The 288,358-nt window shown below is 35.4% G+C and overlaps 1 protein-coding gene and 1 long non-coding RNA gene across 13 annotated transcripts; one reads left to right on the forward strand and one right to left on the reverse strand.

The window, feature by feature from the left end:
- The first annotated feature begins 17,048 nt into the window (after positions 1 to 17,048).
- Positions 17,049 to 17,752, forward strand: LOC141387105 (uncharacterized). Its single transcript, XR_012408480.1, has 2 exons — positions 17,049 to 17,354; positions 17,430 to 17,752. It is a non-coding gene; the product is annotated as an uncharacterized lncRNA (long non-coding RNA).
- A 42,270-nt stretch (positions 17,753 to 60,022) lies between these two features.
- Positions 60,023 to 237,170, reverse strand: RyR (Ryanodine receptor). 12 transcript variants are annotated; one of them, XM_073992188.1, is made up of 32 exons: positions 237,063 to 237,170; positions 196,336 to 196,668; positions 140,045 to 140,248; positions 132,329 to 132,406; positions 131,958 to 132,146; positions 131,669 to 131,868; positions 121,216 to 121,390; positions 120,800 to 121,149; positions 120,618 to 120,742; positions 119,834 to 120,539; positions 119,473 to 119,769; positions 118,989 to 119,408; positions 116,934 to 117,537; positions 115,950 to 116,049; positions 94,139 to 94,343; positions 93,315 to 94,062; positions 92,100 to 93,256; positions 91,628 to 91,780; positions 91,453 to 91,568; positions 89,115 to 91,387; positions 88,567 to 89,046; positions 88,175 to 88,312; positions 87,697 to 87,971; positions 85,532 to 87,632; positions 85,146 to 85,258; positions 83,897 to 84,242; positions 83,785 to 83,805; positions 64,429 to 64,729; positions 63,957 to 64,067; positions 63,473 to 63,892; positions 63,206 to 63,407; positions 60,023 to 63,141 (listed from the first exon to the last, which is right to left on the reverse strand). In XM_073992188.1, exons 2-32 carry the CDS (start codon positions 196,387 to 196,389, stop codon positions 60,459 to 60,461), a joined length of 15,345 nt encoding a protein of 5,114 aa, XP_073848289.1. In that variant the 5' UTR covers positions 196,390 to 196,668; positions 237,063 to 237,170; the 3' UTR covers positions 60,023 to 60,458. The 12 variants fall into 12 exon arrangements, with proteins under 12 accessions (XP_073848289.1, XP_073848283.1, XP_073848286.1 ...); XM_073992182.1 differs by lacking the exons at positions 85,146 to 85,258; positions 115,950 to 116,049 and adding exons at positions 84,516 to 84,625; positions 116,466 to 116,565; XM_073992185.1 differs by lacking the exon at positions 83,785 to 83,805.
- Positions 237,171 to 288,358: the final 51,188 nt, after the last annotated feature.

The raw sequence follows: 288,358 nt of genomic DNA on the forward strand, positions 1-288,358 counted from the left end.
ATTGCAACATCGAAGGAAATGAAAAAGCGGATGAACTGGCGCGTTGCGGATCGGACATTGAAGTCGACAACTCGATCAAGCCACCTCTATACCTCTATGCCACTTCATGAGACAACTGGAACAAAAATATCGAGATAATGTGAGCCAGATCTGGCACCACGAACCTGGTTGCAAGGTTTCCAAGGCAATCTGGCCCACTCTCTCCAAACGAAGAACTACATCCCTACTCTCCATGAACAAACCCGACTTGAAACTAGCGTTTGGAATCATCACGGGTCATTGTAGAATAAGATACATGTCCTGCAAATGGGAAAGAAACAATGATGTTGACTACTGCAGGTTGTGCGGAGATGAAGAGGAAACAGAAACAATCGAACACTTATTATGTCGCTGTCCAATGCTGACGACGCGTAGACTGCGTACCATGGGTGAACACACGATCCAGTCCCAGACAACCTTCTGCCACACCGAGCCAACAAGTCTTCTTCATCTCGCCAAAGGTCTAAAATGGCTCCAGCGAGAACAATTAACCTAAATCTCAAATACCTCTCTCAAAACCCTATACACGTCTTTCTACTTCTGTACACGTTTATCTATCTTCTCCATAGCACCTATTATTCTATATTACATAACCTTATCATCCTCTCAGTATTTCAATAGGATGAACACAATGGACCACAAGGTCTCCGAGTGAAGTGGCTGTCAATATGACAGATGCGCATCCTTTAAACTAACCTAAATAAACTCCAAATTGTCTGAAATGGATTTCGTCCAAACATAATTGTGGTCCTTTATTTCAATAGGGCACAATTAAAAATTTCCTCCAAGAGAGGAAATTTGTACCTAAGGCACTTCTTATGTTCCTGTTTACAACTACGTTATGTTTTTCGTAAGCAAATACAAGTTTCCTAACATAATGGTCCAAAAGCTCAAAATCCCATGCTTTGGGTATATACTCCGCAAAAGTTCGACACTTTTATGCTTTAATTTAAATCAAATTTACAAGCAAAACGTAAGCACTTATTCGTAAACTCCACTATCGTTAAGATAAATACATCAAAAGTTTCCATATTTTTTGTCGTCAAGTTCATAGGTCCAAAAATGCCACAAAATTTTACATACATACGTAATTTTTAAAGGAAAGGATTTTGGTTATGTAGCCAATATTCGATCTATCCAAGGCGATATGTTGATCTGTGCATAAATGAAAGCCTCAAGTCAGGCTTTTCTGTCGGCAAATTAACAAATTCACATTATATAGAATTGAATAATCATTAGAAGTGGAAGGAAGAAAGTAGGAGGAGTTTGCAGTATGTTGTCCGAGAATGCATGTACATATGTCTTTAATTTAAATAATAAAAATAAATAAAAATATGATGTTGCACATAATACATTACTGAAATGTTGCTGCCTTTCAATTCTTTTGTTATATGAACAACTAACATATATTGCACACTAGGGCATCAGTTGGGTGTTTGAATAAAGTAAACAAAAGCGTTCACGAGTTAGAATTGTGTAGCAAAGGATAATTTGTTGAAAAGGAAACTTAAAGAAGAAAGTAGTTTTCTGCCTAAAATATATGTATGTGGTCCTTTTTATTAAATTTTCAAATTACACATATTAGATTTATCCTATGATAAAACAATTATTAATATGTGTCAAAATTATATTGAAATTCTGCAATCCCACTATTACAGACCTAATAGGCAAAATGTCCAAATAAATAAAAATCGCCTTGAGCCAGGCTGGGATTTGAACCCACGTCCTTGAACACATGACAAAAAGTGTTGTCACGGCGTGTTAACGTTCGGAGCCAAACTCATAACTTCCAAGGGCTACGCTAAGCTTTTATCATGGAAGCCATAAAAAACAAATATCCATCTTTGTAAAAACAAATTGCATTTGATGCATTTGCATTTGACAGCCGATATGTCTGATGAGCCTCTACCAAAGGCGAAACATGTCATATGTGGGTTCGAATTAAGCTCGACTCCAGTGTGTACATGTTCGTATTTGTTTCGTTTTTCTGTGTTGAGAGCAGCATATCCCGGAATGCCTGCTCCGAATTCTATTGGTCCGAGCCGGGACGGAGGAAAACCCAGGACCAATATATCTGTGCTCAGTTTGTCACATTCGCATCTTCACCCACAACCAACCTTCGGTGAGATGCAATAGATGTCAGGAGTGGGTGCATCTAAGGGGTTGCTCTGGACTCGTCCACGTGAGGGACTACGACAAAGACTATGTTGCTGCATGCTGTGTGAACACAGTTCCCAGTGAGTCGTCGTCGGATTACGAGACTCCCTCGTCGTCTGATTACGAAACTCCCCCGCAGTCCCCTCGACAACAACCTCACACGCAGCCTTTAACACCAGCCGTTGTTGTCCCAATCCCCGAAAATGCAGTCTTTTTGCAATTGAATTGCAATGGACTCCGAGGTAAGATCGAGGAGATAGTAGATTTTATGAGTCGGAAGAACATCAAGGTCGCGGCGGTGCAGGAAACCAAGCTGAACAACAACCACAGCTTAGAGCATTGTGATGGTTACAATGTTCTGAGGAAAGATCGCACCAGAAGTGGAGGTGGGGGAATGGCTTTCCTATTGCACCAGTCTGTCCAATACAGACCTATCTCGCATGGTAGAACAAATACAAGGTAAAGTTAATACTACAACAAATACAACTCAACAACAACCACATTGAAATTTGTTTTTGTTTGTAAACCTTAGTGTCAATGTACATGTAAACAAAACAAGGAAATGTCTATAAATTATTGGAATTTAAAAAACTAATAATTTTTCACATTTGATTAAAAATTTTGAAAAACATGAATGGAAACTCGTTAGATTTTCAATTTGAATTTTTCCATATCATTCCACTAAATGCATAACTTCTCGCAGAAAGTAGAATTCTTGCAAAAATGTTTGGGGTCGCTGGCAATTCATTGAAAAAAGAGAAGCTGCTTCAATCGTTTGCTTTTGAAAACAAAAAAGCACATGTTTATTAGGTTTTTATTATTTTCAAGTTTAACAAAATACCACACATATTAACAAATATTGTACCGCCTCTATAAGCGGTGTTTTAGTGTGCGGCATGTCGTTCGGATCTGTAGGAGGTTACAATCAATGATATGAAGCCGTCTTTATGGAAATAGTTTTTTTTTTTTTTTTTGAATAAATTTGTTCTTCAAAAATATATATCCCTAACAGACATCGAACATAGAAATAAATACATAAAATGTCGTATGGAATTTGAAACTAACACTACAACCCAGTTCAGTCAGCTGGGTATTGCTGCTACCTTTTCTTGTTCTACCATGCCTATCTCGCTTGAGCCTGTCTCTAATGACCCATACATGGAATGTATGGGGGTAGCAGTCAGGTGTGGAGCTGCCGAGATAGAGTTGCTGAATGTATACATCCCGCCGAGAAATAGCTGTATCCCTGATTATAGGCCTGACATTAGCCCGCTCTTGCAAGGTCATAATCGTCTGGTCCTGGGGGATTTTAATGCACATCATGAGATGTGGCATTCGGCCCTCGGAAACGACCAGAGAGGTACAGCGCTGGCTGAGCAGATTGATAGCTCTACGTTTTGCACGTTCAATGAGGACGCCCCTACCAGAATTAGAGGAGAGTGTCACAGTTCGCCTGACATAACCATCGTGTCACCTGGTCTGACAAATGACGTTACCTGGCAACCCGTCATTTCCCTTGGATCAAACCATCTCCCCATAATTGTCTCCATTAGCAGACCACCCGATTTCATCACCTCTGAACGCCGCACGTTCGTCAATCATAAAAAAGCTGATTGGCCGAGTTTCAGAGAGTTCACCAATCACCGCTTCAGAGAATTGCGCAATCCTTCAGATGTTCGGGTAGCGGAAAGGACGTTCCGGGACATCATCACTGCTGCAGCCGCTCGCCATATCCCTGCTGGTCAAATACCCGAAGTAAGACCAAATTTCCCAGCAGATGCGACGGGATTAGCAAACGAGCGTGATGAGCTTCGTCGTATCAACCCCAATGACCCCAGAGTCAGGGAGCTGACACTGGAAGTTAACAGGCTGGTCGGCGAGCATAAGCGGAACAAATGGTTAAATCATCTGAAGAGCTGCAACATTGGAGCCGGTGAATTGTGGGGAACGGTTAAGTCACTCTCGAACCCTGGAAGAAGGGAAGATAGGACCTCAGTCACGTTTGGCGACGTTACGTTGACTGACCCGAAGAGGTGCGCAAGTAATTTCAATCGACAGTTTGTCGAGCATCCCGAGAGTGACAGGGCGAAGAGAAGAGTATTACGTCGCATCAGATCTCTTCCTGCCGAGGATGAACCACCACAATTTACAATGGATGATGTTGCCAATGCCATCAGGAACGCTAAATCATCCAAAGCGTTGGGCCCTGATGGAATCTCCATGATAATGTTGAAGCAGCTGGATGAGCCGGGAGTCGAGTATCTCACCAAAGTCTTCAACTTGTCGCTATCCACCCTCGTTGTTCCCGAAGTCTGGAAAATGGGCAGGGTGGTCCCACTACGGAAGCCAGGCAAGGATACCAGCAAAAGTGAATCGTACAGACCGATTTCGCTTTTGTCGCCCGTAGCAAAGACACTTGAGGCCTTGATCCTCCCAAGTATCAGAAATAGCTATCAAGTTGCCGATCATCAACATGGATTCCGTAAGCAGCACAGCACAACAGCGCTGCACGCCATTACCACATATATCTGTAAAGGAGTCAACCAGAGACGGCCGTGCGATAGAACAGTGATGGTGGCGCTTGACTTATCAAAAGCCTTTGATACAGTCAGGCACTCCACGCTGTTTGAGGACATTGAGCAGACAACCCTCCGGCCAAGCTTGAAACGTTGGATAATCAACTATATGTGTGGACGCCAGTCGTACGTGGAATTCAGGAATAAGAAGTCCAAACCCCGTAGAGTGAAACAGGGAGTTCTCCAAGGTGGGGTGATATCTCCGGAACTGTTTAACCTCTACCTCTCCTGTATTCCACCCCCTCCAGACGGCATTGAGATCGTGACGTATGCATATGATTGCACGATCTTGGCGTCGGGTACTTATCCTGATGACATCTGTGAGAGACTGAACAACTATTTAACTGATCTTACCACATTTTTCCATTCGAGGAATATGCAGATTTCCCCCACAAAATCTACAGCCACTCTGTTCACCACATGGACAGCGCAGTTTGGGCGTGAGTTGAATGTCGTGGTCGACGGTAGCAGAATTCCGACCACAAACTGCCCTAAAATTTTAGGGTTCACATTCGACACTACATTCACGTCGTGCGCACACGCCACAGCTATCTGCGACAAGTTGAAAAGTAGGAACAAGGTCCTCAAGTCCCTGGCCGGCAGCACTTGGGGTGCAGATAAAGAAACCTTGTTGACCACATATAACGCGATAGGTCGGTCTGTGGTAAGCTATGCGGCTCCAGTCAGGTCCCCGAGATTGTGTGATTCGAACTGGAAAAAGATTCAAACTTGCCAGAATGCAGCCCTGAGAACAGCGACAGGGTGCCTCCTCAAATCTTCAGTGGACCATCTACATGAGGAGGCAAAAATTCTTCCTGTAAAGCAACACAATGAGATGCTTTCGTTGCAGTACCTGCTTGGATGTTATCGTGTGAGCCATCCCAATCACCATCTTGTGGGTAGGCCCAGCCCATTCAGGGAGATCAGGAAGGATATCCATGCTCTAGAGGGAGAGGTCCAACGATACAGGAGAGAACCCCTAGATCAACAAGCATATCAAGCAGGATTGAATAGCATTCACACGGACGCAGTTGCCAAGGCCTTAAGCAATTATAGTGTGAATAAAGTACTTGGAGTACATCCTCCATCTATCGCAGCTGAGGAGCGTCAGCTGCCACGACAAACTAGAGTAGTTTTGGCCCAACTACGCTCGGGATATTGCAGTCGCCTAAATTCTTATTGGGCGGAAATCGATCGCACCGTGCAAGACATCTGCCCAGTATGCGGCATGGGCCCGCACGACACACAACACCTTTTTAACTGCGCCGCCAAACCTACCCATCTAACTCCAGTGGATTTATGGCTACATCCCATCGAAGCAGCCACATTTCTTGAACTGGAGATAGACCCAGAGCCAGATTGAACAGAGGAACGAACAAATAAACATAACAAAAACACTATTACAACAACAACAACAGTATCGTGTCGGCTCCAATCGTGGAATATTCAAACATAGAAGAAAACAATGCATACATATATAACGTCAATAACATTCTGTGAAAAAGGGGAAGTCGAACGGGCTCCTTCCTATTCTAACAAAATCCCGTAATCAACTTTACGATAAAATAACGCAACGTCGCCTGGACGGTAAATCAGAAATAAAATCGCACCGTCGACAGGATGGAAAATCTGATCTAATAATGTCATTATCGTTCTCAGAATCGCCTCGACTCGGAATGTTACCTAATGATAATGAAGAATGTGTGGAACAATTTTACGATGAAAACACAAACCGTCGACCGGACGAAATGCCTGATGTAAAATGTTCGGTTTTGGTTTTAGAATCGTCCCGATTCAGAACAAGACTCCACAGTACGAACGTGAAAAGGACAAAACAAATAAAAGAATACGAATCCCTTGCTAGTACTGAAATGAATTGTACAAGTACAAAATACATAGCCTTTAAAATATCCAGCGTTCGAAAACATACATAACGTTTTGTACCGTACCTGGCATGAAAAGTTACACTACGATAAGGTACCGTACATGTACATAAACTTTAAAAAAATTTTTAGCGTTTGTGTACATGTACCCAACGATAATCGTAGCGTATATGTTTGGTACGCAACCACCACTGTAAAGTAACAACCACGTACCCAACCGAAATGGTACATTATAAATGTTGGATATACATTAAAAACCACGTAGCGTACATCATTATGTACCCTAAAAAACAAATAGAGGTTGCGTACACCTGGGTGATGTTTATAAAGAGGTTGCGTACACCTGAGTGATGTTTATAAAGAAATATTAAATATGAATGGCATGAGGAAAAATACAACCATAAAAAAAGAGTGAATATCAGTGTTCGGAAACAAACAGTACCTTATCATAAGGTACCGTACATGTACACAAACACTAAAAAGAACTATAAAGTTTATGTACACGTACATGGCAGAATAAGAAGGTAATCTCATTTGAAAAAACCGTCCTTGAGGTGTCAAATACAACCATGCATGAAACGATATGAAATTTGTTTTTGTTATTGTATGTCAATGACAGCAATAACAAAAAACTGTTTGTTTACGTTTTCTTGAAATATTTGTGTACGCAGAATAAAATATTTTCTTTATATTCAGAAAAGATCAAGAAAAACGGTAAGCAGAAAAGAAGCAGGCAACGCAGTCTATACGGAAATTCAGTGAAAAATCGCGAAAATAACTGTGAAAAAGCGCAGAGAAATTTGGATTTTCTGTTTCTCGGAAGTTAATTGTGAAATGCAACGTCAAATATACTTTAATGTTTTTTTATTGTTATTCGTGTTATTGCAGAGTTTAGTCCACGCAAGACCACTGGAAAAGAATGACAAGTCATGAAAGATGTCATCAAATATATCACCAATCGATGCGCAGTAATAATTGTGGTACCACCAAGCCAGTAAGTCATTGAGTTGCAGCTAAAATGAATGGGTTTATATTTATATACTGAATTTGTGCTTTTGTTACAGGTGTTGTTCCTATTCCCCGTGTCTCACCGGTACTCACCGCTCTGGTCAGGGTGCTTTCAATAACATGTGCCGTGATCGCATATTCGCCCCTTCGTTGCAAGCGTAAGGTAAATCTAAGCCAACGTCGCGTTTGTCTCTGTCATCGCTGGTTTTGGAGCTCCAGTACTTGCCCAATCTAAGGGTCACATCATTGATGGCGTTTGAATCTGATGAAAAAATTTTTGTTTAAAAAACATAAAAACGCTGGATCGTACTTTAAATCAATGATTTGGTTTGGAATAGTTCATATCTTCATTCGAAAACAAAAAGCAATTGCAAATTCGATGCAAAAAGCATTTAAGCTATGAGTGTTATAAAGATTAGTGTGTTGAAAATGACCCCTGCTGACCATGATGTCCGTTTCCTCATCTGGACCGAATCTGCATTCGCCTTCTTAAATCTAAAGAAAATCGCGAGTTGCTGCGTGACCCATGTAAGAAGCTCTTCTGTCGTCTCAATCCATTGTCTAATGTTTGTCAACCCATTACATTAAATTCTGATATTTTTGTAGCAGTATAGGTTTGTTGGTGGGTTTGCAGCTGCTGGCAGAAAAGAAACTCTTTTCTCGGTGCCGTGGGATTTGTTCATTCCTAATGCTGAGGTTCTTCGACGACGTGCTCCTGACAAGCGTACCATTGCCAAGCTGTCGCCAAGAAAAACAACGTTGAAGTTGGTAAGCACCAACGCTGCTGCCAACAGTGCTATAATGCTACAAAAGGCCTTTGAATCCAGAAAGAAGAATAACATTGCTGCCCCAAGAAGATGTAAACTATTCAAATTCTTTCAACTTTGTGAAAATATTGTATTCTTTTATAGATACAAAATGCATGTTTTTTTATAATTTACAAGAATATAAAGCATACATATATTTCATAGGAAAACATCTGCATATGTCGTGTCTTTATGTGTATGTTTTGTCATCGTAATCATGACTATCTAATTTGGGGAGTCATTTCGATAGTTCTCCTGCCAAACAGCCATTTTAGTTTGTCACCGTAGCATTTTGTCAGGAAGCAAGGACTTGACCATGTTTGAGAGGAATATTCCGAATTGTAAAGGTTGGACCAATGTCTGTCACTTTTTCAATTATTGTGACCACCAGCCATTTATATTGGGCACTGTAGGATTTTTAAAGCTTTTGGACAAATATGTCTGGAAGCATGGACTTTCACGAAACACATCATATCACTTTAAACAGGACCACAAGGAACATAAAAATTATTCTCGAACAGCCCTTAAGCGAACATTTTGTATGGAGGTACTCGAAGGACTGGATAGATATAGTCCATCCTTAATCTATGTCTGGAAAAAATATTGCGAGGATTAATTTTTGGCAATATCAGGTGATCCGTTCGTGAGTTATCGTACGCACCATTTTAGCGAAAATCTTTGAACTTTTATGTGGGAGTTAGCGGAAAAAGTGGACTCCCCATTCTCGAAATTGATTAAAATTTTGAAAACTATAATGAGGACCGTTATTTGGACCGCATCAGTAGATCCGTTAGAGGGTTATCCTGCAGGCGGGCGGACAGACAAGGCAAAATCGACTCCAAATGGTCTGCAACTTTTAAATTTAAAAATTTGAAATTAAATTGGTTTCAGATTTGAAATGTAAATAAACCTGACGTATGTATGTTTTACATATACATACAAAGTTTGTCAAAATCAGTTTGGCAATGAAGGGACGGCAAAGCGAATACAACTCTATGAGCTCGGAGCGTGAGGTTACCTTGTATCATTGTATCATGGTACACGTACAAAAAACATTAAAAATCCATTTTAGTGTTTATGTACGTGTACCCAACGAGATTCGAAAAGTTCTTCAAACACACATGTTTGGTACGCAACCTCCATCGTAATGTAAGAACCACGTACCCAACCGAAAAGGTTGCTTACATCAGCGCGTACATTAAAAAACCACGTAGAGTACATCATAATGTACCTTTAGAAAGTGTTGGTAGGGTCATGGTACAATAATACAGGTAGCATTATCACGCCAGCTGATGGTAACATAATGTGTCAATTGCTTTGAATTTATGTCAAATTTTGACATCTTATGTTGCCAACAATTGCCGATGCGGCTACCTGTGTATTTGTACCATGGGTAGGGTACACTTACATTTTGTTAACGTCAATATCCTGGGTTATGGAGGTCCTTGTTGACTTCTGGCAACACAGGCTTTTTTCGTACTCTATCTATTAATTTTCCTTCGCACATAACTCTCACCTGTTTTTATATGTATGCGTGTCGTCTGTGCTTTCTCGGACTTTCATACTTTCCTTTTGTTCAATCATAAATTACTTGCTATTCAACCATTCATTCGGTAAGCATCGATTTTCAACTGATCCTTTTTTCTACCTTCTTTTAATAAAAAGAGCAATATTCTGTTCAAAATCACAAACTGATTCCGCCTGTGTTTTCTTTTTCTTTTTATTCTTTTCACGCAATCCATCTGGGAGAAATATTGTATTTCAAACAATATTTCTTTGATTCGGGTGCTAAGGTTATCCTCTTCTACAGGAAAACATCCAACGCGCTATTACTTGGTGTTTTCACATTTGTTTGGTTAATAAGGTATTAAAAATATTAAATTTAATTCTTGTAATAATTATTGTTGACCTTTGGACTTTTATTATCTTTTTCTTACTTTTTTGGCTCGAGGTCAGAGAGAAATAAAAACTAAATTTTTGTTTTTATTTTTAAGATTTTTTATTATTTTGCCAATATTTCATCATCAGGGCGTTTTGACTTTAAAAGAAAAACAAAGATACAAATATAGCATTTCCAAATTGAATGAAACTTTTTACAAACTGAATGAAACCTTTTCCAAATTGAATGAAACCTTTTCCAAACTAAATGAAACCTTTTCCAAATTAAATGAAACATTTTCCAAATCAAATGAAACCTTTTCCAAATCAAATGAAACCTTTTCCAAAACAAAAGAAACCTTTTTCAAATTGAATGAAACCTTTATTTTTATTGAAAGAAAAATGCCAGAATATTTTGAAAAAAAGAAAGAAATAAAAAAACAAGTAAGAAAAGGCTATAGTCGGACGGGGCCGACCATGTGATACCCTACACCACAACCTCTAGGAGTTTGTTATGTGCAATCGCCTTGCACGCCGAATGTCCGGATTTGATTCCAGGCCTGGCCACGTCAAATTTTCAACGGTGGCAAAATACCCCTTAGTAATGTTGGCGATATTTCCTGAGTATTTCAGCCATGAAAAACGTCTCTACAAGTGGCAAATTAGGACACGCCTTTCGGACTCGGCGATAAAAACTAGGTCAGATATCAATAGCTTAATGTCCCCTTGTCCCTGCTTGGATGTTTGTGAAACAATAAATTATACATTTCTACAAAATATTCGAAAATTGGAAAATTCACATTAATTATCCCCTCCTGCTACATCTTCAAATTGTCTTTGAATATCAGGTTCCTTTTTGGAATACAACTAAAACAAATAAATATATATACAATGCAATTCGCTATATCTCTGATATTTGATATTTGGGAAAATTGTGAGTTTACCTCAAATATGCTTGATAATGCAGTTTTGTGCTTTTCAGGGTATTTCTAAAATAGTTCATTGTGGGTATATATTGTGATATCAAAAATATATTTTATACCGGTAGAAATAACTAATGATAAAAGAAATTCAAATAATTCAAACAAATTTATAAATCCCAAAAATATTCACACACTAAAGAAGATAGTATATAGCATGGTAGAATAAGGAAGGTAGAACAGTAGTGGAATTCTGTAACTCATTTTTCTAGTTACCGACAAATATCGGTAAAATTGGAATGCTTATAATTTCGGTAATTAACGAAATTTTTCAGTAAGTTAACAACCAAAATAAAGCTGTTGATAAATCCTACCGAAAGCAACAGTGCTGTCAACTTTTATTGATACTTTTCATTCATAGTTTTGCGTTTTAACGTTACCGATTTTTGTCGGTAACTCAAAAAATTAGTTACAGAATTCCACTACAGGTTCGAAAAAACCATAGAAAATCAACCCTACACCTATGCCCGCTTTCTTTCAAAATTGTCAATGGTGACAAACTTCAAGTTTTGTTTTTGTTTATTTTTTGTTTTCAAATTTTATAAAATGTTTAAAAAAATAAATGGAACTTTATAAAGAAAGACAAATACATATGTACATACATATGTATTTTTATGTGAATCTGCTAAAAATGTTGCTGCTACAGATGTTGGTGTTGTAGCATCGCAAATATGTACATGTTTCAGTTATCTGGTGCTGATTCCTCTGTATTCAGACTCAAATATTCTGCAACATGGACTAGTTGCGCCCATAAAGAATCAGGAGACAGTGGTGAGTGAGCTAAACAAATGCAGCGTGTCATGTGGTCCCAATTCACATGCCGGGCACGTGTTGGATATCGTGGCATCAATTCGGGCCCGATACAAATTGAGTCGACGGCATCGTCCGCTAAAGCCACTCGCTTTATCTTGATAGTTGGCGTTCTACTGCAGCAATGGATAGGTGGTGGTGGCCTCCGAATACGGAATACACACTGTAGCATTGTGCAGCCTGCGCAACTGCATCAGAATGACTGCTATTCAAGTCTGCCTGATAGGTTCGTTGATAAAGAGGTCGTTGTATATACCTATTTTTCCAGTTCATGAAGATCTCTCCTGACGTGCCTGGGCGAGGGAAGCCTGTCCACTATGTCGTGGCAATGATGCTCACGGCGATAACACCCAATAAGGTACTGCATCGTCAACATTTTGTTGTGCTGATGCAAGGGTAAAATCTTCGTCTCCATCTTCAATAGTGTCATGAGGCATGTTTGAATATTCTTGTACTGCGGAGCACTAACATTTGCATACCACGATGGCGCCGCATAGCTTACCACAAATCGACCTATTGTTTTGTAAGAGGTTACAAGGTTTCTCTATTCTGCTTGCCAGCGATCTGAGGACCTTGTTCCTGCTTTTGATCTGTGGCATGCACGGACAACTCTAACATGTGTTTCTTGGGGTGTTAGTGGTCGGAGTCATTAACCAATATGTTCTACGGAGAAAATTTCAGCCGTCTATGTCTATTTTCAGATCACATTTAACCTATCGTACAATCATCCACATACATTACAGCCCCAATAGTGTCTGCGGGCTGTCACACGAAACTTCTCTTTTTTTAACTGTAACGGCTTTTGTTTTAATTTTGTTTTTATTATGATACAAATTCTGTATGTATGAAATTGAAATTTGTCATAATTGGAACATTAAAAACAAAACATATCAAAAAGGGGTTTGACACAAGTCGATCACCAAAGAAAAAAAATTGTAATCAGCTGTGAGCTCTGCTATACCTTTCTTATTATACCATGGTATATAGTATTTCCAAATTAAATGAAACCTTTTCCAAATTGAATGAAACTTTTTCCAAATTGAATGAAACCTTTTCCAAATTGAATGAAAACTTTTCCAAATTAAATGAAACTTTTTCCAAATTAAATGAAACCTTTTCCAAATCAAATGAAACCTTTTCCAAATCAAATGGAACCTTTTCCAAATCAAATGAAACCTTTTCCAAATTGAATGAAACCTTTATTTTTATTGAAAGAAAAAAGCCAGAATATTTTGAAAAGAGAAAGAAATAAAAAATTATATGGGGTTTCAACAATTTTTTACTTAAAGTCTAATCATACGTAATGACATAAAAGTGCAACTCGCTGCATGTTTTGTTTCCTTGAACATAAACATTTCATAATTTTTGGGCATCAATTAAGGTTATAGCGAAATAATCCTAAAGAGAGAATTTAGGTTTAAAAAATTCCTAATAACACTGTGACACAAAATGGAGGTGAAAATCTGGGGCAGAGATAATTCCCTTTGGGGATGAAAGCCCTTGGTGAGTATATTAAGAATCCTGAAGGACAGATCCGCCGTGAGTCGAAATTCCGAGTTATAGCGTGATTAAGTTTCTGCTGAAGCCCATATAAGGCATCTGAAATTAACGTTATATCTTTGTTAACAGTTGTTTTAGCTTATTTGTGAAATGACTTGTCTTCAGTCAGATCGAATGAGGATTATTTTCGTAGAGCATTTCGACCTTCTAACTCGCTTCCTTCAATGTCCTTTTCGTCACTTATTTTATAAAAGTACCATGGTTTAATAAGAAAGGTTAGCCAAAGCTTTATGTCAATTTAAATTTTTTCATTCGAGTATGCCTAAAACTTCAAAACAATATAAACAAACTGTGTATGTATGTGTGGTGTTTGAATAATATGCCAAACAATTTTAATAACAATCGAATGCAATGATTTTTAAAATTGTTTTTAAGGCCCCCATTCATTTATCAGTCTGTGCCGTCAGTCCGATGAACCCTTTCTGTATGTGTGACTGACAAGTGTTTAGCACCAACCATCAGTCAAGTCTAAAAATCTTGAATTTCTCCTCCACAAATGAATGATTTCTACTTTTTTTTGTGTTCCTACACGAACATTATTTTTTGGTTTTTCAAAATTGTTTTTTGACAATTTGAAAATAAACACAATTCACCCAGACTGATGGGGGTTCATTTTGAAATCAAAACTATTTTGATTTTCATCAGTCTTGAAAAAGTCACACAAACATTCTCAAACTTTAAAAAATTTACACATACTACCATAAAAGCGGGGTACACACGATCAGTCTTGACTGTCGATTTTTCGGAATTATCGATTACTGTCAAACAGTCCAGCAACCACAAAATATTTTGTGGTTGCCTGATGACTGACAAGAATTAGCGGCCACACTGGCAAGCAACCGATTATTTGATCAAAACTGACAGTCAAAACTGATCGTGTGTACCCCACTTAATGCTGGCAGTTAGACTGACTAATGAGTGGTGGCCTTTAGACCATTTGTCCCTGCCAACATTTTTTCAATTTTTGGAAGATTGTTCGCTTAGATTAATCTTCTGTGATTCCCCACGGCGATCATTGGGTGATTGTTTACATTTTTTTCTTACATTTTTTAAATGATCGCCGTTGGGAATCACAGAAGACTCTTCTGGAAGAGCAACAGATGATTATTACTAACATTTTTGATTTTGTTGCATATAATTCTCATATACACTTTCTACAGAACTTTGATATAAATGGCACGTATAATATTATGAGTATTGACAAACCACACATGTCCAGGTTTTGCCAAGTTTAACCTAAAGACAACATAGTGACTGAGGAAACAGTACTGAGTACAGTGCCTATAACAAATAACCACAACATAAAGGAATAATTAAAAACCATAACAAAGCAGAAAAGAAAACAAAAGCAGAAAACTAAACAACAAATAAAAGAAACAAAAAACAATTGTTCTATTCTTTTTTTAATTTTTCTTTACATGTTGATCTTCTGAAGATCTTCCAGATGATTAATCTGCGATTCTTCCTCGCGATTCGCTTCCCGGACACAGTTACTTTATGTCGGCGATTCGCAGGTTATCATTAGGCGCGCTCTTCCGCGATTGAATTGATCTTCCCCGCGAATCGCAGATTATCTTTAAGCGATTAAATCGATCGTGTGTACCCCACTTAATGCTGGCAGTCAGACTGACTAATGAGTGGTGGCCTTTAGACCATTTGTCCCTGCCAACATTTTTTCAATTTTTGGAAGATTGTTCGCTTAGATTAATCTTCTGTGATTCCCCACGGCGATCATTGGGTGATTGTTTACATTTTTTTTCTTACATTTTTTAAATGATCGCCGTTGGGAATCACAGAAGACTCTTCTGGAAGAGCAACAGATGATTGTTACTAACATTTTTGATTTTGTTGCATATAATTCTCATATACACTTTCTACAGAACTTTGATATAAATGGCACGTATAATATTATGAGTATTGACAAACCACACATGTCCAGGTTTTGCCAAGTTTAACCTAAAGACAACATAGTGACTGAGGAAACAGTACTGAGTACAGTGCCTATAACAAATAACCACAACATAAAGGAATAATTAAAAACCATAACAAAGCAGAAAAGAAAACAAAAGCAGAAAACTAAACAACAAATAAAAGAAACAAAAAACAATTGTTCTATTCTTTTTTTAATTTTTCTTTACATGTTGATCTTCTGAAGATCTTCCAGATGATTAATCTGCGATTCTTCCTCGCGATTCGCTTCCCGGACACAGTTACTTTATGTCGGCGATTCGCAGGTTATCATTAGGCGCGCTCTTCCGCGATTGAATTGATCTTCCCCGCGAATCGCAGATTATCTTTAAGCGATTAAAAATTTGAAAAAAAGTTTGCAGGGGTATGGAAGAAATTGGTAAGATTTGCATTGAAACAATCAGTTTATCATATTCACAACTCGATTATGTGGAGAAAACTTAACTCTTCATTCATTTTTCGCGTTTTTTATAAAATGCTCAAAAAATGCATTGTAAACAAACCCACTTGTTGCTTTTATTTTGAAGTTTTAGGAATTCAAGAAAAACAAGGGTTCTATAGATTTTTTTCATTTAAATCTACCTCTTAACTTATACCATGAAAAGTACCACATGAAGACGTTTTTAGCTTCGAAATGTTCTTCAAAAATGTCGCTCAGAAAATGTTAGGTACGACCCTGATTGACAACTAATCGATTTTGTAATCATGGTCTGTTGTTTGAACTGTTCGATACCATGCTCAATCACGTCAACGGTATCACGATCTATTGTCCGATCGCGTAGTACGACTCTGGCACACCATTTTATTTTTGAAGTTTTTTTTAGGATAATTTTTATGCAATAACTTAATAAGTAAACGAATACACATAACGATAGAATTAAACCGGTATAATTTTAAATTTTTAATGCCATATTCAGCAATGCTGAACCCAATAGTAAAAGCATTTTCAAAAATAAAATTGTGTACCAGAGTGGTACTAAGCGATCAGACAATAGATCGTAATATCGTTGACGTGATTGAGCATAGCAACCAACATCTCAACAAACAATTATGTAATGAGAATGTCCATTGAAAATTCCACAAGCAGCAAATCGTGAACTACTTCATTAGGTAATACAATTAGTCCCTGTTATTATATATTAGCAATTTTTTAAACCTTAATTCTCTCTTTAGCATTATTACGCTATAATCTTAATTGATGCCCAAAAATTAAAAAATGCCCAGTGGGAAAATGGAGAATATATTACATTGAGAATAAATAATTTATAGCATTATATGATTTACATTATAGAATTTGTCAAAAATAATCGAGAAAAGAATGCAATTTGAGCAAAAATTAATTATAACACTGCTGTTATAGGATGAATTATATTATTCATCCCAATTGAAGCGAAATGGTAATTTCATTTGACGAAATTTACAGATTGATTACCGTCTATATTCCAGAATCTGTATATGATGGAATGTGTAGTTTCATACTTTGTTTTTTTTTTTTCTTGATTTTGTGTCCCGTTATTTTCGGACGACTTCATGTCGCGTCATTGTTAACTTTGTAAATTTGTTTAGTTTTGTTTCATTCGTGTGACGGTAAAGATGTACGTTTTTTAAATATACTCAAAGCGACATTGGAGGCGTTTAGTATCAAATAAAAAGAAACGTTGTGCAAGTACATACATCAAATGAAACCAAGTAAGTAAAATTGTTCAACATTTGCAAATTAAATACTTTTATAACATAAATATTAATATAAATTATTTATTATAGAAGTGTCAAAGTGCGAAGGATATGACGAGAAAGAATACATAAAGGAGATTAGAAAGACATTCCATCTGACTAAATTAAGACAGTTTAATAGTTGGTTTACATTTAAGAAATCCGCTCGATTTCAATTGTCAATTCCATTGATCAAACGTCAAGTGAAAGCCAATGGATTTCGTATGAGTTTTCATTTGACGTATACGCAAAGGAATTAACCGTTGAAATCCACTCGATTTTGTTTTTGTATTCTAGGAATAGGTGCATATATTTATAAAACTATGTTTATTACTAATTAAAAATTAACAAAATAATAAAAAATTGAATTAAAATATATATTTTTCAAATAAAAATACATATTTTTAATCTATTGTGGGGGAATAAATTAAATAAATAATGAATTATATAATGTATTCTTGAAATAGTGTCCAAACATGTATTATATTGAATGCATTATATTATGAATCACTTAGGCAAACAAAAGGAATGCATTATTTTCCTAGGACATGCACCGTGTTAACAATAACGTATTCTGGAATCAATAAATCATAGTGTTTATGCATTACCTCCTCGTTTACCATTGCTTCCATTTTCCCACTGGGAGTTTAAGTTCAAGGAAGCAAAACATGCAGCGAGTTGCACTTTTATGTCATTACTTATGATTAGAATTTAAGTAAAAAATTGTTGAAACCCCATATAATTATTTATTTCTTTCTCTTTTCAAAATATTCTGCCTTTTATCTTTCAATAAAAATAAATGTTTCATTCAATTTGGAAAAGGTTTCATTTGATTTGGAAAAGGTTTCATTTGATTTGGAAAAGGTTTCATTTGATTTGGAAAAGGTTTCATTTAATTTGGAAAAAGTTTCATTCAATTTGGAAAAGTTTCATTCAATTTGGAAAAGGTTTCATTTAAAGCCTTTACCTAATTAACTGCGTGTTGCGTGTGCGTTCAAAAATACAAAAACAAAATACATGTATTTCAAATTGAAAACAAAAACAAATACATGTATTTTGTTTTTGTTTCTTTGAACGCACACGCAACACGCAGTTAATTAGGTAAATGCTTAATTTGGAAATACTATGTATATACTATCTTCTTTAGTGTGTGAATATTTTTGGGATTTATAAATTTGTTTGAATTATTTGAATTTCTTTTATCATTAGTTATTTCTACCGGTATAAAATATATTTTTGATATCTCAATATATACCCACAATGAACTATTTTAGAAATACCCTGAAAAGCACAAAACTGCATTATCAAGCATATTTGAGGTAAACTCACAATTTTCCCAAATATCAAATATCAGAGATATAGCGAATTGCATTGTATATATATTTATTTGTTTTAGTTGTATTCCAAAAATGAACCTGATATTCAAAGACAATTTGAAGATGTAGCAGGAGGGGCTAATTAATGTGAATTTTCCAATTTTCGAATATTTTGTAGAAATGTATAATTTATTGTTCCACAAACATCCAAGCAGGGACAAGGGGACATTAAGCTATTGATATCTGACCTAGTTTTTATCGCCGAGTCCGAAAGGCGTGTCCTAATTTGCCACTTGTAGAGACGTTTTTCATGGCTGAAATACTCAGGAAATATCGCCAACATTACTAAGGGGTATTTTGCCAACGTTGAAAATTTGACGTGGCCAGGCCTGGAATCAAATCCGGACATTCGGCGTGCAAGGCGGTTGCACATAACAAATTCCTAGAGGTTGTGGTGTAGGGTATCACATGGTCGGCCCCGTCCGACTATAGCCTTTTCTTACTTGTTTTTTTATTTCCTTCTTTTTATACCCTCCACCATATGGAGGGTATAATTAAATTTGTCATTCCGTTTGTAACACATCGAAATATTCGTCGGAGACCCTATAAAGTATATATATTATTGATCAGCATAAAATTCTATGTCGATTTGACCATGTCCGTCTGTCCGTCCGTCTGTCTGTCTGTTGAAATCAAGATACAGCTCGCAATTTAAAAGATAGAGAGTCAAAATTTGGTACAGAAGTTTTTATTACTTGCAGGATGGTTGGTATTGAAAATGGGATATATCGGTCCACGTTTTGATATAGCCCCCATAGAACGGTACCTCCCGATTTTCGGTATTTTTAAGGTTTTAGCTTCATTATCCTACCAAAATGGCTGAAATTTGGTACGTAGTCTTCTTTAGAGGTATAAAACTTTCCCCCAGAATTTTGTCGGTATCGGTCCACACCTTCATATAGCCCCCATAGAACGGTACCTCCCGATTTTCGGTATTTTTAAGGTTTTAGCTTCATTATCCTACCAAAATGGCTGAAATTTGGTACGTAGTCTTCTTTAGGGGTATAAAACTTTCCCCCAGAATTTTGTCGGTATCGGTCCACACCTTCATATAGCCCCCATAGAACGGTACCTCCCGATTTTCGGTATTTTTAAGGTTTTAGCTTAATTATCCTACCAAAATGGCTGAAATTTGGTACGCAGTCTTCTTTAGGTGTACAAAACTATTCCCCAGAATTTCTACGGTATCGGTCCACACCTTCATATAGCCCCCATAGAACGGTACCTCCCGATTTTCGGTATTTTGAAGGTTTTAGCTACATTATCACACCGAAATGGCTGAAATTTGGTACTTAGTCTACGTTGATGGTATAAAACTTTCCCCCGGAACTTTGTCGGTATCGGTCCATGCCTTCATATAGCCCCCATAGAACGGTACCTCCCGATTTTCGGTATTTTGAACGTTGTGACCTGAATATTCCACCGAAATGTCTGAAACTTGGTATTTAGACTTCGTTGGGGGTACTCAAACTTCCCCTTTACATTTGTCGGTATCTTTCCACGCCTATACATAGCCCCCATGGAAAGGTATCTCCCGATTTTTCGTATTTTGAAGGTTGTGTCTTTAACAATCCACTTAAAATGGCTGAAATTTGGTATTTAGTCTTCAATGTGATATAAAACTGTTCACCAGAAATATGTCTGTACAGGTCCACGCTTTCATATTGCCCCATTTCTGACTACAATTCGTCGGTATAGGTCCACGTTTCGATATAGCCCCCATATAACGGTACATCCCGATTTTCGTAATACTGAAGAGTGTGACGTCAATATACAACCGAAATGGCTGAAATTCCTCTTCCAAAAGTTATAAAATATTCCAGAAGAGTATTATCAGTATAGGTCCACGTCTTCCTATATCCCCATAGAAGCGTACTTCTTGATTCTCTTACCGAAATATAGGAAATTTGGTATTTAGTGTTCTTTGAGCCTAAAAACTTTCCGTCAGAAATTTGTCGGTATAGATCGACGTTTTGAAATAGCCCTCATAGAATGGTGCCTCACATTGTTTTACCGAAATTGCTGAAATTTAGTGTTAAGTCTTCTTCATACACGAAAGGAAACTAATTATTCCATTTTACTTCAATACAACTTGTGGTGGAGGGTATAACAAGTTCGGCCCGGCCGAACTTAACGCCGTTCTTACTTGTTTCAAAATATTCTGGCTTTTTTCTTTCAATAAAAATAAAGGTTTCATTCAATTTGAAAAAGGTTTCATTTGTTTTGGAAAAGGTTTCATTTGATTTGGAAAAGGTTTCATTTGATTTGGAAAAGGTTTCATTTAATTTGAAAAAGGTTTCATTTAGTTTGGAAAAGGTTTCATTCAATTTGGAAAAGGTTTCATTCAGTTTGTAAAAAGTTTCATTCAATTTGGAAATGCTATATTTGTATCTTTGTTTTTCTTTTAAAGTCAAAACGCCCTGATGATGACCATGGATTATGGTTGAAATATTGGCAAAATAATAAAAAATCTTAAAAATAAAAACAAAAATTTAGTTTTTATTTCTCTCTGACCTCGAGCCAAAAAAGTAAGAAAAAGATAATAAAAGTCCAAAGGTCAACAATAATTATTACAAGAATTAAAGTTAATATTTTTAATACCTTATTAACCAAACAAATGTAAGTGTACCCTACCAACACTTTCTAAAGGTACATTATGATGTACTCTAATGTACTTTAATGTACGCGCTGATGTACGCAACCTTTTCGGTTGGGTACGTGGTTGTTACATTACGATGGAGGTTGCGGTACCAAACATGTGTGTTTGAAGAACTTTTCGAATCTCGTTGGGTACACGTACATAAACACTAAAATGGATTTTTAATGTTTGTGTACGTGTACATAAACTTTATAATTTTTTTTTAGTGTTTGTGTACATGTACGGTACCTTATGATAAGGTACTGTTTGTTTCCGAACACTGAATAAAATCCTTAAAAGTTAAAAAAGCATGTGGTCCTGATGAGATTCCATCGGAAATATTGAAGTTAATATAGGGAGATAACATTAATATCCTGATCAAGCTATTTAACTACATATATGAGACCGGGGAATACGCAAATGACTAGCTGAGATCAAAGTTTATAACTATACCAAAGAAAACCCAGCCGAAACACTGCAGTGATTATAGACTTATCAGCCTAACGAGCCATGCATTGAAGATTTTCCTAAAAATAATTCATGGGCGAATATATGAGAAGTGTGAAAAAGTTATGGGTGCTTCCCAATTTGGTTTTAAGGAAGGCATGGAAACCCGCGAAGCTCTTTCTTCCCTACAAATCCTAGTTCAAAAATGCAAAACTTTTCAAAAAGATGTATACATATATATGCTTTATTGATTAAAAAAGGCTTTCGATACAGTACAGCACGATAAGTTAATAGAGATTCTTACGTCTATTGGTATGGGGCAGAATGAAATTCGATGTATAAAAAGCTTGGATTGACATCAGACTGCACATGTTGACGTAAATGAAGAATGCACGGAAGACATAGTAATATCAAAAGGTGTCAATGTATACTCCGAAAGAATATTCCAAGAATCTATCAATTATGTAAAAAAAGGAATCCTGCTTAATGGTACTTTTCTCAACACAACCATACTAGCCGATAGCATTGCAGTGAAAGCTATGGTCTAAAGATAAATATTAAAAAGACTATGTACATGGTTATTTCCAAAGGGAGTATGGGTAATCAAACACAATTAAAAATTAAATATATGGACGTAGAAAGAGTGCATAGCTTTAAATACCTTGGTGTCACAATAAATGACAAGTGGAACATTTCATATGAAATAAGAAGCAGAATCGACATGGCGAGAGAAGCTTTTGTAAAATACAAGAACATTGTTTTAAGTCATGATATTACTATAAAGTCAAAACTAAGATATCTGAAAATATATGTATGGTCAGTTTTGCTATATGGAAATGTGGACCCTGAAGGCAGTTGACATGAAAAAACTTGAAGCTTTCGAGATGTGGACTTACAGACGAATTCAATAAACACAATGGACCAAGTTTGTAACGAACAATGAAGTACTACGAAGAATACATCAAGAAAAAGAGCTTATACGTACAATATAAACGAAAAACAGCACATCTTGGACACATCATGCGAAACAGCAAATACAAACTACTCCAAAACAATATCCGATGCAGAATAGAAGTAAGACAATCCAGGGGAAGAAAAGAGAAGTCTTGGATTAACAATATTCAGGAATGGACCGGCATAAATGATGCTGCAACTTTACACAGCAGGTGCAGAAATCGACAATCTTTTGCTGAAATAATAAACAACTTATAAATACATATATGCACTTAATATAATGTAATATAATTTATGTAATTGCATTGATCGCCATCAATTCGTGAAACGAATAGGCAAGTAAAGAAGATGAAGATCGAACTACAACGATTGCGTTGGCCCGCCCCGCCAGAAAGGAATTTGAATATAAGCCACTCGACGGTATACGCCACAAGGAAAGGCTAAAACTCCGATGGAAAGACCAAGTTGAAGAAGATATCACAAAACATGACATCCAAAATTGGAGAAGGAAAGCAAAAGATCGGTGCGTTTGGAAATTTATTCTTAAGGCCTGCGTACATAAGCTGCTCTGCCTGATTGCCTTGCTTTGCTGCTTCAATAAAAAATAAAAGAACAAAGAAGGCCGACCCAATTTCCAACTGATGGCAACCCAGTTCGAAATTTCGTCTTTATTCTATTATTTTTATTACGTCAGAAATGAAGCAGCAAAGCAAGGCAATCAGGCAGAGCAGCTTATGTACGCAGGCCTTTAGTTCGGCTTATGGAAAAAGACATTCTGTTTAGTAAAGAAGCCATCTAAAGGCCTGCGTACATAAGCTGCTTTGCCTGATTGCCTTGCTTTGCTGCTTCAATAAAAAAATAAAAGAACAAAGAAGGCCGACCCAATTTCCAACTGATGGCAACCCAGTTCGAAATTTCGTCTTTATTCTATTATTTTTATTACGTCAGAAATGAAGCAGGTAAGCAAGGAAATCAGGCAGAGCGGCTTATGTACGCAGGCCTTAAGTAAGTCCATATTTACATTAGGAAATTTTCCTTGCGGCAATTGCCACTTTGTTGGTGAGAGAGGGTGTTGAGAGGTAAAGGGTTACCACATGCCTCACCTCTCTCACCTTCAAACTGACAATTGTCGCAAGGAAAATGGCCTAATTTAAATTGGGACTTGGTAAGCCACTTAGACTTGGTAAGCCACTGAAATACTAAAACAATTGTTATCAATATATGAAAAAATATATGTCTTAACTTTGGCATTATACAGTGACCGTCACTGAAAATGATGCAACCTGAAATAAAAAATGTAAACGTTGATAACTTGGAAATGAGTTGAAATTTTTTAACAATTCAAAAAACAATTTTGTTGGCTGAAAAGTTGTCTTTAAGATGACATGGAAAAATATTCAGTTTACAGTACCGTTATACAAAAATTTTACCGGAAAACAAAAAAATGAGCATTGAAAATGATGCACCACAATAATCGATAAATAATTTCCAAATTTTTCGCTTTTTATGCAATTTTGGTAATCAGAATGGTGGAATAATTGGTTCCGTATAGTTTTCAGTAGTTTTGTCATTGATTCCGGTAGAAAAAATAAGTTTCTGATGTAGTTTTGGCATGATTGTAACACTGTACAACACAAAAACTAATTACAAGATAAATCGGCCAGATTATGAAAGAGGACCGAAAAAAAGAAGACACGTGTATCGGCGTTCTGAAAGTTTACGTCGGGAAGTAACCTATATAGGCGTGGCAAGTTCCGCCCATTTCTACAGGTTTTGAAATATTCGACATCCGATTCCTTGGAATCCTTGCATTTTAGGTATAAAGTGTCTTTGGCAATATTACTGACAACAATGCGGGGTCTTTTTGGCCCCTTTTTTAAAAAAAAACGTTTAAAAACTCATTTTAAATGAGATCGTATCATATCAAAATATTCTATAAAATTATTTGTCATACAATTTTACTATAGGTCCCCGAATACACCAAAACTCTAAATCGTGCCTAAACGCCAGGAATCTGCCAAAAGTAAAATCACATTTTAGGGTTAATGTTGTACTTTATCTGTGTTTATTAAGTTTTGTCTCACAAAACTTCATTCTAGATAGAAGACGTGAAAGACAAAAATAATCTCCATCAAATTTCAATATAAGTCGCGAATAAATGAAATATGTATGTATTTGCAATATATATCAAGAAAATATATACATCAAATTTGCCAACAAAACACCCAAATATTTTTGAATAAATTTGTTTTGTTCTTTTTTTCGAGCTGATGCATGAAAGTAACATGAAATTTAGTTCTAGGCGAAAGATGTTAAAAGAAGAAATATTCTACACAAAATTTCATTGTAAGTCCTAGAACAAACTATGTAAAATACTTTGCTAATAAAATTACGTTACAACATTAGATATTATAGGTAGAAATTATTTGTTAAACTTTTAGACTCTTAATTAAAATTTATTCCATACTGAGTCAAATCTCCTAAAATACTTCATTTTTTTGGGGTTGTGTCAAAAGAAGAAATGTTCCAAATCAAATTTCATTATGAGTCTCCAAACAAAAGAAATTTGTAGCTATAATATTTATCATCTCCAGAAGTTTTCGCTTTTTATATATGATTAAGGAACATATTCTACCGTTTTTATTCACATTTTCGTTATCTGCCGTCACAAAATATCTGCGGTCACAAAGATATATATTGCAAATACATATTTCATTTATTCGGCGACTTACATATATTGAAATTTGATGGAGATTGTTTTTGTCTTTGATGTCTTCTATCTAGAATGTAGTTTTGTGGGACAAAACTTAATAAACTCAGATAAAGTACAACATTAACGCTAAAACGTGATTTTACTTTTGGCAGATTCCTGGCGTTTAGGTACGATTTAGAGTTTTGGTGTATTCGGGGACCTATAGTAAAATGATATATAGTAATATGACAAATAATTTTGTAGAATATTTTGATCTGATACGATCACATTTAAAACGAGTTTTTAAACGTTTTTAAAAAAAGGGGCCAAAAAGACCCCTTTAGTGACTCGCATGAGGGTTAATTTATTTCATAAAAAGATACCCCGCATTGTTGTCAGTAATATTGCCAAAGACACTTTATACCTAAAATGCAAGGAATCGGATGTCGAATATTTCAAAACCTGTAGAAATGGGCGGAACTTGCCACGCCTATTTAGGTTGCTTCCCGACGTAAACTTTCAAAACGCCTATACACGTGTCTTCTTTTTTCGGTCTTCTTTCATAATCTGTGTGGGGTTTCTTGTAATTTAAAAAAAATCGATTTTGTTGTATAGTGTAATTAATGCCCCTTTGTAGGTAATTTGGCTAGAATTTCTAGTTTTTGAAGTTTTTTTTTTTCAAAAATGACCATGAAAAATCATTAACAGCTATGTATAGAGCAAGGCTGTTCAAAGTGCGCACTTGGCCTGTCGGTGTATGTCAATTTGCTCACACACACAATTTCAAAAGAGAGCTTTTGTTTTTGTTTTGAATATTTTCAAAATAACCAATCAGTCTTCATGGGAAATCTAAGAAAATCGTACATTTAGCGACGTTCAGGAGGATATATTAGCCACAAGGACAACTTTAACGCGCTCTAGGATCTTAAAACCGTCAGTCCCACTGTATTTTTGGGGATTTTATAACGTACTAGACTGAAAAACTCAAAGAAATCTGCTAGGGCCAGCATTAACGAGCTATCAGCGAATTAAATATCGGGAATTAACCCACAAATATGTTTTTACTTTGTCTAAAGGATGCCATAGACGACCAGAAACATCCGCTAATGTAAAAATTTTATTGCTTTTTCTATAATTTGTACGGAAATACCCATATTTTCTTGGGGTGTATGTACACTTTTTTCCATAAAATGTTTCAATGTTTGTAGAATTTACCGTTATTTATATTATGCAATAGACTTTTGATGTACTTAATTTTATTTATTGCGGATATTAAATAGAACTATGTACTTGGATTTGCATAAAAATGTTTCCTTACTCTTAAAACTCGAGGTTTCTAGGGTGTATGTACCCAGCAAACCAAATGTCGGATGTCCGACATATCGAAACAATTTCGGAAGCAAAACCGTTCAGATTTCGTATCGATTTCTATACGATTTTTCGTAGGGGAATTTGTTCAGTAGTGGGATTCTCTAACTCATTTTTTGAGTTACCGACAAAAATCGGTAGCATTAAAACGCAAAATTATGAATGAAAAGTTTAAATAAAAGTTGACAACACTGTTGATATCGGTAGAACTTTACGACTACCTTTAATTGGTCGTTAACTTACCGAATAATATAGTTAATTACCGAAATTATAAGGATTTAAATTTTACCGACATTTGTCGGTAACTCAAAAAATGAGTTAGAGAATCGCACTACAGATTTCGTTCCGATTTCGGAGAAAATGTCGGAAGTAAATTTCCCTTCGAACTTGCTAATGTTTTTCTTCCGATTTCGTTACGAATTCGGGTCGATATGTCGGAAACAATTTTCCCTTCGCACAACAACCACCTTTTGTATATATCTTAAAAGTAACATTTTAGTTTGTTGTCGAAAAACAAAATGGTTGGTTATAAAATTCGCATATACATTTTTTAAATATTTTAAATATAAATGCAACATATAATAATTCAAGCTAGTGCTGATAGACTCAACATATTCGTACACAATGTTTACATTGTTCTACTATAACTACTAACAACAGTGAAAATCATTAGATATCCTTGAAATTATAATCTTCCAATAAAAAAAATTTATCAATAAAAAAGAGGCATCAGAGAAAAATTTTTTCCTTCGATAATCATACGAAATTATTCCAAAATTGTTCAGAAACCTTTACGAAAGTTCGGAAGGTACCTCAGATTTTCATACGACATTATTCCGAAATCGTTCAGAAATCTGTACGAAAATTCGGAGGAAGAAATTCGAATTCCGAATTTTCCAAGGATTTTCTTCCGATTTCGTTGCGAATTCTGACCGAAATCGATCCGATTTCGCTCCGAAATTTCGTTCCGAAATTATGTCAACCACTTCATACAACATTCGTTAAGATATCGTTACGATTTCGGATCAGATATCGGACGTAACGTCCGAAATTTGTTCCGATTTCGTTACAATATCGGTACGATTGGTTTGCTGGGTAGACTTAGCTCTTTGACTGTATGTACATATGTATGTACAGCGACTGTCACTGAAAATGATGCAACCTGAAATTGACATCAGACTGCACATGTTGACGTAAATGAAGAATGCACGGAAGACATAGTAATATCAAAAGGTGTCAATGTATACTCCGAAAGAATATTCCAAGAATCTATCAATTATGTAAAAAAAGGAATCCTGCTTAATGGTACTTTTCTCAACACAACCATACTAGCCGATAGCATTGCAGTGAAAGCTATGGTCTAAAGATAAATATTAAAAAGACTATGTACATGGTTATTTCCAAAGGGAGTATGGGTAATCAAACACAATTAAAAATTAAATATATGGACGTAGAAAGAGTGCATAGCTTTAAATACCTTGGTGTCACAATAAATGACAAGTGGAACATTTCATATGAAATAAGAAGCAGAATCGACATGGCGAGAGAAGCTTTTGTAAAATACAAGAACATTGTTTTAAGTCATGATATTACTATAAAGTCAAAACTAAGATATCTGAAAAAATATGTATGGTCAGTTTTGCTATATGGAAATGTGGACCCTGAAGGCAGTTGACATGAAAAAACTTGAAGCTTTCGAGATGTGGACTTACAGACGAATTCAATAAACACAATGGACCAAGTTTGTAACGAACAATGAAGTACTACGAAGAATACATCAAGAAAAAGAGCTTATACGTACAATATAAACGAAAAACAGCACATCTTGGACACATCATGCGAAACAGCAAATACAAACTACTCCAAAACAATATCCGATGCAGAATAGAAGTAAGACAATCCAGGGGAAGAAAAGAGAAGTCTTGGATTAACAATATTCAGGAATGGACCGGCATAAATGATGCTGCAACTTTACACAGCAGGTGCAGAAATCGACAATCTTTTGCTGAAATAATAAACAACTTATAAATACATATATGCACTTAATATAATGTAATATAATTTATGTAATTGCATTGATTCGTGAAACGAATAGGCAAGTAAAGAAGATGAAGATCGAACTACAACGATTGCGTTGGCCCGCCCCGCCAGAAAGGAATTTGAATATAAGCCACTCGACGGTATACGCCACAAGGAAAGGCTAAAACTCCGATGGAAAGACCAAGTTGAAGAAGATATCACAAAACATGACATCCAAAATTGGAGAAGGAAAGCAAAAGATCGGTGCGTTTGGAAATTTATTCTTAAGGCCTGCGTACATAAGCTGCTCTGCCTGATTGCCTTGCTTTGCTGCTTCAATAAAAAATAAAAGAACAAAGAAGGCCGACCCAATTTCCAACTGATGGCAACCCAGTTCGAAATTTCGTCTTTATTCTATTATTTTTATTACGTCAGAAATGAAGCAGCAAAGCAAGGCAATCAGGCAGAGCAGCTTATGTACGCAGGCCTTTAGTTCGGCTTATGGAAAAAGACATTCTGTTTAGTAAAGAAGCCATCTAAAGGCCTGCGTACATAAGCTGCTTTGCCTGATTGCCTTGCTTTGCTGCTTCAATAAAAAAATAAAAGAACAAAGAAGGCCGACCCAATTTCCAACTGATGGCAACCCAGTTCGAAATTTCGTCTTTATTCTATTATTTTTATTACGTCAGAAATGAAGCAGGTAAGCAAGGAAATCAGGCAGAGCGGCTTATGTACGCAGGCCTTAAGTAAGTCCATATTTACATTAGGAAATTTTCCTTGCGGCAATTGCCACTTTGTTGGTGAGAGAGGGTGTTGAGAGGTAAAGGGTTACCACATGCCTCACCTCTCTCACCTTCAAACTGACAATTGTCGCAAGGAAAATGGCCTAATTTAAATTGGGACTTGGTAAGCCACTTAGACTTGGTAAGCCACTGAAATACTAAAACAATTGTTATCAATATATGAAAAAATATATGTCTTAACTTTGGCATTATACAGTGACCGTCACTGAAAATGATGCAACCTGAAATAAAAAATGTAAACGTTGATAACTTGGAAATGAGTTGAAATTTTTTAACAATTCAAAAAACAATTTTGTTGGCTGAAAAGTTGTCTTTAAGATGACATGGAAAAATATTCAGTTTACAGTACCGTTATACAAAAATTTTACCGGAAAACAAAAAAATGAGCATTGAAAATGATGCACCACAATAATCGATAAATAATTTCCAAATTTTTCGCTTTTTATGCAATTTTGGTAATCAGAATGGTGGAATAATTGGTTCCGTATAGTTTTCAGTAGTTTTGTCATTGATTCCGGTAGAAAAAATAAGTTTCTGATGTAGTTTTGGCATGATTGTAACACTGTACAACACAAAAACTAATTACAAGATAAATCGGCCAGATTATGAAAGAGGACCGAAAAAAAGAAGACACGTGTATCGGCGTTCTGAAAGTTTACGTCGGGAAGTAACCTATATAGGCGTGGCAAGTTCCGCCCATTTCTACAGGTTTTGAAATATTCGACATCCGATTCCTTGGAATCCTTGCATTTTAGGTATAAAGTGTCTTTGGCAATATTACTGACAACAATGCGGGGTCTTTTTTTTTAAAAAAAAACGTTTAAAAACTCATTTTAAATGAGATCGTATCATATCAAAATATTCTATAAAATTATTTGTCATACAATTTTACTATAGGTCCCCGAATACACCAGAACTCTAAATCGTGCCTAAACGCCAGGAATCTGCCAAAAGTAAAATCACATTTTAGGGTTAATGTTGTACTTTATCTGTGTTTATTAAGTTTTGTCTCACAAAACTTCATTCTAGATAGAAGACGTGAAAGACAAAAATAATCTCCATCAAATTTCAATATAAGTCGCGAATAAATGAAATATGTATGTATTTGCAATATATATCAAGAAAATATATACATCAAATTTGCCAACAAAACACCCAAATATTTTTGAATAAATTTGTTTTGTTCTTTTTTTCGAGCTGATGCATGAAAGTAACATGAAATTTAGTTCTAGGCGAAAGATGTTAAAAGAAGAAATATTCTACACAAAATTTCATTGTAAGTCCTAGAACAAACTATGTAAAATACTTTGCTAATAAAATTACGTTACAACATTAGATATTATAGGTAGAAATTATTTGTTAAACTTTTAGACTCTTAATTAAAATTTATTCCATACTGAGTCAAATCTCCTAAAATACTTCATTTTTTTGGGGTTGTGTCAAAAGAAGAAATGTTCCAAATCAAATTTCATTATGAGTCTCCAAACAAAAGAAATTTGTAGCTATAATATTTATCATCTCCAGAAGTTTTCGCTTTTTATATATGATTAAGGAACATATTCTACCGTTTTTATTCACATTTTCGTTATCTGCCGTCACAAAATATCTGCGGTCACAAAGATATATATTGCAAATACATATTTCATTTATTCGGCGACTTACATATATTGAAATTTGATGGAGATTGTTTTTGTCTTTGATGTCTTCTATCTAGAATGTAGTTTTGTGGGACAAAACTTAATAAACTCAGATAAAGTACAACATTAACGCTAAAACGTGATTTTACTTTTGGCAGATTCCTGGCGTTTAGGTACGATTTAGAGTTTTGGTGTATTCGGGGACCTATAGTAAAATGATATATAGTAATATGACAAATAATTTTGTAGAATATTTTGATCTGATACGATCACATTTAAAACGAGTTTTTAAACGTTTTTAAAAAAAGGGGCCAAAAAGACCCCTTTAGTGACTCGCATGAGGGTTAATTTATTTCATAAAAAGATACCCCGCATTGTTGTCAGTAATATTGCCAAAGACACTTTATACCTAAAATGCAAGGAATCGGATGTCGAATATTTCAAAACCTGTAGAAATGGGCGGAACTTGCCACGCCTATTTAGGTTGCTTCCCGACGTAAACTTTCAAAACGCCTATACACGTGTCTTCTTTTTTCGGTCTTCTTTCATAATCTGTGTGGGGTTTCTTGTAATTTAAAAAAAATCGATTTTGTTGTATAGTGTAATTAATGCCCCTTTGTAGGTAATTTGGCTAGAATTTCTAGTTTTTGAAGTTTTTTTTTTTCAAAAATGACCATGAAAAATCATTAACAGCTATGTATAGAGCAAGGCTGTTCAAAGTGCGCACTTGGCCTGTCGGTGTATGTCAATTTGCTCACACACACAATTTCAAAAGAGAGCTTTTGTTTTTGTTTTGAATATTTTCAAAATAACCAATCAGTCTTCATGGGAAATCTAAGAAAATCGTACATTTAGCGACGTTCAGGAGGATATATTAGCCACAAGGACAACTTTAACGCGCTCTAGGATCTTAAAACCGTCAGTCCCACTGTATTTTTGGGGATTTTATAACGTACTAGACTGAAAAACTCAAAGAAATCTGCTAGGGCCAGCATTAACGAGCTATCAGCGAATTAAATATCGGGAATTAACCCACAAATATGTTTTTACTTTGTCTAAAGGATGCCATAGACGACCAGAAACATCCGCTAATGTAAAAATTTTATTGCTTTTTCTATAATTTGTACGGAAATACCCATATTTTCTTGGGGTGTATGTACACTTTTTTCCATAAAATGTTTCAATGTTTGTAGAATTTACCGTTATTTATATTATGCAATAGACTTTTGATGTACTTAATTTTATTTATTGCGGATATTAAATAGAACTATGTACTTGGATTTGCATAAAAATGTTTCCTTACTCTTAAAACTCGAGGTTTCTAGGGTGTATGTACCCAGCAAACCAAATGTCGGATGTCCGACATATCGAAACAATTTCGGAAGCAAAACCGTTCAGATTTCGTATCGATTTCTATACGATTTTTCGTAGGGGAATTTGTTCAGTAGTGGGATTCTCTAACTCATTTTTTGAGTTACCGACAAAAATCGGTAGCATTAAAACGCAAAATTATGAATGAAAAGTTTAAATAAAAGTTGACAACACTGTTGATATCGGTAGAACTTTACGACTACCTTTAATTGGTCGTTAACTTACCGAATAATATAGTTAATTACCGAAATTATAAGGATTTAAATTTTACCGACATTTGTCGGTAACTCAAAAAATGAGTTAGAGAATCGCACTACAGATTTCGTTCCGATTTCGGAGAAAATGTCGGAAGTAAATTTCCCTTCGAACTTGCTAATGTTTTTCTTCCGATTTCGTTACGAATTCGGGTCGATATGTCGGAAACAATTTTCCCTTCGCACAACAACCACCTTTTGTATATATCTTAAAAGTAACATTTTAGTTTGTTGTCGAAAAACAAAATGGTTGGTTATAAAATTCGCATATACATTTTTTAAATATTTTAAATATAAATGCAACATATAATAATTCAAGCTAGTGCTGATAGACTCAACATATTCGTACACAATGTTTACATTGTTCTACTATAACTACTAACAACAGTGAAAATCATTAGATATCCTTGAAATTATAATCTTCCAATAAAAAAAATTTATCAATAAAAAAGAGGCATCAGAGAAAAATTTTTTCCTTCGATAATCATACGAAATTATTCCAAAATTGTTCAGAAACCTTTACGAAAGTTCGGAAGGTACCTCAGATTTTCATACGACATTATTCCGAAATCGTTCAGAAATCTGTACGAAAATTCGGAGGAAGAAATTCGAATTCCGAATTTTCCAAGGATTTTCTTCCGATTTCGTTGCGAATTCTGACCGAAATCGATCCGATTTCGCTCCGAAATTTCGTTCCGAAATTATGTCAACCACTTCATACAACATTCGTTAAGATATCGTTACGATTTCGGATCAGATATCGGACGTAACGTCCGAAATTTGTTCCGATTTCGTTACAATATCGGTACGATTGGTTTGCTGGGTAGACTTAGCTCTTTGACTGTATGTACATATGTATGTACAGCGACTGTCACTGAAAATGATGCAACCTGAAATAAAAAATGTTAACGTTGATAACTTGGAAACGAGTTGAGATTTTTTAAAATTCAAAAAACAATTTAGAAGGCTGAAAAGCTGTCTTTATGATGGCAAATGAAACTAATCCGTTTACAGTGCCGTTATACTAAAATTTTACCAGAAACACAAAAATGGGCATTTTGAAATTGAGCATTGAAAATGATGCACCACAATAATCGATTAATAATTTCTAAATTTTTCGCTTTTTATGCCATTTTAGTAATCATAATGGTGAAATAATTGTTTCCCTATCGTTTTCAGTAGTTTTGTCACTGATTCTGACAGAAAGAATGATGTTCCTGACATAATCGTGACATGATCGTAATAAGTGTCCCTTTAAAGCAATTTGGATAGAAATTTCTAACTTTTGAAGATATTTTCCAACAAAATCATTAATGGTCACGTCTGGAGTACGTACAAAAAATTTAATGATATATGGAAAGTCCTGTATCGGCTTGCCCTATATTATACTAGTCTATAACGGCATTGTTCTTATAGAGGAAAAAATCAGGGTATAGAACAAACGTTTTGGCACTTTTCTTTGAAAATAATTTTTAGAAACATTGCTAACAATGTTTTGACCATGCTTGCTTTTATAAAAACAAAAATTTCAACACCCTTTGTTGCCATTCAAGCCTAAACAATACTACTTCCTTTGACGAGTTTCATAGAATCACTCATATTATTATTTTGGTGCGGGTTATTTCAAGTTATGTCATATTTTAGCTGGCATTATGCGGTGTAACATTCTTAGTTCAGATGAAAATCAGTATATCTGGCGTAAAATCGATATATTATTGTGGAAGAAGGCGGCAACACACACCTGCGTATAAATAAATGAACTGTCGCTATCAAAACTCTTCGTAAGGAGTATAATTGTTTGGACTTGAATGGCAACAAAGGGTGTTGAAATTTTTGTTTTTATAAAAGCAAACATGGTCAAAACATTGCTAACAATATTTCTGAAAACTATTTTCAAAGAAAAATGCAAAAAAATTTTGTTCTATGCCCTGATTTTTCTTCTATCAGGGCAACGGCGTTAAAGACTAGTATAATATAGGGCAAGCCTGGCTAATACGGGAATTTCAATATATCATTAGATTGTTTGTACGTACTCTTAATGATCCTTCATAGTCATTTTTTGGAAAATAACTTAAAAAACTAGAAATTTCTAGCCAAATTGCCTACAAAGGGGCATTAATTACAATCATGCCAAAATTATTTTTTTTTTATCAGAATCAATTACAAAACTACTTAGTATAACGGTACTGTAAACGGAATATTTTTGTATGTCATCTTAAAGACAACTTTTCAGGCTACAAAATTGTTTTTGAATTGTTAAAAAATCCCGATTCGTTTCCAAGTTATCAACGTTTACATTTTTTATTTCAGGTTGCATCATTTTCAGTGACAGTCACTGTATGTCCTAAACAATAATAGCACCACCAAAAATAATTGGTTTTCATAATGACAAACAAGTTGTCTTTAAGATGGCATACAAATATATTTCGTTTACAGTACCGTTATACTAAAATTTTACCGGAAAACAAAAAAATGTGAATTTTTTAATTGAGCATTGAAAATGATGCACCACAATAATCGATTAATAATTTCCAAATTTTTCGCTTTTTATGCCGTTTTAGTAATCATAATGGTGGAGTAGTTGGTTCTCTATAAGTTTTCCGTAGTTTTGTCATTGATTCTGATAAAAAAATTATTTTCCTGACGTAATTTTGGCATGATTGTAATTAATGTCCCTTTGTATGCAATTTGGCTAGAAATTTCTAGTTTTTGAAGTTATTTTCCAAAAAATGACTATGAAGGATCATTAAGGGTTATGTCCAGAGTACGTTCAAACAATCTAATGATATATTGAAAGTCCTGTATTAGCCAGGCTTTCCCTATAATACACTAGTCTTTAACGGCGTTGCCCTGAAAGAAGTAAAAATCAGGGCACAGAACAAAAGTTTTTGCACTTTTCTTTGAAAATAATTTTCAGAAATATTGTTAACAATGTTTTGACCATGTTTGCTTTTATAAAAACAAAAATTTCAACACCCTTTGTTGCCATTCAAGCCCAAACAATTATAGTCCTTACGAAGAGTTTTGGTAGCGACAGTTCATTTATTTATACGCAGGTATGTTGCCTTCTTCCACAATAATATATCGATATTACGCCAGATTCACTGATTTCCATCTGAACTAAGAATGTTACGCGGCATAGTGCCCGCAAAAATACGACATAACTTGAAATAACCCGCACCAAAATAATAATATGAGTGATTCTATGAAACTCGTCGAAGGGAGTAGTGTTGTTTAGGCTTGAATGGCAACAAAGGGTGTTGAAATTTTTGTTTTTATAAAAGCAAATCAATAAATTGTTTGTACGGAATCTGGAGATAACCGTTAATGTTTTTTCATAGTAATTTTTTGGAAAATAACTTCAAGATCTAGAAATTTCTAGCCAAACTGCCTACAAAGGGACACTAAGTACGATCATGCCAAAATTACGCCAGGAACACCATTCTTTCTGTCGGAGTCAATGACAAAACTACTGAAAACGATTGGGAATCAATTATTCCACGATTCTGATTACTAAAATGGCATTAAAGGCCAACAATTTGGAAATTATTAATCGATTAATCATTTTCAATGCTAAATTTAAAAATGTCCATTTTTGCTTTCCGGTAAAATTTTAGTATAACGGTACAGTAAACGAAATATTTTTCTATGCCATCTTAAAGACGTACAAAATTATAGCTCTTTTCCAGAACTAACAAGTTTTTACAATTTTTATCACTTTTAAACATTTTGCGTTCCCGTACACAAAATGTATATGAAAATCGTTTACTTTTACCACTTTATAAAGTACGGGAACAGGCCATATATTTTGAATTGTTAAAAAATCTCAACTCGTTTCGAAGTTATCAACGATTACATTTTTTATTTCATGTTGCATCATTTTCAGTCAGTCACTGTATGTTAGAGAGGCCCTTTTTTCTTCGTGTATTCAAGGACATTTTTCAATTTTTAATTAAGGACAGTTTTTAAAGAATTTGACTGATTTTCCATATGGGAGTAATTGTGGATCATGGATAAACATAACGTAAGATGATGTTTATCCTCAGGATTAGATACGGGAAGAATTCTAATTATTTCAAAGTACATATTCAGTATAATTCACAAATAAATGTCAAGTCAAAACTATTTACTTAAGGGGTGTTTACATTAGCCATCAATGTCATATGATCCGAAATAAAAACAGTCCATATCTGCCCACACAGACAATGTGCAAACGTAATTTCACTGCATTTTTGGTGGTGTGGACGCAAAAAGTAAATGGCGGAAGGAAAATCACAATATTTCACACATTAGCGACTGTATAACTTGTAAACACCCTTTACTTACTTAACTGGCCATCTACAGAACATTTCTTTGATAAGCCGAACAGAAAAAAGATCTCTAAAATGTGTTGTTTCATTTTGCCAAAACTATTTAGTATATTATTTATTTGATAAAAATTTATGTCACTAAATTGGCCTAAAGCTTCAAATGTGTCTTGGTGTAGATTGCCATCAGATGTTATGGGAGTCAAAGCTTCAGAATCTGGCAATGAATGCCACTTAACAAAAGGCACATTAAAATCATCAAGGACTACAATTCGATGAGTTTCATGCATTGTTTTAATGATTGAGTTTATTGCAGATACATATGTATATAGCTTTGTTCCAGAACTGAAAAGTTTTTAAAATTTTTACGACTTTTACACATTTTACCCGAAAAACCGTTCCCGCACACAAAAAAATTGTAAAATGTTCACTTCTCTTTAAACAAAAATGGCGCTGAATGGCTCTCTCTTTAAAAACTTTTTACTCGACAAATTTGAGCGTGTAAAAAATAGTAACATGGTTGCCGGCGTTTGATTCCCGAACTATCTCAAAAAATATTTGTGTGAGAAAAAAATTTTTACAGTTCTCTCTTTTACGAGTTTTACTATTAAAGGGAACGAAGCTTATGTTGTGGGCGACGTAGGGGATGGAAGATACCTAGCACATTAAAATCATCAAGGACTACAATTCGATGAGTTTCATGCATTGTTTTAATGATTGAGTTTATTGCAGATACATATGTATATAGCTTTGTTCCAGAACTGAAAAGTTTTTAAAATTTTTACGACTTTTACACATTTTACCCGAAAAACCGTTCCCGTACACAAAAAAATTGTAAAATGTTCACTTCTCTTTAAACAAAAATGGCGCTGAATGGCTCTCTCTTTAAAAACTTTTTACTCGACAAATTTGAGCGTGTAAAAAATAGTAACATGGTTGCCGGCGTTTGATTCCCGAACTATCTCAAAAAATATTTGTGTGAGAAAAAAATTTTTACAGTTCTCTCTTTTACGAGTTTTACTATTAAAGGGAACGAAGCTTATGTTGTGGGCGACGTAGGGGATGGAAGATACCTAGGAACGGTCCTGACCTGATTGGTCCCTCTTTCATCTCAAGTGGACAGTGACACCCGTTAAAGGTAGTGAGCTAACATGCGCCGCGCGTTCGCCCAAAGGGACGTTAAAAACTTGGGTATGGGCGTCGGGATAGTTACCCTCCCCTAGAAAAAACAGCCTACTTTAAAAAAACGAAAGAAAAGAAAACAAACCCCTTTGCGAATCTGCACCTGAAATGTTCGCACTCTTTATAAAGAAGGTGCAGTTTACGCATTGCCAGATGTACTTGAAAAGTACAAGTCCGACATTACTTCCATACTGGAAATACGATGGAACGGGAAAGGCGTCACAACAACACCTAAAGGTGATGCACTGTATTATAGCTGCCATGACACAAAGCATGAGGTTGGTTGCGGATTTGTAGTTGGTCGTAGGTTAAAACATCTGGTCTCCAGCTTCATCCCAGTGAATGAAAGACTCGCTGCAATTCGCTTAAAAGCAAAATTCTTCAACATCAGCTTTATTTGCGCTCATGCTCCCACTGAAGACAAGCACGAACAGACCAAAGATACATATATTTTACGAGCGCTTAGAAGAAACTTATGACCGTTGCCCTGCCCATGACGTTAAAATTATTCTAGGCGATTTTAATGCCAAAATTGGAAAGGAGAATATCTTTGGCGCAACAGTCGGGAAATTCAGTCTCCACAGTGAAACATCTGACAATGGTATGAGCCTGATAGACTTTGCAGCTGCAAGAAACATGGTAGTTAGCAGTACCAGATTTAATCATCTCGATATTCATAAGGTCACCTGACTGTCGTCAGATTAAAGAGCAATAAATCAAATTGATCACGTTGTGATAGATGGAAGACATGCATCAAGCGTGTTGCATGTACGATCGTTCCGAGGTGCAAACATAGACTCGGACCACTACCTTGTTGCAGCAAAGGTACGTACCAGATTAAACGAAGCAAACAAAGTGCGAACAGACACAACACGGAAGTTGGACATCGGTAAGCTGCAATCACAACAGATAGCCACAGCATATTCCACTCAACTGGCCCAACTGCTTAATCAAAGCACTTCTCGTCCCGATAACATATCAGGACAATGGCAAAACATTGCCCACTCCATGCACAGCCGCAAAATCAGTACTTGGATACCAGAGACCTCCACCAAGGAATCCATGGTATGAGCAGGAGTGTCGTGCTGCTACCGAAGAGAAAAATGCGGCATAAAGGGCTACTTTACAATCAGTAGCAACGCGTAGCGCACGAGAGAGGTATCGGGAGAAAAGGAGAGAGGAGAAACGTCTAATCGGCAGGAAAAAGAGAGTGATGGAAAGCGGGAGTGTGAACAAATCGAGATGTACAGGAGACAGATTGAAGTCCGAAAATTCTACCAAAGAGTGAAACATCAAACTGATGGCTTTGGAACTGGCACATCCTCCTGTAGAGACCAGCAAGGTAATCTGGTAACTGATACAGATAGAGTGCTAAGGATATGGAAAGATCATTTTTCCAAACTGTTGGTATCCAATAGTAGCGAAGTCGACGAAGATATCACAGATCCAATCCCAGAAGATGATATTGAATATATACCACCCGGCCAAGATGAGGTAAAGACAGCCATAAACCGGCTGAAGAATAATAAGGCAGCAGACCATCAGCTACCAGCCGAGCTGTTTAAAACCGGAGGCGACACGCTGATAAGGTGTATGCATCAGCTAGTTAGCTCCATCTGGCAGGAAGAACGCGTACCCGACGATTGGAACCTTAGAATCCTGTGTCCCGTCCATAAGAAAGGCGATAAGACTTTATCCTCCTACTATAGGGGCATAAGTCTTCTCCCTGTCGCCTACAAGATAGTGTCAGGGATATTGTGCGAACGACTAAAGCCCATGGTCAACGAAATAATTGGACCACACCAATGCGGCTTTAGACCTAGCAAGTCCATCATTGACCAGATATTTACCCTGCGGCAAATCCTGGAGAGAATACCAAGTTGATGGTGTCGACGCGCAAAGCGTCCATTTAGATCGGACCAACTGTTGAAGTGGGTTCCTATAACGACAAACGACATCAGTTGTGAAATTAGAAGAATAATTGTATTGGCCAACAGATGCTACTTTGGCTTAAGTAAACACTTCAAAAACAAAGCCACAACTCGCCAAACAAAAATAACGCTTTACAAAACACTGATACTACCCGTGCTGATGTATGGTTCCGAAGCCTGGGTACTTGCGTAAGCAGATAAGGCAGTGCTTAGCGTGTTTGAGAGAAAAATTCTGGGTTGTCGGTGAATATCGACGTCGTATGAACCACGAGCTCTATCTGCTATACAACGACATCAACGACAACCCGCTAAAAAGGCGTATAAATTCGGGCCACATTTCGGAATTGGCAGGCCAAAGAATAGATGGCGCAAACAAGTGGATGAAGAGATGACAAGGCGCGGTATTCCAGAAAGCGAAGCACTAAACAGAGAGAATTGGAGATCTTTTCTTAGTTCGGTCTATGGAACAAATGTTCTGTAATGAGCCAGCTAAGTAAGTATGTAGATTAGGGGTATAAAAAAAATACCACGTTAGTACCATGTGCGGAATATTGTCCTGATAACGAAAACGCGTGTTTTAGATTCGGTGAAAAAAGTTTCCGCACCGACTGCGATTACTTAAGCCCATTTGATATTTTTTTCTATTTAAAAATTAAAATTAGCTTTGTTTGAATAAATATTTATAGAAAACAAATACAATTCTCACAGGCAAATTCATTAAAAACAGAGTGTAACTTTCGCGCGATAGGCACAATAAATATAAACATACAATTCGGGAGTTTATAAAGAAAAACAAAAAAATTCAATATTGCCAAAAGTGCATTGAATGCTCTGAAATATCGCGATTTGATTACTAATTGGTCCAAAATGGTTCGACATTGATTTTAAATTAGAATAAAACAATAGGTTTGGTAGAGCTATAGGTGGCAAAATAATCGGAATTGGCAAACGTTTGCATGATATTGGCGTATCATACGAAATATTTGATTCAAATGAGGAGTTCTGTATCAAATTGCACACAAAAGAAATGATTTATTCTGTAATACCCCAGTACTTAAGACCAGCCACTTGGAACATCGATTTTAGAAACCTGAATCAATATCTTCAAAACAAAGAATTTATATACCCCATAGTTAATGGCGATTTAAATGTCAGAATTGGAGAGATCGATCAGAATATTGTGCAAATATACAAGGAAAAAGATTTCGTTCAGGATATGAAAAAAGGTCATCAAAAGATAAAACCATAAACTCAAGAGGTACACAGTTCATACAACTCTGCGAGGACTATAATATGCTTGTTTTAAATGGAATAACCAAAGGAGATGGTGAAGGAAATTTAACACACATTACAGCATTGGGTGAATCAGTTAATGATATTTGCGCTGCCTCAAAAGATATTTTAGAAAGTGTTGAAGAGTTTAGAGTGGATGATAAGATCCCAGTAAACAATTTTTACCGAGGGCTCTGATATTAGATTCTTTTAAGAGGTTTTCCAAAGTTTGTTCAGAAAATTTACGGAATTCTCAAAATTTCCATCAGAAATTGAAGTGATCTTCAGCAAGATTTCGTTTAAGAATTTCTGCACACTTTCGGGCGCTTGTTTTCGAAAATGTTGCGAGCAATCTGCACATACTCTAATGGGAAATTTTGATTCGTTTCTCTCTCTCGGGAACACAATTGCCGTTGACCTGAAAGAAGTAAAAATCAGGGCAAAGAACAAAAGTTTTTGCACTTTTCTTTGAAAATAATTTTCAGAAATATTGTTAACAATGTTTTGACCATGTTTGCTTTTATAAAAACAAAAATTTCAACACCCTTTGTTGCCATTCAAGCCCAAACAATTATAGTCCTTACGAAGAGTTTTGGTAGCGACAGTTCATTTATTTATACGCAGGTATGTTGCCTTCTTCCACAATAATATATCGATATTACGCCAGATTCACTGATTTCCATCTGAACTAAGAATGTTACGCGGCATAGTGCCCGCAAAAATACAACATAACTTGAAATAACCCGCACCAAAATAATAATATGAGTGATTCTATGAAACTCGTCGAAGGGAGTAGTATTGTTTAGGCTTGAATGGCAACAAAGGGTGTTGAAATTTTTGTTTTTATAAAAGCAAATCAATAAATTGTTTGTACGAAATCTGGAGATAACCGTTAATGTTTTTTCATAGTAATTTTTTGGAAAATAACTTCAAGATCTAGAAATTTCTAGCCAAACTGCCTACAAAGGGACACTAAGTACGATCATGCCAAAATTACGCCAGGAACACCATTCTTTCTGTCGGAGTCCATGACAAAACTACTGAAAACGATTGGGAATCAATTATTCCACGATTCTGATTACTAAAATGGCATTAAAGGCCAACAATTTGGAAATTATTAATCGATTAATCATTTTCAATGCTAAATTTAAAAATGTCCATTTTTGCTTTCCGGTAAAATTTTAGTATAACGGTACAGTAAACGAAATATTTTTCTATGCCATCTTAAAGACGTACAAAATTATAGCTCTTTTCCAGAACTAACAAGTTTTTACAATTTTTATCACTTTTAAACATTTTGCGTTCCCGTACACAAAATGTATATGAAAATCGTTTACTTTTACCACTTTATAAAGTACGGGAACAGACCATATATTTTGAATTGTTAAAAAATCTCAACTCGTTTCGAAGCTATCAACGATTACATTTTTTATTTCATGTTGCATCATTTTCAGTCAGTCACTGTATGTTAGAGAGGCCCTTTTTTCTTCGTGTATTCAAGGACATTTTTCAATATTTAATTAAGGACAGTTTTTAAAGAATTTGACTGATTTTCCATATGGGAGTAATTGTGGATCATGGATAAACATAACGTAAGATGATGTTTATCCTCAGGATTAGATACGGGAAGAATTCTAATTATTTCAAAGTACATATTCAGTATAATTCACAAATAAATGTCAAGTCAAAACTATTTACTTAAGGGGTGTTTACATTAGCCATCAATGTCATATGATCCGAAATAAAAACAGTCCATATCTGCCCACACAGACAATGTGCAAACGTAATTTCACTGCATTTTTGGTGGTGTGGACGCAAAAAGTAAATGGCGGAAGGAAAATCACAATATTTCACACATTAGCGACTGTATAACTTGTAAACACCATTTACTTACTTAACTGGCCATCTACAGAACATTTCTTTGATAAGCCGAACAGAAAAAAGATCTCCAAAATGTGTTGTTTCATTTTGCCAAAACTATTTAGTATCATGGTTTAATAAGAAAGGTTAGCCAAAGCTTTATGTCAATTTAATTTTTTTCATTCGAGTATGCCTAAAACTTCAAAACAATATAAACAAACTGTGTACGTGTGTGTGGTGTTTGATTAATATGCCAAACAATTTTAAAAACAATCGAATTCAATGCTTTTTAAAATTGTTTTTAGACCATTTGTATGGAAGAAATTGTTGAGATTTGCATTGAAACTATCAGTTTATCATATTCACAACTCGATTATGTGGATAAAACTTAACTCTTCATTCATTTTTCGCGTTTTTTATAAAATACTCAAAAAATGCATTGCAAACAAACCCACTTGTTGCTTTTATTTTGAAGTTTTAGGGATTCAAGAAAAACTAGGGTTCTATAGATTTTTTCATTTAAATCTACCTCTTTACTTATACCATGTTTAGTATATTATTTATTTGATAAAAATTTATGTCACTAAATTGGCCTAAAGCTTCAAATGTGTCTTGGTGTAGATTGCCATCAGATGTTATGGGAGTCAAAGCTTCAGAATCTGGCAATGAATGCCACTTAACAAAAGGCACATTAAAATCATCAAGGACTACAATTCGATGAGTTTCATGCATTGTTTTAATGATTGAGTTTATTGCAGATACATATGTATATAGCTTTGTTCCAGAACTGAAAAGTTTTTAAAATTTTTACGACTTTTACACATTTTACCCGAAAAACCGTTCCCGTACACAAAAAAATTGTAAAATGTTCACTTCTCTTTAAACAAAAATGGCGCTGAATGGCTCTCTCTTTAAAAACTTTTTACTCGACAAATTTGAGCGTGTAAAAAATAGTAACATGGTTGCCGGCGTTTGATTCCCGAACTATCTCAAAAAATATTTGTGTGAGAAAAAATTTTTTACAGTTCTCTCTTTTACGAGTTTTACTATTAAAGGGAACGAAGCTTATGTTGTGGGCGACGTAGGGGATGGAAGATACCAAGGAACGGTCCTGACCGGCTTTAACATGGCAGAGCCCAGGATTTATATTGGTCCCTCTTTCATCTCAAGTGGACAGTGACACCCGTTAAAGGTAGTGAGCTAACATGCGCCGCGCGTTCGCCCAAAGGGACGTTAAAAACTTGGGTATGGGCGTCGGGATAGTTACCCTCCCCTAGAAAAACAGCCTACTTTAAAAAAACGAAAGAAAAGAAAACAAACCCCTTTGCGAATCTGCACCTGAAATGTTCGCACTCTTTATAGAGAAGGTGCAGTTTACGCATTGCCAGATGTACTTGAAAAGTACAAGTCCGACATTACTTCCATACTGGAAATACGATGGAACGGAATGTATTATAGCTGCCATGACACAAAGCATGAGGTTGGTTGCGGATTTGTAGTTGGTCGTAGGTTAAAACATCTGGTCTCCAGCTTCATCCCAGTGAATGAAAGACTCGCTGCAATTCGATTAAAAGCAAAATTCTTCAACATCAGCTTTATTTGCGCTCATGCTCCCACTGAAGACAAGCACGAACAGACCAAAGATACATATATTTTACGAGCGCTTAGAAGAAACTTATGACCGTTGCCCTGCCCATGACATTAAAATTATTCTAGGCGATTTTAATGCCAAAATTGGAAAGGAGAATATCTTTGGCGCAACAGTCGGGAAATTCAGTCTCCACAGTGAAACATCTGACAATGGTATGAGCCTGATAGACTTTGCAGCTGCAAGAAACATGGTAGTTAGCAGTACCAGATTTAATCATCTCGATATTCATAAGGTCACCTGGCTGTCGTCAGATTAAAGAGCAATAAATCAAATTGATCACGTTGTGATAGATGGAAGACATGCATCAAGCGTGTTGCATGTACGATCGTTCCGAGGTGCAAACATAGACTCGGACCACTACCTTGTTGCAGCAAAGGTACGTACCAGATTAAACGAAGCAAACAAAGTGCGAACAGACACAACACGGAAGTTGGACATCGGTAAGCTGCAATCACAACAGATAGCCACAGCATATTCCACTCAACTGGCCCAACTGCTTAATCAAAGCACTTCTCGTCCCGATAACATATCAGGACAATGGCAAAACATTGCCCACTCCATGCACAGCCGCAAAATCAGTACTTGGATACCAGAGACCTCCACCAAAGAAACCAAGGTATGAGCAGGAGTGTCGTGCTGCTACCGAAGAGAAAAATGCGGCATAAAGGGCTACTTTACAATCAGTAGCAACGCGTAGCGCACGAGAGGGATCGGAAGAAAAGGAGAGAGGAGAAACGTCTAATCGGCAGGAAAAAGAGAGAGATGGAAAGCGGGAGTGTGAACAAATCGAGATGTACAGGAGACAGATTGAAGTCCGAAAATTCTACCAAAGAGTGAAACATCAAACTGATGGCTTTGGAACTGGCACATCCTCCTGTAGAGACCAGCAAGGTAATCTGGTAACTGATACAGATAGAGTGCTAAGGATATGGAAAGAGCATTTTTCCAAACTGTTGGTATCCAATAGTAGCGAAGTCGACGAAGATATCACAGATCCAATCCCAGAAGATGATATTGAATATATACCACCCGGCCAAGATGAGGTAAAGACAGCCATAAACCGGCTGAAGAATAATAAGGCAGCAGACCATCAGCTACCAGCCGAGCTGTTTAAAACCGGAGGCGACACGCTGATAAGGTGTATGCATCAGCTAGTTAGCTCCATCTGGCAGGAAGAACGCGTACCCGACGATTGGAACCTTAGAATCCTGTGTCCCGTCCATAAGAAAGGCGATAAGACTTTATCCTCCTACTATAGGGGCATAAGTCTTCTCCCTGTCGCCTACAAGATAGTGTCAGGGATATTGTGCGAACGACTAAAGCCCATGGTCAACGAAATAATTGGACCACACCAATGCGGCTTTAGACCTAGCAAGTCCATCATTGACCAGATATTTACCCTGCGGCAAATCCTGGAGAGAATACCAAGTTGATGGTGTCGACGCGCAAAGCGTCCATTTAGATCGGACCAACTGTTGAAGTGGGTTCCTATAACGACAAATGACATCAGTTGTGAAGTTAGAAGAATAATTGTATTGGCCAACAGATGCTACTTTGGCTTAAGTAAACACTTCAAAACCAAAGCCACAACTCGCCAAACAAAAATAACGCTTTACAAAACACTGATACTACCCGTGCTGATGTATGGTTCCGAAGCCTGGGTACTTGCGTAAGCAGATAAGGCAGTGCTTAGCGTGTTTGAGAAAAAAATTCTGGGTTGTCGGTGAATATCGACGTCGTATGAACCACGAGCTCTATCTGCTATACAACGACATCAACGACAACCCGCTAAAAAGGCGTATAAATTCGGGCCACATTTCGGAATTGGCAGGCCAAAGAATAGATGGCGCAAACAAGTGGATGAAGAGATGACAAGGCGCGGTATTCCAGAAAGCGAAGCACTAAACAGAGAGAATTGGAGATCTTTTCTTAGTTCGGTCTATGGAACAAATGTTCTGTAATGAGCCAGCTAAGTATGTAGATTAGGGGTATAAAAAAAAATACCACGTTAGTACCATGTGCGGAATATTGTCCTGATAACGAAAACGCGTGTTTTAGATTCGGTGAAAAAAGTTTCCGCACCGACTGCGATTACTTAAGCCCATTTGATATTTTTTTCTATTTAAAAATTAAAATTAGCTTTGTTTGAATAAATATTTATAGAAAACAAATACAATTCTCACAGGCAAATCCATTAAAAACAGAGTGTGTGGGATTTTATAAAGAAAAACAAAAAAATTCACTATTGTCAAAAGTGCATTGAATGCTCTGAAATATCGCGATTTGATTACTAATTGGTCCAAAATGGTTCGACATTGATTTTAAATTAGAATAAAACAATAGGTTTGGTAGAGCTATAGGTGGCAAAATAATCGGAATTGGCAGTTCATACAACTCTGCGAGGACTATAATATGCTTGTTGTAAATGGAATAACCAAAGGAGATGGTGAAGGAAATTTAACACACATTACAGCATTGGGTGAATCAGTTAATGATATTTGCGCTGCCTCAAAAGATATTTTAGAAAGTGTTGAAGAGTTTAGAGTGGATGATAAGATCCCAGTAAACAATTTTTACCGAGGGCTCTGATATTAGATTCTTTTAAGAGGTTTTCCAAAGTTTGTTCAGAAAATTTACGGAATTCTCAAAATTTCCATCAGAAATTGAAGTGATCTTCAGCAAGATTTCGTTTAAGAATTTCTGCACACTTTCGGGCGCTTGTTTTCGAAAATGTTGCGAGCAATCTGCACATACTCTAATGGGAAATTTTGATTCGTTTCTCTCTCTCGGGAACAAAATTGCCGAACATTCGTCGAGAGTTGATTTAAAGGCAACGATATTGCTTGTTTTTTTTAGTTATTTTGCAGCTGTTAAGTGAATAACGGAACAAGTTTTTTTGTGATGAAATTGGCACATGTTTTACAATAAATGAAAGTGTAAGATTGTATACACATTTTCTAAAACGTTGTTTATAATATTGTTATTTCTATTTTAGATAAATCAAATGGAAAATTTGTTCGCAAGGACTGTGCTTTATGATTTTATAAATGTGCAATTCAGTGGGCAGCAGCGACGAATACTATTTCATCAACATTGTAATAATAAAAAGTTCAACAAATATTTTAAATAAAGTTCCAAACTAATCAATAAGAAATTCGAATCGTATCCTAATAAACATTGAGAATTTGGGAGAAAATATTCAGAATATCTAATAAAACATCAGAATTGTTTCCGATTTACGGATAAAATGTCTAGAATTTTTTAGAATTTGTTCCGAAATTTTTCAGAATCTCGAAACAAATCTCCGAAAAGAATTCTTTTTTCTTCAGATTTTCGAATATTTCTTCAGAGTGTTATCAGAAAATCTTTCGAATTCTAAACGAATTCGTGTAGAAACTGGAATGATCTTTCCGAATTTCCCTCGACAAAACGTTCCGAATTCTGCGAACCGCTTCACACAAATTCGGACCTGTTTGGCATGCGATTACGGCATCAGAAATGGTCAGACCACTTTCCATTTCTGCTAACACTAACTACTCAATCAAAATTACAAAGTGGTGAAAAGATGTCTCTACTGCCAAAATTAATATGGAAAGATTGGGATAAAAATATATATCAGCGCATGATAAATGCAAATTTAAGTAATATCGGAGAGGACACTCAAATATGTCTTAATGATATCTGCGACATTGTAAAGAAATCGGCACAAAAAGTATCTGCGACCAAGAAATATGCTTTCGAACCGAAACATACACAGTCTTACATAAGTATACGTACGCCCCATAAATCTCGGGTTTTAGAAAAAGTAATGATATTTATGAAATTCCAAGTACAAAGGTTTATTTCGTCTCACTAATAAACAATATTTAATACAACAAAAGTATATTCCATAATATAAATAACGGTAAATTTTACAAAAACCAAAAAATGATACTTACAAAAGTATACATACGCCCCAAGGAAATATGAGTATTTTCGTAAAATTTATGGAATTAGCAGCAAAATTTATACATTTTATTGTTTTGGCGAATGTGTCTGGGTGTCCGAGATATATGTATTTTAGAGAAAAAAAATAATTTTTGGGTGTTAAATGCCGTTATTTAATGCCAAACTTCTTGTATAGCTCGTTAAAGCGGACCCTTGCCGATTTCTTTCCGTTTTAGGTATTTGAGTATACAAAAGCCACAATATTAGTGTCAGATTATAGATTTTGAGATCCTAGAAAGCTTTTTAGTTGACCTTGTGCACAACACACCTTCCTGGGTGTCGATAAATTCACATTTTTCCTGGGATATCTCAGGAAGTTAATAGATTCCTCGGAATTCTTGGCTCAAATTACATACAGAAGACCTTGAATTGTGTTTTAATATGGCGTTATATAATCCTTGGACACCAATTGAATCAGAAATGTACAATTATCCGATACTTTCCGACCCTATATTGACGGTAATGGTTATAATACGAAAACTACGTTGTTCACAGTGTAAATTTCATGCTTTTTGGTAGTGATTATATTTTGATGCTTTGGGAGCAGGTTTTTAACAGAATATTTCACATTTCTGATTCAATTGGTGTCCAAGGATTATATAACGCCATATTAAAACACAATTCAAGGTCTTCTGTATGTAATTTGAGCCAAGAATTCCGAGGAATCTATTAACTTCCTGAGATATCCCAGGAAAAATGTGAATTTATCGACACCCAGGAAGGTGTGTTATGACCAAGGTCAACTAAAAAGCTTTCTAGGATCTCAAAATCTATAATCTGACACTAATATTGTGGCTTTTGTATACTCAAATACCTAAAACGGAAAGAAATCAGCAAGGGTCCGCTTTAACGAGCTATACAAGAAGTTTGGCATTAAATAACGGCACTTAACACCCAAAAATTATTTTTGTCTCTCTAAAATATATCTCGGACACCCAGACACATTCGCTAAAACAATAAAATGTATAAATTTTGCTGCTAATTCCATAAATTGTACGATAATACTCATATTTCCTTGGGGCGTATGTATACTTTTGTAAGTATCATTTTTTGGTTTTTGTAAAATTTACCGTTATTTATATTATGGAATATACTTTTGTTGTATTAAATATTGTTTATTAGTGAGACGAAATAAACATGTGTACTTGGAATTTCATAAATATCATTACTTTTTCTAAAACCCAAGATTTATGGGGCGTACGTATACTTATGTAAGACTGTGTAAATGGTATAACAATAACTGTAATAAGGCAAGATGTGAAAGCTTTAGACTACTTAAAGTGTACAGGAGAACGAATTATCTGGAAGACAGAAGACGATACATTGCGGCACAGAAGGAATACAAAACAATATGTAACGCTACCAAAACTTTGTATTACAAGGAAATTACCAATAACTTAAGTAGAATAAACAACTCAAAAGAATGGTGGAAGTTTGCAAGAATTATTCGAATATCATTCAAATATCACCCCAGACGACTTTAAAAAGTACTATAATGATTTATTAAATAAGTCTGAGATAGCAACACTTATTTATTATGCACCGTTGCTCAAGGAAGATACCGATTTGGACCAATCTTTTAGTATGAGAAACATGCTGAAAAATGTAAAATACAATAAAGCACCGGGGTAAGACAGGATACCGTATGAATTCTAAATGGCACAGAAGAATTTTATTCAAAACTTCTTAAATACAATACCATGTACGCGAATGCAATATTGATCCAATATTTACCAAGACTATAATAATCCCGATTCACAAGAAAGGAGATGTCAATGAACCATCTAACTACAGAGGTATTTCTTTCATGAATTGTGCGGCAAAGATCTTTAGGGTCTAATAAATGAGCGATTATACGACTGGGTTGAAAAACATGAAATTATAACAGAATATCAAGCTGGGATTCGTAAGAACTATTCAACCATAGACAATATATATAACTTAACCTCGATTGTTACTCTGAAATTAGCGGAAAAGAAAAAAGTCTATGATTTCTTTATAGATTTTAAAGCAGCGTTTGACAATATATCGAGACAAGCCCTAATGTATAAACTTTCTCAGATAGGCGTATCACGTAAATTGGTAGTCTGGAACGGGAAGGATCTGTCAGGGTACTTTGAGACAACCAAGGATGTAAAACAGGATTGTCTATTGTCGCCATTGTTGAATATATACCACCCGGCCAAGATGTGGTAAAGACAGCAATAAACCGGCTGAAGAATAATAAGGCAGCAGACCATCAGCTACCAGCCGAGCTGTTTAAAACCGGAGGCGACACGCTGATAAGGTGTATGCATCAGCTAGTTAGCTCCATCTGGCAGGAAGAACGCGTACCCGACGATTGGAACCTTAGAATCCTGTGTCCCGTCCATAAGAAACGCGATAAGACTTTATCCTCCAACTATAGGGGCATAAGTCTTCTCCCTGTCGCCTACAAGATAGTGTCAGGGATATGTGCGAACGACTAAAGCCCATGGTCAACGAAATAATTGGACCACACCATTGCGGCTTTAGACCTAGCAAGTCCATCATTGACCAGATATTTACCCTGCGGCAAATCCTGGAGATGACCCAATAGATGCAGATCGACACCTACCACCTTTTTGTCGATTATAAAGCAGCGTTCGATAGCCCGCTACGTACAAAGGTATTTAAGCCATGTCTGAATTTGGTATACCCGCAAAGCTCATTCGGCTTTGTAAAATTACTCTAACTGACACAAGATCTTCAGTTAAAATAGGAAAGAACCTCTCCGAAGAGTTTTGTACCAAAAGAGGTTTCAGGCAAGGAGACAACCTTTCGTGTGATCTTTTCAACATCCCGCAAAGCTCATTCGGCTTTGTAAAATGACTCTAACTGACACAAGATCTTCAGTTAAAATAGGAAAGAACCTCTCCGAAGAGTTTTGTACCAAAAGAGGTTTCAGGCAGGGAGACAACCTTTCGTATGATCTTTTCAACATCCTGCTAGAAAGGCACAATCTACACCAATAGCCACATGTTACTTGCTTATGCTGATGATATAGACATCATGGGACGATCAGTATTAGAAGTAACCGATACCTTTATGAAGGTCGAAGGAGAATCTGCTAAAGTGGGTCTGGCGGTAAACGGCGAGAATACCAAGTTGATGGTGTCGACGCGCAAAGCGTCCATTTAGATCGGACCAACTGTTGAAGTGGGTTCCTATAACGACAAACGACATCAGTTGTGAAATTAGAAGAATAATTGTATTGGCCAACAAATGCTACTTTGGCTTAAGTAAACACTTCAAAAACAAAGCCACAACTCGCCAAACAAAAATAACGCTTTACAAAACACTGATACTACCCGTGCTGATGTATGGTTCCGAAGCCTGGGTACTTGCGTAAGCAGATAAGGCAGTGCTTGGCGTGTTTGAGAGAAAAATTCTGGGTTGTCGGTGAATATCGACGTCGTATGAACCACGAGCTCCATCTGCTATACAACGACAACCCGCTAAAAAGGCGTATAAATTCGGGCCACATGGCGGAATTGGCAGGCCAAAGAATATATGCCGCAAACAAGTGGATGAAGAGATGACAAGGCGCGGTATTCCAGAAAGCGAAGCACTAAACAGAGAGAATTGGAGATCTTTTCTTAGTTCGGTCTATGGAACAAATGTTCTGTAATGAGCCAGCTAAGTAAGTATGTAGATTAGGGGTATAAAAAAAATACCACGTTAGTACCATGTGCGGAATATTGTCCTGATAACGAAAACGCGTGTTTTAGATTCGGTGAAAAAAGTTTCCGCACCGACTGCGATTACTTAAGCCCATTTGATATTTTTTTCTATTTAAAAATTAAAATTAGCTTTGTTTGAATAAATATTTATAGAAAACAAATACAATTCTCACAGGCAAATTCATTAAAAACAGAGTGTAACTTTCGCGCGATAGGCACAATAAATATAAACATACAATTCGGGAGTTTATAAAGAAAAACAAAAAAATTCACTATTGTCAAAAGTGCATTGAATGCTCTGAAATATCGCGATTTGATTACTAATTGGTCCAAAATGGTTCGACATTGATTTTAAATTAGAATAAAACAATAGGTTTGGTAGAGCTATAGGTGGCAAAATAATCGGAATTGGCAAACGTTTGCATGATATTGGCGTATCATACGAAATATTTGATTCAAATGAGGAGTTCTGTATCAAATTGCACACAAAAGAAATGATTTATTCTGTAATACCCCAGTACTTAAGACCAGCCACTTGGAACATCGATTTTAGAAACCTGAATCAATATCTTCAAAACAAAGAATTTATATACCCCATGGTTAATGGCGATTTAAATGTCAGAATTGGAGAGATCGATCAGAATATTGTGCAAATATACAAGGAAAAAGATTTCGTTCAGGATATGAAAAAAGGTCATCAAAAGATAAAACCATAAACTCAAGAGGTACACAGTTCATACAACTCTGCGAGGACTATAATAAGCTTGTTTTAAATGGAATAACCAAAGGAGATGGTGAAGGAAATTTAACACACATTACAGCATTGGGTGAATCAGTTAATGATAATTGCGCTGCCTCAAAAGATATTTTAGAAAGTGTTGAAGAGTTTAGAGTGGATGATAAGATATGGTCAGACCACTTTCCAATTCTGCTAACACTAACTACTCAATCAAAATTACAAAGTGGTGAAAAGATGTCTCTACTGCCAAAATTAATATGGAAAGATTGGAATAAAAATATATATCAGCGCATGATAAATGCAAATTTAAGTAATATCGGAGAAGACACTCAAATATGTCTTAATGATATCTGCGACATTGTAAAGAAATCGGCACAAAAAGTATCTGCGACCAGGAAATATGCTTGCGAACCGAAACATAAATGGTATAACAATAACTGTAATAAGACAAGATGTGAAAGCTTAAGACTACTTAAAGTGTACAGGAGAACGAATTATCTGGAAGACAGAAGACGATACATTGCGGCACAGAAGGAATACAAAACAATATGTAACGCTAGCAAAACTTTGTATTACAAGGAAATTACCAATAACTTAAGTAGAATAAACAACTCAAAAGAATGGTGGAAGTTTGCAAGAATTATTCGAATCCAGGAGAATATTGTTGGGTCAAATATCACCCCAGACGTCTTTAAAAAGTACTATAATGATTTATTAAATAACTCGGAGATAGCAACACTTATTTATTATGCACCGTTGCTCAAGGAAGATACCGATTTGGACCAATCTTTTAGTATGAGAAACATGCTGAAAACTGTAAAATACAATAAAGCACCGGGGTAAGACAGGATACCGTATGAATTCTACCTAAATGGCACAGAAGAATTTTATTCAAAACTTCTTAAATACAATACCATGTACGCGAATGATCCAATATTTACCAAGACTATAATAATCCCGATTCACAAGAAAGGAGATGTCAATGAACCATCTAACTACAGAGGTATTTCTTTCATGAATTGTGCGGCAAAGATCTTTATGGGTCTAATAAATGAGCGATTATACGACTGGGTTGAAAAACATGAAATTCTAACAGAATATCAAGCTGGGTTTCGTAAGAACTATTCAACCATAGACAATATATATAACTTAACCTCGATTGTTACTCTGAAATTAGCGGAAAAGAAAAAAGTATATGATTTCTTTATAGATTTTAAAGCAGCGTTTGACAATATATCGAGACAAGCCCTAATGTATAAACTTTCTCAGATAGGCGTATCAACTAAATTGGTAGGCTGGAACGGGAGGATCTGTCAGAGTACTTTGAGACAACCAAGGGTGTAAAACAGGATTGTCTATTGTCGCCATTGTTGTTTGCTCTCTATATAAATGATTTCTCTTATATGCTGACGATATCGTGCTTCTGTCGGATAATGTACGAGTTTTGCAGGACATGATCTGTAAAGTGGAATCCTACTGTCAAATGTGGAACTTACAATTAAATGTATGCAAGTCTGAAATCATGGTCTTTAGAAATGGAGGAATGTTAAGTAGAGAAATAAAATTGGCCAATGAATTCAAATATCTGGGAGTAACATTCACTCCAAAAATGAAGTTTCATAAACATATACAAAACCGGAACAATGAAGCCAAAAATGCTATAAATTCAACATGGAACCAATTTGTAGGAAATACAGACATATGTATGAATTCAAAATGGAAACTGTTCTTGGCTGTATGTTGGTCCATACAGAAATATGCTGCTCAAGTATGGGGTTTTAGCTACTTTGAGGAAGTTTACAGAGACATTTTCTAAAACGAATTTTGAGAGTACCAAGTTTCACACCAAACTACGTACTTATGCTTGAAACAGAAGTGGAAGCTACACAAATATATACTTTGGGATATACATACAACCATACCAGACTCCCTAAAAAACTATCAGAGCTTATAGTGAGGAAAAACATATTTTAGGCAAAAGAGCTAATCACATTGGCTCAAACCTTTCACCTACAATGGCCAGAAGCAACATTATCTATAGATAAATGTTAAAAATTATGCCAAGACTTATTACAATGTATAAAACTACAGTTAACTGAAGAAAGAATGAGGAGAAAACAAGAAAGCCAATCTCATATCTATCTGAATGAAAGATATTCATATCGGAAAGTTGTACGGATTTTCAAAGCGCGCAGTGGAATGATTCCCTTGGGGTATAATATTTTTGGCCCGAATCAAACGGATAGAATATGTAAAGTATGCAACTTGCAGAGTATTGAAACGTTGCAACCAAGGCCTACAGAAGGTCGGCCATTCAGAGTACTGTTAACAACATTTGACAACAAACATAATAGATTGTTCATTATTGTGATTTGATTTCCTTTGTATTTTATGTCACAATAATGTATTTGACAGCAAACTAAATAGTCAGGGCTAACTAGTTTGGGCTGAGTGTCCGACTGTAACATTTCGTTGGAATATGCCCAATTTTCCGAGAGTACAGACTAATGGTGTTTCAGAAGCCAACCCTAAATGAAGAAGATGTAATTAAAATATTAGATGGTCGAGAAGACGCAGACTGGGATAAATTAACGGTATACGTAGAAGTAAGCTATAAATACCGTCAAATGTTAATGAATGAATTCAATTAAATAATCTATGTATATTAAAATTTATTATGCGACAGACGTTTTTAACAATGTCGCCATATTTTGATCACTTCTTACATTAAGAATGCACATATTATTACGAAATTCATTGAACTGTAAAATCGTTTATATTCTAAAATAAAGAAGTACTACTACTACAACAGAATGTTTGCGGTTAATAAGTTAACAAATAAAATTAAATAATGCATTACTGAACTTGAATGCATTTGGTGCGAAAACTTTTTTCGCGATAGAGAAAACATGGCACATGCTCTACACGGCTATGCGGTGGTAGTTTTGCGGTGGTATTGCAAAAAAGTTATACAGTATTTTTTGCTTACCTGCACAATCAAAAATTGCACGACTTCTTGTGCAGCAATCCCCAAAATGCAGAAAACTTAAATTCGCTTACCTGCCCAACAAGGCCGATATCTTCAATATTACTTAAGTGCATATGATGTGCAGCTATAAGCAATGTTGAAATAATAAAGTTAGAGACATTTCAAGTTCGGGAGAGAAAACGTTACAATTTTTTACAATTCATTATCTTTTCTTGTGTTGTATTTGTCTTGCACACTTCTTATCAGTACAAAATCAGAGTGGTTGAATTGCATCCTTGTTTTGAGTTCGCAAAAAAATTTTAAATTTTTTCTTGTGCTGATATACGAGGGCAGTTCGGAAACTTCTTAGCCTAGCACAAAAAGCGCGGTATAAACACAAAAAGTTAAGTGTTTTGGAAACTTCCATCTCTGTTATGAACACATGTTAAATTTTGTTTCGATCTGGCAACTCCTTCATATAGAAACAGGTGTTCAAAAAAGACGCATCCGCAATTTTTTACAATGGAAAAGTTAGAAATGCGTGCTGTCATTAAATATTTACATAAAAAAGGTTTATCGGGACAAGAAATTCATAATGATATGGTGAATGTGTTAGGTGAAAGTGCTCCTTCATATGCAACAGTAAAAAATTGGGTTGTTGAATTTAAACGTGGTCGTACAAGCATTGAAGATGAACCACGTAGTGGACGTCCAAAAACAGCAACAACAACAGAAATTGTAGCCAAAGTGCATGATATGGTATTAAATGATCGACGAATAAAACTGCGTGAAATTGCTAATATCATGGGCATTTCAAATGATCGAGTCCATTTAATTTAGGATGAAGAACTACAGATGAAAAAGCTTTCTGCAAGATGGGTGCCGCATTTGTTAACAGTCGATCAAAAACGAATAAGAATGAACATTTCTCAAGCTTGTTTGGAACGTTTTAAGCGAAATAAAATGGATTTTAAACGTCGTTTCATAACTGTTGATGAGACATGGATCCACCACTATACTCCAGAGACAAAAGAACAATCCAAACAATGGACTGAAGCTGGAGGAAGTGCCCCGAAGAAGGCAAAAACAAATCAATCGGCTGGTAAGGTTATGGCAACGGTTTTTTGGGACTTGGGTATTTTATTGATTGACAAAAGGGTAAAACAATAAATTCAGAGTGCTATTGCATCCTTTTGGATCAATTAAATGTACAAATTCGAGAAAAACGTCCTGGCTTACAACACAAACAAATAATTTTTCATCAAGACAACGCACCAGCGCACAAGAGTGTTTTAACAATGGCTAAAATCAACGAATTAAAGTACGAGTTGCTTGACCACCCACATTATTCTCTTGATTTAGCTCCCAGTGACTTATACTTGTTCCCAAATCTAAAAAAATTCCTTGCTGGCAAGCGTTTTACCTCAAATGAAGATGCAATTACAGTTGTAAACCACTATTTTGAAGACCTTGAGGAAAACTATTTTAATCAAGGGATAGGATTGCTAGAAAAGCGTTGGACTAAGTGTACTGAAGTTTCAGGAGATTATATTGAAAAATAAAAATATTTTTGTTTTTATTTGAAAATTTTTGCCTATTAGGCGAAGGTCATTTTTTATTAATTTTTTAATTAATTTCTCGTTAGAGACGAGTTTACTGACCAAGATGCTTTTTGAAAAAGGAAAGCCGACGATACGAACCCACACAATCACCACTGTGTGACATGCATGTTTCGCCTTTGGTTTAGGAAGGCTCCTCAGACACATCGACTGTGGGGCGACTTCGCTATCCTCTAACTTATTTCCTCTTTCAAATGCAAGTTTTTTTTTTACAAAGTTGAATTTTTTGTTCAAATCTTTGTATGGCTTTCATGACAAACGCTTAGCGTAGCCTTTGAAAGTTATGAGTTTGGTTCTGAACACTAACACGCCGTGACAACACTTTTTTCCATGTGTTTTTCAAGGACGTGGGTTTGAAAAACTAACTATTCTCATTCATTGATAGGCTAAGAAGTTTCCGAACCGCCCTCGTATGTAAATTTTACAACCAAATTGAAGTAAAATCACCAAAATGTTGATGCAGCTATTGAATGTGCACTAAAACATAATATATTGAACGGTATCTAGAGAATAGTTGCCTATAAACAGAGTTTTGGTCAGGTAACGCCAAAATGCAGCTATGAATAATGCAGGTAACCAGAAATTACTGTAACCCTAATGTATATGTTGTTTATATACATACATCAAGTTGTGAGGAGAGAGGAATGCAGGAGCAAGCCACAAATAATTAAAATTTTTCAATTCAATAAATATGTATGCTTAAAGTTTCAATATCAGAAACTACTTAATTCAATTCAATTAGCGGAAAACAATGTGTCAATTGCAATTAAAACACCAACTATTTTTTTCTGTAAGATCTTTTTTATATATGTTCACGCCGGATTTCCCCAACTGGCAACCCTATTTCCATTTTTCTATGATCCGAAATACTTGCCTTCGGCGTCCCTAATTCTGCCCAGAATTGTGTTTTGTATGCTCTCATTCTCTCTCTGAACTGTCATACTTTGCTTTTCCTTATAATTGTCTTTTAAATAAAACACTTGTAAACTAAGCATCAACCAGTACTGTTGTCCTTGGTAAGAAGTCGCACCTTTTCAACGAATTCAATAAAGAACCATTATTGTTCTATTCCAAAGTTCTAACACATTGCATTTTCTTTCCTTTTTTCCGTTTATATATTCCTGGTGGATGAATGAATCTTGAGGAAAATATTTCCACTATTGAAATATTTTCGAGGCTCACAGCAAGAAACCAACCGCCCTTCATTTCTGTGAGAACACCCACAATTGGCGTTTGCAATATAGTTGATATTTATGACATAAGTATGTATTTTACCAAATAAAAATTTCTCATTTTGTTTAGTTTTCTCGTCATTTCTATCGATTAATAGGTTTGTCCTTGTACTTTCTCAGTAAATATTACTCAGTAACTTCTTTTTAGAGAGTAAAGCATTTTATACTCTTTCAAAGGAAAAAATTAAAAAAGTAAAAAGACAACATTCAGTAAAAGTTTTCAATTTGATTAACATTTACGTTTATGATATTTGAATATTTTAAACTTTTGACAACTGCCTAAAGCTACAAAATGTTACTGAACAAGATTCCTTCAGTAAAAATTTTAAGTTCTCAGTAAAAAAACTTCAAAACAAGTTTCTCAATTCATTCTCTTTTAGTGAACATTTGTGTAAAAAAACAACATTCAGTAATAATTTGTAATAATTATTACAAATTATCGAGTACGCAGACACACTTATTAATACGAAGTTGGAGGAGGCAATTGATGAGGATAAGTGACTTTATCCGAAACTGTAGTCTTTTCAGCTTCCGTCTGCAGTAATCAATTTCATTACCCATTGTTCAACATATTTTTTGATCATCACATATTAGAAGCAACAAAATATGGACTTAAGATGAAATAAACACATCACATTTGTTAAAATAGATAAAATTTATTTTAATAAATCGTACAATTTCAATCAACAATATGAGTTGTATACAAAGAATAAAATCAATTCAAATTTTGTTTCTGTTTTTGTATTCGGAGGAGGTGTTAGAGTTTCGCTTATGGTAGCGGTTTCACACTTTGTGTTGGTCGAAAAATAGAAATTCACAGTAACGGTAAGAAAGTCTCTTGCCAATAATTTGATTACTTGTCTATATAAGAATTGACTATTAGTTGAGTAAAATATAACTTATAAATATTTATGTATATATTATATTTTTCATTATTATTAATAATAATAGTAAAAATTTATTGTTTTTTTTGTGAATTTGCAGTTAGAAATAAAACAGTATAAAATTGTCTAAAATGGTTGGTTGGTAGTCACAATATTGCGTCATCGAATATTCACTTCGATGCGAAAATTTAACCGCCGCCACCACCGCCGGAGAGTTCATCTTCATATTGCTTACGGAAACAGTCACCAACTGGGAAGAAGTCCCAGCTACGTTGCTGATACATGTTCCACACATACGTTTCTTGACCAGTGTATTCGGTGTCGGGCTTGTTAATCAAATGCATAAGGAAGAACATGTAGTTTGCCAGATTATGTTCTTTCTGGACGTGCGTATCGAAACCATGCGGTACTATATCAAAGAAGTCTTTGCCCATGCCACAAATAAAGCAATTCGACTCCATATTCTCCTTCACCGATTCCAGTTGATCACGAAGCTCACCAAAGGCGTCGATGATCAAACCTTGAATAATGGCTAAGAGAATAACGATGACGAAGAAGAAGAAAGTTATGTCGAATATAATGCGATAAACTTCGTACTCGTCGCCGACAGGATCGCCAATTTCGTCACCTATGCCACCACCTGCTCTCACACCTTTGTAAAGATGGAAGACGAAACATGTCAACATGTCGTGACATTTCTTGTCCACTTCTTCGTCCTCTTCCTGAATGTAGAACTTGCGGAAGAAGTTGAACGCTATAACCGTGTAAATGTACACAATAATGGTTAACAACATCACCGTCAGCACCAGCTGTTTGCCGTTATGGGTTACGGATTGCAAAATGGTGCGCAGAGTTTTGAAACCAACTGCAACATCCAACAAATGAGCGGCAAAGAAGAAGTTGTTAAAGTTACCCATTACGGAGAAGGAGAAGTACCACAGCGAATACAGGAAGGCGTTGTCGGTGAAAGTAACACCGGCTTTCCACACCTGATAGCGCCAGTCGATATTTGTAATGTACTTTATTAATCCGCCCTCTTCACTTTCTTGTGCCATGAAGGAGCTCTTTTCCATTCCCAATAGATTTGAAATGTTGTCAAAATCAAATGTTTCGCTGTACTTTTGACGCACTTTCTTCTTGACAAACTTATCCCAATAGTTCACTGGGAACGACTTTGCCGAAATTACCAATTTGTCCCAATGCGATTTAATGTCATCATCCTCCGGCTGCTCGGCAATAAAGAGACCGTCGAATTCCAAACGTCTAGCAATCTCCTTTTCACGCTTGAATATAGCTAAGGGCACCTTGAGATGATAGTAGGCGATTAACATAGCCAGTGACACAAGACTATGCATAAGTGCGGCTATTCGTATTACATGTTCCATGTAGAAGAAGTCTTCGTCGACGTGCACCATTTCAGGTATTTCGTCTTCCTCACCTTCACCATCGCCCGATCCGTCACCAGATCCCAAACCAGAGCCAGCCATACCCGCACCAGAACCAGAACCCAAAATGAGAACGTCATCGCCCGAAGATTCCTCGTCGTCCGTTAGGGATGTAACCTTGTAGAAGAGCAGCATGAAATTGATGCTGAAAGCCAAGACCAGGGCTACATATTTCAAATTGTAGAAGTTACGAGCCAAGAAACTGACAGCACGATGGGTGTATTGAGAGAAATCAATTTGATTGACAGCTGGGGTTTCTTGGGGAGTTGCAGATGATTTTTTGGCTTCGGCTTCAATGGAGGCCATAGCAGCTTCTTGGGCTTTTTGGGCTTCTTGACGTTCTTGGGCAGCCTTCTTAGCCGCTTCGCCACCGAGAAGATCAACAATCGACACAGGTTCAGGATGGTGGGTTTCACCTTCAACAGCTGCTTCGCCAGTCGGTCCGCCATCTTCTGGACTGGATTCTCCGGTTTCTTCCATTGACGACGTTGGACTACCTCCGGATGATTCATGCACCGTTACCTTGTATTGACCGTTTTCTTCCTTATTGATATCCAGACCAAATGCCTGAACTGTGCCTGGTGGTTCTTCGATGGGTAATGGAGGTAGCGCCCTGCCCATTGTTTCTTCTTCCACTGGAGCGTCTTCTACTTCCTCCGGAGCTGGACCGCGCATCAGGTTCATAAGAATGCCGAAGATATAACGAACTACCGCAAAGTGAGCGTATCCCGTGTAGTAGAACATGTAGAAAATAATCTTGAAGAAGCCGATAATCAATTCAGGAACCGTTTTCGTTTGCATCACACCGATCTGGTGTTTTATGTTAGACGGACTTAACATGTGGACGCCGAATTTCAAGCCATCCTTAACAGCGTTTATTGTACGTCTTATGGGATCACGAGCTGCACGTTCCTCTTCCTCCTCGCTCATGTATGAACTGTAAGAAGTATCACGTTTGATGTTGCTGCCACCGTCATCTGTTGCCATCAGACCCGAAGCGTGTGTCATTTCAAAAATAGCATCCTCGCAGAAATTAACGAACGCTTCCAGTTTTTCTTTGTCACCGCCTTCAGTAACAATTGAGTAGAAGAAGGCCCGCTTGGATTCTCTAATCTGGGGTTTCTCCCATTGTTCTATGTTCGAATCCTTAATCTCGAAGTAGACTCGTTCAATTCTCTTAGAGCTGCCCAGAATTTCAATGCGACCCAAGAATGGTTCGAAATAGTTCAATACAGATCCGGCAGTTTCCAAGAAGCGAGCCAAACGCGGTTCATTGGGCATGTGTTCGCTAAGGTTTGTCAACAGTACAGCCAAATTGAAGCCAATTTCTTTGGACGGTTCATGGAAACGGTCCACAAAGCCTGCATAATCAATTTTTCCCTCGTGATTGCGTTCACAGCAAGCCAGTAAGAAGTCAATTTCCTCACTGCGTGAAATAAAAAAGCAAAATAAGTCAGATCATTTCACTTGAGATTCGTGTGAGAACTTACGGTGTATAGTTCTTCGATTGTTCCATTTTATCGCGGAAGTCTTTTGGTGTAACCCAGCCCTCGTTCTTGATATCGATTTCCATGAAACTGGGGGATTCAATGAGATCCTTCAATTTCAAGAACATATCGAAATATTTCAAGATCAATTCAACATTGCCGGCCGATTCCACCAGAGTGTCCACCATCTGTTTGCCAATTGTACCTAGAAGAGCAATGGATGGCGTTTATTTCACCGTGTTCGAAAATATTGAGTGTCAGTTTCATTACCGTTCACAACATTGCCTTCCAACATTGAGAGCATCATTGTAATCATGTCCTTTTGCAGATTCAAAAGTTCCTTCAATAGATCAACTTGGCTGGAGTGTTTTGATAGTTTCTCCTGCATGTGGGAGAATAAGAAGAGGAAACCACCTACAGCATCCCACAACCTGGAGTGAGCCAAAGCTTGTTGATTGAGCGTACAGGGACCCTGAATGACTTCAGTAAGTGTGTTGAAAACTTGACTTGCTACGCCAATGGCTTTGAAAAAGTTGGCCTTTCCCGCTGGATCAATGATTTCTTTGCTAGAATAATGCCAATAGAAGTCCATGATTGATTCTTGAAGACGCAGTAGGTAATCGACCGTACAAATGACCACGTTCACAGTTGTTGTGTTGCCCGCCTGAGTACGCAAATAGTTTTGCCATTCTGAAAATAAATTTCATCGTTAGCATAGTAAACTTGCTTTACTATCCTAAAGAAGTGGACTTACCCAAGTTATGGCCTTCACAAGTCAGTTGGATGAAACGGAAGAGGGCACACGTAAATTCAGCATCATGCATATTTTTCTCGCCAGCAGCACCTTCCGAGCCGACACCAAGACCTGCACCCGCACTTGGAATGTATTCTTTGTTTGCAAAGTTCACAATATTGTGTGGGGACAACAGGATATTGCATGCGGAGTGGTTGTGGTGGTGGTGATGGGTGTTGGGGTACAGTGCAATTTAACAACAAAGTTGGGAGGTGTGTATGGAAATTTTGAAAAATAAAAACGTGCAAGGGTAATGGTGAAGTTTTCAAATTAAAACGAATTGAATCTCAAAAAGAAAATAAAGTGTTTACACAAAAGAAGGAAACTAAAAATTACACAATGTAAAGGAATGTGGAAAGTATGGATGGCATCGTAAGAACAGGGATGGGGAAAGAGGAGTGTACACACAATATAAATTCTACTAAAACATTACCTTCAGCTTTGGTATTTCTTTCGAATGCATCCAAATCCAAAACACTGCATGAATTCATCAAACCGGCAATGGACGTGAAGAAACCAACATCCTTCTTCTCCTTGAGATGATTTAACATACCCATTTGAATGTCAATGTTACCACCTCGCAATATCGATATACCCAGATTGAGTGTTGTCATAACCATATCCGAAGGTATACCTTTGGAGGCGGAGATATGCAGCAAAACCATTTCAGCTACACCACGATTTGACAAGCGGGCTTGATGGAAGAGAAGTTTCTGTTTTTCCATTTCTTGTTCCTGAAAAGTGATCAAATCAAATTATATTAATGAATACCCAACATACCAAATAAAAATAAAAAGTAATAGAACTTGAGAATAATATTATAAAAATAGACAATTCACAATCAATTTGTAACAATGCTTGTAAAAGCATTACGTGCACAAACTTTTCTTAAGTCTGCCTCAAAATTATTTTTATACACATTTTTGTTGATTGACATTTTTTGATAAATTAGTTTTCGTAGAATTATTTTGTATTTTACATCGATCTCTTAGTTTTTATGTGTTTAAATGTACATCCGCGTTGTGTGAACTAAATAATTATATCCGTGTTGTGTTAAAATATAGTTGCCGATGTCTACAAAACAGTCTATAAAACAGTCTTAAAAGACAAAAAAGTCATTGAACTTTGGAATCATAAAAAATATGAATCTGAAGAAGTTTTCAGTATTGGTGATGTAAATAGTGGTTGTGATGAAACTAGAAGTGAATGCAAACATAGTGAAAGTGACGCAACTAAAAATAATTATATAATTATATATATATATAATAATTATATATACATATGTTCCCAAACCCATTTTCTAAGGGACACGGAAGATTTCTTTCATATTAATGAGTGCATGCCGCTTCATATTGGCTTAATGACATACATGTTATCGCCGATTCCGAACGGGTGTTTTACGTTAATATTTGTATGAAAGTTTTTCATGGTTGATCCGGAAATGTCGTCTACATTACGCTGAGGGATATTTTGCCACCGTTGGAAAGTATGATGTTTTTGCCCGACCTGAGAATCGAAAACGTGCATACAGAGTGCAAGGCGCACTACTATTGCACAAGAAACGCTATATAAAGTAAGTTCAATATACAAAATTAACTGAAAAAATTATCACTAAATTTCTACTTTTCATAGATGCCGCAACTCCAACGACACATTCAAGACGGTTCCCGAAAAATCGTATAAAGATGCGAAACAATTATACAACCAGAAAACGTAACTGTAAATGTAATTATTTGAATTATACCATAGAGTGAAAACTTAAATCACTAATCAACTTAATTTAAATTAAAAAATAACAATGATAAAATGCACTACACATCTTGTTAATTTATAACTAAATCTCAAAATATGAACTGAATTTATAAAATTTTAATAAAAATTAAAAAAAAAATATATGTAAGCTTGTTTTACTATTACAAGTGTAAGCTTAAGATAATATTAATTGCATAAGCTTGTTGTACAATTACAAGGGTAAGGTTATAAACAAGGGTTCCGTTTCGATTTTTCTACAATTATGACATAAGCTTTTAACAACAAATTTCTCAAGTCTTTTATAAGCTTAAGGCTTATGTTAAGCTTATTATAATATAATTCTCAAGCTTTTTTGGTTCGTTGGATATCGTCATGACACATACACACATACATATGTATGTATGTGAGTACCCAGCAAACCAATCGTACCGATATCGTAACGAAATCGGAACAAATTTCGGACGTTACGTCCGATATCTGATCCGAAATCGTAACGATATCTTAACGAAAGTTGTATGGAGTGGTTGACATAATTTCGGAACGAAATGTCGGAGCGAAATCGGATCAATTTCGGTCAGAATTCGCAACGAAATCGGAAGAAAATCCTTGGGAAATTCGGAAATCGAATTTTGTCCACCGAATTTTCGTACAGATTTCTGAACGATTTCGGAATAATGTCGTATGAAAATCTGAGGTTCCTCCCGAACTTTCGTAAAGATTTCTGAACGATTTTGGAATAATTTCGTATGATTATCTAAGGAAAAAATTTTTTTCTGATGCCAATTTTTTATTGATAAATTTTCTTTCTTATGTTTTTTATTGGAATATTATAATTTCAAAAATATCTAATGATTTTCACTGTTGTTATCATTTTGTAGTTATAGCACTAGCTTGAATTATTATATGTTGCATTTATATTTAAAATATTTAAAAAATGTATATGCGAATTTTATAACCAACCATTTTGTTTTTCGACAACAAACTAAAATGTTGCTTGTTAAATATATACAAAAGGTGGTTGTTGTGCGAAGGGAAATTTGTTTCCGACATATCGATCCGAATTCGCAACGAAATCGGAAGAAAAACATTAGCAATTTCGAAGGGAAATTTACCTCCGACATTTTCTCCGAAATCGGAACGAAATCTGAACGAATCCCCGTACGAAAAATCGTATAGAAATCGATACGAAATTTGAACGATTTTGCTTCCGAAATTGTTCCGATATGTCGGACATCCGACATTTGGTTTGCTGGGTTGTTATAACCCTGCAAGCAAAAGCTATAGCGGAAGTGACATGGGCGTGTCGCCCAGGGCGATGAAAACAGTCGCGGCGATAGTCGCGGAAGTCACCCTGAAGTGACCTCCGTTGTGAAAAAATGAACCACGCCGGCGTGTCGCCTTAAAAGTCACCCCAGCGACACTTCTGGAAGATCATTTCCGCAATAGTTCTGGGAATTAAAAAAAATATTTTTTTTTATTTTAATTTTTTTATTTCTTTATTTTTTTTTTTTAATTTTTATTTTAATAAAATTTTTTTTATTTATTTTTTTTTTTTTGAAGTACGCTCTTTTAGAAAAATTATTCTTTGAAATTTCCGCCTACATTAATTTTGTCATTTTAAAAATGTGATGTTTTGTTGCCTGACTTGGGAAGCGAACTCGGACCTTCAGAGTGCAAAGCGAGTATGCTTACCACTGCACCACCGTCTGATATAATCACCAGGTAGAAAAATGTCCCATATTAGTTCTAATGTGTTGAATCATTAAATATATGTAAACAATCGCCTTGGAAGTCACTCAGGAGTCACTCCTTAGTGTCGGCATACGCGATAAAAGGTAATCACAATAAGGCTATAGAAATTGTTTGTGTAATACACCAATGATCTTCCTTGGCGAATCTCCGGAGTGACTTCCTAGGCGAGGGAGTGAGAAACTCACTTCCAAATGCTGGCAGGGAATAAACAAGTAAAAAAGTTTCAGTCGGCTTTGCTGACAGAGATATACCCTCAGCCTGTGTGCATTGAAACGTCCATCTATTGACAATGTTTAATCTAATTGGTGGCCCTTTCTGGAATTTACCGACAACAAATATATTTGGTTTGAAGCTCAAAGTGTTGCCGAGGATGTACTTGAAGGAATGGACCGACATAGTCCATTTTGGAAGTGGGTCTTATTTTGGGAGTCATTCATTTTGATAGATATTGTGCCTACTAGTTGGTATGAAAGCATGGACTTGCCCACGGAAACCAGCTTTTGGGCTGTTTTCTCACGAGGTATGGACTTTTCCCTGAAAAAACTTGTGCCGTCGTAATGGCAGCGAATAAAAGTTGTTACAACAAAGATCAAAGGGATTCGATAGCAGGCCTTAAACTGCATTTTTCCGAAATTTTGTGTGAGAGGTACCCGAAGGAGTTGACATATAAGCCGATTTTGGAACCTTATCTATGTCTCGTAGAAATATAACGATGTGCAAAGTATGGACCAAATCGGTTATTACCCTCGAGAGTTATCATGTGCACCATTTTAGTGAAAAGTGTTGAACTTTTGTAGAGGAGGTACCTGAACGAGTGGACCGATATGGCTCATTTTCGAACTTATATTAAGTTCGGACAAACATTTTACGAGGGCTAATTTTTGGACCCAACCCTCAGATCGGTTCGAGAGTTATCGTGCGTTCCAACCACTAAACTTGGTGCCATAAGGGTTTTTTACAACTTCGGGCTATTTTCTCCGAAAGTAAGGATTTGCCCTTGATTAAACTTTTACTAACGTAATGGAGACAGCAAATACAAGTTGTTACAACAAAAATCGGTTCATCCATTCGAGAGTTATCTGGGCACCAGCCAGACAGACGGACTGACATTGCTAAATCGACTCCAAATTGTCTGAAACGTATTTCGTCCAAACATACTTGGGGTCTAAAACCATTATTTCGTTAGCATAAATGCTGAGGGTATAAATAGAGATTTAAATAGTATTGGGTACTTTACACAATATGTTTTTTTTTACATATGAGTTGACACTTTTTATATACAAAATGTATATGCAATGTGAACGAACACATGTGTAACATAACATAACGTGTAAAGTACCCATAAGATCCAAGACATCTTGCCATGTTACGATCGTTTAGGAGAGATTTTGACATGTCGCTCATTTACTCAAAGAGTGACACATCTCAAAAAAAAAAACAGTTCCGAGAAAAACGCGATTTAAGTTGGCAATTGATATTTGACTTCCCAACTTAAATGGATTATTACGCAAAAACTAAAATTGCTATTTGGACCTTATTTGGTAAACAACTAGCCAGAAATTACTGTTAAATTTCTGTGCAAGATCAAGTATGATTCGAGGTGTTTTAGTGCTTCGTAAACTCAATAAACATTTTTGTTGAATTATGTCAAACTCGCATGGGCTGTAACTCGTTGCGTTTTACAGATATCAACATGAAAATTTGACACAAGATAAAATAGAAGTCGTAGAAAAAAACAGAAGTTGCTAACTCAGAAAACGCAGTTTTTGAGTTATGCTACTCTTTGAGTAAATGAGCGATGTGTTTAACGTATTTTCATAAAAGTTGCATACTATACGTATATATAAGCTGTGTCTTTCTTACTCGATATTTCGTTGAAATTGTTACAAAATGTTACAGGATTTTGCTGTTTTAGACAAATTTTGATAGTTGAATACTTGCTAGAGTTTACTAGATAAAATTTTTCCAGTACTAGGTTTATGACTTTTTGACCTTTTTTCTTAAAAATGATTTCCTGTAGTATGGAGGTATATTATTTTTTTCATTTGTAACGCCTTGATATAATCATTTGCGACCCTATAAAATAAATATTCTTGATCAGGGTAAAATTCTGAGTCGATCTATGTATGCCCGTTAGTCTGTGATAATCACACTAGTATCCAGAAAAATTGAGACGCAAAAAAATTGCACAGACCCGTCTTTTATTTGAAGGCAGTTCAAGTTCGAAGACGGGCTATATCGGTTCCCGCTTTTATAGACCCAAAGAACGGTACGGTTAAAGTTTTCTGCCCAAATTAGGTATAATTTGGCATTTAGGGTTCTCAATGGTCAAAAAACTTATCCACCAAAAATTATTGACTTAGGCCCGTTCTTACATCTTGTCCTTAAAGTCAATTTTTGTTATACCTTACTTTAAGAATAGTAGGGAATAATGTTCACATTACCAGAGATTTGTTATAACATCTGTCATTTAAAATAAATGTTACATTTTGTAAAAATATGGCAATATCAAGCATAAAAGTCAGTATACATCAATTTTACTCAAGTCTGATTGGTTGATTTGAATTTGCTCTCAAATTTTTCTTGTTTTTGGTGAAACGCTACAACCCAATTTCAAATTTTGAAGTTTCCTGACCGACGTAGCGATAATTTGGTTTTTGGGGTTTCAAAAAACTTTTCCACTCTATCATAAGTATTACGAGCCCTATCTTGATTTCAACAGACGGACATTGATAAATCGGTTTGAAATTTTCTGCTTAATGTTACATACATACATGTAGAACCGCGAGTTGCTCGATTTTACTCGAGAGTGATTACTCATTGTTGGGAGTCAAAATGTTCGAATTAGGGTAAAAGTAAAAAGTTATTGTAAAATTATAAGTGTCGTGATTTTACTGAAAAGAAGTGTCTCGAATGCGATTGCATTTGTAGATTGAGTGAGAAACTCACTTCCAAATGCTTGCAGGGGATTCACGACAATGATCTTCAACGTATTTGTTTTTTTTTTCGTTTGTAGCTGTGTGTTGAGAAAATACCCAGCAAACCAAATGTCGGATGCCCGACACATCTGAACAATTTCGGAAGCAAAATCGTTCAGATTTCGTTCCGATTTCTATACGATTCTTCGTTGGGAAATTGGTTCAGATTTCGATCCTATTTCGTAAGTAAATTTCCCTTCGAATATACCAATGTTTTTCTTCCGATTTCTGTACGAATTCGGAGTGAAATGTCGGAAACAAATTTCTCTTCGCACAACAACCACCTTTTGTATGTATCTAACAACTAGAGGTTGGTTTCATTTTAGTTTGTTGTCGAAAAACAAAATGGTTGGTTATAAAATTCGCATATACAATTTTTAAATATTTTAAATATAAATGCAACATATAATAATTCAAGCTAGTGCTGATAGACTCAACATATTCGTGCACAAAGTTTACATTGTTCTAGTGTAACTACAAAATGATAACAACAGTGAAGCTAATTAGAAACGTTTGAAATTTACAATCTTCCAATAAAAAACATAACAAAGAAACATACCAATAAAAGAGAGGCGTCAGAGAAAACTGTTTTCCTTCGATATTCATACGACATTATTCCAAAATGGTTCAGAAATCTTTACGAAGAGTCGGAAAGGTATCTCCGATTTTCATATTGTTCCGATTTCGTTACGTGTCGGTACGATTGTCTTGCTGGGTACCCACACATACAGTGGCGGACAGCTAATTACCCAGCAAACCAATCGTACCGATATCGTAACAAAATCGGAACAAATTTCGTTGTTGTATGAAGTGGTTGACATAATTTCGGTCAGAATTCGCAACGAAATCGGAAGAAAATCCTTGGGAATTTCGGAATTCGAATTTCTTCCTCCGAATTTTCGTACAGATTTCTGAACGATCAGATTTTCATACGAATAATGTCGTATGAAAATCTGAGGTACCTTCCGAACTTTCGTAAAGGTTTCTGAACAATTTTGGAATAATTTCGTATGATTATCGAAGGAAAAAATTTATCTCTGATGCCTCTTTTTTATTGATAATTTTTTTTATTGGAAGATTATAATTTCAAAGATATCTAATGATTTTCACTGTTGTTATCATTTTGTAGTTATAGTAGAACAATGTAAACTTTGTGTATGAATATGTTGAGTCTGTCAGCACTAGCTTGAATTATTATACGTTGCATTTATATTTAAAATATTTAAAAAATTTATATGCGAATTTTATAACCAACCATTTTTTTCGACAACAAACTAAAATGTTACTTGTTAGATATATACAAAAGGTGGTTGTTGTGCGAAGGGAAAATTGTTTCCGACATATCGATCCGAATTCGTAACGAAATCGAAAGAAAAACATTAGCAAATTCGAAGGTAAATTTACTTCCGACATTTTCTCCGAAATCGGAACGAAATCTGAACAAATTCCCCTAAGAAAAATCGTATAGAAATCGATACGAAATCTGAACGATTTTGCTTCCGAAATGGTTTCGATATGTCGGACATCCGACATATGGTTTGCTGGGTAGGGACAATAAATTCAGTTTAAGGGCGAAACCTATAGCTCTGCGTGTTGCGTGTGCGTTCAAAAATACAAAAACAAAATACATGTATTTCAAATTGAAAACAACAACAAATACATGTATTTTGTTTTTGTATTTTTGAACGCACACGCAACACGCAGAGCTATAGGTTTCGCCCTAATAGATAACTCGATTGCATTTAAAAATGTGAAAATTTTGATTAAATAAATTTTGCATATAAGGTATTATTTATTATTTACTATCGAGAGATGTCAAAACGTACGGAAATTCTCCATATGTGGGGGAAGTACAGCCCACTTTTCTAAAAATGGTCCATATTAGCCTGGCCAGCTAATTAGGGACATAAGTAGTAAAATCAACTTTAAGGTTAATTGATGCATATTTTTATACAAGAATAGCTCGTATTAGTTAGTTTATAGTGTATTCAACTTGTTTCATGCTTTACCCCCGCCGAAAGTCCTTTAGGGGCCGAAGTATTACTATTAGAGTTGTATAGTTCATGAATGAACTAGTTCAATTGAACGATTCATTGAAAAGAGCGTATGAACTAGATCAGTCGATATAGTTCATTATAGTTCAATAGCTTACTGAGTGCCGACCGTAGCATCCACGAAGAACGATCAATGAACGATTCACAGTCTAGTTCAGCATGTCATTCACATATGAATAAAGTCTTCTGTGCTAACTGATGCCTTCGTAATGTAATGAGTTTTGTTTATGTTTTGGATCAATGTGAAGTGTCAACCCCCATTGTAATAAAAGTAATTTCTATATAAAGAACATTTTTGACTTAACATATCCCATAGATCGAATCCATTACCTATTCAAAGTGCCTTGTTTTGGATAGAAAAAAGGAAAAAAATCAGTTTTGTCTTCGGACAGCTCACAGCACAGACAAAAATTTCAAAATATTTCACGCCTGCGTGCTTAAAAAATAGGTATTAAGTTTTCGCTTGGCAGCCCACCTGTTTAATTATCAATGATATATTCCTAAATATACAATTTCTTCGCAGAAGAAGACTTCATAGCTCCCAAGTGCTATAAAGCCTAAACGCAGTAATCGTGAAACCTCTGAAATATCGTTTTTTTGGAAAATCCGTAGACTAGGTCTACATACTTATGACCTCAAGGCAATTTCCAATTTAGTTGCCTCCAAATAGCGCTTTACGAGAATCCGGACGGAAATACGTGGGCCATTAACTCTTAGCCCCTCCCCTGTTGCACTATGTCGAAAGAAAATGAATGCGAACGAAAACCATCTAAACTTTGTTTTTCATGTTAATATTGACTTTGTTTTTTTTTGCCTGCCACTTAAATGATATTCTAATTACATTTTTTTCCGAACGACGTTTTTTTCTAAACTTAATGCAAACTTACCCCCTGTTTTTGTAACAAATTTTATTGTTCTCACACGAATTGTCAAATTTTGTAGATCGATTTACTCGCCTAAGCGCAAATGTAGAGCGCTGATTTTTATATGAGGAATTCTTTACTTTTAGGTTATGGGTTATGACTTTTTGACATTTTTCCTCAAAAATGATTTCCTGTGGCAGGGATGAATGAACTTTTGCCTATTAATCACTATGCTATCGTTTATTCCATTGAAATATAAAAAAAGTTCACGCACAAATCGATTTTAAAAAAATAATTTTTTGAAAAAATATATGAGATAAAAAAATTTTTTTTTTCAAAAAATTATTTTTTGTTGCACTAATGAATAAATATAAGCCTACTAATAACTATAATAACGTTTATTTCATTAAAATATTAAAAAAGTCGCGAAAAAAGTCACTTTGAAAAAAATTTAATTTTTTTTTGTTTTTTGTTAAAAAATTATATTTTTGAATAAAAGCGTTTACGACATTTTTACGATTCTCAGAATTGAAGAAAAATAGTGAGAAATAAATTTTATGTCATTTTAATTATCTCATGTGGCTCTAAAGTTTATTTTCAATTATATATCTGTTTTCAGTGACTTCAAAAAATTTTCCATAATTTTGATAAATTCAAATTTTAAAATCATTTTGTGCGTGAGGTTTTTTCACCGAATCACCTTGTAATTAAGATTTTATGTAATCTTATGACAAAACTCATCACGCTATGATACAGGGATATGAGGTTGTAAAAAAGTCATAACCCTAATCTCCGTACGTTTTGACATCACTCGATAGTGCCTATACCAATGCCTTATATACTAAATTTATTTCATCAAAATCTTCAAATTTTTAAATGTAATCGAGTAATCTATTAAACAGAATTTATTGGCCCTAATTAGCTGTCCACCACTGTACATACAAATAAAACAACGTTATGACAAAAACAAGTGAGCCAAGGCTATAGTCGGGTCGGAGCCGACTATGAGATACCCTACACCACTTCCCCTGTGCATAAGCTTTTGACTGGTAAAATTCAAAATATTTAAATTGAGATAGCTTAGCGCCTTTGCTCTGAATGTCTTCATTAATACAGGTAAATTTTATTGATACGCATTTAAGTGCATCGTCAAAATAACTCAAATAAAAAAATGGAAAAGTGGGATGTACGCCAACCATCAACCATCACAAAATCAATATGTTTATTTCTCTGTGGGACCCCATTAACACCCAAAATTTCGTGACGATCTAATCAAAATTACGACGTGTAGCGTGATTACAAAAAAAAAATTAAAAAATAGGATGTATTACCGACTATTGCGATATCTCCGTTATTTGGCCACATACGCCAACATGCTTTACATCATTGTAAAGATGGGATTTTCTACTTTCATAGTCGGATTTTGCTTTTGGAAGGTCCCCAACCAATGCTGTGCTATTCGTCATTATTATTAAAATTGCAAAAATGAAAAGTTGTGTTTTATTAGCGGCTATTGGGATATCTTCATTGTTTGATCACCTACGACAACTTACTTTACATCGCACCCCCTATAGAAGCTGAGTATTCGGTTAGGAAAAATATTGTCTTTTTCTCCAAAAAAGTTTTTTGCCCATTCCGACCCCTGAATATTATCCGACCATCACCACAATAAGTAGGCTTTTTTCCTTTGTAGGACTCCCATTAACCCCCAAAATTTCGTGACGATCCGATCAAAATTGCGACCTGTAGCGTGATTACAAAAAATGAACAATGGGATGTATTAACGACTATTGCGATATCTCCGTTATTTGGCCACCTACGCCAAACTACTTTGCATCATTGTAAAGATGCGATTTTCTACTTTCAAAGTCGGACTTTGCTTTTGGAAGGTCCCCAACCAATGCTGTGCTATTCGTCATTATTATTAAAATTGCAAAAATGAAAAGTTGTGTTCTATTAGCGGCTATTGCGATATCTATGTTACATCGTTGCAAAGGCGATATTTTCTTCTTTCATTAGCAGGTTTTGCTTTTGTTATACCCCTTATAGAAGCTGAGATATTTGCTTTGGAAAAAAACCTTGACTTTTTCTCCAAATAAGTTTTTTGCCCATTCCGAAACCTAAATATTATCCGACCATCACCAAAATCAATAGGCTTCTTCCCCTCCGGGACCCTCATCAACACCCAAAATTTGGTGACGATCCGATCAAAAATGCGACCTGTAGCGTGATTACAAGGTTTAGATGGACAGACGGACGGACGGACACACATAGCCCAATCGACTCAGCTCGTCGAGACAATCATTTTGGTATATATAAGTATGGGTCTACGAACATTATTTCGATGCGTTACAAACTTTTTGGGCAAAACCAACTTATAATACCCTCCCCACATAGTGGTGTAGGGTATAACAAAAGAGTACTCTGCAAGAGTAGAATTCCGCGAGTTTCACACTCTGCTCGAATTTGAGCGATCAGTTCGGAGCTTTGTATACATGAAATATCAGGGACGTACGCAGGATTTCATTTCGGGGGGGCCCAACTTGACCAAAAATTATGAAATTAAAAAATGTTGTGTAGCGTTACACAAAGCTATTTTAAGGGTTTTTAGTAAATTTATATGAAATATTGATACAAAGTATATAGTTTCAATAGAGAGAGTTTACAATATTTTAGATATAACTTTGAAATTTGGAACAGAGTATAATAAATAGTCTTTATATTTCAAAGATTTTCAGTATTTCTTCCTCTTTAAAGTACATATCCATATATCCCACATTAACTTCAGTCCCATAAAAAAAGTTTTGTCTTACTTTGCCTTATTAAGTTATCAATTTAACACATTTTTACCACGAGGACTTATTCTGATAAGAAGATCGCTCTATCTAAACACCTATTAATGTTATTTGTATACCATTAATTAATTGGAATAAATAACTCTAAATAAAAACACCAAAACTTTACTATTTTACCAGAAGTGATAGAGTCCATGCAAGCCAACTAAAAAATTCAGAAAATTACATTTATGGTCTGTTCCAGTACTGCACGAATCGACTCATTTTTAGTAGTAAAAATGTGTAGATTCTTGCAGGTTCCGGAACAGGCATTTAGAAAAAAGAGGAAACATTTTTATTAGGAGTCGAGCGAAATCAACTACGACTCATAGACTCCGAATTCTACTCGCAGTACTGTTTGAGACTACGAAATCAACAGTCTGTCTCGGCAAAATTTTAGCTAAGTCCTGACAAAAGAGGTTAAGTCGAAAAACTCCATCAGTAGTGCGATTGTCTAACACATTTTTTAAGTTACCGACAAAAATCGGTAAAATTTCAACGCAAAATTATATACGAAAATTTCAATAAAAATTGACAACAGTCTTACTATCGGTATAACTTTACGACTGCTTTTTATTCGTCGCTAACTTACCGAAAAAATCGGTAATTACCGAAATTATAAGTATTTTAATTTAATTGTCGGTAACTCAAAAATTGAGTTAGAGAATCGCTCTACTGGTATACCAATGGTTGTTGTTTCGCCTTATTTCTATCTTAATTGTACGATTAGATGTTTATGAACTCGATGACATTTAAAACTTTCCAAGGACTATGACTTCTGTCGGCACAGCGGAGGCAATATTCATAACTTTTGTTTTCTCGAAAACAAGTAAAAAAGTATCAGCCGGGTTAGCCGACAGCTTGTGTGAGTTGAGACTTATATCAATAGACAGATAGAATACGGGCTTCATAACCAAAATTGTTGTCCTATAAATTGTGTAGCCAGAGAGTTTCAGAATTTCGTGGCTTTTTTGGACGTATAAACTTTCCGACCCAAATATTGAAACATTTGGGTATAAAACTTCAAGATTGTGTTGCGATTAAATGTTTTTGCTGACTTCGATAAGAGCGCAAAAGTTTTGCACTTTTGTGCAGAAGATACCTGAAAGAGTGGTCCATTTTGGAAGTGGACCTAATTTTGGAAGTCATTCCTTTTGATAGTTATATTGTCAAGCCGTTATTTTAGTTGGTCATGGTAAGATTTAGAGCTTTTGAACCGTTATGTCAGGAAGCATGGACTTACCACGAAAAATAGAACATCGCATTGGTCAAAATGTCCAATGGATTCTCCAACATCCCATAAATTGCACTTACATATGTTGAAATTTTGTGAGGGAGGTATCCGAAGATGTTGTCGCATATAAACTCTCTTGGTACTTGATATACATATGTACGTCTGGAAGTAATTTTAGGATGTTCAAAGTTTCGGTGAAATCGGATATTGAAATTTTGTGTGCGAGGTACCTGAAGGAGTGAACCGATATAATCCATATTCGAGCCTAATTAATGTCTCGAAGAAATCGATTTGGACCTTCGAGAGTTATTCTGCGCACAATTTTAGCGAAATATTTTGTAGTCTTGTGGGAAAAAGGAATGGACCAATATGACTTAAAGTCCGATTGATCCGTTCTCAGAAGAACGAACTGGGCTAAATCGACGCCAAATTATTTGAAGCGGCTTTTGTCGAAAGATATGAGAAGTCAAATGTCATTATTTCGATGAGATACATTTTTATCGTTAGCCTATATGCCGAAATTACAGCAGATTTTAATACCATTTAACCAATATTTGAGCATTAATTTCGTTTACGGTTGTTTTCAGCTACAACTTTGTTAATGATATGAAAAACATTCTGGTGGGTATGCTACTTATAGCAGATATTAGCACTTTATGACGCACAACAATAAATTTTTCTCAATTAAATAAATAATAAAAAAATTATGGTAGTAAAACAATTTTCTAACTGGTTTTAGAGATATACTTCACGGAAACACTTGATATATCGTACACTTTGTCCAGTAAACATGTCATTTCATGCACTTCCAATCCGCACAATAATAAACTCGTCATTTTTTGAATACAGAATGAGTTTAAAGCCTCAAGACCTTTACGAGTACAGTAATTTCTGGTTACCTGCATCATTCGTAGCTGCACTTTGGCGTTTTCTGACCAAAAACAATTTTTAAGGCTACTATTCTCTAGATTCCTTTCAATATATTGTGTTTTAGTGCGCTTTCAATAGCTGCATTTTAGAAATATCTGCATCAACATTTTGGGGATTTTAATTCAATCTGGTTGTAAAATTTGTATATACATGCACAAACATATACATATAAATAATATGTTTTTTTGCGAACTCAAAACACGAACAAAATTCAACGACTCTGATCTTGTATTGATATGAAGTGTGCAAAACAAAGGCAACACAAAAAAGAGAAAGTAAAAAATTATAATGTTCTTTCTCCCGAACTTGAAATGGTTTTAACTTTAATATTATTCAAACATTGCTTTTGGCTGCACATCACATGCACGTAAGTAATATTGAAGATATCTGCTTTGTTGGGCAGGTAAGCGATTTTAAGCTTCCTGCATTTTGTAGTGTTGGGCAATCTCGTTCATTAAGCGGATCGATCTTTTTCATTCCGTTCACCAAAAAGATCCGGATCTTTCACTTCGTTCGTTGGCTCTTTTTCGTTCAACAATACATTTGACTGTGTTATTTTCTTTTGAAGTCGTTCGTTCTCCGCTGCATATGACTCCGTCGTTCTTTTCACCGAATCGTTCTTTTGAAAATGTTCGTTCACGAATGGCAGCTCTCTGAATCATTGTTTGTTTTGTGTGGAAATTTGTGCTGCTTGACTGCAAAACCAATGCATTCGTTTTTTTTTGCTTGCTTGTGTGCTTGTGTATATGCAAAGCTAATGGTGGTGGTTTTGTTTTGTAAGCAGCAATGACTCGGTCATCGGGGATCTAAATGAACGATATAAAAGAATGAGCTGGATACGGATCCGTTCGTTCTTTTCACGGAATCGTTCCTTTGAACCGGTTCGTTCATGAACGACACAACTCTAGCATTTTGGGCATTCCTGCACAAGAAGTCGTGCAATTTCTGAATGTGCAGGTAAGCAAAAAATACTGTATATTCATTATAGAATTCCTCAACCCTTTATTTTTTGATAATGAAATTACATGAGATAAAGAAGTAATATAAATTTTACTGGAAGTTTTTCTTTTTTCTCCGGGCCCCCAGTGCCCCCCCCCTGCGTACGTCCCTGAGAAATATAACTGATTTGGAGACATGTATTAATATCATGGGTGAACAAGAAGAGAACAGAACAAATTGTGAATCAAAGATGTAAATATACTAAGATGGGAAAAGTCAATTGTTAACATTTGTCAATAGATGGAGTTCAGCTCTGTTGTTACGATATCATAACGACATTCTGTTAAATACTTAACAATTTCAGACGTTTTTAACCGCTTAGTTCATATTCAATGAACTGGAAGCTGTTATGGAATACAATCCTAAGTCCAACTTTTTGCTTTCCTACAATTCGTATAAGCCGAAATGCGCTTTAATGGAGTTTTTAACATTAACATACCCCTGTTGTTGATAAAATGGTTTATACTTTGTTTCATAAACATATTTGCATTATGCACCTTTTCCAGTCTTTACACTTGTATGTCTTTGTGTGAATGTAGTCAAACTTTTGGCAACTTATAGCTGTGTGTTAGTGTGTTTTAATGCATGCACGCTACAAAACAAAAATACAGTCTGTCGCAAAAGTTAGTATACACCATTGAAACGAAAATGTATTAGGGATAAATATCACTATAACTTATTGAAAACAACAAACAATTAGTTTTATTTGATAGACAAGAAGGTTGTCTTCGGTAATAACAATTAAAAGTGCGCAATATTTGCATACATTACCAAATGTACGGTTCGAATCCCAAAAATACCAAAATTTATGTCGCAAAAGTTAGTATACAACGGAGAATCCTCGTGGAACTGTATAAAAAATTCTTGATATTTTTAAACAAAATGAAACTAAATCTGTACTTAAGATCATAAAGAGTATATTAATTGGTTTTAATGGCAGTTATAGTACTTATAGTGACAAGTCCAACGTACACTGGATCGTAAAATCCACAAAAAATGGTCATCTACAAATACAACAACTGTAGCGACAAAATTCCGGGTGTTATGTCCTGTTTATGGATTCTAAAGCCATGAAATGCTCAGAAAGGCTCTAAAGTTTCAATATGGGGTGATCTGGATCGAGTTTCGGCTTGTCCTGTTTGAAAAAACGGGAATTTCTTGAAGGAAACCCATACTTTTGAGGCCATTGTCCTTTTGAAACATGTAATAATCCTTAATCCTTACACATAAGGACTTTCCTTTTGAGTTAATTTTCTCACAAATATTGCCCCTTTTCATATTCCCACCAAAAGTAAATAGTAGGAGAACCTCAATGTCCGTTGTAAGCCCTACAGTTAAACTGTCCTACCGGCCTTTTAGCAGTATCGAGCATGCTTCTCGTGTCTCCAGTGTCTAATGTACTACTAATGTCTAATGAACTACTTCTAACTGATCCATTTAGTTGTATTTTGGTCCTAAGTGAAGCGAACACAGCTTTTCAGAACGTTTTTGCACAATCCATGCGTTATAACAGCAGAGAAAGCTCTGTATTAAAAAGTTAAATGAGCTATCATATCCTTCTGTGGTGGTGGAGTATCACTGTAGGGCTTACACCCGAACTTGAGGTTCTCCTACTGTTTATTTTTGGTGGGAATGTGAAAAGGGACATAAGTTGTGAGAAAATTAACTGAAAAGGAAAGTCCTTATGTGTAAGGATTAAGGATTATTACATGTTTCAAAAGGACAACGGCCTCAAAAGTATGGGTTTCCTTCAAGAAATTCCGTTTTTTTCAAACAGGACAAGCCGAAACTCGATCAAGATCACCCCATATTGAAACTTTAAAGCTTTTTTGAGCATTTCATGGCTTTAGAATCCATAAACAGGACATAACACCCGGAATTTCGTCGCTACAGTTGTTGTATTTGTAGATGACCAATTTTTTGGATTTTACGATCCAGTGTACGTTGGACTTGTCACTATAAGTACTATAGCTGCCATTAAAACCAATTGATACACTCTTTATGATCTTAAGTACAGATTTAGTTTCATTTTGTTCAAAAATATCCAGAATTTTTTACACATTTCCACGAGGATTCTCCGTTGTATACTAACTTTTGCGACATAAATTTTGGTCTTTTTGGGATTCGAAACGTACATTTGCTAATGTATGCAAATATTGCGCACTGTTAATTGTTATTACGGAAGACAACCTTCTTGTCTATCAAATAAAACTAATTGTTTGTTGTTTTCAATAAGTATAGTGATATTTATCCCTAATACATTTTCGTTTCAACAGTGTATACTAACTTTTGCGACAGACTGTATATCAAAACATTATCTCTTTTTCGTACGCTCTTTTTATGCATTCGGGTCGTATGTGTGTAAATTGCCGAAAAACTTCGGCACCGCCGTGCCAAAGAAGAACACATTAGATTTATAGTTATCCTTAGTCCGCACAGTGTTGCCGCTTAGAAAAAAATCAAAAAATGTGATGTTAACTTTTACATATGTTTATATTTTTTTCTTACAGTTAACACATCCGATACAACGAATCTGAAAGAATTTTGTCGATATGTGCATCCATAATGAAGTTATAGCTCTTTAAATACGAAAAATATTTCCCAGGTAATCTAAAGCGATAATCATATGAAAATTAGACGACATTTCAAATAATATTTTCTGAAAAATTTATTGATAATACTAAAAGTTTTGTATGGGGATTTGATGAGTGGGCTATAAATATAACGTTTTAGTACAAGAAGTTCATATTAACTGCAAATGGACAATGTACCGTTATCAAGAAATCAAAATTTAAATTTCATAAAAAAATTCAAAATTCTCTATATTTAGTACAGCAGATCTTTTGATTGCCACCTATTGCCACCTTGGTTCCTGTTTTCCGTTAATTGGACATCTCTTCCAAATCAAAATGTGTAAAAACGTTCTGCCCATCCCTGCAACCTTCTGAGATATATCGGTTCAGATTTTATATAGCCCCCATATATATCTTTCCCCGATTTTGCTATAACGCGATCAATTTTGATCGAATAGGCTACAAATTTACTATGTGTTATTTGCTTAGTCCCCTGAATAGCTACACCAATTTTCACAAAAATCGGTTCATATTTGGATATAGTCCCCATATATATCTTTCCCCGATTTTGCTATAACTCTGTCAATTTTAGTCGAAAAGCCTTCAAATTTTATATGTGATATGTTCTTAGACCCATGATTAGATTCACCGATTATCGTAAAAATCGGTCCAGATTGGGATATTGCCCCCATATATATCTTCCGCCGATTTTGCTCAATTTCGCTCCATTTTTGATGAATTGAATTTGAAGGCTAAAATTTAACATGGGAGGTTCCTCAGGCCTCTGTTTTACCGTTGACATAGGTTGATAAATCTTTTCGAAGGTACTTATGAGGGCCCAGGAATGAAAAATATCAAATTTGGTCCATATCGTTCAGGTTTGAATATGGTTTCATATATAATTTCGCCCGATGTCACTCAATTGCAGATAACTACGTCATATTTTCCTAATTTAATTAATATCTCACATACATTGCGTGTTTAGTGCAGCGATTATATATAATCGAGCGAAAATATATATGAGAGCTTTAATCAAATTTAAACCGATTTTTTTTAAAATCGGTCAAACTGAAAAAGGGCTTAAGAAAGCATCCCATGTTACATTTGAAGGCTATTTTCCAAAAATTGACCTATTTATAGCAAAATCGGTGAAGGATATGTGGAGCCTATTTCCAAATCTGTACCGGTTTTCCGAAATCAAATCAAAATCGGTAAAACTGAACAGTGGTCTGAGGAAACATCCCATGTTAAATTTGAAGGCTATTCATCAAAAATTGAGCGATTTATAGCAAAATCGGTTGAAGATATATATGGGAGCTATATCCAAAACTGAACTGATTTTTATGAAAATCGGTGAAACTACTCAGGGGCCTAAAAAAATATCACATATAAAATTTGAAGGTTATTCGATCAAAATTGACCGAGTTATAACAAAATCGGGGAAAGATATATATGGGGGCTATATCCAAATCGGAACCGATATGGACCAAAGTTGAAATTTTTAATTCCTATGTCCTTATAAGTACTTGTGCAAAAATTCATCAACCTAGGTCAACTCCTTCTATTTTTGTCCACTTTTGTATGGGAGCGGCAACACTGTGGTCCGTTCGATAATGTAATCGTGTATTCAAGGTACGAGTACAGAGCATTTTATTTCATATATTAATTTAATTTTTGAAAATTATAGTATCTATTCATCTTTTAATATCATATCTAGAAAAATCGAATTTCTAACCTATCGTGTTATTTCAAACCTCAGTTGTCAAATAAACAAAAAATATGTTTCTAAAGAAAAGATTTACGAAGAAGTTAGTTGTTACCATTAGTTTCCTCATTGTATTCTAAGATTAGCATGCGAGGAAATAGAATCAAGTAGATGAAATAGAATTAAGTTAAATATCAAATGCGATTCAATAGATAAAGGTAACTCACATGTATACTGGTGCCTTCGCCTTCTTCTTCGCCACCGCCTTCTTCGTCACCACCACCCTCTTCTTCTTCTTCGCCACAGGACTTGGCTGCTATTTGTGCATATGACATGTACAAGGGATCCTCCTGTAAAGCACCGCTTCTTTCAGTCATTGCACCGCGACAGAAAGTGGTGACCAGCTGTGTTAATGGATCAGGTTTAGCTTCAGTTTCATCTTCGTCCTTCTTCGACTTTTCGAAATCTTCGAAGGTCTGGGTGAGATCTTCTATCATGACTTCTTGGCCAACATTTTCCTCTTGTAGCCATTGTTCATAATAAGTCCGAGCGAAAATATTGCATGCCCGATGTCTGGGGGTTGGTGGAAATAAATAGATTCGTATAAGTTATTAGAAAACATGGGTATGTGTGTGTTTTTTGAAATTAAAAAGTAAACTGAAACCAAAACATTAATTCTCTTGATTTGTTATCTTCAATGTCTCAACAACATGCGTTCATTAGCTATAGGTTAGTTTTTTATTCAAACATACGCAACTAAGCACAAACAGACAAACAATGATCTTCAAATTGGAATCATTTCTGTTGTGCGCTATCATTGAAGCTGACAAACCACACATGCCCCACCTGCTTATGCGATAGAGATGAATGGAGCGCAAGCTGGACATGACCGCTTGTCGGCGGGCCAGCGTGATTTTTGAAGTCCGAGTTTTAGATTTTTGCTTAGAGCGTGACGCCTACAGGAATCGAGGACACAAAATACAAAAATAAGCCAAAGGCATTTCAGTTAGTCATAGAGCTGGTTAGAATATTTACAGTTCGGAAGAAGAAAATTAGAAAACAAAATAAAATAAAATAAAAAACGAAAAAGGTTAAGGACCAAAGAAAGGGTTATGACAATGAATGAAATGAAGAAGTGGTCAGTGAAGCAAGAGGGTGTGTTCAATGGATGCTGGGATGAGCGGAAGAGCCGGAAACGATTGCATTTGCGCACGCACTACCAGAAAGTGCGCGAATAGCAGTAAACCGGGTTCATAACATTTTAACCAAACACAAATAGCTTTTAACAAAACAACCATAGAAAACTTAACCAAAACCAAAACACACAAAAATGCATTCCTTTGCAGCTCTCATACAAAGAGAAACTTATTTTTGGATAGTGGGTTAAGACAGACAAAGATATAGAGAGAGAGTGGGAAAACGTTAGTTGAAATTTTTTTCTTGTTGCACTATTAAAAATGAGAATCGTTTAAAAACCTTGGAAGAGAATGTAAAGATGTCTGACGGAAACACGCGATAACGGCGCGCTTCCTTTGTATAGAAACGACACTCCTGTAGACATTTTTGCTTTGTTGTTGAGGATGATCGATCTGTAATTGTTCGTGTAATTCGATGGAAATAAATGCGAGAAAAATAAGGTAAAATTAATCGAAATGTAAAATAAACAGTTAGCTGTTAAAAAAAAGATATGAAAATAAAAATCGGCTCCAATGCCGCTTTCCGTCCTATCGAACGAAAAGTGGAATAAGGAGCTTGAGATAAAGTTAAAGGAAGATAGATACCACATAAGAGCGAGAGAGAGAAACTTAGAAAAATAGAAAAGTTCTTTCGTTAAGGGATTCTTCATAGACCTGACCACTTACCATATGCAACCCGTACAAGACTTTAGCCATGGCTACAATGCGATCCACGGTTTCCTGGGTCTTATCTCGACCCTTGTCGTTTTGGTTGGCTGCCTTCTCGATTGCAGTTTGTTCTTCGGTCGGTTCATCCTTTTTGCCTAGTTTGGAATACAAGTAGTGCTGCCATGACATTTCATCCGAAGGATCCAATTTATCAGGCAGGGTCAATTGGTTGCGAGCGAATTCTATGACATCGTACTCGGGCATCTTCTTCAAATAGCGATCCTTGCAGTGTTGCACCAATTCTTGTTCGCGACCTGCGAATAGATTAAGACCAACTGGAAGAAGACGTTTCAGGCAGGCGACCATTAAACTGGCTTGAATCTCCTTGTCCTTGTCACGTTTCTTATCGCGGTTCTTCTTTTTCTTCTTCACTTTACCGCCAGTAACGGGTGCACCTTCGGTTATGGCCGATCTCCTAGTTGCTGTGGGCATAATCAAAGCCATGTTGTCGATTTCATTGGCGGAAATAAAGTTTTGCTCCTCCTTCAGGAAGTATTGACTCTTTGACCAGATATTGAATATTTCCGCCACATGGTTATACAATTCTTCGGCTTCGGGTATGTTATCCTTTAGCCAATGATTACGTTGTAAATCGACGTATTTGATCAACAGTGGGTAGAATGAGTATATATCGCGTACCAGTAGATTCCAATCTTCCTGCAACTGAGTTTCTACCTGAGAGGTGTCGTCTGTGGCAGATTTGATAAAACCACGCATGCTTTCTTCTTTGTGGAACATGTTCTCGGTGCGTTTCTTGACACGCTCTGCCAAGGGCAAGAATGGATCTTTGAGTAGTTCCTCGGATGTGTTGATGATGATCTGTTGCGTATATGCGGCAATGCGGGTCATCCAGGGGGCATTGTCGTTGCCAATGTTCTTTTTGATCATCTTAAGGACGTTGCGAAGCAATGAATTCATGTGGTCGGCCGTAACCATTGTGACGTGGTTACCGCTTGTGGGACTGACATTATCGGGCCCTTGAGACCACCAGAATGGCAAATAGGAACACAGTAGAGGTAAAATGACATCAATGACATGCGGAGCATCGTGATAAGTCTTGTCAGATTCCACAAATTGATCGACCTCAGCCAAAACGGTTTCCAAATTCGGCATACAGCTTTCCATCTTTACCATAATATCTTGGGCCTCTAGTGAGTGATCGGCTATGCGATTGAGAAGAGAGAACTGATTGTGCTTATTCAAATGCGGCTCAAAGAATGCAACTGGGAAGCAGGAACTGAATGCTCCCAAACAGGAACCCAATGCCGGACGGTGTCTTTCAATTTCCGTTTTCAAATATTTACGATCTTGTGTCAGAGAGCCGTCTGTTCCTAAATGATACAGAGCTGCCAATATTTTATAAGACGCCACCTGGATTTCATCCAAAAGTAGGTCACTGCCATAGTCACATGCTGCCAAGTGATCGAACATGGCTGTTAGAACGGGCATAACCACCTGGTTTATATAACCCAATGACGTGGACGTTTTCAAGTGTGTTCCTCTCAGATGACTGTATTTTCCATCCTGTAGATTAAGGATTGTATTGCCCAAATCATCCGCCGTTTGGTTGAAGAAAGTTAGCATGGATGTTCTAATGAATTCGGGACAATTCTTTACCAGTGTGCGAGCATCAATGCCCTTCACCAGTACTTGTAGACAACGAACAGTTATGCGTACATCGGGTCCAAATGCAGTCAAACGATTGCGCAGCAATGATGCCAACTTACAAAATATGGCTGCCACCATTTCTTTCTCCTTTAGTGAGGCGGCGCCCACATTGTTGGTAGCAGTGGCCACTGCAATGAAGTAATTACGATGTGTAGAGAAGTATTTCTCCATCAGAGGCAGCACCACCTTCGAAAAGAATTTAATGTCCCGCGATGCAGTCTTGAATGAGGTTCGTCTGCTGAATGTGGTGGATGGTTTCAGCAATTTCATGTTTATGGTAGCACGATCTAAGTATTGGATTAATTTTTCCAATAAAGAGTACGAGAATCTCAACTCGGCAGATGCCTGTGTAGCACCGCCTTCACCCTCCAAAGCTCCACCTTTAGATGGCCTAAGCAAACAAGAAATCATGAAATTCTGTTCTATATAGTTAGTTAGCTTCCGCATATACTTACTTATGCAACTTGTAGCCTTGGTATTGCATGTATTTCAAGAACTCCTGAGACCTCTCGCGATCTTTGCGCTTTTCCTTGTCTGTCAACAAGTCATATGGCACAAGTTGTGGATGAATAACGCCGCCACATGAGGTGAGTTCTTCCTTCTTCTTTTTGGCCCATATATCATGAGAGTTTTCAGCCAGGCGTTCGGCCATATTCTGCATTTCTCTGCTGAGAGTTAAATTGGTCATATCCACCGGGTGTGGGTGGTAGTTAAATGCACTGCCCTCGTTCTGGAAGTCATTCTTATTGATTAGAATAGTTGCCGGAAATATTTGTTTGATTGTGTCCATGGGGAATGTTAGTATAATTTAAGGGGGAATGGTAAAACATGTAATTACAAGAAAGAAGGGGGAACATTTGAGAAACATATCATGGGGTGTTTGTTTTGCCAATTGTTAAAAACTAAGTCGGTACTGTGAAGCGAAATACATACAATTTGTGGTTTAGATTGACGTCTTGTTGAACCACGATTGTTCTGAGGCACCTCAATTTCCGAATGTTCAATAGTCCATCCGAGAGCCAAAAGGGCCTTGAGGCATTCTCTGACTGGATCCCTATACCTTTCACGTTCCTACAAGTAAAACAAATGCTAGTGAGTTCAAATACTTGTCGCAACACATCACAATGCTGCTGATAAGAGGTTTCGTATGAGCCCACATACATAGCCTTCAGTTTGTAATTCTATGTATGCTAACTCAAGACGAAACTAAGCAAATCTGTAGCCTTAATGCAGTCTTAAAGGCCGTTCAGTGGAATGTAGTCAATCCTTATTTCATAATTACATTCCACTAAACATCGACTTCTTGACTGGCTGTAAAAACATACATATTCTGTAAGCATGCTGCATGGCTTAAGCCTAGGATGTTTACGATCGGTATCCGATCGCACTTCACCATAGGTCCAACCACTTTCTAAACGGCGACTAGCCCAGGCATCGTGGTAGTGTTCGCTGAATTTCTCCACCAGTGAATTGTAGTCGTGTGTCAAGTTGACATTGGATGTCTCGATGGGATTGGGATCATATTGTGGCTGATCGGGAGCACCAGACTGACGACCATAAAAGTCTTCGTCTGAGTTCTTGGACAAACTGTAGTCCGGTGGTAAAGCACAACCAATTGCAATCAAACATGGCAAAGCCTTGCCAAACAATTCTGGGTCGTAGTCCATGTTGCTGAGTGAGTCAAAAATGTTAGAGAACAAGAGCATAGTAAGACGTTTTTCTTCGTCAGACGCTGCTCCGTAGGATCCTTGGCCTTGACTGGAGCCGTAGTATTTGGCGCAGCGATCGAAGTGCAAAGTAAGGAGCTGAAAAGGGAAAACGAAGATAAACAATTCAACTATCCTCCTCTTGGGGATTAACTAGGAAGACTTACCCTCAAAGCCACAGTCGTGTACTCTGATAGTTTTGAGACATCGACCGTCAACTTGCGCAAAAGTTTCAATAACATTGCAGGTTGCATTTGCGATGTCAGTGCCACCAAAAAGTCGGATACAGCTTCTCTCTGGCCCTTTGTTAGCATACGGTTCTTAGACAATCTATAGACCGTGTGCAGTGTTGCATCTAATAGACTGGCATAGTTTTCTGCCTCGTTGTAGAACTTAGAATGTTTGATGAGCAGGGGCAAAATGGAATTGCCGATATATCGATTCATCGAAAGGGCCATATCACTTTCGGAACCATCACTCTTGTCAAGAATAGTGGCAGTTCGGAGATCAGGCAGGAAGGCGTCTTCTAACAGGCGATAGAAGAGTTCCTGCGTTTCTATGCCGTATACGCGTTCTAAGAATAGAACGATACTTTGTTTGTTGTTCGGCAATAGGCCGGATGGCATGTCCGACTTAGGCTTTTCCTCTCCCGGTGCAGTCTGGGTGAGTGTGAACTTTAAGCTGAGGACGCCTTGAAGATCCTCCAGTGGCACAAGAGATCTCAAAATAGCTCTAGCTCGCAGTGATTCGTTTTTACCTTGCTCTATTACGGAAGCATCGGGGGCACACCTACCTAGAAGATCTACGAGCGTACAGTAGAAGTTCAAAATAGAGGCACCCGTATCAATATAATCTTCGTCGTCATCGCCCTCCGGCAGGGGATGTGAGAAATTTAGGCCGGCGATAGTGCCTTCAGCTTCATCTTGCATTTTGCATCGATCTGAGATGCGTTCTGACATTCGGTTGGCCTCAACTATGGCCCGGAATAGACCTTCTCCTTCTCCTCTTAGAGCCGGCCCTAGACATTCTGGACGTCGGATAAGAAGACGAATGACAAGGTTGGCATTCTCTTCAACGCTTTCACCATTTACCCATACGCAGTAGCGTAAGAAATCCAAATAGCGTTCACCTTCCACGGGATCCCAACCCAGGTCGGGATAGCCCTTTTCAACCAATTCAGAGTTGCTTTGCAGACCGCATCGCGATAGATAGACGGCAATTTTTTCCAAATAGTGTTCTCGTAAGGCCAGAGCTAATTCTGTGTTCTCCATCAAACTTGAGTATGCCACATCTAGAGGAGTGGATCCGCGCAAACTAGGTCTCGCTAACAGAATATTGGCGTTGTCCAACAAAAAGTCAAAGTGATCAAACATGGCTTTTTGATTCTGCCGTCCAGTTCGACAAAAATAGCAGAGGAAACGACAGCAAGCCACCACCATTTCATGCGAAGTGTCCTTCTCCTTGGCTGGGGCTCCCTCCATTCCCTCCTGTTGGGTCGGGGCATCACTCTGGGCTTGAGCTCGTCTCCCAAGAGTGTTCATCATAACAGCCATCACATTCTCGTGAATGCGAAGAATGCGTATTAAATCCGGATGTTGGAAGAATGTAGCATTGTTGACTAATTTCCACAATCGCTTCCGCATCAACTCTTCCTCTTCCTGGCTCATTTGGACGGGAAGCAACGCACGGATTTGGCTCAAACCAACCCACATTTCAGCAACATCTTCGCGGGCCTTGTTATTGATTACGTACGTTTTTTCAAGAGCTCTCACCAATTCGCCCACTGTGTCGTATTGTCGCACAAGCAGGCTAAACATTTCTCGCACCAATTTTGGCGTTTCAATCTGTGATTCCTCCGCCCAACTTACAATCGTCTTAATCAATACTTTGCGGAACACTTCTTCAGGAGTTTTCTTCTCAGGTTCCTCAACTTCTTTGGGACCCTCTTCAAGTTCCTTCACCGTATTAATAAAGTTGTATATCTTTGTGATTGGTCCCGTTTTTACTTCTTCGACCGCAGTGCTCTCTGCTTCGTCAGGCTCCTGTAAAGCATTCAAAGACACCTTTTTCATTAGACTGTCATGAAAGTCGTACAAACTTCCTCGCAACTCCAGACCGCAAGTGCAATTTTCATGGTCGTCTGGTTCTAAATTCTTGAAGCATAGGATTTGGTTCATTTGTTCTCTAGGAGGACAACGGAACTCTTTCGTCTTTTTGGCTGCTACAGCACTTGGAAGGTCAGATTGTTTGATTTCAATATAACGACGCAGCTGATCTGCTTGTAGATCGCCCACAAAGTCATGTGAGAATGCAATTATGCTTTCCACACGATGTCTCAACTGGATGTCATATAGATGATGCAGCAGATAGCACATCTGTAACTTGGCACCTTCGGCCATCTTCATGGTAAGCAAACCCTTACGGTGCTCGTCTTTTCCATCTGAAATGTTCGCGATAGTCTTGTTACTCGTCCAAAGTTCTTCATACCGGTTATCCTATACTTACCCTTTTCAAACGTTGGATCCCATGTCTCCGGATCGATCATGACCAGTAGTTTTTGAACATCTTCATCCGTCATAACACCGACGAGAAGTAGACGATCTGTAAGTTTCAAAAGTGGCCTAAAACAGATAGAACCAAAACGTTACTCTGGGAACTTCCGCAAACCTAACGAACTTACAAGAAAAGATTCTCATTGGTCCAACCGATCGGATCTCTGTTGTGCACTTGGTTTATCACGACCGCCTCCTTCAAAGCTTCCATAACAAACTCACGCACTACTTCTAGGGGGAATTTCGGGGAGTACAGGTAATCGATGTCTGGTATTGGTTCACTGGAAGCATTGGTTTGGATATTTATAGGTCTACGTCAAGAATGCACATACGATGGGAAAAGGGTGATCGCAACAGCGTAATTGAATGGTTGTTGAGTGATGGTGAAGGCATGCAAAGGCAGAGAGAGAACACACATAGAAACATAGTGAAGGTACAAAAATGATTCACAGGGCATGGTAAAAGAAGAATTTTGTAATGGAAGAAAGCCAGGACACTGAAACCGATTGATAAAAAAACTTGGGACGGATTACCTTCCCTCATTTAAATATAGAGAAGGTAATTCATAGAGACAAAGGCTTTTACTAGCTATGAACTTACGTAATTTCTGTCATTCGCATTTGCGGACGAACGGATTCAGTAACCAGAGACCTCAGCGAATGGCGCATTTCTTCGTCGTCATATAAGAATTTCAACTCAGGTCCTAACGGAATGATATACTCCATTTTGCAAGCTTCCATTGTGGTCGCATGTGATTCTAAATGCAATGCGATCAGCAGGTCGTAGAAACCCTGGCGTAGGGGTCCACTCATATATTCCGAACGTATGGCGTACAACAGTTGCTTTTGGTCGACATGCTGACACAGGGCATGAGCTGCTCTATAATTTGATTGATAGCAAAGAGCTGCGTACAGTGTCAGCGTATGAGCGTGGAAAGATAATAACTTGTCCATTTCAATCAGTTCAAGAATATCTATGCATCGATCTTCCTCGGGTATGTGAAGGGCCAGCATGGAGACCGGATCTTCGCACAACATAGACCAACCACGAATGTCGGAAAGTTTTAAAGCATGAACCTGAAGGGCTGTATTTGGAACACGAGCCCATTGGTGGGGTCGTAAGCATTGTACTTTTAAGCGAGGTGGTGATTGAGGATTGATATGCTTATCACTGGTGGGCAGTACAGCAGCTGAGAGTGGCAGCGTGGTGGCTGTGCGACCTAATTCAATTTGTAAAATTTCTTTACTGGTTGCCTCCACGAATATAGCAGGGAAGAGCTTTGTGTTTGGTTCCATTTGCCAGCGATGGGAAGTCTGTTTGCCTTCGCAAGTAAAACTGATCATGCCAGTGGCTGTGTCTACGAAGCAGCCAACGAACATGCCCTGAGAGGCTCCCTTGCCCGAGGCGTCCTGCGTTACTTCGTTGAATAACTCGTCAGCACGAACCACATAACAACTCTGGCGATTAATGCGTCCAATGGGCATTTCATAGTCATCCTCAATGATGACCGAGGCTCGACGAACCTTATCCTTATTGAATTCTTTGCTATGCAAGTGATATTGGGTTGTTACCCATCCTACGTAAACATGAGTAGGATCCTGACCGGGGAAAATGCGGACACCATAGAAGTATTCATTAATCAGTTTCAGACACTCGGCATCAAACATTTCGTCTCCTGAAGACTCGACGGCGGGTTGCCCTAAATTGCCGCCGCTCAATGCCTTTGGGCCCTGAGTAGGAGTTTGGGGCATTTCCGTCTGTGAAAGAGAATTCAGTTACAATGGGTCAGGGGCCATAATTCACATAACTACTTACGTTGTTCAAACGCAAAGACGGCGCCTTTGCTGTCAGCTGGGTCGCCGCAACGTTACGACCTTGGGTCATTGCAGAACGTCTGTCTGGACTAACTTCCGGTGCTCTGCCTGGAAGTTTTTCTTTACTTTGATCGCGTGACTTTTTCGAGAAGAACTTGAACGGACTACGACCACGCTTTTTCTTATCATCCATAGCACCGCCATCTTCGATGCCATTCATGTCGAACGCAGACGTGGATCGTTGTAGTTCCTCCGATACCCCCAAATCTGATTCAAAGGTAATGTTGCGCGTCACTGAAGCCCTGCGTGGTGGCCTTGCTGGACTTCTGGCCATGTTCTCGTCCGCCTCGGCAGTGTCATCATAGTTTCTATTCAAACCCTTAATGTCGTTCATTGAGAAGCCACTCTTCAGCATGTGGTCCATATGGGCTGAAGTCTGTTGCTGGGCAATTTCTTGGGCTTCCCGCATCAAGCGGTACTGTCGCATTTTAATCTCCTCCCATCGTCTTGCCTTTTCGGCTTCACTAATAAACTCACCCATACAAGTTACGGGAAGGGATAGGCGCAAGAATTCCCAATTGGCCTTTTCCATGGTCTCAAATGTATTGTGTGAGATTTTCAGATGCGGTGGAGTATCAGATCCTCCGGGAATTCGAGTAACATCAATACGACAATCTGGCATTTCTTCGGTGTTTTCGAAAATCGGCTGATCCTTCGTATACCAATGGGTAACTGGGCGACGCATATTCCTGTAAATATGATGCATAATCACATAAATGTAGATCCGGGAAGGTTCAATGGTTATATGAACAAATGAAAACTTACACACAGAATGGTTCATAGCCCTCTTGTAAGCCACACGTGGTAAAGAATTTCAGTGAATCTACATCTTGACCATAGATTAGGCGAGCCTTTTGTCCTACTCCCAAAGTACAGGCTGGCACAAATCCGACACCCTCTGCCGTAACATCGGCAAATGTGGTTTCACCACCCAAAGCATCCATCAGAAGTTCACCGTTCAGTGAGAAACCTATAATTAGCGTGACATATTAGATGTGACCAATCGCTGAATTAGGAAACGGCTATTATGTTTGCATCTCTAAATAATATAGCTATGTATGTATATACAGGTAACGAAGCAGTGTTTTACGCCATTATTTTCGGCCATGCTCAGGTTATGTGTATATTTTGACATCAAAAATTTTTCGTTAGTCAAAATGTTTTTTTGGGTTTCGTTTGGATGATCAGTATGTATATCACACGCTGCGGTGTATGTTTTAATTCTGATTAATTTTTGTTTCGATTCTTTGGTTTCATTAAGCATTAGCTGTGTTAGTTGGCAATAAAAAAGCAAAAACTTAGATAGGACATGCTCTAAAATAAGGGTTGTTTTTAATGTTAATATGCTGGTGAAAAGGGTTACTTTTTGATGTTCGTTAACCATCTGGAAAATATACGGTTTTTGACAGACGTGTTAATTTTGTATTTTCGATTTACAATTTTGGGTAGATTTAACCTATGTGGGTTGGTAGATCGGTAGGCAATCTTATTTGTATATTAGGGGTATTCTAATGCCATGTTCATACCAGCATTTGAATCACGTTGTTCGCTCTCATAATTACGTACACGAATAAACCCGTTCATACGACATGGTACACAATTTATAGCAACATGACTCATATTTTCCTACTTTTTATTTACTGATTTTAAAGAAAGTTGTAGCCAAAAGACAAGTAAAATTAATTGATATGAACTGAAAAAATTTTGTCCTTCTTTCATATGTCTATTTAATACTAAATTATATTATTTTCATTCATGTTTTCTATTTTTTCTCACAATTTTGGTGTTTTCAGAACATTTTTTAATTTTTCTATTTTCAAAATTAAAGAGAGAGACCTGCCAAAATAACTTTTTTTTTATTTCGATAAATTCTCTCATTTGTTAGAGACGGGACATATTTTATCGTCGTTTGGAGATAAATTTAAATCGAACAAATGAAAAGAATCGTTGTACGTTCTCAAATTTTTGTATGGGAAATTAAGTAATTATATCTTAATTTGGGTTCGAACAACGAATAGAGAGCGAATTAGCCTTAGTATGAACAAGGCATTAGTAAGGGGTTCATCTTTCGGGAAAACAGAAATTTTGAAATTTGCCATTATGTTGCAATTTTAGCCTTTTGAAGTTTCACGAACACAGATACTGAAAGGTCACTATTACTATGACACTTTTCAAGAAATATTGAGCAGTAGTGGAATTCTCTACCTGATTTTTTGGTTACCGACAGAAATCGTTAAAAGCTGAAATGTTTATTATTGCGGTAATTTACGAAATTTGTCAGTTGTGCACTGAACACATCAGAAAACAAGTAACAACGGCGTTAAGTTCGGCCGGGCCGAACTTGTTATACCCTCCATCACGAGTTGTATAGCACTAAAATAGAACAATTGCAGTCAAACTTCTCTATAACGTAGCACTTGGGGATCGAAGAATTACTAAGTTATAGAAAAAATTCGTTATAGAGAAACAAAGGCAAAATTGTTAATTTGACCTACATACATGAGTAATAAGGAAACAAACGTGAATATATATGTAAATACACATAAATTGATTTATTTTGTTTAACTTTATTAAGGCGAATGTTAGTTTATAATGATATTTGAATTAATTCTCTTTCGAGTTGAGCTGTTATGACCTAAGGGACACATTGAAAAATTAGGAATCCACCGAAGTCCCACACATGCAACCATTATGCTACGTTTCACGGGCGGTTAAGTGCGATCATCATGCATATTCGAAAATTGTATATTCGAATAATTTATTTATTTATTTGATTGCCAGTTATTTAATTGCAAACTTTTCCTATAGTCCGACTTGGCTGGCAACCCTATTTTTCAATGCTTTATTACAAATACTGTGGCAGCTTTTTGATCAGCAATATTTGTCATCGCAAGCTTTGACAAGCTTAGAATGCAAGGGCTCGGGAGACCCTGGTTCGAATTCCACCCTGGCTCATGCTGAAATATTTTTTTGCATTTTTAAATTGAATTTTTATTTAGGATTGAAATTAGAAGTGATTTTCATTTGTTTTTGATGTTGCCACTTTGATTTATCAAAGTCTTCACAATTTGCAATGGAAGAAAATATATGATGGGTAACATTATTTCTAGACTCCAGAAAAATGTATAATTCTCAGTTAAAGGATCGCAATCGATATTGACATTGTCTTTAAACGTAACATTTTCAATACGTATTGATACCCTATTCTTGTATTTCAATATCAGCATCTTCTATAGCTGTACTTAAAAAACCCAGCAAAACAATCGTTAGTTATTTCGCTTTAGATGTCTAATTTCCGAGCAACTAGACACCTATATTAACACAATTTTCATTCTGAAAGCGCTTTTAAATGAGTTTTGCTTCTCTTTTTTAAGGTGCACTTCAATAAAAAGAGCGTTATGAATGTGTTTTGTTTCCCATTTATTGTGTAGACATCAGTGAGAAAAAGTTTGACAAAACTTCATTATAGAAAGGTTATTTTGTGTGAGAATTCCCATTTGTGCAATAAAAACACTTGATTATAGAGAAGTATTCGTTACCGCGAAGTTCGTTATAGGGAGATTAAAATATGTGAAAAAGGACTGCAAAAAGCTGTGTTTTCAATTTTTCTTCGTTATAGAGAAAAACTGTAGTTTCATTTTGTTTATGAACAAGACAAAATTCGGGAGGTACCGTTCTATGCGGGCTATATCACAACGTCGATCTATAGCGACAAATTTCAGGCGGAAATCAGACTAAATACCAAATTTCAGATATTTCGGTAAGATAATGTGCCTAAAACCTTCAAAATCCAGTATATCAAGAGGCACGCTTTTATGGGGCATATAGAAAGACGTGGACATATACTGATAGTTCTCTTCTGGAATATTTTATAACCCAATGGAAGACTAAATAAAAAACGTCAGTCATTTCGGTGGGATATTGACGTCACAACCTTCAGAATTACGAAAATCGGAAGGGACCGTTCTATGGGGGCTATATCAAAACGTGTACCTAACTGACGAATTTCAAATGGAAAGCTTTTTACCTTCAACGTAGACTAAATACCAAATTTCAGCCATTTCGGTGGGTTGCCGGGGCGACAAACTTCAAAATACAGAAAATTGTGAGGCGCCGTTCTGTGGGGGCTACATGAAGGCGTGGACCCGTACCGACAACTTTCTGGGGGATTTCAGCCATTTCTGTGGAATATTGAGCCCATAACCTTCAAAATACCGAATATTGGGAGGTACGGCTCTACGGGGGATATATGAAGGCGTGTACCTATACCGACAAATTCAGGACATTTCAGACATTTCGGTGTGTTATGGTGGCCAGAACCTTAAAAATACCGGAATTCGGGAGGTGCCGTTCTATGGGGACTATATGAAGGCATGGATATGTACCGAGAAACTTCTGGGGGAAGTTTTATACCCACAACGAAGAATAAATACCAAATTTGAGCCACTTCGGTGGAATATTGAGGCTTCAACCTTTAAAATACCGAAAATCGAGAGGTACTGTTCTATAGGGGCCATATATTAAGGCGTGGAACTGTACCGGCAAACTTCTGGGGAAAATTTTTATACCCACAACGAAGAATAAATACCAAATTTGAGCCATTTCGGTGGAATATTGAGGCCCCAACCTTCAAAATAACGAAAATCGGGAGGTACCGTTCTATGGGGGCTATATTAAGGCGTGGACCTGTACCGCCAAATTTCTGGGGAAAAGTTTTATACCCCCAACGAAGACTAAGTACCAAATTTCGGTGTGATAATGAGGCTAAAAGCTTCAAAATACCGGGTGGTACCGTTCTATGGGAGCTATATCAAAGAGTGGACCGATATAGCCCATTTGCAATACCAAACATCCTAGAAGTAGTAAAAACTTCTATACCAAATTACAAAGCTCTATGTTCAAAATTGCGAGCTGTATCTTGATTTCAACAGACGGACGGACAGACGGACCAGGTTATATCGACTTAGAATTTTACCCTGATGAAGAATATATATACTTTATAGGGTCTCCGATGAATATTTCGATGTGTTACAAACGGAATAACAAATATAATTATACCCTCCATATTATGGTGGTGGGTATAAAAATAACAATATCGATTATGATAAAACCCAAACTAGGGATGAGTTTATATCCAGCGCTCATAGATGATCAGAAGGCGTTTGACATTAAATTCGTCAACTTCAAATGGTCAATATTAAAATCTAAAGTTGTACCAAAAAAGATAATATTACCCAGCAAATTTTTTGGAGTTAAACAAGCTATCTTTTACAAAAGCTGTCATACAACCTAGTGGAATATTTTAATAGAGTTAGAAAAAATTATAATTTTGGAAGGTAATTAGAAAATCTCTAAGAAGCCACATCAAGTCCACACATGTTGTTACAGCAACAACATCAAGTCTGAGGTTGATTAGAAGAGAAACTTGTACAACAATAAGCACATTTGTGGCCCGAAAACTGCGGTCCAAATCCCTCAGATATTCCACAAAAATCTGTTTGGGACGTTCTAGGACCCATTATGTCGATGGTCTCAAATACAATCCCCTAAATAGACTGTTATGTTGGGGGTACCTTTGAGTTCCCATAGTTCCTTTTCGGTATAAACATAAAATCAAAATGACGGAATTTGCTCTAAAAATATATTTGCTAAATTATAATGAAATCGGTTCAGATTTGGACATAGCTCCCATATACATATATATTTGCCAAATTTGAGGTATTGGATGCACCAAACACGCTACATCTATCAATTTTTTATGAAATTTGGAGTGTGTGACTGATTTTGGTCTCGAAATAAGTTTGCCTAATTATATTGAAATCGGTCGAGATTTGGGTATAGCTCCCATAGAAATGTTCGTCCGATTTAAGGTATTAGAAGCAACAAACACGCTATATCTGTAAAATTTTGTGGAGATTTGGATAATGTGACGGAATTTGCTCTAGAAATAAATTTCCCAATTATTTTGAAAACGGCTCAGATTTGGATATAACTCCCATATATATTTTCGCCCGATTTCATGTATTTGACGCACCAAACACAAAATTGGACTGACAGTTTGGTAAAATTTTAAATATAGAATACGAAATTTTGTCTATTTCGTCAAATTAAATTAAAATCGTGGTGGTGCAGGGTATCACATAATCGGTCCCGCCCGTCTTTGATCCTTTCCTTACTGGTATTCTTATCGAGTTATTCGTTCAATACATTTTTGACTACTTTGTGGTCGAGGTTCCAACATTCTGTTTAGATGACAATAGCTCATGTCTTATGACTAGACATCGGATTTTGCATATTTGCATATTTTTTAATATTAAAGATACGAAGATTCTGATTGGACCAAAATTCGTTTCAAAGAAATCTAAATTCATTTTGCATATGCACAAAATATGCAAAATATGCAAAAAATATGCAAAATATGCAAAAAATATGCAAAATATGCAAAAATATGCAAAATATGCAAAAAATATGCAGAATATGCAAAAAAATATGCAAAATATGCAAACAGATTTTGATCGGAAATCGTCATAAAAGTTGTAAAATTGTCATTTAAAGTTGGAAAAACCATCAAAAAATACATAACAGTGTTCAAAACTAAGATTGTTAACCGTTTAACGTCGATTTTTTCAGCAGATTATTATGTTATTGAGTCCATTTACGACAGTGTGGAGTAGGGTATAAAAATATGGTATATATACCATTTTTTTATTATTAAACTATGTAAAAACATAAAATTTGATAAAATATCAAACGTTTTATGTAAAATTCAATATTTTCTTTGTCTTCATTTGTAGCATTGGGCTGGTTTTAACTCAAAGGATCAAATCGATCTCGGATTTTTTTAGCCGGGGAGCCGCCTAAACCTTTAGTAGTGTTAGATTTTAAGATTGCCTAAGTTTGAGCACAATTGGAATATGTTAAAACGTGCTACTGGGGCATCGAAGTTATGAAAATCCAATTTTTTTGCTATTTGGCGACTTCGACGACCCATATATGCCCAGCAAAATTTGACGGAAGGGGTTCTTTGCGATGACGTGATTCCCCCGCCGGGGATAACAATCTTGAAGCGATGCGGGGGCTAGACGTCACAATCTTCTCATTTAACTTCTTGTAGTGTTGAACTGGGAGGCTGTGATTGACCAAAGGTTATCCACTCTCTGTCACGCTCCAACTCAGTGCACTGGAATTCAAAGTGTATCTCCGGATTGAGTGACACATATTTGGTAGTGATCTCCTACCAAAGTAATTGTGAGATCCCCTAACACCGGGGTGTTAAGCGACCTCGTGCCCATCGGTGTTCTCAAGGTTTGCAGTTAGGGTACCAACTGTATTCGAACGGAGCCTCGCGTGATACCTGGGCACCTCAGCGAGTAACCAGCGCCCTAGTCATGGTAATGGAGGGCTATGCCATGACCTGTCCTCAAATCCCCCAGTAAAACGTTCCCCTATGAATGAATCCGAACTAAACAAAAACAACCCAAACCAATCTCCCCTCGTTATCGACCCCAGCTATGACCACGGACAATGCCGCACTACCAAATGCGACTCTAGGACCTCAAGAATCCCTGGGTGGGGACGTGACCCCGACGACCTTGACGATGGACAGAGTAAGTCAAGACATTCTGAACCAAAGCAGGGAATTGCTTGATCTCATAGAGCAGAGAGAGACCTGCAGATTGAGCCAGGAGAGCCCCCCCCCTTGGAACTGGGAAGACGACTCCCTCATGTCGGATGAAGAGATGGACGTTACTGTGATTCCATCTCGGACATCCCAGGAAGCGCCTTCCTCGGTCCAAGGAGAGACCTCGAACCTTACCACAGCAGGTCCAACTCCTCTACGGGATGTTACATCGGTCGGTACCGATAAGCCTTTTCTTCCGAGGCAGGACGCCATGGAGGAAGAAGCCGTGATGGAGGAAGCGACCCCCTCTAACACGACCTCTACCAACAAGAGCGAGAAGGCCAAGGAGAAAAAGGATCGGCACGAATATAAAAGAGCCGCTAAGTACTGCAACAAATTTGTTGGTAAGGAAGCCACTGACATAAGTCAGGACGAATTTCGTTTAATCGGAGTGAGGCTTCGAGTTATGAGGAGACTTGAGCGTAGGTACCCTCATATGGAGAAGATCCACGTTCCGGTTAACCAAATTCAAACTCCTGGAACGGCTGTCCCCTCCAGCCTAACGGCTGCCAAGGGTGCAGTCGCTCCGGGTAACCTACCCAAACCGGGAGTATCAGGCTGTTCGGACTCCTTGCAGACACCGATGGTGTCAGCGGCGGAGACGGGCAGAAGGATGCCCTCGACCCTGGAAACAGCAAGACGGCTGCTGTCCTCAAAGGCACCAACCGTCTTGCCGTCGGAACAGAAAAAGGGTCAGTCAGGGACAACGCAGATGCTCAAGGCGACTCCGAATGTAGCTGCCTCGTCGGTGACTGCCCCCTCTTCTGTCGGGGTAAATAGAAGCAGCGACCTCTTGCGAACCTCGACGATGCAGAGGCCTGGTAAACAGGCAACTGAGGCGTCGAAGGATCCCAAGAAGCCCTGCTCCTTAAGTGATGGAGGAGTGAGGATCGCCGGTGGCGCAACTGGTAGAATGGCTGGTGTGACGGACGGCCCTTCAACCTCTAGGCAGGCCAGTGGTAGACCAAAGACCTCTCCGCAGCAGTCATGCGTAAAGCGGGTCAGGTCTTCGGAGGACCCACAGCCAACAGCCAAGAGGTTGCTGGACCGACATCAAACCAACCATCCTCCCACTCTTGCTAAGGTGACCGCCCAGCAGACGGCAACTGGGGTTGAACAGGAGAAGTCCTGCAAAGGAATCTCCAGTCCGGCTCCCCAGCAGTCATCTGCTGGCGGGACATCAAAACCAGCGAGGACCCGGAGGAAGCTGGCCTCAAAAGACGTTCAAATAGCAATCATTGATAGGTCTGATCCGGAAGGTTGGATCAGTGATGATCATTGGTTGCTGGTTGAACGTCTACTGAGGAAGGCCATAACCTCTGACGAGGCGGACGCAAGTATGACGGGCTTTGGCAAGGCAACTTATATCAGAGGTGTCAAGGTCATCGGCTGTCAGGATGAGAAATCGAAAGATTATCTCATACGAACGGTTGATGGCTCGGGCGCACTCTGGGAAGGTTGCAAGCTAGCCGCGGTGCCTACTAGCGAGATACCTCGCAGAGCGTCAGCCACAGCCTGGGTGCCACCTCCGGATCAGGAGGTTGCGGAGGTGCTGAAGATGATCCAGAGGCAGAACAGAGGTCTCTCTACTGCCAGCTGGAGGTTTATCAACTCCACTAAAGAAGGAGCTGGTGCGGTGATGAAGTTCACCATGGATAATGAAAGTGCGGACTACATCAGGGATTGTGAGGGAGAGCTGTACTTCGGCTCTGGTTGGCTTCGGTTCCGAGTCTCGAAGCCACAGTAGAGAAGCTCAGCAGCAAGAGCTCCGCGTTGTGCAGATCAATCTGCACCACTGCAGGGCTGCGGCTGCTGAACTTCTCCTCTCCCTCACAAAAACCGAAGTAGACATCGCTTTGGTCCAGGAGCCCTATCTTCATAAGAATAGGGTTTCTGGACTAAACGATGGGCGCTACTCTATATTCTCTGCATCAAATGGAGAGAAGGTAAGAAGCTGTATTGTAGCGAAGAAAAGTTTAAACCTTATTCAACTCTATAATTACAGTGATGGTGACACGACTGTAGTGAGGTTAGAAGTAGGCTCTGGAAGAGCCTTGGTGCTGGCCTCAGTCTACATGCCGTACGAGGAACCAAACCCACCCGGTATACTGTTGCGGAAGCTAGTGGAGGAGACGATGAGTAAGGCAAACTTGATAGTGGGCTGTGATGCAAATGCTCATCACTCAAGGGGTGAGTCCGTATTCGATTTTATTTCAACTAATAATCTTCGAGTATGTAATAGGGGAAATACCGCCACTTTCCATAATAGGGTAAGGGAGGAGGTGATAGATCTAACCCTTATAAATATGGAAGATACTTCTATAACTGACTGGAGATCAATGACGTGCAGATGGGAGGCTAGCAGCGGTGATTATTGCAGGCTGTGTGAAGATGCAGAGGAGACGGAGACGATTGATCATTTACTGTGCCAGTGCCCCAGACTGTCGGCCAGGAGATACAGACTCTTCGGCACATACATGATTGAATCGCTCTCCTACCTCTCTTCTTTCGACCCATTAGTCCTGCTTGCATACTGTAGAGGTCTTAAATGGCTATGGGGCAGACAAACTTAACTGCATGTTAGTCTATTTAATAACTAATATACCTCTTTTGTTTTTCTTTCTTTTACCATCCCTAATCCTTCTCCTATACCCCCCCCCCCCCCCCCGACCCGTCTCTTCCTCTCCTACCTCTTCCTCCCCCATCCAGCAACAACAAACTGGTATCCAGTCGAGCACACACTCACACGCCATCACATCACAACAATCAAATCCATAGATGCAGTATCCATCATCACCACACTTACACAACCAACATCACATATACACCAGCAAAAATCACCACACACATCATCACATCACCACACTTTAACGGTCATCATCACACACAGAAACACATGCAGAACCACCAAACAACAGACTACATCAACAATACCAACAATATCCGATCACAACATAACAGGATGATCACAATGGACCATAAGGTCTCCGAGTGGAGTGGCTGCCTTCTACAGCAGCTGCGCATCCTAAAACCTAACCTAACCTAACGTGATTTCATGTCATCTTTTGCATTGGTTCAAAGGAAGTCGTGAAAGATCCGATCTTTTCATCAGCATTTGTACCCATTCCATCGATCCAATAGAGATGATGTTTGTGTTTTTATTTACACACCTGTTTATTTTCATTTTGGTTGTTATGGTTCCAGTACTGCAAAAATCTACTAATGTTTACTATTTTTTCCGATAACATAAAGGAAAAATTGTTATCGTAGTAGAAATAAGTAGATTCTTGCAGTTTCTGGAACAGACCAAAGTTGTTAGAACTGTCGTCGTGATGCTGTCTTACATTTCCTGCATATCAAACAACTAAAACTTCTAAACAATTGGTATTATATGAAGTCCCAACCATCGAGCTAAAAATAGAATCGGACTGCACACATTGCTATTTTAAAATTTCCCTTGTCTGTTCTAAATCTGACATAGAATGAAATCAATCAAATCTCGCTTCTTGGAATTTGAAAAAAAGTCCGAAACGAAAAGGAACAAGAATCTGAAAATAAAGAAGAAACTACTTTTGGAAAGAAACAATTAAAAATAAATTAATTAAGCATAAATGGTATTTTCCATAAAAAGTCTCTCTTCCCCGTTCGTTACATTTTGTTCTTAGAGATCCCTAAAGCAAGCCGGGTTGTAGATCCCTACATATTTCCGTCACTAAACAAAAGAGTATAAATTACCAAAATGTTGTTATAAAATAACAAAATTATAAAATAAAAGTAATTTACGAAATAAAAATACTTAAAGGAGTACATTTGGAGTCCATGTTGAAATCTGAACTGGTGATGGGAAGATAATTGAAAAAACCTTTTGTAAGATGAAAGAATATCAGTTGCGGAGAACGGAGGAAGTAATCTTTTGCGTTGCAGCGATGGTGATTACATTGCAATTTTGGATGTAAACTTTTGAAAAACTAAACTGATAAATTAATTGTAGCTATTTCATGAATTCGTTTGAATTAATAAAGAGTTTTGTTTTTCATGAAAACCATATTTCAATACAGCATTTCCATTTTCCAAACAAGACATGAAAATTTCATGCCAAGGGGTTGGTGAAAATGACATGCCAAAGCATTGGTTAAAATGACATGTCAAAGCATGGGTGAAAATGACGTGTCAAAGCATTGGTGAAAATGACATGTCAAATCATTGGTGGAAATGACATGCCAAAGCATTGGTGGAAATGACATGTCAACGCATTGGTTAAAATGACATGCTTAGGATCCAGAAAAGAACGTCATCTTTTGGGGTCCACGCTCATATAAAATTCATCGATGAAGATGCTAAAAAGATGACATGCTAGATCACTTGCACGCATGATTGAATGTCATCTTTGGCATCGAACATTTTGCTGGGTGTGGAACGGTTAAAGCTATTTGCCCGTATTATGCGTGCAATTAAAGGCCATTCTGTTCTTAACATTTCTTGCTGAAAACAAAGTACGTAAGTGTTCTGAATTCGAGATAACAAAGCCAATGTCCCGAAAAAGGCCTTAGGGCAAAAATGGAGTCTATTAAAAAAAAATCTTCCTATATTATCAATTTTTGGGAATGAAAACGAATATATTTTACTTTATTTGAAAATGTTGCCTATTAGGGCGAAGATCTATTTTAATTTTAATTTATTTCACGTTGGAGTCGAGCTTAATGACCGGTGATGTTTGCATGTGAAAAAGGAAAGCCGAAGATTCGAACCCACACAACCACCATGTTTCGCCTTTTGTAGAGACTCATCAGACATATCGGCCGTGGAATGGCTTCCCTATCTATCAAACATTTCCTTTTTCAAATGCAATTTTGTTTTTACAAAGATGGACATTTGTACATTCATTGTATGGCCTCAATGACAAACGCTTACATTTTGTTCATACATATTTAAATTTACATAAGGGACTGACATATTGTGGGTTTGGAGCCATCTGGGTACAGATTACAACTTGGTGATGAACTCGACTCCTTGCTATGTCGCTCACAATTTTCAAGTTGATTACCATCCTTTACCCCTTCTGGTAATTGATGTTCTGTGGTCAAGTTGCAGTATCTTTTTCAAGAAATTTGGAGTTATAGTTTAATCTCTTAAACAACAATTATGTCTCACTTGTAATTATGGATTTTGGGCAGTTGATTTTTGTAAGTTTTGTTCAAATATTTCTGGAGAAATGTCTATCTTTGCTTTGTCTTTTGGATCTTTACGGTGTTTTGCAGATCAAACAATGCCAGGCCAATAAGTTCAGGACTAAGGTACCACATATGATTTATCATTTTATTATTTCTTCTATCTGATATTTGTTTGTGAATGCCTTTCGTATTAAGTAAATTTTCAATGCGGTTTGAATATACTGAGTATTGTTTTTACTATTTTTTGTATTAAACTCAATCTATTGTCTCTATTTCTTTTCAACCTATTGATAATGTTTACCCAATATAACCTATATTATATCTATATAAACATTATCTTGTTCATTATACGTTTGGTAAAATCAATAACCCAAACTCTCACTTATAACACTCAGTTGTTGTAGAAAAACATTCTAGGGACATTAAACCAGTCTCGAACGATTTAAACGCAAGGTGCTTCCCTCTCAACAATTTTTCTAACAAGTTTGTACAGTGGTACAGAAGTTCTCGACCTAATGTATCTGCTCGAGCTGTTGAGACCCCATTATTCTAGGCATCTGTACACTGCTAGTTCTTGTTTCTCCCATGAGCTACTGTCAGTTTCAGGAACGCCTAGGAGTTGTTCTTTACCTCCATGTGATACCAGAACAGCAACCGGGTTTTTCTTCTCTGTTTTGAGAATATCTGGTAATAGTTTTCCATGCCAGTGCACGCAAATAGCCTCGTTCCTTGAAGTTGTTGCGTGTATTTATAAAGGCGACAAAAATCTTAACAAAGCAAAGATTCCAATTTCTTCAGAAATATTCGATCCAAACTTCCAAAAGAGCTACTGCCAAATTTCCTAGAAAAAGGTGTGCCATAATTCTTGTTGTTCAAGAGATTAAACATTAACTCCGAATTTCCAGGAGGCGCAAAGGGTGGTAAACAAATTGAAAATTGCGAACTACATAGCAGAGCGTTCTTCAAGTAGTCAGCTGTACCCAGATAGCTCCAAAACCACATGATGTCTCACTCTTGAATAAATTTAAATTAGAACAAAATGTAATGTTTTCATTCCAAAAATTGATAAAAAGGAAGAAAATTTTAATAGACTCCATTTTCGCACAAGGCGTACATAGTCACGTTTTTCGGCACATTGGAGTGTAAAAATCAAGCCATTGTTACAGCTTTGTGCTTCTGCGAAGAGTGTTTTAAGAAACCACTAGCGTGGCATTCTCCCACCTTTCCCCTCTGGAGGGGGTATACGGTAAGAATTGTTTTATGTTATTAATAAAAAATGACACGAACAAAGGTCCCGATTATCTTATGATGCAACAATAGGCTTGGGGAAACAAAACAATCTCCAAAACAACATAAAATCCAACCAATTTAGCGGATTAAAAAAATCAATATTTTTGTCTGAAAAATGCTAAAATTTTTAATATAGATCTTATAGCGTTCTTCCTGGAAGGCACGTACCGCCAACGCAAGATTAATTCGGAAGAAGATTTCTTCATCTTGTCACTGATGCCAATTACGTTTATGTACGTTATCAGATAACAGTGTTATACGCTAATATATCTATTCAAGCCTTATTCTAAGGCAGCTTTAGTCAGCGACCCACCATTTATAGTCTGGCACTAGATGTCAGCTGATTTTAATACAGAATAATCTTAAACCCATGACCTACTTTGGAAAATTATTCCCGAGGTGGGCACTGGTGGCAATCATGACTAAAACTTTAGGTCAAATTTAAGTATGTATTGGCACTACAAAATACACTAAGAAAATATGCAGCTAACTAGAACTCCACAAAACGCTAAAACACTATTTTTAATGAAAATTAAGCTATTACCTCCTCCTTCCAAATCCACTATAATATTTTGCGATACGTATTAGTTTTGTGATAATTTTAATATACATATTTACTTGCACTTAAAATATTGGTTGCACTAACAACAAAAAATATTAGTCAAATGTTCCGACGTTTGAAGCTATTCTTAAGAAGATCGCGTTCAAATGAAGCAAAAAATAAAATATTTTTAAAAAGGTCCATGTAATAGCTGTCAGAGTTGCCAGATGTTATACCAAAATTTGCATTGGCTTTATTATCTCGAATTCAGTAATACTTAACTAGTTTGTTGTTCAGCAAGAAATGTTAAGAACAGAATGGCCTTTTATTTAATGCTTAATAGGGACTAAAAGTTTTAACCATTCCAGAGAAATGGCTCGCCGAAAATAGCCAAAAAATCGAGATTTTCATAACTTCGAGGCCCAGTGGCACGTGTTAACATATTCCAATTGTGCTCAAACTTTGACAGTCTTAAAATCTAACCAAACTAAAAACTTTATGCGGGTGTCGTCTTAAAAAATCCGACATCGATTTGTTTGCTTTGAACAATAACCAGCCCAATGCACTGTGTCCGATTTTCCAAAAAACCTGGCCAAAAATCAAAAAAAAATTTTATCAATTTACACTAAAAAGGGTCAGATATTGTTTATAGGATCCCAGTGCGTGTAGTTATGAAAAAATATATACATTTCTTGTTTAATAAGTGGGTATAAAAGCAGGTGGAATTGACCCTTTTTGGATTTTTTTTCAATATTTAAGTTGTTTATAAATCTATGACAATATGCAAAATAAACAACGGTTATTAAATATTTTCTTTTTGTAATTGCAATGAAAGGTATGTGAAACGTATTTAAGATGTTCAGTGTCGCCAATGAATTGTGCGTCCGTACTTGTTAATTTTTTTTCAAGATCAATGGAAGGAAGGGTTTTTTACCAATTTCCATCGAAATATCCTGCACATATTTGCACTTTTCGTTTTTATGTGATATTTTGTCTTGCAGGTATATACAGATTTTCTTTCATTCAGAATGTCAGAATGCAGTATAGGGTCACTTTTTGGCGTTTGGGCATAATTTAGAGTTTTGATATATTTTAAGACCTATAGTAAAATTTTATGGCGAACAAATTTCTAGAATATTTTGGTCTGATCCGACCACATTTTATGGGAGATTTTAAAGATTTGTGGAAAAAGGGACCAAAAGGACCCCTTTTATGACTCGCACGAGATCTTAACTCAAATATTTCCAAAACTGTAGAAATTGTGGAAGCTTGCACCCCTATTTTAGTTTCTTGGTTTTTTGGCAAAATTGATACCGATATTTCCTTGGTATGTAATGCAAATAGAGATTTCATTTCTTTGGTGACTTATAGTGAAATTTAGGTGAGAACATTTTTTTCTTGGACGCCATTCTTCTAAAATGGTGCTTTGTATGACAATTTTGCCAAAACTTTGATGAGGTACGACATTAACCCTAAAATGTTTTTCTAAATTACCAAAATGTTGTTATAAAATAACAAAATTATAAAATAAAAGTAATTTACGAAATAAAAATACTTAAAGGAGTACATTTGGAGTCCATGTTGAAATCTGAACTGGTGATGGGAAGATAATTGAAAAAACCTTTTGTAAGATGAAAGAATATCAGTTGCGGAGAACGGAGGAAGTAATCTTTTGCGTTGCAGCGATGGTGATTACATTGCAATTTTGGATGTAAACTTTTGAAAAACTAAACTGATAAATTAATTGTAGCTATTTCATGAATTCGTTTGAATTAATAAAGAGTTTTGTTTTTCATGAAAACCATATTTCAATACAGCATTTCCATTTTCCAAACAAGACATGAAAATTTCATGCCAAGGGGTTGGTGAAAATGACATGCCAAAGCATTGGTTAAAATGACATGTCAAAGCATGGGTGAAAATGACGTGTCAAAGCATTGGTGAAAATGACATGTCAAATCATTGGTGGAAATGACATGCCAAAGCATTGGTGGAAATGACATGTCAACGCATTGGTTAAAATGACATGCTTAGGATCCAGAAAAGAACGTCATCTTTTGGGGTCCACGCTCATATAAAATTCATCGATGAAGATGCTAAAAAGATGACATGCTAGATCACTTGCACGCATGATTGAATGTCATCTTTGGCATCGAACATTTTGCTGGGTGTGGAACGGTTAAAGCTATTTGCCCGTATTATGCGTGCAATTAAAGGCCATTCTGTTCTTAACATTTCTTGCTGAAAACAAAGTACGTAAGTGTTCTGAATTCGAGATAACAAAGCCAATGTCCCGAAAAAGGCCTTAGGGCAAAAATGGAGTCTATTAAAAAAAAATCTTCCTATATTATCAATTTTTGGGAATGAAAACGAATATATTTTACTTTATTTGAAAATGTTGCCTATTAGGGCGAAGATCTATTTTAATTTTAATTTATTTCACGTTGGAGTCGAGCTTAATGACCGGTGATGTTTGCATGTGAAAAAGGAAAGCCGAAGATTCGAACCCACACAACCACCATGTTTCGCCTTTTGTAGAGACTCATCAGACATATCGGCCGTGGAATGGCTTCCCTATCTATCAAACATTTCCTTTTTCAAATGCAATTTTGTTTTTACAAAGATGGACATTTGTACATTCATTGTATGGCCTCAATGACAAACGCTTACATTTTGTTCATACATATTTAAATTTACATAAGGGACTGACATATTGTGGGTTTGGAGCCATCTGGGTACAGATTACAACTTGGTGATGAACTCGACTCCTTGCTATGTCGCTCACAATTTTCAAGTTGATTACCATCCTTTACCCCTTCTGGTAATTGATGTTCTGTGGTCAAGTTGCAGTATCTTTTTCAAGATATTTGGAGTTAAAGTTTAATCTCTTAAACAACAATTATGTCTCACTTGTAATTATGGATTTTGGGCAGTTGATTTTTGTAAGTTTTGTTCAAATATTTCTGGAGAAATGTCTATCTTTGCTTTGTCTTTTGGATCTTTACGGTGTTTTGCAGATCAAACAATGCCAGGCCAATAAGTTCAGGACTAAGGTACCACATATGATTTATCATTTTATTATTTCTTCTATCTGATATTTGTTTGTGAATGCCTTTTGTATTAAGTAAATCTTCAATGCGGTTTGAATATACTGAGTATTGTTTTTACTATTTTTTGTATTAAACTCAATCTATTGTCTCTATTTCTTTTCAACCTATTGATAATGTTTACCCAATATAACCTATATTATATCTATATAAACATTATCTTGTTCATTATACGTTTGGTAAAATCAATAACCCAAACTCTCACTTATAACACTCAGTTGTTGTAGAAAAACATTCTAGGGACATTAAACCAGTCTCGAACGATTTAAACGCAAGGTGCTTCCCTCTCAACAATTTTTCTAACAAGTTTGTACAGTGGTACAGAAGTTCTCGACCTAATGTATCTGCTCGAGCTGTTGAGACCCCATTATTCTAGGCATCTGTACACTGCTAGTTCTTGTTTCTCCCATGAGCTACTGTCAGTTTCAGGAACGCCTAGGAGTTGTTCTTTACCTCCATGTGATACCAGAACAGCAACCGGATTTTTCTTCTCTGTTTTGAGAATATCTGGTAATAGTTTTCCATGCCAGTGCACGCAAATAGCCTCGTTCCTTGAAGTTGTTGCGTGTATTTATAAAGGCGACAAAAATCTTAACAAAGCAAAGATTCCAATTTCTTCAGAAATATTCGATCCAAACTTCCAAAAGAGCTACTGCCAAATTTCCTAGAAAAAGGTGTGCCATAATTCTTGTTGTTCAAGAGATTAAACATTAACTCCGAATTTCCAGGAGGCGCAAAGGGTGGTAAACAAATTGAAAATTGCGAACTACATAGCAGAGCGTTCTTCAAGTAGTCAGCTGTACCCAGATAGCTCCAAAACCACATGATGTCTCACTCTTGAATAAATTTAAATTAGAACAAAATGTAATGTTTTCATTCCAAAAATTGATAAAAAGGAAGAAAATTTTAATAGACTCCATTTTCGCACAAGGCGTACATAGTCACGTTTTTCGGCACATTGGAGTGTAAAAATCAAGCCATTGTTACAGCTTTGTGCTTCTGCGAAGAGTGTTTTAAGAAACCACGAGCGTGGCATTCTCCCACCTTTCCCCTCTGGAGGGGGTATACGGTAAGAATTGTTTTATGTTATTAATAAAAAATGACACGAACAAAGGTCCCGATTATCTTATGATGCAACAATAGGCTTGGGGAAACAAAACAATCTCCAAAACAACATAAAATCCAACCAATTTAGCGGATTAAAAAAATCAATATTTTTGTCTGAAAAATGCTAAAATTTTTAATATAGATCTTATAGCGTTCTTCCTGGAAGGCACGTACCGCCAACGCAAGATTAGTTCGGAAGAAGATTTCTTCATCTTGTCACTGATGCCAATTACGTTTATGTACGTTATCAGATAACAGTGTTATACGCTAATATATCTATTCAAGCCTTATTCTAAGGCAGCTTTAGTCAGCGACCCACCATTTATAGTCTGGCACTAGATGTCAGCTGATTTTAATACAGAATAATCTTAAACCCATGACCTACTTTGGAAAATTATTCCCGAGGTGGGCACTGGTGGCAATCATGACTAAAACTTTAGGTCAAATTTAAGTATGTATTGGCACTACAAAATACACTAAGAAAATATGCAGCTAACTAGAACTCCACAAAACGCTAAAACACTATTTTTAATGAAAATTAAGCTATTACCTCCTCCTTCCAAATCCACTATAATATTTTGCAATACGTATTAGTTTTGTGATAATTTTAATATTCATATTTACTTGCACTTAAAATATTGGTTGCACTAACAACAAAAAATATTAGTCAAATGTTCCGACGTTTGAAGCTATTCTTAAGAAGATCGCGTTCAAATGAAGCAAAAAATAAAATATTTTTAAAAAGGTCCATGTAATAGCTGTCAGAGTTGCCAGATGTTATACCAAAATTTGCATTGGCTTTATTATCTCGAATTCAGTAATACTTAACTAGTTTGTTGTTCAGCAAGAAATGTTAAGAACAGAATGGCCTTTTATTTAATGCTTAATAGGGACTAAAAGTTTTAACCATTCCAGAGAAATGGCTCGCCGAAAATAGCCAAAAAATCGAGATTTTCATAACTTCGAGGCCCAGTGGCACGTGTTAACATATTCCAATTGTGCTCAAACTTTGACAGTCTTAAAATCTAACCAAACTAAAAACTTTATGCGGGTGTCGTCTTAAAAAATCCGACATCGATTTGTTTGCTTTGAACAATAACCAGCCCAATGCACTGTGTCCGATTTTCCAAAAAACCTGGCCAAAAATCAAAAAAAAATTTTTATCAATTTACACTAAAAAGGGTCAGATATTGTTTATAGGATCCCAGTGCGTGTAGTTATGAAAAAATATATACATTTCTTGTTTAATAAGTGGGTATAAAAGCAGGTCGAATTGACCCTTTTTGGATTTTTTTTCAATATTTAAGTTGTTTATAAATCTATGACAATATGCAAAATAAACAACGGTTATTAAATATTTTCTTTTTGTAATTGCAATGAAAGGTATGTGAAACGTATTTAAGATGTTCAGTGTCGCCAATGAATTGTGCGTCCGTACTTGTTAATTTTTTTTCAAGATCAATGGAAGGAAGGGTTTTTTACCAATTTCCATCGAAATATCCTGCACATATTTGCACTTTTCGTTTTTATGTGATATTTTGTCTTGCAGGTATATACAGATTTTCTTTCATTCAGAATGTCAGAATGCAGTATAGGGTCACTTTTTGGCGTTTGGGCATAATTTAGAGTTTTGATATATTTTAAGACCTATAGTAAAATTTTATGGCGAACAAATTTCTAGAATATTTTGGTCTGATCCGACCACATTTTATGGGAGATTTTAAAGATTTGTGGAAAAAGGGACCAAAAGGACCCCTTTTATGACTCGCACGAGATCTTAACTCAAATATTTCCAAAACTGTAGAAATTGTGGAAGCTTGCACCCCTATTTTAGTTTCTTGGTTTTTTGGCAAAATTGATACCGATATTTCCTTGGTATGTAATGCAAATAGAGATTTCATTTCTTTGGTGACTTATAGTGAAATTTAGGTGAGAACATTTTTTTCTTGGACGCCATTCTTCTAAAATGGTGCTTTGTATGACAATTTTGCCAAAACTTTGATGAGGTACGACATTAACCCTAAAATGTTTTTCTAATTTGCATATTTCTGGAGTTAAGGTAAGATATAAAGTTTTGGTGTATTCTAGGACCTATATTAAACATTTATGGCGAAGAAATTTGTAGAATATTTTGATCCGATAAGATCACATTTTATAGGAGGAGGGACCAAAAAGAACCCTTAAATGACCGCCTGAGGGTTAAGTAATATCAAAAATGTAATCAGCGGCCCGAAAAACATAAGAACCAAAGGTTAGGTCAAAATCCATTCATTTTTAGAGTTTTGGCCAGGTTTTTCGGAAAATCGGACACTGTGCAATGCTAAAAATTATGACAAAGAAACTATTGAAGTTTACATAGAACGTTTGATATTTTATCAAATATTCTATTTTTACATAGTTTAATAATAATAAAAATGGTATTACGATACCATATTTTTATACCCTACACCACACTGTCGTAAATGACCTCAATAAAATAATAATCTGCTAAGAACATCGACGTTAAACGGTCAACAGTCTTAATTTAGAACACTGTTTGTTTTTTGATGGTTTTTCCAACTTTAAATGACAATTTTACGACTTTTATGACGATTTTCGGCCAAAATCTGTTTGCATATTTTTTGCATATTCTGCATATTTTGCATATTTTGCATATTTTTTGCATATTTTTTTTGCATATTTTGCATATTTTTGGCATATTTTTGGCATATTTTTTGCATATTTTTTTGCATATATTTTGCATGTTTTTGATATGACCCCAAATATCAAAAACTTGACCCTTAAAACGCCTAGATCCAAAATTTGAGTCCAATCGAATGAGATATAAAAAACATGCAAAAATCCGATGTCTACTTATGACCGCAGCCCTGCCTATCTATAATACAGTTCCAGTATATTTATTCAGAGATAAGTCAATTACATTTTGTTAGGATTTAAATACACCTTTATTGCTATTTTGAGACTAACTCGCTAAATCCCACAACTTGTTTAAAGTTTACGACGTTTTCTTTTTTTATACGTTTTATACAGTATATGACGTCTTTTAAGCTTAAAACTTTCTGACCGTCAAAATCCTAAAAAATTGTCATACGGCCCATGTCTGGCAGCAGTAGACAAACATGTTTTTTGTTTTAATTTAAAAGGCAAAGACGCTTATTTTCCTCTTTAGTTTTGTGTCTAACAACATCACTTAAAAGTTGCAGGTATTCCCAAACAAATGCCACAGTATCATATGTAGTATATTCTGCTGCAGCAAAATACAAAAGCATACTAAAACATAAAAAAATTGGAAAATGGTTGTGGATAGGCCATGCCTTAAAAATAAATACCCATAGCATGACTAGAATTGCAATAGTGGAACTCCCAAGAATCATGGAAGCGAAGTCAAGAAAACGCCGACCAAAAATTCCAGGGCATTATAATATAACAAAATGGATATGCCCGGTCCATGTTGGTTCAAAGGCACTACTATGTATGATATTTAGTTGTAGTTGATTCGAAGTTTCAACGTGAAATCTGCTATGTTTTTTTATGGGAAATAGGAAATTTAATTTAGTAGATATCGAAAGCTCAGGATAGGATTGTGTCATGACATTAAATGAAATACACATTTGCTACACTTTGTATTGATTTTTATAGGGATTTTGTTTTAAGTGTACTTTATTGGCTGATTTCTTACTGATTGTGTGATCGGCGAGATCTAAGAAGACACCAACTATATCACCGGGACCGCAAATTTTACCAAATGATTCACTTACGCCGCCAAAAACCTTCTCTTCCTGTATACATAGAATAACGTTTCATTTTAAAAGTGCTGAACAAATCTCAATGAAAAAAATATATAAAAAATTTTTAAAAACATATTATACTTATATAATGGATAAACAAGTAGTGAGTATTAAATAATTACAGGCTAAACGTTGATATACATATGCATGTACTCGTATGTATGTATGTTTTAAGGTATTATGTAAAAGAAAAAATTCTATTAAAACAGAGCGTATACACGACGACGGTCTTCTAAAACGACGCCCGAAAAATATAAGAAACGAACGCAAGTTAAATTACATAAATTAAGTAACAACGTGTGTAACGAGAATTAGTCAAACGCAGCAGAATTCAAAGTTGTATTTAAATTAAAAAAAAACGTTCGCAGCAAAAAATGCGCTAGTGATGATATGATTTGAGTCCTTACTGATGGTTTGTTCCTTGACATCGATAAAACAACCGATAACGTCTCCTGCTTCATAGCGAACACCGAAATGTTCCACGGATCCGGCATGGATTTTGGTGACCTATGTTTGTTGTTTTTTTAAAGGGCATAAATTCGTTGTTGTTGCGGAAGGAGAAAAATGTATTTAAAGAATTTAAGGTCAAATGAAGTCATTATGAGCCTGAGAACTCGTAAAATTTGCTTTTAAATTTTGAAGAGTTGGAGGAGGAGCAAAAGCTTGTAGCACTTTTACCAATATATGATTTGGCAAAAATGCATTGAAAGCATGAAACGGGATATAATTTCTACAGTTCTTGCTTTCCTTGCTGGATAAATTAGTCATTTGAATATTTTAAAGCTTTGCCTATAATAACTCCATTTGACAAAAAAGTATATTCTGAGGATTTAAAATGATTCCAATTCAATTGTTTTCGACCGCTTCGTACTTACATTATGACCATCAAAAGCCCAGCTTGTGTCTTCACTACCCAACATTGCACCTGGATTACAATCAGCTCGGGCCCAACCAACACGCATTGGTCCCGACGTGAGAACCTCAAACTCAAAGTACCATTTACCCGATGTAACGGCATAATTACGTTCTACCCGATATGTTCTGAATGCGGCAAACTTCAAACGCAAAGCTTCGGCTAAAAGAGCCTCATTACCTTCGCCGGTAGGTGGATCGAGAACATAACCGTACACTAAAAGTGTGCGTACAGTTTCGGATGCAGTATCACGATTGGCTTTCTTAATGGCTTCGTCTACTTTGGAGTAGGGAACCAAATGAGGACTACGCAAATTTTCCGAATCTTCATTAAGACCATATGTCCAGCCTTGTTGGATGCGTTCTCTGGCCCACAAATTGTGTGTATTCTCAGCCAATTGATCGACAAGCTCTTCCAGTTTGGGTGTCAAAGTGACTGCACTCAGGTCCAGAGGTGCAGGTTTATATCCATTGGCTTGCATAAATATTTCATTGGGCAATCGTATGGGCCTAATACGTGCCGGAGGTTTGTCCATTGTAATATAATAGCCCAATGCAATTATGGTCCTGTAAATAAATGTATGTATGTGTATTATGTTTGAACATAAGGGCAATCACTTATTTTGCAAATACATATTAAATAATTTAAAAAGGCGTTATGTTCGGGGACCTGCATTTTTATACCCTCGACAACAAATTATAATTTTCTATGGGCGCTATAGAACGTGGACCAATATAGACCGTTTTCAATAGCAAACTTCTTATGAACTGTAGAAACTACTGTACTAAGTTAGAAAGCTATATTATAAATATTGCGAGCTGTATGTTGATTTCAACAGACAGACGGACGGATGGTCGTCGTTACACCGACATGGAATCTTATCTGACCGCAATAACTGAAATTTTGTATTTCATCTTCGTTGGTGCTAGAAAACTTTACGCCAGAAATTTGTCGGTACAGGTCGACGTTCTGATATAGCCGTCATAGAATTCATAGATTCTCGGTATTTTAAAGGTTTTTTGTCACATTATCTAACCACTATGGCTAAAAACTGATATTTAGTCTTCCCTAGCGTATAGAACATTCCTGCAGAAAATCGTCGGTGCCCCCCGATGTTATGCATGTATTTCGTGTTTTTTTTTTTTTGTCACAGTTTCAGACAGAAATGCGGGTACGTTTCGGAATTTTGGAAAATTGTAAAAGAGACTCCAATTAACGATAGCGTCCGATACTGAATAAAACCAAATTCCTACGGAATAGAAAACCTCCAAGCCGAAAATATCAATATTGGCCCATGATTTGGTATATATGACGGTACCTCTCTATTTAACGTATTTTGAAGGTTTTACTGTAATTCGGTATTTCGGATTCGCATTGGGTGGAAAATATGTATGAATCAGGTAACAAATTCACTCCTCTTACGAATAAGCCTTGGCGTGGTACCTTCATAAATGAAAGGAAACTAATTATTCTATTTTACTTTAACACAATTCGTGTATGTTAATTTTGCTATTGGACAATTTCGGTCATATAGTAATTAGCTGTTTTATAAAAATTTCTCTCACGTCAATACTCTGGTCAAGTATTTAAAAATATATATTTAAAAATGAGTTCTTATTTGATACTTGCTGATAGTTGTTTGCAAATATTTTTGTTCTGATGTTTTTTTGGAAAGCCGAAAAGTGAGTGTTCTTCCCATTTATTTGAGAATACTAGACACTTAAAGAGTTAGGTTTTTCGCTAAGAAAGGCATAATTTCAAAAAGCTGAACAGCAAATTGATAATTCCCTTCGCCGGGATGAAATCATGATATTGGTAGCGATCAGTAAAATTTTGCAACACTGTCAGTTCGTTTTGAAAAAAATTACTCTCTGTAACAGAAAGTAATGATGAAGTTTAAGCCATTTGGGGTAATACTCAAGACTTAAAACAATCAAATGAGATTGAAACTTCAGCCAAAACAAAACAAACAAAAATATTTAAAAATAATAAAAACTTAATATAGAAAGATTCTTACTTTAATGTTTGTACTGCCAATTGGTTGTCATAGCGTTTCTCGGCAGGTGGCAACTTTTCAAATTGTGTCAAACACGGATGTATGCGATGATAATCGTCGCGGTGTTCTCCCCAAGACCAACCAGCTTCAATTTTGTTGAGAGCCCACATTTCATGAATGTTTTCGGCAAGCTTCTCTTTAATTTGATCTACTGAAGAGGGTAGAGATACGCCCGACGTGTCTACCGGATTGGGTACAAATGCTGTGTCATCCTCTATCATCCAGGGTCCTGCCAATACGTTTTTATTCAAATTTCCAAAATAAAAACAAGGATCTAAGCTCAGAATTTGGTGAGGCATCAGACATTGAACCAGAGGTGAAAATCCTGGTGGTGGAGCAAATTTCAACCGACCATGATCGCCTCCAAATAGAAAACGGCAACTAGAACACATTGAAATTTAAACAAAATTGTATAATGCATTTTTGGTTTGGTCCATGATCTTACCTTAATTTTGACGAACAACTCATAACTGGGAAGAACATGCCATCCAGATTAAAATCTCGGAAGCAACCTTTAACTTTTAGACCGTTAAAGGTGAAGGTGATAATGGGAACGGATAAATCTATGGTAACGCCTATCACATCACCTTTGCGAATGTACGGTTCCTCGGGTATTACATCGGTGACTAGAGATTTACGACCACCTGTCCACAAGTAAGCACCATCAAAACCAAATGAATACAAATCATCGCCTACACCATTGCCACCCCACTTTTTGCCGCCACCTGGATAAGGGACGTAGCTGCAATTAAATATAATAGTAATGACTCTCTGGCGATTAGTTTTTCTCGGTTCTTTGTACTTACCCGGAAGTGTTGGCCCAACCAATACGCAAGTGTGGCATCATGTGAGTGGTCTGTTCTATGTGATCCATGGTTACTTCAAAATACCACTTCTTGTACATGGCGGAGTTCTCTACTCGGCCGACAAAGATATTTGGCCGTATACTGGCAACGTGGTCAACGAGCTGCGTTTGCAGTAGTAGATTTTTTCCAGGCAACAGAAAATCGCAAATGTTATTTTGTGAGGAGCGCACAGCTACACCATTACCCACACATAATGAACAAAGAACATCCAAAACCTTTGGATCACGACCGTGTTTTTCCAAGAGCGATATAATGACTTTGATGTGTTCATCTCTCATCATATTCAAGGCTTCGGGTGAATCAATCAGCACACAGTGCAATACATCCAACATACCCGAACCTTCACTTGATGCCTGGGACCCCAAACGGGAGAATAACCAATTCAAGCGATTGCTGTTGGCAAATTGGGCACAATTTGTATGATTGCCTTGGATAATGGCAGCCAACAATTGGTAAAGGTATGTAGAGATGAGATCCCAACTCTGACCCATTTCATCTCCGGCCAGGAAGCTGGCCAAAAAGCCCTGTGAAGTGATGATGTTGATTTTATCAATAGCTTCGAGGATGAGATTTAAAACCCCCTCCTCTTGGAAGAGATCTTGACGATTGCGCAAGGCACGAAAGCGGTTCTGTTTCTCCTCATGTTCTGTCATTGGAATATAAAAGAGTTTAATTATTCGAAAAACATACAAATATGTCTAAGAATTAAAGACAATGGTCTTACCCATATCATCTGGTGGTTGAGAGAAATAGTTGATCAAATCTTCAAGGCACATTACCATTTCGTTGAGATTTACTTTTTGGAAAAAGATTGAATGACGGCGATTGGATTGTAAAGTTTCCAAAGCACTAGAATTCGAAAGAGACAAATGAAATAAAGGATTTCGAATTTGTTATTTAACTTACTTTATAAATTGTGTAAAGAGACTGCTGCATTTGCGAATAACACGAGCAGTTTTTGATTCTTCCTCCTGGGAGCGCGAGAAATCAAGGCAATCATCCATTTTGCCTTCTTCGTGCAGAATGGCTTGCTTCTCCTCGACCTTTCCGACACCCTTTTTCTTTGTTTCATAGCTCTTATAACTGAGCCACAGGCTTGTCTCACAGTGCTGTACAATTACGGTGGTATCGCCGTATTTGATAATCGGTGAGCCGATCACTTCTAAATCTTTATCTTCGAGTACTTTTTTCTCGTCGTCCTTTTCCTGTCTTAGACAGAAAGTCGTTGTAGCAATGGATGCTTCTTCCTTTTTCACCTGCAAAAAGTACAATAAAATAAATTAAGCGTTTGTATATTGCGCGGAAGCAATTTTTTCACATACCAAAATTAATTCGTTATTGTCGTTGACGCCCAAATAGCGTCCAGTTGTAATGTGTCGAATTCGCATGGGATGGAACCAGTTGATGAATCCACCAGTCCATTTGGTGCGTGCCAATTCCAAGCGCCACAATGAACGGGCTTGAGACATGACCGAACCACCCTCATACACAACAATGCTGAAATTGTAGTGAAACGGAATTATTATTCAACATAATCAAAATCATGTTATAGTATTTTTTCAAAAACTTTTTAATGTGGTTTGTGCGTGTCTTTTTTTATTTAATACTTTTATAGAATAAACGATATTTTAGTCTTTAATTGGCAAAAGTTCATTCATTCCCGCTACAGAAAATCATTTTTGAGAAAAAGGTCAAAAAGTCATAATCCTTATGTACATACCAGGGTTGCGGAGTCGAGCCATTTATGATTCGACTCCGACTACAGAGTTGATTTTTCATCACTCCGGAGTCGAATCCGAGGTTAATTTCCTATACTACTCAAAACAATATGCACAACTTTAAAATGTTTTCTATATGTTGAATTTTTCCTAAGGTATTCTTTAGCAAGAACGTTCATTCCGATATAATTCTCAACTACAAAACTTTAATATATCGCTGTATCCTTCACCGAAAAGTGGAAACAGCATGCAAGTTATGATGATTCGTTCGTACGAGTATATACCCTCAGTTTATTACTTTAAAATGAAGATAAGTGAAACTGCGATTAAGTTAGACAAGGAGGAAATTTGTAAACCCATGAGATAATATTTGGACTTTCAAGATATGTGGGATCTATAACCAATAATCCTAAATGTATTTCGTTTTTTGCCACAATCTATTCACTTTGAACATTCATCCTAAAGATTACCGTAGAAATTTGAATTTGTTTGCAAAAATTTAGGGGATTAATTGGACTAAAAAGTTCAAGATGCATTTTGTAATCAAAATAGAGATAACTCATCTTAAAAATATTTTATTGATAATGTAGAAAAAATGGTCTTTACAGTTGAAATGATCGAAAAGAAAATCTTTAATAAATCGGCATTGAATTATGGCTTTTAGATGATATTTCTACACATTTTTCACTTGTAATTCGAAAAATTCCAGTTGTAATTCGTAACATTTCATTTGTAATTTGATTATTCTATTTGTAATTCGTAATATTTTATATTTAATTCGAGAATTCCATTTGTAATTCGAATTATTCCATTTGTAATTCGAATTATTCCATTTGTAATTCGAATTATTCTATTTGTAATTCGAATTATTCTATTTGTAATTCGAATTATTCCATTTGAAATTTGAATTATTCCATTTGCAATTCGAATTATTCCATTTTTAATTCGAATTATTTTATTTGTAATTAGAATTATTCCATTTGTGATTCGAATTTAAAATAGAATAATTCGAATTACAAATGGAATAATTCGTATTACAAATTGAATTACAAATAAAATGTTACGAATTACAAATGGAATTCTCGAATTACAACTAAAATGATTCGAATTACATCTGAAAAAGGTGTATGTTGGTCTAGCCATTTCCGATCTGTGATCTTCTATATATTTTCAGCCGACTTGAGGTACTTTATGCTCCAAACACGTTATGTGTTTTCAATTTTGATGAAATTTGGAATTCGGTCTACACCATTTTCACATGTTATTCGAATAATTTCAGTTGTAATTCGAAACATTTCACTTGTAATTTGAGAATTCCCACTGAATTTCGAATTATTTCATTTGTAATTTGAGAATTATTTAATTTGTAATTCGAATTTTTCCATTTGTAATTTGAATTTTTTCATTTGACATTCCAAATGAAAAACTCCGATTTACAAATAGAAAAATTCAAATTACAAATAGAAAAATTCGAATTACAAATGAACTAATTCGAATCAAAAATGAAAAAATTCAAATTACAAATGAAATAATTCGAATTTCAAATGGAATTCTCAGATTATTTTTTTTATTTTATTTTTTTTTCGCCTCTTACACCCGCCCCTGCCGACCGAAGGGGCCACCTCCCCTTACGTAGGGAGCACGTACACACAATGGACCGGTCAATGGCGAGTTAGTTGGGGATAAAACTACCGGCTACAACTCATATCAGCCGATATAAAAATTTAATTACAAACTACGACAACAACACAATTAAATTAGGGAAATTAATATGTATTTACATTAAAGGCTCTTGAGGCTGAATACTACTGGTTCCGCTGAGGGAGATGTAGTTTGCCGTTAAATAGAGCTCAATTTTTTAGACACTCAACTTCAGAAGGAACAAGGGTGATAGACATAAATTAAAAATAGTTACTTCTCATTAGCTGTGTTCTACTGCTCCGCAGAGGGAGTTGTAGATATACATATGCTGAGCTGAAGGGTTCTTAACAGGCAGAAGTAGCTTACAGAACAATAGATTCTAAACTAAGTTACTAAAAATTTTAATACTACATTAAAGAGGATTGACAACCTGCTTGTTTATACATTATGAATGCAATGTTAATTTTTTTAATTTAAAGTATGTAATGGTTCAGTTAAAGGTATCGTATTATAGATGTTATTGTATATATCACACAATGAACGTAATAGGTTATTATCTTCACAATTAGTTTTCACAGTAGGCAAATTAATTGGCAACAAATTACGGGTTATACGTGCAGGAACATTAAATCTTATTTCTCCTATCAAGTACGGACAGTGAATTAAGCCGCGTACAAGTTTAATAAAAAATAGCGCTCTTAGTGTAAATCTTCTTTTTTCAAGAGTAGGAAGATCAATTAACATTAAACGGCTTTCATAAGTGGGGAGTAGCGCGGTCGTGTCCCAGTGCAGACCACGCAGGGCTAACAGTAGGAGTTGGGTTTGAACCGACTCAATCTTATCAGAGTACGATTTGTAATAAGGGCTCCATAGAATGCAACCATATTCCAGAACTGGGCGGACAAGGCTAACAAACAAACGTTTCGTAACGTATGGGTCATCAAATTCTTTAGACCAACGTTTTATAAAACCCAATAACGATTTAGCTTTATTAACACAAGAATCAATGTGCAAATTGAAGCGCAATTTATGATCTAGTAAAACACCTAGATCTAGGAAAGTGTCAACATTTTCTAATTGATGTGAACCAATATAATAATTGGAGAAAAACGGAAGTGATCTAGATAAGATTCAAAGTCATCCCATTTGCGTAACACCAATTAGTAAGAGAGTGCAGATCATATTGTAGATATAGATATATATATTAATGAATTCAGTTGAAAGAATAGCTTTACATCATCAGCATACATTAAAATTTTGTAGTAACGTATAGCTGAAGGAAGATCGTTAATATAAAGTACAAATAAAAGTGGACCCAGGTGGCTACCTTGCGGCACACCGGAAGAAACGAACAAGTCCTTGGAAAATGACTCGTTAAATAAAACTTTTTGGGTGCGTCCTCTTAAATAAGAGGAAATCCAATTCAATAAAGATTGTGGAAATCCCATGATATCAAGTTTATAAAGCAAATGTTTATGCACTACAGTATCAAAGGCTTTACTAAAATCGGTATAAATAACGTCTGTCTGTTGTTTATAAGAAAGCCCTTTATAGACATGAGTTACAAACTCCATGAGATTAGTAATTGTAGATCTGCCTTTCATAAATCCATGTTGAAAAGGTGAAATTATAGTTCAAAAAGTTTTGGGATAGCACTAAGTTTTGCTATACACCTATAATTTTCAACAAAGCATCTATTACAAGATTTGTGAAGTGGAATAATGATGCTCGATCTCCAGAAAGTTGGAAAGTAACCATTATTTAAAGAATAATGAAAGATTTTTGTAAGAGGTTGATAAATTTCATTGGCGAAAGATTTAAGAATATAAATAGGAACACCATCTGAACCGGGTATGTTTGAAGAACGAAGCGACTTTAAGCCTACAAGGACTTCTTCTTCAGACAATACAATATGAGGTAGATGATGCAGCTTGTCAATACTATAGTTATATTGTTCATTTAGAATTTTAGAAGAGTAGGAAGACTGAAACATATTAGAGATTTCGGATTCATCCGAAGATTCTCTGCTACCAAATTTCATACAGCTTGGGAAATTATTAGCCTTTCTTTTAGAATTAACAAATTTAAAGAAGCTTTTCGGGTTATTTTTGAAGTTCCTACTCATTTTATCAAGATAATGCCGATAAAAATAAGAATTGGCAGAATTATATTTATTTCGGGCTACAATATAGCTAGAGTAATTCACTGTGGAGTAAATTTTTTTAAATTTTTTGAAGCATCTACTTTTTATGTTGCGCAACCTCCTTAACGTCGATGTGAACCAAGGAGGGCCATGATCAGAAACTTTTGTTATATATGGAGTTGTTTTAGCAAAGGCAGAGTTAAGGTGATTATAGAAATTAGAAACGCTTAAATCTATCGTATCATTAATAACAAATCTTGTACTTAATAAAATTGATTTTAGCCGATTAATATCTGTTTTTCCAAAATTAAATTTAGGATTAATATTTTTCTTAGACCTAGGGGTCGGTCTAGAAATTTGTAGTTGAAGGTTAACTGAAAGTGTAGGATTGTAAACATCTTCTGGCATTACAATAGGTAGGCATCTATTCAATGCAACATTGAGTGTAGATGAAAAGACTAGATCTAAAGCCCGATCATTTATGTTTAAAACATTGTTAACTTGGTAAAGACATTGACTAAAAATTAAATACCAAAAATCGTCAATTCCAGTGCTAGTTGCAGGAATAAAATCTATTCTATTGTCCCCAGGGACCCATGAGATATGAGGAAGATTAAAATCACCCATACAAATTAATTCGGAGGTAGTAGACATTAAAGTAGAAACACTTTGAATTAAATTGGCATGTCTTAGATAAATGTCATTGTCCGAGTTTGGTGCAATATAAGAAACAGTTACAAAGATTATATTCCCAAGGTAATTCAGTTTTACACAAAGAAACTCATCAGAAGTTGTCACTGGTAATACAACTAATTCAGATGAAATAGAATTGTGAACTGCAATTAAAACACCACCACCAACCTTGTTTAATCTATCTTTCCTATAAACTTGAAAACTTTCGCAAAAGATTTCAGTATCACTTATTTCAGGCTTTTACCATGTTTCAGTAAACGCTACGACTTTATAATCACAATAAAAACTTTTTAAATATAAGCTACTGAGTTTAGTTTTCAAACCTCTAACATTTTGATATAAAAATGGCAATGACTCTAGTTTTTTTGGAAGAACAATCGGATTTATAGGAGTAGATCTTTCCTTGTAAGTCCCTCGGGCCAAATCTCGCTATCAACTATAGCGATAATTGAAAGATGAAATATCTCTTGGTTGAGGCGGATTAAATTTAAATACCTTTAAATCATTATCATTTGAAATATTGATTCTAGATTTGACATAATTACGAATATGATCAGTTGAAGTATCAGGATGTAGTCGAGATACAAAAACAGTTTTCCGCGGCGCAACTACAATTAGTTGATCTAAGGGTAACGATGGAGGTTCTGGAGCTGAAGGCTCATGGATAACAACAGAAGGTATAGGGGGATTACTTTGCGAAACCGAAGGTGAAGGACTCTCAGCTGGAGTAGGTAAATTTGTTATAGGTTTATTGATGACAGAAATAATAGTATTTGTTTTATTGGTAGGAATAAGAGCCAAGGATGAAGAAGACTCAGGCAGAGTGCTAACTACTGATGAGTTTTCAGAAGACTGGGCAAATGGAGTGATAGGAGGAGCTGAAGTAACAATCGGGGAATTTAAAGCAATCAGATTTTCAGAGGTGGAAATGGTATTACTGGCTGATGATTTTTTCCTTTTCGGAGAATCAACCGAGTAATCAAAACTATTTAAAATTTTTTCTATTTTTTTCCAAATTGTTAAAAAGGGGATTGAATTTCTTTTTTAATTTAGAGACTTCTAATTTAGTTTCGTTAAAAAGACGAACTAAATTTATTTCTTTATCTCTACAGTCAGGGCACGACCAACGTAATCCCATGGATCTATCAGTAATATAATCAAATTGTTTACCATTAAACCCAGCACATTTAAAATGGGCATGGTTATCAGATATCCAACAGGTAATCAATCTCTCAGAAAAATTTCTAATACTGCATTCCCTACATAAACAAGCCATGGTGATAATTAATAATATGCCTGAAAGTATGTTACGGTATATATAGGTTAAATAATTATAGTTTGAAAATAACTGAAAATTAATATTACGGCCTAAAAGTATGCTGTGAATTGTTTCAATAAAGAAAATCTATCAAAGAGAAGGAAAAATAAAACAAAAGAATGAAATGTCAGAACGACAGAAGAACTACAAAGATAGAGTAATGAAAATTCACAACTTTATTTCAAGCACTAGTGTTTTTTAAAAAAGCACTGATTTTAAAATGTTTCACTGAAATTCGATGATAATTAGTATAATTGTCACTATTAACAATTTATTAAACACCGAAAAACTATTGAAATTAATTATTTTTTAAAATCGATACGAGAGCTCGCCAAGAACACTTGTACACAAGCAGAGATGCATACTACAAATGAAATAATTCGAAATTCAATTGGAATTCTCAAATTACGAGTGAAATGTTTCGAATTTCAAATGAAATAATCAAATTACAACTGAAATTCTTCGAATTACATGTGAAAATGGTGTAGAAATAACTTTGTCGGATTATTTTGAAAACGGTTCAGATAGCATACATATATAGGTCCCATATACATTTTCGACCGATTGCATGTATTTAATACACAAAATGAAATGTAAAAAATATGATGGAATTTAGTCTAGAAAAAATTTCCCCAAATTTCGATCCGACTTCGATCCTAAATGGCTCGACTTAGGAGCCCTGGTTCAAAGATGGGCCATACGGGTTCACTCTTTTGGGTACCTTTCCCATAAGGTTCAAAATTTTTCGTTAAAATGGTGCGCAAGATACCTCTCAAAGGGAGTAACCGATTTGTTCCAAACAGTGCACATCTTAGTATTTCATCCAGACATACACATGTATTTAGATTACATTTGAATATGGACTATATAGGCCCACGCCTTCGGGGGCCTCCACCACAAAGTTTTTGCAAATGATATGTGTAAGGACTTGTCTCGAATCGTTTTAAAATTTATTGCAGTTATCCTCGCGGCACCTCTTACGCCGGCCTAAGTTTTTCGGGTGCAAGTCCTTTCTTACTGAGATATTGTCTCTAAAAATTCTGTCTTCACATATAAAGTGACTGATGAACTGATAACTAGACATCGGATTTTAGCATGTTTTTTCTTTCTTATTCGATTGGACTCAAATTTTGGATATAGGCGTTTTGAGGGTCAATTTTTCGATATTTGGGGTTATATCAAAAACATGCAAAAGATATGCAAAAAATATGCAAAATATGCTAAATATGCAAGTGTTTTTTTTTGACGAAAATCGTCAATTAAATCAAAAATCATCAAAAAGCGTTCTAAATTAAATTTTTGTCGTTTAACGTCGTTTTTTGCAGATTATTATGCTATTGAGACTCTCCAGATATTCCGCCGCAGCAATAAATCTGGACTAATAAGACTTAAATCAGTTTTCACAAGGTGAGAAAATGTCAACACAGCATTCCTATTACAACATAAGTTGCTTCCTGTACAAATTTCGGAAATGGAAAATTTTCAAAAACTCAATCAGATATATCAAAATCAACATGTCCAAATATGGTGATAGTTTCTACTCGGCCAAAATTGTCTAGCAGAAAAATAAAGGATAAAAGCGCAATTTCTTCTAGTTTTTGGAAAAAGGGTTCGTTTTTAGCACAAAATGGGAAAAAGTACTAGAGTACCATTTAAGATTCCAGGTTCTGGAATATAACTATAATTAAAAGTATACGTTTTGAATATCCACATATTAGATTTGTTTATATTTTATAGTGTTTAGTCCTTTATTCAGTATATACAGACATAAATTGGCAATTTTTGTTCTTTGTGGTCAAAAAGCTTCTTTGGAAAAATGCTCTAACTGCCGCTTTAATATTGATGACATGGTTTTAGTTTAATGCACTAAAAATACATAATTTTATAATATTGATCTATATTGTACCCATACAACCGCTTAATGAAGAATTGGGAAATGTTCACTCCTCGGCGAAAAGTAATGAATTATTGTTATACCCATCCACGATGAATAATAAGCAAAATTAAGAACACCCAATGATTGGTGCTAAATGACATTTAGGAAAAATTATCGAGTACAAGGATATAACACCTTTTATAATACATTAGTCTTGTTGTATAGGATATAAATAAATATATTAAGAAAAATATTCGCCGCAATATGTTGCCAAAGGCATTATACACCTAAAAGGCAAATATTTCAAGGAATCTTAATTTCCAAAAATGAAATTTCACATCTGTCCCGTGTTTTGCAAACATTCTGAAGTAAACTTTAAAAACGCCATATTTCTAGCTCTATTTTCACAGTCTGATTGGATTTTAATGAATAAAAATTCCGTGCGGAATTTGTTCCCTTTCCCAAATTTCACAATATTTTATTTTTATATTTATGCCCAAAAAGGGAATATTTTGTCGATTCGACTAGAATACGCCATAATGAAGCGAATCTAGTAGTTTTCAACTTTTAACAAATATTGATTTTTAAAGAATTTCACTTTTTAAAATTCTCACAGGCAAAGTCAACAAAAACAGCCTGTAACTTTCGCGACTTCGTTGCAAATGACCCCATATTCTTTTGTCCGGTAGGTACAAAAAACATAAACATAAAATTCACGAGTTTATAAAGAAAAAGCAAAAATTGCAATAGTATCAAAAGTTCCTAATATGCTCCGAAATGGCGCGATTTGAGAACAAATTGATCCAAAACGCTTTGATTTTAAATTAGATTACAAAAAAATAAAAATTTTAATTAAAAGCAAATATGTTGTAATAACAGCTAAAATTAAAAAATGCATTACTGAACTTCAATGCATTTGGTGCGGAAACTTTTTTCGCGATAGAGAAAAATTGACGCCGTATTTCATAATAGTTTTCCATGCTCTACACGGCTATGTGGTGGTATTTTTTTGGTTATAGCCCTACTGTATATGTTTTATATGTTTTTAGTAAAATACTAACTATTAATTTCTAGCTCATTTGTTTTTCTGTCAGACAATTTTGGCCGAGCAGAAACTATCAACATATTTGGATACGTTCATTTTGTCATTTCTGATTGAGTTTCTGAGCAAATTTGTATAGGAAAGCAACTTATGTTGTAATAAGAAGGCTGGGTTATAGGAAATTTTCTAAGTCTTTAGTCCAGATTTATTGCTGTGGCGGAATAATAATTAATAACATAATAATCTGCTAAGAAATCGACGTTTAACGGCAATAACTTAATTTAGAACACTTTCTGATGATTTTCCAAATTTAATTTGACGATTTTCGTCAAAAAAATTACTTGCATATTTTCCATATTTTTTGCATATTTTGTGCATATGCTAATATGCAAAAAATAAAAAAAATATGAGCCCATCATTGCATTCAGTTTTCTTCAAAACGAATTTTGGTCCGATCAGAATTTTCGTATCTTTATTAATAAACAATATGGAAATATGCAAAATCCGATGTCTAATGATAACTTACGAATTTAATGTCCAATTTGAACGAAACGTCACGTACTTTCCTAATAACACCTCAACAAATTCTCATAAGTGAAGTTTAAAGCCTGATGGAAGAGCTTTTGAAAATTTTACCGAAGATCCTCCTTGTGGTACTTTTTGCAGCGATATACAGCTTTTTGTTGACAAGTTCATGCTTCCTGATATAACATCCTACAGTAAAAAACTAAAATAACTGGAATTGGTCCAACCATCGTAACAAGTATGAACTATGTCGGTTCATTCCTTCAAGTTCAACACTTGTGCGCCTAGTTTAAGGCCACTACTCCGATCGTGTTGAAATCTTATTATTATAATACAACATTGTCATTTTTTTAGGGGAAATCAGTTCTTCCAGAGATATGGTTAGGGGGACTCCTTCATACACGTCTCGAACTAAAGTATTTAGAATTCTTGAGGTCTTTGTTACAATGCTATAATTTTATAATTCATACTTTATTATACCATCCACCGTAAGATGGCGCAGTTACTTTTTCATTCCGTTTGTAAAACATGGAAATCATCGCCAGAGACGTCTTCGTTGGAAGAGATTTGTTGGAACTGACAAATGGCTCAAATCTGATTTTAAAATAATTTATGGCGGAGGGTATAAAAAAATCGGCCCGGTCAAACTTAAAACCTTTTCCACTTATTTAAATTTAAACTGTAAGATTTTACCCACACCAATGCTGAACATACATATGTTTATACATACGTTTATAACTAGGCTTGTTTACACAGATTTTCAAAGTAATTTTTGAATTTCTCAATTTGACTCAAAAGTTATTATTTAGAACTACTTACTTTTGTCCCGGCTCGCGACCCCATGTGCTGGGTATGGTCAGACATTCATCACCGCCGTGAAAGAAACGCAAAACATCGCCACCGAACACATAACCCACATATTTCATGCGTGAAATGCCAGTGCCGTAGGGTTGCACCGACCAGTGTGTTACATGGAAACTGGCATTGACAATTGATTGTTCATTCTCCTTGGTCGTATGCTACACTCGCCGCACAAACGTCAAAGAAATGAGAATTTTAATAAAGCACATGGCTTGACTTACACGTAATCCCGACGAGCTTAGCTTACCAAATAACGTTCGGTTGCCACTGAGACTAAAATCAAGTCGTCACCAACGCGCACCTTCTCACCCTCGGAACGCTGTTTACTGGCTGGATGCACGGTCCACCAGCATGCCTCACCTTGGCTGTGCTCTTGCAGACCGACGTCGAAGGATAATTTGTCGTTGGACGATGATGTCGAAAGACAAGCCAGGTACTGTTGGTGCCATCGTTGTTGTTGTCATAGTTGTTGATGTAGCAGTGAACAACGATGCCACAAAGAAGCACCACCACGGACGACGGAAAGGACAAACGACCAAAAAGATAAGGTATCAATTCAATTGTCATGGATTACGCTAAAGTGTCTATCTATGTATGTGAATGTAGGTGTGATCTTACCATGTCACTGTTGTTGTGACGCAACAGTATAGCATTGCCATAGAGCAGTGTCCTATGACCGGATCCAGTACCTTTACCCTGTACCAAATAAATTTCCAAATGTAAAAAAGGAAAATAGAGAAGAGAAGGGGAAGAAAATCATCGTTATTAGGGTTGACACAAATCGTCGTTGGCGAGTCAGTTTGGTAGCTGCAGAAATTTCAGTTCAAGCATCAATTTTAGTTTCAAATGTGATTTTGATTTTTTTGCTTTCGTTTCAAACATTTCACAATGTGTGTGTGTGGGTTCGGGGTAACAACTACATACATACTACTAACAAAAATGGTTGAGTGGATTAATGTATGTGTGTATGTCAATTCTTGTGTACGTGAGTGCGTGTATATATGTTGTTAAGTGCGTGCGTATCGTATTGCCAAAAATTGTGTTAGTGTGAGTAAGCGACTCAGTGGCGTATTAAATGCTTAGTAAGGCCAAAATCTTATCTTGGTTAGTCATTATGTCAAAGATAAAACAATCAAAGTTAATTCGTATACATTCTCAAATTTTAAATGTCTTTTCTAACATTTGTTTAATTAAAATTAAAAATTGGCAAAATGCATATGTTTTTGTTTTAACTGGAGTAGAAGAGGAAGGAAATAATAGCTTCGTTCCAGTACTTTTTTAATGATAAAAGTGTCAAAAGAGCAAACTGTCGAAAATGAGTTCCATATACACATGTTTCCAAAATGTACGGGAACGGAAAAATGGCAGAAACTTCAAAAAACTGGAGCAAATGTCAAAGTCGGCGAATCAACCAATCAGAAGCCGGCAAACATGTTGCACATTTTTGCTCGCCCAAATTTGTCGTGTAAAAAGTTTTTAAAGAGGAAGCTATTCAGCGCCATTTTTGTTCAAAGAGAAGTGAACATTTTGCAACTTTTTTGGTGTACGGGAACGCATTTTGTGGAAAAATGTGCAAAATGTGTTAAATGTGTAAAAACTTTTTAGTTCTGGAACGAAGCTAATATTTGTTAGAATTCAAACTAAATTGTTTTGCTCTTAATGTATATTTGAAATATGTATAATTTGTTTATTTTGCTTCGTTTAAGAACTATACATGAGAATACCATTCAGATGGAAAATAAATATGAAGAGGATTGTACTGCTTGCCTAAAATAGTGGTAAACAATTCAAACAAACTAAATTGAACAGGGTGCTAAATATCTGACAAAACTGTTCATCATGATCAAGTGTACATTAACCTCTGTGTGCTGTCACATGAAGAGCTGCCGGTAACATAGGTATATAGGAACGATATAAACTTTTGTTGCCTTGGTAAATTATTAAACTGCTAAGGAAAAGGCTAACAAAGCCTACGTCTTTGAATCTGTACTCACTGACGGATGCGCATGGGAAGTTCGAGGCTGATAAAAGAGCACACAGAAAGGCTTCACAGTAAAATCCAAAGGTGACATTTGAAATTTGACATGAGGTTGGAACTGGGCTTGCTATTAGCCGGAGAATAAACACTACGACTCCAGTTCCACTACGGTCCTGAAACCACACCATTGCCTCGACAAGGACGAAAATACAAAGGCACATAGATTAGAAGAGTGTCTAGACAAACCACAAGATCGCTGTCCTGACCATGACATGGCAGCTCTTTTAAACGTGGTTCTAGACCCACCGTCGTAGTGGGTTAGCTGCCTTTTACACAGAAGGTCGAGAGTTCGAGTTTACGCCATCCCTTCGCGGGATAATAACATTGCTCCCAATATCTCAAAATGGTGTTTGGCAGAACCACATTCATGCATCCCATTGAAAATAAGGTTACATGAACGTCATCCCTGCAAATCACAGGAACCAAATTGATCATGTTGTGGTACATGGAAGTCACTCATCGATCGTATTAGACATGGATAACAGAAGCCTACACCAAGTAATCTATAGTTTGGTCATGATTGACTTGTTGCGATCGAAGTCATCTGTAGCTACATCTACTGACAGAGAAAGAATAGTATAAAATCAAACATGTTCTCAAAGCAAAATAGGGTGCTGTAAATATGTACAAAAATATGTGGGGATTTCTGAGTAAAATCGGACAATTCAAATTCTGTAAAAACTATATGCATAAAAATACTCATAACTTCTTTAATATTGCTCCAAATAGAAAAAAATCCTTTTTGTTATCAGCTGTCTAATAAAAAATAGAAAAAAATTGCAATGTGGACTTGGATGTAATTTTCGCGACTTTATATTTAAAACCAGTAAGGAAAGGATCAAAGTCGGGCGGGGCCGACTATATGATACCCTACACCACTGTGAATACGTTAAATATAAATCGGAGCTATATCCAGATCTTAACCGATTTCGATATAATTTGGCACATTTATTTCCAGACCGAATTCAGTCACACATTCCAAATATCATTGAAATCGGACTTAAATATATATGGGAGCTATATCCAAATCTGAACCGATTTCGATAAAACTTTCCACATTTTTTTCTAGACCGAATTCAGTCACACATTCCAAATTTCATCGAAATCGGAATTATATAGCATGTTAGGTACAGACAATACGTGAAATCGGCCGAAAATATATATGGGAGCTATATCCAAATCTGAACCGATTTCGATATAACTAGGCACATTTATTTCTAGACTGAGTTCAGTCACACATTCCAAATTTCATCGAAATCGGACATATATAGCGTGTGTGGTAAAGAAAATAAGTGAAATCGGCCGAAAATATATATGGGAGCTATATCCAAATCTGAACCGATTTCGATATAATTTGGCACATTTATTTGTAGACCGAATTCAGTCGTGCATTCTAAGTTTCATCGAAATCGGACATATGTATATAGCGTGTGTGATACAGAAAATACGTGAAATCGGCCGAAAATATGTATGGGAGCTATATCCAAATCTGAACCGATTTCGATATAATTTGGCACATTTATTTGTATTTGGCACATTTATCGGACGTATATAGCGTGTTTGGTACGTGAAATCGGGCGAAAATATATATGGGAGCTATATCCAAATCTGAACCGATTTTCACCAAAAGCAATAGCGTTCTTCCTATGGCTAAAAATTGTAGTCCCCAATTTTCAGACGGACAGACGGACATGCATAAATCGACTCAGAAAGTGATTATATGTATATCCCAAAAGGAACTATGGGTCTATTTCGTTTCCTTTTGTATGTTACGTACAAATGCACAAAGACATAATACCCCTTACCACAGTGTGGTGTAGGTTACAATTAATTTTTATCAATGATTGTACTTTTCGATTTTCTTAATGTTTTGTATTAAACTACGAATTATTACAACATTTTTTTAGTTGTATTTGGTAGTTAAAATGTTTGTAATTAATCGTAGTTTAATACGAAAAAAACCAAGAAAATCGTAGAATACAATCGTTGATAAAAATGTATTTTGAATATTAAATCGCGAAAATTGCAGCCAAGTCTGTGCAAATTTTTTTCTATTTTTATTAGATTTTTAAAAAAATAATAATATACCAATATTAAAAAAGTAAAAGATTCTACGCAGCAAAAAATAATAATACAACAAAAAATAAAAGTTCAACTCAGAGTTCCGCACATATTGTTACGTGCCACCAGCAGTGGTGCTACGGGGAGGTACCAACTAGCTCAGGGGGGGCCATCTTCAGGGCGGTCCCAACCCATTCCACCGTAGTCCTAGGGTACGAACAATTATAAAGAAACACTACACGAACATAAAAATAAAACGATCACAAACACACAATGTACTTTGTGTCAGATTTCATAATGGCGCAGCATATGGTTGCTCCAACGATATATTTTTACATATTTGCAATACCCTATTTTGCTCTCAAAACATATTTGCTTCAACAATATCCCTCCCATCACTGCGTGTAGTAGAGAAAAGAGGGAGAAACAAATTATTTCTCACGAACATTTTTTAAGAGAAAAGGGGAGACTTAAATCATATCAACGAATGAATTCCGAATCTAATTTTAGCTTAATCCTACTCCTTGTCTTGCATCACACACTTATGGATGAGTTTTTCTGAGGGGTTACCACAGTTGATAATAAAAGCGATGATGTCTCGACTGGGAATCGAACCCAGACGTTTAGTGTGTAAATCATTGAACGACGGTGGCATTAGCCGGATTTAGTTAACGTGTTGGCGTTATGGAAAGAATTTTGGAAAAATTCAGAAATAAAAGGTAAAAGCGTTAGCATGAGGAAAGGTAGGTATAATACCTAACATTAGATGTATAAATAAATAATCTCTCATCCGACAAATGTCACTCTTTATAACACACTGATGCTACCAGAGCTGTTATATGGTTCAAAACTCTGTGCCACAGTTAGTCATTATAATGTAATTAGTAAAATAATTGCATTTTCTTTGTAAATTAAAGGACCTATTACACTGCTCAACAAAATTGAAAAAGTTGAATGTTTCAGACGAAGTTGCAGTTGTTTCTAGATGAAATCGGCGAGTTATTTATTTTGAGTACTTTAAGCTATAATTACGTCATCGGAGGAAGTCATAGGATCTTCATATGGCAATGCGGATATGCTTAGGGTGTCTACTATATAGTCCAGTATTCAAATATATAATATAAAGTTCATACCGCCCATGATTCGACCATAACCTAAAAATCATCATGAAGACTGCCATTGAAAAGTAAATGGCTTATGTGGTAATGATATCACTGGTAAATTATTTTCCCGAATCATGGCGGCTATAAACTTTATATTATACATTTGAATACTGGATTACATAGTAGACACCCTAAGCATATCCGAAGTACCATATGAAGATCCTATGACTTCTCCCGATGACGTAATTACAGCTTAAAGTACTCAAAATATGCAATTTTTACAAGGTCCGTCGTATATTTTCTATATTTTTATGATATATACTCACCATAACTATTTCCAAAATGATTTGTATCGAGCGTACAACATCTCCTTAATATATTAATGTCGAAAAACCCACAAAAAATATTTGTTTGTATCCGAAAATAACGAAAGTCTGGGTTAAACTTGTAAAATCCGATTTTGAGCTATATCTCAAAAACAAGAGCTGATGGAGAAAAACCGGGACCGGATTTGAATATAACTCGCCGATTTCATCTAGAAACAACTGCAACTTCGGTTGAAACAAAAGTCCTGTTGACCAGTGTTATTTTTATTTAAAAAAATATATATAATGTAAAAAATATATGCATATAAGAAAAAGAAAAATTTGTTAGTTTTTAGCTAGCATTCTTGTAGATCGGCTTAAATGTATTACAGATTATAAAGTTAGTCATGACTTCGACATTTGCCACTGATTCCATTTTTGGTTAATGAAAGAAGACATACAAGTTATACAGAAAGTTGTAGAGAAAACGTCACAACGACATCGGTTAATAACAAACAAGTTTTTTTTCACATAATTTACAACATTTTCAAATCAGATTCTGTTTAAGAAGACCACACAAAAATATAGATACACCGAGAGAAGAAATATAGCATATAGATATGTATAACAGACAGTGACAATTAGAGATTTTAAAGGCAATGTCAATATGGAAGCAAAGTAATTGCGACGAATCAGTGCGTGATTTTTAGAACCTTTCTGTATACTTACGAATTGACGATCCTGGCGCGACACAAGGAATTTTTCAGTTTTTTGTTCGTTTGATGGAATTTAAAAAGATATTTTTATGTTTTGTTTGATTTGAGTAGACATTCGAAATAGAGAGATATATAAAATTGAAATGTGAAAAAAGGAAAACAGAAACAAAAGAACAAGAGTACACGGTACAACATTTAGATGTGGTGGGTGGCATGCCGAGGCAACATTTAGCGTTACAGCATTTGTGGGCAAATGATAAGCATAGGATATTCGATACAAGACATAAAAAAATTTAAGTGTTTTTGTTTGGTTTAGATTTATTTGCAGTTGTAATGTTGTCGCCCGATCAAAATAATTTGGAGAGTTTCAATTTGATTTTGTGCATTCATTTCCGCCAATTTCGATTCCAAATAAATTTAATATTGCAGATGATGGAGTATGGATGCAATATCAGTTGTGGGAAATTTTGGTTGATTGGTTGGAAATTTAAGCGCCAAAGAATATGCAAGGATATGCAATTTGTATGGAAATAAAGAAGAGAAAAGAAAAAAATATAAACATGTTAAAGTGGGTAAGTAAATGAGGAATAATGTAAACACAATGAACGAGACTTGCTTCAAACAGCAACGACATCATCATCATCAACGACAACAACGACAACAAGAACGAAGAAGAAGTGCTTAAAAAAGGAATTGTTAAAATGGATTAAATTTAATTGTGCGGCATAAAAGGATTGTTTTGGGTATTTTTACGCCTTTTGTTGTTTTTCTTCTTTCGGGACAAACACCATCGGTCCAAGTAAACGAACTGAAGTATAGTAGTGGTGGTGGTGGTGTAGTGTTGGCTCTTTTTGGAAAACATCTACTGGCTTAATAGTTTAATATGATTTAACAGAAACCACATTTCCGGCACGCAGTTTTAATATATGTATGTAAGCCTGTGTATGTATATACAGATGTATATGTGTGTTATTTTATATCACTTGTGTGTGTATGCGTGTGTGTTTTTGCTGAGTGGACATGGTGTATGCAGTAGAATATAAACGCATATTGAAGTACTATATCTTTTAAACCATGGATGCATCTATAGGCTTTAAAATATGTGTTTGTGTGTGTATGTGCATGTTTGGAAGTTTATGCGGCAGGCATGTTTATGGACGAGCCACCACTACGCGCCACTTGCACAAACCATTAAACAACACCCAAGAATGTTGGATTACTGTGGTCTGCTACTATAGTTGCAAATTTTTTTATTCTTCATCGACGAACCGATAAATGGGGAGGTATGCTCATCTAGAGACATAGTGTATTTTTTATATGTTTACTTTTGTTACTATTGGATGGATTTGAAATCGCAAAATAAATCAATTTGGAGGACTTTAAAATATGTTTTTTACATTAAAAGTTAATACTAAGAAGGTTCTCCCTGAAATTTAATGATTAAAATTTAATTACTTAACCAGAACCAGATCGAAAAAATCCAATGAATAACAAAATACGACCTTGTTTAGGAGGATTTATTTGACGTATTTGCAATGAAAATGACGTTTGAAACCCAGTGGGTTTGTTATCTATACTGCATAAAAATTAAATTAATATATGGTCTTTTCCAGTTTTAAAATATATGCTCTGCTCCAGAACCTGCAAGAACTACTACGATAACAATTTTATGATGTCGAAAAATGGTACAATTAGTAGATTCTTGCAGGTTCTGGAACAGAGTAATAGTAAATTTATTATGATTTTTTTTAAATCCTACTACAATGTGATTTATTAACACGTGAGTCCAGTTCCAGTGTGTACGGACTTGTTTTCAATATTTTGTTCGTATATGAAAATGTGGATACCTTCCCATATTTGGTCGTTGAAGAATTACGGATATTTGCATCGTTTAGGATATCTGGGACACATTTCATTGTGATGCACAATAATTGGGTGAATGTAGGAGTGTATATGCGTGCAGGGGTTTGCTATTGATGGCTGTTGCGTGGTTGGTTGGATGATTCTGGGGTCTCATAATGTTATTTTTTTCATTTATGGAAATAGCTATGGACGTATGATGCTATTGATTGGCAAATGCCCATACATTTCAAATGACCTCGAATACTTACAGTCTCTGATCCGGCAGCGGTTACCAATTCCTGCAGGGCACGCACGGATAATGCCTGTTCAATGACAAACACACACTGTGATAGATCGGGTGGCACATTCTTATCGGCAATATTTTCCAGAAAACAATGACGGTTACCAAAACCTTCGGCGGCAAGACATACGCGCTCACCCGTTGCCGTACACGAGAGGCACACCATGTCTTCCTGTAAAATGGAATGAATGGAAGAAAGAAAGAAAACAGAGAGAGAAGATTGTTAATAATAGAGTTCATCAAGTGCAAGGATGTACATTTTTATAATCAATCGGCTGTCATCATTGGCATCGAAGTTAAGTTAATCGACTGCAATGGATAGTAATTGAGATACTCTTAGGTATGGTTTGCAGCGGCAATTCATAACGTGTGCAATTGACGCGGTTGCAAAATATTGTGTATATTCGGCCAGCAATTACAAGCTACACGTTCGCACACATGTCCATTCACCGACCTACAAATACCTACCAACATAACCATATGTAAATAACGTGGTGGGTACTGAATGGGTATTGGTTTGATGAATCGATTGATTTAACTTATTCGCAGTGGGTCAGATAATTTTGTAGCACGCCAACATCCTGAAGGATATTGTCTAGCTGACAGACAATTGTGGTTTTTTGGTCACATGACATTCCATAGCATTCAATGTCTTTGGCCATCAATGGATGGATGGATGCATTCATGCTGACACTGACAGAGATTGGATGGATGGTTGGGATGAATATTGTTGTTTTTGAAATAGGTAGAATTTTACAATAAAGCATAATAAGTTTGAGCTTTACGATCTATTTTTGGAGATGATTAATGATCTTTGCATAATTGTCATTCGTGAAGTTATTGTGACTTTGGTCCCATTAAAATCGAAAAAAATTGGAAAAATCTATTTGAGCGAGCAATTGACACTTGGTTATAAAAAGTTGCTTGTTGAAAAACAAGAAGCAAGGAAACTGATGAGGATCTGTGGCGAGATCCAAAAATATAGTCTTCCCTGCCTTATCCCTTGGTAAACATCGCTAATTTTCCCACTATTTGGTTATGTAAAACAACTTGAAGAGTATTGTCAAAATTTAATAGTCTAAAGGCACACTTGGGTATGTATATTAGGGCGAACCAAAACACGACAACGTTTTTTTTTTTTTTTTTTGAAAGGCCTACCCCCTAAATTTTTCCATTTGATTTGGGCCGCCCTAATGTATATATCCCTGTTCAATTAGTAATGTGTATCCTACATTAATCACTTAACGTTTATAATGTTTACCATCGACTCGCGAAACGATACTGGTTGCGATCTTATTTCGGGAGCGTATGCGCAACATATGTTGATGTGTACCATGTATCTCATACGCGCCCTATTCTGCACAAAAAGATATGTTCGTACATCAGTACTGCCGAATATGACGATTTATCGTCATTTTGACAATTTTTAGGTCCAAAACTGAAAAATGAAATAAAACACGATAACTGTAAAATTTCACAAAAAACTATGTTCCAATCTTGATTTTTGATTTTTTCATGTTTTATAGCAATTTCCAAATGGATTGGTTTGGTAGATTTTCGAGATAAAATAGGAATTAGGGGATATTCTGAACGAAAATTCTCCGTGAGTTCTTTAACTTTCTCCCTTAAGTTGAAACGGCGGAAAGACAAAACTCACGAGGAATTATCGTTCGGAATAATCCCCATTGTCTATCTCGTTGTGAAAAATGTACGAATCCAGCTTTCTTAAAGTCAGTTTTGAATGACAATTTTTATCGACTTTACTAAAACCAAAATGTACGTGTACCAAAAAAAAACATGGCTGGTCACACTGTCAAGGAAGTGGCATTTGAGCTAATCTGTCATTCAAAACTGACAATGTGTACCAGCTTTACCTTGCTGCATTACTGCAAACTCGATAACCGTAGGAAAACTATCATCTTGTAAAAGCTGTTTTATATCGGTATTTAAGTGAGATTGGATTAGATTTATTTCTGTGGATTGTACATCTTATGTTGTCAGCCTCATTGACAAAACTATTAGCGAAAAAATCGCATTAAACGGTAACCAAACCAAGTTTTGGACCATGTTGACGATTTTCCAAATTTTGTTGACGATTTGACCATTTCTTTCGACGATTTCCGATCAAAAACTGTCGGCATACATATCGCCCATTTCCTCAAAGAGTGGCATAACTCAAAAAATAAGTTTTTTATTTTCTAGGGGTTTGACATAAATTATCAAAAAAGTTTTTTGAGTTTATGAAGCAGTAAAACACTTCAAATCATACTTGATCTTGAAATTAAGCACTGAAAAAACTCGTTTTTCTCGAAACTTGATTTTTTTAAATGTGTCACACTTTGAGTGAATGAGCGAAATGTACATTGTGCATAGGTAAACTTCCGATACGTATCAAAACGGCGATGTGTTGCAATGTGTTTTAACTAAAACATTTTGGCCCTGATGCTTGTTGTGCGTCTCAGTTTGCTACAAAAAAGAACGTCATTTTTAATATTTCTTAAGGAGTCAACTTGAAACATATAAAACACTTAAATTATTAACACAAATCACCAACAACAAATACAATTCAATCTCAATTGTCGTGGTAGAGACTAATTTTTCACATCATTTCAAATTCTCTGTGCTTAAAAATGACTCTCTTACGAATGAAGAAATATTTATTATGAAATATAAATGCATTTACGAGGCCCATAAAACATCATTCGTTGTGGTCACTTGACTTAAGATTGACAGCATTTCCCTCTTGAGTATACCGTCATCCATTTATTTCTATGAACCTTTAGGTTTTCTTGCCGTTGGAAAAACCACAATGATTGGTTTTAACAATTTACGTTACGGCCAGCGGATGTATTTAAATTAAAATCCTATGCCATACCAATTAATATCCGGACGCCCTCTAACAAGCACAACACTGCGCCAATTGTTGTTGTGTCGTTTGGTCAAATTTGATGGGCAATAAATCGTAACCAACGAATTGGATTTATGAGCTATAATTCATAATCATGGTGTTTGTGCCTCCTATTTGGGAGTACACTAAGGAGCATTGATTCATCGGTTATATTACTCGAGGCAATTAGGTTGACCGTTGTATTGGGAAGAAATTTGTCATTTTGATTCAGTGACTGAATGTATACAGGTGGAGTGGCAGTAACTTATTGTTGCTAATCTTTTTATTATTTTCAGGTGTAAAGTAACGAAGGTAGTATCGTCGGTGTCATGCTTAAGTGTTCCATATGTCATTTTCCCGTTTTGAGATAATCGCATTTTAATGTTTGCGTCACAACTGCGTGTAGCTGACTGAAGAAAATATTTTTATTTTTTACTTGAATTATTAGTAATAGTATATAGAATATCTTTGCAAAAATTTAGAGGAATATCTGTCAGAATATAAAAGTTTTAGAGGATTTTTTAAAAATGGGGCTTTTGTCGATTTGTTCCATATCCTCACATATGACACAAATGTAAAATATTGTAAATCACATGCAACAAAGTGACAAAAACATTTTCACATCTTTGCCTCAATAAACTCAAACCTTCTACATCGAAAAATAAAGTTCTGATTTTTTAAATGTGTTTCTACATTTGGAAGTTATTAAAATATTAATTAGATGCCTGAAGAAAACATTCGCTTTCGCGTCGAAAAGTGTATATCTCGGAAACTAGAGCAGATAGGGAAAACCCGAACTAAAATTCAGAAAGGGCATACGCGAAAACCCTGGAAACCACCTATATCTCAAAAAGCTAAAAATGGCGTATAGAACACTTAAGCATGATAGCGACGGTATGACTCCTGTAGATATTTTATGATTGTGATATATATGGTGGAACACGTTCAGATCAAGTTTTTTGGTATGTGGGACACATGCATATACCACATACAGACCAACATAAACTAATATCATTGCTGAATGTGACTACATAAACGGTTTCGTCGTTCGACATAACTTTTAATACCAATTTTATTGACTAATTGACATCCTCAGTTGTAAAAAGATATTGCTGTCCTTATTCGTGCCCGAACATTTTTCACACATTGAAGTGAAATGAAGTAAGATGAAACATTTATACTGAACGTTGATGACTGTAAAAGTGCATTTTTAGAAAAAAAAAACAATAACAACATGTAAGACATTTTTCAACGCAGGTCTAAAATTTATGGTGAAATTTTTCAAGACCCTCGCCCAAATTTTCGGACTTTGCGCCCTATTTAAACGACATTTATAAAAGAGGTGGAATTATATTATATATAGTGACTTTTGGGTATAAATACATAGTTTTACTAAGTAAATAAATAACTTCAATTCAACTATTTTACTTTTTTATTCTATATACATTCGTAAAAATTACTTAAAAACAAAATAATAAAAAATAACGATATTAAATTAATTTTTCAGCAGATATATTACGTTAATATAGGATATGGTTCCATTTAAAATAGTCTGTTATTTTAGTGTGGGCTTTTGAATTCCAACAAAAGTTTTAAATTTAACTCCGCTAGACACGCCTCTGACACTTCATCTAAAATAGATGCCGTAACATATTTATTTTCGTACTTTGAGCCTTTTCTATTCTTGCCAGGATAGTGGATATTTTCCGATTCTGGCAATGCGATTTAAATGATTTTATTACACCTTGTTCCATGGGTTGTAAAACAGATGTGACGCTGGGTGGCAAAAATTGTAGCTTAATCGACTTGAGACCGCCCGCATGTAAGTCGTAATTCAGTATGTTTAATATTTTGTAGTTGTTTGAGCATGAAAAAAATATACATACAACAAAATATTGAGAGCAGCGTGACCGTTGTGCTACTAAAGTATCAATTTTGACACCTTTTTCGGCGTTGATACTTCTGTGACACTTTTTTATATTGATTCCAAATGTGCCATTTTTCAAATTTTGTGCCGTTTTTCATACCTTGTGCCACTATTTGTAAATTAAATATATTGTAATCTACACTCCCTGCTTAAATCACAAAGAGCAGTAGAAAAATCGTCCAACTTCACAATTTTGAATTAGTGAGATGAAGTAACATGCGACACGTTCTTCTATCAGGTTATTATTAAGTGATATTTGCATCTCTAAAAACAAATTTTTCAGTTTGCACGAAATTGCTTGGTAATGGTAGTCAGACAGTTTAGTCCACATAACGGCTACACTCAAGACTCTTTCTTCTTATCAAGTAAAGTTATTTGCAATTTCATTCTATCTACATTAGGATGCCATAACTTTCCGTGGAAGAATTTTGTGGGAATTTCGGATATTGCATTTAGGTTGCAGAAAAGTAAGGAATAAAGTTTGAAGTACCAGGGAGTTGTTATTACATCTACCATTTAACATTAATATAATATTATGTGAAAATATGGCAATATCGAGCCAAAAAGCCAGTATAATTCAAGTTTACTCAAATCTGATTGGATTGATTTGAAATTGCTGTCAAATTTTCTTTGGTTTTGGTTTCTTTAGCATAGCTGGAAAAGATAGTTGTGTGGCTTCCTCATTAGAAGTAAAATACTTAAAATTTTGCAAGAAATTATTAAATATTTAAATGTGATTCAATATTATTTTTAGGTAATTAGAAGCTCAAAGAGAATGTGATACAATGTATTTTTTAATATATTATATATTACTTCTTATATACGAATTGTTTCTGTTAATCTTTTATGTTATTTTTAGTTCTTAGTATGTAATAAGAAAAAAGTGTTCTACTTTTTGTGCCACTTTTTCGAAAGACATGTTCCACGTTTTTTCAGAAATGATACTTTTTGCGATACTTTTTGAAATTTTCCAGCGGTCACGCTGATTGAGAGAAATTATTCTTCTTCGTATGGTTCGACGTTATAACCGATAGCAAAATTCAAATATGTGACGTTTTAAGCGATGTGACGTTATAAGCGATATTTATTTGAGTGAAATATAAAAGTCAGAAATTCGGGATTTTAGGATTTCGTCGTTATAAGCGATATGACGTTGTGAACGATTTCGACTGTATATGAAATGTTATGGCGATCGGTTAACGTTAAACTGTGCCACCAGAGGGATCTTTGTTTCCATAGTAATTTGCATGTGCATTTTCACGGAAATTCTGTTAAAACCGCAAAACATATTTCTGGTGGCCAAGGATAACGAAAATCTGGGTAAAAATCGTAAAATAGGATCCTGAGCTATATCTAGAAAAAAAGAACTGATAAACTAAACTGCTTGCGAATTTAAAAAAAACTCAATAATTTGAGGAAGAAATATAAAAAAATAGGACGAAACAAAAGCCGTGTTGAAAATTTTATTTTGAAAATTTACTATTTTGGATTACCTCCCCTTGGGTTGGGTTACAAAAAACATCCTACTATAAAAAAGCTAAGTACAAGTAAAAACGTATCATATGTGAATTGAAACTTTCATCCACGGACAGATCGAACGTTGTGACCCTTTCTGGACATTTGAAGATTTAAGTTCAAAAGTGTTGCGGACGAGAAACTTGAAAGAATGGACCGACCTAGTCCATTATGGAAGTGGATCTTATTTTGTCTTAGTCATTTCAGTGGGTCATCGTATAACTTTTGGATCCGTATGCCAGGAAACATGGACTTGTCCACAGAAAAGATAATATCGCTGTAAACAGGACCACAAACGAACAAAATCGGTATACATTTCCAAAGGATCTTCGAACAAACTCTAAACTGTACTTAGACATAAATGTTGAACTATTGTGGGGGAGGTACCCTAAGGAGAGGACAATTATGGGCCATTTTTAAAGTTAAACTAAATTTGGACATAATATTAAGAGATCCAAATTTGGACCAAATTGGTTGCCCCGTTCAAGAGTTATCGTACATACCATTTTAGTGAAATTTTTAAAATATTGGGGGGGAAGTACCGGAAGTTGTGAATCGGTATTGTCCATCTTCGAACTGAAACTAATTTTGGATAAAATATGGAGAAGGCCAAATTTTTAACCGAATCGGTTGATCACGTCGGGAGTTAGCGTGCTCTCCAGCCACAACATATGGTACCATAGGGGTTTTTTACATCTTTCGGGCTGTTTTCGCAGTGAATACAAGTTACTACAACCAAAATCGAAGCGATCCGAGAGTGGGTCTTAAACTGAACTTTTCAGAAATTTTGTATGGGAGGTACCCGAAGGTGTGGACCGGTTATATCCATATTGTAACCTCACAAAAATTTTCCGAACGTGTTCGAACTTTTGTGTGTCCGGAGGAAGTGGACCAATATAACCCATCTTCGAACTTAAACTAAGTTTGGACAGATTATTACGAAAGCCTTATTTTGGATTGAGTTGGTTGTTCCGCTCGAGAGTTATAGTGCGCTCCAGCTAGACGGACAGACAGACGGACGGGAATGCTAAACCAACTCCAAATTGTCTGAAACGGATTTCCTCCAAACATACTTGGAGTCTAAAACCATTTTTTGATAAGGCACATTATGCCCGTATGAAAGTGTATATACCCTTGTTAGCATGAATGCTGAGGGTATAAAAAGGTGAAATCAGTCAGCGAATAAAGAAATAGACGCAACGGGAAGTTGGACATCGATAGGCTGCAACTGAACCAATTGCTCTATGAAAGCACTCCTCGTTTCAATGACATAGCGATACAGTGGTACAGTATCCATATTTGGATAACAGATACCTCCACCAAGAACCCATGGTATGACCAGGAGTGTCGTGCTGCTACCGAAGAGAAGAATGCGGCATATAAGCAACGCGAAGCGCACGCGGATGGCATCGAAAGAAAAGGAGAGAAGAGAAACCCCTATAGGAAAATAGTGAAATGTTAAAACAAGAATGTGAAAAAAATTCGGAGGTATTGAAGCCAGAATAAAATGAATAAAAAATTAAACTGATGGTACAGGCACATCCTCCTATAGAGACTCAGGATATGGAAAGATAATTTTTCCAAACGATGAGTCCTGGAAAAGTCCCAAGATCTTTTTGTCGATTATAAAGCAGCATTTGGCAGCCATGTTTGGATTTGGCATTTTTTCAAAGCTCGCTCGACTTTTTAAGATAATGTATGAAAAATCCTATCATAGTATTTGCGGTGAACATTGAAAAATAGGGTTACCATCAAAGTCGGACTACAGGAAAAGATTGCATTTAAATAACTAACATAAATTCGTATATACATTTATCGAATTATTTACTCGTTGTTACCAAATGTTGCCTTCGTCTACCCACTATTGGTCTGTTCCTTTACTTTAAAAAATGGTAACAGTGGCAAATATGGTAAAAGTGGTGAACTGGTCTCATATAAATTGTATGCTTGTTAAAGTAAAGGAACGCTTTGCAGGTTAAAAATGGTAAGAAATGGTAACCTCAGGCAGGTGAAGGAACAGAGCTTATAATAACATCCTAATAGTCCTGATGATCGGACTTACCCACTCGTACAACGTTTGTTTGCATGTGTAGGGCTTCGGCAGACTTCTAATTTTTCAATGTATCTCTAAACAGCTGAACTCGAAAGAGAATTAATTAAAAACAGCATGGTGGAGAAGTAAATTTGGTCTGAAGGTGTATATAAAAACTTGAAAATACCTGAAATGTAGTGGTACCGATACATGGGGCTATGCCGAAACATTGCCCTATGTTGATCATTTTTGTGTGGACTGGAAACTTTAATAGTTGAATTACAGGTATTATAAACTTAATTCTATGGTATTCGGTATAAAAGATTAAATGTATACGTTATAGTGAGATATTTGTAAAATAAATACTCTGTAAGTCACAATAAACACACCGAAGTGAATTCTAACGACTTTCCCTGGACACCTGCAAATTAAGTATTAAATCACATGGATTAATAATGATGTTCAGAACAACATTGTGAATAAGTAACATTCTAGTTTTGGAATCCGGTTGTTCCTAATATGTACTTATACAAGATTAGAAATCCAGTTTCTGGAATGTGTTCATCCTAAACTTCAAACATCTGTACATGAACACATATACATACATACATTTGCATTAGTGTGTAATTCTTTTCTGTGTTCTGTGCAACATGTAACACGTACCAGCTACAGCATTGGGCGACATTAAGGTAACCATTTATAGGGCATTGCCGTTCATCATCAGAATATGCATTGCTCTCTTTATTGTTGTTGTTGTTCTAGTTTGTATCGTCGTAGTTGACGTTTTTTGCCATTGCGATGATAGTTGTGTGTTGAGTGGACCGGATTGTTTGTAAAGGCCTTTTGTGTTTGTGAAATTGAATTTGGCCAGTATTGTCTTTTGTGTTGAGGTTTTCAGAATTTTGATAAGGACCTCGGCCGGCCGGACATTAGCAGTCAGTCATTCAGCTAGTCAGTCACAAACTAACTTTGGTACTGACAGTTGCACGAATTGTGCATGAAAGTAGTGGAAGGTTGGATTTGTATACTCATCGTATATTATTTTCGTGCTTACACTTTTAAATAGCAAAGTCACCGTTGCGTTTGTGTGGGTTTGAGTGTGGTCTTCAGTGATCATTTCGAAAATAAACTGCGTATGTGTCATGGATCCCCAACTAATGGGTATGTGCCATTGTTTCTAGGTTCGAAATGTCAGTGAGTGAGTGTGTGTTTCAGAGTACGTGTTCAAGGATTAAGAGGTGGAAGCGGAGGTTTCACGTGTTTCAGGACCATAATTAAATGTCTTTTCAACAAAATCTTTGAGCTTAATAAACAATGATGATAACATATGTTTACATATGTAATTTTAACGTTTTGGAATACAATGGAATTTAATGTTGTTTGTGAATTGGAAACTAAATTTAAATTGTTGTATAAATTATGTTAACTTGGCTTGGACCTTTTTATATCAAATGTGGTTAACATATATAAATAGAACCTTATCAAAAAACAAAAACAAACAAAAAAACTTTCTCCTACGTTTTGAATGGAAACCATAATATACGATATTGTTCGGTATGTAAAATTCTCGCCTTTTTATGTAGGAATACCTCACATTCCTCATTTTACAGGTATATTTGCATAAGGAAAACTTGTTAAAACTGCGATATAAACTTTGGAAATTGAATTTTCTATCGAAATTAATAGCAATTATTTAGTTCCTATCTCATAGCGTTTTACAGATTGCTTTTGTAAAGTTTTTGATAGTAAAGTTTTGTAAAGTTTCTGATAGTCGTGAGCAATTATTAATGATATTATATGTGATTTATTGCTTAATAATCTCGCTCACTCTCTCAGGTTGAGTGTAAGTTCATTGTGAAAAACTTTTAAATGGATATAAAGATGAAGAAAAAAGAAAAAGTCAATTAAATTAACATCTTGCTTATGTTGCTCTCCAAAATTGATTATTCGACATCCACACAAAAGCACAAACGTTCGACACACTAAAACTTGTGAGTTTCAATGACTCTGATGGCACTGATTAAAGTTGGAGCAACAGGATGTGGTCGCAATCGGATACTTTCTTTTTATTTTGTGTTGTTTTTTTCTCCCTACACGATTTACAAGTTTTGCCCTTCTAATCTGACTTGCTTTCCTTATTGGATTTCTCTGTTCTCTTCTGTTAGCAGAAAAATAACAAATTGGACTAGGGTATGTGTGTGTGTAAGTTTTGATTGTCATCAAAGGCATAAAAGAAATCAAGGTCTTATAATCCTTGGGGCAGTGAATAAATGAGCCCATGCAAGCTGAACAAAGATACATGTGTAGGTACAAATGTTTGCATTTTTATTCAAAAATGTTTGAGTACATATGTATGTATGCTTTTATGTACATATATGGTAAAAACAAAAAATGTTTTACAATCGATGTATCCGAGTTTCACTCATTCTGAATTCGCGAACTGTTAACATATTTTATATAGTATGACTGAAATTCTTTAAAATGAAGTGTTTTAGGAGAAATCCCATAATGCCGACCATTAAAATTAATTTTCGTGAAAATGGGTTGCAATCAACAAGTTTTTTATGTTCCTTTCCGATTTCTGGCTTCACCTTACATTTTATATACTCCATGGGCAACACTGCATCCACCTAAAATTGATGCTGACATTTTGAAGTCGGAATTTCGGTTTTATTAATTTTTTAATAATCCGGACGCGCAGCAAGATATTTTTCCAAACTCATAATAGGATTATAGAACTCGTGATTTTACGTAGTTTAAAGTACACCTCATGAGTGTACTCCTTACAGTATCCTAGTAATTGGAGTCTAAAGGCCAACATTTAATGCGTGAATTTTCTTAAAAAAACCTATTTTTTGCGTGTAAAATTTACAAGTATCATTCAATTTCATTTGAACCCCGCCTGAATTTACTTTTTTTTACGCGACTGATCTACTGAGCTCTTCCGTGATTGAATCTATCCACTAAAACCGCGGATATAGATATGGAATGGTGTTAACGATTTATGCATAACTTTTCTCATAAAAACAAATAAGACATTTCAAAATATTTTTTCTTTATAAGAGAATAAAAACCGCTAAGAGAAAAAAAACCGCTTCCTAATCAAATGTAGGAACCTGGGATTAATACCAAACTTTATAGCCAATACAACAAAAACAACCTATGACATATTCAAAGCAAATGACAAAATACCGCCAAATTTATTAACTAAGCTAGAAACGCACAACTACAATTTTCACATCAAAATTCTCAAATTACTAATACAACAAAAACATACAGAACTCCACAAAAACAAAACGATTATGCTAGAAACTAATGAGAAACTTCAATATTTAATGGATGAAAGAGACTACAACATTTACATGGAGAGTGAAAAATTACTCCAAGAGAGTTATGATAAGAAAAATAAAACAAGACATATCAAAAAGTTTGAGAAACTAAAAGAAACTCAACAAAAACAACTCAACATGCAAAGCAACGACTGGTTCTATAACTCCACAAACAAAACAATACCGAATGATGTGCAGTGGTTACTGTCGATGGGACCGAAGTATGCGTTGCCAACAACAACAACAGCATTCCCCCTGTTGAATGTCATTGCTGAGAGTGAAGAATGCATACAAACACTTGACAACAAAGAGGATCAGGAAAATGCGAGAGTGAAAATAGTCTCTCTTATTGACGACCACTTACAACGGACTAAATTAAGTAAAAGAGATAAACTTGTAATTGACACAGTGGGTAGAACAAAACAATTCCTCAAGGAAAATAAAGATTTTTATATTGAATGCCGATAAAGGGGGAAAGACGGTTGCGATGAACAAAGATGATTATGAAGCAAAAATGAAAGAAATACTGCGAGATATTTGTACATATAGAAGACTTAACCGAGATCCAACATCGACTCTTCAAACCAAAAACAACAAACTGACGGAAAAATTATTTAATATGGATATAATTAATGCCATGGAGAAAAATAGGATGATCACTAACACAGCAGTTGCGCCACGAATATATGGCCTCCCTAAAATTCACAAAGAGGGAATACCACTAAGACCTATCTGCTCATCTATTAATTCACCGACGTATGGACTTTCCAAATATATAGTAGAAATTTTAAAACATCTGACCGAACATTCAAAATACAACATCAAAGACGCATTGGATCTAAAATCGAGAATTAAAAATACATTTATCAATGAGGACGAAGTTTTAATATCATTTGATGTTGTGTCGTTATTCCCTAGCGTGCCAATAAATTTAGCGTTAAGGACAATAAAGGAACAGTGGAATCTTATAAGTGAGCACACCAAAATACCGAAGGAAGTTTTTATGGAAATATTGACTCTTTGTATCAAAGACTCTAGATATTTTATATATAATGACAAGGTGTACGAGCAGAGAAAGGGACTTCCAATGGGATCATCAGCGTCACCGATTATTGCGGACATCGTAATGGAGGAATTATTAGACGCTGCAATAGAAAAGATGACGAATAAACCAAAACTAATAACGAAGTACGTAGACGACATTTTCTGCATTGTGAAGAGAACCGAAATTGACAACACTTTAAACATCCTAAATTCCTTTGACAAAAACATACAGTTCACCCATGAATTGGAAGTAAATAAAAAACTGCCGTACTTGGACTCAATCATAATTCGACAAGGAAACTCATTATCACTAGACTGGTACCAAAAACCAACCGCCACAGGACGTCTAATAAATTTCAACTCTAAACATCCACGAAGAGTAAAAATCAATACAGCCACGAACTTTATTAATAGAGTACTAAGCATAAGTGACGAACATTTTCATCAGACAAACGAACAAAAGATTTACGACATTCTAGCTAAAAATGAGTTCCCACATAAAACTATAGAAGAATTAATAAAACATACGAAAGAAAAACATAGAATTGTCAAGGAAACCAAAGAAGCAAAAGTATACAAAGCGATTACCTATGTACCTGGATTCTCAGAGAGGTTTAATAACTCCAATATATATAATAAGGACAATTACCAGTTAGCTCTAAGGACTACGAACAACGTCAACAACATATTTAGCAAAACAAAATCGAAGTTAAAAAAGGAGGATAAGTGTAATGTTGTTTACAGAATCAAGTGCAATGGAGACGGAACCAACATATGCCCTAAGGTATATGTTGGTACAACTAAAACAAAACTAAAAACCAGACTTTCCGGACATAAGTCGGATCAAAATACGGACAAACCCTTAGAACAAAAGACGGCCTTAGCAGCACATTGCACATTAACTGGACATACGCCAAATTTCAAAGATGTGGATATATTAACGCAAGAAAGCAATTACAAAAGACGATATACTTTAGAAATGTTGCACATAATAAATACCCCTACAAACATTAGAATGAACTATAAAACTGATACTGACCACTGTGCACACATATACAGGAACTTAGTCAACAAGCACTCAAGACAACAAGAAAGAAAAACTTAGTTTAGCTCAAACGGCGTAAGAAAGCAGAAGCTTTTCTCTTTAAATGTAATCTTTGTGTTATAATTGTTATTATCAAATTGTAAATGATTGTTCTTTTTGTAGTTTATCCCTGAAGATGGTTGACGAAGTCAACCGAAATATTGGAACAAAAATAAAAATTTAAAACTAAACACAAACAACGTCTTTTCACTGACCTTTAGCCGAAATATACATCAAATATAAAAAAAAAAAACCGCTATAACTTTAGCGCGCATCGGCCAATTTTGTGAACGAGAACAGATTTGAAAACAGAATTGTTTCCTTAAACTCTATACCAAAAATCGTAGATGTGCTCGCATTTTTTTTTTACTTTTTTTCAAGTGGAATTGTAAAGGAAATTTGGTTTTTACCATATATATGTTTTTTTACTAAATGTAGTGTAAATGTATTAACCCGTTTACTTCTTAATAGAAAGATAGGGAATTCACATAGATTTAAATCAAATGTAGACATAGACTAAAAAATTTGCTTGATATAATATGGGAACAGAATTTTTTGGAATAACTTGCATGAGGGAGTAACTAATCTTAATAAATTTGAGTCACTTACAATATGCAAACCTGAAAATGCAAACAACTTCTAGTATGCATTTTTTGAAAGTATGTACTTATTGAGACTACAAAACCCTAGCAGGGTCTTGTCCTGTCAGATCCAGTTCGGATTTTTTGGCCTCATCTAAACCGGGCTAAAACTGCAGTTTTTGCATTTATCGGACCGTTATCTCAGAAACGATTAGTAATTCGGCCTTGCTGTCTTTGGCAATATTGTATCCCTAAAGTAGTAGAACATATCTGTTGAATAGACCACATATGAAAAACTCCATCTAGGGCATCAAAATCGATAAAATATAGACAATTTTACATAATTGCTGAAATTCTGTTCAGTATCAGCTAAACTAGTGGGAGTTGAACCAAGTAACCTTTTGCAAAAATATTCCAAAGTTCTCAATAATTCTTCAGAACATTCTGAAATTCTAACATGCTTACGTCATGATGTTTCAGTGGTAGTTTGCATCATATCTTTTACAACACGTATTTCAAATACAGTTCACACAAATAGTTTATTCTCGCATTTCAGATTTCACCACATTATTGACATAATAATGGTCGTTGAAAATATACTGAAAACAACGTGATAGAGGCATAATCTGAAGAGTTTTTCGAGTTTATTATTTCTCCAAATATTTTATTCTTGCCTTTTCTCCAAGATCAGATGAAGATTCGCATAGGTTTCGGAGATATAGTCCAGAATCTCTTTAAAAAGTCAATATTTAATCATTTTTAGATGGCGTTATAAAATCCAAGCTGGATCTGACACAACAAATCCAAACTAGGGTTTTTGTCGTTTGGGTCTGTACTTTCAAAAAATTCTCAGCTCATATTGTTTGCACAAGATTACCTTAAAAATGTTGCACAGTGTTATCGAAATAAATGTATTTTCAATCATGCAAGTGATAACAGGTAGCAACAGTTGAATCGAGTTATATGGACGCGCTGCCGAACCATTTTAGCAGATACTCTTTTGACGTTTTCAAGGCTAATATTGACTTCTTTTACTGATCAACCATGATTTCAATGTTGCCAGCATAAGCGTCGGTGTCATGCTTAAGTGTTTCATACGCCATTTACCTGATTCGAGAAAAACTCAAGTTAATGTTTGAGTCTATACAGTCTAAAAGTGGTGCAAAAATTCAATACTTTAAAAGCACAATTCTAACTAACTAAACTCAAAGAATATAGCAGAAGTTGATTGTAGTCAGATATCTGTTATAGTCTACAAGTTATGGCCAATTTTTAAAATTGCAAAAAGTTGCTGATTTGTTCCATGGGTTCTTTTTTTCGTGTTTTTGGCAGTTTGCTTCACATGAAACACGTTATGTCACATTTCACCAAACCAACTTTTTGTCAATTGTGTTCCACCTCCCTTACGTGAAGTGCTACTGAGAACCGGAAATTAAGGGGGTTAAATAAAACAGTGGTATGAGAAAGAAAAACATTAGATACAATTTTTGAATGTTTCCTTTACATTTATTTAAGGGGTTACCAATTGTCAGTTTGAAGAATCGCGATTTTTTGTTTAGTTTATCTTATATGTTTTGTGTTAGGAGGAGGCATTAAAATTAAGCGAAAATAAAATTAATTTCATATAACAGTACAATACTTAAAAATACTTAGATTTAAAAACTATTATTCTTCAGTTTTTAAACCAAGTCCTTTACTTGCAACTTGAAAAAAATGGGCAATTTTTTGTTCCAAACGCCATCTATATTGGTGCGGAACAATTCGATTTTGTCTCTTTTTGTTCCATACGCCAAACGACATGGATATGGAACTAAAAAGTTCAAAGTTGTTTTGTTCCATACCCCAGGTTTTATGGATATGGAACAAAATTATAAATTTTTTGCTGTCGCAAGGCGGATATGGAACATATTGGCATCTGAATATCTCAGAATTTATAAGAGATAGAGAAAAACCGACTAGAAAATCTGAAAGAGCATGTTTCAAAACCGTGTAAGGTACCTTTATCTCAAAATGTCAAAAAATGGCGTATGGAACACTTAAGCATGACATCGACGATATGTCTAGCTGTGTATATTGTGTCATTTCTTTTAACATTTGAATCTTGTGATGCGTGAATGCTTAAGATCACACGAAAGGTTGTTCTTGTTTGATCTGTCTAGGATTTCCCACAAAGTCAGTTTCTGATCAATTGTAAATTTTCCTGGTCGAAAGTCGCATTGGTATGGTCCAATTACTTCATTTATCATAGGCAGTGGTCGTTCACACAATATCTCCTATTCTATCTTATATGCCATAGAGAGCAGACTTATGTCCCTATACTTAGAGCACACGGTCTTATCTCATTTCTTGTGGATGGGGCATAGAATGCTCAAATTTCAATCGTCGGGTATGTGTTCATACTGCTAGATGGTGCTAACTAACTGATACATATACCTTTTTAGCGTGTCGCCTCCAGTATTGAACAGTTTGGCTTCTGCTGCCTCTTCTTCTTCAGATTGTCTTGCTGTCTTTTGCTCAGCTAGGCCGCGCGGTATACACACACTCAGCACACCATCTGTTTCTTTTACCAGATTACCTTGCTCGTCTCCACAGGAGGATTTGCATGTACCAAAGCCATCAGTTTGTTGTTCACTCTTTGGTAGAATTTTTATCTTCATTGTGCCTCCCGCTTTCCATTTCTACTTTTCCTGCGGAAAAGGCGTTGTGGGATACGCTATGATACTGATTGTAGAGTAGCCCTATTTGACACCACGGGGAGGCCAGATCAAGAAAAGTCCTGGGCTTTGTCCTATTAAAGGAGGTCAGGCCCGTTCCTTGGCATCTTTCATATAAACATTAGGGTTATGACTCTTCGACATGTTTCATAAAAATGATTTCCTGTAGCAAGGAACTTTTGCCTATTTATCACTAAAATAACTTTTATTTCACTGAAATATAAAAAAGTTCACGAACAAATCGATTTTAAGAAGTATTTTTTTTTTTTTGAAAAAAATTATGAGAAGGCTTTTTTTTTTTGTTTATGTTTTAGTTTATGTAAAGGCCATGATGATCGTGTGCTTTAATTTTTTTATTCTTCTCTTTCTTTTTTATTCTCAAAAATTATATCCTGTTGCACGAATGAATAAACTTAAGCCTACTTATAACTAAAATAACGTTTACACAATTACGATATTTTAATGATTCTCAGAATTAAAGAAAACAAGTAAAAAAGGATCAGTCGGCTTTGCCGACAACATGTGTGAATTCAAACACTTTTTTTCAAAAAACCTATATATTTAAGGGGCGTATGAACAGACAAAAATATGGATTTGGATAGAAGCTCAAAAAACTTTTTCGAAATCGGTTACTCCCTTCAAGAGTTATCGTGCGCACAAATTTTCCGAACATTTCCGAAGTTTTGTGGGGGAGGTACCGGAAGAAGTGGACCGATATAACCCATCTCCGAACTTAAACTAAGTTTGGGCAAAATATTACAAATCCAAATTTTGGACCGAATCGGTTGATCGGTTCGAGAGTTATCGTGCGCTTCAGCCAGACAGACAGACGGACGGACATGGCTAAATCAACTCCAAATTGTCTGAAACACATTTCGCCCAAACATACTTGGGGTCTAAAACCATTATTTCGATGAGGCACATTTTGCCCGTATGAAAGTGTATATACACTCGATAGCATAAACGCTGAGGGTATAATTAGCGAGAAACAAATGTTATGTCAGTTTGGTTATCTCATTTTGCTCTAAAGTTTATTTTCTATTATATACCTGCTTACAGTGACTTCAATATATTGCCCATAATTCTTATTAAAATTTTAAAATTATTTGAAGCGTCAAGTTTTTTCACCGAATCTCCTTATAATTAAGATTTTATGTGATCTTATGTAGAAATTCATCACGCTATGATACAGGGATATAAGGCTGTAAAAAAGTCATAACCCTAATAAACACGCATATATTTTTTGATTTCCTTACTATGTATGTGTGCAAATACAGAGCCCAGTACTCTAAAATAAAAGGTCCACTTTATAAATTAAACTTGTGATATATGATTTAAAAAATGCTTTAATCGTACACTAGAGCTGGCTAAAAAATCGATAGCAATATCGACAATATCGATTATTATTTTTAAAATTCAATATCGATATATACTTTTGTCTATCGATATTATCGGATTAAAAATCCCTAACTTAATATCTATTGAAATGAATAGAAATTATGTCGCTTTTCGGTTTTGTGGATGTGAGAAAATATGTCCGTAGTCATTTACTTTTCCGGAAAAGTAAATTGTATTTTTGTGTTCTTTTTTATTAAATCATATAAATTCTCCTTTATATTTCTGTGAAGTACTTGTGAAAAATGTAGAGTTGGGTAATCTAGTCCCTTGTACTAGTTCCAAAACGTATGAGATCATGAAATATAACGTGTGATATTAAGTATATGCAGTTTGTTCAAAGAAAAAATGTGGCCCATTGGAACTGCGAAGTGAACGATATAGTTCAATATAGTTCATTTGGCACAACTCTAGAAAAATGTCAACAAAAGCTAGCCTTTTTCGGAATTTAATTTATAAATTAATGGTGATGACAAATTACGATAATATCGATAGCTATCGACTTTTTGAAAAGAGATATCGAAAACATCTAATGTTAGGAACATCGATAGTTTGCAAGCTCTAGTGTATACTGATATTCGTGAAACAATAAAATAGTTTTATATTATGCGAAGTATGTTATTTGGAAGGAAATGTTGATCATATACTATTCCAATGTCAGAAATGTTCACAAGAAAGGAGCATAAATCCGCTTATCCAAAGTTCAAGATCCACAGTGCAGTTCATTGGCAGATATGGCAAAGTTCCTAAATGGCCAAAAAACACCCAATGAGTGTTCACTCCTACCCAGGGTGACAACTTTAAACACAAAAAATAGTTTTATTTTTTTGTCGATTTGTCCTATGGTTTTCATTGGTACCCCTGCTTAGACTTTTCCCTGTCACATATTTCGTTCATAGCATATCACAACTATTCACAAATATTCATTCGCAAAGTGACTGGTTTGTTGTTTGACTTTAGTTTTAGTATGGGATAGCAACGGTCACTCATTCAATTTGCTTTTTTTAAATAAATGCTTATCTAAACGTATTAAATGGGATTATTCAATTTACTTTAGATTTATTTCCATACGAAAAGGTAAATTCGACACAAATCATCAGGGATTTGCAATGTCTGTGTCGCTTAGACTCCAACTTAGGCAGACAGGGACGTTTAGATTTTTTTTCGTAAATGTTTACTTGCATCAATAAATACATGGAAATATTTAAGACAATTAACTTCCATGCATAACAATGAAATAGTTTAGAGAGTAGAGAGAGAGGAAACCATATGTCAATAAGTATTATCAAATGTAATTTATTTATTAAATTAATGGCCTGTTTCTCTAAGACGATTCGAATTCACATTCGTTCGAATTACTATCAAACTCCTGTTGTTGAAGGAAATGTTTGTTTGATTGAAAATAAAAACAATTCAAATATTTTTCAAAAAACAGACGTTTGGTAGTAGTTCGAACGAATTTGTATTCGAATCATCTTAGTGAAACAGGCCATAAAACTAGAAATGGGTTTCTTTAGTAAAACATTTAATTAGTGAATTTTCGTACTCTACATCACAACGTGGGGAGAGTATATTGCGTTTGGATTTGTGGATAAAGTGTTAAATTCGTCACTTTTATTGTCTCACACTTTTATTGTGTTACATGACTCACCATTTCACTGATATAAGATTTTTTTTATCCCAAATAACAAGCGAATTGATTGAAATTCAAAGGTTTTCTCAAATTAGAATTGAAATGGTTCGAAATGTCATGTGATTATGCAGTGTAGACGTTTTACGACACAATAAAGTACTTGAAACTGGGATGAAAATTAGTAAATTCCATCTTACCCATTTCTGAAAACTTGAATCGAAATATACATTCTTTTGTAAAGAATGCAAGCAGAAAATTATTTTGATTATTTTATTTCGATTCATTTCAATGATGATGACGATGAAAACTCACTTTTGCCACGGTAGGAGATAACATAAACTGACTTCAGCTGCAGACTTTTTCTATACGGTTAACCCAATAAACCTCGACCAGGGGCAGACGAAGCTGGTCAAATGAATTTATAAATATTTAAGGGCGCTTCACAGTCCAGTAAAAAAAAAAAACAAAAAAACAATAACATCACAAATCAAGCAAATAAATGAAAGGGGATATTAAATAAATCCAAAAATATGGGACCAATATGTGGTGGACAACGCCTAGGGATGGTTAGGTTAGTCAGTTAGTTTGTTTAGGTGACAATATATTCATATTCGTACGTTTGCTGTGTCGTTCATGGCAGAATTCATAAAATCTTTTACATGTTAATAAATTGTTGTTCCATTTGTTGTGTATAGAGGTGGATCGATGTGTTATTATTGAAAGTTTAATATGATATGTTTAATATGATATTTGTTACATTTCCATTTCTGCGAGCCATCCTAATATATTGACAAAATGCACACAAGTTCACATACCCAAAGTAAAAGGGGAGAAATATAAATAAATATTCGAATATTACATTTCCAATGATGTTATTGGCACTTATGAGTCCATGGATGCCTTTATGTCGGTATGAATATTTACATTTGTGTGTGCAAAATGTCCAAAAATCAACTAAATGTGTTCACATTGTGTCGATGTATCGTTTTTATTTACAAAATTTTGTAGGTTTGTTATTTAAATATGTAAAATTCGTTGCTTTGGTTGTAGACTTCCAATCCCATTGAGACCTTTAGCGTCAACATCTGTGAAACATTTACACACGTCTGCTCCTATCCTGACCTATGTAAGTACATACTTGGATTGGATGCGAGTACGTGCAGGGTTTTTAACGTTAGAGTAGTTCGAAGACGTATTTTATATGCTATATGCCGAGGATGGGTACACAGAAAAAAAAGCCACCCTGAAAATTTTGATTAAAAGCTTTATCACCATATTTTTGTCGAATGGCGATAAAATATTGCGAATATATATGGAAAATGTTTATCAAACATGAAAATGTTACTAGAAAGCGATCAATAAACGATTTCATACAAATAATTTATTGCAATTTGTTTATGGTTATTAATAAATTTCTGTAGTTAAAATGGTTTTCAACGTTTGTCGCATGTTCTCACTCTTAAAAGCGAGAGAAACAACAATATTAGGGCATAAAGAGAGCGCTACAACAATGTGCTGTGTTTTTTTCATGAGATGTGAGTATCGTTGCTATGCATATTTCAAAGCATGGTCATGGAATTTTTGCGGCATGAAGGAATGGAGCGTTTGTGTGGCATTTGGCTTGTTTATTTTTTTTGTGCTCGGGTGAAGGCTTGTATGTAAGTTTGTTACTGTTTTTTGTTGCTGATGTGTATGAACCTAACAAACGAAGAGGGAAAGAAAACAAAAAAGGTACGAGTTCTCATGTTTTGTTCTGTTTGTGGTTAAGAAAGGCAGATAAAATTATTATATTTTTGGCAGTCTCTTTAAAGCAGTCGTTCTGTGTGGATAGGTAGTGCAGAAATAAATCAATGTTTGTGTGTTTTCTTAAAGTAAAGGTGCTTTTCAAGTAAATTAAATGCCCAATACATTTTATAATTGAATTCACGAATATGAAAAAGGATAAGAAGAATATTTTATTGGACAAAGCAGCAACCGCATGTGATATTGGTAATAACATCAAAACATTTTATATATTTGAAATATATATGGATATACTATTTCTCACATTACAGATACCCATTTTCCGCTGATGATTTTCAATGTGGCAGAAGAATGTGTTTTATTTCACAACGTTCAATGATGTTCCCTGTATTTTATATTTAAAAGTGATTTATTTGTTTTCTTATATTAAAATTAATGTGTGGCACTAAATAATTATGTACTTCTGTTATTAATTATTCCATTCGGTTTTTCTTTCTTTCATCTGTTATTTTGTATGTACCTATGCGTCTGGTGTTGCTTTTGTACTTGGCATTTCAATTAAATAAATAACCACGACCATTTATAAATGTGTGTATGTATCTTTTTTTGTGGCTTTTGGGTTTGTATTTAACAAAAAACAACAAAATAATTGTAAATATGAATATTTTTTATTGATTGGAAAAAATGCATTCATCAATTTTTTTAATCAAGAAAATATTTTGTTTTTATCAAGCAAAAGTGGAATATTTTGATAAATATTTTTGTCAATATGTGAAATGTTTTTTCAGTTCAAAATAAAAAAATCGATAATATTTTAATCAATATTACAATTTAATTTTATCAACATGTATTTTTACTTTGTGATCAACAAATTTTATCGAATTTTGTCAATATGACAATTTATTTTTTTGTAGGAAAATCGATAAATTTTTGGTTGAATCTTTGAATTTCTTTATCAAATGGCTACAATTTTTTTTCTGTGTATTCCACGTTTTGTACGAGCTGGAAAGGATGTAATGTCAAGAAGTTGGGTAATTAAGTAATAACAGGCTATTATCTACAATTCCCCTTTTTAAACCCTCCACCATAATATAACTTCGTCGTTCAGTTTGTAAAACATAGAAATGTTCGTCGGAGACGAATGATCAGCATAAAATTCATAAGCGATATAACGATGTCCGTCCGTCTGTTGAAATCATGATGCTCGCAATATTTCTGATAGACATATAGTCTTCTTTTGGGGTATAACATATTGTACAGAGAATTGTCGGTATAGGTTCACGTTTTAATAAAGCCCTGTCGACTTTTGGGAATTTTGAAAGTTTTACCCACATTATCCAACCAAAATGGCTGAAATCTGGTGTCAATATAATTTACACGGTGCTCTTGAATCAACTTCAAATAAAAGGTGCTTACAACTGGGAAGTTTTTGCGAATTTTAAAACTACAATGTTCATAGATAGAAAAAACCAAAAAAAAAAACAAAAAAATCGCCGGAGCGCTATTTAAATAAATCGCGATTCAATTTGACATTTGTATGTGTTTTTTAGGTTTTCACGATTTTGCTTGAAAAACCGCAAGCCCTATCGGAATAAGACTAAAGAAAATGTTGTAGCTATGGAAATTCTCTACAAGATTCACCAAAATGGTATTTTCGTAGGTTTTGAGATATTGAGATATTGTTCAATTTCCCAATTTAACATATACATTTCAAAAATGGTCCAACCTAGGGAAAAGATACGAAAGCCAATCTTGTAGAGAATTTTCTTTAGCCCTATTCCGATAGGACTCGCGGTTTTCAAGCAAAATCCTGAAGACCTTAGAAGAACATCTGAATGATTGATCTGAACTTCTATATCTCAACAACGGTAAAACCTATGAACATTTTATGCAGGCCAATAATGTACAGAATTTTCACTGCTACAACATATTTTAAACCCACTTTTATAGGACTTGCGGTTTCCAAGCAAAATCGAGGAAACCTAAAAAAAACCTACAAATGTGAACTTTGACCGCGATTTATTTAAAAACCCCTTTAGCGATTTTTTCTTGTTTTTGGATTTTTCTCACCTATGAACATTGCTGTTTCAAAATCCGCAAAAACTTCCCAGGTGTAAGCGGTTTTCACTTAAAATTAGTTAAGGCGCAACATGTATGACATTGTTTTATAAAATATTCTTAACTAAAATGGAATAATGAGTTTGCTTCCAGTCCACAATTTTAGGTGCAAAATTTGTTCGACCTCGGATATACCAAATGCCTAAATTATCTAATCTAATATAAAAAATGCAATCATATGGTATCTTATTATGGGGGCTATATCAAAGTTTGGCCATATTTTGACTATTTTTAGTGGAAAGGTTTTATAACTGCTGGGAACCTCAAATGTCAAATTACGGGCAGTCCCGTCAAGCAATGTAGCTAAGACCCTCAAAATATCGAAAATCAGGAGGTACCGTTATATATGGGGTTATATCAATACATGGACCTATGTTGACAATTTTTGGTAGATGAGTGTTGTGATGACTAAGAACCTTAAATGTCAAATTACAGCTAGTTTGGTTGAATAATTATTTAAAAGAGAATTAAAGTCACTGAAGATTGCATTAAAGACTGACACAAGATGAGAAATTTCTGACGTTAAGCTTCTGGATCAGAAAAGAATATGTCTGAACTGGTAATCAAATGACGTTCCGAGCGTGTTTTTTACATCGAACAGTTTTCGAAGAATCAGCATCATCCAGTGGCTTCCAGCAATTTTGAGGGACGACATCAAACAAGGGAGTTTACGTGGAACGGCGTAGTAATACAAAGCATTCCGTTATTTTGTAGTACGAAGGTGATTAAAATCAAAACATGTGTCGACTGGAAATAAAGAGGTCGAGTACAGAAAGCAAATGATGCCCTACAGGACTTTGCGGTGAGTGCAGGTGGCATATCCTAGAGAAACACATCCATTGGTGCACCGCATGAACATTGATGCATTTGGCAGAGAAATTTGCGAAAACCGTGTTACAACCTCGAAAACGAGAAAAAGAGTTAAACCTCCGAGGTTGGTTTGGGACTGGTGAAGGAAGCATTGTGGCTTGTAACTGAAGAGGGTTGAAGAGAAATTGTAATGTTTTTGTTTCTTGTGGGGGTCACCCTTTCACACAATATGCTGTGTTTTCACTCAATTGCATTTTGTTTTGTGGTAAATTACAAGATTTTGTAGATTTTTTACATGAGGATGTAGATCCGGCCAAATACTACCTACATATTGTCTTTTACCAGCAAAATTAATTTAAAATGTATAGTTATTGACATTTGAAAATTGAGTACCTCTTCAACTGACTCAATTCACTCTCGGTGAGAGAATTTGATTGAGAGGACTTCTTTGTCTAAACTTCCATTAGTCTATGATTAAAATGCTTATAATTTCGGTCTGTAAGTAAAGTTTTACAGATAGCAAGAGTGCTGTCAGTTTTTATTTGAACTTTATATTCAAAAAATTTTGCGTTTTTATTTTACCGATTTTAGTCGGCAACTTAAAAAATGTGTTAGAGAATAGCTCTACTGATCGATTGGTTCATAGCCTTCTGCGTTATAAAAATGGCTTTATAGTATACTAGACGATGTGATAATTGGTGAAGATACAAGTTGTATACCATTAAATGTTGGAAAGAAAGAGGAATCGATCGAAAGCAACATTGAAGGTTGAAAAGAAAATGTAAACTGGCTACTTCCCTACGATAAAGTGTTTCAATAAGGGACGAAATGAAGTTAATTTACTATAGAAAATTTAGCTATAGAAAATAATAGAAGTGAATTAAATAGAGTGCCAAGAGATATAGGTTCAAATACTCCTATGACAAGTTTGTCTTAAAAAAACCACTACGAAAGGAAACGAAGTTGTATTTTATCTAAAGGAACAGCAATCACCAATGTTCGAAAACAAACGTATCATAAGGTACCGTACATGTGACACATAAACGCTAAAATAGATTTTTAAAGTTTATGTACACGAACACAAACTTTAAAAATCTATTTTAGCGTTTATGTACATGTACCCAACGAGAATCGAAAAGTTCGTCAAACACATATATTTGGTACCCAACCACCATCGTAATGTAACAACCACGTACCCAACCGAAATGGTTGCGTACAGAAGCGCGTACATTAAAAAAGCACGTAGTGTACATTATAATGTACCTTTAGAAAGGAAGTGGTGGTAGGGTACACTTACATTTGTTTGGTTAATAAATTATTAGAAAATATTAGGCTTATTTCTTTTTTCTTGTGGAACAAATACAAATAAAATATCTATATATATAAAATTCTTCGAGACTGACATCATTCGAAATTAAACTCCACCGAAACGGCTGGACCGAATTCGATGAAATTTTGAATGTGGAGTTTTTAGGTCTGAGAATAGATTTTTAGCTATTTTTGATACTTGTCAGTGGAGTGACCAGGGTACCTCCCCCACAAAATTTTTTAAGAAAACGTGAAATCAAAGATAATTTTGAACGTATTGTTTAAAAATATATTGCAATACTATGGTCTTGATCCTGAATTGTCATCTCGGAAGTGGAATATCGCGGTCAGCCCAATCTTTCGATCAAGACCACGTTTTTTTAATACAGCAAAGTCTAGATAAACCCAATAGCATTTTGAAGTCATTTTTTATGAATCACAGGTGTTTTCATGTTTAGGAGTGCAAAATAATAACGTGTTCAATAAAACATCTCTCTGTTAACAAGAAGTAAAAACGACGTTAAGTTCTACCGGCACCAAATTTTTATGCACACAACCATAAATTATATTGAAATCAGGTTTAAGTCATTCCGGTTGAATAATGTGGCTAAAATATTCAAAATCCCCAAAAAAATCGGAAGGTATCGTTTTATGAATGAAAACATGGATTTATACCGACAATTCTCTGCTAAAATATTTGATATCTCCAAGGAAGATTAAATACCAAATATAGCCATTTCTGTTGAATAATGCCGCTAAACCCTTAAAAATATTGAAAATCGGAAGGTATCGTTCAATGAAGGCTACATAAAAAAACTTCTACCGAATATTCTATGCGGGAATGTTTTATAACCACCATGAAGACAACACACCAAATTACCATAGCCATTTCGGTGGTATAATGAGACTAAAACCTCCAAATTATCGAAACTCTGGAGGTACCGTCTTATATGCCTATAATTCTCTGCAGAAATGGTTTATACTCCCAAGGAAGACTAAGTACTAATTATAGCCATTTCGCATGAATAATGTGGTCATTAACTTGAAAATACCGAAGATCGAGAGGTACCGTTTAATGAAGACTATTTAGAAACCTGGACCTGTACCGAATATTCTATGTTTTATACCCACACTGAATACTAAATACCAAATTTCAGCCATTTCGGTGGGATAACGAGACTAAATCCTCCAAAATATCGACACTCGGGCGGAACCGTTCTAGGGTAGTTCTATCAAAACTTGGACCCATGCTGATAATCCTTCGCAAAAATGCTTTATGCCTCAACGGGAGACTAAATACCAAAATATTGTCATTTCGGTAGGATAATACGGCTAAAACCTTGAAAATTCCGCAAATCGGGCGGTCAGTAGATGCTATATCATAAAGTGGACTGATATAACCAATTTTCAATACCAAACATGCTACGAGAAAAAATAGGTTCTCCGACGAATATTCCGATGTGATACAAACAGAATCATAAAGTTAAATAACCCTTCATATTATGGTGGAGGCTATAATTAAAGTAATTTTCTATTTTACATCTGGCGATACCATTTCATGAGGGTTATACCAAAACGTCGATTTATCGTCAATTCGGTTCAAATATGTAGAGGTATCAATATTAGATAGATAAATTGTAGGTAGATTACTAAGCCTTACACGGAAATCCAAAACGACGGGCCAGCAACGCGGAACCGGGTCAGCTAGTAATTAAATATAAATGAATATTTAACTTCTATTATATTAGGACTATAATGACATTATTTAAATGTCATAAATACATATGCAAGAATTGAGTAATGCCAAAGCAAAACGCTCTTATCTAATTTTTAAAATCTTGACAATTTGTAAAAGGGTTGCTTTGGGCGAAGAGGTATATTTTTGACGATTTGAACTTTAAGGGTACGAAGAGTACTAATACACTAATATACACTAATATAATAAAAAATCTTGTCGTTTTATGATTTCAGAATAAAAATAAATTCTAAATCACTATAAGAATAACATTTTTGTGTTTTCCAAATTATGAATTGCCGTTGATGTATTCAAGGACTGATACCTAACGATGAATTCAACATCCGTTCTTTGTGACTGATCTATTTTTACAGTTTATTGTATAGATATAGTTTGAAAATCAGAAAATCATCGAAAAGTAGGTGGAAGCAAGGCACATTTATAGAAGGTAGAAGTGACAATCAGCTGCATTTTTACTTTTTTGTAAATTTGGTTTTCAAAATGTAATAGGGTCCACTCATGAAATTTGAAACTTCGAAATTTGCTACCATAAAATACTTCTTTCCATCCTAAACGTGTAATAAAATGACTACGACAGTTCTGAATGCTTTATATATACTACATTTTGGTTCAAATTTGTTCTATCATAAAGGATTTTCAAAATATATTTATGTTTTTCCTGAGCTCGTTTTTATCTAATATCATAAGAGGAAACCCCAACAACAAGCAGACCACATGCAACCAAATCTTTTTGGAACTCTCGGAAAACCATCATCAGCGAGATTGCTAATATTGTACAGGCAATACCGTCATCCCAAGTAAGCGTGGTACGTTTATTTGTAGCTATGAAGTACATTTTATCTGATAGCGCAACCGCATGTCAGCAATAAATCTTGAACATATATTAATGGTAAAAGTCAATAGAAATTTCAATTATGAAAGTTGAGCTTTCTCCTGTCAAATTCTAAATTCTTTAGTATTTTATATAATACTTCACTCAAGCAATCAAGTTTTATATAATCTGTTACATATATTTTCACATGTGAAACTTTTATATATTCGTTAAGTTTTTATAAAATAAATAAATGTTTTCATATTTACTGGTTAAATATAAATGTAGCTACTTTTGTATTTTATTTATACGTTATTCACTCTTATTTTTATGGTTGTATTTTTCCTCATACCATTCATATTTAATATTTCTTTATAAACACCACTCAGGTGTACACAACCTCTATTTGTTTTTTAGGGTACATAATGATGTACGCTCCGTGGTTTTTTAATGTACACGCAACCTTTATAACGTAAGTGTACCCAACCATTTCGGTTGGGTACGTGGTTGTTACTTTACAATGGTGGTTGCGTACCAAACATGTACGCTACGATTTTCGTTGGGTACATGTACCCAGCAAAAAATTTTGGAAGTTGTGCAATTGGAGTTATGATTTCACAACATCTTTCGATGTAGTCCAACAGAGTTATGAAAAATGCACTCCGTTCGATACATTTTATAAGCAGTTGCTGTAGAGATCCCTACAGAAAAAAAAAACAGTTGGTTGATCCCTACACATTTCTTCAAAGGACAAACAAGAGTGTACCCTGCAAAAAGTTTTCCTCCAAAGAGGCAGTTAAATGATATGTACAAGTGATCTGGAAGTGCATCAAATTATGCATTTTCACTCATGATTTTTACAAAAGCGTGACTACGGAAGATGCACTCCATTGCACTGCATTTTAACTGACCCCTTGGCACTGCATTTTAACTGACCCTCTAGCACTGCATTTTAACTGACCCTTTGGCATTGCATTTTAACTAACCCTTTGGGGTAGAATAGGAGGCAGTCCAAAGCACATGTTTTGATACAGGCATTCTGCGGAGATTGTGCAAGCCATTACAAAATATGCCAGAACAAATAAAATGCATTGTTTGTGTAAAACAAAAATATTAAGAACTTTATTACATTAACACAAATTATGAAAATTCTCCATTGAATTCAATCGCAAACATGCGTGTTTCCTCCGCTCTCCATTTAATCCAAAGTGAACTGTTTTTGCTTCATAATCTCGACATGTACTCCAACAGCACTCCATTCGGAAATTTTCTCCTCGTGAGTTACCGGAAAATGTTCACAAACTAAATATTATTTAGTTTGTATTAACAAATGTTTGGAAATGTTAACACGCTTATCTCTTTTGGAAAATGTATTCTGCTGCCTGTAGAGATGTACAAACTGATTTAAAAACTGTAATAAAATGTAGCGAACGACTCCGTTTGGACTGCATCCGTAAGCTGAACTAGTGATGGAAAGGCAACATAAAAAAACTTTAGGATGATGAAGCAAACTCAGATGCGCTTGGATTAATTTGAGAACGGAGAAAGTAAGCTCAAATGTGATTGAATTTAATGGAAACTTTTTTAATTTGTGTTTATGTAATAAAGTTCTTTTTGTTCTTGTTTTACACAAATAATAAATTCATTTTATTTATTTTGGGATATTTCGCAATGGCTTGCATTTTAATTGCAAAGCACTGCATCTTAAGTTGTGATTTAATCGAAAATGGAGTGCATCCTAGCTGTTTGCTGTGGAAGCGAAATGGGGTGCATCCTAGCTGCGCGCTCTCTTGTAAAATTCATAAGTGAATTCATAGGAAAAGATGAACTCCAACGGCAAATGTACCGTACACTTGTAGTGATTCAACTGCATCCGCGGATGCAAACTTTTTGCTGGGTACATAAACACTAAAACATTGTTTAAAGTTTGCATACATGTACGGTACCTTATCGTAGTGTAACTTTTCATTCTAGGTACGGTACAAAACGTTATTGTACGGTACCTTAATGTATGTTTTCGAACGCTGGCAATCACAAGTTGAAGACGGAGGTGATGAAAGAAAACGGTTGGTCATGAACGGAACATGCACTGTGCCTTTTCGTAATGAACTGAAATAAACCAAAGGCAATGGTAAATGGGCCCGAACTAATCTATTATTCAGTTGAAATTTTAATACCACTGAATTAAAATCAATTTAAGATAAGAATTTACAAATTTTTACTGACATACAAATTCCCTTATGATATCAAAAATAATAGTAAAAATTAGTAGATTTTTGCAGTTCTGGAACAGGCCAATACATTGCAGAAGAATACTTGTCAATGTGACAGTCTGACCACAAGTATGCTCTAAAATTCTTCTAATTACAAAAATCTCTATATTTGGAGTTAAATGTAGAAATGGAAATTCCAGCAGAACGGATTGGGAAAAATTCATAGCGCTGACGCCTTCAAAATTCAATAGGTTGCAAGGTTATGACCCTGAATTTAACCTTTAAACAAAACCTTCTTATTATTTGACCTTAAATTAACTCTGGTCAGAAAAGGGGCAACTTTCAATTGCACCAGTTCCACACTATTAAAAAACGAACATCTATCCACCACTCTTGCCTATAGCTGCGTATGTGCAAATGTATATATGTATGTACATTTTATATTTACTACGTTATAGCCACTTAATTCCCTGTGTTTTGTCGAGTGGAAAATTCGTTTTGCAATAAAATTTTATTTTGCATGTCCTTCTTTCAGAGGGGAAAACAAAAAGAAAACTCACAAACATAGTCACCTTACATAGTTGTGCCACATAAACCCGTACAATCCGGTTGATGAGGGAATGTGTGTTCGGCCTCATAACCATATTGACGTTTCCACATATTCATATAGTTTGCATTTATACATATGCATGTATGTAACTACATATGTGTGTGTGTATGAAGTTTCAATAGCTGGGTGAAAATTTTTGCAACCCCTTTTTTAGCAGTACATTATTCAAAAAGCATAACCGTCCTGAGGCAAATCCTGCAAACAAATAATAAATAAAAAATCCTTAAAATTTTATGACACAGCCGTCTCCGCTTTCGTCTGTATGGCCGGTGGCTTCGTTCGTTCGTACACATGTCCTATTTTCCACGTATGTATGTATGTTTGTATGTGGTAAATGAATCTGGGTGTTAGTGAATGTGTAGCTGACAAAATGCTTGGATTTGTATAAACTCTGAGGCATGTTAGCATAATTTCTCACAGTGTCCTTTTCATTCAGTTAAAATTTCGAAATCTGAATTCCCAGGAGCAGGGTCATAATATTATGGGTGGATTTTATTATTGAGTTTTTGTTGCTATTATTGTCAGTACTATGTTTATAGTTTTTATTGATTTCCATTTTCAAATACATTGCTTTCGCTAGTATAACTAACAGAGGTAGATTCGGTAAATGCTATCAATGGAATAAATCGGAAAACACATGTACGCACATACTTAATGCTATAGTTTTTGTATATAAACCTCTGTGAAATGAATTTGACTAAGTTGTCGATTAGACTTCGTTATTAGATTCGATCACAAATTTGTGGCAGTGACTGAGCTGTTATATGTAATATGTAAATGACATCAAAGATTTCCAAAATTGCAAATGTTAGTAATATAATAGCTTGATAATAATCGAATAAAAACTTTCAACTATTTTACATTTATTTTGTTTTTTGACATGTCCTCAATGTTAAAAGATCCCGTGAATGATCAAAGCCAAAGTTAAAATATCATGTTGTAGTTTACCCGATAAATTTACATATACATATATTCTCATCATCTCACTATACTATATAACATGTGTAAATCTAATTTGAAGAATTTCAATTATAATTTGATGGACATTTTTTTTTAAATTTTCTACTTAAATTCACACAAGATTTATGGTATTTTTGTAGGTTTTACCATTTTTGAGATGTAGATGTTCAAATTGGGACAATGCACTGACTATATCGCCCTCTTATAAACCAATGCACACCGGAGAAGTTTTTGCGGATTCTGAAACAGCAGTGTTCATAGATGAGAACAATCCAAAAACAAGAAAAATCGCTGAAGGGATATTAAAATAAATCGCCGTCGAAGTTCACATTTGTAGGTTTATTTAAGGTTTATGCGATTTTGCTTGGAAAAGGCAAGTCCTATCGAAATGGATCTAAAGAAATTGTTGTGGCTGAGAAAATTCTCTAGAGGAGTGACCTTTATGATTTGTTCGCAGATTGTACAATTTTTCAGATAAAGAAGCTCAGATTATATTTTTTATGGTTTTTGTTAGGGTTTCGCGATTTTGCTTGAAGACGGCAAGTCTTATCGATATGGGATCTGAGAAAATCTTATAGCTGTGAAATTTCTCTACAAGAATGGCTTATGTAATTTTTCCTACGTTGTACCATTTGTTAGATATCACAAAAATGGTAAAACCTACTAAAATATCAAAAAGGTCCATCTTGTAGAGAATTTTCGTAACTACAACATTTTCTTTTGTCTTTTTACGATAGGACTTGTGGTATTCCAAGCAAAATCGTGAAAAATCTGAAAACCCCTTAAAAATGCCAAATTGAATCGCGATTTATTTAAAAAGCGCTCCAGCGACTTTTTTTGTTTTTTGATTTTTCCCATCTGTGAACATTGTAGTTTCAGAATCCGCAAAAACTTCCCGGGTGTAAGCACCTTCCATTTAAAGTTGCTTCAAGAGCACCGTGTTCACTTTGGCAGTTTTGTTGAAATACATATGGTAATATTCAAAAATGTTTTACAATCGTTGAAGTTGAGGTTCACCATTTAATAAGTCGCGAACTGTCAATATATTTTATACAATATGAATATATTTATATTAATTGAAGTGTTTTAGCCGGGCTCGCATAAAATGAACCATTACAAATAATTTATGTGGAAGCTGTGTTGGTGGTAATATAAAAAAATGGGTAAAAATGTGTTGAAGTTTACAAGTTTTTTTGTGTTCTTTCCTGATTTCTGGTCAAACCACGGAAAATTCAGACCTGAGCTCAAAGAAAGAATTGAAGAATACCCCTTGGGCAACATGGTTCTAATGTATGACTTTTCGATATATACACTGCATCCCCCTAAAATCGATGCTGACATTTTGAAGTTTTGAAATCTGGGTTTTTTGAATTTTTCTTATAATTGGAGGGCGCAACCATATAATTACTTAAACTGTTTATTGGATTGTAGAACTCGCAATTCCACGTCGTTTGATGTATATCTCATGAGTGTGCTTCATACAGCTCCCTAGGAATAGGAGTCCAAAGTCGACATTTTGATGCGTAAATTTTCTTTAAAAACCTATTTTTTGGCTTCAAAAGTTACAACTGTGACTCAGGTACCCTTGAACCCCGCGTGATTTTAGTTTTTTTACGCGCCGGATCTAATGAACCCTTCCGCTTTCAAATCCATCCACTCAAACGGCGGTTATAGATACCTTGAAAGTAGGAAATTCTGCAAAATTATATTTTGATGATTCCGCGCATTGAACCGCGATTTTCTTTGGTTATTTCTACATAAATGGAATCCTTTATACGCGATTATATTATTTTCCAAAACCGTGTGGCATAAATTATCGAGATTCTGGAGTAATATTCGTATTTTGTATAAAATAGAATTTGGTAGCACATCCGCGGTTCTTGACGAATTTGTTTAAAATTTGTTATAATGACGTATTTTTTATAGGCGGTCACTGAAATCGGATGCGCCTTATAATCTTATGTACATCGCGCAATTTTTACCCACATTAAGGTTTTTTGAACAGTAAGATGCAGCTGACGGCACACTTAGGCCGCTGAATGAAAAGTGGAAAAATCGCTACATATTGATAGAGATGCACTCGCTGTATCTGAAAAGCGCATGCGCCTTAACTGATTTTAACGAATTCGCGAATTATACGTTTTTTAACTTTTATGTTTTCTCTTTGGTTGTAATTTCAATATTACTTTCTATTTCATAATCCTATTGTTTATCAAAGTCAGCAAATACACTTTCGGGTTTGTCATCGCATTTTCCCTGAAGGAGTTTCAGCGAAGTCCGTCAGTCCTTACATCGAAATTTAGCGAAATAGTAGAATAACTCCCAAAAAATTATTTCTATTTTTCGTATTAAACAAAAAAATATATTTTTGAAATAATAGTCCAACAATAAGTTTTCGTCTTTTGTTGTTGCTGTAATATGGCAGTTATAAATCCTATCGTTAAAATTTTGGTCTCATATTTTTCTACGCGTTGTCTAGAATCTGTGCGTATTTTTAATTTATTTTTTTCGAGTTTTACTTGGACTCTAATTTAGAATAAATTAAATTTACTCCAAGATTTTTTCAGTATTTCTTGATTTTCCGCGAAAATAGAAATACATTTAGTAAATATTTAGGCATCTACGGATAGATATTTAATGCTGTTAACGCTTTATATATACATATTCTTATTGCAGCAAAAATGGAATTTTTAAATATTTGTTCTTTATAAGTAGACAGCGGAATTTTATGCAACCCCTATTTTTGGTCCGATTTATGTCAAATTTTGGTACTGGGCATATTTTTGGCTTCTGATTACATTGCAATCGAAACATATGACATATGCAAAATTATGCAAAATGCATAAATTTTTGCATATGCAAAATTTATGCATTTTACATATTTTCTTATGCAACAAATATTTCAATAATAGGTACAAAAATGTTTGTGTGTACAACTTTTCTGTTTAAAATTCTCTTCAGACAAATCGATAAAATATATAAATGTATAACCACAGCCACAACCTTAAAAAAAGCGAAAATCGGGAGGTATCGCCTATGGGGGCTATATGAAGGCCTGAACCCAAACCGACAAATTTTAGGTGGAAAGTTTTTTACGCCCAAGGAAGACTTAATACCAAATTTCAGCCATTTCGGAGGGATATTGAGGCCACAACCTTTAAAATACCGAAAATCGGGAGGTACCGTTCTATGGGGGCTATATGAAGGCCTGAACCCAAACCGAAAAATTTTAGGTGGAAAGTTTTTTACCCCCAAGGAAGACTTAATACCAAATTTCAGCCATTTCGGAGGGATATTGAGGCCACAATCTTTAAATTACCGTAAATCGGGAGTTACCGTACTATGGGGGCTATATGAAGACGTGGACCTATACCGACAAATTTCAGGTGGAAATTTGTATACCCACATCGAAGACAAAATGCCAAATTTCAGTCATTTCTGTGGGATATTGAGGCCACAACCTTCAAAATACCGAAAATTGGGAGGTACCATTCTATGGGGGCTATATGAAAACGTGGACCTATACCGATAAATTTCGGGTGAAAAGTTTTATACCCCCAAGGAAGACTTAATACCAAATTTCAGCCATTTCGGAGGGATATTGAGGCCACAACCTTCAAAATACCGAAAATCGGGAGGTACCGTTCTATGGGGGCTATATGAAGACGTGGACCTATACCGACAAATTTCAGGTGGAAATTTTTATACCCACATCGAAGACAAAATGCCAAATTTCAGTCATTTCTGTTGGATATTGAGGCCACAATCTTCAAAATACCGAAAATCGGGAGGTACCATTCTATGGGAGCTATATGAAAACGTGGACCTATACCGATAAATTTCAGGTGAAAAGTTTTATACCCCCAACGAAGACTAAATACCAAATTTCAGCCATTTTGGAAGGATATTGAGGGCACAACCTTCAAAATACCAGAAATCCGGAGGTACCGTTCTAAGGGGTCTATATGAAGACGTGGACCTATACCGACAAATTTCAGGTGGAAAATTTTATGCCCACAGCAAAGACAAAATGCCAAATTTCAGTCATTTCTGTTGGATATTGAGGTCACAACCTTCAAAATACCGAAAATCGGGAGGTACCATTATATGGGGGCTACATGAAGACGTGCACCTATGTCGAGAAATTTCAGGTGGAAAGTTTTATACTCCCAAGGAAGACTTAATACCAAATTTCAGCCATTTCGGAGGGATATTGAGGCCACAAACTTAAAAATACCAGATATCCGGAGGTACCGTCCTATGGGGGCTACATGAAGACGTTAACCTATACCGAGAAATTTCAGGTGGGAAGTTTTATACCCCCAATGAAAATAAAATACCAAATTTAAGTCATTTCGGTGGGATATTGAGGCCACAACCTTCAAAATACCGAAAATCGGGAGGTCCCATTCTATGGGGGCTATATGAAGATGTGGACCTATGCCGACAAATTTCAAGTGGAGTGTTCTATACCCCCAAGGAACACTAAATACCAATTTTCAGTCATTTCGGTGGGTTATTGAGGCTACAACTTTCAAAATACCGAATATCGGTAGGTACCGTTCTATGGAGGCTATTTGAAGACGTGGACCTATGCGGACAGATTTCAGTTGTAAAGTTGCATACCCCTAACGAAGACTTACTACCAAATTTCAGCCATTTCGGTGGGATATTTAGACCACAAATCCTTGAATATATTTTTGCATATGGTTTTGCATATGCTCATTTTATGCAGATATGTACAAATATGTCAAAATATGCACGATATGCAGAATATGCAAAATATGCAAAAATTTATGGGCCTAATTTGTTTTATTTTGTAATGAAACGAGTTTCTGTCTAATCAGATTTTCTCTACGACCATCCTAACCATATATGCATTTGCATAGGATTCCGCTGTCTATTTATAAGTGAATAAAACCCCCCATAACTTTTGAGCGCAGCATCCAAATTTGTGAACGCGATCAGATTTCAAACTACGACTTTTTTTCTTAATCTATGTTCCAAAAATTGCGGATGTGCTCGCAAAAATTTTTTTTAACATTTCTTCCAATGGAATTGCAAAAGAAATTTGAAATTTACCATATGTATTACATTTTATTTGTAAGGCAATGCAGCTTTATCTCATTTTTGCTGTTTTTAAATTAAAAAAAAAACAAAAATTTTTTAAGGTGGGAGGTAGTTAAAATTAATTTATTTCCGGCAAAGGCAAAGAATACTATAGTTTCGGTCAACGCCACTTGATCTCATCAATTCTCTTAGTTCTTTGTGTATTGAAACAAAAAATCTCCTGCCCAATTTTACTGCGACCCGAGCTCAAGAATAAATGTGACTGGTAAATTCATGGTAAAATGAAAATCAAGCTAATATAATATGAATTCCAAATGAAAAAAATCGAATTTCAAACCACCATGATTCGAAATACAAATGGAAATTTTAAAATTATAGATGAAATAATTCAAACATCAATTAAAATCATCAAATTACATTTTAATTAATACAAAATTCACTGAATTGAAATTACGAATGTAACTAATACATTTATGTTAATTTAGATGAATTTCCGTTAATTTTAAAATTTGTAGTGTTAATTTGTAACGTAAATTTTTATTAAGCAATTACTTTATTTGAATTAGGTTTGCAACAACAACTAATGTATAGGGTGTTGTCAATTCTACAGGTTCTTACTTTTCGTATTAATTTTGTTATTGATGTAAATTTTTTCCATATTCGTTTTACTACAGTCATGTAATTACCGCTTAGTCTCAATTTCCCCTGTTTTTTATACCCTCCACCATATGGAGGAATGGGATATATCGGTCCACGTTTTGATATAGCCCCCATAGAACGGTACCTCCCGATTTTCAGTATTTTTGAGGTTTTAGCTTCAAAATCGCTGAAATTTGGTATTTAGTCATCGTGAAATTTGGTATTTAGTCATCGTCGGTATAGGTCCACGTCTTGATATAGCCCACATAGAACGGTACCTCCCGATTTTCGGTATTTTCGGTAAAGTTGTGGCCACAATAATCCACCGAAATGGCTGAAATTTGCTACTTAGTCTTCGTTGGGGGTATAAAACTTTTCCCAGAAATTTGTCGGTACAGGTCCATGTCTTAATATAGCCTCCGTAGAGCGGTACCTTCCGAATGTGGTGTTTGTGAAAATTAGCCACATTTTTTACCGAAATTGCTGAAAATTGGAATTTTGTCTTCTTCATACACGAAGGGAAATTGTTCCATTTTACTTCAATACAAATCATGGTGGAGGGTATAACAAGTTCGGCCCGGCCGAACTTAACGCCGTTCTAACTTGTTTTTATTTATTTTGTTGCGGTCTCTTTCATATTTGTTTTGATCATCCAGTGATGCAGTTGCTGTTCATTTAATTGTCTTGTGTTTATATGTCATCCTTTCTTTTTTTTGTTTTCATTCTTTCCCCCCTATAAGTTCTCTCAATATGAATTTGTAAACTGGTAAATTGTTAGTATTTTCGATGTTACTAGATCTTCCTGAAACATCCGTGACGAGAAGGGATTGGCTATTAATACGGGAGAATTGTGAGTTTTAATACAGATCGCGAATTAAAATCATCAGTGTAATCTAAGTAAAGAGTAACCTGAATTGAGTAAAGCTGTGTGCTTCTTAGAGTTCAGCTGTGTGCTTAGTAAAGAGGTAAAATCTTGCGTTAATAATGTCAATAAAGCATTGTAGAATCGTAATCTAAACAAACCCACGTTTTATTTGGTACAAATCGTATCGTTGAATAAAACAACGTCTACACGGGTTTAAGTTAAACCTAACTCCGTAACAGTATTTATAATTAAATTTAAGATATTTGGAATATATGAATTATATAGCAACAAAATATGTCTTCCAAAGCATGCTCTGAGCAAAAAGAAGTAGAAATATTTGCGTACTGTTTGAAAACGTAATTGTTTTCAACCTCTTGCCGAACGTTTGCTAAATTTACCCAATTTTAGTTTAAATACTTCGTATTCAAATACATAGGGATAGGTAGATATGAGGTCGAGTATCCAATTTTAAGTTTGATATAAAAATGTTATTGAATATCGAAAAATTAACATATTCTTAATTTGTATACATTTTTTATTTCTACAGCAATATATGATCAACATTCTTTATTGATATAGTCCTTGTTAACTGTTGTACGTGAGTGCACGTGCTTTTTGAAATGTAAGCACCAACAATACATACACACATAGTACATATATGTATGAAGTAAGTTGTAGGACACTCTATTAAATATGCTATGTTCGTGAGATTGTTCAATGCGGAAATATTTACATATTCTCGTTTACTGTAATAAATATAAATGATCCAACGAATATCAGCAGGAACCTGCGATTTAGAATAACAACGAACACCAACATTTTTTAGGAATAAGGAAAGAGTCAAGATGTTATTATGTACCCCGTACTTTGGTTTGGAATTTGTGTGACCGTGTATGCCTCGAAGAATGCGATAGTAAAGAACAATAACAGCACGTTTATGTTAACATTAAATATCATTAGTATACAATGTAATTGATATCCATCCAACAACAGACAGGCAAGCAGGAATGTGTGCACTCTTATACATACTAAAACGCAGAGGTCCAACGGCACACACATTCATACGTTCAGAAAAACAATAGAATAAGGTCACTGTGTGTCCATTCACACCCACATCGTTTGTGATTTTCTGTATCTTTATCCTTTGGCAATTATCCATTTTTCGGAGGCAATAACCAAATGGCCTAACTGTCAACCAAGCCAATATTTCCATTTCACACACGCAAGGGACAATCGAGCTTTAAAAATTCAAAACATGCCAAAATACTTAAGCTTTTTCCAATTAATTGGCTCATAACAAACATCCATATTAAGAGGGACAATACCACCACCGACTATAATGACGACGATGACAACAACAACGCCAATGACATCAAAAATCATTCTGTTGGCATCAGAATCAATGGCAATGGCGGACATTAGGACAACATGCAATGGCATCAAAAATGATGATAACGCTTCAATTCGTACAATAGCATTATGTCCTTTTGGCCGATGTGTGTTTGTTGTTGGTAGAGGACAGCTATCCTGGCTGAAATATTTACATAAAACAGGAGGTATTTTTCATGAATGTTTGGAATGTAATTTTCTGCATTATTAACTCGATAAATATTAGAAAATTTATTTTTATTAGTTCTTTTTATTTCGGAATAGTATAGTTTTTGAAATAACAATATCAAATTATTTTATTTGACCAAAGACAAATTTAGTCTAGACAGATTCGACTGTTTACGTGCGTACAGTTTTGTAATAGTACAAAACATATTATGTTTAAATGCAGGGATGGCCACAGAAGAATAATTTAGGACATTTGTTTTGATGTTATTGTGTGAGTGCAAGGGTATACCCTGCAATGTACAGTGGATGCGCCCAATGACAAAAATAAAAAAATTCATGGCATCGTTTCAAAAATTTAAAAATACAAATCGCTTCTAAACCTTCCAAATTTTTCGAAACTCAATTTAATTTTTCCATTTTTCGCGGTCCTTAAGGAGAGAAAGCCTCAAAAACATGAGTAATTTTGAAGAAAAAATTGTATTTAAAAATGAGAAAAAAATGGTTATATTGTAAGCGAATTTATAAAACAAAGGACTATTATTAATGCCTTAACTTAAGTTGAACCATTTAGCAAATTGCCTTAGCTTCATTTTTCTAGTTATGAAAATTCCTCTAAATTGCAATTGGTTATAATAGCGGCCAAAATGAAAATATTTAATATAGATGTATGGATTTCCTTAAAGTTTAAGTTACTTTCCAAAAATTCGCAAGAATGACCACTAGTACCAAATTGAAACCTAGCGTCTGTAGATTTCAAAACTGTATAGACTTTTTGCGTAAGTTTGCGGTTTTGGCAGTTATTACCAAAAGTTTAACTCCCTTCTTTAGTTGCTGAATTTATATTTTTTGGAATATTTTTAAGTAATTTTATTATCCTTTTTACATTTAGTTTCAATATAATGTATTTTGTGCTAATAGCGATTTCTATGGTCTTTTTAACTTAGATTTGTAATGAGAACTCGCGAAAGAAAAAGTATTTAGGGGTATTCACTTTAACAAATGACATATTTTATTTTTGGGACACCCTAATGTTGGAGCACGCTAAAAAGTGGAGGTTATCCGATCAATTTGGTCACAATAATGCTCCAAAATGGTTAACTGTAAAGAGATTAATGGATAAATTTGCCGAAACTGGGTCTGTTAGTGATTTGCATCTTCATGCATACAAAGTTCAATTGACTCAGGAAAAAATATGACGTATTTCTGCGGGCATTGTGGCATAAAATTCATATTTCGGATGAAAATCAGCATAACTGGCGTGAAATCGATATTTTGCTTGTGGAAGAAGCCAACACACGCCTGAGTTTAAATAAACAAACTCGCTATCAAAACGCTTCGTTAGAAGTTGTATTGTTTGGGCTTGAATGGCAACAAAGGGTGTTGAAATTTTTGTTTTTAGAAAAGCAAACATGGACAAAACATTGTTAACAATATTTCAGAAAGCTATTTTTAAAGAAAAGTGAAAAACATTTTGTTCTATTCCCTGATTTTTTTTCTCTATCAGGGCAATGCCATTAAAGACTAGTCTAATATGGAGCAAGCCTGGCTGATACAGGAATTTCCAAACATCGTTAAATTGTTTGTACGTACTGTAGACATCATTTTTTGGAAAAAAACTAGAAATTTCTAGCCAAATTGCCTACAAAGGACATTAATTACAATCATGCCAATATTACGTCAGGAATATCTTTTTTTCTATCGAAATCAATGACAAAACTACTGAAAACGATAGGGAACTAATTATTCCAACATTCTGATTACTAAAATTGCATAAAAAGTGAAAAAATTGGAAATTATTAATCGATTATTGTGGTGCATCATTTTCAATGCTCGCATTAAAAATTCCCATTTTTTGTTTTCCGCTAAAATTTAAGTATAACGGTACTGTAAACGGAATATTTTTGTATGTCATCTTAAAGACAACTCTACAGCCTACAAACAAAGACGTATAGCAATAAAGACCCGAACAAATGCATTTTCCAAAAACATATGATAATAGTACCACATTTTGGTTACAGATGGCTACACAACTCACTGGAATTGATAACAGCAATGTCAATCGTTTTTGAATCCCATTTCTCGCGGCAGAAAACATTAACGTCGTGTTTTGTGGCTGAAATTTATATCTTTTCTTTTTTTATTGTTCATTCAATGAAAAAATCAAAAGCGAATGCCGTCGAACTTGAGTTTTAATGTTTTTCTTGTCAATATTCCAATGAGTAACAGTTTTCGTTTAACAGAATGTTGCTATGATATCGTAGCAACAGAGGTTAACTCCCTCTTCAGTTAATTTTTCACAATTGACTTTTCCTATCTTATAATATTGACATCTTTGCTACAAAACTGTTTTTTTAATTGTTAAAAATCACAATTCGTTTCTAAGTTATCAACGTTTACATTTTTTATTTCAGATTGTATCATTTTCAGTGACAGTCACTGTACGAGTATCTGTGTTTTATTTAAAATTTAAAAATTGAGTTGGGACACCTTTTACATAGATGTCTCAATGTACACAGGCTAAGGCGTACGATATATCTCCGTCAGTAAAGTCGACTGCTACTTTTATACTTGTTTTACTTTTACTTACCTAAATATGTACAAAGTGATATAAGATTTGATATTTATAATTGGTCTGATGTTATCGGAGACTTGACATGACGTGATGAACGGTTGGTGAAAATGACATGCATAGGAACCGAAAATGAATATCATTTTTTGGGTATCTCTATATCTCTCATAAAAATCCTAGGTGATTCACAAAAAAAAAAAAAAAAAAAACAAGTAAGCCAAGGCTATAGTCGGACGGGGCCGACCATGTGATACCCTACACCTTTACAACTGGGATATAGCTTTTCACAAATCAAAATTTTTTTATGGAACAAATAAAAAACATATTGTAAGAAATAACTTTGTGGATTCTGGTAACGTATCACACCAAGCTAAAAAAATAATAATATAATAATTGTTTCACAAACATCTCAGAAGGGGACAAGGGAGACTTCTATCATATCAATGAGTGAGTGTACCCCGATTCATATTCGCTCAATGATATGGGACCCACATCTTATCTCTGAGTCCGAACGGCGTTGCACCGTATGTATGTATAAAAATTCAATTGCGCATTTAAAACGTTAGGGCACCATGTAATTTGCAATAATGCAAAAACTGGGAATAGGAAAATGTGGTTCTCTACACAATACACATTATATACTAAGCAGTAGGCCCGTTATCTAGCAGACACGTGATTGAAATTTGCATCACGGGGAAGATCAGTATTTCTATTTCCATATGTAGTTTACTTTGCCGGCATATGCCCTCCAGGAAATAAAATATAGACCAAAAATATTTTTTGTATTTTTCATACAAAAGTAATGGTCCATTTCATCCGCTAAATTATATCATATCATCATCCAAAATTGTAAGTATCTTCTTCTACCTAAACTTTTACCTCGTGCAAAATTTCGTGATTATTGAGCTATAATTGCGAACTCTAGCGTGTTTATGATAACTTTATAAACAAATAATACAATATATTAGGCTAAAACTCTGTTATCTTACCATGAGCACCAAGCGTTCCTCTTCCAAGTATAGCTTACTTGCCCAGAATGTCTCTTCCAGGAAAAAAGATATTAGCTGTATATTAAAAATTTTCACAATTTTCAAACAAAAGTTGTGGTCCATTTAACCCTCTAAATATTATCTGATAACCATCTCAAATTGCATGCTTCTTCCTTGTCATATACTCTTACCTTATTTAAAATTTCGAGGCGATCGGACTATTATTGCGACCTACAGAGCAGCTACAAAATCGGATAAAAATTAAGTTTTTGGTCCATTTCACCCGCTAAATATTTCACGAACATCACCAATTAAAATAGCGATCTACTCTAATATGAAACCGACCTCCATACCAAATTTCGTGACGATCGGTCCATAATTGCGGCCTGAAGTTTGATTACAATTTATAATGGACAGACGGACACACATCTCAAAATCACTTTATCTCGCCGAGATATGAAGATTGGTATACCACATTGGGGGTTTAATACCAAAACAAACTTCTAATACCCTTTCCACATAGTGGTGTAGGGTATAAAAAAACAAGTGAGAAAAGGCTATAGTCGGTACGGGGCCAACTATGTGATCACCAATTAAAATAGCGATCTACTCTAATGTGAAACCGACCTCCATACCAAATTTCGTGACGATCGGTCCATAATTGCGGCCTGAAGTTTGATTACAATGGACAAACGGACACACATCTTAAAATCGCTTTATCTCGCCGAGATATGAAGATTGGTATACCACATTGGGGATTTAATACCAAAACAAACTTCTAATACCCTTTCCACATAGTGGTGTAGGGTATAAAAAAAACAAGTGAGAAAAGGCTATAGTCGGTACGGGGCCAACTATGTGATACCCTACACCACTACCTCTGTGCATAATCATAATTTTTAGGGAGATACTAAAGTTTTCACCTATCTGGCTTTTATACCAAATGACTTAAGACGAACTGAATCAAAATAATTAATATTTAATTTTATATTTAACTACTATCGACATCACCAACAACAATATGCTTCTATCTCTATGAGAAAGCTTCGTGATGATCCAATCAAAATTCCGACCTGTAGTGTGATTGCAGAAAAAGTGGAAAAAGGGATGTATTACCGACTATTGCGATATCTCTATTATTTGACCACCTACGCCAATTTTAAAGATGGGATTTTCTATATTTTTAGTCAGGCTTTGCTTTTAGATGGTCCCGAACCAAAGGTGTGGTATTCGTCATATTATTAAAATCGCAAAAATGAAAAATTGGGTTCTATTAGCGACTATTGCGATATCTTCGTTGTTTGACCACCTACGACAACCTACGTTACATCGTTGTAAAGGTGATATTTTCTACTTTCCTTGGTTTTGCTTTCTATATCTATACTTATAAAAGAGTTCAGTAATGATGACTCACTGACTCACTGATTCACTGACTCACTGATTCACTGACTCACTGACTGACTGACTGACTGACTGATAATCAACGCCCAGACTAAACGGCTAAAGCTAGAATCTTGAAATTTTGGGTGAGGGTCACTCTTGGTCCGAAGGTGTCAGATAAGGCTGGATTTTTGGAAATTCGAACTAGAACTGTACTAAAAGTACTAAAAGGTACTAAATATGGTACCCTTTGTATTAGGCAAACGCGAAGAGCTAGAATTCTGAAATTTGGAATGAGGTTCACTGATGGTGAGTTAGAAAGGTGTACCAAATGGTTTTTGGAAATTCGAACTATAAGTGTACGAAAAGTACTAAAAGTTACTAAATTTAGTACTATTTGGTATTACGTGAACGGATAGAGCTAAAATCTTGAAATTTGGAATGCAAATCAATGTTAGAAAGATGAGTTGATACAAGGAGGTGGTTTTGAAAATGTGCACTCATGTGTACGAATAGTACTAAATGGTACTAAATTTGGTACAATTTGAATTAGGGCGAACCGATAAAGTTGGAATTCTGAAATTTGGAATTACTATTACTGTTGGAGTGTAGGTTTGAGATATGGAGGTAGTTTTCGAAATTCGTATATATGGGTACGAAAGGTACTAAATAGTACCAAATAAGGTACAATTTGGATTTGGGGGAACGGATGCAGCTGGAATCCTGAAATTTAGAATTAGGATAACAGTCGGGGTGTAGGATAGAGGTATTTTGGAAATTCGTACTTTTGGGTACGAAAAGTACTAAATGGTACCAAATTTGGTACAATATGAATTTAAGTGATCGGATAGAGCTGGAATAGTGAAATTTGGAATTAAGATTACTATTGGAGTGTGGGATTGGGATACTTTTGGAAATTCGTACTTATGGCAACGAAAAGTACTAAATGGTACCAAATTTTGTACAGTTTGGATTTGGGTGATCAGATACATTTGGAATCCTGAAATTCGAAAGTAAGATTACTTTTGGAGTGTTGGATAGAAGTAGGTCTGGAAATTCGGACCTATGGGAACAAAAAGTACTAAATGGTACTAAATTTGGTACAATTTGGAATACGGTGATCTGATGCAGCTGTAATTCTGAAATTTGGAATTAAGATTACTGTTCGCGTGTAGGATTGAGGTAGTTGTGGATATTGGTACTCTTGGGTACGAATAGCACTAAATAGTACCAAATTTGGTACAATTTGGATTTGGGTGAACGGATATAGCTGAAATTCCGAGATTTGGAATAAGGAGTACTATTGGAGTGTGGATAGATAACGTTTTGGAAATTTTTAGTTATGGGTAGGAAAAGTACTAAATAGTACTAAATTTGGTACAATTTAGATTTCAAGGATGGGATACATTTGGAATCGTGAAATTCGGAATTAAAATTGTTGTTGGAGTGTTGATAGAGGTAGGTTTGGAAATTCGTACTTTGGATACGAATAGTACTAAATGGTACCAAATTTGGATTTGAGTTATCGGATGTATCTGGAATTCTGAAATTCGGAATTAAGCTTATTGTTTGAACATAGCACTGAGGTAGTTTTGAAAATTTGTGCTTATGTGTACGAAAAGTACTAAATGGTACCAAATCTGTTACAATTTGGATTTGGGTGAACGGTGAACTGGAATCCAGAGATTCGGAATAAGGATTACTGTTGGTGTGTAGGATTGATGAAGTTTTTGAAATTTTTAGTTTTATGGGTACGAAAAGTACTAAATGGTACCAAATTTTAATTTATGTGATTGGATACATTTGGAATCTTGAAATTCGGAATTACGATTACTGATGGAGTGTTGAAAGAGGAAGGTTTGGAAGTACTTACTTTGGATACGAAAAGTAGTAAATGGTATCAAATTTGGTACAATTTGGATTACTGTGATCGGATGCAGCTGTAATCCTGAAATTTGGAATTAAGATTACTGTTGGCGTGTAGGATTGAGGTAGTTGTAGAAATTCGTACTGCGTACATGGGTACGAAAGTACTAAATGGTACCAAATTTGGTACAGTTTGCATTTGGGTGAACGGATATAGCTGGAAACCCGAGATTTGGAATAAGGAGTACTGTTTGAGTGTAGGATTGATAAAGTTTTGGAAATTTGTAGTTATGGGTAGGAAAAGTACTAAATAGTACTAAATTTGGTACAATTTGGATTTCAGTGATAGGATACATTTGGAATCGTGAAATTCGGAATTAAAATTGATGTTGAAGTGTTGATAGAGGTAGGTTTAGAAATTCGTACTATGGATACGAATAGACCTAAATGGAACCAAATTTGGATTTGAGTTATCGTTTGAACATAACACTGAGGTAGTTTTGAAAATTTGTACTTATGGGTACGAAAAGTACTAAATGATACTAAATTGGGTACAATTTGGATTTTGGTGATCTGATGTAGCTGCCATCCCCAATTTTGAATTTAAAATACCTGTTGAATTGTAGGATTGATAAAATTTTGGAAATTTTTAGTTATGGGTAGGAAAAGTACTAAATAGTACTAAATTTGGTACAATTTGGATTTGAGCTAACGGATAGAGTTGGAATCAAGAAATTTGGAATTAAGATTATTGTTGGAGTGTAGGATTGAGATATAGAAGTAGTTTTTGAAATTCGTACTTATGAGTGCGAAAAGTACTAAATTTGGTACAATTTGGATTTGAGCAAACGGCTAGAGCTGTAATCTTGAAGTTTGGAATTAAGATTACTGTTGGGGTGTAGGTTTGATGAAGTTTTGGAAATTCGTACTTATATGTACGAAAAGTACTAAACGGTACTAAATTTGGTACAACTTGGATTTGAGCGAACGGGTAGAGCTGGAATCAAGAAATTTGGAATTAATATTACTGTTGGAGTGTAGGATTGAGATATGCTACAACTTGGATTTGAGCGAACGGTTAGAGCTGGAATCTTGAATTTTGGAGTTAATATTATTGTTGGGGTTAGTTTTGGAAATGCGTACTTAGTTTTAGAAATGCGTACTTATGCTTACAAAAAGTACTACATTTTGTACAATTAGGATTTAGGTGAAATTATAGCGCTCGAATCCTAAAATGTGGAATTAGGTACACTTAGGGGTACGAAATGGTTCCATGTATGGTACAATTTTGTATTGGATGAACGGATAGATCTGGATTCGTGAGATTTGGAATTAAGATTATTGTTATCATTTGCTTATAACGTCTGATTTAAGAAATATGTGCCATAAATATACGTAAAAAGTTGTAAATGGCACAGGATTTGGTACAATTTGTTATTGTGTAATGGGAATTTTGAAATAATAGGAGGAGGTTCGTATGTATATATTTACATGTAAAGTACTAAATAGTTCTATAATTGGGGGAACAGATAGAGCTAGAAATAAGGATGGCGGTTGTTGGGTTAGGCCGTATTTGCGCTGAGAACCTCAATTAAAATATCTCAAAAAATGTGGATTGCTCTTGATGTGTAGGCGTGACAAAAATCGAACTAAAGTGGTACATATTAGTACACAAAATGTTTCCACCATTCTATATTATATATTGTTCATTTGTTTTATATATTTAACGCATACGAAGTAGCGGGCACTTTGCTAGTATCCTTATAGACGCTTAGATATTTGCTTTGGAATAAAATGTTGACTTTTTCTCCAAATAAATTTTTTGCCCATTCCGACCCCTAAATATTATCCGACCAAAATCAATAGGATTCTTCCTCTGTGAGACCTCCATTAACCCTCGAAATTTCGTGACGATCCGATCAAAATTGCGACCTGTAAAGATGGAATCTTCTACTTTTATAGTCAGACTGTGCTTTTGGAAAGTCTCCAACCAAAACTGTGATATTCGTCATTATAATTAAAATCGCAAACATGAAAAGTTGGATTTTATTTGCGACTATTGTGATATCTTCGTTGTTTGATAACCCACGAGAACCTACTTTACATCATTAGAAAAGTGATATTTTGCTTTTGGTATACTCCTTATAGAAGCTGAGATATTCGCTTTGGAAAAAACGTTGTCTTTTTATCCAAATAAGTTTTTTGCCCATTACGATCCCTAAATATTATCCGACCATCACCAAAATCAATAAGCTTCTTCCACTGTGAGACCCCCAATAACCCTCAAAATTTCGTGAGACCTGTAGCGTGATTTCCAAAAAAATGGATAAATGGGATGTATTACCGACTATTGCAATATCTCCGTTATTTGGCGACCTACGCGACCTAGTTTGCTTCATTGTAAAGATGGAATCTTCTACATTCATAGTCAGGATTTGCTTTTGGAAAGTCCCCAGCCGAAGCTGTGATATTCGTCATTATAATTAAAATCGCAAAAATGAAAATTTGGGTTTTATTTGCGACTATTGTGATATCTTCGTTGCTTGATCATCGTTGCTTTACATCATTAGAAAGGTGCTATTTTCTACTTTCATTGTCTGGTTTTGCTTTTGGTATACCCCATACAGAAGCTGAGAAATTCGCTTTGGAAAAAAAAAACGTTGTCTTTTTATCCACATAAGTTTTTTGCCCATTTCGACCCCTAAGTATTATCCGACCATCACCAAAATCAATAAGCTTCTTCACCTCCGGGACCCCCATCAACACCCAATCCGTGACGATCCGATCAAAATTGCTACCTGTAGCGTGATTACAAGGTTTAGTTGGACAGACGGACGGACACACATAGCCAGATTGACCCATGGAAGTGTGGTTAACTTATTCTTATTAATACGTGCAAAGATTTATGTACATATCTTTACACCCTCGAAATATTTAATAAACTCCTGTAATGGCGATAATTTTCTGCATTCGTTGTTCTCGTTCACAAAAAAAAACGGCCGATGTTATTGTGTTTACATGTCCATTGAGCATAATGGTGAACAAAATTTAAATTTTATGACTAAACGCTTGAAAGAGTTAACACTATTTTATCCCGCAGTAAAAGCCACATTTGTAACTGTTATTGTCATTTGAATGAAAAACTACAAAAAATTATTTTATTCATATAGTAAATTAAACACGATTAGACATCACCAGCTGTAAATGAGGCAAAGGGTTTGGGGCCTTTAATGAATATATTTACGGTTAAATTTGTCAAAAATTTCATAATTCAATTAAAAGCTTCGTGGCTTGAAATGTTTTGCTGGTGTTCAATGCAATGTGGTATGAGTTTTGTTCTAGCCCCAGGAAGTTTATAGTGGTATTATTCCCAAATAACATATTTATTTATGAAATTCAATATAATATACTTTAACACTAATTTGAATTATAAGTTTTCTTTCAATGTTATGCTGGCAACAATCAACAAAGGGCCTTTGACCATCGGTGTCCACCGAAGTCGACAATGTTCGACCATACTCGTATACACTTTTATTTAGTAGGCATTCAGTATTATGGAATTATCCTGTGGCCGATAATAATAGAACTGTTAACAATTTTGGGCAGTGAAACTATGTAACATGAACAGCTGCTATTCGTTTGTCCTTTGGGCAATGGTAGTGCGAACCGCATAATACCGCTGTATTATATATTGTTTCAAATATGTTAAATGAAGTGTTTCTTTCGATTCTGTGTACAATCGTACATACATACATATGTTCGCTTTGTTGTGTTTAATCGATTTATATTGATTTTTTTTTAATTTGCCTGCATGTGTAATTTGTTTTTGTTGTAACCACAAATGCTGTGATTTCATATATAATTTTATTGAGGGACTTCACGATTATGATTAGCATCGTAACCACCGCTTGATCATTTTATTGTGAAATCAGATTCTTCCAAAGTACATACAACAAAAAATGAGCTTTATTATTTGTAACTTTAAGTGAACTAAAGATTTATGTATAAACAATTGCAATTGGGTGAGTGTGAAAGCACCAAGAATATGTATAATTATTTTAAAATTTAAAAGTATGCGGCGAATGATGAATGTTATTTATTCGTATGGATGTACCTTTGGTAAAAATAAACATAATACAATAACTGTTTTCCATTGAAATCGTAAATTGAGAATTAAGTATATTCATACAAAAAATTAACAAATATAGTTCTGTTTATTTTTTTGTAATTTGAAAGGAGAAAAGGAACACGTTAAGTTTGGCTGTGTCGAACCCTTATACGTCCACTATGAAACTGAAATCTTCGGATATGTGAGCAGGAATGTGTTTTTGTTCGTCTGTAATCTTTGATCTCCATTTTTGCGAGCAGTGATATTTATTATTTTTTGTAATTGACAATTCTATATCCATTTCAAAAATTTTGATATTTAACGAAATCGCTATAAAGAGAGCTATTAATGGTAACTATTTAAAATTCATATTCTCAAACTTTTTAACAACTTTACTCATTATTTATTTTACAACAATTTCATTTGTTTGTTTTATTGTTTTTATAAAACAAAACAAAAAAAAAAAAAAACAAAAACAAAAAATAAACAATATCGAAAGTTGTTAAAAGTTACAGAATAGACCAACAGATGGTCATAACCAATAAATTATACATGACTTATGAAACGAAGTTTTGGAAGTTTATAGCCTAAGTTTTTAGGCGTTAATGGAGTCGGTATCATTAACAGTCATCCTAATTATTCCACAGACCCAATCAACAAAGTGTATACAGAATAAAATTGAATATTTTTCTGACACCTAGCACAAATATAATGCTGCTGTGAAGACTACAATTACCACCCGCTATTAAAATTTCACCGAAGAATTTTTTGAGCTTTTGGGTCATTAAGTTAAGAAACATGGTCTAGCTCACGAAAAAAATATAGCTTTGTAATCAGAATCACAAGCAATACCGTCGATTACAATTTCAAAACAATCCTGGAAAAGGCCTTAAACTGCACTTAAGCGAATATTTCTTTTTTGAGGGCGTTACGAAGTTAACGAAGGTGTTGTCCGATACAGATTCGATTACGATGAGTAAAGAATAAATAAAAAAAAGAATAAAATAGCATATTTTTTGACACCTAGCAAAAATATAATGCTGCTGTGAAGACTACAATTACCATCCGCTATTAAAATTTCACCGAAGAATTTTTTGAGCTTTTGGGTCATTAAGTTAAGAAACATGGACTAGCTCACGAAAAAAATATAGCTTTGTAATCAGAATCACAAGCAATACCGTCGATTACAATTTCAAAATAATCCTGGAAAAGGCCTTAAACTGCACTTAAGCGAATATTTCGTTTTTGAGGGCGTTACGAAGCTAACGAAGGTGTTGTCCGATATAGATTCGATTACGATGTGTAAAGTTTCGGACAAATCAGATACTAAATTCGTAAGGTATCGTGTTCATCAGCCATTTTAGTTGGAGCCTGGAGGGTTTTCTTGAACTTTTGGGCCATTATCTCAAGAGGTATGGTCATAACTCCCAATGATTTTTTCTTAATTTCGAAATATGTATATATTTTTCATAATGTCGAAATTTACAATTATTTTCTATTGATGTGGTAAAGAACCGTTGTAAATTTTAGGGAAGAAGTTAGAATTGAAGCTGAATTCTACATTTGAGAAGGCTTAAGTGCGAAATAGTGCAGCAGTACGGAGAAGTTTTACCAGACTATGGCTATATAGTAGTTGCATAAATTACTACACATTTCAAGTTTCTTAAATTGTGAAAATATCATTTTTAAAAATCGGTCGATTTTTTAATTCTTTTGCGTCGGTTTTAGCACTTCTCAAGTTATCATCAATATACGCATGTAAGTTTCTATCAATGGCTACTAAAAAATGATATTACCGTTCTGCAGGGAGTTTTGTCAGCTAAGAAGGGTCGAACATAGATCCCAAAAATTTTGTGAGTTATGCCACGGCACCTGTGCGACCTGGAGTTATGTTATATCTACATTAGGCAATTGAGGAAATTGTCAGTTTGATGGAGAGTGAGGTAAAGCATATGATAACCCCTTGCCTCTCACCGATAACCTCCAATTGCTGCAAGGAAAATGTAAATCATCATAACAACCTGTGTTTAAAAATGCGAAGATTTTTTAACTTTTCAAATTCGTCGACAAACCTCATAAAGTCCTACCTTTCTGATCGAACACAATCTGTTTACTCAGGATGTAATAAATCTCAACCTTTGAGTATTAATAAGGGAGTACCACAAGAGTCCATACTAGGCCCACTTCTCTTTACACTGTATGCTAATGACCTTCCCCAGCAGCTAGTTTATACACGCAAAAAAAACGGCCTCTCTAACATATGTCCCAAACATATTTTGCAGCAAACATACATATGTTTGCAACAGTCCCAAACATAATATATGTTTGGGTCTGCAAACAAATATATGTTTGGGTGGAAACAAATATATGTTTGGGTGCAAACATATATATGTTTGGGTGCAAAGATATTTATGTTTGGGTGCAAAGATATATATGTTTGGGTGCAAACAAAGATATGTTTGGGTAGAAACAATTTTATGTTTGGGTGCAAACATTTTATATGTTTGGGTGCAAACATTTTATATGTTTGGGTGCAAACATTTTATATGTTTGGGTGCAAACATTTTATATGTTTGGGTGCAAACATTTTATATGTTTGGGTGCAAAAAAATACAAACCCAAAAGGCACAAAAAAAACACATGCACCAGTGGGCGCTTACTGAGAGCAAGGGAGCGTAAAATTCAATGTAAAACACTTTAAAATGTGTGCTCACTTGCTCTCAGTAAGAACTCACTGGCTACCTCTATCGTATACACACAAATGTTGTGGTTTTTTATTGAAAGGCAAAAGAACAACAAACACATAGGTACATACAAAATTCCAAAGAAATACATAACACACTTTAATAAAAGAAAAACTGATTGAAATAATTTGTAAATAGTCACACTTTTAAAAAGGAAAAATATATAGAAACGTAGTTGAACGCTTCTCCTTAGTTGTGAAATAAAACAAATTGTCCTCATAGTTGAAATCATCAGCGGGGAATCGGCATCTAGAATCAAATGATTATGTAATGTAATAAATAAATATGGATATGCCATATTTCAAATATACATAAGTATGTATGTAATTACCAATATTAAATGCAATTTCTTCCTTGTGCAATAAAATAATTCCATTCAACTTTCCGATTCAATTATAAAATGTATTGGGCATTTAATTTACTAAAAAGCACAATTTCTTTAAGAAAACACAAAACACTGATTTATTCACTCATTTTACCGTCTTGACTCTACAAAGGCAACTAAAACACTGAAGAAAGAAAAAAAAAATATAATTCATATCATTTCTTCTTCTTCGTTAACAACAACAAAACAAGAAACACACGAGTTTGACGCATACATGCCACCAAAGCCCCCTCCTTTGCTTCTACGTCTTCTATTATACAATACACACAACTCAGCCGCGAGAGCACTGTTATTACTCTCGTTGACAAACATCCTCTCTCCACCCATGAAAAAAATGTTCTAACATAAAAAATATGTTTTACCCAAACATATCAAATTGAGATATGTTACAAAATGTTGCAAACATATATTTGTTTGGACCCAAACATATTATGTTTGGATCCAAACATATATTTGTTTGCAACCGGTCCCAAACATATATTTGTTTGGATCCAAACATATTTCCAACATAAATTTTTCTGCGTGTAGCAATGTTTACATGTACGCTGATGATGTACAAATTTACATCAGTAGGTCTTTAAAAGATGTTGGTCAGTGTAATCACAAACTAAATGAGGACCTCGTAGTATTTGCAAGTGGGCCAAAGCAAATAGCCTTCTCTTAAATCCTAATAAGCCCAAATGTATCACTATTCATAAAAATAAAAATGTATCCTTAGAAAACGTCGACATACTACTGAATCAATAGAAAACTGATGTTGTTCCTACTGCCAAAAATCTGGGAGTAGTTTTCAATTCCTCACTTAGCTGGACCAATCATATTATTTTCGTGGTTGGACAAACATATGCCGAATTACATTCCTTATGGCTAACTCATTCATTCACTCCACAGCACATACGAGAACTTTTGGCGAAAACATATTTGGTACCCGAACTGACATATGGCTCTGAGCTGTTTGCTAACTCTGACGCTACGAGAAATCTTAAACTAAATGTGGCATATAACAATATCATACGTTATGTTTACGGCATCGGCAGATTCGAACATGAGTGTTCTTTTACTAAAAGCTTGTATGGTATAAGTTTCAACTCTTTCCTTAATATGAAAGCTTTAATTTTTCTACATAACGTAATAGCCAAACAAAGCCGAAATACCTGTTTGACAGACTGCAGTTCGCTAGATCAAATAGAGCTAGGAAGATTGTACCACTGAGACGGCGAAGTCGGGTATAAGATTGGCATTTTTTATTGGTACAATTCGTCACTGGAATTCTCTGCCAAGTCAAATACAACGTATTAGCCTTCAAAACTAAACTTAAAAACTTCTTTTCTGAATAATGTGTCATGGTTTCATATTCTTTTTTATTATTCATATATTTTGTAATTGTCTTAATCATTAATGTTCCAAAAATCATTTTATAGTGCTTTGCACCTCATTTTTTATATTTTGGATAATTTGCATTAAAAGCAAAAATTGTACTTAGTTTAAGAAGGATATATATTTCACCATAATAATCCGGTAACTGTAACTTATAAGATTTCTATCTTGTTGTTCAGGTGTAACCGAACAAAATAAATAAATAATAATAAATAAATATATAATGCAAATCATACTCACCGTTCTCAAGAATGAAACATCATCCTGCTCCGATCCTCCTTCAGCTTCAGCCATTTTTGTTTAATACCAAAAAATGACTTCAGCTTTTATAAAAATGAAATTAATCCAAAATTATGACGTGTTTACACTTTTCTTCTCTACACCGCTCAAAATATTTTTGATGTGAAATAAAATAACGTTAATTTTTATTAAGCCAACGATATGTCCAGGTATTCATGCAACAAACCCTGCGCCTTAATGCACGCAGTCAGTTTGTTGACCTCGTTTTTTGTTTGTTTAATGCACCACAATTTTTTTCGTTGGCTGCAGAATAGATGTCACTGTAAAAATAATCTACAAATAAAAAAAAGAAATTTTTATTAGAATTTCATTTGGGGAAAATAACTTGCAAAGAATTCGAGTGCGCTTTGTAATATGTTTAAAATGCACGCGATCATACAAATACAATCAAACCGGAAATAATGTGTCCACTTTACAAGGCACGAAACGATTTGTTATTGGCATGGTGCTCTGACTTGACCGGTAGATGACTTTTTTTAATTAAAAAAAAAACAACAAAATGCAACAAAACACTACGTCTTCAAATGTCATTGACAGCGCTGTGTTTGTCTGTATTTTTTACCATGATTCATTATTTCACATAAAAGTGTACGTAACGCCGCCCAGCTGATAGGTAAAAATAGCGCCAGACATGCAATAGTTTGAAAGTGACTAGTGACTAGCACCGTTGCCAGCTGTTGACATGCAAATATAGGCCAACCAACGGCTATGACCAAATCTTGAAAAACATATGTTTAACACTTTTCTGAATGCAAAGATAACACAGAATATATAAACAAATCACAACGATACAAAATTTCTTTTTTGATTTTGCGCATGTCCTTTGGAGAGAAGAACCAAAATTTCTCGTTATTTTCTGTTTTGTTTTGCTTTCCATATGTTGGGTTTTTTTTCTTCTCATTCATTAGCTTATTTGAAGACAGCTGATGTATTTTGAAATTTGCTTTCACATTTCTTTTATATTGGTCTCTCTCACGGTTCACACACGTACTCGTGTGTTTTAGAGTAGTGGTCCTATACAGTGTAGTAGTATACACATACATATAATTACATACATACATATGTAGTATGCAAATTTGAGGAAATATTTGCGTAAATACATGTTTTACATTCGTTAAGAGATTTGCTCTTTGGCATCCGGCCAATAATCTAGACGACAGTTGCAGACGTCCAAAAATTAAGTCATTCGACCTTTTTTTTGATATACTATATATTTACGTATTTGCTTTTCAAAGTTTTATTATGTATCTTTATAAGTTTGCCATAATTATTTATGTACGTACAGGTAGCCAACTAATTGTTTGTAAAAGTAGAGAATATTATAATTTCAAATAAAATAGTTATATCTTGGGCATTTAATCACGATCTTAAATTTTTTGGGAAACCCAAAAAAATATATACATAATAATTTTTTTGAAGACTCAATTTCTAATTTATTCTTTTTGATCCAAAAACCTTACATATACAAAACGTTCTACAGTCCACATTTATTGCCTAATCGATGAAACAATTTTTTGGGGTTGTGCCTAAAAACAATTATATAAATCGGCTTGACTTGTTATTTGCGCCAAAATTGATAAATATATAATTTTCCAAATATGAATTGAGACAATTCATACAATTCTGCAAAAAGCTAAATTTAAATTTAAAAATTCTAATAAATAACGGCACTGTCATAGTATGTTTGAGAATGTATGTATGTGTGAGTTTTTCATGCATGATAAAGATCAACACTGTTTTGATTTTCCATTCCAATCCTCTTCAATTTGATGAAGTATTAGGCCATGTTTATATTATAGTTTTTGCAGGATTAACCTTCTTAATTAGGATTAATTTGACGTATACGCAAAGGAATTGGCATCTGAAACCCAGACGGTTTGTTAAACCCGGTTATATATAAAATTGTCAATAAATATTTTTTTAAAAAAATAATGATTTTGAATATTTTCCCTCCACCATTAAATATTCTGAACTAATATGGAATAATTAGTCTTATTTCAGTTACGAAAGTGCCAATATCCACAAGGTGGCTGGAAATCCTAGTTACGAAATCCTAAACGTCAATATACCTCAAATCGGGCGGTACTGAAAACTGAAATCGGTGGTACCGTTAAATGGGGCCATACCAAAACATGGTCCTAGGTTCCGAATGTTTGCCAAATGACATCCGTTTGGTGGGGTTATTCCAAAACGTGGACCCACAACTTTTGGTGGAGACGTTTGATCACTACGAATCTAAAATGCTAAATTACAGCCAAGGTAGGCCAGAAATGTAGATACAAATTTAAAAACACCCGAAATTTGGCGATTCCTGTATATGGGGCTTATAACAAATCATGGGCTAATGTCCACAATTTTTAATGGAAAAGTTTTTTGAGCACTGGGAATCCTTAATGCCAAATTACAGCCAATTAAACCAAAAATTTAGATAATAACTTCCAAAATACCTGTAATCGGGCTGTACTTTTATATTGGGGCTACACCAAAACGTCATCCACAATTTTTGGTGGAGAAGAATTTTGACCACTCCAAATCGTAAATTGAAAATTATAGCTAGCTAATTCGGTCTGAAAATATAGCTACGTAAAAATACATGAAATCTGAAATGGTGGTACCGTTGTATTGGGGGCTTCGAACTTGACCTGCGTACAGACAAAGGACGAATCTTTATTTCAACGTCCTATCTCATTTTTTCTGGATGCTAGAGTGATTACCACAGACGAATGGACGGAAATGCATAGATGGACTCAAAAAAACAAACTTAACTAAAACTTATAAATTGGTGGAGCGTATACATATTACATAAAATTCATTCATTTGTAAAGTAAAAGTTAAAGATTTTGAGTATTGACCTAAGGTTTTTTACACACTTGTCATGTACCCGAAGGGAGTAAAATTTTTGGTTTTTGTCATATCGTTGTTTTCTTTGCAATCCACTGCTGCAAACGAAACAAAAACAAATACGCGGAAAATCACCCTTGCCATTCTGTACACAAAACTACCCAGCAACATTTGAAGGAAGGGGTTCCATGCGATGATGTGATGTCATGGAATCTTTTGCACTGGTTCAATCGAAGTCGTGAAAGATCCGATGTTTTCATTAGCATTTGAACCAATGCAAAGGTAGTCCTGAAAGATTCGATCTTTTCATCAGCATTTGAACCAATGCAAAGATAGTCCTGAAAGATCCGATCTTTTCATCAGCATTTGAACCTATTCCATCGATCCAATAGAGATAAATTTTGCGTTTTTATTTATACAAATTTTTCTAAATACATAAGATTAGTTATTTACAAAAGCTTGATGTTGTCGGAGATGACATGCCAAAGCATTGGTGAAAAATATATGCTTTGGATCCAAATATGAACAGCATCTTTTGGGGTCCACGTTCATATAATATTCATAGATGAAGATGCTAAAAAGATGACATGCCAGATCAGTTGCACCCATGATTAAATGGCATCTTTGGCATCGAACATTGTGCTGGGTACTAAACACACACACGAAAACAAAAGTCGGGGAAAAAATATTTTATTTTTCCAATCGAGGTACTCCCACTCGCGAGTATTTTTCACTAGCGAGTAAAATCGAGCGAATTGCAACTCTCTGCATGATAGTGAGGGGCCTACATATCTCAAATGAGGCAAAATTTTAAAATCTAGTTTTCCATTTCAAAAAAATCCAAAAAATTTTTAATGCTATATCAATGATTTTTGGTACATACGAGTACATAAAGAAAAAATCGTCATTCCAAATACATATGGTTTTGTAACTAACCTTGACCGTTTTAACTGAAACCTATGGCGCGAAGGTCGGAGCTATAATATTCTTGTTATTCGCAATAAATGCGAAGAAAATACGAGGAAAAAATAAAAATTATATTATTGTTATACCTTCAGTCTTTAGGCTAAAAAGGGTATATCACAAATATTGTCAATTATTTCATATTCCATTTAAAAACAGGATATTTTTTTGCGCTACATAAAAGATTTTTGGTATATAGGTTAAGAAAAAATTTCCTAGTACGAATCTGCTCGCGAGCCAATTTTTGGTTGTTGCGGACAAAAGTAATGGCGGTTTCACTTCGCCTTTAAGAAAGAAAATATTATAAAAACTTCTCTCGAAGTGACTTCAGCGAGTAGATTGCATAATACATGTAAAATGTTACTCCGTATTCGCGAAATGTACATAAAATTGATAAATTATTGAATTATTGTAGTATGCAATACCAACAAATTAGTTATGTGTTTTTTCGTCGAGAATCGACGAAAGCATAGCAGTGGGAGAGATTTGGCTTTGTTTGCAAGTGAAGTTGCTCGAGTTTAGGTGGTGCCAAAGAAATTCTCGATCAGAGTGTTTCTTTGCACACGTATCTATTTGAGCGGGCAATTGACACTTGTGTATAAAAAGTTTCTTGTTGAAAAACAAGAAACAAGGGAACTGATGAAGATCTGTGGCGAGATCTGAAACTATAGTCTTCCCTGCCTTACCCCTTGGTAAACATCGCCAATTTTTTCTCACTAATAAATTAAAGTTGTTTTAATAAAATATTAAAACAATGACTATGGGATTAAGCCTGACTATTTTGAAAAACAAAATTGGTATTATAGTTTCGATGTTACAGCCAAAATAAACACATATTTTGGTCAAAAAATAATTTTTTGTTAGAAAAAATATTTTTTCACGTGCATTATGTAGTAGAAAATATTGGAATAATCGATAGGAATACTTCCTTTATTTTGCTTAAATCTCCCAATAAAATAGACAGATTTCGCTTTATTGACATTCGTATTAAAGCTTTCACATTGAAGAAGATAATTGGGTTGCTGAGGTTATATCTCAAGGCTTCTGAAATGGAAATAGTGGTCAAATAACCCATTTTACTTTATATGCATTTTAAAATACGTGCAAATCCCGTATTTATAAAAATCATTTTTTCCGCATGTGATGTTAATGTACAGAAATACCATATCTTTTAAGTTGTATATATTTTTCGAAATTTAATTTGGAGTCTAAGATGTAGCATCGACTGCATTTAAGCATTAAAAAATCTATAAAATATCGCTAATTTGCGCAAAGTGCATACAATATTTGTCCGCATCCGATTTCAGTGAAAATATATATCGATATATATCTTTTTCAAGGCGATCAATCAAGACCCTACACACTATTTTTTGGGATAAAATGTATGTAGCTCCCTTTTCAGTGAAGTGTTCAAATCTCTGTTTCCGCTAAAACGAAGATACTGCTCTAGTTTTTTCATTGCAGTGGAAACGACCCACAGAAAACGCGATAAAATACGCGATATTTTCAAAAACAATTTTAGGTGATTTATCTACTTTGGAATTTTTCGTAACTTGCGTTTTAGTAGATGGATTTTCACGGGGAATGATTTATTGGATGATTTATTTGTGCAAGTTCATAATTTCTGAGATATTGGCACCAACCAAAATGGCAGAACCGCAATATAATTATCGCAGGAAGTTTCTGATTAGTGTAGACTTTGCTCATCGTATTATTTCATCCAGTCATGTATCAGATTGGAATATGGACAATATCGCAATATGGACTATATCAGTCCACTCCTTCGGTTATCTCCCACACAAAATTCGGTAAAATGAACTTTAAGAGCTCCTTTTTTTGTGAAATTCTATTTGGCGACCACGAAGTTGCATCTGTTTCATATTATGGTGTAAAAAAACAGTAAAATGACCATGATTTCCACGAAGTACATTTACATTTTATGCGCATCCGATTTCAATGATCACCGTTTCAGTGCGATCCATCAAGAACCGTGAATGTAGCATCGCACACATTTTCAAAAACATTTGTTGCATATTTTCGAAATTATATCCATCAAGAACCGTGAATGTAGCATCGCACACATTTTCAAAAACATTTGTTGCATATTTTCGAAATTTGAGGGGTATCATATCCGCCGGTCAGGTTGACCGACCAGAACACGCCGTCGAATTTAAGATTCAGGTTTCCACGGCAATTGAATGAGTTGTAAACTTTGAATCTTTAGAAAAATTTACGCACAAAAATTTTGACTTTGAACGCAGATTGCTGCTATCCTAGGAAGACTACACGCTCGATTTATACATTAAAAAAATGCGAAATCGCGAGTACTGCAATCATATAATAGGCTTAATACGAAACTTTGCACACTATAAAATGTCTTCCAAACAAACATCAAACATTCGCTTAAGGGCTATTCGAGGATCGTTTTGAAATTTTTACCAAAGGCGACATAATTTTTTCCAGCGCATGACCATACTTCATGGCGTAATGTCCAAAAGCTCTAAAAAACCTACAGTGACCAACATAAATAACTGGTGGACACGATTATTAGGTGGTCACGATAATCGGTAAGAGAGACTGATATTGGTCCAATCATTGCACAACGAAATATTTCTCTCAAACGAACATGAAGTTCAAAGAAGGTCGATTTCGGACAAAACCTTCGAGGACATACCTCGCAAAAGTTCAAAATGTTGTTGTTGAGGACAATAAAGGTCGAAATGAGTGAGACATCCAAAGAAACTTTCAAAAGTCGTTTTTTTCCTAATTTCTGTTAACTGGTATGTTGTTCTCTGTGAGCAGGGCTGATGTAGGGCCACTTATTCATACATCTCTCGCACTAAAGTTTTTAATAGTCTTTGTTGTTACAATGCTATAATTTGATTATCTTAAGACTGTGTTGGTTGGGTCTGGCAGTGGAAAAATGAGGGCCCCTGTTAATGATACCTAACTTGGGGTGCCTAGAAATTTAAGCTGAAAACTCCACAAACATTTTTGTCAACTAAAAAATTTATTTGTTCTTCTGTTCTCAGGAAATCTAGGTTCACTGTCCTTGTTATTGTTTTTTTGTACAGTCACAGGCTGAGGGTTTCCGCAAAGCTGACAAATATTTTTTACGTGCTCTAATTCGTCTTCATTTTAAAGTTAAGCTGACCGATATCCATGTCTAAAACCACTTGCAAACTAAAACATTGCCACTACATCAGTGTCGGTTACATAGTTTAAAACAACGTGTCAGTATCGCGGTCAACACAACACAAACATTAAGTATACCTTTAATTGACTTTCATCCACTTCAAAATATGCCAACTTTAATAAAAAGTGATGCTGTCTGTTGTGGTGATACACACCCACAGACATCCATTACACACATGGATATGTGCAGAGTTAGATGCAAATCCATCCATGTGTGCATTCACTCTTTTGTACACTATGTTTTTTTTGTCCCAAATGCAATAGTTGTTACTCACGGAGACATTACTTTCCTGGCAACGAAAACTTGTATTGCCTCAACCATCACTGATGATGTTCGCCTTGGTTAACGTTCAACGTTTTATTGGCATTTGGGATTTTTTGTAGCGCCAACAAAACAAAAGTGTCTAGGCCGACATGTTTGCGGCTTGCGAATATAATAATTTCTGGTGCTTGCTGGCATTCCAAAATAGTTGGCATTTTTTTAAATTAAATGCCATGACTGAAACTGGCTTCAAACACACAAATAAATAAAAACCGTATTATATTGTGTTGATTCCGTAGTTTGGTTTGGTTTGATAATTTTGTAGAATGTAGAAGATAATACATATTTTGTTATGAATTTCAAAAAAATTTTAAAATCGTAAAGGCTGCACGATACACTGATACTCTACATCACTGTCCCGAGTTTTGTTAGTAGACCATATGGGCATTATTTTAAGAGAACCAAGTTCAGTGTGAGATATTGCTATTATATACATATATTACTAGCAAATGCCCGCTACTTCGTATGCGGAAAGGAAACGAAATATATATAAACAATGTTTAATACGGGAATGGTGAATACTGGAGATTCTGTTGTACTAAGACCTATTTTTATTACCAATATTTTTTCGATTGTAGTCAGAATTTAAAAAAAATCTGCCGTATCTCATCCCTACACAGCTACCATATTTTTTATTGCGAATTCCCACAACTACGTATCATATTGCAAATTTCAGATTCGACTCCTTGTTTTACCCCTTCACTAACACCCTTCCCTTCCAGTACGAATTTCCAAACACTTAACTTTATCTCACCCCTTCACAACAACAATCACGCACATTCACAATTCAAGGTTCTAGCTTTAGCGGTTTCGCCCAGAACCCGAATACTCAGTACCATTTAGGACTTTTCGACCTTTGGTACATCTTTCTTACTCTTCGTCAGTGACCCCCATTCCAAATTTCAGGATTCCGGCCCTATTCGTTAACCCATATCCAAATTGTACTATATTTAGTACCATTTAGTATTTTACGTATACTTTTAATTCGAATTTCCAAAAACCTTTCTTTTTACTCTCCATCAGTGACCTTCTTTCCAAATTTCAGGATTCCAGCTCTATTCGTTCACCCAAATCCAAATTTTACTAAATGTAGTACCATTTAGTACTTTTCGTGCACTTATAGTTCAAATTTCTAAAAACCTTTCTTTGTTACTCTCCATCAGTGACCCTCATTACAAATTTCAGGATTCCAGCTCCATCCGTTCACCCAAATTCAAATTGTACTAAATTTAGTACCATTTAGTACTTTTCGTATTTACAAAAACCTTTCATTGTTACTCTTCATTAGTGACCCTCATTCCAAATGTCTGTATTCCAGCTCAATCCGTTCACCCAAATCCAAATTGTACTAAATTTAGTACCATTTAGTACTTTTCGTACCCTTGTAATTCGAATTTCCAAAAACCTTTCTTTGTTACTCTCCATCAGTGACCTTCATTCCAAATTTCAGGATTCCAGCTCTATTCGTTCACCCAAACCCAAATTGTACTAAATTTAGTACCATTTATTACTTTTCATATATTATAGTTCGAATTTCAAAAACCTTTCATTTTTACCCTTCATCAGTGATCCTCATTCCAAATTTCAGGATTCCAGCTCTATCCGTTCACCCAAATCCGAATTGTACTAAATTTAGTACTTTTCGTGCACTTATGGTTCGAATTTCTAAAAACCTTTCTTTGCTACTCTCCATCAGTGACCCTCATTACAAATTTCAGGATTCCAGCTCCATTCGTTCACCCAAATCCAAATTGTACTAAATTTAGTACCATTTAGTACTTTTCGTATTTACAAAAACCTTTCATTGTTATTCTTCATTAGTGACCCTCATTCCAAATGTCTGTATTCCAGCTCAATCCGTTTACCCAAATCCAAATTGTACTAAATGTAGTACCATTTAGTACTTTTCGTGCACTTATAGTTCAAATTTCTAAAAACCTTTCTTTGTTACTCTCCATCAGTGACCTTCATTCCAAATTTCAGGATTCCAGCTCTATTCGTTCACCCAAACCCAAATTGTACTAAATTTAGTACCATTTATTACTTTTCATATATTATAGTTCGAATTTCAAAAACCTTTCATTTTTACCCTTCATCAGTGATCCTCATTCCAAATTTCAGGATTCCAGCTCTATCCGTTCACCCAAATCCGAATTGTACTAAATTTAGTACTTTTCGTGCACTTATGGTTCGAATTTCTAAAAACCTTTCTTTGCTACTCTCCATCAGTGACCCTCATTACAAATTTCAGGATTCCAGCTCAATCCGTTCACCCAAATCCAAATTGTACTAAATTTAGTACCATTTAGTACTTTTCGTACCCTTGTAATTCGAATTTCCAAAAACCTTTCTATTTTACTCTCCATCAGTGACCTTCATTCCAAATTTCAGGATTCCAGCTCTATTTGTTCACCCAAACCCAAATTGTACTAAATTTAGTACCATTTAGAATTTTCCGTGCACTTATTGTTCAAGTTTCCAAAAATCTTTCTTTGTTACTCTCCACCAGTGACCCTAATTTCAAATTTCAGGATTCTAGTGCCATCCGTTCACCCAAATCCAAATTGTACTAAATTTAGTACCATTTAGTACTTTTCGTACTCTTATAGTTCGAATTTACAAAAACCTTTCATTGTTACTCTTCATCAGTGACCCTCATTCCAAATGTCTGCATTCCAGCTCAATCCGTTCACCCAAATCAAAATTGTACTAAATTTAGTACCATTTAATACTTTTCGTACCCTTACAGTTCGAATTTCCAAAAACATTTCATTGTTACTCTTCATCAGTGACCCTCATTCCAAATGCCTGTATTCCAGGTCTATCCGTTCACCCAAATCCAAATTGTACTAAATTTGGTACCATTTAGTACTATTCATACCCTTATAGTTCGAATTTACAAAAACCTTTCATTGTTACACTTCATCAGTGACCCTCATTCCAAATGTCTGTATTCCAGCTCAATCCGTTCACCCAAATCAAAATTGTACTAAATTTAGTACCATTTAGTACTTTTCGTACCCTTACAGTTCGAATTTCCAAAAACCTTTCATTGTTACTCTTCATCAGTGACCCTCATTCCAAATGCCTGTATTCCAGCTCTATCCGTTCACCCAAATCCGAATTGTACTAAATTTAGTACCATTTAGTACTTTTCGTGCACTTGTGGTTCGAATTTCTAAAAACCTTTCTTTGCTACTCTCCATCAGTGACCCTCATTACAAATTTCAGGATTCCAGCTCAATCCGTTCACCCAAATCCAAATTGTACTAAATTTAGTACCATTTAGTACTTTTCGTACCCTTGTAATTCGAATTTTCAAAAACCATTCTTTTTTACTCTCCATCAGTGACCTTCATTCCAAATTTCAGGATTCCAGCTCTATTTGTTCACCCAAACACAAATTGTACTAAATTTAGTACCATTTATTACTTTTCGTGCACTTATGGTTCGAATTTCTAAAAACCTTTCTTTGTTACTCTCCATCAGTTACCCTCATTACAAATTTCAGGATTCCAGCTCAATCCGTTCACCCAAATCCAATTTGTACTAAATTTAGTACCATTTAGTACTTTTTGTATCCTTGTAATTCGAATTTCCAAAAACCTTTCATTTTTACTCTTCATCAGAGATCCTCATTCCAAATTTCAGGATTCCAGCTCTATCCGTTCACCCAAATCCGAATTGTACTAAATTTAGTACGATTTAGTACTTTTCGTGCACTTATGGTTCGAATTTCCAAAAACCTTTCTTTGTTACTCTCCACCAGTGACCCTAATTTCAAATTTCAGGATTCTAGCTCATTCGTTCACCCAAATCCGAGTTGTACTAAATTTAGTACCATTTAGTACATTTCGTACCCTTATAGTTCGAATTTACAAAAACCTTTCATTGTTACTCTTCATCAGTGACCCTCGTTCCAAATGTCATTATTCCAGCTCAATCTGTTCACCCAAATCAATATTGTACTAAATTTAGTACCATTTAGTACTTTTCGTACCCTTGTGGTTCGAATTTCCAAAAACCCGTTGGTACATCTTTCTAGCTCTCCATCAGTTACCCTCATTCCAAATTTCAGAATTCTAGCTCTTACCGTTTGCCTAATACAAAGGGTACCATATTTAGTACCTTTTAGTACTTTTCGTACACTTCTAGGTCGAATTTCCAAAAACCCAGCCTTATCTCACCCCTTAACACCAACAGCAACCTACACCCAAAATTTCAACTTTCTAGCTTCAGCGGTTTCGTCTGGGCGCTGATGAATCAGTCAGTCAGTCACTCACCTCACTACTCTTTTATATATATAGATATATTGTTATTTAAAGAGCGATTTATCTGGAATATACTGTTATCCAAAATCATGTGACATATTGTTCTGATAACGAAAATGCATTTTTATACCCTACACCACTATGTGGAAGGGGTATTATAAGTTTGTTTTGCTAAAAATTCATGTAACATGAAATATTCGTCGGAGACCCCCAATGTGCTATACCGATCTTCATACCTCGATGAGATAAAGCGATTTTAAGATGTGTGTCCGTCCGTCCGTCCGTCAGTCTGTCCATTATAAATTGTAATCAAGCTCCAGGCCGCAATTTTGGACCGATCGTCACGAAATTTTTTTGGAGGTCGGGTTCAGACCAGAATAGATCCCTATTTTTATTGGTGTTGATCGTAATATATTTAGCGGGTTAAATGGACCAAAAACATAATATTTATCCTATTTTGTAGCGGCTCTGTAGGTCGCAATAATAGTCCGATCAACGCGACATTTTTAATAAGGTAAGAGTATATGACGAAGAAGAAGCTTACAGTTTGAGATGGCGATCAGATAATATTTAGAGGGTTAAATGGACCACAACTTTTGTGTGAAAATTTTTAATATGCGGCTTATATCTAAATGAAAGATTATTCGAGCTTGAGGTCTTTTGTTGATGTTTATTTTTCTTTTTTATTTATTTTCCAATATTTCGGAATTCGTTGAATTCCATCTTCAGGGAGTTTATTTTATCTACAAAACAAAAATAATAATAAAGTACGACTTAATATCTATATCACAGCATTTGTTACAAACTAATAAAAGTGTATAAATAAATAAAAGGTATAAATAAATAAAAATGTATAATCACAGAAAAATAAGATCGCTTACGTGTAAATAATATTAATACTAAAAAACTTAGAAACTAGTGTAGCATGTCTACCGTCGTCAAGAGTTCTTATTGCACTGAATATTATTTACTAATTGCACGATCTCTTCTCTGAGTAAGTTCTTCAACGAATTCCGAAATATTGGAAAATAAATAAAAAAGAAAAATAAACATCAACAAAAGACCTCAAGCTCGAATAATGTTTCATTTATTATACCCTCCACCATAGGATGGGGGTATATTAAGTTTGTCACTACGTTTGTAACTACTCGAAATAATCATTGTAGACCCCACAAAGTATATATATTCTTGATCAGCGTGCAATTCTACATCGATATAGCCATGTCCGTCCGTCTGTCCGTCTGTCCGTCTGTCCGTCTGTCCGTCTGTCCGTCTGTGGAAATCACTCTAGCGTCCGAACGGATTGACGTAGGTTGATGAAATTTTGGGAAAATATGTTATATTTACGTAGGACTTTTGGTATTGAAAGCGGGCTATGTAGGTCCACGCTTTCGTATAGCCCCCATACAAAATGACGCGTGACGCGTCGTCGTTTTAAGGAATTTTTAAGATATTTGGCCCATTTTACCACCGAATTGGTTGTAATTTGGTAATTTGTGCCTCCAGAGGCCAAAAAATATTCCTACCAAAGTTGGGTTATATAGGTCCACGTTTTGGTATAGCCCCCATATAAGGCCCCATATAAAGTACGCGTCATTTTAATATATTTTGAATGTATTAGACCCATTTGACCACAGAATTGGTTGTAATTTGGTATTTTGTGTCTTCAGAGGCCAGAAAACATTCCTACCAAAGTTGGGTTATATAGGTCCACGTTTTGGTATAGCCCCCACATAAGGCCCCTTATAAAGTACGCGTCATTTTAATATATTTTGAATGTATAGACCCATTTGACCAAAGAATCGGTTGTAATTTGGTATTTTGTGTTTCCAGAGGCTATGAAACATTTCTACCATAAAATGTTTATATAGGTCCACGTGTTGATATAACCCCCATAAAACAATATCTCCCGATTTTCGATATTTTGAACGTTTTAGCCTCATTATCACACCGAGATGGCTGAAATTTGGTATTTAGTCTTCTTTAGGTGTATAAAACTTTCCCCCAAAAATTTGTAGGTATAGGTCCACGCCATCATATAGCCCCCATAGAACGGTACCTTCCGAATTTCGGTATTTTGAAGGTTGTGGCCACATTAATCCACCGAAATGGCTGAAATTTCTGGTGGAGGGTATAAAAAGTTCGGCCCGACCGAACTTAACGCTTTTCTTACTTGTTTAAAAATAAAAAGGTCGAAGAAAAAAAATAAATACAGCTTATATCTTTATTCCTGGAAGATACATGTCGGGTAAGTATGCTATACTTTGAAGAGGAACGCTTGACCTTTTATTGATGTCAATTGTGTTGGTGAACATGATAAACAGAGTTACAGTCTAATGTACCTAGTTATTTGTTTGTAGTGTAATCATAAACACGCTAATGGCCGCAATTATAGCTCAATAATCACGGGGTAGGAGTGTAGGTAGAAGGAGATGCCTACACTTTTGATCAAAGAGAACCTTACCTTACTTATGAGCAACATTTTTGTAGAATATTTGGATGCTGAAAAATCTCATCTTGTGGTACTTTAACTACCGTTCCAGAAATAAAGAACGAAAAGGACATGAAAGGCATAGAGTTAGAAGAATGAAATGTTCTACAAAAAGATTCGCCAATCGATTTGACTGAAGACATGTCTCCTCAAAACGAAGCTACAACAACGCCAAACTGATATATGGAGTTATTTTCCCAAGTATTATAGGAAAAAATCAAAAACTTAATCGCGCGATATCTCAGAAACTTGACCTATGGCGAAAATTTCCTTTTGGGTTCTTAGTATACTCATCAAGGGCTTTCATCTTTAAAAGAAACTTTCTACCCCCCAGACTTTGAGTTCTATTTTGTGTCACAGTGTATTCAAAGAAAATTTAAATATGTAGCAGAAGGGGCTAAACAATGTCAATTTTCCAATTTAGGAATATTCATTAGAAATGTATAAAATATAATTGTGCCATAAACATTCTAGTAGGGCTTTCTGTTATATCAATGAGTGCACCCCGATTCACGGGACCTACGGGATGAATTACATGGCTGAAATACTCAGGAAATGTCCCCAACATTACTGAGGGTATTTTGCCACCGTTGAAAATTTTATGTTGCCCGACCTGGATATTCTACACATCAAATTTTCAACGGCGACAAAATACCCCTCAGTAATGTTGGCAACATTTAATGAGTGTATTAGCCATGTAAAACTTCTCTACAGGTGGTGCCTTAGGGTTCGCCGTTCGGACTCGGAGATAAACAGTAGGTTCCATATCATTGAGCGGATATGAATCGGTGTGCACTCCCTATCCCTTCTGGCATGTTTGTGGAACAATTATTTTATTATTATTCAAGCTTGGTGTGATAAGGTGGCAGAATCCACAAAGTTATTTCTTACAATAAGTTTATTTGTTCCAAAACGGAATTTTGATTTGCTGAAAGGGTCGGTCCGGTCCGACTATAGCCTTAGCTTACTTGTTTAAGATCGATTCGTAAAAAAAATCCCGCATCGACGCTGATTTCTAAAGGCCTTTGAATAATTTTTTCTTCGTAAAATTTTTGATTTTATTTTTTTTAACAAACATGTTTATGTATACATATGATATTGAAGTTTATACTCAATATAAACAAGAAATAGCGTATTTAATAAGGAATTGCTATGCTTATGGAAAAGATAAATGAAATAACTGCAATGAAAATCTTGTATGCAATGGGTGCGTAAACCTATTTAACCTTTAGAGGAGAAGTGTTAAAGCATTTCTTAATATTTTTCCATGTTTTATACGACTATGTGGTGATATTATTTGATATTTGCAAAAAATTCAGAAAAGTTATAACCCTAATGTACATATATACGGATTTCGGAGTGAAATCGAATACTTTTTCAAAAAATCGCGTTTGATTTCCCTTATTTTTGCAGTGATTTAAGATTTTTTGACTAATGGTTCCAAAAATATCGCGCCTTGAAAAATTCGAATTCTGCACCAACTATATGCAAAGCAACACTCATTACTTGTTTCATATTGGTCCAAACAGGAAAAATCTTTTTGGTAGTTTGAAATTGGAAAAAATTGCACAGTTGGTTGCAATTTTCGGGATTTAATAGTAAAAATCAATTTTTATCAATAATTGTACTCTTTGATTTTCTTGAAAATTTTTTGTATTATACTACGATTAATTACAAAAACAGTCCTATTTGGTAGTGGGTTTCGAATAATTACTATTTTTTCTTAATTTTTTAAAAATTGTGAATCCAATTGAAACAGTTGTTAATTTACCAAAAAAATAAAAAAATACATTCTTTAACGTTTGTTGTTTTGTTTAGGAATTTATCTTGAGCATCTTAAAAACTAATGGAATTTTCGATTTTGAAACCAGCATTAGAGGGTATAATTGAATGAAGTTTTTTGAGCCCCGAAATGTTTAGCCATTACCATATGCCAATATCAAATCCTTCTTGGTATTTAAAAAATCATCTTTTGAAGAATATATAACATTTGAACATTTGGTAGGTTATTCGGCTCATATACGTAATTCCCGGGCTGTAGTTATTTGATCATCAATTTAGTTAGTTTATTGTCCGGCTTGTACAATAATTGCCAATCTATTTTTATAATCGAAAAATGCTTAAAATAAATTCCTAAATCAAACAACAAACCAAATATTAAAAAATTTACATTTTTATTTTTTGGTAAAATAACAAATGTTTCACACTGGTGAAAAGGAAAAATTATATTGAAAAAATTGAAAATTTTTCAAATAAAAATATATTGAACAATTTTAAAATATTAATAACAAATTGTATTTATTCGAATCCCACTTTCCAATAGGACTTAAAATTTTTGTAATTTATCGCAAAAAAATTGCAAAATATCTAAGCGTACAATCATTGATACAAATTTATTTTTATTATTAAATCGCGAAAGTTTCACCCATGTCCACTGTGCAAATTTGTTTATTGGTCCCAATCCACACTAAAGCAATTTCAATGAAATAATTTAATGAAATTAGGCATTTTTAGATCTAGTTCCCCACTACAGCAATTTCATAAAATTACTTTAGAATGGAACTCGATCTCAGAACGCCTAATTTCATTAAATTATTTCATTGACCCGGACTTAGATAGGCGATAAAAACAAAAAAAAAAAAAAAACGATTTTTTCTATTTGGACTAATATGAAAGAAGTTATGAGTATTTGTGTGCCTATAGTTTTCACATAATTCGACAATTTCAAGGCGCGATAGTCAAAAAAAAAACTGGAAATATTCTGAAATGTTTTGCTGATGAGTAGCAAAAAATAAAGGAAATCAAAAACTACTTATTTAAGGAGTGTCCGATTTCACTCAGAAATCCACATATGGATTTAAACGAATATACTATGTATATATAATATAATTAGTCATAAAATTAACTCCATTTTTTTATTAATTTTAAAAAGAAGGTGCATTTTTACGAAAATTCTCTAAAAGCCGCATTTATGGTCCAATCGATGATGTGGCTAAAAACGAATATTACATTGTACTACTATTGTGTAATATAATATATAACAATAATATATAAATACCATTAAAGCAAATACCGACTGACACCGTTTTTCGGAGATTGATATTTTACACACTCCTGACACTTTGTAATACATACTGACTGCAGCAATGATTGGTTGTGGTTACAGAGGCAACTATGTGATGCGATTAGTTCGCATATAGAGTTGTGCTGGTTGCATGTTTTGAGCTAGTTTTTGGTAATCGTATAAAACATATCGTCATGTTTCCTTTGACCACTGGCAAAAACCACTGTAACTACAACTTTACTGCACAGCATGCATTTTGATATGTTTGTTGAATTTTTTGTCTGTTTGTGAAAATGTTGCTGAAATTGTGGCTAGAATTTGTACGAAGGTGAAAGTTTGATACACTCAACGGATATTTAATGTAATTGTTTGGTTTTTATTTTGCATTGATAAAAAATCTAAGCTAAAATATATTTAACTTTCTAGAGAAATAAACAGAGATGAGGTAATTTGCAAAACACACATTCAAAGTGGCTGTTTATATGAAAAAGAGGAAAGGTTGATAACATCGGACATGAATTAAAAGTGTTTAATAAATGTGAAGTGAAGATGATTATATAACTTCAGTAGAGCAAAACCCCAAGAGCGTTGACTACTCAATCTTCCCTGTTTTTTTCTTCGCAATAGTTAAGAGCTTATGCATGGGTGTTGGCTTGTCATGGGTTTTCTTAACTCTATCATTTGCTGTTATGGACCCACATGTTAGGAAGCATTTACCCATTGTGGATATATTTCTCAGTACTGAAGTTGGTGGTGCTAAGATGCAGTTCTTAAATTTTTCAGAGAAATGAATAACATAGTTATACAAACCTGATCTGTATAATAATGACGTTATATATTTAACAACGTTAACATTATTCAATGGAAAAATGGTTACGTCGACATATTTTTAAATGATAAGTAAACTTATTTCTTGAAATTTTGCCTTTTGGGGCGAAGATCATTTTTAATGATTTTTTATTAATTTTCTCGTTAAGAGTTAAGCTTGATGTTTGGAAATTATTTGCAAGTGAAAAAGGAAAGCCAAGGACTCGAACCCACATAGTCACCAAATTATGTTACCTGGTTTCACTGGTCAGCGGCCAAATATCCGCGTAAATGTATAAAACACATTTGCATTTGAAAAACGAAAAATTCTAGGACAGAGAAGCCACTACATAGTCGACACGTCTGAAGATCTGCTTTACCACCAGTGAAACCAGGTAACGTAATTTGGTGACTATGTGGGTTCGAGTCCTTGGCTTTCCTTTTTCACTTCCAAATAATTTCCGATCATCAAGCTTAACTCTAAACGAGAAAATTAATAAAAAATCATTAAAAATGATCTTCGCCCTAAAAGGCAAAATTTCAAAAAATAAAAAAAGGCTGAGCCCGGCTGGGATTTGAACCCACGTCCTTGAAAACATATCAAAAAATGTTGTCACAGCGTGTTAGCGTTCAAAGCCAAAACTCATAACTTCAAAGGCAGCGCAAAAAAGCGTTGGTCGTGAAGAAAATACATTTCAGCGGCCAAATATCCGCGTAAATGTATAAAACACATTTGCATTTGAAAAACGAAAAATTCTAGGACAGAGAAGACACTACATAGTCGATACGTCCGAAGATCTGCTTTACCACCAATGAAACCAGGTAACGTAATTTGGTGACTATGTGGGTTCGAGTCCTTGGCTTTCCTTTTTCACTTGCAAATAATTTCCGATCATCAAGCTTAACTCTAAACGAGAAAATTAATAAAAAACTTATTTCATATTAAAGTAGCTTTCCTGTAATTTCAAATGCAACTGCGTCGATTTAGCGCAGTTAACATTATTATTGGGCTGTTTAACAATTATAAAATGTAGAATATTTTTGTTTTGAATTTCAAAAAATATTAAAAACCCAAAGACGACACTACGACGACGATACCCAAAATCGCTGTCCTGAGTTTTGTTAGTAGACCATATGGGACAAAGAGAAGTTCGGCGAACGAAACTTAGTGAGAGATATATAACATCGTTGACAGGGACATTTGGACATTGTTATTTAAAGAGTGATTTATCTGGAATATACTCTTACTGTGTCAGAGCTCGAATTGACATGGTGCACAATGGTTCGTCTTCACTACATTGAGGTGTTCCATTCATAATATACCGTCCTACGTTGCTCAAGCGGAATAGTCGACACACGACCAGTTTTGTGGCAGAAACAGGCAACCGTTTGCTTTGTAATGCTTCTTCCACAAACAACAACGGTCCATGATTCGTCACCTGAGGCCATCTTATAAACGTCTTTTGAAGTTTTTTCTTAAAAATTTCTTTGCACCAAATTTGCTGGATCCGACGACAACAAACCTTTTTTACGGACAGATGTTCAAGTAATATTGAATGTATGTTGGTTGAAGAAATGTCCAAGGATGCCTCTGTCTCACGGTATATCACTTAACGATCTTGAATTGTCAGTTCACGCACGGTATCTATGTTCTCAAGACCTTCGTTTCAGAACTATAATACGGTGTTTCATTACCAAACGATGGCCTGCATTATCGCTCCCAAATATATACAGGCTTACGATATACGATAATACCTGATATATTCAGCTGCTTCCGTTTGTAACACAACGAAATATTAATCGGAGATCGTATAAAGTATACAGATTTTCATTATGGAAGAGTACAGTCATTGATAAAATTCGATTTGAAATATTAAATCGCGAAAATTTCATCCAAGCCCACTATGCCAAATCAGATAGCTGATAAAAAATACAAAACAAGGTGTTTTCTATTTGAACCAATATTAAAGAATATATGAGTATTTCTTTGCATATAATTTTACAGAATTCACAAGCAGTATCCTTTCTAAAACTTAATACTTCGTTCACGCCGAACGAAATAAATAAAGCCACAAAAGCTAAGAAAAACTAATGAGCACTTTAACCTTCGAAAAGGTATCCCGATTTAATCCAAACATCAATATAAAAGTTCGATGATGGAACCTTTGGACCCCTGTTAACATTACTATTAAATATGTGTTGCATCCTATTACATTACTTAAAGGACATTCCTGTTAACGAGTGATACATATTTTAGAATCAATCTGAATGTGGTGTACAAAATATACATATGTGTGTATGTTATATTTATGTATATACGCACATATGTTGGTATACTGCATACTGTTGTATAATGTCAACTATTGTTTGTCTCGGTTTTTCATGAATATGATGATGGGAATGCGTGCGGTGACTTTTTACATTTGTGTAGTTAATGTCACTAACTGTCTGCCTGCCCCGTTTGAATGTTGGACTATCTTCTTCAAATTGTCTCTCCGGCAACGGAGTCTGCAGCAATGGCACATCGTTTGACGTCATTCCAATGTGTGGTCAGTGGTTGTTTACATGATATTGTTGTCATTGTTGGTGCGTTGATACAACGTTGCTACTAGCATTCGTTGCATTTGCTCCAGTAAGTTGTGTGTTGGTTTTGTCTTTTGGTCCTTTTGCTTTACAAAAGGATTTGCATGGCTCGTTTAATCTTTTAACAGAATGCACTGACATTTTCCTGACTCGTACTAACTCGATGTTGTCGTGTAGTGAGTAGTGCAGTGCTGTTCCGTGATTTTTTGCCCGTCTTTTATATTTGTTCGTCAGTCCAGTTGGTAGTTGATAGTAGTAGTTGCTGTTGGTTGTTGCTTTGTTTGGTATATGATATAGTTGGGTAGGTGTATATTCAGATACATACATATATCCGTACATACATAAAAGGATATGGTATACGACGGCATTGTTGTCATTGTCGTCGTGGAGTAGATTTTACTGGAAATGCATTCTGATGGTTTTCATACAAAAGTAATTCGGGCCATTTTTGGTCATTTTCACCTGTCATTTGTTTGGATTTATCCATAGGATTTTTTAAGCATACATACATTTAAACATTTTAAAAATAAAAAATGACCCCTGTAAAAATGCCAGTTTTGATTCGATCGTGGTATGTCCAAGAGTATTCACAGTTTCGTCAAAAAACGTCTCGTGACATCGAACCATGTCGTTCAAGATGGTCAGACGAATTTAGTGTGTTCGCTGGATAATATTTTTAAATTTTAGAACATGTACAGTCTATCGCAAAACTTAGTATGAAGCATTGAAATCAAAATGTATAAGGGATTAAGGGCACTCTAACTTATCGAAAACTACGAACAATTATTTTTATATGATAGACACGAAGGTAGTCTTGGTTGATAACAATGAAAATTGTGTAATATTTGCATAAATAAGAAAATGTACGGTTCGAATCCCAAAATTTATATCGCAAAAGTAAGTATGCAGCTGAGAATCTTGTGAAACTGTACAATTAGTTTTAGTGACAGTTATAGTACTTATAGTGACAAATCCACCGTAGACTGCATCGTAAAATCAAGCAAAATTGGTAATCTATAAACACAACTACTGTAGCGACAAAAGTCCTGGTGTTATGTCCTGTTTATGAATTCTGGAGCCATGAAATACACAGGAAAACTCTAAACTTTTAATACGGGGGATCTTGATCGAGTTTTAACTTCTCCTCCAAAAATAAATAGTAGAAGAATATCAATTTCCGTTTTGTGCCATACAGTCACACTGACCTACTAGCCTCTTAGCAGTATCTGACATGCTTCTCGTGTACCTAGTGTCTAATGTACTACTAATGCCTAAATAATTACTTTTAACTGATCCATTTAGTTGTGTTTTGGTCCTAAGTGAAGCGAACTAAGCTTTTCAGAAGATTTTTGCCCATTCTATGCGTTATAAAAGCCTAGAAAACTCTATATTTATATTTTCAAAGATCTATCATATCCTACTGTGGTGGTGGAGTAACACTGTAGGGCTTACAACGGAACTTGAGGTTCTCCTGCTATTTTGTTTTTTTTTTTTGGTAGGAATATGAAAATGGGCACAATTTGTGAGAAAATTGACTCAAACTGAAAATCCTTAAGTGTAAGGATTATGGATTATTACATGTTTCAAAAGGACAATGGCTCCAAAAATATGGGATTCCTTTATCAAACAAGAGAAGTTGAAAGATCATGTTCACCCCTTATTAAAAGTTTAGAGCTTTTATGCGTACTTCATGGCTTTTGAATTCATAAACTGGATATACGCCATTTTGTCGCTACAGTAGTTGCATTTATAGAAGACCAATTATTCCGGGTTTAACGATCCAGTTTACTGTGGATTTGTCACTATAAGTGCTATAAGTTTCATTAAAACTAATTAATATCCTCTTAAGTATATTTAATATAGATTTAGTTATACACAGTTCCATAAGGGGTTTCCGCTGCATACTTACTTTTGCGATATAAATTTTGGGCTTTTTGATATTCGAACCGTATATTTTCAAATGTATGCAAATATTAGACATGTTTCATTGTTATCAGTAAGTACTATATTCGGGTCTATCAAATAAAACTAATTGTTTGTTGTTTTCGATAAGTTATAGTGCATTTTATCCCTAATACATTTTGATTTCAACGCCGCATTCTAAATTTTGCGACAGACTGTATGTATTTGTAACCCACTAGGACAGAACTGGCAGAACAATCATTACAAAAAGAAACACATAGGAAATACAGTATTCGTGTTTAAGACAATGCTGCATGGCAAGCCAATAGGGCTAAAGGTTGGATGCTACACATGCCGTGGTTTTTCGTTATATCGAATGAAAATAATGTAATTTGCGCTGTACTTTAAGTGAAAGCACAATATGTCTTTATCAAATTGCCTTACATTGTGATTATATCAAATAAATACATATAACTTTGCAGTGCATTATGTTACTGTCAGTTGATGTCGAAATTAGTGCTTACATAAGAAATTATTATTTCTATTTTTTGATTATTAAGGTGATTTTATTTCGTTGTAACACGATGAAAAAACACATTATTTGGTATTTATATTGCTGAACATTTAACAGCATACTCTAGCCATGTCTGCATATTGTGTAGCTTCCACAGATATAGGCTAAACCAAGGAGCTTATCTTTGGTATGATGTACAGAAGCTGTGGAAAGTTTTAGTTTGCAAATTCCGACAAGAGATTGGTGCGACGCTGCAATGAGTAGTTCTCAACACTTCAGTTAACAAAGCAAATATTGTTTTAGCAAATAGCACAGATGTTTGATGGTAGAACGAGCGATTGTACGGATTGGATGCATCATTAAATACGATTTCATTGTTGTTGGTTGCTTTGTTGTGTAGTTGTTTGCTTCATGGCCATTTGTAGTTCAGACATATCATAGAGCTGTCGTGTGGCATGCGTTTCGAGTGAAATGGAATCACTGCCACAAATATTATGTTAGCAGCAACAACTAACCAATGTATAGAGGCAGAAGTCCAGAAAAAATACAAAATCTAGTTTAGCAGGCCAATCGGATTGTGAGGTTGATAGGGTTCCTATTTAATGTTATTTTTAGGATTTGCATTTACAAAGGATTTAAAAGAACAAATAAAATATCTGCTCTGTAATCAGATGTCTGCTTGGAAAGTATATTACTAGTATTAACTTATATATTTATCTATTTATAATTGTAATCGAATCTCAAAACATTTAATGGGTTCGTAAAAATATATTATGTATTCAAAAGAATTGACTTAGGGAAAGAAGTGTGTAAACAAAGAAAGGGTTCGGGTTATGGAACGATTTATGTCATCCTCTTCATAATAAAGGTAGTGTTCCTGTCACCAAGCTCTTTGTGCTCACCAGTGCAATTCACGTATTAATTTAAAAGTATTATCTATAAACTTTTTAAATTTATGATTTATGATACGTGATGAAGTCGGAATCTACAGTTTCAAAATTTGGTACAGAGATTTTTCGTATGTCTAGAATGTTTATAGTGATTTAAAAGTTATAGGCATATTTGTCAACAAAAGTAGGCGTACCATATAATTGTTGTTTAAAGGTTTGTAGTAATTTTTTTTCTTGCAAAAATATCACAAGAACACAGGAGCACATATAGGAGGGTGTGACCAATATATATCTAGACAAATTACCGATTTTGATTGGATAGAATGTCACCATAGATATGACCATATGGATACGCTAATTTGCCAACGAAGGTTGAAACACCGCTTATAGAGCAGTTTTACATGGCTGAAATGGTATTTTTGCCACTGTTAAAAATGTGTTTTTGTCGGAGCTAGGAATCGAATACGGACATTGATTGCGTGAGGCAGGCGTGCTAACCTTTGTACTACGTATATATATTCACATATAATAATGAATCTATTTGACTGATCGTACTGGTGGACAAGTAAAAAAGCATTATGTTTGGCCAAGCCGAACTTTTTATACCCTCCACCATGAAATATTCTAAACTTATATGGAATAGTTTTCTTTCGTTTTATAATTGAAAATTTTTAGTGGAGAAATTTCTTGATGGTACAGTCAAAAAATGTTGCTTAAATCCTCAAAATACCTTAAATTGGTTGGTACTGTTATGTGGGGGCTATAACAAAACGTAGAGTGATTATAACAGGCGAACGGACAGGCGGCCATGGCTAGATCGTCTTAAAATTTTATCGTCTAATAACTTTCGATGTGTTACAAACAGAAAAACAAAGTTAATATACCTTGCATACTATGGTGGAGGATATAAAAAATACCTATGTCCGCAATTTTTGGTAAATAAGTTTTCTGATCACTTCGAACCCTCAATGCTCAATTATAGCTAATTAAGTCCTCAATGCTCAATTATAGCTAATTAAGTCTGAAAATGTAGCTAAAACATCAAAATAACTGAAGGCAGGCGGTACAGTTATTCCAAAACATGAACCTATAAATGCCAAATTATATATAATTCAGTTTGAAAACTTTTAGATACATTTTCAGACCGAATGATATATAATCGTCAAAATACCTGGAAGCGTGGATCGATATAGCCCATCTTCGAACTTGACGTGCCTGCAGACATAAAACGCATCTTTCGAAAAATGCAGTATCCAGTGACGGACGGACAGACATGCAAAGACCCACTCAGAATTTAACCGTGATCAAGGATGCATCACAAACCGAAACCAAACTAAATATACCCATCATAAGTTTTATTCTACGGTGTGTGAAGGAAGATTGAAACAATTATTAAAGAATACAGCCTAAACTTTCATTTAAACAGCATACACACGTTCGAACTGATAAAGTCTTAAAATGGTATATGACTAATGTCTTTACCTGAATGAGAATCTAAAAACATTTTCATTATTTTTTTACTTGTAGAGTAATTTGTATTTATAAAATAAATTTTATCTGTCGATTGTTTATGCTCAAAAGTATTGGTATAGGGTATCAGATGTTCGGTCTTGTCGACATTAGTATTTTCTTATTTTTAGCTGTACAAAGTATATTTTTATAATTGTATATCTTTTTGTGCTTTTTTTAAAAACTATATAATTATGCTGACTTTAAGTAGACAGCTATTCACAATTCCTTACAAAATATTTCTGGAGATTAAGGCAAATATCCACAAGTTAAGTTGATAAAAAATCTGTTCAAATTTGCCGAGCGAATAGTAATTTTAATTTTGACATGCTCTTCGTACAAAATGTGTAAAGTTGAGCGGTACCTTTATATGGGGTCTGCATCAAAAGCTGGTCCTTATAATTTTTATAAACTGATTTTCTCTCAACTTAGAAGTCAAAATACCGAAGTACGTGGAAATCTGTTTGAAAATATTGTCATAGAATATTAAATCGATAAAATCTGACTAAAGCACCTTGATTTAATTAGTAGTGATAGATGAGTTTTGTTTCCTGGAATTGACTTTATGGTGCAGTGGAGTTCAAATTTCTGGAAATACTTTATTTTTTGACATTGTCGTGATTTACTTTTTCTAATGTGCAACTTTGATACTGAAAAGCGAAGCTAGAGAAACATTTAATTTAAGCAATATTTAAAAGTGTAGACTTCTCCAGGCATAAAAATAATTAATGCTTAGAATGTACAGAGTTTTGTTGTACACATATTGTTTAATTGCCAACTTTGTATTGGATTATTGAAATCTCTCAAGGACAAACATTCTGACGAAAGCCGTCAACCTAATTGGATGTGACCATTGTGTTCTGTCCCACACTATTCTCGCGGAAAGTCGCTTTAGTCTGAATGCCGATGGTATTCACGGACATGTGGCAGAGTTTCAATTTGCATTAATTAACGCCCATGCCAATGTGACAGCTTAATTACACACGTGATTTCAGCAAAATGACTATATGTATACAACAACACCAAACAAATGTAAATTGTGCTCTTCTCTCATAACAATATAAATTATATATGTATGTGCATATGTACAACTATGTACACAAGTAAACATACATATGTAAGTAGGTGAGTATAAACAACTTACGTTGATAATGCAATTCCTAATTAATGCTTCAATTGTTGCCTATTCAAAGGATGTATACAAGTTAATTATCTGTTTGCCAATACACGGTCACATATGTAGTTATGTTCGATCGATTATAACCACCGTAATAATTCTGTGCTTTTCGTCATTCCTACTTGGGATTATTTTCTATATGTGTTGATCATCACATTTGAGCATACAGAAATTCGTATATCATTTTTAAGTGTGTAATATAAGATTTATTCCAACACAATAAAACCAATACAACTAAACCAACGTTGTTTATCAGTCAATAAATAAACTTAAATTTTACTAACAGCAAAAAGTATAAACAAAATAATTCCCATTTATTATCGGAAGAATTGGTTAGAGTGAATATACAGGTAGACCAGATTTTAGCCTCACGACATTTATAATGGCACCTGGCTGCGACCAGACCAAAAAACAAGAAATCAAATCAAACGTTCATCGGCCGTGTTGGACATGTGAACGTTCTGAGGAGCAAAAATGGACTTGGGATCACCACCTTGTTGCAGTACCCGCTTAAACGTAGGAAATAGAGTACGAACAGGCACAACACTGGTAAGCTGCAATCACAACAGTAGTGGAATTCTGTAACTCATTTTTTCAGTTACAGACAAAAATCGGTTAAATTAAAACGCAAAATTTTGAATGAAAAGTATTAATAAATGTTGGCAACACTGTTTTCTATCGGTATGAGTTAGCGACAGCTTTATTTTAGTTGTTAACTTACCGACAAATTTCGTTAATTTCCGAAATTATAGACATTTTAATTTTACCGATATTTGTTGGTAACTCGAAAAATGAGTTACAGAATTCTACTACAGAAATCCACAGTTTATTCCACTCAATTGGCCCAATTGGTTAATGACATCACTCCTCGTTCCAAAAACATAACAGCGCAGTGGGAAACTATTGCCCTCTTCATGCACACTTGGACCCCAGAGAACACCAGAGACCTCCGCCGAACAGTGGTTCAGAATCGTTTTTTCCTGGTCAAAATTCTGTAGCTTTTGAATGGATAGAGATATATTCATAATTCCTTTTTTGTTAGACAGATAACACAATCAGCTTTCAGACGAGTTATAAGCGGTCAAGTTCGGTCTGGTAGTTGCAGAGAAATTCAAGGTCAAAGTTAAACTTTTGAGTTTTTTAACTATTTTCCATCAAAATATGAGTGTTTTTGTGGTTTTTATATCTTCCTATGTATTAAAGATGGTCAAACACCAACAAATAAACAAAATAATTACCAGAAAAAAAACTAAAAAAAAAATTCGAAAAAATGTCGAAAAAATTTTTTTTCAAAAATTTGTAAAAAAATTTTTCCAAAAAAAAATTAAATTTTTTCAAAAATTAAAAAAATTCTCCTTGGGTTTTAATAAAACTTATATAACTCGTATAAAAACTCATATACTCAAAAAAGTTGTAATATGTGTCAAAAAACTGTAATTCATATAGAAACAGTATAGAAAAGCACATATTTTTACACATGTAATTTTAATAAATTGAAAAAAGTGTTAAACGGACGGAACGGGACGGGTACGAAAGTATATATGGGCTGGAAGAGGAGACTTTCAGGCATCTGTCTGTGAAAACAGAACTTTGTTGCATGTTGTTCCACAAAATTTCTAGACCACTAAATTTGGAATTTCATAAAATTTAGTACTCGAGGAAAAATAAAATAGATCATGTTGTGTAAACGCTACGGTAATTTACTAAAACGATTTTTAAAGGCCACAATCTTACCTACCTTACAAAAAAACAATGACTGACAATAATAATGACAATAAGTGTTATAGTTTAAGAGAAATAGCTTCGTCTTTCTCCAGAAATTTACAAAAATGACGTATTTCCCAAAAATAGGGGAAAATCGATTCCTGAACCATTGTGCGCCGGGGAAACCACGGTATAATCAGGATTGTCGTGCTGCTACCAAAGAGAAAGAATAATGCGGCATATAGGTCTACTCTACAATCAGTAGCATGAGAGAAGAGAAAAGGAGAGATGATAAACCTCTTTCGAGATGTACAGTAACCAGAATGAAGTCCGAAAATTCTACCACAGATCCCGTCCAATATGAGTTAAAAACAACAATTAACCGGCTGAAGAATAATAAAACCGCAGGGCCGATGGCTCACCTACCTTGCTGTTCAAGTCTGGAGGCGATACACTGATAAGTTGTAGACATCATCTGGCAGGAAGAACAGATACTCGACGATTGGAACCGGGTATCCAACGATTAGACACAATTTGTACACAAATAATAGGGGCATAAGTCTGCTGCCTTTTGGATATAAGCAGTGTCTGGAATAATTTGTAAGCGATTAAAGTCTATGGCTTTAGACCTGACAGTTTAAATAGGAAAAGGCAAAAAGGTAGTCTTTCGTGTGATTTTTTTAACATCCCACTGGAAAAATGTTATATGATATGCAGATTTTAAAATAAATGGGACAATATGCACAAATAACCACATGCTTATGTCGACGACATTGACATCATGTATGTGTAGTTAGCTTGTATCGAAATAAGTCTGAAAAAAATGTTGTAGCTGTGAAAATTCTCTACAAGACTGACCTTTAGGTTTTTTCGTACGTTTTACCATTTTTGACATATAGAGGTTCAGTTCAAATTTTTAGGTTTTTATCTTAAGTCTTCAAGATTTTGCTTGGAAACCGCAAGTCATATCAAAATGGGACTAAAGAAAATGTTGAAGCTGTGAAAATTCTCTACAAGACTATAAGATTTACGAAAGTATCATAAAGGTCAATCTTGTGGAGTATTTTCACAGCTATAACATTTTCTTTAAGCCCATTGAAGTGAAAACCTAAAGTACCCCTAAAAATTTGAACTTTAATCGAGATTTATTTGAAAATCCCTCCGGCGATTTTTTTTGTTTCTTGATATTTCTCATCTATGAGCATTGTAGTTTCAGAACCTGGAAAAACTACCCAGGTTTAAGCATCTTCCATTTAAAATTAGTTAAGGCGCACGGTGCAAAGTTTACTACATATATTTTTATTCAGGATTAAGCAATTCACATCTTTTCAGCCTTATAGCTAGTTTATATGTTAGCCTCCTTTATGGGGATTTATTTGCCGTGTTCACAATGGAATTGACAATTGAAAGGCATTGGGTTTATTAAATCCGGTTATATGTAAACGTACTATTGGTTTAATCAGTTGTTAATTTTCACAGTAGTAGTGTGCATATATTCTGTTGTAGTGTGCATACAGAATATATGCACTAGACTGGTTTTAACTCAAAGCCTAAAGCACGTTGACCAAAAATCATGAAAGCTAAAAATGTTATGTAGCGTTACATAAAACTATTTTAAAGGTTTTTAGTTGATTTTATATTTAGTATTGACACAATTTCAATAGAGAGAGTTCACAATATTTTAGATATAAGTTTGAAATTTGGAACACAGTACATACATAACGCCTTTTCTTCTTCTTTAAAGTACATATCCATATATCACCCACTATCTTCAGTCCCATTAAAAACGTTTTGTATTATTTTTGCCTTATTAAGTCTTCAATTGAACAAATTTTTTAACACGAGGACTGATTCTGATAAGAATATCTATCTCAAAAACCTTTGAATGTTATTTGTATACCATTAATTAATTGAAATAAATAACCCCAAGAAGATGAATAACTCGAATCCACGAGTGCAGACTAGATTTGTATCGAACATTTCCAATCAAAAAACGTCTACTGCCCCTTTTTTTTCAAAACTGGTTGTATATCCAGCTATTGTAAAAAAATAATATTCTTTTATGTTATAAAAACACTAACACTTTACTATTTTACCAGAATTGATAGAGTCCATGCAAGCCAACTAAAAAATTCTGAAAATTACATTAAAAAAAGAAAACATTTTTATCAGGAGTAGGGCGATACAAACTATGACTCATAGTCTTCGAATCCTACTCGCAGTACGAAACCCATATTTGGGCTTTGCAAAAAAGGGTCGACAAAATATCTCTGAAAAAAGCTCGCAAAATTTTAGCCATGTCCTGACAAAATAGGTTAAGTCGAAAAAACTCCATCTGATAGATACCCCAATGGTTGTAGTTCCTACATATTTCTATCTTAATTGTACGAGTAGATGACATTGAAAACATTCTAAGGACTATGCCAAAAGATTAATCACTTCTGTCGGCACAGCGGAGGCAAACTTATGAAAATTCATAACTTTTGTTTTCTTGAAGACAAGTAAAAAAGTATCAGTCGGATTTGCCGACAAGGATATACCCTTTGTGAGTTGAGACTTTTACCTACATATCCAAAATCTCTTTCCTAAAAATTGTGTATTCCTGAAGGAGTGAATAGATATAATCCATATTCGAACCTAATCTATATCTCGCAGAAATCGATCTGGAACTTCGAGAGTAATTGTGTGCATCCTTTAAGCGAAACATTTTGAAGTCTTGTGGGGGAAGTGCCCAAAGGAGTGGATCGATATAACTTAAAGTTTGGACAAAATATTGCGAGATCCAAAATTTGGACCAAATCCGTTCGAGAGTTATCACGCGCTCGAGCCAGACAGACGAACGAACGGGGCTAAATCGACTCCAAATTAATTAAAGCGGATTTCGCCAAAACATATGAGAAGTCAAATATCATTATTTCGATGTGGTACATTTTTATCGTTAGCCTAAAGGATGTAAAGAATGTTTGAGCATTAATTTCGTTTACGGTTGTTTTCAGCTACAACTTTGTTAATGATAGGAAAAAATCAGGTGGGTATGCTACTTATAGCAGATATTAGCACTTTATTCATCATTTATCATTTTCTCTCCATTAAATAAATAAAGTAGGAATACAGAATGTTGATTAAGGCAGTAAAGGCCTGAGTACATAAGCAGCCTCGCCTGCTTGCCTTGCCTCACTGCTTCATTTCTGACAAAACAAAAATAAAAGAATAAAGAAGAAAAGGGCAACCTATTTCAAAATTGACTCGGCCTTCTTTATTAATTTATTTTTATTATGTCAGAAATGAAGCAAGGCAATAAAGCCAGGCGACGATTATATACCCAGACCTTAAAACAATTTTCTAATTGGTTTACGGTATATACTCCACGGAAAACCCATTGCACAGTGGAAAAAAGTACTGATTTAGCGCGCCAAAAGTAAAAGTCTATGTTTTATTGTATGTTTGTCCATAAATTCGATATGAACAGCTATAAAATGACAATTTTACTTCATTTATTAATACATTTGGTAAATTTGTATTTTTACCGTAGAATGGTATTTTAAAGATTTCTACCACATTATCCAACCGAAACGGCTAGGATTTGGTATTTAGTCTCCGTGGGGGTTATGCATACACTCCTATAAACATTTTAGGTATAGGACCATGTTTTCATATAGCCCCCATAGACCGGTACCACCGATTTCGGTAATTTTGGGAGGTTTTAGCCATATTATCCAACCGATATAGCTGAAAGTTGACATTTAGTCTTCGTTGGTGGTATAAAATATTCCGACGGAGAATTTTCGACACAGGTACACGCATTGATATGGCCCCCATAGAAAGGTACCGCTCCAATTTCAGCATTTTTACATAAAAAATTATATTAATAAAAATAGTAATAAAATAAAATGTTGCAGTTTGTTGCAGCTAAAATTTTACAAATTAGTTAAGAACTATGTGTACTAAAAATAAAATAAAAAATCTACGCGCCATCCCGCGACACTCCTTAGTAATAGCTTTAACAAAGTGCTCAATTTGGAAAAAAATCGGATGTCACATGTTTTAAGTGTAAAATCCGAGTTGCAATAAATAACATCTTTTATTCAACATTTTTTAAATCACCTGCTTCACAAAATGCTAAATTCAATAAAGCTTTGAAATTACTTTGTAGGAAGAGTGCATGCGACGACCACAAATTTACTTCTAAACTATATTATGAAAAATAGTTAAAAAAAAGTCAACCAAAAACGAACCGTTATTCCGCTTAGACTGATGCAAAACAAATTATTTTAAATGCCGTTGCATTCTGTGGACACCTTAGATTAATACTGCAATAATCATTTTTAAATTGGCGTATGTGATTTTTTTGACTTTTGGCGCGCTAGATCGGTATTTTTTTCCACTGTGCATTGTATGTATAAAGTTGATTTGGTTCCGCACAATGCTGAACTCGTAATTTTTTGAATAAAGAATGAGTTTAAAGCCTCAAGACATTTATATATAATATTACATAATAATATTACATAATTCCGTGATCCTTTATTATTTGATAATCCAATGACATGGCATAAGGAAGTAATTCAAATTTTACTGGAAGTTTCTCTCAAAAAGAGTATTCAAACCAAACAATTTTAAATATTTCTTAAGGGAAGGACTCATTAGGAAATATATTGAAAATACTTCAGCGACCGGCAGCGTGCGCTTACTGAGATCAAATGTGCATGCATTTCAATACATTATTTACGCTCACTTGCTCTCAGTAAGCGCATAATGCCGGTCGCTGGAGCAAATATTTGCCTAATGTGAACTTAGGCAAATATAAGTTTTTATTTGAAATTTCCAAAAAAAAAATTGTTGTAGAGAAAAGCGTAATAATTGGTTAAAGTAGCTTAAAAATTGTAGTCGATCAAATCAATTTGGGGGGCCCGGGCCCCACGCTTGCGTCCCTGATAGGGCCCATGGAAACTTTGAGGCGCCAGTGGCACGTGCTCAAACTTTGGCAATCTTAATATCTAACAAAACTAAACACCTAAGGGGGGTACCGCCTAAAAAATTCCGGCATCGATTTTTTAAAAACATTTTAATGTGCACGTATGTATGCGAAATAGTTATTTGTGGTAATAGCATTTTAACCCTTACAAACTTCGGCTAAACAAAAGCTGTTGGTACATCTAAATTTCTTTGTTAGCGGGTAAAAGTGAGATGTACATGTATGAGTATTCGGAGATGGCATGATGTTTGTGGTATATATTACACAAATTAGTAGCTAATCAAATCTACAGATACACGAACATACATATGTATATATGTATGTATGTTTATATGTTTGTGGGCATTTGCACGAACGTTGTTCAACGAATAAATAAATGAATGCATTTATAATTATAGATATTTGATTAGTTTATTAGTGACAACAAAGATAGGCAATTAATTTTAACAAACAAAAAACTTCTAATTAGAGATATGGTTTCCGGAACATGTTGAATATTTATTGTCAATGATTGCAGTGAGTCTTCCGCTGTTGCTGCTTAATTATAGTACAAATTAAATACATATGCAAATATCGTATGCAAATTTCTGTAAACGCCACGTTAACGCAGTTAACGGGAGAACAAACTGATATCAAATCTGGAAACTGATATCAAAATCCAATAGATTTACAAAATCCACTATTTTGTGATGAAATTAAGCCACAGTCAGTTGATGTTGGTTTACGTATAAGTATACACTACTAGCAGACCCCGGTCCGCGTTGCTGGCCCATCTTAATGAGTTTTAATGCCAACTTTTTATGGACTTTATGCTTGACAATTAAAAAATTGGTGTTTCTACCTTACTTCTTCGGTCCATAGTGAAACCGAGGAAGACTGTAAACGCATCTACAGATTTTGTATGTTACCTTTCTATTCTCATACGGACTTTGTCGAATTTTGATGCTGTTTAGGATTTATTATCGACCATGTCCCCTGTCTTTTTACGAAAGTGATATAATTATAAAAGTTAAAAAATGGTTAAGTCGAATTCTCTGGCTTATTGAGACTTACATATTTTTCTTTTTCATGGCTGATGACCGTTGAGCCTCACCATTTACGGAAATTTGTAAATATATCGTTTTTCTTGGTCGGAGGCGCAACCACCGTTGTCTCGAAAATTTGTTTGCAAACCGATGCACTCATAAGTTTAGCAAATACAGCGATTATGAAACAATAGGCCTATTCGTCTTTATATATATGGCATTTTGGACCACGCACAGTGCAAAATATGAGCACTTTAGCGGAACTTTACTAATAACGTTTAAAGGAAAAGGTGTAGATTCCTAAATTTTTGTACAAATGTTTCTTATGTTATTGGACAGTGTGGGGCTCAAATTGGGCCACATAGACCCGCGGTTTCCTGTACCGCTCATGTAACGGTGGCTGCCGTTTTTACGTTTTACATTCATTTTTCAATCGATTTTGATGCAAATTGGTATATTGAGTTTTTAGCGGATAGAAAACTTATGTACAAAATATTTTCAATATAGGTTCGCGTTTTGGAATAGCCCCCTCTATGCCGAGTTCCTTCATATTGGGTATTTTAAAGGTTAAAGACAAAAATTGCAGCCGATTTTGATGCAAACGTAAATTTTAAGATGTTAGCGAATAAAAAACTTCCTCCCACAAAAGCTGTCAACATATGTAGGTCCACTTCTGGGTGAAGCCCCACAACCCTACACATCTATTAAGGAGTAAAATGTCAATATTTTTTGTTTTCATTTGTATCTATAATGTTTATTGGTCTATTCAGCGGGTCTATACCATTAATTTTGTTAATAATGTTTTTCAGATCAAGTTCAGGTCTGCACTGCATTACAATTTTTAACGTATTTTGGTATTTGCACCACAGCATCTAAAAATGTTGCACTATATGTAAATCACCAACATTTAGATGTCAAAACTATGAAAAATTGCGAGAGGTTTCTTAATTTTGCAGAAATTATCATTGTTAGAATTAGTGAGTCCATTTCTTCAAAACACAGTCAACAATGGCGTCCATTGTCGCGTTTACCTTCCACTTTTGGAAAATGCAACTGAATGAAATTCCCGAAGTCTTTTTAGAAAATCTTGAATATCTCCAAAGACCGCGCGATACCGCAGCAGTTCTATAGCTTTGAGAACAGAGGAGAATTCAATCTTTCAGATTATATATATCTTAACACGTGAATGTACGGAACTCACTTTTGCAATGTCCACGGAAAATAAAAAATTATAATTTTGAAAACTTAAAAAATCACTTCTTTCCGACTAAAATTGCAACAAAACAATAATGGTTTTTTTGCATTTTTTTAAAGTGTAAAATATCATAATTGTTTTGTAAAATATTAAGAAAAATAAATTATGGCGTACTGACTTACCACTTGTGCGCGCCACTCTATTTTTTTAATGAAATAAAAAAATACATTTCTTACAAAAAAAAAATTATTAAACAAAAATGCAACTTTAAGTGCATTTTTAAGTCGTTTGGTGGAGTAAATCGGCAAACTGACAATTTGCAGTGGAGTACTTAGCTAACGAATTCAATAAAAGTTTAATTAATTTCATGAACTTTGAAAATTCCTTAAAGTTCCACTAAACTACCCAAATTTCGCACTGTGCCACGGGACATTCCTGAACATTTTCTGAAAAATGCATAAAATTAGGTTCAGTAGTTTTGGGAAAATAATGTATTGAAAGTAAGCGTGGTCATCACTTTTCAATATATATATATATATATATATATATATATCATGAGTCCACCTGGTCGTGTGGTAACTTCATTGCATCAAGTAAACGTATCTGATATTCATGCTCAGCGCATTCAATACATTCGGACCAACCGCGGAAGTGGAAAGGAAAATATTTCCTAACATCTGCTATTTTATTTAACAAAAAGCTGAAACCAATCGTGATATTGTGCTTGCATGATCTACGAGTCAATTTTTGTTGAGAGCGTCGTATGAACCGCGAGCTGCTCTAACTATATCGAAGTAGACGTATAGTTACAGTCTGGGTAGCCGACGAGGTCATGCCATGCCAATGAATGATAACTCCCCCACAAAAAAGGTATACAAAAATATACGAATACAGAAGATCAGCAAAATTATTGAAAAATCTAGTAGAATTCGAAAAATATATTGGTACTGCGAAATATGAAATTAAGCTTTAAGAAAATGCGATCTCCAAAATGTGTGTTCTTTTAATTAAAACATTAGAGTTAGAGTACTATATTTTTCATTTCGATTGTTTTTATATTCTCCATATGTTCGTCTGTGTATACACTATGCCAATATGTTCAAGTATTAGTTTGACTTAATAGGAGAATAGTGGGATTAATTATTCATATCAACACGAACAAGACTTGAAGGCGTCATCAACACAATACGAGAAACTATTATAAACATAAGGATACACTTCAAATAGATGTGTATACGCACCATGTGTATGTGTGCGTACGTGCATTATGTGTAGTGTATATAATGGTGTGCATGTGCCCTTTAATTAACTTCTTATATGGTTAACAAATCGATTGGAAATCATTTGATTCTTGTTTAATCTAAAGGCAACACCCAAAGCTTCGTTCTGATTTCGGTTGTGTTGTTGGTCACATTAACAATGTCGATGAACACATACACCCATTCAGAGATGTACTAATACGTATTAACTGGCATAAATCTACCTCACCCTGTCGCCTTTGGTACACAGATACTATACTCAAGTGTAGGTGAATATGGTACTTAATTGAACTTATATACACGTGTGTTTCTCCGTATATATATGTGCAATTAGGTGTGTTTAACTGTGTGAGTGTGTCGAACAACCATCTATGGACAGTTTAAGAGCTAATTAAGCGGAATATATAAATACTTATACTGACGAGTTATTCAACTGACAAACACTTCAAGTTATTTGTGCAATACGTGTAGAACGACGATGAGAGATCAAACATTTTCCTGTTTGATAGGTAAGCCGTTCGATTAGTTGAGTACATAATCTGAAATGCAGTCAGCAGTTATACGTAGAGATAATATGACGGATATAATCTGTTAAACCAAAAATTATGTAACCGTTAAGGCAATGATCATTCAGCTCCCTCGAAAGGGAAAACAACAAAATTTTTTATGTTTTTAATTAGAACATCAAAGAAGCTTATCAAATATAGGAAGGAAACGCTGATATGTTCCTACCTTTCCTTGTTTCCTGTAGATTGTGGTTAAAAACTTCAAAATATCGAAAATCGGGAGGTACCGTTCTATGGGAGCTATATGAAAACGTGAATATATAGCTCCCATAGAACGGTACCTCCCGATTTTCGATATTTTTAAGTTATTAACCACAAACTACAGGAAATAAGGAAAGGTAGGAACAGATCCGCGTTTTGGTACATACTAATGGAACGGCGAAATGAATAAAATGCCTCCTGTCTGAGATTTCGTATAGCCCCCATAGAACGGTACCTGCCAATTTTTGATACTGTGAAGGTTATAGCCTCATTATCCCATCGAAATTACTGAAATTTGGTATTTAGTTTTCGCTAGAAGTAAAAACATTTCTTCAAAGAATTGTCTGCACGTGCCCACGTGTTGATATAGCGGTACCGCATAATTTTCGGTATTTTGAAAGTTATAGCCACATTATCCATACGAAATGAATGTAATTTATTATTTAGTCTTCACCCATTTCTTCTTCTTCCCTCCAAAAGAAAAAGAAACAAATATTAAGAAAAAAATGCGCAAGCCCTCATGTAAGGGTACCACCGGATTTAATCTTTTTGGAAGATTTTACTCTTTCGAATGGGTTGTCATTGGAATTTTGTATTCCCAGTAGATAGAAAACTTACCCGCGAAAAATGTGTTGTCACAAAAGCTCAACTCGAAAAATTGTAAATATAGATTCATATTTTGAAAAATACAACGACACCGCCCGATGTGAGCTCTTTTAAAGGGTTTTGCTAAATTTTTTCTGCTGATGTGGATAGAAAAAAACCTCCACGCAGAAAATTATCAATATAAAGTGATTTTCATCACTTAAAATATTATACTCCTTTTTTTACTCTTTTCACATTTAATTACAGTCATTCATATTTTCCATTTGTTCTGAAATTTGTATTATTTGAAATACATGTTTATATGTTTCTATGTTCAAAAAGAGAGGGAAAGACGTGTCCAAACAATGTTTGTGTATATTGTGTATTGTGAAGAAAATGCAACCTTCTTGCTTTTGCGCCTACATATATAGAACGGTTGGTTAATTACTTTTCATTCAGTTTTATCGGTACATTTGCGTGTTTTCAATAAATACATACATACATAATTTTTTAAGCATGTCATAATTTATTTTCCCGCAAATCTCTAGGTATATTCGTCATTCAGAGAGTTATTAAAATTGAACAACGTACAAAAATCGTCGCTCGCTCACAATTATTGTATGGGAATTAAGTGCTTCGATTGTACACTAGGCCATGGTGATTTGAAAGCCTTAATGTGCGCGTTTCTGATTCCTGGGATTGTATTTTCGTAGTGTTGGATCGAAAATCTCAATGGTTTGGCTGCGGCCGGGTCCCATGTAATTGCACTTTAACACAGAAATATGTAAATAATAAATTAATTCTTTTTCTCTTTCGCTACAAACGTCCTTATCCATTTGAGCTTAGTTAATTATGTGTCCAGTCGATTCTGCTTAGCAGTACTGAAAGTAGCATAGTGCACGTTTAGGTATTAAGAAATAAGAAAAACTATCATGTTTTCCTGTTTTCCGGACAAAGATACAATGATTTTTTTTGCATATTAGAGCAAATTTGAAAATGGGAAAAAATTACAATACTTGTATATGTATATTTCAAAATTGAAAAGTGTATGTTAATAACGTTTGTCAACACGCTATGCAAGTATGGTTCAAAACCAACTTTAACATAGATATCCTCTATGAAATTCGGCTATACGAAAGTAGTGTTAAAATTTGTACATTTGTCTTACTATTTTGGATATGGAATGTCAAAAAATGTGTCTGATGAATTACTCTATGCATCATCACAATAGAATTGTAGTGCCAATGAATTCGTTATAACCCAGTAGTGCTGTATTTCCATGTGCTTATCGCAATATTCTTGTGTATGCTGTCTATTCTCCTACTGTTTCGAATCACATTCCTATACAGAATGTGTTGGGTTGAATTTTACGCTGACGATGTTGTGTAGGATGATGTGTATGTACTTGACTGAATATTTGACGCAAACGGACAGCAATATTTGGTTTAAGATTAACTGTGAGCACATTTTTAAATATTATTAAATAATAAATGACAGAGGATGGGTTCGACTAGAAAATGTTTTTTAGCGCTAAATTTTGCAGTTTGCTCTTGGTGACAGAAGAAAAAATAATACAAAAATACATATTGACGAATACTCAACACTTTCTTTCGTTGGATCAAGAGGATATACGGCGAGGAGAACGAAAAAGGTAATTTGTGCTTAAAAATAAATATTAGCACTTGTTATTCCTATGCAAAGCAATTGGTCGAATAGAATAAATATGACCTATATGCATTTATTTGTGTCTTGGAATCACTTCTGTATTTGGACAGTAACTTTCAAACTGTATACTATACCGGTAAATCGAAAAGGAACTTTTTCTCTCGTTTTCTTCTCTTTCTCTCTAATGTTGGCAAACGTAGTAACAAAACAAAATGAGAGTAAGATACGACTTTGGTTTTCCTTCCTTACATATTGTGTGTCCTTTTTGTTGCCATTATTCGTAACACAGAGAATGCGAAAAATTGTAAATCAAGTATTATGACACTTTTTGGTGGTGTCCTTATTGGCCTTGTTACAAATGATTCGACTGTTTTTATGATAAACCTTCACAAAGAACCAGTAATCCAGGGGTCCGATTCTTTGTTGAAAGTTCAGCACATCGTCGAGGGGGCGCACTTCACTCAAAATCATTTACAATTTATTTTGTTTTTGTAGTACGTTTTTTTGCTTTTTAAAATTCATTTCAAATAGAATTGTGTTTCAACAAGTTTTTCACTAGATTTTCTTAGTAGTCACATCAAAATTCTTCTTCAGCGCGAGCTATTCGTGTGTTTATATTTAGACGCTCCGACCGCCGAATACGGCCGATCAGCTCGCACCATGCCAAAAATAACACTCGCATTGGCCTGGGATGATGAAAATTTTCTAAATTCACATAATCTTTGATAGAAAATTTGAAAAATTTACTATGGTCCAGAGGAAAAAAGGATTTTCACATCTTTTCACAACAAAATTTATTTCGATTTATAGGACACGTGTTCCATGGACGCACAACACTCCGGTTTGTGTGATTATTTGTATGAATTTTCCACGTTTTCCATGATTTCTAGGTATACATATAGATTTCACTACTTTGGGATTCACACAGACACCCGTTTCACTACGACCCACTAGGAGGCGACTTACTTTTCGTGTCGATATTTCTCTTTAGACTAATGTGCTGTGTGCTCGCAAACGTTTGAAAAAGTCGTTCGGCGAACTGTGGAGACCATTAGCGGTGAATGGATGAATGTGTTTGTGGATGTGGTTATTCCTTTCTGCTCATTTCGTTTGAATGTATTTGCTACATCATATCATACTTTTTTTACTGCTGTTTGTTGTGTTTTGTTTTCCATTATTTTCTCTCTGTTTCTTTTATGTCATTCTTTACAATGCGACATGAAAATCCAACGAATATATGGGTGGAGAAGCAATGGAGGCAGGGTTTGTTTTGGCTATAAAATTGTTTTGGTTATTTATGTTATGATATCAGCTGTTTTTCGTTGATACAACAACGAACGTATAGTAAAGGAAAATTGGAATCGGTGTGGGTGAGAGCACTTCAGTACTCTTGATTTGGTGAGAAATGTATAATGCGTGAAAATTATTCGTTTTTCGGGTACTCGTTTGCATTAACAAACGAAGAGAATCATCTACTCTACAATTTTAGCTGATATATGTGGATACAGTATTCTGTCCATAATGTGGAATGTTTAAAAATAGAGTAGTGTACAAGATTTAAGTATTTTCAAAGAAGAGGTATTGTAAATCATTTAACTAATATAAAAAACCCTTATATTCTGGGTTTAGGCGAATCCTTCGTTTTGAAAAATCCCTAAACTTATGAAGAACATCATCTATTTTACATTGAAAAGGGTTTTAAATTAGCGAAAAAATCGAACCAAAATGATAAATCGTTATGAAAAGAATTTTGGATACATTTTTATTACTAATTACTTTTTCGAACATATATAAAATAAAATAACACTGTCGGTAATTTTTTTTAGTCGTGGAAAATTACGTTAAGTTTTGTGTGGTGAAATTATACACAAATTCAAATGAAATTTTCAAAATCCGCAAGGACAACTGTAATGTTATGTGAAAGAATGGTTTAACGGTTTAATATATGTAGTATATTTTGTTTTTCAAAATAGTCTGGCTTAATCCCATTGTTGTTGTTTTAATATTTTAACCAACTAGTTTATTAGTGGAAAAGATTTGGCATTGTTCGCTAAGGGGTAAGTCAGGGAATACTATAGTTTCGATTCTCGCCACAGAATCTCATCAGTTCCCTTCTTTTTTGTTTGTGGATATTCTCCACCGAAGTTATTTTTCAATAACTTCTTTAACAAAAAAACTTGTTATAACCAAACATCAATCGTCAGCTCGAAGTATAAAGGTAACCAACGAAAAAAGTTCAATGAGAAGTTTTTTCTTGGCAACTTCACACAACTCCGACGAAAGTGTCTGCGAAAACAATTCAAACCTTTTCCACTAGTATGTGTCGTCGAATTTCAACGAATGCACACACCAAAAGATTTGGCATTGTTCGCCAAGGGGTAAGGCAGAGAATACTATAGTTTCGATTCTCGCCACGGAATCTCATCAGTCAAATCTTTTCCACCAATAAACTAGTTGTTTTAAAATATTAAAACAACAACAATGGGATTAAGCCAGACTATTTTGAAAAAAACAAAATTGCAAACGCTATCCCAAAAAAAAACCACAATGTTTCTAATTGAAGACACTGGCACGACGTGTGTTGTTTTTGCTGTAAAGCAGACCAACCAAATTTTGATCTGTGCATTCGTCGAAATTCGACGACACATACTAGTGGAAAAGGTTTGAATTGTTTTCGCAGACACTTTCGTCGGAGTTGTGTGAGGTTGTCAAGGAAAAACTTCTCATTGAACTTTTTTCGTAGGTTACCTTTATATTTCGAGCTGACGATTGATGTTTGGTTATAACAAGTTTTTTTGTTGAAGAAGTTATTGAAAAATAACTTCGTTGGAGAATATCCACAAACAAAAAACAAGGGAACTGATGAGATTCTGTGGCGAGTATCGAAACTATAGTATTCCCTGGGATCTTGCATACCCCTCAGCTTCACGAAGCATATCGATTAGGACGAAGAATGGTTAAAAAACACATTACCGCTGCGAAAACTCAATATTATTCTAACAAATACAATTTCTAACAACCTAAAGATTATAAGTGATAGAGGATATGGAAAGTCGGTTGGCTCATATCATGGAGATATAGATGCACTTAACAAAACCTTTGTTAACATACCATCTCCACAAACCGAAAGAAACTGTATTAAGTTTTGTGTAAAAAATTAAATCGAATGCGCAAGGACATTTGAAATGTTGGCTTTGGCGTTTGGTGAGTCTATTCTGAGCAGAACACCAGTTCAGTTGTGGTATAACCGGTTTAAGGAAGGAAGTTTTTGGTTGCTGTTTTCTTCGAATGCAATGGCGTGAAGTCTTAATCAGAAATAAAACCGTTATCACTCCTCAACCATCGTATTCACCGGAGTTGGCCCAAAACTAAGGTAGCTAAAATGGGCCTGCACAGTAGATACGTTTTTTGGCCACTAGGGACACTAAAAGCCAAATAATAGCAAAACCGGCCTAAAAATGATTGTGGACTCATGCCCACAATTTTTGTTGGAGAAGCTTTTTAACCACTAGGAACCTTAAATGCCAAATTATAGCTAATTCGGTCTGTAGGTAAAAACTTCAAAATATCTGTACGGGGGGTACCGTTACATGGAGACTATACCAAAAAATTGACCGATATAGCCCAATTTCGAACTAGACATGTCTGCGGACAAAAGACGCATCTTTCTAAAAAATCTTTCAGTGTCCTTTTTCAATTTTTCTGTACGCTACAGTGATTACTATAAACGGGCGGAAGGATAGACGGCCATGCGTAGATCGATTCAGAATTGTATTCTGGTCAAGAAAATATTTATATTTACCCCTACTAGAATCGGAGATAATCCCATAATAACACCACGTTCTCCACATTATTTTTTTTTTTGCCCATTCCGACCCTTGAATATTATCTGAACATCAACAAAATCAATAACCTTCTTTCTCTCTGAGACCTTCATTAGCCCCCAAAATTGCATGACGGTCCGATCAAAATCAAGAGCTGACCTGTAGCGTGATTACAAAAAATGACGATCCGTTCAAATTCAAGATCCGACCTGTAGCGTGATTACAAACAAACGGATGCATTACCGACTATTGCGATATCTCCATTGTTTGATCACCTACGCCAACTTTGCATTAATGTAAAGGTGATATTTTCTTCTTCCATTCCTACTATAAGCGGATACATAAGAGTAAAACCTTATATTTTTCCTACATAAGTTTTGTGCCCATTCCGAGCCTTCTTCCCCTCTGGGATCCCCAAAATTTCGTGACGAACCGAACAATATTTCGATGTGTAGTGTGATTAAAATATGGGATGCATTACCGACTGACCGCTGTTGTTTGACCACCTACACCAACCTTCTTTACAACGTTGTAAAGGTGATATTTTCTACTTTCATTGTCAGGATTTGATTTTGGTATACACTTTATAGAAGCGGGGATATGACTTTTTACAGTGTTTTATTTAACTTGCTTTGGCGTCTGTTTAGTTCAAATCTAGTTCAAATCATTTTTAACACAGTTGCGTTTGACCAATCGAACTGAAACTTTTCACACTTTTTAGATTTGGATGACAATACATGAATATGAAACCAATATGAGTCCATTTTTTCATATAGCCCCCATATAGTGGTACCACCCGATTTCAGGTGTTTTGAGGATTTTTTTTCTTAATTTTTAGACCGAATTGGCTGTAACTTGGCATTTGGAATTCACAATTGTACAGAAACTCCACCACCAAAAATTTTGGACATGGTCAGATTTTGTTGTAGCCCCCATATAACGGTACCACTCGATTTCAGGCAATTTAAAGTTTTTATATACCTTTTTCGGCCTAAATTGACTGTAATTTGGTTATGGACTTCTCAGTGGTCAAAAAATATATTTACTAAAAAGTTAAAAATAAAAAATAATTAAAAAAATAAGTTTCAGTGTTTTGTTTATAAATGCACTTAAAACTAGGAAATAATTTGTCGCTTAGCCCCAATAAGTATATTGTTCCTCATGATGGAATCTCTCAAATCGCTTGAACATAAATTACAAATTGTGGCAAAATTAAACGGCAAGCGTTTTACTAAAAAATAACGTACCGGTAATGTACCACACATGTGTTTTTATTATTTATTAATAAGGAAATATGAATTGTGACATGATTTCTTGGCAAAAAGGCAAGTGTAATAAATAAAATTCAAGATTTATTTATATAATCTCTAATTCTTTTATCACTTATAAACAGTGAGAAAATTAGTAGAAACAAGTAAGAAAAGCGTTAAGTTCGGCCGGGCCGAACTTTTTATACCCTCCACCACGAACATTATTGATGTGAATTCCAAGAATTCCGAAAATTGGGAGATATCGTCTTATGGGGGCTATATGAAAATGAAGACCAAATACCAAATTTCAGCCATTTCGGTGGATTAATGTGGCCACAACCTTCAAAATACCGAAAATCTGGAGGAACTGTTCTATGGGGGAATTTCTGGGGGAAGGTTTTGTACCCCCAACAAAGACTAAATACCAAATTTCAGCCATTTCGGTGTGATAATGAGGCTAAAACCTTCAAAATACCGAAAATCGGGAGGTATCGTCCTATGGGGACTATATCAAAACGTGGACCTATGTGTTATTTTCCAAGAAGTGGCAATGATAGCACTTTTATGATATATGGAAAGTTCTATAAAAGCCGGCTCGCCCCAGACTAGATTAGTCTTCTACGTCGTTGCCCTGCTAGAGGTAAAAATCAAGAACAAAACAAAAAATCTCAACTCGTTTCGAAATTCTTAATAGGAGCATTAGCGAAAAATGTTTTTAAAACTATAGCGGACCTTATCGAAATTTCTGAAGTTTAGCATTCTCGATTTCCCGCCAAAGTAAATCTTGGCAAATAGTACATTTAAATGAAAATAGACCCAGCAAAATAAATTGGAAGTAGTGCAATGTAGACTAGTTCTTTCACGATATGTTCTGATGCAGTTCAAACGGAGTCGTGAAAAAGACACTCCATTCCTTACATTTTAACTGCATTAGGATGCGATCCAATGAATGACATCATTTCCTCACATTTTAACAGCATCTGGATGCAGTTCAATAAGAGTCGTGAAAAAGGCACTCCCATTCCTTACATTTTAACAGCATTTGGATGCGATCCAACGATTGACATCCATTTCTCACATTTAAATTGCATCCGGATGCAGTTCAAGGGAGTCGTGAAAAAGGCACTCCGTTCGATACATTCTACAAGCAGTTGCTTAGTGACCCCTTCACGTAAGCAAGCCAATTTGTAGATACCTACAACTATAGAATTTTCAAAAATAAAAAAGTGAGCATCAATTTCTAAAATTTTTATATAAAATAAAAAATACAACCAAAAGTTGGGAACATTTTTACGGTAACTCACGAGAAGAAGTGCTGTTGGAGTACTTGTCGAAATCTCAACTGGTGTTGGGAAGACAATATATGAACGCCTTTAGCAGATGAAGCAAAAACATTTCAGCTTGGATTTAATAAAGGACGGAACAAACGTTGCGATTGAGTTTAATGAAGACATTTCATAATCTGTGTTAATGTAATAAAGTTCTTATTATTCTTGTTTTACACAAACAAAAAATTCTTTTTATTTATTTTGGGATAGTTTGTAATTAATGGCTTGCGTTTTTATTGCATCTTTGAACTGCATAAAAATACATTCCGAAAAGTACCTTTAAATTCAATCCAAACCACTGCATCAAAACACGTGCTTTGGATGCAAATTGGACTGCATCCTATTCTACCCTAAAGGGTTAGTTAAAATGCAATTCCATAGGGTTAGTGAAAATGTTGTGCTAATGGAGTGCATTTTTCAGTAGTCACGCTCTTTAAATTACGTATATTTTTAAACATTTTTACGATGTATAAAATCTAGAATTTTATTAAACATACCATTTTTTAATTCCTTGTTTGCTAAAATTTACAACTTTTTTACCAAAGTTATGGGACCTCACTACTCAATTATTGATCAATATAACTAAAACTTACAAAATAAATAAGTATGTATTAATTGGATATTTTTGCTATTTCCATATTTTCTACTCATTTTTTCAAAATTCGTAACCGACATAATAGGATGGGCTTTCAACATTCATGGCTTTAATTTAAATATCCTGGAATTTTATTTACTATGCAAGCATATATTCTATACAAAAAAAAACATGTTTGAATAATATTTCCTAACAGTTCACAAAAAGTGTGCGGTACACTACCGGTACATTATTTTTTAGTGGACCGACCACTGTACCGCTGTCGGTTCACTAAAAACTAGTGTACCGCAGCCTGTACACTAAAAATCGTAGTGTACTCCGGTACAGTATCACTAAAATATTTTTTAGTGTTTGTGTTCCGGAGCGGTGCATTATCGTAGTGTACCTATCCACCTTGGTACGGTACAGACCGGTACGGTACGATACCATAGTGTTTATTTTCGATTGTAAAATAAAATTCACGAAATATTAGTAATTTGCAGTTGGAGTCCGTGTCGAAGTCTGTACTGGTGATGGGAAGTAAAAACCTTTTGTAAAATGAATCAAAATTAGTTGCGGTGGAAGTAAACTCTGTTGTGAGTAGCGACGGTGCTTAAACTGCAACAGCTGGACAGCCGGAAGTCAAGTATCTCACTAAAGTTCTCACCCTGTTGCTAGCCAACCACATCGTTCCAGAAGTCTGGAAAATAAACCAGCTACTGAAGACTGGCAAGATTGCCAGCAAAGGTGAATCGTGCAGACCAATTTCGCTTTTGTCCCTCGTAGCAAAGACCCTTGGGGCTTTAGTTCTCCCCAGCATCAGAAATAACTGTCCAGTTGCCGATCAATAGCATGAGATCCGTAAGCAGCACAACAACTACGCTGCAAGCCATCTCCGCACATATTAGTCGAGGATTCAATCAGAGCAAGCCGTGCTATAGAACAGTGACAGTGGCGATTTGATACTGCCAAGCACACCACTCTGTTTGAGGTCATCGAGCAGACTATTCTCCGGCCAAGTTTGAAACGTTGGATAATATATTATATGTGTGGACGCCAGTCGTACGTATAACTTTGTGACACAAAATGGAACTCAAAGTCTTGGGGGTGGAAAATTTCTTTTGGAGATGAAAGCTCTTGATGAGTATACTAAGAACCCAAAAGGAAATTTTCGCCATAGGTCAAGTTTCTGAGATATCGCGCCATGAAGTTATTGATTTTTTCCTATAATACTTGGGAAAATAGCTCCATATCTCTGTTTAGCGTTGTTGTAGGGCGACATGTCTTCAGTGAAATCGATTGGCGAATCTTTTTGTAGAACATTTCATTCTTCTAACTCAATGCCTTTCATGTACTTTTGGTCCTTTATTTCTTGAACCGTAGTGAAAGTACCACAAGATGAGATTTTTCAGCATCCAAATATTCCACAAAAAGGTTGCTCAGAAGATTTTAGGTACGGTTCTCTTCGACAATTAATCGATTTTGTCCCGTTTTCATTGTAATTTTTAACATTTATTCGGACTTGGTTCAGAATTAAACTATGTTTTGTTTTTCTGTATATTCGTTATTTGTTATTGCTTATGTATCAATTGGTTATTGCTTATGTAGACATCTGGGGTACTTCTGAAATATTTACGACAAATAGCTCTTGTAATGACGAACACGTTAATAACAAATTTTCTTGGAGGAGAGATCCGTTTATCTCAATTTTTGAACAGGATGTTCCGACATTACTTAAAACCGGTTCAAAAATCGAGTTTAAACTCGAGACACAACAAATAACAAATATACAGAAAAACAAAACATAGTTTAATTCTGAACCAAGTCCGAATAAATGTCAAAAATGACAATGAAAACGGTACAAAATCGATTAGTTGTCAAAGAGAACCGTACCTAAAATCTTCTGAGCAACCTTTTTGTAGAACATTTGGATGCTGAAAAAACACATCTTGTGGTACTTTCACTACGGTTTAAGAAATAAAGGACGAAAAGGACATGAAAGGCTTTGAGTTAGAAGAATGAAATGTTCTACAAAAAGATTCGCCAATCGATTTCATGAAGACATGTCACCTCAAAACGAAGCTACAGCAACGCTAAACAGAGATATGGAGCTATTTTCCCAAGTATTATAGGAAAAAATCAAAAACTTCATCGCGCGATATTTCAGAAACTTGACCTATGGCGAAAATTTTCTTTTGGGTTCTTAGTATATTCATCAAGGGCTTTCATCTCGAAACTAAATTTTCCACCCCCCAAAAATGCTGCTGCACAGTGTAATTTAGGATCAAGAAGTGCAAGACCCGTGGAGTGAAACAGGGAGTTGCCCTAGGTGGGGTGATACTGCCGGAACTGTCTAACCTATACCTCTCCTGAATTCCAACCGCTGCAGACGGCATTGAGATCGTGATGACATTTGTGAAAGGCTGAACTCCTTTTTGTCGCCAATAATCAGCCAATAAATCTACGCCACTCTGTTGCCTACCTGGGCGGCAGAGTTGAGAACAATAGAGTTGAATGTCATGGCCGATGATAACAGAATTCAGACCACAGACCCCGGCAGGCCAGAGGGTCTTCATGATCAAGAAAGAGACGTCCAACGTTACAGGAGAGAACCCCTAGATCAACAAGCCTATCAAGCAGGTTTAAGTAGCATCCACGGTCTATCGCAGCTGAGGAGCGTCAGCTGTCAGGACAAAGCAGAGTAGTTTTGGCTCAATACGCTAGGGATGGTGCAGCCGTCTAAATTGCTATAGGGCTAGGATTGATGACACCGTGCAAAACATCTGCCCAGCATGCGGCACAGGCCCTCACGGCACACTGCTCCTTTTCAACTGCCCTACCAAACCTAACAAACTTAAGCATGTAGCTTTGTGGTTACAAACCATCGAAATAGCCACATTCTTACAACTGATAGACCCATTGTCGGATTGAGCAGAAAAATGAACAAACAAACATATAAACTACTGTTACCACAACAACAAACTGCAATTACGGACGTAAACTTTTTGATGATAATTAAATTAGAGATATTTCTTAAATTCCTTTGAATTAATAAAAAATCATGAAAATCATATTTCAATACAGCAATTTCCATTTTCCGAACAATACGTGAAAATTTCATGCCTAAGGGTTGTTGAAAATAGCATGTCAAAGCATTGGTATAAATGACATGTCAAAGCATTGGTGGAAATGACATGTAAAAGCATTGGCGAAAATGACATGTCAAAGCGTTGGTGTAAATGACATGTCAAAGCATTGGTGAAAATGGCATGCCACAGCGTTGGTCAAAATGACATGCTTTGGATCCAAAAATGAATAGCATCTTTTGGGGTCCACACTAATATAAAATTCATCATTGAAGATGTTAAAACGATGACATGCCAGATCACTTGCACCCATGATTGAATACGAGTAGCATCTTTGGCATCGAACATTTTGCTGGGTATGTAAATTTGTGAACAAATTTTTTCGATTTTTTTTGTATTTTTATGTAGAACAAAAAAAATGGAAATATCTCTCTCTATTCGTTAAAAAATTACATAGTTTAGCCCTCTATACAATCCAATTGAGCGATTTGTTGTAGAATTTAGCCACTTCCTAAACATAATTGATTTCTTCCTTCTTTATCGCTCAGGGTATCTTGATATTATATTCAATCAAATAAAAATTAAAATATTTTTATTCAGATTCCTATGGCTTAACGAACAGTGGTTTTAACTCTCCAGAGAACAAATATTTAAGCCTATGCAACAACCTACCAAATCCACATAAGGGTTAAATATGTAGATGTTAATCTTAGAGTTCATGGCAATATTTATTATTCCCAGGAAATTCATATCAACTACAAATTTCAAAAAAAGGTTTACAATCATTGAGGTTGAGGTTTACTATTTAATAAATCGCGAACTGTAAATATATTTTATACAATATGCATATATTACTGTTGATTGAAGTGTTCTAGCCACGATCTCATAATATGGACCATAACAAATAATTCACGTGGAAGCTGTGTTGGTAGTAATACAAAAAAAATGGACAAAAATGTGTTGAAGTAAACAAGTTTTTGTTGTGTTCCTACTTGATTTCTGTATGATTTTTCTATATATATAGTGCAACCCCCCTAAACTCTATGCTAAAATTTTGAAGATTGCGGAGTTTTTTTTTGAATTTTTCTTATAATTAGAGGGCTCAATCACATAATGAAATAAACAACTCACACGATTGTAGAACTCGTGATTTCACGTCGTTTGATGTATATATCATGAGTGTGCTCTGTACAGCTTCCTAGTAATAGAAGTCAGAAGTCGAAAATTTGATGCGTAAATTTTCTTAAAAAAACCTATTTTTGGCTTTAAAATTAACAACTATCGTACAGGTAACCTTAAACCCCTAATGAGCCCTACCGCGTTAGAAACCATCCACTAAAACGGCGGATATAGGTACCTCAATCCCACGGCAGCGGGTTCTTTGGTACCGGATTGACCCGGAACTACACAACATCATCGTTCCGGCCAGCGGCTGCCACCTCAGTGTACATATGTTTGTATTTCTTTCGTTTTTCTGTGTTGGGAGCAGCATACCCCGAAATGCCTGCTACGAATTCTTTTGGTCCGTGCCGGGACGGAGGAAAACCCAGGACCAATATATTTGTGCTCGGTTTGTCACATCCGCATCTTCACCCACATCCAGCCTTCGGTGAGATGCAATAGATTGTAGCAGCCGCATATTTTAGCATGAATATTATTTCAATATTTTAATTATTATTATGTATTAAATGTGAATGTTTGAGTAATATGATACATTTCAATTATTATCATTGTGTAACTATTATTGACACTCACTGTAATTATTATTTACTTTTCTCTTGTGACTACACATCACCCAGAACATTGTTATTTTTTTCTTTTACTCAACAGAGTTATCGTTTAATTTCTCAAACCAATACTCAAATCATTTAAATACTCTCACTCATTTAAACCATGTAAATCTCTCTCTCTCTCTCTCTTTGCAATTATTGATTATCACTCGATATTATTGGTATTACTCATGTTCTTACCTATATAAGGCAGAACAATGTTTAATTTCATGTATTTTTCCGTTTAACTATTGACGAATAAAGATCAAATTAAAACGAAAGCGGATTTGTTTTTTTTTTCATTACCCGTCGGCAAATATATATTGAAAATTATCCAGTTTAGACGTTGATCGTCCGGCATGGGATTTTTTCAACAAATATAATTTATTGTGTTGTACTTAGGATTATGATCCAGCTTTGACGTTAATCGTCTGGCCTGGGATCTAATCCAAAGTATAATACAATTTATTGTATTAAATATTGCTGAGAAGGGTCTAGAGCAAACATCCTTTTACAAGATGTCAGGAGTGGGTGCATCTAAGGGGTTGCTCTGGACTTGTCCACGTGAGGGACTATGTTGATGCGTGCTGCGTAAATACAGTCCCCAGTGAATCGTCATCGGATTACGAAACTCCCCCGTCGTCTGATTATGAGACTCCCCCGCTCCTCCAGCCATTAACACCAGCCGTTGTTGTCCTAATCCCGGAAAATGCATCCTTTTTGAAATTCAATTGCAATGGACTCCGAGGTAAGATCGAGGAAATAGTAGATTTCATGAGTCGGAGGAATATCAAGGTCGCTGCGGTGCAAGAAACCAAGCTCAACAACAACTGTAGCTCACAACGTTGTGATGGTTACAACGTGCTAAGGAAGGATCGCACCTATTGCACTAGTCTGTCCAAAACAGACCTATCTCGCTTGAGCCTGTCTCCAATGACCCGTACATGGAATGTATGGGGGTAGCAGTCAGGTGTGGAACTGCCGAGAATGAGTTGCTGAACGTAAACATCCCGCCGAGAAATAGCTGTATCTCATATTACGTGCCTAACATTAGCCCGCTTTTGGAAGGTTATAATCGTCTGGTCTTGGGGGACTTTAATGCGCATCATTAGATGTGGCATTCGACCCTTGGAAACGACCAGAGAGGTACAGCGCTGGCTGAGCAGATTGATAGCTCTACGTTTTGCACGGTCAATGAGGACCCCCCTACCAGAATTAGTGGAGAGTGTCACAGCTCGCCAGACATAACCATCGTGTCACCTGTTCTGACAAATGACGTTACCTGGCAACCAGTCATTTCCCTTGGATCAGACCATCTCCCCATAATTGTCTCCATTAGCAGACCACCCGATTTCATTACCTCTGAACGCCGCAAATACGTCAATCATAAGAAAGCTGATTGGCCGGGTTTCAGAGAGTTCACCAATCAGCGCTTCAGAGAACTGCCCAATCCTTCTGATGTTCGGGTAGACGAAAGGACGTTCCGAGACATCATCACTGCTGCAGCCGCTCGCCATATCCCTGCTGATCGAACACCCGAAGTAAGACCAAACTGCCCAGCAGAGGCGACGTTACGTTGACTGACCCGAAGAGGTGCGCAAGTTATTTCAATCGACAGTTTGTCGAGCACCCCGAGAGTGACAGGGCGAAGAGAAGAGTATTACGTCGCATCAGATCTCTTCCTGCCGAGGAGGAACCACCACAGTTTACTATGGATGATGTTGCCAATGCCATCAGGAACGCTAAATCATCCAAAGCGTTGGGCTCTGATGGAATCTGTAGCAAAGACCCTTGAGGCCTTAGTCCTCCCCAGTATCAGAAATAGCTATCAAGTTGCCTATCATCAGCATGGATTCTGTAAGCAGCACAGCACGACAACTGCGCTGCACGCAATTACCACATATATTTGTCATGGACTCAACTAGAGACTGCCGTGCGATAGAACAGTGATGGTGGCGCTTGACTTATCAAAAGCCTTTGATACAGTCAGACAATCAAAGCTGTTTGAGGACATTGAGAAGACAACCCTCCGGCCAAGCTTGAAACGTTGGATAGTCAATTATATGTGTGGACCCCAGTCGTACGTGGAATTCAGGAACAAGAAGTCCAAACCCCGTAGAGTGAAACAGGGAGTTCTCCAAGGTGGGGTAATATCTCCGGAACTGTTTAACATCTACCTCTCCCGTATTCCGCCCCCTCCAGACGGCATCGAGATCGTAACGTATGCGGATGATTCCACGATCCTGGAGACTGAATAACTATTTAACCGATCTTACCACCTATTTCCATTCGAGGAATATGCAGATTTCCGCCACAAAATCAACAGCCACTCTGTTCACCACATGGACAGCGCAGTTAGGAAGAGAATTGAATGTCGTGGTCAACGGTAGCAGAATTCCGACCACAAACTGCCCCAAATTTTTAGGGGTCACATTCGACACTACTTTCAAGTTGTGCACGCTCGCTACAGCTATCGGCGACAAACTGAAAAGTAGGAACAAGGTCCTCAAGTCCCTAGCCGGCAGCACTTGGGGTGCAGATAAAGAAACCTTGTTGACCACATATAATTCAATAGGTCGGTCTGTGGTAAGCTATGCGACGCCAGTTTTGTCGCCGAGATTATGTGATACGAATTGGAAAAAGATTCAAACCTGCCAGAATGCCGCCCTGAAAACATCAACAGGCAACACAATGAGATGTTTGCGTTGCAGTACTTGCTTGGGTGTTACCGTGAGAGCCATCCCAATCAGCATCTGCTGGCTAGGCCCGACACATTCAGGCATATCAGGAAGGATATTCATGCTCTAGAGAGGGAGGTCCAACAATATAGGAGAGAACCCCTAGATCAACAGGCATATCAAGCAGGTTTAAATAGTATTCACACGGATGCAGTTGCTAAGGCCATAAGCAAATATAGTGTGAATAAAATCCTCGATATACATCCTCCATCAATCGCAGCTGAGGAGCGTCAGCTGCCACGACAAACCAGAGTGGTTTTGGCTCAACTACGCTCGGGATATTGCAGTCGCCTAAATTCTTATTGCGCGGAAATCGACCGCCCCGTGCCAGACATATGCCCAGTATGCGGCTGGGGCCCGCACGACACAAAGCATCTCCTCAACTGCCCAGCCAAACCTACTCATCTAACTCCAGTGGATCTGTGGTTACATCCCATCGAAGCAGCCACTTTCCTGGAACAAGAACAACAACGTATAGGTACCTTGAAAATAGGAAAATCTACAAAAGTTTATTTTGACAATTCCGCATAATATTCCAACAATAAGTTTTCGTCTTTTGTTGTTTCTGTAATAAGCAGGTTATAAACCCAATCGTCATAATTTTGGTATAGGTAATTTGACCTGTTTTTGAGGCAAAAATTAATACCGGTGGACTTATAGGCTTTTTATACATTTTTAATGCTTTATATGCAAAAGTAAGCTAAAACAAAGGATTACACAGTAGAATTCGGATACAGCGAAAATCGTTTATAAGAAACTACGTTTATAACGAACAAAGTTTTGTGTTCTCAAAGATTTTCTTAATACTTGTACACACATTCAACTTCTTAAAATGACCACGATTATAACGAACAAAAATTGCCACCCCGCGAGTAGAATTTCTTACAATTTGTTAGGATTTACAGGCCCGCTTTTAAACACAAGCAGATAGGGGCGAATTTTAGCACTGTTTTAAAAATGTTAATATATAATATTTAAAAGTAAGCTTTAATAAGAATATTAGTGACGAACACGGTTTTAACGAACCCCCTATTCTTATTTTACCTATTTTATTCATTCCAACCCAATGAATCGGTTAAAGCCAAAAAAGGTTATAATGAACTAAAATATTGAAATATTGAGCTCCTAATACTCGCTCTAATTCGCTCGAATTCCACTCGCGAGTGAAACTCTTCTTGAATTCGTTCAATTTGAGGGGGGCGAATTGCCCCCTTTTCCCAAACTAAACAAAAACTTAACCCACCCTCAAAAAAATTTGCCCCAACTCCACCTAAAAAATTGCACCCAAAAAACGTACAACCTCGCCCAAAATTTTCACTCGCGTGTAAATCGGAGCTCTGCGTATTACAGATATAATTAACAAAAATGTTGACCTCGGCAACTCTGTACATTTTTACAACACATGGTGAATATTTCTTTAAAGAAAATGCCATTTTAGTTCAAATCGGATGCTTTTTTGTGTTTAATATTTTCTTCACCAAATCAAAAATTAAAAAAATATTTTTTCTACAAGGAGGGCACCTTCAAAAAAGTAATATAACTCAAAAAACGCACCTTGGTATATTATGTAGTTGATTGATACCCCTATTCTGTAGATATTCCCGGTGTCAGAATTTCAGACAAAGTTGGACAATTTTGTAAAAGTCTATAATATAAAACTATAATTTTGTAAAAAAAAGAAAAAATCGTAGGTTGTGTCCTATATGACGAAGTACATACCGCTACCATTCCACTGCATATCATATCTATGTATTTGATTATTACCAAACTCTTACAAATTGCGTTTAATTTCTGCCCTAAATTTTAATCTTTTTTAATATTTTTATTTTTCCTTAGAAATTTTGAATTTGACTTCGAATTATATCGCGAATTTTGAACATTTTTGAAAACAAACTGCATATCCATCCCTATAATTTGACATGTTCTTTATTCAAATCAAATTAGAAAACTCGCGTTATTAAAAGTGCAAAAATCGACTTTTTGTCTAAAAACCTGTCCAAATTACCTATAGTGCAAGGCAATAAAACCCACAATAACATGGGCGCAGCATCCAATTTTGTGAACGTAAACAGATTTAAAACCACGACTTTTTCTTAACCCATGTCCCAAAAATCGCGGATGTGCTCGCATTTTTGTTTTAATTTTTTTTCATTGGAATTGTAAAGAAAATTTGAAACCTACCAAGTGTATAAGGAATAGAATAATATCATCAATATTCTATTTAAAATTTTTGTTGTATAATATAAAAATGTTTGTACGACATTTAGTAAAAAAATTTTTTGAATGAAAACGAAAACACATGCCCACTCTGAACCACATGTATATCTTGCTAGGAAAATTTTCAATGGAAACTAAAACATTTATGAATAACTAAAATTTATGAATAGAAAATGTGAATGCAATTAGATTTTGAATGCAGACCCTCACAGTCATTGAATCGGTACACAGACAAACATGCACGGATGAGCCACGGCTGTGATAAAACAATGCCCCTAAACTATAGAATAGATAATTTGTGGCACCTGTATTCTTGTAAGTGCTGAAGAGTGTTTCTGGTGTTATTTTTAGACAGTTCTCAAACGATAGCTGCCAACCATTGACATTGTAAGAGACACAGACGATGTACATACATACATTCGTACGGCTTTCACATACAGTTTGTCAAGTATATTTTTTACAACAACTATTTAAAATACTTGAAGAAATTCGGGAACGAATTATGAACAAGTTATTTTCCCAAAATAAGTATTTGAAAGAAATAGATCAGATTGTGTAAAAAATTCACATTTGAACCACATAACCCCACCATAAGAACAATGACAAATTGAGATCATCTGTACTGTAAAAGTGTTAAATAAATGTTTTCCCTTTTAAAATTACTAACAGTTGTTGTTCTCAGATCACAACTAATTTTTACTATTTTGTCCTTCGAAAAGATTTACTTGACAAACTGTACATACATATAAACATAAGTACACATAAATTTATCTATACAGTCGACTCCGGATTTAAAAATTTAACTTTTTATACAATCTCTCCTCTTTAGTAAAAACGAAGTGTTATACATATCTATGCAGAGTCGATTGTTGATGTTTATCACAGAATATATGGTAAAAACCAAAAATGTTTTACAATCGATGAATCCGAGTTTCACCCTTTCAGAATACGCGAACTGTTAACATATTCTATATAGTATGACTGAAATTCTTAAAAATGAAGTTTTTTAGGAGGGATACCATAATGTCGCACATTAAAATTAATGTTCATGGAAGCTGTGTTGGCATCACTGTAGAAAAATGGGTAAATATGGATTGAAGCCAACAAGTTTTTTATGTTCCCTTCCGATTTCTGGCTTAACCATACATTTTATTGGCCTATGGCCGAAGAAAGAATGGCAGAATACTCCACGGGAAACATGATACTTGTGTACGATTTTTCGATATATCCACTGACGTTGAAGCCTGACGTTGCTGACATTTTGAAGCCGGAATTTCGGGGTTTTTTTATTATTTTTTTTTTTTAATAATCCTGACGCGCAACAAGATAATATTTCAAACTTATAATAGGATTATAGAGCTCGTGATTTTACGTCGTTTAATGTATATCTCATGAGTGTGCTTCTTACCGTATCCTAGTAATTGGAGTCTAAAGGACAAAATTTGATGCGTAAATTTTCTTAAAAACCCTGTTTTTTTTGCGTGTAAAATTTACAAGTGTATTTCAATATCCTTTGTACCCCGCGTGAATTTATTTTTTTTTTGTGCGACGGATCTAATGTGTCTTACCGCGTTCGAATCCATCCTCTAAAACGGTGGATATAAATATGTACCTTGAAAATAGGAAAATTTGCAAAAATATATTTTGACAAATCCGCGTACTAAAATAAATTCTACATAAATTGAATTATATTGATTATAATATTTGCAAGAATGTGTTCATAAATTATAGAGATACGCGAGTAATATGGGTATTTCACCAAAAATAGAATGTGGAGGCACACCCGCGGTTATTGAAGAATCTATTTGAAATAGGTGTATATTGACGCATTTTTGATGAGTGCTACTGAAATCCGATGCGCATAAAAATTGTATGTATATTGCGCGACTTTAACCCACTTTAAAGTTTTTTCCATTGTGTGATGCAACTGACGGCACACTTTGGCCGCTGAGTGAAACATCGAAATATGCATAGATATTGAAAAAGATTGATTCGCTGTATCCAGAATCGGATGCGCTCCAACTGATTTTAACTAATTTGCGAATGACAAGCTTTTTAATGTTCATATTTTTTCATTGATGGCAATTTCAATATTACTCTTAATTTCCTATCCTTATAAGTTATCGCAGTAAGCAACAAAGCTTTCGGGATGGTAAACCATATTTCTTGATGAAGTTTTAGCAGAGTACATTAATAATTGTATGGGAATTTAGTGAAATAGTTTAAAACTCCCAAATATTTTTTCTAATTTTTTTTATCAAACCAAAAAATATATTTTCAACAATATTCCAACAATAACTTTTTCTCTTTTGTTGTTGCTATAATATGCAATTTATATACCCAATCTCTATAAATTTGGTTTCATATTTTTCTATGCATTGTCTAGATTTTGTCGATATTTTTAATTTATTTTTCAGAGGTTTGTACGGACACTGGGCCAGGATAATTTGGATTTACTTCAATATTTTTTATCATTTGTTGATTTTTCGCGAAAATAAAAATAATGATATAGAATGCTGTAAGCGATTTATGCATACATTTTCTTATAAAAACAAATAAGACATTTCAAATATTTTTTCTTTATATATGAATAAAAACCGCAATAACTTTTGCGCGCATCGGCCGATTTTGTGAACGCGAACGAATTCGAAACCAAAATTTGTTCCCTAACCTCTATACCAAAAATCGCAGTTGTGCTCGCAAAAAAATGTTGTTAAATTTTTCAAATGGAATTGCAAAAGAAATTTTGTTTTTACCATATACATATGTATGTACGTTTGCATTTGTACGGGGTGTGTTGATAAACTAATTTGTTGCAACGAAATGTTTACGCATTGTATAATTTTAAGATTTTTCTGTGTAGGGCAATTTCATTGCACTTGTTGTTCGAATAACAAATAGGTTTAAGAGATGTACAATTATTTTTTGGTGGAGATTTTACATACAATTTTTATTTCTACAAAAGGAAACTATTTATGTATGTAAATACATTTTTAAGCAGTTTGTGTTTACATACACTCCGTTATTCTAATAATAGAACAGGCCTGCTCATACAAATACAAAAATATTTTGTTATTGTGTTGGTTTTGAAACACAAACATTTTGATAGTTTCCCAACATACCATTTGTTCCCTAACCTCGGATTTTATAAAATTTACGAAACATAATTTGTATAAACACATTCTACAATTACATGGATAAGCTAATAATTAGCATACACATTCATTATTTTCAAGAGAATCAAGTTTCGTTTATTCTCCAGTGGCAACACAAGTATTTACAATTCTAATATAATGTTTTCTCGAGTAATGTTGGTTTGTTGGGTTGCCTTGTGTAATGGAAAAAAATCCCAGTTGTTCAATAAATAGCGATAGTCTACTTTGACATAGTTAAGTAACTAGTTACTCATTGATCCTAGTTCCTTTACACCCAAAAATGGCACACAAAATAGCCTATGGCCTGATTTTGTCACTGGAAATGGGCTTCCCTGGCTATCATGTCAATTCATTAGAGACTAGATTCACATGACTATCGAATTGGGTGGTTACTGGTAATGCAGTGAGGGGGAAATAGACCCCTTCCTATGACATCCCCATGTTTAATTCACCAGTCTATAGCATTGCGAGTATATTGTACAAGATTTACAAGTAGCCACCTAAATTGCTAGTTATTCCCTAGTTACTCGAACAACTGGGATTGTGTATTGAAAATTTTCATTTCAAAAACAAAAGCTCTATTTTTTAATTGTATAAGTGAGCAAATTGACACACACCGACAGCACGTGGGACCCCAATTGAGCACTGCTGTAATCGAATAGGAATTATTTATACGTTTTTTAAGAAACATAAAGTATATCATATTGAATATTTTTTTCAAAAATAAAAAAGTTTTATCAGGTTTACAACTAAAAAGTTTAGATTTTTTGCTTAAAGTGCATTAATTATACATAATAATAAAATAAATTGATACATAGTCAACGTATTGTCTGTCCTTAGGAACAAACATCTTTCTGGTAGAATATGAAATCCGCTGTGAATGAAGCAACCAAATTACTGATCCAGACACCAGAAATTCTGACGGCGCAGAATTTTTCAATTTCCTGAAAAACATGGCCAAAAAACGAAAATATATATACATATAAATGTGCACTAACTTCATTTAGATATTGTTCATAAGAGTCCTTTGCATCTAGTTTTGAAAGAAACAATTATATTTTTTTATCAGAAATTTGGTTTAACTGCGGGTCAAAGTGACGTTTGTTGGAAATTTACTCGCACCGTTTATAAAACTATGTAATAATATATTTTTTAATATTTCTTTTTGAAAATTGTAGTGAAAGGTTTATGAAACGTGCTTAAAATTTTCAGTGTCGCCAATGAAGTGTGCGTTTTTTTAATAATTGATGCCAACTGTCATAGTACATTATGATAAAAGTTGTGAGATTGGCCAAGATCAACAATACATTAATATTTTCTTAAAAATGGAAGTGTTTTTACCAATTCCATCGACACCAGCTGTAAGAAGCCGCCCCTTAAGTTTTTTTGTGATATTTTGTCTGACAGATACATATATATACATATGTAGATGTATCTATAGAGATTTTCTTTAATTCAGGATGTCCGAATTTAGTATAGAAGCACCTCCTGGCGTTTAAGTAAAATTTAGAGTTTTGATGTATTCTAAGACCTATAATAAAATTGATAAACAGTTTTTTTATATGGACAAATACCAATTAAACCCCTTTAATGATTAATTTTTTAACAACAAGTTGCAAACTTCATTTTATACAAAAAATTCAAGGACTCTTAGGAAATGTAGAAATGGTGGAAACTTGCCCCACTATTTTAGTTTCGCGTTTATTTTTGTGCAAAATTGATAATAATATTTTCTTGGTATGTAAATCAAATATATATTTATTTCATTGATGAGTTGTAGTGAAATTAAAATGTTTGCTTTTCAAATCAAATAATTCTCATATACAGTATTGTAATTGTAATTGTTCCACAAACATCCCACACGGGACAGGGGAGACTTCTCTCATATCAGTGCACCCCGATTCATATTAGCTCAATGATATGGGACCTACTGTTTATCGCCGAGACCGAACGGCGTGTCTTTCGACACCACTTTATAGAGAAGTTTTACATGGCTGAAATACTCAGGACATGTCTGGACATGTCAACATTACTGAGGGGTATTTTGCCACAATTGAAAATGTTGATGTTGCCTGGCCGGGGAATCGAACCCACGACCTTCTGCGTGAAAGGCGGGTGTGCATACCATTTCACCACGGTGGCATATACAGTATAGTCTCGATAATCCGGACAACGCTGTAATCCGAATACTTGAATTTGGTACATTGTACATGGGGAAAAACGCCTCTCTAACATATGTCCCAAACATATTTTGCAGCAAACATATATTTGTTTGCAATCAGTCCCAAGCATAACATATGTTTTGGTCCTGCAAACAAATATATGTTTGGGTGCAAACAAATAAAAACCCAAAAGACACAAAAACACCAACACATGCACCAGTGGACGCTTTCTGAGAGCAAGGGAGCGTAAATTTCAATGTGAATCACATTGAAATGTATTCTCACTTGCTCTCAGTAACCGCTCACTGGCTGTCTCAAACATATACACACATTTATAAATGGTGTTGGTTTATTGAAAGGCATAGAAAAAAATCAAAAGCAACAACAGACACATAGGTACATAAAAAATTCCAAAGAAATACATACCAGACTTTAATAAAAGAAAAACTGAATGATATAGTTTATAAAAAGTCGCACTTTTAAAAAGAAAAAATTATATAGAAACATCGTTGAACGCTTCTCCTAAGTTGTGAAATAAAACACATCTTCTTCAAAGTTGAAATCATCAGCGGGAAATAGGCATCTGGAATCAAATGATTACATAATGTAATAAATAGGTACATCTATATTTCAAATATACACATGTGTGTATGTATATGAAAAATGTATTAAATTTACTTAAACCACTAAAAACCACAGTTTCTTTAAGAAAAGACAAAACACTGATTTATTCACTCACTTTACCGTCATTACTCAACGATTGTATTTAGAGAACTGAAGAAAAAAGAAAAACATAATTAATACCATTTTTTCTTTTCCTCTTCGCTTGCTTCGTTGGTTATTGCGTCTCCTATTACACCATACACACAGCCAGGGGTGCCAAGTTGGTGGTTTTCCCGCTACTTGTGTTGATTTTTGACGTACAAAAACCACTGTTTAAGCAGAAATGTCAGCTGTTTTAAGGTAAAAACCGCTACAGACCTATGTACCGGTTATACATCGGAACAGTTGACATCTCTGCACACAGCTCTTTATTATAAAACAGCATTCCGTAGCCGCGAGAGCCCTGTTGTTACTCTCGTTGACAAAAATCCTCTCTCCACCCATAAAAATATGTTCTAATATAAAAAAATATGTTGGTACTCAAACAAATAAAATTGAGATATGTTACAAAATGTTGCAAACATATATTTGTTGGACATTCGTCCAGAATTCGGGAATTAATTGTCACAGTTAATCATATCTACCACATATTCGTCCGAATTGTTATTCATGCAATTTTTTAATTCAATTATCGTTATTTTTACATATTTCTATAGCAGAGGCATTCTAAAAGAAGAAAAGAACAAAAATTGGCGGTATTTTGCTTTGAAAATCCTTAAAAACCCCAAATATGTAGTGCTCATAGGTGTACGAATACGAACTTTGCCACCTACACAGGAGCCACCTATACCTAAATGACGGAATAAATTAAAATGTTGTTTTGTTATTCTTAAATCTTTATTATAAGATTATTTCCTTTCACCTTTTTGATTCAATTATAAAATGTATTGGAAATTTAAGTTACTAAAAAGCACAATTTCTTTAAGAAAAGACAAAACTCTGATTTATTCACTCTTCAATCAACAATTGTTTCTAGAACACTGAAGAAAAAAGATTAATACCATTTTTTTTCTTTCCTCTTCGCTTGCTACGTTGGTTAGCAACAATAAAGCACGAAACACAGGTGTTTTACCCATACACATAACCAACCTTCTACGTCTCCTATTACACCATACACACAGCTCTTTATTATAAACCGGCATTCCGCAGCCGCGGGAGCCCTGTTGTTACTCTCTTTGACAAACATCCTCTCTACACCCATGAAAAATATGTTCTAACATAAAAAATATGTTGGTACCCAAACAAATAAAATTGAGATATGTTGCAAACAAATATTTGTTTGGACCCAAACATCCAAACATATTATATATTTTCTGCGTGTAGACTCGGTAATCCGGACATCTCATATTTTTGTACCTCGATAATCCGGACATCAACATTTTTCCTATTTCCTATTTTGAGCATTAGATTCTTATATACTTCATTGACGTTTTCGTTTTTAACAATAGCAATTGGTGTATAAATAAGAAAAATTATGTTTTCAAAATTTTCGGTCCACATCTCGTCTTCTGGCTAGCCACTGTTGACTCGGTTATACAGTCAATATGGAATTAACTATTTGAATCTGTCAAATGATTTTCTACCCTTCAACCATCGATGGATGGCTATGATAAGCAACAATATTTAAAACCTAGTGTAGAGTAGCATAGTTCCTTAAAAATCGGTGTTGGGTGTTCCTTTCTTTTTATTATGCATACGAATCGTGAGAAAGTTCCTCGGAACTGTGTAATGTATTCCAATGATATTTATTTTTTTTATTTGACAATGTTGCCTTTTTTAGGCGAAGATCCTTTTTATTACTAATTTTTTAATTATTTTTTTCTTGGAATCGATCTTAATGATCCAAAATGCAATTGAAAAAGGAAAGCCGACGATTCGAACCCACACACCCACCCATGGGCGTAACCAGCTACGGCAGGGGGGGGGGGCAGTTGGCGAGAAAAAAGTTTGAAAAATTATAAAAAAAAACTGCAGTTGTTCTGATATACTATTTTTTAAATTTAATAATGGCCAATGGGCTACTAATATCTTTCGAATAAGCTATATTTTTAAGCAGTTAACAAATGTTTGGGTTATAGTCATAGAAGTGTAAAAACGCATTAAAAATAGGAAAATGCTTTTCCTCCTACTCTAGGCTGCTTAGAAGATACCAAACATAATTTATTATTTATAAGTAAAAAAAAAAATACATGAGATATGCCGCCGTTCAGAATCGGCGATAAACAGTAGGTCCCATATCATTGAGCTAATATGCACTCATTTATATGAGAGAAATCTCCCTTGTCCCTTCTGGGTTTGTGAAACAATTATTATTATTATGCAATTTGTATATCATCCACCATAGAATGGAGGGTATATTTTTCCGTATGTAACGCATTGAAATATGTACTTATTTGCAACCCTATAAAGTATACATATTTGTTAATATTAGTTATCTAGATAAAATTCTGAGTCGATATAGTATAGATTGACTGAAATAGTCTATCAAAATTAAAAATTTGTTAAAGAAGTTTTTATTATATCGGTCCAAAATTAGTTTATGTTCGAAGAGGGCCATATCGCACTGTGGTTCCGCCCGTGGACAAAAATCGAAAATTTATGGCAACATATTTGATTCCTATTGAAATAAATAATACCTAAACACATCAAATTGTTAATATCCAGTACAATTTTTTATACAATTTACAGCGGTAATATGATAAGTAAAGTCGAAAAAGTTGAAAAGCATTCGCAGGTTATGAGTGAAATTATAAAAAAAACAAGTAAGAAACGTCTATAGTCGGACGGAGCCGACCCTGGGATACCCTATACCACTATCCCTGGAATTTCTTTTCAATGATTGTGAAAATTTAATTATCAAATATCAGAGATGTAATGTATAATACTTATGACCAAAACCAAAAAGTTATCTAGCATGACAAAGACATTTTTGTAGCAGGAAAGGAAAATTTAGTTCACACAAACTAAAATGTAATGAAACCCACTTATGTTGTACTACTAATTCCGTTGTTTAACCGCTACGTTATTGAGTTTTTACCAATTTCACACAAAAGTTTCAGTCCATTTAACCCGCTAAGTATAATCTGATCTTCACGTTGGTTTGTACGCTTTTTCTTCATCATAAACTCAAACTTTGTTAAAAATTTTGAGGGATATTATTTTGGCCTGCAGAGCCGCTACAAAATTGGTTAATATTTTATTTTTGGTCCATTTCATCCCCTGAATATTTCACGATCATCACCAAAAACTAATCATTTCTATTCTGGCCCGAACCCAACCTCCTTAATCGGTCCAAAATAGCGGCCTTAAGCTTGTTTAAAATTTTTAATGGACGGACACACATCGCTAAATCGCTTTATTTCGTCGAGATATGAATTTTGGCATACCAAATAAGGGGTCTAGGACGAATATTTCGTGGTGTTACATAAACTTTTGGAGAGACAATATGTAGCATGGGATAAAAATGTGGTTCTCTACACAGAACCCATTAATATTAGACAGTAGGCCCGTTATCTAGCAAACACTTTATTGCAATTAATATCAGAGGAAAGGTCAGTAGTTTTTTTCCATATGTAGGCTACTTTGCGAAATATATATGTCCTCAAGGAATTAGAATATCGACCAAAAATAAAATTTTTATATTTTTTATACAAAAGTAATGGTCCATTTCACCCGCTAAAGAATATCAGATCATCATTCAAAATTGTAGGCATCTTTTTCGACCTATACTCTTACCCGGTGCAAAATTTCGTGACTATCTCGTCGAGATATGAAGATTGGTATACCACATTGGTGGTCTCCGACGAATATTTCGCGGTGTTACATGAATTTTTACCAAAACAAACTTATAATACCCTTTTCCACATTGTGGTGTATAATAAAGAGGTAAATGTACAATTTCCAGATTTAAACTTATAGTTGATAGCATTGACAATGTTTTTACGTAAAAAGATATTCATACATAGTTTTCTAACTTCCTTTAAAATAAATTCTTTGTAAATAAATTTTCTGGTACTTTTAAAATCAGTACTATAAATTTATGTTGAGTTTTACTAATGTTGGGAGTATTTGGCAGACTCCGTGCTTTTTAAAAAAATACACCTTTATATGGGGGCTATACCTAAACGTGAGCATTTTTTGCGAGGATGTACTGAGAACTCAAAATGCGAAATTTCAACCAAATCAATTGGAAACTGTGTGTAAATTCATCAAAATACCAAAAATCAGACATTACCTTTATAAGGGGGCTATACCTAAATCTGGACCTACATTCACTCTAATTTTTTCTGTCATCTAGCCTCGTTGTAAAACTATGTTTAAAATTTCGAGGCGGTAGCTCGATTAGAACTATTTTTGACACCCCTTTCAATACAAGTGAGACTGCCTCTTAATTGTTTGTGATGTCAAAATGTAAAGTATGTTTGGACGATCTATGTCGCGTAGAAATAGTACGATGTGCAAAGTATGGGCCAGAGTGAACGAAAAAATGATTAAAGAGTAGGAAATGTGTCAGTGTTGGTTCACGTTTTGGATTACCCGTCATAGAAAGGTACCGGCCGATTTTTTAGGGGTTTAGCTGCATTATCATATAGAAACGGAAGTAATTAATTACATATTTAGTCTTCTTTGGGCATACTAAACTTCTATCCAGAAATTTGTGAGCACTGGTTCATGTTTTATGTAGCCAAACTAGAACGGTACCTCCCGATTTTAGGGGCTTTCAGGATATTGTAGGGTAGTACGGCTATCCTACAGAAAGGGTGTAATGTTCAAATAGTCTCAAGATGAAAATTGTTGTTGTAAGGATGGACATACTCCGTGAGCATATATCCTACTAAAATGAACGCAAAGGATATGTGGGTGGAATAATTAAATGGACTAAATTCGAGAGCCAACAGACGAGTGGGAGCCATTGGTTCTGCTAGCTAACAGCCGACTGGGGGGTTCGTGTCTGTTTTGGATCTCAAGGCATATCCTCCATACATAAACAAAAAAGATTATTGTAGACTCCCGACAATGATATACAAAGGAAACAGATTTGGATGGATGGATACATTTCTGGCCAACGACTGTACCCCAGTTGGTCCAGATAAAAAGAGAGGAGATCAGTATATCAATCCCAGATATCTATATAAGCGAACTCCTGATGTTGGTCGGAGTTCAGCCTCTTGACCCTTTCCCTTCCATGGTCTCAATGGCAAGATATTGTTGAGACCCCTAACGCATTATTTTCCCTCTATCCTACCTCACCACAGTAAAGAAAAGATTTTTACTTTAGAGTTTCATCTTGTTAATCCAAGATATATTTTAAAAGAAACTTCCTCAAACGGTATAAATAGACCAATTATTCAAGGAAACAGAATATACAGGGATACATGCAAATAAAATTTATAATTCATTTTTTTCCGATTTTTTTTTTTTTTTTTTAAATGGAACACTATTAATATAACTTAGCAGGCTAAAGTGTTTTCTAAATAAGATTGTAAATATTTAACAAGGAGTATGATAAAATATCGAATTTTTTTCAAAGAAATTATAGGGTATTAAACTATAACTCCTTTCCTGGAACAATTTTTTTGGAATGTTGAAACAAGGATATTGGAAAATTTATAGGAATTCGATTAAGCCAATAAAGTTAAAATTTTGCCATGTTTAATGGCACAAATGAAAAGGAATTAATATATTGTTCAAAGAAAAGAGCTATCAGGTTAAGCCGATAAAATCTCGGAAGTTAATTGGACCTTCTTTCTATATAAATTTAATTAACAATTTTAATTCTTTTTGTTTCTAAGAGCCAACTAACGATATCTGAACAATTAGGGGTTTGGAGGGGGTGATAATGCCATTTTCGAGTACAACTTTGTGGGTAATCAAAACAATCAATCTACTCTTAAAAAATTGGGATAGATTTAGAGGACAATAATAGTCCAAAAGGATAGTAATAAAAGTGGAAATTTTATAGAATAGATTGATCCTTGGATTACCTGGCTTTAAGGACACATATGCAAATAATTTTTTTTTTTTGGTTTCTATATGCTTGCTTACGAACTCACTGTGTTTTTTTACCAATTTGTTATGCTTTTTGGTATGCTGCTGCTTTCAATTCAGCATCCTTTGAACCACATTCAGGACAATCGTCGAGGCCTCGATGATGAACATGCATGTGTGTTGGTTGTTGTTAGTGATGGTGATATGTTTGTGTGTTTCTCTGTAGGACTTTAGAAATAAGCATTAATGTTATAAATTGTTTGCATATGTTAAGGGGGAAGGATTTTATAGATTGATACTTATTGAACGTTTTACTTAAAAACTCATCTTAATGCTTGCTTGGTTATTATTCTACATATAAAAATTGAATTCAGTTCGCTGGTGCTGAGATTCGAACCCAGGTCTCCGGACTGCGGAAGCCACTTCACGTTTTGGTAGCGCCCGCTAGCCCTCTAGGCTATTGGACGGTGTTGGTGGAAAAGTGTTAGAGCAGTGTTTTGCCGGGTTAAAGCACATCAAAGGGGTTTTTTTTTTGTTTTTACAAAATCTGTCGGCCGCAGGTTATTTGGATTGGACACATTACACGTTTAGCTATATTTGGAACAGTGTTGGTTGAAGATGCTGGTTGACAACAGATGGTGTTGTTGAAATTCGTGTAGTCTCCCACATGTGTCGACTTGCCACAAAAAAACGTAGGCAATTCGAAACTCTACTTCAATATTCAAATTATAGTTGCAAAAAGGTTGGTAACAACGATAGCCGGAAATTGAACAACAGCTGCCGCCAATGAAGGAATTTGTGGGAAAATCTAAATGAAGGTGGAAACTATGCTAGAGTCAACCTTACAGAGTTATTAATGTCACTTCTTACCTTAATGTGATCTTATGGAAATGGTTTTAGTAAATCTGTTTGTTTTAGCGATAGTTTCGCTTTCGTCGGTATTAGCCAACAATGCCTTCGGTTAATGAGACGTTATCAAAAAAAATCATAATAACCACAAAATCGCAAAAAATCACCTGTATTTATTTAGCAGAACAATGTTTTCCAGACAATCTTATATTGAGTTCAATGCAAAATATCAGGATTGAAAATATTTTCACCGATTTATATTGGCACTAAGATGAAGGCAAGTGTAACACTTTGTGGACTTCTTAAACTTTGCAAATATTACACACAAGGCTGGCGGTTGAATACGTGTTGACTTAGGCAGAACAAGAAAACGAAAGAACAATGAGTAGTAATTTAAGAATTGGGGGAGTAAAGATCTTGCATGCCATGAATTTTTCACCACCAATAATAAATATATTGAGAAAACTTGACGATAATACTCACAAAATAGCGATCTCTCACATGTAAGACCGTTACATACTACTACATAAAATAGTAAACGTGTTAGCTCCACCCACTTTAGTGAGAATAAAGGAGGGAATTAATAAAAAAAAAGAAAAAAATCGGCCCAGTCCCGGGATCGAACCGCGGTCCTTATGACTGGTAACTCAGGCATATACACTCTGAGCTATCTCAGGAGGTGTGGTCTGGTTGACTAACGACATACTTTAATAGTTCTGATGCATAGAGTTAATTGTTTGTCGCATTCTAGTAGCTTTCCTATAGGACAAAAAATAAATACCCCAAAAAAAAAGAAGAAGCATTTCTAAAAATAGAAGTGTTATCCCAGCAAACAATTTTGACGACGCAAAGAGGTTCGGTTTATGGATAGATTCGGTGGATATAATTTCCCACAAAACCGAGTAATATCAATCCTTGTATTATGATATTAATCGGAATGAGAAGAAATTATGTCCTAATATCCTTGGCATGGAACGTTCCTACAAGTTTGCCATCTAGGTCTTCCAATTCATAATACACGTTCCCTACCTTTTTTCTTACTTTAGCTGGTAAGAAAACGGGGGCCAATTTCGCGTTGAACTTTTTTTCCGCGTTGCTCTGGGCGAAATTACGCCGGAATACCGTTTGACCGACAGTATATGTTATGGGCCGAGTACGCAAATTGTATTGACCTCGGTTATTTTCATAGGCTTTGGCGATATTGTTTCTGATTTCCTTGCGGATTATTTGAAGGTTGTCCTCTCTTCTCATGACAAAGCTGGGTTCGTCAAGGGCTTGAATGTTTTTCAAAAGTGCATATGTCTCACCATGGGTAATCATGTTAAACCCGAATAGGGCAAAATAGGGTGAACATTTAATGGCTTGGTGAATGGAATTCCTTAGAGAACAGCTGATATGGGATAAGTATTCATCCCATAGTCGCTGATCACTTTTAAGATATGCTCGCATACTGGCTATAATAGATCGATTCACGCGCTCAGACGCGTTGGCCTGTGGCGAGTATAGCGCAGTGTACACATGTCTAATTCCGAATTTAGTTAAAAAGGAGTTAAATGCATTGCATTTAAATTGGGTACCATTGTCACTGACAATTTCTTCTGGTACACCAAACGAGTGGAACATATTTTTGAGCAAAAATTCTTGGAGGGGTGTTGCGGTAAATTTCTTTAACGGACATAGCCAGTGGTACTTTGTTAAATGATCAAGGACGATAAAAAGTCCAATATATCCATTTTTGGACCGTGGATAGGGACCTAGCATGTCCACATACAATCTTTGGAAGGGTCTTGTCGTTTCTGTTGGCTTTCCCATTTCGGGCTTGAGTATGTAATTAGGATGTTTGGAAGTCTTACAAGTCTCGCAAGATCGAATGTATTCCCGAACATCTGACACCATACCGGGCCAGAAAAAGTGCCGTCGAATAAGTTCCAAAGTTTTTCCCATACCACCATGCGAAGCTATAGGGCTGTTATGGAACCTTACTATTAATGACTGTCTCATTTTTTCAGGAATCCACAACTTCCAGGCTGAAATTTCTTCAACAGGGTTACCACTATAATGGTCTGTCCTGATATATACAAAATTGTCCACTATTTTAATGTCAGGATATTTAGAGGAATTATCCTGTATCTTAGCTCTTAATGCCTTGTAATCCTGTTCCTCAAAACAAGGGGAATTCAATTCAATTTCGGGGTCAATATGTTCTAGGGCAGATATCTCATCGGCAGGTATCCTGGACAGGGCATCGGGTACGACATGATCCTTGCCCTTTCTATGGCTAATCGTAAATTTATAGGGCTGCAGTTTGAAAACCCACCTAGCTAGTCGTCCGGTCAGGTCGGGTTGTTTCATTAGCCATAGAAGGGACGAGTGATCTGTTACGACCTCGAAATCCTGCATTTCCAGGTAGCACCGGAATTTTTTGATGGCCTCTATAGCAGCTAGACACTCCCGCTCCGTTACGCTATAGTTCCTTTGGGCGGTGTTCAACTTTTTGGACATAAATGCAATTGGGCGTTCATTTCCCTCTGTGTCTAGCTGTACTAAGACTGCCCCGATGCCATAATCCGAGGCGTCACAGTGTAGATAGAATTTTCTTGTGAAGTCGGGGTTTGACAAAACGGGTGCAGTAGTAAGTAAGGTTTTGATGGTCTCAAAGGACCTTTGGGCCTCAGGAGTCCATTTAAATTTCGTTTTAGTTGACAGGGTTTCGGAGATGGGGAAGGTTATCGAGGAAAAGTTCTCGATAAACCTCCTGTACCAACCCGCAAGGCCTAAAAAGCCCCTAACTTGACGAATATTTTTCGGTACAGGCCAGTTTACAATTGAATCTACTTTTTCTGGGTCGGTTTGAATACCCCCATTTCCTATCACATAGCCTAAATACTTGGTTCTAGTGACACAGAATTGACTCTTCTCTATATTTAATGTTAAATTGGCTTTGCGAAATTCGTCGGCAATGCGGACCAATATCGATAAATGCTGACTAAAGTCTTCGGACACCACGACGATGTCGTCTAAATAACCGAATACACAATATCTAAGGTCGGGAGGTATGATCATGTCGACAAGTCGACACATGGTTTGTGGGGCTGTACAGAGCCCGAAAGGCATCACCACAAACTGGTACAGTGGCCTACCGGGCACTGTAAAAGCTGTAAGAGGTTTTGACTCCTCTGACAGACCTACCTGCCAATAGGCGTCTTTCAAGTCCAGTTTGGTAATGATGTTTGCCTTCGGTAGCCTCGCAAATATACCTTCGATACTAGGTAATGGATATGCATCCTTTTTTGTGACCAAATTTAGTTTTCTCGCATCCAAACAAAGGCGAACTTTGTTTGGCTTTACGACAAGGCGCATAGGAGACGACCACGCAGAGACAGAAGGCTCAATGACTCCAAGCGACAACATACGATCAATCTCCTTATACATTAAGTGCTCCACAGCGGGAGACACCGGATAAAATCGTTGTTTTACTGGCTTGGCGTCACCTATGTCAATACTGTGTTTCAGATAGGAAGTTCTTCCTAGGCCTTGCTTAACAAAACTTGGGAAAAGTTCAATTATTGTTTTTAACTGTATCTGTTGGTTTGAAGTCAAAGGATATTTAAAATCGATCGGTTCTGGTGAAGGACTTGTCGAAGGTGGGTTAGGGTCAGGGAGAGAATCAGATGATTCTAAAGTGGAAACAGCAGGCTGGTGGCAAGGCCTAATAAAGGGATCCGTAGTAATGGAATTATCGAAAATATCCGGGGCCAAAGAAAAAAGTTTCCAAAAATCAAGACCAAGGATCAGACGCTGAGTTATGGAGGGTACTATTAACAATTTAATTTTTTGATTTTCCCCACGGAAATTCATGTCCACAACTAAGGATCCTAATGTCCTTTGAATGGATCCATCGGCAGTCCTGACGCCGGTTTTCCCTGGAGTATATTCAGTATAATTAGAAAAATTGTGGGTTGCTAAATCGGACCCTATGCACGAGATGTTAGCACCAGTATCTAATAGGCCATATTCCGTCAAATTAAGAAATGTTACTTTGGCATAAAATCTTTTGTCAGTCGGTGAACTGACTATTGTGGAAATGACATATTTGGAGGCCTGCTTCCTTTTCTTGAAGTAGAGTCGAAGTCGGCGAGTGGATCTTTTTGGGGTTTTTGGAAATGAAGCTGAAAGTGCACAAACCGAAAATATTTCGTTTCGTTTCTTTATGTATTCTAGATACCTTTCATGATAAGGACGAATCGGATATAATAGTTTTTGGTCAGTTTTGACAGGATTTATTACGGATTTGAGAATAGTCATTCTAGTGGTATTAGCTGGGTTTTGAGATACTTTAAATTGGTTTGTACCTTCTAAGGAAGATTCCGGTTCTGTTGGGGTCGCATGGAGTTTTTTGGCTGCATAGAAATTGTTCTATTAGCACATTTAGCACACTGCGGTTTGTACGTATTCTTTGCACCACAACCGTAGCAGAATACCTTTCGATCCTTGAGACAGTCGTCCCAGAAATGACCTATATCGTCGCAGTTCCAACATTTCAGAAAGGAGGGGTCCTTATTGATGGCATCAACGCAAACATCACTAGTGGATTCCTCGGAAACTAAATCATCCGATTGAAGTTCGGCAACATTTCTTCGGGCATTCAAGGCATTCGAAGGTTGTTGTGACTTTTGGTTAGAAGTTTTTCTAAAGGAATCCTCATTCATTAAGTTCTCTCTCATTTGAACTAATTTGCGGAGATGAGGAATTGTTAAGATAGGAACATACAGTAATTCGTGGCGGATATCTGGTCTCAGATTTCTCACGAGAATTTCTATGAATTCCTCTTCGGGAATTTGGTGTCGAAGCCTGTCCGCTATGGAACATATATCGTCATAAAAAGAATCAAAGGATTCACCTGTTCTCATCTTCCTTCCCCTAATAGTTTCCATTAGGTCGAAGTCAGATCTTAGGTCTTTAAACTGACACCGTAATGCGCCACAAAAATCCTGCCATTGAATAGAGTCCACACTCTTGTGGTACCTCCAGTACCATTCGCGGGCCTTCCCCGACAAAATGATGGGTAAATTTTTGCAGATGTACGAGAAATTGTCATTTAAGTGTTCCTTTGTTAATGTCTTTATTCTATAGAGAAATTCATCGACTGACAATCCATTACTGGAACCATCAAATTTAAGATTCCAGTTCTGGATTATAAAGGTTACTTTATCAGGTCGCGAGAGTTGTGAACATTGTTCGGAATCCGAGGTTTTGGGTAACTGATTTTGATTGGCGTTTGTATAATTTGGTTGTAAGATATGGTTAGAAACAATGTGATCATTCCTCGTATTAACATAAGCAGGGAAACCAGAATTTTGGTTCGGTCCCGATACTCCAAAATTAAGATTTTGTAAAATTCTGATTAAATTATCCTCAATCATTTGATTTATTCTGGAATAATCAACATCATTGGGTTTAGAAGTGGGAGGATTTCGTTTTTTGTTATTTTGGATGTTTGGGTTCTCTGTTGAAAAATTAATCAGATTAGGGTGGTTATTACTTAAAGTTTGGGATCCATGATCCTCTATTAATTCATTCATAGAATTCGTTGGAAACTCAAAGTCACTGCTTGCATTGAGATTGTCGGAATATAATGTTCGACTAAAATTCCGGGTTATTGGGCGGTTTATAGTTGTACCTCGTCCTTTTCCCCGGTAATAAGACGGAGGTTTCTTTTTTATCGCACCAGTCTGAGTGGACATTTCAGCCGATGTCGTAGAAATAATAGGATATTTTTTAAGATCGGATGGCTCAAAGGTCCCTTTACAGGAAGGGCATGTTGGCGAGCTTGCCATAGCTTGTTCGATACAGGACCGATGAAAAATGTGTTGACAAGTCTCAATAATATAGCATTCTTGAAGTGGAATCTGTATGGCTTCTTGACAAGAAGAACACGTCAACGTCCCCTCTATAGGGTTTCCAGAATCCACATTAGGATTCTCCAAAGGACTTCTAGGTATGGACATTTTGAGATAATAAAGACTAGATTGAATTGAAGGCAGTAAGTTTGGGGTAATAATATTGATTACAAGAAGGTGTTTTTTTTCCTTTTTGGATAACACCAAAATTGATTTCAAATTCAGAATTGAAATATAAAGAAAATTAAGTTTAATTAGATTATCTACAATAATTTCCTTACTTTTGTGGGTGAGGTAATTATGAGGGAAGCGTTTAAGATAACTATGGATTGATTAGAAAAAAAAAAAAAAAACAAAACGGGGCTATGGAGTATATAGGTTGTGAATACACTAGCTTCCGTACAACAAACCATCATTCCTCTTGAACTCCGAACTAACCTTCTCGGACTTTGTTTCGCAGTAGCAACAACAAAGTACATCCGGAAAAAGTTAGGATGACGATAACTAAGTCTTACGGTAACTAATATAAAAACTCCCTAGATACTTATAATTTCAACAAAATACCTTGTCATCATTCTACCGGTACGGAAAATTTTAGGGAAGGACATCTCGGTCAGAATTTTCCGAAACCATCAGAAAACTGAAAATCCGGAGAGCCTTCACCAAGTATTCAGCACACGGAAAAAGGTGACCAAGCAGATCGAAGAAAATATATATATTTTTTTTTGAAATTTACAAAAAGGATAAATGAAGCAAACGAGCCCTTAAAGATAACGAACGTATATTCGTAAATTCAAACAGAATTCCCCTCTGTAAACGAAAATTCTAAGGGACTTTACAAATATAGGCTGCAGAAATTATTTTGAAATTAAATTCTGATAACAGAATACTAATTAATTGGCAAAAAGGATAATGACATGGTTAAAGGACTCGTAAATTTTGCCCCACGTTGGGCGCCATTTATTTATGTAATGTTCAAATAGTCTCAAGATGAAAATTGTTGTTGTAAGGATGGACATACTCCGTGAGCATATATCCTACTAAAATGAACGCAAAGGATATGTGGGTGGAATAATTAAATGGACTAAATTCGAGAGCCAACAGACGAGTGGGAGCCATTGGTTCTGCTAGCTAACAGCCGACTGGGGGGTTCGTGTCTGTTTTGGATCTCAAGGCATATCCTCCATACATAAACAAAAAAGATTATTGTAGACTCCCGACAATGATATACAAAGGAAACAGATTTGGATGGATGGATACATTTCTGGCCAACGACTGTACCCCAGTTGGTCCAGATAAAAAGAGAGGAGATCAGTATATCAATCCCAGATATCTATATAAGCGAACTCCTGATGTTGGTCGGAGTTCAGCCTCTTGACCCTTTCCCTTCCATGGTCTCAATGGCAAGATATTGTTGAGACCCCTAACGCATTATTTTCCCTCTATCCTACCTCACCACAGTAAAGAAAAGATTTTTACTTTAGAGTTTCATCTTGTTAATCCAAGATATATTTTAAAAGAAACTTCCTCAAACGGTATAAATAGACCAATTATTCAAGGAAACAGAATATACAGGGATACATGCAAATAAAATTTATAATTCATTTTTTTCCGATTTTTTTTTTTTTTTAAATGGAACACTAATAATATAACTTAGCAGGCTAAAGTGTTTTCTAAATAAGATTGTAAATATTTAACAAGGAGTATGATAAAATATCGAATTTTATTCAAAGAAATTATAGGGTATTAAACTATAACTCCTTTCCTGGAACAATTTTTTTGGAATGTTGAAACAAGGATATTGGAAAATTTATAGGAATTCGATTAAGCCAATAAAGTTAAAATTTTGCCATGTTTAATGGCACAAATGAAAAGGAATTAATATATTGTTCAAAGAAAAGAGCTATCAGGTTAAGCCGATAAAATCTCGGAAGTTAATTGGACCTTCTTTCTATATAAATTTAATTAACAATTTTAATTCTTTTTGTTTCTAAGAGCCAACTAACGATATCTGAACAATTAGGGGTTTGGAGGGGGTGATAATGCCATTTTCGAGTACAACTTTGTGGGTAATCAAAACAATCAATCTACTCTTAAAAAATTGGGATAGATTTAGAGGACAATAATAGTCCAAAAGGATAGTAATAAAAGTGGAAATTTTATAGAATAGATTGATCCTTGGATTACCTGGCTTTAAGGACACATATGCAAATAATTTTTTTTTTTGGTTTCTATATGCTTGCTTACGAACTCACTGTGTTTTTTTACCAATTTGTTATGCTTTTTGGTATGCTGCTGCTTTCAATTCAGCATCCTTTGAACCACATTCAGGACAATCGTCGAGGCCTCGATGATGAACATGCATGTGTGTTGGTTGTTGTTAGTGATGGTGATATGTTTGTGTGTTTCTCTGTAGGACTTTAGAAATAAGCATTAATGTTATAAATTGTTTGCATATGTTAAGGGGGAAGGATTTTATAGATTGACTAGCAAATTGCCCGCTACTTCGTATGCGGAAAGGATATAAAAAACAAATAAACAATATATAATATGGAAATGGCGAATACTCAAAATTAACAGCGAGACCAACATTGCACACCAATACCCACACTATATCCAAAAAATACAGATTCCAGCACTTTCCCTACACCCAATAGTACGATTTTCCTAAACTACCTCAATCCTTCACTTCACCAGTAATCTTAATTTCAAAAACAGGTTTCCAGCGCTATCGGTGCACTCAAATTCAAATTGTACCATTTGGTATATTTCGTGCCCATAAGTAAGAATTTCAAAAACTACCTCCATGTCTCAATCGTACACTCCAACCGTAGTCTTACCAAATTCCAGTATTCCAGCTCTATCCGTCCCCACTGTACCAAATTTAGCACCATTTAGCACTTTTCGTACCCATAAGTACGAATTTCCAAAACTACCACAATCCTATACTCCAACAGTAATCTCAACTCCAAATTTCAGGATTCCAAATCAAAATTGTACCAAATTTAGTACTTTTCGTTCCATAAGTACGAATTTCCAAAACTACCACAATCCTGCACTCCAACAGAAATTTCAATTCCACATTTCAGGATTCTAGGTCTATCAGTTGACCCAAATCCAAATTATACCAAATTTAGTGATTTTCGTATCCCTAAGTACGAATTTCCAAAACTACCTCAACATTAATCTCAATTACGAATTTTAGGTTTCCAGCTCTATTCGTTCACCCAAATCCAAACTATACGAAATTTAGTATTTTTCTTACCCGTAAGTAAGAATTTGCAAAACTAACTCCATCTTACACCCCAACAGCAAGCTTAATTTTAAATTTCATTATTCCAGCTCTGTTCGTTCACCCAAATTCAAATTTGGTACTTTTTGTACCCATAAGTACGAATTTTCAAAACTACTTCCATTTTACTCTCCAAATGTAGTCAACGAAGTACGAATTTCAAAATTATCTCAATCCCATACTCTAACATCAATGTTAATTCGAAATTTCAGGGCTACAGCTCTATCCGTTCACCCTAAATCCAAATTTAGTACCACTTGGTACTTTTCGTAACCTTAAGTACGAATTTTCAAAACAACTTCCATTATACAATCCAACAGTAGCCAATCTTATACTTCAGCAGCAATTTTTATTCCAAATTTCAGAAATTCATCTCTATCCGATAAATGTAATACCATTTAGTACTTTTCGTACCCATAAGTACGAATTTTCAAAACTACTTCCATTCTACCTTCCAACTGCAGCCTTAATTCAAAAATTTCAGGATTCCAGCTCTATCCACTCAACCTAGATCCAAAATGTACAAAATTTAGTACCATTTAGTTATTGTCGTGCCCATAAGTAGAAATTTTCAAAACTGCTTCCATTCTACTCTCTAACAGCAGCCTTAACTCAAATTTCAGGATTCCAGCTCTATCCGTTCGCCCAAATCGTAATTGTACCAAATTTAGTACCATTTAGTACTTTCCGTATCCATAAGTATCAATTTTCAAAACTCCTTCCATTCCACTCTCCAACATCAGCCTTAATACAAATTTCAGGATTCCAGCTCTATCCGTTCGCCTAAATCATTATTGTACCAAATTTACTATAATTTAGTACTTTTCGTACCCATAAGTACGAATTTTCAACACTACTTCCGTTATACTATCCAACAGTAGCCTTAGTTCAAAATTTCAGGATTCCAGCTCTATCCGCTCAACCTAAGTCCAAATTGTACAAAATTTAGTACCATTTAGTACTTTTCGTACCCATAAGTACGAATTTTCAAAACTGCTTCCCTTCTACTCTCTAATTCAAATTTCAGGATCCCAGCTCTATCCGTTCGCCCAAATCTTAATTGTACCTAATTTAGTGCCATTTAGTACTTATCATACCCATAAGCACGAATTTTCAAAACTACTTCCATTCTACCCTCCAACTGTAGCCTTAATTCAAAATTTCAGGATTCCAGCTCTATCCGTTGAACCTAAATCTAAATTGTACCAAATTTAGTACCATTTAGTACTTTCCGTACTCATAAGTATGAAATTTTAAAACTACGTTCATTCTATTCTCCAACAGTAGCCTTAATTAAAAATTTCAGGATTCCAGCTGTATCCGTTCGCCCAAATCCTAATTGTACCAAATTTAGTACCATTTAGTACTTTTGCTACCCATAAGTACGAATTTTCAAAACTACTTCCATTCTACCCTCCAACTGCAGCCTTAATTCAAAATTTCAGGATTCCAGCTCTATCCGTTCAACCTAAATCCAAATTGTAAAAAATGTAGTACCATTTAATACTTGTCGTACCCATCAGTACGAATTTTTAAAACTGCTTCCATTCTACTCTCTAATTAAAATTTCAGGATTCCAGCTCTATCCGTTCGCCCAAATCGTAATTGTACCAAATTTAGTATCATTTAGTACTTGTTGTACCCTTAAGTACGAATTTTCAAAACTACTTCCAATCTACTCTCTAACATCAGCCTTAATTTAAATTTCAGGATTCCAGCTCTATCCGTTCGCCGAAATCGTAGTTGTACCAAATTTAGTATCATTTAGTACTTTTCGTACCCATATGTACGAATTTTCAAAACTACTTCCGTTTTACTCTCCAACAGCAGCCTTAGTTCAAAATTTCAGGGTTCCAGCTCCATCCGTTCGCCCAAATCTAAATTGTACCAAATTTAGTACCATTTAATACTTTTCGTACCCATAAGTACGAATTTTCAAAACTACTTCCATTCTACTCTCTAACAGCAGCCTTAATTCAAAACTTCAGGATTCCAGGTCTATCCGTTCAACATAAATCCAAATTGTACCAAATTTAGTACCATTTAGTACTATTCGTACCCATAGGTACGAATTTGTAAAACTACATCCATTTTACTATCCAACAGTAGCCTTAGTTCAAAATTTCAGGATTCCAGCTCTATCCGTTCGCCCAAATCATAATTGTACCAAATTTAGTACAATTTAGTACTTTTCGTACCCATAAGTACGAATTTTCAAAATTGCTTCCATTCACTCTTCAACAGTAGCCTTAATTCAAAATTTCAGGATTCCACCTCTATCCGTTCTCCCAAATCGTAATTGTACCAAATTTAGTACCATTTAGTACTTTTCGTACCCATAAGTACGAATTTTCAATACTACTTCCATTCTGCCCTCCAACTGTAGTCCTTATTCAAAATTTCAGGATTCCAGCTCTATCCGTTCAACCTAAATCCAAATTGTACCAAATTTAGTACCATTTAGTACTTTTCGTACACATGTGTACACTTTTCCTAAAACACCTCCTTATGTCAACCGTACCTTTTAACCTTGATTCTCACACCAAATTTCAACCTTTAACCTTTATCCGTTCACAAAATACGAATTGGTACCAAAGTTAGTACACTTTAGTACTTTTCGTACACTTATAGTTCGAATTTCTAAAAACCCTTTAGCACATCTTTCCTACACTCCATCAGTGACCTTCATTCCAAATTTAAAAGTTCTAGCTCTACCGGTTCGCCAAATACAAACGGTACCATATTTAGTACCTTTTAGTACTTTTAGTACCCTTCCAGTTCGAATTTCAAAAAACCCAGCCTTATCTGACCCCTTCGGACCAAGAGTGATCCACACCCAAAATTTCAGGATTCTAGCTTCAGCCGTTTCGTCTGGGCGTTGATGAATCAATCAGTCAGTCAGTGAATCAGTCACTCTACTCTTTTATTAATATAGATACTTATTGAACGTTTTACTTAAAAACTCATCTTAATGCTTGCTTGGTTATTATCTATATATATAAAAGAGTAGTGAGGTGAGTGACTGACTGACTGACTGATTGACTGACTGATTCATCAGCGCCCAGACGAAACCGCTGAAGCTAGAAAGTTGAAATTTTGGGTGTAGGTTGCTGTTGGTGTTAAGGGGTGAGATAAGGCTGGGTTTTTGGAAATTCGACCTAGAAGTGTACGAAAAGTACTAAAAGGTACTAAATATGGTACCCTTTGTATTAGGCAAACGGTAAGAGCTAGAATTCTGAAATTTGGAATGAGGGTAACTGATGGAGAGCTAGAAAGATGTACCAACGGGTTTTTGGAAATTCGAACCACAAGGGTACGAAAAGTACTAAATGGTACTAAATTTAGTACAATATTGATTTGGGTGAACAGATTGAGCTGGAATAATGACATTTGGAACGAGGGTCACTGATGAAGAGTAACAATGAAAGGTTTTTGTAAATTCGAACTATAAGGGTACGAAATGTACTAAATGGTACTAAATTTAGTACAACTCGGATTTGGGTGAACGAATGAGCTAGAATCCTGAAATTTGAAATTAGGGTCACTGGTGGAGAGTAACAAAGAAAGGTTTTTGAAATTCGAACCATAAGTGCACGAAAAGTACTAAATCGTACTAAATTTAGTACAATTCGGATTTGGGTGAACGGATAGAGCTGGAATCCTGAAATTTGGAATGAGGATCTCTGATGAAGAGTAAAAATGAAAGGTTTTTGGAAATTCGAATTACAAGGATACAAAAAGTACTAAATGGTACTAAATTTAGTACAAATTGGATTTGGGTGAACGGATTGAGCTGGAATCCTGAAATTTGTAATGAGGGTAACTGATGGAGAGTAACAAAGAAAGGTTTTTAGAAATTCGAACCATAAGTGCACGAAAAGTAATAAATTGTACTAAATTTAGTACAATTTGGGTTTGGGTGAACAAATAGAGCTGGAATCCTGAAATTTGGAATGAAGGTCACTGATGGAGAGTAAAAAAGAATGGTTTTTGAAAATTCGAATTACAAGGGTACGAAAAGTACTAAATGGTACTAAATTTAGTACAATTTGGATTTGGGTGAACGGATTGAGCTGGAATCCTGAAATTTGTAATGAGGGTCACTGATGGAGAGTAGCAAAGAAAGGTTTTTAGAAATTCGAACCACAAGTGCACGAAAAGTACTAAATGGTACTAAATTTAGTACAATTCGGATTTGGGTGAACGGATAGAGCTGGAATACAGGCATTTGGAATGAGGGTCACTGATGAAGAGTAACAATGAAAGGTTTTTGGAAATTCGAACTGTAAGGGTACGAAAAGTACTAAATGGTACTAAATTTAGTACAATTTTGATTTGGGTGAACGGATTGAGCTGGAATACAGACATTTGGAATGAGGGTCACTGATGAAGAGTAACAATGAAAGGTTTTTGTAAATTCGAACTATAAGGGTATGAATAGTACTAAATGGTACCAAATTTAGTACAATTTGGATTTGGGTGAACGGATAGACCTGGAATACAGGCATTTGGAATGAGGGTCACTGATGAAGAGTAACAATGAAATGTTTTTGGAAATTCGAACTGTAAGGGTACGAAAAGTATTAAATGGTACTAAATTTAGTACAATTTTGATTTGGGTGAACGGATTGAGCTGGAATGCAGACATTTGGAATGAGGGTCACTGATGAAGAGTAACAATGAAAGGTTTTTGTAAATTCGAACTATAAGAGTACGAAAAGTACTAAATGGTACTAAATTTAGTACAATTTGGATTTGGGTGAACGGATGGCACTAGAATCCTGAAATTTGAAATTAGGGTCACTGGTGGAGAGTAACAAAGAAAGATTTTTGGAAACTTGAACAATAAGTGCACGGAAAATTCTAAATGGTACTAAATTTAGTACAATTTGGGTTTGGGTGAACAAATAGAGCTGGAATCCTGAAATTTGGAATGAAGGTCACTGATGGAGAGTAAAATAGAAAGGTTTTTGGAAATTCGAATTACAAGGGTACGAAAAGTACTAAATGGTACTAAATTTAGTACAATTTGGATTTGGGTGAACGGATTGAGCTGGAATCCTGAAATTTGTAATGAGGGTCACTGATGGAGAGTAGCAAAGAAAGGTTTTTAGAAATTCGAACCATAAGTGCACGAAAAGTACTAAATTTAGTACAATTCGGATTTGGGTGAACGGATAGAGCTGGAATCCTGAAATTTGGAATGAGGATCACTGATGAAGGGTAAAAATGAAAGGTTTTTGAAATTCGAACTATAATATATGAAAAGTAATAAATGGTACTAAATTTAGTACAATTTGGGTTTGGGTGAACGAATAGAGCTGGAATCCTGAAATTTGGAATGAAGGTCACTGATGGAGAGTAACAAAGAAAGGTTTTTAGAAATTTGAACTATAAGTGCACGAAAAGTACTAAATGGTACTACATTTAGTACAATTTGGATTTGGGTAAACGGATTGAGCTGGAATACAGACATTTGGAATGTTCACTAATGAAGAATAACAATGAAAGGTTTTTGTAAATACGAAAAGTACTAAATGGTACTAAATTTAGTACAATTTGGATTTGGGTGAACGAATGGAGCTGGAATCCTGAAATTTGTAATGAGGGTCACTGATGGAGAGTAGCAAAGAAAGGTTTTTAGAAATTCGAACCATAAGTGCACGAAAAGTACTAAATTTAGTACAATTCGGATTTGGGTGAACGGATAGAGCTGGAATCCTGAAATTTGGAATGAGGATCACTGATGAAGGGTAAAAATGAAAGGTTTTTGAAATTCGAACTATAATATACGAAAAGTAATAAATGGTACTAAATTTAGTACAATTTGGGTTTGGGTGAACGAATAGAGCTGGAATCCTGAAATTTGGAATGAAGGTCACTGATGGAGAGTAAAAAAGAAAGGATTTTGGAAATTCGACTTACAAGGGTACGAAAAGTACTAAATGGTACTAAATTTAGTACAATTTGGATTTGGGTGAACGGATTGAGCTGGAATACAGACATTTGGAATGAGGGTCACTAATGAAGAGTAACAATGAAAGGTTTTTGTAAATACGAAAAGTACTAAATGGTACTAAATTTAGTACAATTTGAATTTGGGTGAACGGATGGAGCTGGAATCCTGAAATTTGTAATGAGGGTCACTGATGGAGAGTAACAAAGAAAGGTTTTTAGAAATTTGAACTATAAGTGCACGAAAAGTACTAAATGGTACTACATTTAGTAAAATTTGGATTTGGGTGAACGAATAGAGCTGGAATCCTGAAATTTGGAAAGAAGGTCACTGATGGAGAGTAAAAAGAAAGGTTTTTGGAAATTCGAATTAAAAGTATACGAAAAATACTAATGGTACTAAATATAGTACAATTTGGATATGGGTTAACGAATAGGGCCGGAATCCTGAAATTTGGAATGGGGGTCACTGACGAAGAGTAAGAAAGATGTACCAAAGGTCGAAAAGTCCTAAATGGTACTGAGTATTCGGGTTCTGGGCGAAACCGCTAAAGCTAGAACCTTGAATTGTGAATGTGCGTGATTGTTGTTGTGAAGGGGTGAGATAAAGTTAAGTGTTTGGAAATTCGTACTGGAAGGGAAGGGTGTTAGTGAAGGGGTAAAACAAGGAGTCGAATCTGAAATTTGCAATATGATACGTAGTTGTGGGAATTCGCAATAAAAAATATGGTAGCTGTGTAGGGATGAGATACGGCAGATTTTTTTTTTAAATTCTGACTACAATCGAAAAAATATTGGTAATAAAAATAGGTATTAGTACAACAGAATCTCCAGTATTCACCATTCCCGTATTAAACATTGTTTATATATATTTCGTTTCCTTTCCGCATACGAAGTAGCGGGCATTTGCTAGTCTATATTAATAAAAGAGTAGAGTGACTGATTCACTGACTGACTGATTGATTCATCAACGCCCAGACGAAACGGCTGAAGCTAGAATCCTGAAATTTTGGGTGTGGATCACTCTTGGTCCGAAGGGGTCAGATAAGGCTGGGTTTTTTGAAATTCGAACTGGAAGGGTACTAAAAGTACTAAAAGGTACTAAATATGGTACCGTTTGTATTTGGCGAACCGGTAGAGCTAGAACTTTTAAATTTGGAATGAAGGTCACTGATGGAGTGTAGGAAAGATGTGCTAAAGGGTTTTTAGAAATTCGAACTATAAGTGTACGAAAAGTACTAAAGTGTACTAACTTTGGTACCAATTCGTATTTTGTGAACGGATAAAGGTTAAAGGTTGAAATTTGGTGTGAGAATCAAGGTTAAAAGGTACGGTTGACATAAGGAGGTGTTTTAGGAAAAGTGTACACATGTGTACGAAAAGTACTAAATGGTACTAAATTTGGTACAATTTGGATTTAGGTTGAACGGATAGAGCTGGAATCCTGAAATTTTGAATAAGGACTACAGTTGGAGGGCAGAATGGAAGTAGTATTGAAAATTCGTACTTATGGGTACGAAAAGTACTAAATGGTACTAAATTTGGTACAATTACGATTTGGGAGAACGGATAGAGGTGGAATCCTGAAATTTTGAATTAAGGCTACTGTTGAAGAGTGAATGGAAGCAATTTTGAAAATTCGTACTTATGGGTACGAAAAGTACTAAATTGTACTAAATTTGGTACAATTATGATTTGGGCGAACGGATAGAGCTGGAATCCTGAAATTTTGAACTAAGGCTACTGTTGGATAGTAAAATGGATGTAGTTTTACAAATTCGTACCTATGGGTACGAATAGTACTAAATGGTACTAAATTTGGTACAATTTGGATTTATGTTGAACGGATAGACCTGGAATCCTGAAGTTTTGAATTAAGGCTGCTGTTAGAGAGTAGAATGGAAGTAGTTTTGAAAATTCGTACTTATGGGTACGAAAAGTATTAAATGGTACTAAATTTGGTACAATTTAGATTTGGGCGAACGGATGGAGCTGGAACCCTGAAATTTTGAACTAAGGCTGCTGTTGGAGAGTAAAACGGAAGTAGTTTTGAAAATTCGTACATATGGGTACGAAAAGTACTAAATGATACTAAATTTGGTACAACTACGATTTCGGCGAACGGATAGAGCTGGAATCCTGAAATTTAAATTAAGGCTGATGTTAGAGAGTAGATTGGAAGTAGTTTTGAAAATTCGTACTTAAGGGTACAACAAGTACTAAATGATACTAAATTTGGTACAATTACGATTTGGGCGAACGGATAGAGCTGGAATCCTGAAATTTTAATTAGAGAGTAGAATGGAAGCAGTTTTAAAAATTCGTACTGATGGGTACGACAAGTATTAAATGGTACTACATTTTTTACAATTTGGATTTAGGTTGAACGGATAGAGCTGGAATCCTGAAATTTTGAATTAAGGCTGCAGTTGGAGGGTAGAATGGAAGTAGTTTTGAAAATTCGTACTTATGGGTAGCAAAAGTACTAAATGGTACTAAATTTGGTACAATTAGGATTTGGGCGAACGGATACAGCTGGAATCCTGAAATTTTTAATTAAGGCTACTGTTGGAGAATAGAATGAACGTAGTTTTAAAATTTCATACTTATGAGTACGGAAAGTACTAAATGGTACTAAATTTGGTACAATTTAGATTTAGGTTCAACGGATAGAGCTGGAATCCTGAAATTTTGAATTAAGGCTACAGTTGGAGGGTAGAATGGAAGTAGTTTTGAAAATTCGTGCTTATGGGTATGATAAGTACTAAATGGCACTAAATTAGGTACAATTAAGATTTGGGCGAACGGATAGAGCTGGGATCCTGAAATTTGAATTAGAGAGTAGAAGGGAAGCAGTTTTGAAAATTCGTACTTATGGGTACGAAAAGTACTAAATGGTACTAAATTTTGTACAATTTGGACTTAGGTTGAGCGGATAGAGCTGGAATCCTGAAATTTTGAACTAAGGCTACTGTTGGATAGTATAACGGAAGTAGTGTTGAAAATTCGTACTTATGGGTACGAAAAGTACTAAATTATAGTAAATTTGGTACAATAATGATTTAGGCGAACGGATAGAGCTGGAATCCTGAAATTTGTATTAAGGCTGATGTTGGAGAGTGGAATGGAAGGAGTTTTGAAAATTGGTACTTATGGATACGGAAAGTACTAAATGGTACTAAATTTGGTACAATTACGATTTGGGCGAACGGATAGAGCTGGAATCCTGAAATTTGAGTTAAGGCTGCTGTTAGAGAGTAGAATGGAAGCAGTTTTGAAAATTTCTACTTATGGGCACGACAATAACTAAATGGTACTAAATTTTGTACATTTTGGATCTAGGTTGAGTGGATAGAGCTGGAATCCTGAAATTTTTGAATTAAGGCTGCAGTTGGAAGGTAGAATGGAAGTAGTTTTGAAAATTCGTACTTATGGGTACGAAAAGTACTAAATGGTATTACATTTATCGGATAGAGATGAATTTCTGAAATTTGGAATAAAAATTGCTGCTGAAGTATAAGATTGGCTACTGTTGGATTGTATAATGGAAGTTGTTTTGAAAATTCGTACTTAAGGTTACGAAAAGTACCAAGTGGTACTAAATTTGGATTTAGGGTGAACGGATAGAGCTGTAGCCCTGAAATTTCGAATTAACATTGATGTTAGAGTATGGGATTGAGATAATTTTGAAATTCGTACTTCGTTGACTACATTTGGAGAGTAAAATGGAAGTAGTTTTGAAAATTCGTACTTATGGGTACAAAAAGTACCAAATTTGAATTTGGGTGAACGAACAGAGCTGGAATAATGAAATTTAAAATTAAGCTTGCTGTTGGGGTGTAAGATGGAGTTAGTTTTGCAAATTCTTACTTACGGGTAAGAAAAATACTAAATTTCGTATAGTTTGGATTTGGGTGAACGAATAGAGCTGGAAACCTAAAATTCGTAATTGAGATTAATGTTGAGGTAGTTTTGGAAATTCGTACTTAGGGATACGAAAATCACTAAATTTGGTATAATTTGGATTTGGGTCAACTGATAGACCTAGAATCCTGAAATGTGGAATTGAAATTTCTGTTGGAGTGCAGGATTGTGGTAGTTTTGGAAATTCGTACTTATGGAACGAAAAGTACTAAATTTGGTACAATTTTGATTTGGAATCCTGAAATTTGGATTTGAGATTACTGTTGGAGTATAGGATTGTGGTAGTTTTGGAAATTCGTACTTATGGGTACGAAAAGTGCTAAATGGTGCTAAATTTGGTACAGTGGGGACGGATAGAGCTGGAATACTGGAATTTGGTAAGACTACGGTTGGAGTGTACGATTGAGACATGGAGGTAGTTTTTGAAATTCTTACTTATGGGCACGAAATATACCAAATGGTACAATTTGAATTTGAGTGCACCGATAGCGCTGGAAACCTGTTTTTGAAATTAAGATTACTGGTGAAGTGAAGGATTGAGGTAGTTTTGGAAAATCGTACTATTGGGTGTAGGGAAAGTGCTGGAATCTGTATTTTTTGGATATAGTGTGGGTATTGGTGTGCAATGTTGGTCTCGCTGTTAATTTTGAGTATTCGCCATTTCCATATTATATATTGTTTATTTGTTTTTTATATCCTTTCCGCATACGAAGTAGCGGGCAATTTGCTAGTTCTACATATAAAAATTGAATTCAGTTCGCTGGTGCTGAGATTCGAACCCAGGTCTCCGGACTGCGGAAGCCACTTCACGTTTTAGTAGCGCCCGCTAGCCCTCTAGGCTATTGGACGGTGTTGGTGGAAAAGTGTTAGAGCAGTGTTTTGCCGGGTTAAAGCACATCAAAGGGGTTTTGTTTTTACAAAATCTGTCGGCCGCAGGTTATTTGGATTGGACACATTACACGTTTAGCTATATTTGGAACAGTGTTGGTTGAAGATGCTGGTTGACAACAGATGGTGTTGTTGAAATTCGTGTAGTCTCCCACATGTGTCGACTTGCCACAAAAAAACGTAGGCAATTCGAAACTCTACTTCAATATTCAAATTATAGTTGCAAAAAGGTTGGTAACAACGATAGCCGGAAATTGAACAACAGCTGCCGCCAATGAAGGAATTTGTGGGAAAATCTAAATGAAGGTGGAAACTATGCTAGAGTCAACCTTACAGAGTTATTAATGTCACTTCTTACCTTAATGTGATCTTATGGAAATGGTTTTAGTAAATCTGTTTGTTTTAGCGATAGTTTCGCTTTCGTCGGTATTAGCCAACAATGCCTTCGGTTAATGAGACGTTATCAAAAAAAATCATAATAACCACAAAATCGCAAAAAATCACCTGTATTTATTTAGCAGAACAATGTTTTCCAGACAATCTTATATTGAGTTCAATGCAAAATATCAGGATTGAAAATATTTTCACCGATTTATATTGGCACTAAGATGAAGGCAAGTGTAACACTTTGTGGACTTCTTAAACTTTGCAAATATTACACACAAGGCTGGCGGTTGAATACGTGTTGACTTAGGCAGAACAAGAAAACGAAAGAACAATGAGTAGTAATTTAAGAATTGGGGGAGTAAAGATCTTGCATGCCATGAATTTTTCACCACCAATAATAAATATATTGAGAAAACTTGACGATAATACTCACAAAATAGCGATCTCTCACATGTAAGACCGTTACATACTACTACATAAAATAGTAAACGTGTTAGCTCCACCCACTTTAGTGAGAATAAAGGAGGGAATTAATAAAAAAAAAGAAAAAAATCGGCCCAGTCCCGGGATCGAACCGCGGTCCTTATGACTGGTAACTCAGGCATATACACTCTGAGCTATCTCAGGAGGTGTGGTCTGGTTGACTAACGACATACTTTAATAGTTCTGATGCATAGAGTTAATTGTTTGTCGCATTCTAGTAGCTTTCCTATAGGACAAAAAATAAATACCCCAAAAAAAAAGAAGAAGCATTTCTAAAAATAGAAGTGTTATCCCAGCAAACAATTTTGACGACGCAAAGAGGTTCGGTTTATGGATAGATTCGGTGGATATAATTTCCCACATTCCCACAAGGGCTGAAATTTAATATTTAGTCTATGGGGCTATAAAAACTCTTCCCCCTAAATTGTCCATACATTTCCACGTTTTGATATAGCCACTGACATTTATGACAATTTAGAACAGTCAATTTTGCACATATGTAAAGCCCTGCTTGTGCATCTAAATCATTTTCTTTATGTTTTGTGAAACGGTTTTATGTATTGGTAATAATTCACCATGATTACTTTTTAAATTTCATGTTTTTTTTTTTAATTTTTTAAAATTAATTTAAAAAAGTATCCAAAAATATAGGCTCCGAAAATGCACCCCTACATGGAGGAGGAAGGGAAGTTTTAAAGGGAAGATTTTTTTTATTTGCTGACAGAGAAGACTTAATATACATACTAAAAGTTGTTTAAAATGTTACCTTTTTCATCCATAAAATTTTTTTACTGTTCGAAAAATCGAACACCATTTACGACATTACGTTATAAACAATGTCGTTTTAAGCGATTTCGTGTGTACGTTAAATTACATATTATTAACATATTCTTGGTATTCTATATGTATCTGTTAAGAAATTACTATGCTCGAACCACAAGAGGATGTGCATCCAATGCCATGTGAACGAAAACTCTCGAAGGGAGCAATCGACTTGGTCCAAAATTTGCAAATCGTATTACAATATTTCATCAAATCGGATATAGTCCATGTAAATCCAGTCCTTCGGGTACCTCCCATTCAAAATTTTTATTTTTATTTACATTTTCTCTCTAAATTGGGTGCAATTTAGCATTCAGTGTTCGTAGTGATCAAAACACTTCTCCGCCAATAGTTGCGGACATACGTCCACGTTTTGGTATACCCCTAAACAACGATACCGCCAAATTTCAAGTAATTGGTTTACGCAATTCACCTAAAATCGTGGCCAACAGAATTTTCATAACAGAAAGAAAACTAAATATTCCACATAAATTCAGAATATTTTATGGTGGAAGCTTTTTTTTCATTAGGTATGTACCTAAACAAAGGGTTTAAAATTTTGTATGTAAAAACTATACACATCACAAGAAAAAATAAGTTGCCCCCCCTAGATTTGATCCTGGCTACGCCCTTGCACCCACCACTGTGTGCCATGACATGTTTCGCCTTGGGTAAAGGCTCCTCAGACATATCGGATGTGGGACGGCTTCGCTATCATCTAACTTTACCTCTTTTAAATGCAATTTGTTTTTTACAACGCTGAATATTTGTTCAATCATTGTATGGCTTTCATGACAAACGCTTAGCGTAGTCTTTGAAAGTTATGAGTTTGGCTCTGAACACTAACACGCCGTGACAAAACTTTTTTCCTTGTGTTTTTCAAGGACGTGGGTTCAAACCCTAGCCTGGCTCAGCTGATTTTATTTATTTGAAAATTTTGCCTTTTTTAGGCGAAGATCATTAGTAGTATTAATTTTTTAATTAATTTCTCGTTGGAATCGAGCTTAA

The sequence above is a fragment of the Musca autumnalis genome, unplaced genomic scaffold (genome assembly GCF_047663935.1).
Source record: "Musca autumnalis isolate F117 unplaced genomic scaffold, ASM4766393v1 scaffold_5, whole genome shotgun sequence".
Classification (NCBI taxonomy): Eukaryota; Metazoa; Arthropoda; class Insecta; order Diptera; family Muscidae; genus Musca; species Musca autumnalis.

What these genes read in the sequence shown, in the direction of transcription:
- RyR (XM_073992177.1), bottom strand. Translation starts at nt 196,389, where the DNA reads ATGGCTGAAGCTGAAGGAGGATCGGAGCAGGATGATGTTTCATTCTTG. An exon ending in GGTTGGGCCAACACTTCCGG is followed by an intron (nt 119,770 to 119,833) that starts GTAAGTACAAAG and finishes ATTTAATTGCAG; the next exon opens with CTACGTCCCTTATCCAGGTG. An exon ending in GTCAATCTAAACCACAAATT is followed by an intron (nt 87,984 to 88,174) that starts GTATGTATTTCG and finishes CTAATCAATAAG; the next exon opens with AATGACTTCCAGAACGAGGG.